Source organism: Podarcis erhardii, assembly GCF_964252035.2.
Source record: "Podarcis erhardii genome assembly, chromosome: 8".
Taxonomy (NCBI): domain Eukaryota; kingdom Metazoa; phylum Chordata; class Lepidosauria; order Squamata; family Lacertidae; genus Podarcis; species Podarcis erhardii.
In genome coordinates this window covers 57,034,079-57,322,436 of record NC_138499.1, presented here as the reverse complement: position 1 = coordinate 57,322,436, position 288,358 = coordinate 57,034,079, and the positions used below count along the sequence as shown (strand labels likewise).

Here is a 288,358-nt window from a genome sequence, read left to right as displayed (position 1 = left end):
TCTACCTCATATTTCACACTGAGTTTAGGATACATTTCTGTCAAAGTAACATAAAGAACTGCATTATACTTCAGATTACCCATTCAGGCTTTAAAAAAAAACCACCACCAGATATAATCAGAAAATGAATATATAAGATGAATTTTTGAACCATTACCCAAACATGGAAATTACTGCTACCATTTGGACTCTGAATGATAGGTGCTGGGATGCACCAGTGGGGCAAACAACTTACATTCATGTCCTGTTTAGGAGCTTCTCATAGGATCTAGTTGGTCATTGTGGGAACAGAATACAGTGGTACCTCGGGTTAAGAACTTAATTCATTCTGGAGGTCCATTCTTAACCTGAAACTGTTCTTAACCTGAGGTACCACTTTAGCTAATGGGGCCTCCTGCTGCTGCCGCGCGATTTCTGATCTCATCCTGAAGCAAAGTTCTTAACCCAAGGTACTATTTCTGGGTTAGCAGAGTCTGTAACCTGAAGCGTCTGTAACCCGAGGTACCACTGTACTGGATTTGATGGGCCTTTGGTGTGACCCAGCAGGGCTCCTTCTCATATTTTCAGTATGATTTCCCACTGTACTGTAATAGTAGAAGAGCTCACATCAAAATGTGTCGTTTTCGGTTTTTAATACCTAAGAGAGAACCATGACAACTGTTATCACTGTTGAACTCATTGAACACCATGCCTGTCACTGTGGGATTAATCAGCATGAGAAACAAATTTGGGGCAGGGGTGGAAATTTTCAAGAATTTAAATACTAGGAGAATGTATTTGTCCATTGATTTAAATGGCATAATACTAAATTTGATGAATCTTTTGGGTGCAGACATGAAATACATGTACCTTGCCTTGCATATACAGTATACAGTAAAATCACAGAATTGGAAGGGACCCTGAGGGTTATTTAGTGCAATCCCCTAACTTCCAAGAAGAGTCCACAACCTCTTATTGGAGTCTGTTCCACTGGCAAACAGCTCTTACTGTTAGAAGGTTCTTCCTAATGTTTAGTTGGAATCTCCTTTCTTATAACTCGAAGCCATTGGTTCGAGTCCTACCTTCCGGAGCAGGGAAAAACAAGCTTGCTCCATCCTGTATTTGACAGCCCTTTAGATATTTGCAGGTGGCTCTCATATCTCCTCTCAGTCTCCTCTTTACTAGGCTAAACATACTCCGTTCCTTCAACAGTTCCTCATAAGGCTTGCTTTCCAGACCCTTGGTCATCTTGGTCACCCACCTCTGCACACATTCTAGTAAAAGAAACTTCCATTATTGAAGGCTTTCTGTCACAACAATATATATTTTTAAATAAGTCATACAATTTAAGACATGAAAGGCACTTCCCGAAGACCTATTTATTAAGCATTCATCCTCATTTGTTTGCACAAAGTTTGCAGGGAAGTTAGACAATGTCAGCTAAATTTTGACATGCTTTCAAAACACATTTAGGTTTCAGCCCCATATGCACTAGGACTTAGCTCTGAGTAGACATGTGAATTTCTAAGTACAGACTGCTTAATTTTTTCCATGGGTTTCAAGGGCGTGCAGTATATTGTATCCTCGCTCACTATCGAAAACATGTGGAAAGGAGTGTGGCAAAACATTGTTCTGGAAGTACATCCTGAATATGGATGAAGAACTATACATCTAGGGCAACTTCAGAAGGGGATATAGATGCTTGTGACACCCCTACACATCTGTATTACTCATTTGATATGTGTAGCATTTATATCTCACCCTTCCACCAAGGAACTCAAGGTGATGGGCACAGAACTTCTTCTTCACCACATGTTTCATCCTCACCAACACCCTTGTGGAGTAGATCATGCTGAAAGATTGTGACCACCACAAAGTCACCCAGCCAGCTTTGTATCTGAGTGGGTGTTTGAAGCCAGTTCTCCCTCAGTTCTAGTCTGACACTCACCACTATACAGTACTGCCTTTCCTTATGTGGGGGAAAGTAGATTGCTTCTCCCAAGATGGTGTCAGGATGCTGTCAGCAGCTCCTGGCTGGTTGCCCAGGAAAGTATAAAGACAAGGAAAAGTTTCTTACTGTCCTTTTTTATTTCATTCTTTACAGAGAGAGGCTATAGAACCCAGCCTCTTGGATAATGGTGTTGTCCCGAGTAAATCTCCACCCCCGTCTCTTCCACTTCCTCATTCATCACTTTTACGGATGCTGCTAGGTGCCCTCTGTCTTTGAGCTCTTTGGTTTCCTACTTTTAAGGTTCGCTGGGTTCTGGGAGATGGAGGGTTTGGGATGCTTTCTGATGACAACATGTCAGCCAGCTGCTGCTCCAGCTCTGCCTGCTCCTTCTCTCCCATTATTTCCCAACTTTCCCCCTCATCTGCCTCTGAGCTGTGACCTCCTACAAACCACTGTTGTAAATCTATACTGCCTTCTGCTTCCTCCTCCCTGGAAGGGTCACGATGGGGAGGTGTTCTCCACCATTCCTCCTCCGCCCAGTCCCTGACAGGTGGTAGAATAAGAAAAGGTTTTATTTAGTGCTCCATTATTTTAGTACACTGTCTTAGCATGCCTCTTTCCTTTCCTCTTCCCCTCTCTCTCATCTTATTAGCCCAGAACATTTAGGCATAGTACTCAATGGCTCTCTTGAGAATCAAGAAAAACAACTGTTCTTGAGTTATTCACTGGAGAAAAAATACAATTTCATTTGTCTGCCCTTTCCTGACACTACACTGTGAATCTACATTTCTCTTAATACATGATGCAGCAATGCATTCCTTTTTACCTGATAAAATAGAATCCAGTGGCATGCTCACTGAGAAATGGATTCATCAAAATCTGTGAAAAGTCCTTGACAAAGATAGATTGAAAATTTCACTAGCTGAGACCCTGAGCCTATCAATCCATTTTGCTTTCCCATTTCAATAATACTGACAGTCGGCATGACACAATGGATGATGCACTGGGTGTTGTCCTGAGGATTCAAATCCCTGTGACTCCCCTCTCTATTCATTTCCATGTTAGTGGGGTAGGAGAACTGAAAATAATGCCAATATATTTCTCATTTGGCAACCAATGTGCCCCTTTGGTTTCAGATAGTACACAGGTACAGGTAAAGATAAAGGTAAAGGAAAAGGGACCCCTGACTATTAGGTCCAGTCGCGAACGACTCTGGGGTTGCGGTGCTCATCTCACTTTATTGGCCGAGGGAGCCGGTGTACAGCTTCCGAGTCATGTGGCCAGCATGACTAAACCGCTTCTGGTGAACCAGAGCAGCGCACGGAAACGCCGTTTACCTTCCCACTGGAGTGGTACCTATTTATCTACTTGCACTTTGACGTGCTTTCAAAATGCTAGGTTGGCAGGAGCAGGGACTGAGCAAGGGGAGCTCACCCCATCGCGGGGACTTGAACTGGAAGATCTGGGGCTCCCGTTATCACTTTGTGGGTGGATATTGGACTTTCTGTCAGACCGCCCCCAGAGGGTTCGGTTGGGCCCTTATACCTCTAATACACTTAAGACTAACACAGGAACACCACAGGGATGCGTACTTAGTCCGCTCCTTTATATTCTCTACACGTATGATTGTGTCGCTGCTCACCCTAGTAATAGGGTTGTCAAATTTGCAGGTGACACAACCGTGATTGGGCTCATCTCTGAAAGGAAGGGTGAAACGGACTATAGAGATGAGGTGGAGCGGCTGACAGAGTGGTGCAGAGCTAACAACTTGCTCATAAATACAAGGAAGACAAAGGAGCTTGTGGTGGACTTCAGGAGACAGAAGAGCAATGTCCAGCCACTTTTGATTGATGGGGTCTGTGTGGAGAGGGTAACAACGTTCAGATTTTTGGGTATTGAATTACAAGAGGATCTGTCCTGGAGTGTCAACACAAGGGGGCTTGTGAAGAAGGCGCAGCAGAGACTGTACTTTTTGAGAATCCTAAGGAAAAACCATCTTCCGCAGAAACTGCTGCTTGCCTTCTATCACTGTGCCATTGAGAGCGTGCTCACTTATGGCTTATGTGTGTGGTACGGAAGCTGTACTACCCAGGACAGGATGGCGTTGTGCAGAGTTGTTAAGGCAGCAGAGAGCATCGTTGGCTGCCCACTCTCCACCTTAGAGCAGATTTATGCCACAAGGTGCCATAGGAAGGCACTGGACATAGTAAAAGATCCATCGCATCCTGGTCACTGTCTCTTCGAGCTCCTGCCGTCGGGACGGAGATACAGGACGATGAAGACAAGAACGAGCCGTCTCAAGAACAGCTTCTTCTCCAGAGCGATCTCGGCCCTGAATGGGAAACCTGGACTTTGAAAGTCATCTAATCTTCCTTGCTGTATTATACTATATTGTTTTAATTAGTGTTTTTATAGTTGTTCTGATTTTGAGTGGAGTGCCCTACCTGGGTGGATGGAGCAGCCAAGTAATTTCGTTGTCCCCGAGAGGGGGCAATGACAATAAAGATATTATTATTATTATTATTATTATTATTATTATTATTATTAAACTGCCAACCTTCTGATCGGCAAGCCCTAGGTTCTGTGGTTTAACCCACAGCGCCACCCGCGTCCCATGTACTCATGGGCACACCAGCCTTAAAAGTCTGGGACACAAATTTTAATGGTCCTTTAATGGCTATAGTGGCTCAGTGACCAGAAGTAATGTATTTAATGATAAGCCTATATCGATTCTGACCAAACTAAGCCTCCAATGTATATTTTGCTCTAGGAGACTTAGTTTGTTCAGAATCTAGTATACACATCCACAGTTAACGCTAAATACATCACTTTTGGTAAATGAACTGCCATAGCCACCAGGGGGCCATGAAAATATGTGCCCTAGGCTTTTAAGACTATGAGCTCCCGTTGCTCGGTCCCTGCTCCTGCCACCTAGCAGGAAGAGGAAGGTTTTTCCCCAACCCTCCAATGTGCAAAGTCTCTCACTGGTCCAGCAAATGTCTTAAAACAGGCTCAGGTTTGTAATTTTAAAAAATGAGTTCAGTATATTATGTATGGTGAGATGAAGAGCTACATCTCAGTGGTAGAACATCTGGTTTGCATGCTGAAGGTCCCAAGTCCTTAGCATCTCCTAGCAGGGCTGTGACAATCCCTGCCTGAATCTTTGGAGAGGCCCTGACCACCAGTGTCCACTTGGCTTGATAGAAGGGCAGCTGTCCTTATTCATCCGTTCCAGTCAGCAATTGTAGATGCTGTGTATTCTAAACAAATAGTAGACTGAGTGATCCTCAAAGGCAGCCCCATGTACAATGCAGTTCCTTAACCTGAATGTTACTACAACACAGCTACTGGGGACCTAACTCTGCCTGGAAGAGCCACAGTTGGCACACCAACCTCAGCTCATAGGAGGTGCTTCATGACACAGATGCCATTTGACCAAAAGAATTAGGCCCTTTAGTGTGGGCAACATCCAACGTCCAAAATAGGCTGGACACCAGCTGTTTCATAAGTACCAGCCACCTGCCTGGTCACTCTATCATATCTGGGATGAGTTTATGGGTTTTCTCTATCATATCTGGGTTGAGTTTATAGGTTTTCACCCAGTCCATTGCTGAATTTGGGCCCCTGTTCAGTGTTCAGCCTCTCTCCTGTTTGACTTGTGTTTGATGAAAATGAGAATAAGAGCTGGATGTCATTAGCAAACTTATGACACCCCATCCCCAAATCCTTGGGCGTCCTTGCGCCATGCATATGGGCTTCTGCGCAAAGAGCTTGTACCTCACATTTCTTCATGTGGGCAGGAGAAACACAGTACTTGAATATTGTCTTCCAATACATGAGCACTGTTGCTCCTTCTGGAAATGACTCTGGACTAGGCATTCAGAGTGTTCAGAGTAACTTCAAATCATTTTAAAAGGCTGCTAGATTCTGAGTCATGCATGCCTTGTAATTCAGTTTCAGAATATTATTATAATCCTAAAAACAATTTTCTCCTGCCTTCAACACTAATAGTATAATTAGTCAAGGCCAGGGTGTTGGAGCTGGTGTTTTGTGTGTGAAATATTTGCTGTGATTAGGCTGCCTTCCGGACTTTCCACAGCTGTGCTCTCATTTTGCTTTATAGAATAAGTATTATAATGCCATTCACCGGGGCTCTTGTATAAAGAGGTCAAAGAAAGTACCAAAATTAAAACTAGAACTTTAAAAGTCTTTGGAATATATTGGTAGGCAAACCACAGAGGCTACCTAGTAATGGAAGCTAATTATTATTGTTAAGTTTATTAGTCACTTTATAAAAGGAAAAGTCTCAAAGCTGCTTGATGAGGTAAAATACAACACATAAAAGCAATCTAAAACCAGAAATATGCAAAGTTCATCATACGATCTAAAGCAACACAATTGATGTTTGAATTATATTTTATTATACTTTTATCAACAATTTGATTATACAGGTAACTCACAACTTGCACGTATTTAACTTGTGCACATTCAGCTTTATGCCCTTGGGGGAAATAAAAATAAAATAGAAAGGGGGCAGAAAGGGGGCAGGCATCTGGGGAAAAGGTCTTTGGCAAGCCCACCCATCATCAGACCCAATGCCTTTTTTACTATACACATTTTTATTTTTATTTTGGCTTTACATGCAAACTCCAGAAAGTAACCCCCGTGTAAGTTGAGTGTCGCCTGTATTTTCAAAGAATATAAAACCCATTAGAAAAGTGAAGGCATCAAATGAAAGCCAAGAACCAAAAGTGCAACACTAGGCATAATCACTGTATTTTATATTGTAGAATTCCACCCACTTTCCCCTAAAAACACATCTCCCCGCTCCTGTTTTGGCATATTGCTGTAAAGACTTGCCTACCCAAATCTGCAAATCGATCAGGTTCCATCCTGTGACTATTTGACAGAGGAGTGACAATTTAGGTGACACGATAATGAGTTTTGTTAGCTTGCTTTGCTGGGTGAGTCACAGGCATGTCTAGCATAGCAGATTTAATTGGCTTTAAGGTGACATTTCCTAGATTAGGATGAACTGAGTGACCAGACTCTGCATGCATTTTGCCCCCTCAGATTTATCTTACGGGGGGAAAACCCAGAGTGGTCTTCAGTGAATCAATAAGTGAAAGAGGGAACCAACTGCATATGGTAGACAGGAAAATAAATTCTTGAACACAGTTGAAAGTAACATTTTTGCTGCAGTTCAGGGAATGCCACAAGAACATTCCTGAGTACCAAGCAAGTGTGGTAATATTTGAGTCTCCCAGTTTTACTGTGGTGGCTCAGACTAGCTATAAAATAAGTATGGCCATCACTTTCCTACCATGGGGGTCATAAAAATACGAGCCCACATGGATCCTTGCTTCCTATACAACTTACTGTGCCATCACTCTGTGTGCACAGCAGTGTTTGGATTGAACTGGATCAGTTTAACAAAGTTCACAATATATGTTCTTTATCCCTCAAGACAGATCTGGGACTGATCAAATATCATCCATTAAAGTGGTGGGGACATAAACAAACAAACAAACATCTAAACAATTACTGTGTAAGCTATGCATACTTCCTAATTAGCTGGGTTTTTTCTGGGTTTGCAGAACCTCCTGATTCAGAATACAGTATTCCTTTTAAGAAAAACAGAGCTTTACACTCAGGTATTAATGCCTTCCTACTGGAGTGATATTATAATATATATTTCTTCATTTTTGTTCATATGAAAATGCTATTTTTATTTTTATTTTTTAGAAAAAGATAAATCCCCTAGTACAGGGGCAGGGGGAGTCTACAAGGGACAATAGGTATCATAAGAATACACCATTCTGAACAATATTGTCTTCAGAAATCCAGCTTTGCACAAACACTCCATTCTAATTTTCCTTGTTCACAATATTCCATAAATTAATGCACTCCCTCTCAGGATCACTGCCAAAACCTTCTAAGATAAGAATGGGCATGAGTTACAGGAAAGAGGCAAAGCAACATAAAAGGATGGGGGAAAGGTACAAAAGCGGCATGCCCTCCCAAAAATACTATGGTACTCTCCCTATTTTATCACTGCATTCAGCTGTTGCTGGATGCTGTGCATCTCAGTTGGTGAGGGCATGGTGCTGATAACGCCAAGGCTGCAGGTTCGATCCCCATATGGGACAGCTGCATATTTGGGTTGGACTAGATGATCCTCAGGGTCCCTTCCAACTCCACAATTCTATGAAACTATCTGCTTTGTATCAGATGCCAAATAGTATGCTCTGTAAAATGTCTATTTGCTTAACAGAAGAGGCCTTTTTTTCTTGTCAGCATATACCAAGCAGAAATTCTGAGATTCTGATTTCTAGATACTTACTTACAGTGGTACCTCTGGTTACTTACTTAATTCGTTCCAGAGGTCCGTTCTTAACCTGAAACTGTTCTTAACCTGAAGCACCACTTTAGCTAATGGGGCCTCCTGCTGCCACTGCACCGTCGGAGCACAATTTCTGTTCTCATCCTGAAGCAAAGTTCTTAAGCCAAGGTACTATTTTTGGGTTAGTGGAGTCTGTAACCTGAAGCGTATGTAACCCGAGGTACCACTGTACATACTTACATTTCCTATGTGTTAAGTTGTGGGTGAACATATCAGACGACACAGCGATTCTTCAAACAGCTCTTGTTTATTCATAGGCCAGAACAGAACTGAACTGAAGGGTTCAGCCAGCCTGCTTATATAGAGCTCCAGTACAACTTAACTGTAACAACTTTCTCTAACTATCCAATCACTGAACGTCACTTTCAATCCCTTATTTGCATATGTGGATCTGAACTATCTACAGTATCCCCTGCTGCCCAGGGTGAGAACTTCAGTACATAACACTATGGGTTGTATCCGGCACTGCTATTCCACTTGTACAGCAGACTTCCACTTGCACAACAGAACTTCTCCTCCCTCTCTTTCTGTGTAGTACTCTACCAATCAAGTTATTTGGGCACCTGAAGTAGAAAATCCTACAAGTGCTTCTCCCTCTCCAGTCCAGAAAAACACTGAAAAAACTAACAAGTCAAGGTTGTGGAATATTTTCTAGTTACGCAAAATTGCTGCTGAAAGGTATCTATTCTGGTGCAAAGCTTCCTAGAACCAGAACCTAGCTCCTGTGTGAAAGCAGCCTTAGCTAGCTTATTTAAATGAAGTCTCTCTGAAGAATTGTTGACTCCGTGCAGATATCTGAAGAACTGCAAGATGGTGTTGACAGCTCTGTTGATTTATCTGGTTGTATAAATCGTCCAGAACTGCAATCTTGCTTACTGAGCCGTAATCATCTCTTTTGCCATGCGCTCTCTTCCCCAGATCTCTTGCTGCAAGCTATAACTCAGTGAAGGTAACACTTTCTGTGATATAGATAGGCAACAAAATCCCAAGCTTAATCAGACTTACACAGCTGCACATTTGTGGGAGAATGTGGGGGGGGGGGGGCTTTCCTCCCAGGTCTCAGAAGTAGTGCCACACAGGACTCAATCCTGCACGCACACCCCTCGTGACCATATTTTATAACAAGGTTTAAAAACAGGGTTTTAAAAACCCTTAGCCCCACCCCCAAATTTATTCTATATAGTTGTATCTATCAAAATTGTCCTGTTTGCACAAGGGATTCCATAATTCCCCTGTCCCTACTCCAGAGCATCGGCGGGAAACCCAAAATACATTGGGGGAGCACACAAGGTGAGGGGAGAGAGGGGGACTTCTTTTGCACAAGCAAAATTCTTTGCGTACTTTGCTGTTGTTGTTTAGTCATTTAGTCGTGTCCAACTCTTCGTGACCCCATGGACCAGGGCACGCCAAACACTCCTGTCTTCCACTGCTTCCTGCAGGTTGGTCAAACTCATGCTGGTAGCTTCGAGAACACTATCCAACCATCTCGTCCTCTGTCGTCCCCTTCTCCTTGTGCCCTCCATCTTTCCCAACATCAGGGTCTTTTCCAGGGAGTCTTCTCTTCTCATGAGGTGGCCAAATTATTGGAGCCTCAGCTTCAGGATCTGTCCTTCCAGTGAGCACTGAGGGCTGATTTCTTTTCTTTTCTTTTTTTTTTTTTTTTGAATATAATATTTTATTGAGTTTTACACACAAAAAAGAACAAAAAAGCAAATTTCCATTCCAACATAAAAATCCACAAACATTACTAAAGAAAAAAAAGAACATAGACAAAAAAAGAGGAGAAAAAGGAAATTTTAGCATAAAAAAAAACTCACTTTCCAATTATACCCTTCAAAACCTTATTTTCCTTACTTCCACCCGCCTCCCGATCTTGTATTCTATGTAATAATTAGTTCAGCAAGATCATTCTTTATTCATTTTCAGGGCTGATTTCCTTCAGAATGGATAGGTTTGATCTTCTTGCAGTCCATGGGACTCTCAAGAGTCTCCTCCAGCATCATAATTCAAAAGCATCAATTCTTCGGCGATCAGCCTTCTTGATGGTCCAGCTCTCACTTCCATACATCACTACTGGGAAAACCATAGCTTTAACTTTGCTGTACGCAACCCATATTGTTTAATTTTCTGTTGTATTGTTATAATTCCGGCTCTGGAAATGTTTTTAACATTTATGTATTCATTTTCCTGCTTCAATGAAGAGCAAATGGCAAATATTATAAATAAATAAATAGAGAAAATGAGTAGCCAAAAGGTATAGCTTTCTACTAGGAACCTCATTTGATTTCAGTTCTGTTCAGGGCCTGTGGACAAAACCCCAAGCCTCTTAGTTTTTCATGCAGTGTAGCTTTCCATTTGGATTGGTAGGAATCCAGTAGGGTTAAAGGTGCCAACGCAACAGGGAAAAAGCTAAGTTTTAACCAATAATGGATCTTCAGATTCCATATCCGAGCACTAACAGGGATTTGCCTGACCTTCAGCTATGTTAGACACACAAGAAGGGATCCCTAGCAGGCAGCGATAGAACTTAGTTTGGAATGATTCTAAGGGAGCAAGGTTTAAGAAGCTGCAGATTTGAGAGCCATATGTCAGTTGTGTTAATATTTTTGCAGCAAAGTCCTGGGAGGCTGCTGGAATATATTAGCCCCTTTTTCCATAGAAAAACCTTATAGATCTTGGCAGATCTTTGGGCATTTGCAATAGTATTTTTAATTCAGCTCTGTCAATTTTAAACCAGGTGTCATTTCTTTAAAATAATCTCCACCTTTTTTCATTTCTGTTGCTTACCACTCTGACCTTGTATCATTTCAGTAATTGCACAGAAGAAATTCCCAGCAGATTCTAACCATTGCCTACACACGTTTCCTTCTCTGAAGACTGATCTACATGCAAGAATATGTTGGGTTAAGTACATCTAGAAATACTTGCCTTGTCTTTACAGAACAGAATTATTGAATTTGTTTAACTTAAGGAATAGTTAATTCACAAACCCATATTTCTCACTTTGAACATTAGCCAGTCCTTTACAAGATTTTATTTATAACATAAAAAGTTGGGCACAAATGTCAAAATAAAATGATATTGAGATTTTCCCCTGCTTCTGTTGTAAAAGACCAATGATATTATGTAAAAATTTGCATGCTGGGCAAGATTGAATCTTCCCCCTCCTCACAACCTACTTTCATTCAGTAATAAGAGGCTTCCTAAATTAAATGTATTATTATAATCTCTGGAAAGGCAAAATGGCTCAGGATTCTGTTAATGGAGCAATTTTCTTTTTGTGCCTCAAATTGTCAGAAGAATAAAAGGTATCTCAGGGTAGCGATGCATTTAGTTAGATGTGGAAATCAGATCTGAACACTAAATGCCTATTATTATATCCATTTTAGGCCACTAGCATGTTAAATCCTATCTTCTGATCTCAGTGCAGCTGACCATTTGGTTAGTTTAAAGGGCTGCTTGCATGTCCATAGTTCACTGGCTATTTGCTCTGCTTGAGAAATAGAAGTTTGTTGTATGTACACGATGCTCACAACTTACTTGGGGATTATGTTCTGGGGAATCACACCTAAAGCCAAAATTGTGTATAGTCAAGATGCATTGGGTTCAGTGGCAGGTGGGACTGTCACAGCCATTTTCTCCAGGACCCCATCCCCTTTCCACCTCTTTCTTTCTCCTTCCTTCCTTCCTTCCTTCCTTCTTTGCAACACCCTTAAAGCTGAGTGCTCACAAGTTAAATGTGCGCAAGTTGCGAGCTTATTGATCATTGCATTGCCTTCACTTCAGCAATTTTACCAGTTGGATGTAAACTGTAAAACTTTCCAAAATGTATTTGTGTATCTCTCAGAGGTTGGAAATTTCTTTGTACAAGGTGTGGGACTGTACCTGACAGGAGTTAGTCAAAACCTCAAATTATGGCTCACCGTGCCAGAACAAAAAATAAAGAAACAGGAACTCCACTGGGGTGCAGTGTAATTTGGTGACTTGGCTAACTTCTTATCCAAACCTGGGCTTACAGTATGATTAAGTTCTCTTTAAGTTCACAAAGCCCTTCATGGATCACTGCCTTGTCGTGGTGAAGGAGCTTGAATAAGTCCAAGAAGCAATGAGCTATGCCAGGTAGGGCCACCCAAGACGGACAGGTCATAGCCGAGAGTTTAGACTAAATGTGATCCACCTGGAGAAGGAACTGGCAAACCACTCCACTATTTTGCCGAGAAAACTCTATGGACATAAAAAAGGAGAAGCTTTGAGAGTTTCCAAGGTTCATGGGGTCACAGAGAGTTGAACACGACTAAGACAACTAAACAACAAAGTTCACAAACCATGAGCTATAACCAAGAACAAACCTTGGCTGCAGCTCATGGTTAGTGAGATGAAAGCTTAACCATGAGCCCAGCTTCAGATGACACACAAAGTTTAGCATGGCACAGGAGTGAAAAAGACTAGTAGGTTGTGGCTGTGATGTCTTCTCCAGGAGCCCACATGGTCACATAGTTTCAGTGAGCCAAATGTACCATAAGGCTGAGCAGAATCTGCTTAAAGCTATTATTTTAAGGACACTTTCCCACAACTTCATTTTGCTCATCCAAAGAAGACCAGCCCTTAGTAAGCATCTGTTTAGCTGTGGAATACATCTACATTTTCTAGCCCAGGAGTCATTATGACTGAGGAATATTTCCTCTCTAGATAGTGAAGATAAAAAGAGCTCAAGCCTGCATATTATTGGATCATTACTTTGTCCACTTTAGCATGAATTCTAAAGTGGTTAGTAATGGCAGGATAAATACTCTTATCATCATCTCATATTCTGCTCACTTGTCTGTTAACATCCGCAATTGTTGATCTTAGCTAGGACTTTCTCTACAGTTTTATGAAAAATGCCCATTTTGAGTTGTTTAAAAGCTTCCTGGGTGAGTTACACCATCTTCCTATGCATAGATATATGAAAGCTCAGTTAAATAATAAAATGCAACACCTATCTGAATCTATTTGTAGCCAAGGGCTTCATACATGCAACATTTATTTATTCTAGAATCAGTAGAGATGGAATTCCATGCCTTTTTTCCCTCTGTAGTCCACGCACAATCTAGATTTACCACATTTTTTGGCCCTGAAAAGCTCTCTCTTGAGAAACTGGTTTCATTCTAAGAATAAAAGCTTATAATCATATTGCTTATGCATTATCCCATTTGAAAACAGAAGAATGTGCTCCCAGTATCCACATCTGTCCAAAAATGTGGGTGAACATATACTAAGATTGTAATCACCATTTCCTTCTTCATTCACCTGAGGCATGTGCAGAAAGGAAAAGGTGTAGACAACCTAACCAAGGGAAGAATTTTCAAATACATATCAAGTAACCATACCCACCAGCAGGATCTAGAATCAATCTGGATTAGTAGCACGGTGAGAACAAACATGATTTCTGATTGAGAAAAACTACAGTTCTGTGCTACAAATGGGTTGGTGTGTGCACAGCCAAATTTTACCCATTGAAAAATGTGTGTGTGAAATGAACGCTATAGAGTGGTGATTAGTGCCCCAGTGCCTCATTCCAGAAGACTCTTGTCAAGTCCCCAGCATTTCCCCCCAAGCCAGTGAATTGGAATTCAGTGTGGGGAAGCAGATCAACGAATGGGCATCATAGAATCATAGAGTTGGAAGAGACCACAAGGGCCATCGAGTCCAACCCCCTGCCAAGCAGGAAACACCATCAGAGCACTCCTGACATATGGTTGTCAAGCCTCTGCTTAAAGACCTCCAAAGAAGGAGACTCCACTACACTCCTTGGCAGCAAATTCCACTGTCGAACAGCTCTTACTGTCAGGAAGTTCTTCCTAATGCTTAGGTGGAATTTTCTTTCTTGTAGTTTGGATCCATTGCTCCGTGTTCAGAATGGAAGGGAAGAGGTGGGGGCATCTAATGAAATATGGGCATGTTTAATGGGGCGTGCTCAGTGTAGGAGAGACCAAGCCAATGCAATCAGGATCTGTCAGTATTTAGGGGCTATTGACTGAGGCAATCATGGGCACCGTAGGTGGGTACACTAGCACCCATAGGTGTTGCATTCGTGACCCTCAATCTGTGCTCTAGAATGAGCAGAAATTTTGGAACTCTTCAATGAGTTGATGCTGGGAAACTGTCTTCTGAGTTGGGTGCCACTGTGTACTGAGAGCCCAGACTCGGAACAATCACAATATTTCTGTTGTATTTTGCTTTCTATCCATGTGTGTACTGAGATGAATAGTATTTTATTCTTCCACATCAGCTGTTTTGTCTGTAATGGATACTGTTTGTTCACTCAAAGTTTGTAGGGAATCCAGATGATCACTAACAAACCATTGAAGTGATGTTTTCTGTACCATTTTCCCATCTCTTTTTAGAACTGGTGTGTGTGTGTGTGTGTGTGTGTGTGTGTGTAGGGAGCTTATATTGCAATTAGGAAACGGGAAACTAAAGAAGTACAACTGGTGCAGATCAGAAAATTGTAGAGTTGGAATGGACCATAAGTGTCATCTAGTCCAACTCCCTGTAATGCAGGAATCATAGAATCATAGAGTTGGAAGAGACCACAAGGGCCATCGAGTCCAACCCCCTGCCAAGCAGGAAACACCATCAGAGCACTCCTGACATATGGTTGTCAAGCCTCTGCTTAAAGACCTCCAAAGAAGGAGACTCCACCACACTCCTTGGCAGCAAATTCCACTGTCGAACAGCTCTTACTGTCAGGAAGTTCTTCCTAATGTTTAGGTGGAATCTTCTTTCTTGTAGTTTGGATCCATTGCTCCGTGTCTGCTTCTCTGGAGCAGCAGAAAACAACCTTTCTCCCTCCTCTATGTGACATCCTTTTATATATTTGAACATGGCTATCATATCACCCCTTAACCTCCTCTTCTACAGGCTAAACATGCCCAGCTCCCTTAGCCGTTCCTCATAAGGCATCGTTTCCAGGCCTTTGACCATTTTGGTTGCCCTCCTCTGGACACGTTCCAGTTTGTCAGTGTCCTTCTTGAACTGTGGTGCCCAGAACTGGACACAGTACTCCAGGTGAGGTCTGACCAGAGCAGAATACAGTGGCACTATTACTTCCCTTGATCTAGATGCTATACTCCTATTGATGCAGCCCAGAATTGCATTGGCTTTTTTAGCTGCCGCTTCACACTGTTGGCTCATGTCAAGTTTGCGGTCAACCAAGACTCCTAGATCCTTTTCACATGTACTGCTCTCAAGCCAGGTGTCACCCATCCTGTATTTGTGCCTCTCATTTTTTTTGCCCAAGTGCAATACTTTACATTTCTCCCTGTTAAAATTCATCTTGTTTGTTTTGGCCCAGTTCTCTAATCTGTCAAGGTTGTTTTGAAGTGTGATCCTGTCCTCTGGGGTGTTAGCCACCCCTCCCAGTTTGGTGTCATCTGCAAATTTGATCAGGATGCCCTTGAGTCCATCATCCAAGTCGTTGATAAAGATGTTGAATAAGACCGGGCCCAAGACAGAACCCTGTGGCACCCCACTAGTCACTCTTCTCCAGGATGAAGAGGAACCATTGATGAGCACCCTTTGGGTTCGGTCAGTCAGCCAGTTACAAATCCACTGAGTGGTAGCATAGTCAAGACCGCATTTTACCAGCTTCTTTACAAGAATATCATGGGGCACCTTGTCAAATGCCTTGCTGAAATCAAGGTAGGCTACATCCACTGCGTTCCCTTCATCTACCAGGCTTGTAATTCTGTCAAAAAACGAGATCAGGTTCATCTGACATGACTTATTTTTCAGAAATCCATTGGTGATCACAGTATTCCTTTCTAGGTGCTCACAGACTGTTTGCTTAATGATCTGCTCCAGAATCTTCCCTGGTATTGATGTCAGTCTGACTGGGCGGTAATTATTTGGGTCCTCTCTTTCCCCCTTTTTGAAAATAGGGACAACATTTGCCCTCCTCCAGTCTGCCGGGACTTCGCCTGTTCTCCAGGAATTCTCAAAGATGACTGCCAGTGGTTCTGAGATCACATCTGCCAGTTCTTTTAATACTCTTGGATGCAGTTCATCTGGCCCTGGAGACTTGAATACATCTAAACTAGCCAAGTATTCTTGTACTATCTCCTTAGTTATTCTGGGCTGTGTTTCCTCTGCTGAATCATTTGCTCCAAATTCTTCAGGTCGGGCATTGTTTTCTTTATCGGAGAAGACTGAGGCAAAGAAGGCATTGAGGAGTTCAGCCCTTTCTGTGTCCCCTGTTTGCATTTCACCATTTCACCATTTCACCATCTTCTCCTCTGAGTGACCCCACGGTTTCTTTGTTCTTCCTTTTGCTACGAACATACCCATAAAAGCCTTTTTTGTTGCTTTTAACCTCTCTAGCAAGCCTGAGTTCATTCTGTGCTTTAGCTTTTCTGACTTTGTGTCTACATGTGCTGGCTATTTGTTTGAATTCCTCTTTGGTGGTTTCCCCCCTTTTCCATTTTTTGTACACATCCTTTTTTAATCTTAACTCAGTTGAAAGTTCTTTAGATAGCCACCCTGGCTTCTTTAGGCACCTTCCATGTTTCCGTCTCATTGGTATTGCCTGAAGTTGTGCTTTTACTATCTCCCTGTTAACAAACTCCCAGCCATCATGAACTCCCTTTCCTTTTAGTATTACTGTCCATGGGATCTCACCCAGCACTTCCCTAAGTTTTATGAAGTCGGCTTTCTTAAAGTCAAGAAATTGAGTCCTAGTATGCTTGGCTGCTCCTTTCCGCTGTATGGTAAACTTCAGAAGAGCATGATCACTCGCGCCTAATGATCCTTCCACTTCTACCCCACTAACCAGGTCATCAACATTGGTTAGGACCAGATCTAAAATGGCTGTTCCTCTTGTTGCTTCTCCCACTTTCTGGACAATGAAGTTGTCTGCAAGGCCAGTGAGGAATCTGTTTGACCTTATGCTCTTGGCTGAGTTTGACATCCAACAAATATCCGGGTAATTGAAGTCCCCCATTACTACTATCTCCCTTCCTTTTGCATGCTTGGCCATCTGTTCCAGGAAGGCATCATCTATGTCCTCCGTTTGGCTTGGGGATCTATAGTAAACTCCCACAATGAGGTCACTGTTATTCTTCTCTCCCTTAATTTTGACACAAATGCTCTCACTTTGGCTTTGAGGTTCTAAATCTTGGATCTCTTCACAGGTATCAAGTGAAGGCATCTCTGCCCCTTCTCTGGCTGAACATATCAAAGTGGAGGCAGGAGGCAAGGAAATGATCTCATTGCAATTCATGCCACTAATGTGTACATAACTCTAGTAAGTCACAGACCATACTGAATATGAGGTTAACTTTTTATTTGGTATCATTCCACTAATCACCCAATTGTTATTACACTAATCAGTCCCCGTATATTTTTTTCCTCGAAAAAAGAGGCAGTCATTCTTCCTATATTGCTTTGAACATCTGCTGAAAACTCTTCTTATTTCAGCAAGCCTACTCGGGCATATAAGTTAGTTATGCATATTTGCTTTTAAAGGTTCTGCTGATTTTACCTGTCTTTTATTGATTATGGTTATGATTTTATTATTCTTTATACTGCTTTGATATTTTTTGTGATTAAATAGTCTATGCATTTTTCATCTAGAGGAAGCCATAAGAGATGCATAAGGCATTCAACATTCTGTTGCAATATTTTAGCCATTCTTTAAACTACTGATCAACTTGTGGACCTCCATACCACTGATTTTGAGCCATAACTTCTATAGCCAATTTTATATGAGAAAGCCATTAATACGCTACTGTGTGGATTTATTTTTATCCTCCATGAATAATGCTTAGTTCTGCCTTAAAAGCACCTCACGATTCACATTGGCAATGATTGCTTTTATGCTTGGATGTTCCCATTCATTAAAATTTGTCAAGCTTGCTTGAGCAGGTAAACAATGTTATATATGTCCGCTTTGTTGTCTCATGTGTTTCCTATTCTCATTCCTTGTGTAGTGCAGGAATGAGAATGTGTGGCCCTCCAGGCTACAAGTCCTATCATTGCTGACCATTGACATGCTGGCTGGGGCTGATGGGAGCTGGAATCCAACTGACTTCCCAGTTCTGCTGTAGGGTTGTATGGATAGGGTAGTGTGGGGAGGAAAACAGTGGCTTGTTGGAGGAAAAGCAATATCATAAAAGCAGAGATTAAAGCATAAATCAAGGGGCATAGGGCTCAATCTTGAATATCTGGGGAAACCTGTGCAAAAAGGCATCTGAAATAAATACAGGTAATTCTTGATGCTTCACAAATGGTGGAAGATGCTATCCTGTCACCAGTGCTGAAATATTTGCAATTGGATGCTGCTTTCTGTTTAAGTAATCTTGTTGTATTTATGGTATTGAAATGTGCCTCTTTGTATATTGCTACATTTTTGTTTTGCTGTGCTATTATGAAATTGTTACTGTGCTATTGTTTTGCTATGTTACTTTAATTACAGTTTCAAAGAGAGCATTTTTCCTTGGGCGTTTTGAATTGTGACTATTCCACATAAAGGTTAAGGAATAGAGTCTTCCGCCCTACAGTGCATAAAGGTACATCTGGAAATCTTCAATTTCCCCTAATTTTATGACAATGACAGCAGCATAACAAATGGCCTGCTCTAAAGCATAGTGTTTAATATTGGCAAAACAATTTCATTTCACCAATTATCTTTTTTTTAAAAAAAAGTCTGTATGTGTGTGCACACATACACACTACCCAGAAATCCAAAAGGACAGAATAATAGGCCCATAACAAGGAAGAAGTTGAATTAGGGAAGTCCAGCTAGAACAGGATTTGCTGTCTCATATAGTTCCTCAACGGAAGATGCCCTTGTTGAAGATTAGATCATCTTTCTCCTAGAATAATACTAAGACGGAAGAGCACCAAGTCAATGTGATCATAGTATTATTACATGAAGTGGAATGCTTAAAGCACAAATTATTAAGGGGAAGATAGTGGAGTGGCTCAAATGAAAGAGCATGCATTAAATTATTTGATGCCATGGGGAAGGATGGATTTATCCTCTATGTTGTTGTTTCAATGACAGAGCACTTTATCATTGGTTTGCAGACTGCCTCATCATGTCTTTTTCTCAGACTGCCTCTGCTCTTCTCTCAGCGGACTCAATCCTCAGTAGACTCAATCAGTGGACTCAAAGGTAGGTTCTTCTCAAACGTTAGTATTAGTTCATGCCAACTAGGTGCCCTCTCAACCAGGGACCGCAATCTTGATTCAGCCCCTGCTTTCACATCTTGGTCAAGCCGGGAGTTCTGGTCAGTGTTAACCATGGCTGAGGACATCATCTTCAATGGGTGAAAGAGTCCTGCATTGCGGGGGTTGGACTAGATGACCCTATGGGGTCCCTTCCAACTCTACAATTCTATGATGATGATTGAAGAGTGCTGGGAATTTAGCTGGAGAGGGACGGGAGGGGCACCAGTTCCTCCTCTGTGCCTTCAAGTCCAACACTATTGCAAAAATCATTTAGTACAACCGTTTTGGAAGCATGTCACTTTTGAAAACCTTTCTTTCCTTAATCTTTATCTTATGAAATTGTCAGGTCAAGGGAGAATAATTCTGGAACCTAGTTTTGTTTTCAAAACTGCAAAGCTCCTTTTCATCCAAGCTTAAACGTTTGATCTGTATTCATCACAGAAATTGCATTGCCAGAACGTATTTAAGCATGGACTTAAACATGTGTCTCTTTTGAGTGCAGTTTCATGACTATGCTAATGCCTATCTTTGGGCCTTTAAATCCACATATATATATGTATGTATGTATTTTCTTTCAAGAGGGTTTTATGTGATTGGGCTCAGATCTATGGGCTCAGAGCTATTGGATGGATTATCATGAACAATAAGAATGTTAAAATAATCCCCAAAAATATAACCTAGATTTGGCAAAAGTGAAGTCCTTTGTTCAAGCCACTGGCAGAGGTGAGAGTCCAAATTATAGGGTGCTAAGTGTAAGTATACAAATGGGTCCTGCAACAAAATGTTCTGTTCACTGTCTCAGCCAGCCAGCCAATCCGCTTCCACAACATTCCACTCTATTCCCCCTCCTACCTAATTTTTTTGGTTTTTTTTCCACAGACAACATATCCACCAAATACTCTCCATATTCATTGGTTGTTTTGCATTCCCTGCCACTTGTTAGGTTGGGGTGTTTTTTGTTTTGCTTTGTGCTCCTGCAAATCTTTGGGTTTCCTCTTGGATACTTTGGGCTACATAAACAACAGCAATCACATCCCTAACCCTGGAAATAAAAGGGATGATTGTCTCCCAGATCTGATTTAACACTAGAACCAAAGTATCTCATGAAAATACTTCATTATGTCATGGAGCTAGAGCTCTACCTCTTTCCTTCCACCAGGCTTTCTGGTTTCTTTAATGAATGCATGGCAGGCAGAAATTCAACAGGAGTACCATTTCCACATTATTGTACCTCTATGCTGGGGAAAACTCTCTCGTTACTCAGAAATTAAGTAGCTGCTGTTTTACCAGACACGGGATAACCTGATGAGAAATACATTTTCCGCTTCATTTCTGTGAGTCAGGCTTGAGTTAAAGGCTTAAAAGGAGGGGTAGAGACCAATTGGAAACCATGTCTCTAATACAGACCACATCTAGCTTCAGAGCAGCTTTGCAAAAGACCCCAGCAGAACTCTCAAATTGCTCTTCAGCTTGTCAAAAGCCATTCACCCACAGCTCAGTCCCATTGCCTCTCCATACATCCCAACTGCAAGCAGATATACTGTGATTAAGCAGAATAGGTTAGGCAGCACTCAAAGTGGATTGGGATTCCCTGGTCCTGCTTTTCAAGCTGACGTAAAACCACACTACTTCTTTTTCAAATTGACCTGAGGTTGCCTTTGGTCTGTCTCCATTTTCAGGTGGGATTCATTCATGTATCTGCAAATTGAGGTTGCTCAGCTGAAGTTGATCTGACCATTGTGAACAACAAACCTACTTCCCCTTACCAAACAACAACAACAACAATAATAGTTTTGCAAAAAATGAAAATGAAAATGAAATGCCCAGGAAAGAATGGGATGACAACTGATTGAGCAACATCATCTAACTCCCTGTAAACAAATCAGGATAAATGTTCAATAAACAGCCAATGTTGTTTAAGCTCCTTGCAAACTTTGTGCAAACAAATCAGAATGAATACTTAAGTGACCTGGGTCTAGCCTAATTTGAAACAAAACTCATTCCACTTCTTCCCTTCCCAAGTTCCTACACTCCATCAATTTAGGTCTAAACCTGCTCTAGTTTGGGGGCAAAGACTAGAGAGCAAATAAATAAAAAGGCAGCTAACAACTTTTAACTGGTCTTGTATTGTAGTCATGTATATCACTTTTGGCTCTTATTAATATCATGCAGCTCTAAGCTTACTGATATAGCATCTAAGCTAGAAGTATACAGCACTTTAGTTATGGGTCACATCTGGTCCATTTAAGGTTTCATTCTGTTTGCTCCCATTTCTCCTTGAAGATGGAGCTGATAAATAGTTGACTACCACTGCTACAAACAAAGGCTACAAGTTCCATTGTAACCCTACATACCTGGGAGTAAAACCCTATTGAATTCAGTAGGACTTGCTTCTGAGTAGACATGATGAGAATTGCACTATTAATCACCAAATAGAAGATTTTGAGAATCTGAGAGGTTACAGTATAGGCAAACCCAGTCTCAAATCTCATCTATAGCTGCCATTGTTTTATTTCTACTTTGCAGAAAGTAGAATGCAAATAATTCATATTCCCAAAATGTATAAGCTTCACCTCAGCTAATAATGTGGATTCATTTCTTTAGATCAGGAGTGTGAATGTATTAGTTAAATATAGTGGGGTTATATATATATATGATTATACGTTACCTGCATTTATTACTATAAAATTTATCTATGTATGCTTTCTTCCTTATAATAAACAGCCTCCTTTTGAGTACTCTTCTGCGTTTATACGTCTTGGCAAATAAATGTGGGTTAGGCTTACATTAGAACAGTGTTTGATAGCTTCTAGATGCAAAAGATCTCTCTCTAGGGACATGTTTAGGGGTTCTTATCCCATATACAGATTCCTCCCCCCGCACACATGTAACAGTTCCTCTCAGACACATGATGCTGTTGTTGTTTTAATCCAAATCTCAGGTTTCTTTTGCAGAGCCTTTTATCCTTGGCCTTGATATCTGGGTCTACAAAGAGAAAAACAAAACACTCTAGGGCACTGTAGACTTTCAAGTGTTTACGCTTGTACTGGCAAGGAAGCAACTTTTCAATTAGAGAGAAGGGAAGGAGGACTCAGATGTTGACTGGATTTAGAAATAGAAATATATTGATTTGAAAAAGTTTTAAAATATTAAATAGACAAAAAGAGGGATGGGGAAATCTTCCTTTTTTAAAAAAAAAAAACAACCACTTAATCCATCACATCAGAGGTGCCAATCCCCCCAATACTGAGGGGGCCCATTGCCCATGTGTGACATCATGTGTGTGATGTGTGCATGACATCACATCGCCTAGAGGAGGCCAATGTCAGGGACTGTGCTGAGGAGGGCTGCACTGAGGAGGAATGGTGGGAGCCACTCCCTCCCGCTGCTCCTCATCCTGATCCTGAATCTTCCCAGGAGCAGGAGGACAGTATAGATTTGGAACAGTGGTTTGCAGAGGGGCATAGTTCTGAAGGCAGAAGCTGGGAAATACTGGATGGGGAACAGCTAGGAGAAGAAACACTGGAAGAGAGAGGGTTAACAGATTTACAGTCTCGGGACAACATTCCTCCACTCAGCCCAAGGTAAAGAAGAGCTAAGAAAGTCTCAGCACAGAAAGCACAGAAGGTACAAACTCAGATTGCAAGATGTAGGAGTGACGTAGATTAATAGGGATGGAAGGGGGGTTAATCCTTAATTGGGAGCATCGCCATTTTTAGGAGATGTGTTCTTTGTTCTCTCGCTGTGATTATTAAAGTTTCTAACTGGTAAGGCGTTCCTTTCTTTGATCTTCTTATCTACTGCCATGGGAGGAGGAAGCCGATTCGCTGAAGCCTGACAGCCAAGCAGTTTGGAGGAGCCAGCCGCTGAAGCTGCAATGCACAATGTGACATCACACACGCATGACATGCGCCAGGCCTCCTCCCAACAAATATTGAAGGAGCTGAGGTGTCTTTGGCCCCCTAGAGTTGGTGCTCCTGCATCACATACAAAGTTTCACATATAGCCTGATTTACAAAAACTAATTTCAAAATCCATAGCCAAAGATCATAGGGAAAGGTTCATTAAAGATTATACCCAGGAACAAATAAAAGAGACTATAACTAGGTATAAACAAAAGACTTCTATTTCAAATGAATATATTGGAAGAAAATCAGGCCCGAAAGTCAAATGGGCAGTGACAGATTTACGTATAAGCTAAACAAGCTATAATTTAGGGCCCCACTCTCTTGCCCCCCCCAAAATGTAAATTTGTTTAAAAACGATGTGCATTTCCAAAATATAAGATTGCTGTTCTTTAGTCATCTTAGTTGTGTTCGACTCTCTGTGACCCCATGTACCAGAGCATGCCTTGGAAACTCTCACTTTCTTCTCAAAGCTTCTCCTTTTTTATGTCCATGGAGTTTTCTTGGCAAAATACTGGAGTGGTTTGCCAGTTCCTTCTCCAGATGGATCACATTTAGTCTAAACTCTCGGCTATGACCTGTCCGTCTTGGGTGGCCCTACATGGCATAGCTTATCGCTTCTTGGAGTTATTCAAGCCCCTTAGCCACGACAAGGCAGTGATGGGGAAAACATAAGATAAAAAACAAATAAAATAAAACCTACATACAGCAACAGTGTTTTGTGTTGTGTAAGCTACTGTGATGTAAGTAATGGGCCCCTCCTGCTAGCCTGCTTCATAAAATATCACTGGTTTGTCCATTTCTACATATAGGGTGCCTACATTCTGCATGGACTGGTTGCATGGCAACATATGCAAATAGCTTTAGATACCAATTAGGTCCATAAATTACAATATAGCATATATTCAACACAAAAAACAGTGACAGTTTGTTGCTGACAAAGGACATCTGGACATATAAAGGGCCCCACTACCTTCAGTAGCTTAGGGCCTCATCAAACCCAAATCCAGCCCTGCAAATGGGTATTTTGAGGCCTACCAGTTCAACAGGGGACAAGTAAGAAAGGGCAAGAAGAGACACCAAGAGACATTGGTTCAAAACATCCTACAAAACATGCTGCAAGAACTGAAGTCTGCTCAGAGATCTCTGGATGCAACCCAATGTCAATTGTAAACTGTGTTTCAGAGAGTATTTTAAACAGGAGTCATTTTTGAAAATGAAGTGAACGTTTTTGGTGTCACTTTTTGAAGACAGTTTCTTTTTTTTTTTTTTTTTTTGCAGATTCTGAAGGAGTGGTAGGTGAAATTGCCTTTGATATTTCTCTTGATATGGCATTATATTCCTTTTCTCAGTAACATCTCCAATTATTTTCCATTTTCCATCCATACACTGAAATTTTCTAACATTCTGGCTTTCCTAAATTGCTTATTGGTGCCTAAAATATGCTTTATTTTATCCCGCCCAGAGATTACAGCCAAATGTGTACATTGCCTTCTTGCTCTGGGAAATCACATCTGTTCACTCGATCCTTTAGCTGTAGCCCAACAAGGCTAGGAATAGATTCATTTTTGTTTATTTGTTTGAAAAAAGGAATTCAGGTTGAATTGGGCAGTTCCAGGGATTTAAAACACTGCTCCAAACATTTTGAATCCATACTGTTTTTGGTGAATCACTGCACATTGGCTATGAACCAAATGCCCTTTAATTGTTGCCATTCTTGCATCAATGGATTGTTGATATTTGTCTTGCAATATTCCAGTGCTTTTGCTATTACTAGCATGTTCTTGGTGCATTTCACATCAGCGCCTCATCACCAAATCACAGAATATCCACCTTCTTACCAACACCTCAAGCAAGATAAGATGTTTGGCTTATTATTAGTTTATCCTACTTACATCCTAATAGGGATGTGGGTGGTGCTGTGGTCTAAACCACAAAGCCTAGGACTTGCCGATCAGAAGGCCAGCGGTTCGAATCACCACGACGGGATGAGCTCCCGTTGCTCGGTCCCAGCTCCTGCCAACCTAGCAGTTCAAAAGCATGTCAAGTGCAAGTAGATAAATAGGTACCACTGCAGAGGGAAGGTAAACGGCGTTTCTGTGCACTGCTCTGGTTCACCAGAAGCGGTTTAGTCATGCTGGCCACATGACCCAGAAGCTGTACGCCGGCTCCCTCGGCCAATAAAGCGAGATGAGCGCTGCAACCCCAGAGTCGTCTGCAACTGGACCTAATGGTCAGGGGTCCCTTTACCTTTACTTACATCCTGTGTTTCTTCTTGTGAGTGTAAGATGGTCCCCCTTTCATGTTCACAACAGCCCTTTGGGGCTGGTTAGGATGTGTTATTGTAACTGGCCACAGTCACCCCACTGAGTTTCTGTACTTTTAAGAGCTTTTGTTTCCCTCCAAGTATAATCCATCATACAACAAATAATTATTACATTTGTACTCCTTCACTTCAAGGAGCTCTAGGCAACATACACATTCATCTTCCCATTTTAACTCTACAACTCTGTGAGGCAAGTTAGGCTAAGAGGTTCCGGCATCCCTCAGGTGTGTGCCATTGAGGGCCAGTGCTTTCCCCACTTGCTTTTTTCCTTTACGTATTTCTGAGAAGCCCAAAACAAACATTTCAAGTCAAAGAGGAAGCTGGCCAGCATGTGTGAGTCTACACTTTTTTTAGATCTATGACTCTACTTAGCTACAGTGAGGGTCCACATTGTATTTCCTTTTCTCCTGTCCATCTCCCATGTAACAGCAGTGGGCTTTAAGCTTTCCATTATTATTTTTTAAATAATATTTATTAAAATTTTAAAGATTACAGAAAGAAAAAGTAAAAATACCACATTAAACAAAAACAAAACAACACATCACAATATGAAAAAACAGAAAAATAAAATCCATTAAACAAAAACAGAAACACAAAGAAAAATATATCAAATCTCCTCATTACTTATCTTTCATTAGCTTATTTCCTTGACCTCCTCACACCTCCCTTTTTTGTATTCTAGGTCAATTATCCATTTCAGCAAATCCTTTCCCTCTTTTAAAATTTTAGTCCTGTAAATTATCTTAGTATAATGTAACTTTACTTTTCCTCCTTTCACCAATTAACAGTCAGTTATTCCCAAATCCTTTATATCATTCCTGCTAAAATCATATAATATTATTCCAACATCCTTCTAACAGTTATTAATTTTACAATGTTTCTGTAAATAGTCTTTAAATTTCTTCCAATCTTCCTCCACCGACTCTTCTCCCTGGTCTCGGATTCTGCCAGTCATTTCCGTGGCCTTTAAGCTTTCCAGCCAGGCTTCTACAATTGCATGTGCGTGCGTTTGCACAAGGGCTCATCAGAGCTGGCCTAGCCATCCATCTGAATCTAAGAGAACAAGTGAGAACACATTAATTTGAGCTGTGCCAGTACTAGGAGTGAGCCCCCCCCCCAGCCAGCTAGGGAGACAGCTTACCATAGTTTTAGCACCTCCATGGGCGGTGAATGTGGCTGTTGTCAAACCGGCATCTGTTCAGGGCTGCCCCAAGTCACCCAGCAGCTTACTGTAACAACCTCATGGTGAGTTCCAGCACCTATTTTTCTTGAAAAAAAGCACCAGGGGCAGCTGTTCCCTCTGTGTGTGTGTGTGTGTGTGTGTGTGTGTGTGTGTGTGTGTGTATCCCTGGAAAAGGAAACAAGAGAATGACATAATATGCCCTCATTTCCTCATTTCTCTGGGGCATCTGAAGATTCAGTGAATGGGCCACAGCAGAAAAAGAAAGACTACCATTACCTGTCTTGCCTTGTGTTAAGAATCCCTCTCACATGAAAATTGGATTGTGAAATTTGGTATAGTCATTTTGTATTTTCTGTATATTCTCACACCATTAAATCTATGATACATTCTTTTCTATTATGGCATTTTTAACACTTGCATGGAGAATTTTAAGGATTGTTAGCTGCCTTGAGTATCTTTTGAGGAAGGAGCACTCTATTTAGATAGAATTTAATTCAGGAGGAGATCATGATGATTGATCAATAGAGGCAATTAACTGAAAGGAAATTTATTCCTGTGCAGGATCTTGGTGGGAAACAAATTTGGAATAGCTTAATTGAGGAGGAAGTACTATTGATTTGGGGTGCTTTAAATCAGGGCTGCTAACATAAAGGGTACATATGCAGGGCTTTTTTCAGGGGGAACCCACAGGAACTCAGTTCCAGCACCTCTCAGGTGGGTTCCGGTGAATTCTGGCACCTCTTTTTCTAGAAAAATAGCACTGGATCAAGCCCAAAACACACATAGCACATCTACAGCAAGGTCTTATCAGGCATGCACATTAAACAATTTCAATGACAAGGCTACTGAAACTATGAATGCAGCTTGTAATTATATATATTGCAAATATACATATCATGTATTATTTTATTTGCTGCATTTATCTTACCTTTTCTCCAAGCAGCTCAAGGGGCATACCTTCTTCCTGCCTCCCCATTTTATCCTCACAACATCTCTGTGAGATAGTCAAAGCAAAATAAAAAAATTCCTTCCAGTAGCACCTTAAAGACCAACTAAGTCAGTTCTTGGTATGACCTTTCGTGTGCATGCACACTTCTTCAGATACAGATGTGTATCTGAAGAAGTGTGCATGTACACGAAAGCTCATACCAAGAACTGACTTAGTTGGTCTTTAAGGTGCTACTGGAAGGAATTTGTTTTGTTTTGACTATGGCAGACCAACACGGCTACCTATCTGTATCTGTGAGATAGGTTAGGCTGGACAGGGATTTGAACCAAAACTCTAACCGCTATGCAATATTGTCTTCTTTCCTTGGCCCACAAAGTCCCCCTGTTATGCAAAGCATCTGCATATGGACATAATGTTTGAATTAGGTTAATAACATGAACAGGCTTGAACAGTGGAACTGAACATCCAGGTAAATTCTTGGAACGAATTGTACTGCTTTTGTTAATCTGCATTGTAGTTATATTATTTAGTTCAGAGTTTATACAGCACTTAATATGTTTTTTGAAAAAAATTCTTTAGTGTAGGGTCTATTTTTAAAAAATCATTAAAATGTTTAAACAAAAGCACAACCTAAAAGCAGTAAAACAGCAGTATAAAAATAAATATAACAACCAGAGGATACAAATGCATAAACCAGGGCTCGATTTTATGGGTCAGGAAAAGCCCATACATGTGAAAGAAAGATATTGAAATGTTACTTCTATCAATAGAAGTGGCCTTGAAAACAGGACTGGCTTGTCAGATGAGGACTGGAGAAGCACTCTTGGTTCTTCACCACACAAATAGGGCATGGAACATAGTCTGAACAGAATTCATTTCTTATCATTGTTGTGTACAGTTGCCTTAAAGCAATGAAAGTCTTCAGGTTATCTTTGTGTGCTTTCTGTAGTATCACCATTAAGAGACTCGAAATTTAACAGGTAAACAATGAAAACAGGTCACAAAAGATACTGTATTTCCTGTTGCCTTCCCTTTAAACGAGCCTATTTCTCCTTTCTCTCTCATGTTGTCATGGTTGCCAGCAGAACTGAAAAGTTGCCCTAAGCAGCCTGCAGAGCAAAAAGGAAGCATTTACCAGAGTCCTCAACTGCTTGACAGTGATGATGATCAATAGTAACTTATCTGGATTGTGAAGAAAGGTTTTGGTTGAGGCTGATCTGCACCTCTAATCTATTCCTTCTGATGATTCTTTGATGAGCTGATAGGAAATGGACAAAAGTTACATTTTTGCCAGCTTATTTGAAAACAATATATACTTTGATCAGTTGAAATAATATATGCTACGTACTCTACAAAGAGTGAATTCCCTTTTAACTCAGTGGGGCTTACTTTTGAGTAGATACATAAGAACAGACAGGAAAAAAACCAGTGCCTTGCATTACAATCTACCTCCTACCCTTCTAATCTGAAATGGAAAAGGTGCACAAGATTTATTTTATGAATGCATTGTTTTCCTCAAAGGAGTGTAAATCCCAAAGCTCTGCATTTTCTGACTGTTTAAACATGTAAAAGTATATACAGGATGGGGGGAAACACAAAATTCCCACAACTGCTTTTTAAAACTATACGCTTCCGGTGACGCTTGCAGTTACCTAACCTTTTCCATCTATTCTCTATCTGCCCCTCCCTGCATTCTCTTGCAGAATGAGCACTTTTAGTAAACAACATTGTTTTATTTTTTATGTTTGATGCTTCCTGCCCCAGGAATCTCTGGGAATTGTAGCTGGGAGTGGGAGAATTTCTATTGCAACAGTATTCTGCAAAGGAAAAAGTTGGCATAAAGCTGGTGTAACTCCACAAAATGAACGACCCCTCTCTTCCCAGCTTCCTATTAATTCCATGTCTAAATCAACTACATCATACTCCTTATTATGGATAGACTCTCCTAGCCTTTGTCATTCACTCTTAGTTTATCTAGGCCAATAGCTCGTATTCTGAGTGCAAAAAGAAGAGCAGGACAGAAATAATAAATAGCTGTTATACATGTGGCAAAATTCAAGCTTAAACTGAAGAAAGTAGGGAAAACCACTGGGCCAGTAAGATACAATCTAAATCAAATCCCTTATGAATACACAATGGAAGTGAGGAACAGGTTTAAGGGTTTAGATTTGGTGGACAGAGTGCCTGAAGAACTATGGACGGAGGCTCATAACATAAGATTGCCGGAAGAAATATCAACAACTGCAGATATGCAGATGACACAACTTTGATGGCAGAAAGTGAGGAGGAATTAAAGAACCTCTTAATGAGGGTGAAAGAGGAGAGTGCAATATATGGTCTGAAGCTCAACATCAAAAAAACGAAGATCATGGCCACTGGTCCCACCACCTACTGGCAAATAGAAAGGGAAGAAATGGGAGGCAGTGAGAAATTTTACTTTCTTGGGTTCCATGATCACTGCAGATGGTGACAACAGTCATGAAATTAAAAGACGCCTGCTTCTTGGGAGAAAGGCAATGACAAACCTAGACAGCATCTTAAAAAGCAGAGACATCACCTTGCTGACAAAGTTCCATATAGTTAAAGCTATGGTTTTCCCAGTAGTGATGTGTGGAAGTAAGAGCTGGACCATAAAGAAGGCTGATTGCCGAATAATTGATGCTTTTGAATTATGGTGCTGGAGGAGACTCTTGAGAGTCCCATGGCCTGCAAGAAGATTAAACCTATCCATTCTGAAGGAAATCAGCCCTGAGTGCTCACTGGAAGGACAGATCATGAAGCTGAGGCTCCAATACTTTGGCCACCTCGTGAGAAGAGAAGACTCCCTGGAAAAGACTCTGATGTTGGGAAAGATTGAGGGCACAAGGAGAAGGAGATGACAGAGGACGAGATGGTTGGACAGTATTCTCGAAGCTATGAACATGAGTTTGGCCAAACTGTGGGAGGCAGTGGAAGACAGGAGTGCCTGGAGTGCTCTGGTTCATGGGGTCACGAAGAGTCAGATATGACTAAATGACTAAACAACAACATATATGTGGCAAGTGGGAAAATGTGATTAAAAAACCCCTGCTTATATGCTGAAAGAGAAGCACTTGGTTTCTTCATGCTGATGCACCCCAATTTGGTAATGGCCCAAAGCAGGTCTGCCCTATTCTTTTTTTCTCCCCTGCCCTGTTCTCATTATTCATTGAGCTTTCACATTACTAGGGGCTAACACATTTTGGCTAGCTGACCAAAACATTATGGCTGTCATAACCACGTTCCTAAGGAATATGGTATTATTGATCCTTAATCTTGCAGTATGCAAAATGCAGCAAGATTTCAAGGACAGCCCCATTTCCCCTTTCCAGCCCCAAGCCAGGGAGGAGCATGGCTAATACAATACAAAAACAAATACCCAGTAAACTCCACCTTGGCACTGACCAAGAGTTTGGAGTACCTGGCAAACAGACGGTAAATGGGAGCCTAGTTTGGCTGGAGTGCAAAGGGTAGAACCAAAACAAAGGTTTTCTTCCAACTTTGCATCATCAGGGTGTGAGCCACCAATCCAGATTTGGGAGGAAGCCTAGGACTCATACCTGGTGAAATTGCCAGAGCACTGCCCATGGGCAGTGTTGTGGATCCCACCCATGACCTCCTCCTTCCTTTTCCACTCACTCACTAGCCTTTGCCATCCATCTTCTACTGAAGTCCTGTGAAGAACACTCCGTTAGCAAGCATTTTTTGTTCTGTCTCTATTTTCTAACAGCAAATCCCCAGGGCTAGGGAAGTACAATGAATCATTACAGCAAAATTAAATCCATTCTAGGCTACAAACTGTGACATGCAAAATTTGCAAGGCCTCCACAAATCAATCCAGGGAAAAGCAATTATGCTAAAGACTAATGTGATCTCTGATCTTTCTGTGCTACTGGCTTTTATTCACCTAGTGTACAATTTTCTTGTTTAAGGGAATCTTCAAGATAATGGATAGGCAGGAAAATCTCTGCTCCCTGTCGAACCATAATAACGATCACCTCTGTGTAGGTGGCAATGCTTAAAGGCCTCATTAGGTATAGTTCATTCATTAGTGACTCTCAATTAGGCAAGCAACTTCTGGTTATTTCCTAGGCCTGTCCTAAAAGTGCAGGACTGATTGCAACTGATGGGTAAGGCAGGAAAACCGCCGATTACCAATCTCCCAAGGGATGCTCACACGTTATATTCAACGATTGTACATTCTGTGTAGCTATGTAGATAAGCAGATCAGCTGCACAGTTGTATTTATTCACATTCAATATTTGCTGAATATATAGTATGTGCATCTGTGTACACAAGAGTAGACTTGTACAAATCAACAAGTGTGCACTCTTTTATACAAACACCCATGCATGTGTAGAGTAGTCTTGTACCTGTGTTCAGTGGAACATGTGAACAAACCTCCAGGGATTATTGGTTGGGAAGAACCAATATGATCACCCCATCCATTTTACTGTGAGGTGACACAGCTAGGAACACAAGAGAAAAAGAGATCTCTTATAAGGAGTGACTGAGTGACCATTCCTGATTCCTTTCTAAGGGAGATTGTTTGAAAATGGTCTAGGGTGGTTGGCTGAAGTTTCTTCAGGGGGAGCTAATTGTTAGGAAGGTGATATCTTGATGCCTGCAGAACTTTCTTGAGTATTATCAACCAGAGATGGAAGATGATAATCTCCTTCTCACTGCCCCCAGCTACCCAAGGCGTGCTTGTATGAAGAAGTGACAGGTCGCCAGTTTGGGAAACAGAAACAAAACTAAGAATTGGCTCAGCTTTACCCCCTTCCTGATTCCAGCAAAGGGCAACATTATAAAAGCCAGGAGGGCATTGCAGTGTCAGTGCCCCATCTCAAGCATCTCTTACTGGAGTTCTCATGTGAAGAAGCAGATGGCCTGGTAGGAGTTCCCATGCTGTTTGACTTTGCTTGTATGTTTGTGAATGGAGCAAATATTACATGCCATAAGTGCATTCTCCTGCAAATGAAACCAAGTTCAGATTGTGCTGCGATTTTTCACAGCTCAGGGGAAGTGGGAAGTTGCAACAAATACTTTTGCTATGAGTTATATTCATAGTTCCATTTTCCTCTGTGCTAGGCTCTGCCAATACACAGGATAAGATCACAGTGACTATTTGCTGAAGAAACGGTCAGCTTGACTTGAATGCAGTCATACGATTTGCACATCCTACAGAATCTAAAGGAATTAAGACCTATGACCATTCTGAAAGTACATATCACTTCTTTTCTTTGACTATCTATTCTGAGATACCATCAAGAATTATCTTTCTCTCTCCCCCCCGAAGTTCAGAATGAAATGTGCTCATGAAAATCCAAGAAACAAAATGATAGAATGCAGTAAATTATAGGGAAACGCTAGTGTTGTATGTGGGTGTATTCTTTGTCTTTGGAATAGTAGCAATTTCTTCAAAGCTATGAGAACTAAAACCATTTGGGGGAATATCACTGATGGTTCACTCTGTGAATTTTGGGGTATTTATCATTGATTTAAATTGACATCGTTTTAGGTTTTCAAATGCCAGTAATGATTAAAGCATACCAGATAGGATGAGTGTGATGCTCAATTAAAGGATGGGATGGGGGTGGGACAGCACTTACGGAGAAGCAGCTGGTGTTTCAATAACATACTGTATTTGTCAGTAAAAAAAGGCTTTCTCCCTGCCCTGCCCTGTCCTGCTCTGCCCTGCCTTTCCTTTTGATTTTGCATTTGATAAAGTCACTAGCTTGTTGTCTAGCTGTGTCTTTCTCAAGCACAGGGGTAAGCTTGAAAAGATCCATCACTGCAATTATCACTATCTTTTGTGCACAATGTTCTCCTCCCCTGCAGTGTGATTTGCTTTAAATCGATTTGGGGGGATGAGATGAATTGCCATTGCTATCTGTGACAAATAATGACATTTAAAAAAAAAAAATCCAGCATGAGCCAATGTGCAGCACAAAGCTCTAAGATATAAATTGAATATTTTTGTGTGTGTAAAGTTTTACTGCAAAACCTAATACTTTGGATTTGCTTATGCTGCAAAGGCTCAGTGAATGGCTTGTACTGAATCACTGGAAAAGACGCATGGTATTGTTCCTAACTCTTGAGAGTCCCATGGACTGCAAGAAGAACAAACCTATCCATTCTGAAGGAAATCAGCCCTGAGCGCTCACTGGAAGGACAGATCATGAAGCTGAGGCTCCAATACTTTGGCCACCTCATGAGAAGAGAAGACTCCCTGGAAAAGACCAGAAAAGATGGAGGGCACAAGGAGAAGGGGACGACAGAGGACGAGATGGTTGGACAGTGTTCTCGAAGCTACCAACATGTGTTTGACCAAACTGCGGGAGGCAGTGGAAGACAGAAGTGCCTGGCGTGCTCTGGTCCATGGGGTCACAAAGAGTTGGACACGACTAAACGACTAAACACATTGTTCCTAATTAGCAAAGTACAGGTGTCTGAAAACCTCCACTCTCCTCTGTTACTATTCACTACTTCTAATGTGTATTTGTGTTTGCCTGCTGGTATTCAATAGGTCAGAAAGGCCTACAGCATGCTGTTCAGTGGGCCAAGAGGCCACCTGTCTTCTCTCAGCAGACCTTAATTACAACAGGACTAAGGTGCTGTTGTGAACTGTGGTCCTAATGCTCCATCCTCAGCGGAAGAGATCCCAGAGACAACTTTTCAGACTAGGAAGGGAGCTTTGCTTCAGAATCAATTCTTGATGCTCCTGCATCCTCTGAATCCCCTTCACCAGAAAGGACCCTGAAACTAGACCCTCTTCAGTCTGAGGATGTAGCACTATCATCATTGAACTTCAGCTAAGAAACTGCCACCACACTCACACTTCTGTAGTGGTGGAAACCTCACGTAGGTGGCAGGTCAAAACTTAAGGCTTTGTTGGAGTTTGCTTGTTGGTGACACATTCAAGTTCTGCTTCTCTGGCTTCTAGCTCCAGTGCTACTTGGAGCTCTCCATGGTGCTAACCTTTTCTCAGTTTCCGATTTTATGAGACCTGACCTCCACTTTGCCTGATAACATTTCTGGAACTTTCTGATAAGCGCAGCCCAGACTGGTGGAATAGACTCTTGTGTGTTCTTGTGGGGTCTTGTGTGTTTCAATCATTTGTACATGCAAGTCTCCATCCCCAGACATTTCGGAGTCTGGGTCCCTAAGTGAACTGTAAATAGATAGATGATGATAGGTAGATAAGTAGAAGATAGCTAGATGGAGAGATAGCTAGATAGATATAAAATGAACCACACCTATCTTATATCAGTATGTTATAATAAATACTTTACAGAAGGTTCTCTCTTGATTATTTAAGAATTGGGAGACCTCCAGAGGACCTGTTTTGTGAGCATTCATTCTGCTTTGCTTGCACAAAAATTATGTGGAGGTGAGATTATGTCCAGTCTTTATTGCACATTTGCTCTGATTTCTTTACAGTGGGGTTATATGACAAAGCACATTTATTCTGATTGCCTGGTCTGTTGTTTATATAGCTTCCCATTAATCATTCATTCATTCATTCATTTATTCATCCCACACTTTTCAGTGCATTTTCTCATCACTTTTCTAACCACAAAAAGTCTGAGTTGAAGCAGGTTTGTTGTGACAGAGCACTTTAATCCACTTTAATTATGCAAACGTCAGTTTCCAGTTTGCACCTGTATCTCTGCTGCAAAATACTGACAGCACAGAGGCAACCTTTGAATGGCTCTGCAGTGCTAACTGCTTCTGAGAAACTTTCTGTTTAATTGATTTTGACAAACTGAGACGTTTCTCTGCTAACATTTTGCCTCTTTGTCTGAAAATAAATTGACATTTTGATTACATTTTAGAAGATGGGTGACTAAACTATTATTTAAAAGCCTTTGTCATCCGTGCTGATTGTTTAATCTTTCAAATGGAAAGCAAATTAATTATCCCACCTAGTCATTAGCATTAATGGAAACAAAATCTTAATTTTTTTCAAGACATTATATTCAAGTGGATTTGGCCAAGAGTTTATTGTGCATGTGTACATGAATACACACACAGAGACACACACACACACATTCTGAAGACAAATGCATTTACCTTTTTATGGAGCCTAAGGCTGGCTAAGAAAAATATGTAAGATTGTCTCCAGAAATGGAAAGTAATGAAGCCATACAAGTAGATTAATCTTCTCTCCCACCCAAACAGTATATTAAGCACTGGAGGGGTCTTAACTTTGGACCACAGCAGTTGTAGAAGGTTTAAGCAATGTCTTCCGGCAGTGGCACTTCCCTGTGCAGATTAGCCAGCTTCCCATGCCTGCTTTGAAGTAATGAAACAGAAATTAGGAGATCAATTTAGGATCATCTTATGCAAAATGCATTTATAGATGGTTGATTACTACAAACCTTTCCTCTACTACATACTATATACTTCTTTGACACATTGTACATATATGTTTGACAATCACCTATGCTAGATTGTTTGCTTGATTTTCTAAGGTTAGAAACTCCAGAGAATAGTCTGGTGCAACAAAAATGAGAAGCCCTGTAGCTTGAGGAAAACGCATCTGTCTTTCTCATTATTAAAATTCAGAGGGGGCGAAAAACATTCCTGTTCACCCAGGCATTTGATGGCTGAAAGAGCCCGTTCCTGGCAAGATTCAAATTATTAGCTGTGAGGATACATGACTGAGTGTTTGTAGATGTTCTTAATGTTCTGTTTGTTTTACTTTTTGAAATTGTGCTGCTTTGCGCAATTTGCTGCTCTGGGCTCCTTGAGGGTAGAAAGTTAATAAATAAAAATCAAATAAATAATGAAGACTAACATGTCTTCAGGTGCCAGAAGGATAATCTTCTATTGGTAGGTTTATATAGAGACATAGATATAGAGCAGGCATAGGGAACATTTTTTTCTGTTGGGGGCCATATCCAAGCATTGGGCAGAGTCATAAGTGAGTAGGGACAGAGTCAAAAGGGGGTACGGCACACCCCCTCTCTCTTTGCTACCTCCTTCTCTCCCAAAACAGCAATTTAACCTCCTTGACACTGATATGAAATTAGACCAAGGGCCACATAGAATTGAGCTGAGGGTCAAAGGCTGGCCACCTGTAGTCACTGGCAGAGGAAGGGGGTGTGGTGGGGGTGGTCCGCCCTGTGTGTCATCCCTGAAGGGGGTGACAATGCCGCAGGCGGCACCCCTGAATGCTCGCCACAGGTGGCACCCCCCTGGGACGCTTACCCCGCCCCCAGATGTACAGGATGTGTGTCGCTCCAGGTGCCGGAGCAGCTAGCTCCACCTCTGCCTTTGATGTAGAGGAAAGTGAGTCAAATGGCTATGAAACATAGAAAGTACAGTTCAAGATAATTCAGCTGAAGAATGTAGGCAGAACATAGGGAAATAAAGGTATAGATTTGTGGTAAAAAATGAAAAGTGGTTCGCAGGTTGGGGTTAAAGGAGGAACTGGCCTGAAATGGTTAAAGTTTATTGCTCTAAATAACAATATCTGAAATGAGAGAAACCAATGTAATACAACTGAGAATGATTTCAGTATACCGAGCACATATACAGGTATACAATTTCCTCCCCACACTAATTTTCACCACTGAGGCTCCAGTTTTATTAATCTGACTTGTGAGGAATTTCTGCAGCTGGATTTTTCCACTTCCTGAAGATCAGCCATATGAAAATAGGACAATCTCATCTTACAACTTCTTAAAACCTTCTTGTTTCCCTAAAGCACATCCCTCCACGAGTTTCTTGTGAAGATCATAACACACTCAACTCCGAAAGGTAATAAGCTTGGCCCTGAGGTACTGTTCGGTTTATTCTTCTGTGTGATTACATGAGAGGGCTGAAATGAGCATCATGATTCTAAATTAGTACAAACCTTTCTTAGAGATCCAAATGTCTCCCAGGGTCTGTTCAGCCTCATTCAGTTCTCAGACACTGAACCACAGGTTCAAGGATCAAATGACAACTCAATCAGTCCACAAAAATCAGCAGTTAATGTCTCAATATTTGAATGTCACCGTTAGCTTTTATCTTCATCAGACTTCTCTTCAGTAATTCCTTGCCGCCAACCTGTTCGCCATCTGATGACTCCTTCATTGCTTTCTATTTAGCCTTTGACATCTGAGGTGTACCCCTTTTGTGATTGAATTCCTTGTAATTTTTAATCCTTTTTAATGTTGTAATTTCAATTGCAAATAATAATACAATGCTTATAGCTTAAGAAAATCCTTTTGCAGAAACTCAAGCATGTTGCAATGCCTACCAGCCCATAAATGAGTCCTCCTGCAGAGTTTTCTGCATGGAATCTTACCCGATCCCATTATGCTTTGAGTTATAGGCCAAAGGATCTCTTGTTTCACTGTCTGAAGAGAGGCAGCTGGAAAGCAGTTTAATAAGGTGTGAGGGGATGGACTGTTCACCATCAATGTTTCAAAGAAACATTGTAAGATCATTTGAGCTAGTCTCAACTTTACAGGGGAAAAAGAGAGACCTGAATTTGCAAAAAAAAAAAGAAGCTATCCCCACAGAGTTAAAGGACATGCTGAGAGAATCAAGCTTATTCCTGGACATGCTGTTGAGCAGATGTTGGAAAGCCAGAATAGTTCGTACAAAGGAATTAATCAAGGAGGAGCAATCAGACAAGGGAACAGTTATTGAAAGATAGCAGGAAGTCACAATTAACCTGTTGTGCAGACAGCAGCTGAAAGAGCCGCTTTTACGTGGTTGGTGGAAACCTGACTTCTAATCCTTGCTCAGCCATTATACAGACTGGATACAGAGACAGGCAGATATCGCAACACTGGTATATAGGCATGTTTTGTAGTGTAACATGATGAAAAAGACAGGTCCCTGCCAAGTAAGCATATACATTTAGCTATGGTTTAGACAAAAAAAAAAAAAATAGAAGGGGACAAAGGAAACAAGAGGGTAAGAAGGGATGAATACAAACACATTCTGACTTTATTTTCATTGGGGACTGATCAATGGAGGCTGCCCCATTAAACTGGGCACTGACCCACCAACTGCAGTGTTCCTCAGGCAGTCCACATTTGCTTACTTACATCCAATCCAGGGTGAGCTTCTCCCTCCTTAGCTTCGGTGTTGCCCTTTTAGGACTTAGAAGGGAAGAAGACGGGAACAAAACTAGAATTAATTGGCTCTGCTGGTCACTGTTGGTCTCTTAGCCTTCCTGACTACTACAGTAATCCCAATGGTTAACTGCCATAACTAGGACAGGTGAGTACTAAGGGTTGAATCACTGAGGTATGGAACACACTTTATCATGGCATAGAATTGTGAGGATAAAGTGGTATTACCCTGTGTGCTCTTCTAACTCATTCCCTTTGGAGATAGAATTAGCAATAAACTATTCAGTCATCCTAGGAAGTATTCAGGAGGAATTGGAAAAAGATCTAAACGAGGGTGAGGAGATATGGGACAATGCCAACTCAATACATTATGGTGCCCACAGGAGAGACCAAATGGTGCCCTCTCTACCGGGGGCAAACTAGATGTTGCTGGGCATCGTTTCTGACCCACATGCTGCTGCTTCACCCTGCTTCATTGGGGAAGGGGGGTCACCCTGGCCAGGGATGCAATAAACCTCTTCTCCTGGTGTGAGAAGTGATTGCAAAATGACTGCAAATCAGGTCCAGCAAATCCTAACTGTTCCTGAGTTACCTTTCTTTTGACCAGTACAACTCATATTATCGATTTTTAGGCATCCGGCTGTGAAACTTCGACAGCATTCACTGCTCCTGCATTTGGCTCTGTCATCCACATAGATAGGAAGGGGTCAAGCACAGTATTGGGACTGTAGTGAACTGAATATAATGCATGAGCTCATTCATTTTATGCATAATAAAGGTGATAATGAACTTGATGGTGGTGATGGCAATTACTATCCAATTTCTGAAAAAAATGCTAAGCAGATGTGTCCCGAGAGACAGAATCTAAGGTGACATTTCAAGCAATTTACTGAATTATGCTAGACATTACAGAATAGGCAATTACAGGAAACTTGTATAATGGAGAATAAGAGTTTGTTGCTTCTTCTCAGGAGCCTCCTCCTATCTGTGCTCACACACTTGTACCCTGAGGACCAGTGTAAGAACATTTTACTTTCTTGCATTCTTCTGGTTCATGAAATGAAATGATGTTAGGAACAGTTTGAACCTCAGGAAATGGCTGGCCTTTGTGGCCCTTCTTCACAACACATGACACTGCTAGGAATATGACAATTCCCTTTGTCTTTTCGATTGGAAAATCTTTCTGGCTATTAAAATGTGAACTGTTCAAGGGGCTTCTTTATGTCAGTAGAAATATTGGACTGAAGTTCTTTCTTGTCCTTTCCTTTTGACAAATTAAACGTGTACTCTTAAATAATTCCTCGTGCGATGCTCACAATTTGCAAAGCGAAGTGGACTACTTGATTTAAAGCACAACCATTTGGCAAGCCTTTGTCATAGCTATTTTCTATCATTTAAACAAACGTTTGAAGCCAGTATCAAACGATAATAGTTGGTAGCTATACATTTGATAGTTGATATTTATTTCCTTTAACACAGATCTGCAGAGGCCTTATAATGAAAGGACTTTGAACATTCTGGATATTTAGTGCAAAAATCACTGGAAAAGAATTTCTGTAAATCTATCATTACCTGTCTTAGATCAGATGTTTTGTGAAGCGTTACCCCTAAGCCAGTTAAAAGAAAATCTTTTTGTTGGCATCCATCTATCTCAAGAGACAATGGAAAAGCCTACCATCGGGAGGGTAAAGTCAAACTGTTCAAGAGTTACAGCGAAAAATGCAAACTGAAATATTACAACAGCAAATGCCATCAGCTTCCAAAAATCACACACCTGGGAGAAAAGACACATCTTGGCCTCATGTCAGAAACATTATAACATTGCAACCTGGCAGATTTATCTGCAGAAAGTATTCAATAGATGGGAAGCCACTACTGTAGAGGTCCTCTCTCTTGTGTCTGCTTGTTTTACTTCTACTGGAGGGGAGGCGTCTGCTGATAAGCTTAAGGTTCAGGTAGGCTCATATCAGAAAAGGAATTCCATGTGTGTCTGAAACCATGTAAGGCTTTATAATTCAAAAGCAGCAATTTGAATTTTGCCAGACTGGGCTCCTGTAGCTAGATCTGTATTTACACATCACAAAATATTAAATCCAAAGAAAAGTGCAACTCCATCCCACTGTAAAATTCTACCATGAACGCTGATTCCCTTGGCATCTGATTCCCCTGGATTCTAGCTTCCAGTCATTGCTAGCAAAGCAATTTCAAAGCCTCCAGACAAGGAATGGAACAGCACAAGCAGTAGCTACCTGACCTGGCTGCATTATTAGCTTCTAAGTAAGTCTGAGATGTGGCTGCCTGCATAAGTATGGGACAGGTTTGCATCGTAGTGGTGGAATGTGCATAGATATAAATAAACAGAGATATAGATGCTATGTCTTCTGTCTTGAAATGTCAGTTAAATGTAGTTCAGGGCATTATGTTTTGTCTCGTGTTCATTCATAGGTATACATTGGCAAGAGATTGCACTGTCATCTAATGACAAGTTGAAATTTATCTGATAAGTACCGTATGTTCAGCTCTGAAAATGAGGAATGGGCGAAAAAGGGGCGGAAGTGGCATTGGCAAGATGCTTAGGAAGTTAGGTAATTTTGATCAGTTTTAGTATTTTAACTTCTGTATGTTTTAAAGTATGGTTGTGAATTTTAGTTCATTTTCCTGTTTTATCTTTTTGAAAACTACTTTGAGGGTTTTTTTTACAGTCAAGGGTTGCATCAATTTTATGAAATAAATAAATGCTTTTATCCTTTTTCTCTCCTTTCAAAAATGTATTTCCATATTAAATATATTGCATGGTATAATCATATATACTAGGGATGTGCTTTGGCTCTGTGTGATCTGGGGGTCTTCTCCCTACACACACACACACACACACACACACACACACACACCAAAGAGTGAAGTCAATAAACTTGCAGAGAGGTCTCAAGGGCTCCACAAAGCCTTGTGTTGCTCTGTTATTAACAATACAATGCTATAGATACAAAGACAATACCAAGGCATGCCATGTTAAAACAAAGGACAATAGTCCCACTTCACGGAACACAGTACAGTGGTACCTCAGGTTAAGTACTTAATTTGTTCCGGAGGTCCGTACTTAACCTGAAACTGTTCTTAACCTGAAGCACCACTTTAGCTAACGGGGCCTCCTGCTGCTGCCACACCGCCAGAGCACGATTTCTGCTCTCATCCTGAAGCAAAGTTCTTAACCCAAGGTAATATTTCTGGGTTAGCAGAGTCTGTAACCTGAACTGTATGTAACCTGAAGCGTATGTAACCCGAGGTACCACTGTAACACAAACATCCTGTTTTTGTCACTTCCTATTCTGTGGAGTCAAAACACATACTGTCATGTGATAGACAAAAATCCCATGACTGCAGTCATGGAGCAGGAATTCTAACAGTTTATGCGGGGGGGGGGGATCAGCTGTTTCATCCATACTCGTTGTTACTAGCATGAATTAACATCTCCAATTTACTCAGAAGCACGCATTGAAAAGAATGGGAGATGTCTCCTTTGATCATAAGAACACAAGAGATTTTGCTGGATCAGACCAATTGTCCATCTAGTCCAGCATCCCGTTCTCACAGTGGTCACCCATGGGAAGCCCCCAAACAGGACCCAAGCACAACAGCACTCTCCTTGCTTGTGATTTCCAGAAACTGGCATTCAGAGCTATACTGCTTCGGACAGTGAAGGTAGATCATGTTTTTAAAATCTTGCTTGCGGATACCACTGTATCATTAAAGGGTATTTCAAGAGAAATTGACTTGTGCATAGTATTGTTGAGAAGGTGTACTCAAGTAAGATCCTGGTGCCGCTGGGCAGGAACAGAATGTATACTAACTGGCCTTGCTCTGTGACTAATACAGTGTTGTGTAATTAAATTGAGCAATTTTAAAGAAACAAAGGGCAAAGCAACTATTGTTCATTTATTAGCAGTAACAGAATAAAGAAAAACGATGAGCAAGCAACCATTTTTGCTTCAAGATCTTTAGTTAACTGAAGAATATGTCATTTTTAAATTGCCAACAATGCATTTAATTTTTTTGAAAAAAGAAAAACCTTTCCATTAGATAAGTATTCTAGAATATGAAGTAGCATTCTTTGAAACTTATAATTGAATTTAGCACTCGGCAACCTTTAGAAAATTGCCTTCTGGAAATTATTAATATGGACAAATCACGCACAAAGCTTGCATTTTGACTTTGGTGCTCAATTTTTTCTATGGATGAAATGGAAACCATGCCCTTTTTTGCTTAATATTTGCTTCATAATGCAGGGGACAAGGCTGCAACAGTGCCAGTTGCACAAGCCACAGTAAGTGGACATCTGAATGACCTCATGGTCTCTAGCTGAGCATGCTTTAGGAATACTTTCCTGAACGCAGTCTGATCCTCTTGCAAGAAATGGGTCGTATCAGTAAAAGGACAAATTTGCATTTAGAATTGCAGCATTAGGAATTATCACACAGACAGGCAGAAAATAGGATTGCTTTCGGAAATCAGAACTATTCTAGACAAGGCCCCCCCACCCAGCGGCGGAGGAAGTCTCTCAAGCACCTGGGGTGGTGTGCCCAAGGGAAGGGCAAACTGCCCATAGGGCCACAGTGCCCATAGGGGCGGGGCATGAGGCACACATAGGGTCGGGGCGCATGGCACCCATATGGACATGGTGCGCAGTGGGGCCTCAGCCACCCTAGAGCTGGGGGGGGAGGCAGTGGGTGGACAGCTCAGAGCCTGCAGGCACCGAGATGCATGGGTCGTGCACACTGCAGGTCCTGCAGTGACGAATGCCGCCCACCATTTTGTCACCTCCCATCAGGGCGACACTCGAGGCGGACCACACACCCTGCACCCCCCCCCCCTTCGTACACCCCTGCCCCCCCAACACACCTGCAACAGTCATTTATGCTTTGCAAGAGCTAACAGAGTACAATCCTCTCTTGTGACTGACCCATGTTGGAAAGCACATGGGAATTTATTGCTGGAGTGTGCATCCTCAGTGTGGTGTAGTGGTTAAGAGCGGTGGACTCCTAATCTGGGGATCCCGGTTTGCATCTCCGCTCCTCCACATGCAGCTGCTGGGTGACCTTGGGCCAGTCACACTTCTCTGAAGTCTCTCAGCCTCACTCACCTCACAGAGTGTTTGTTGTGGGGGAGGAAGGGAAAGGAGATTGTGAGCCGCTTTGAGACTCCTTCGGGTAGTGATAAAGCGGGATACCAAATCCAAACTCTTCTCTTCTTCTTCTTCTTCCACATGGAAAGCTTAGCAGATGTCTAAACATTACACTTATCATATCAAGGGTGCATGAAGATAACTATTAGTAGCAGTAGTAGGAGCAGCAGTAGTATATTGCCTTTCATCCATGGATCACAGAATAGTTCACAACATAAACATACAAAATGACATGACAAGAATACATAACAAAGCAAAAGCAAGAATAAAAATGAATCAAGAACACCTCTCCCACACATTTAAAAGGCCATAGTGTTAATCAGCCAAATGCCTTGTTGAAGAGATCTGTTTTCACCTGACCCCTAAAGATGAAGGCCCCAGGTGAGCCTTTCTTGGGAGAGCATTCCACAAATGGGAAGCCACCACAGAAAAGACCCATTCCTGTGTTGCCACCCTCCAGACCTCTCATGAAGCAGACAAGAAGTGCCTAAGATGATGGCTGCAGGATCCAGGTTGGTTCATAGGGGGAGAGGTGGCCCTTGAGGCATTGCGATCCTGAGCCATTTAAGGCTTTATAGGTCAAAACCAGCACTTTGAATTAGGCCTGGAAACTAATTGGCAGCCAAGTGCACTTGGACCAGGATTGGTGTCATATGATCAAACCGTCTTGCCGCAGTGAGCAACCTGGCCCCTGAATTCTGCACCAGCAGAATTTTTTTATCTGACAGGCTACTGATCCAAACCATGGCTGTATTATGGTTAGGCCAATTATGAGGGATCATCTCGGTTCCTTGAGGAATTTCATACCAGTGCCTATTGCCACGGAGAAGGGGCAGGCAATGTTGGGGAGGCTATTAGAGGCCATTGTGGTCAAAAGTGTTACAGTCATGGTCAAGATCGATAACCACCGGTGGCCAGGTTTTCCATCTCTGGCTGGTTTTTCTGATGCCAGGAAAACATTGAAATGTATTCCTCTCCCTCTAGGACACACGCACATGCCTGACTGAGCTCAACTGTCATTTGACTCATCCTCTCCCTGAATATGCTCTGCTCGGGGCTATTCTACCTGGCTGACCCAGACTGGGAGATTAAATAGCAAGGAGCAACTGCTATTGAACTGCTTTCCCAGCACTGCTTCCTTCAGCAGCCATTCCAGATGGTCATTATAATGACTATTTTACATTGTGTAAAAACAGGGACCCAGATTTGTGTATTTTCCTCTTCACCCCTCATCTCTTCTCTCTTGTATCATCTCTATGAGGGTGTATGCCCAGTGCCAGCCCAAGACATTTTGCTGCCTGAGGCAAAGGAGAAGATGGCATCTCCCTCCAATTCCACATACCAACTCTAACCAGTCTGACAACTGAATAGTAGTTCAAAAACATCCTGTACTGTCCCTGAGGAATAGTGGACTAGCTCAGAAGGGGCACAGCAGCCTAGCTTAGGGTGCTTAGGCAGAATTGTGGGGAGACAGCCTTACTCTGCCTAATGGTAGAGTTGGCCCTGTGTACACCATTCATTCAAACTGCAAACCACCTCAAGGGCATTGGCAGAAAGGTAGTTTGTTAAGTGTAGTTGGTAAATTGATAAATATTCTGAAGCAGCACAAGCACATCCGAGTCTGTCCTCATAGGTACTCCATTCTGTACAATTTGCTCCGGTCTTAAATTACATTATTTTTACATGCTGTGGGATCTTGAAAAAATCATGTTGTAATTATGCACCATTTGATTTATTAATCAAGAAATAGTATGGCCGCCTGCTATGGACTCACAAATTAGAGTCTCTAATACACTCTAATTTCTACATTAATCGCATGGACAAAGTTCAGAACATCTTGTTTTCATGACTGCTAACCCAGTTGGTAAGCCATCCTCTGGCATCATGTTGCAAACGCATTTTCTTCTCATTATTTTGAGACTATTCTATGTGTCAGGTCAGCCAAAAACAGCCAGTGAAGAAAAGGTTTCCAGAATAATGACCCTTCAGATCAGTGAAGAAAAAGCTTCCAGAATAATGACCCTTCAGGTTCCTGTTATAGCTTATATACTTTTGGAAAATTCAGACGCAGTACTGAACAAAGCAATTAAGCAAGGAAAGGGGAAGAAATAGCCTTAAGTCGCATAATAAATAGATTTATTATAGTCAAGGGAGAAAATAATAGAGAAACTTGAGTGTGTAGACAAATTGTAGACGAAAATAAATCTGACCATTTATCATGGAGAACAAAGCTCAGTAATAAAGAGAAGGCTGAAGAAAGAATGGGCATGGCTGGTCCATTCTGAAAGGCATTGTAGCTAACATACGAACACAAGAAGAGGCTGCCAATGGTCAAGCCAATGGTCCATTTAGTCCAGCATCTTATTCTCACAACGGTCGACCAGATGCTCATGGGAAACCAAGGAGCAGAACATGAGAACAAGAGCATTCCAGCAACTGGCATTCAGAAGCACTGCTATCTCCAACTGTGGAGGAAAGCATAGCTACCATGGCTAGTAGCAACCAACGGCCCTCCATAGCTGCCAGCTCTAGGGGGTCCAGGGTGCCAGGGGCTCTGACACAACTTCCGGTAGAAACTGAGGTCTTGTGAGGCCTCAGACCTGACCTCTGAGACCCTGCGAGGTCTCAGAAGCAACATCTGAAGCCTCGTGAGACCTCTGACAAGACCTCCGGCTTCTAATGGAAGTTGCGTTCAGAGGCCTGGCAGGCCCCTGAACGTGACTTCTGGTAGAAACTGGAAATGATGGTGGAGGTCTTGTGAGGCCTCAGACATGACCTCCGAAACCCCGTGAGGTCTCAGAAGTGATGTCAGGGGCCCTGCCAAGCCTCAGAATGTGACTTCCATACAGCAAAAACTGGAAGTTGCATTGAAGGTCCCGTGAGGCCTGGGAAGTGCTGTCATGTCACCGACACAACATGGCATCATGACGTCACATTACGTCATGGGTGCCATTGGGCACCCATAACCTGGAGCCCAAGTCTGTGCCCCTGTAGCTCTCTTCTCCATGAATTTGTCTAATTCACTTTTAAAACAATCCAGGTTGGTGGCCATCACTGGAGAAGCGAATTCCAAAGTCTATGTGTTGTGTAAAGAAGTACTTTCTTTTCTCGGTCCTTAAGCTTTGATTCCAAGGGACACAAAATCAGAGTCATTACCATCTAAATAGCCCATTTATGAAGACATGTGAGTGTGCCACAGAAAGATATGTTTCCCTCGGTGTGTTGTCTCCCCATTCGTGTGATATTGAAAAAAAGTGATGTGGCACAATTGCATTAGCATTTCTGCCTCCCCACTCTCCTTCATTGCCTGCCTCTTGTGAGAGCAGAGAGAGGAGCCAATACAATGCCATCATGCCATATTCTTTTTTAACTATACATTACTGGAGGAGAAATGAGCTTGCAATGCTCATGCATTTTTCAAGCATGTGACCCCAGTGGGAACAGAGCTAATTGCAAAAGCTTTTTGTTTGCTCCTGGATAAGGCTAGCTCGTGACATTTTGCCGCCTGTGGCAAAGGACAAGTTAATGTTCCCTCCCTGTTCCATGTGGAGAAGCCAACTAGAAGGGCAGTTGAAGCTTACTTTGGCCCTGGGATGGCATCTCCACTGCACCTGAGGCAGCAAGTCAGATTAGCAAGAAGAGGACAAGTGCCAATGTAGGGGAATGGCTAGGAAGCACAAGAGAACCAACCAAGGGCTGTTATTGCTGCACCCCGCCCCAGTATATAATGAGTTGAAACTGCTTCTGTAGCTGGTGCTGTCAGGTTTGATAGACATAGCCTGTGCCTTCTAATCAAGGAACTCTACAAATAACAGAATATGAGCTCAGTTCCCATACTGGCAGTGGGGTATTTTTTCATTCTCCTTTGGCAAGTCTATTAGGTGGATAGAGTAGCTGCAGTCACAATATTCCTGAATTAAAATTGAAGGCAGCCCAGTCGTTTGGTAAACAGCTCCCTTTTTCTTCTCTGTTGAATTATTGCAACATTGGCCTTTTAAATAATCCTTACCAAACTAGATGTGATTGGAGCAGCTCCTGATTGTTGTTCATATTTCTGTTCCATCCATACTAATATAAACACACTTCCTGCCTCTTTCAAAAACATTTTTGCAAACATTTCTGTTGAACAGTCATTTTGTCACCAATCATCGTGGGCGGCTGCTTTTCCTCTCTCAACAGTTTGACAGAAATGTTTGCACAACCCCAGATTGTTTCATGCACCCACCTCTTCTTTCTTTGCTTGAGAAAAAAAGTGAGGACCCAAATGCTTTGCCTTTGCAAAGCAGGGGGTGCTAATAGGTAGCTGAAAGAGCTTGAGGGCAGACCTGGCCTCCTTTCGCAAAGTTTCTCATTTTTAGGAATGGCAGTACAGTAGTTCAGTAGCAGAGCATCTGACTTGAATGCAGGAGGCCAAGGTTCAGTTGGTGCTGCCTCCAGGTAGAGCTGTGGAAAGCTCCTGGCTGAAACCTGGAGAGTCAGAATAGAGAGCATTGAACTAGGTGGAGCAATCGTCTGTCTTGGTATAAGGCACCTTCCTACATTCCACTGCATTCCACTTGCAAAGGGAAAAGATGACTGGCAGAGGGAGAGCTATTGGCTGGGGAAGTGAGCAAATCCTACTTTGAGCCAGCTTCAATGAATCAGTGTCCAGCTCAAAAGGAGGTTCCACTTTTCCAAGTGGGGAGAGTTTGTATTTTTGACATCCCCACCACTGGATTTCATTGACAACTCTCGTTCACGACCTTCGCCCAGTATACCTGAAGGAGTGTCTCCACCCTCATCATTCAGCCTGGACACTGAGGTCCACTTCTGAGGACCTTCTAGTGGTTCCCTCACTGCAAGAAGTGAAGTTACAGGAAGAAAGGCAGAAGGCCTTCTTGGTGGTGGTCCCCATCCTGTGGAGCACCCTCCTATCAGATGTCAAGGAAATAAACAACTATCTGACTTTTAGAAGACATCTGAAGGCAACTGTATATTGGGAAATTTTTAATGTCTAATGTTTTACAATTTTTAATGTGCTGTAAGCCACCCAGAGCCAGATGGGCAGGGAACAACAACAACAACAACAACATATTTAATAAAATGTATGGTACTTCTTGGTTCTATTTTTTAAAACCTCAACAACCTCAAAGTGGGTTACAAAAAGAATAAAACAAATTATGAGAAACAAATAAAACTGCATGTTACGAATGTTTTCTTCATTGCTGTTTTTTATTTTAATGGCTGTATATTTATTGTGTGAACTGCTTTGAGACTGATAAGTTATAAATGAAAACTGCCATATACTTTGTAAATGAATGGATGTGTGTCTAATTTTTAAGTCAAAGGGGATGGGGGCATAATTCCCCTGTCCTTTCTCAACATGCCTTCTGGGCTTTGTCCCCTCAGGCATTTTTTCCCAATCTAGCTCTAATATTGGAAGTGAGAGGAAATTGGGGGGGGGGGGTAACTGCCTGAAACAAAGGATAGGGGAAATAAGGTGTGGATAAGGAGAGCTCATCTCTCCTTGCCCATATCTCTCTCTCTCTCTCTCCCTCTCTCTCTCTCTCTCTGGCAATCAAACCCTCACCTTCTTCCTTATGGGAACTTTCAGACTGCCACTAGCTTTGGGTGGGGTTCAGTTGCATAGTTGCAAATTCAGGTTGTGCAGTTATAGTTGATGGACAGGTCTTCTGTGACAAACTTGCTTCGCCAAAAGATCTGTGTGTGATAAGGAAAGTAATGGAGAAACTCAATGGAAAATGTGGAGTAACACTTGCTTTGCTGCAACATCATTTAAGGGCTTTCCCACATTTTGCATTTGAGATGAGGACCCATTTTAGGCTTTTGCATAGACCATTAGAAAACAGTCCGTATGACTTGCCTTTGTCAAACGGCAGGCATCTTACACCACTCTGAAATATTTCATTCTCTGAGGCATTTTTTAATTTATTATTTCCTGCCGATCGGAGGAGAGCACAGCTATCGATTTTGCTATTGTGGCTGTTTAAAAAAACAAAATATATAGAGGTAAATGGTTTAGCTTCTATTTAAATTCAGCGCTGGCTAGTTTTATGAGAATCAGAATGACAGTGCCTTCAAACGCTGTGCAAAGCTTCACGCATACCGGAAATTAATTTGCTATCAGATTAATGGCCTTGGCCAAAAGGTTAAGCCTTTCTACAGCTTAGCAAAAGCAATTTTGAAGTGAGTTGTGGCAACTTCCAAATGAATTCCAGATGGACAAGACAACAAAACCTTAACAGTTTAGCAGTCAGCAACCCCTGTACAAAGCCTGAATATAGAAGCAAGAGAGAAGAAGAGATGAGAATAAAGACAGGGCCCTATCATGAGACAGAATGAGGTCACCCCCTGAAAAAGCTGATTTGGGGGTGTCATGAAAGGACAGCATATTTCTCTGCTAGTCAATTGTTGTTGTCGTATTCTTGCCATCAGAGGGTGTAAGAGGCATGTAATATATGGTACCCAGTATTGTAGTTGTAAATGGGACGCAGGTGGCGCTGTGGGTGAAACCACAGAGCCTAAGACTTGCCGATCAGAAGGTTGGCAGTTCGAATCCCTGCGACGGAGTGAGCTTCCGTTGCTCGGTCCCAGCTCCTGCCAACCTAGCAGTTCAAAAGCATGTCAAAGTGCAAGTAGATGAATAGGTACCGCTCTGGTGGGAAGGTAAACGGCATTTCCGTGCGCTGCTCTGGTTCGCCAGAAGCTGCTTATTTTTTATTTTATTTTTTTAAAATATATTTATTAACAATTTTTTAGTTTAATTACAATACCAATCAACAAAACAATGAAACACATCTCTTAACCTAATTTCCTTATCATCTTTGGACTCCCTCACATCCCCCGCTCCTGCTTTCCTGAGCAAAAAAATTTTTCCAACAAATTTAACCCCTTATTTTCATTCTTGTTGTCTAATTTTCCAATATTGTATCTCTAATTTTAGATATCCTTTGTTCAAATCTTAAAATATTAAATATATCATAAAAATTCTCCAAAAAAAATTCTTTTCTTAAATTTAACTTATCTTCATATATCACATATTTAACTTAATGGTGCCCAGTTGTTTATATTCTAGCATCCTTCTTAACATTCATATAATTTACAATATTTTTGTAGGTAGATCTTAAATTTCTTCCAATCTTCTTCTAGCGTCTCTTCTCCCAGGTCTCGGATTCTGCCAGTCATCTCAGCTAATTCCATATAGTCTATCAGTTGCATCTGCCATTCTTCCAATGTGGGTAGATCTTGGGTTTTCCAATGCTTAGCAACGAGTGTCCTTGCTGCTGTAGCTGCATACATAAAAAATGTTCGGTCCTTCTTTAACACCTTCTGGCCGACAATACCCAGAAGGAAGGCCTCTGGTTTCTTAGGGAAGGTATACTTAAATACCTTTTTCAGCTCATTATATATCATTTCCCAGAAAGCCTTCACTCTAGGGCAAGTCCACCAGAGGTGAAAGAATGTTCCTTCATTTTCTTTACATTTCCAACATTTGTTATCAGACAAGTGGTATATTTTTGCAAGTTTGACTGGGGTCATATACCATCTATATATCATTTTGATAATATTTTCTTTCAGAGCATTACATGCAGTAAAGTTCAGCCCAGTAGTCCACAACCTCTCCCAGTCCTCAAACATAATGTTATAACCAATGTCCTGTGCCCACTTTATCATAGCCGATTTGACCGTTTCATCTTGTGTATTCCATTTTAACAGCAAGTTATACATTCTTGAAAGTACCTTAGTCTTAGGCTCTAATAGTTCAGTTTCTAACTTCGATTTCTCCACCTGGAATCCTAACTTCTTATCAAGTTTAAAAACTTCTTTAATCTGAGCGTAATGCAACCAATCTCGCACTTTGTCTTTCATTTTCTCCTGACTCTGCAATTTCCAATTATCTCCATCTTTTTCTAATATTTCCCAATACTTCGGCCACTTGGCCTCCATACTGAGTCTTTTCCGGGCTTTAGCTTCCAATGGTGAAAGCCACCTTGGAGTTTTACTTTCCAATAAGTCTTTGTATTTTGTCCAGACATTAAACACTGCTTTTCTGCCAATATGGTTCTTGAAAGTCTTATGAATTTTAACCTTGTCATACCACAAATATGCATGCCATCCAAAAGCGTTGTTGAATCCTTCCAGATCTAAAACATCAGTGTTTTCAAGAAGCAGCCAATCTTTCAACCAGCAGAAAGCTGCTGATTCATAGTACAGCCTTAAGTCTGGCAGGGCAAAGCCCCCTCTTTCTTTCGCATCAGTTAATATCTTAAACTTAATTCTGGGCTTTTTGCCCTGCCAGACAAATTTGGAAATATCTCTCTGCCACAGAAGCTGCTTAGTCATGCTGGCCACAAGACCCGGAAGCTGTATGCCGGCTCCCTTGGCCAATAAAACGAGATGAACGCCGCAACCCCCGAGTCGATCACGATTGGACCTAATGGTCAGGGGTCCCTTTACCTTTACCTTACTGTAGTTGTAAAGCAGGGGTTGTCAAGGTTTAACTCACCTCGGCCTGTTCACTTCCATGGCAATTACTCCATGGGCCGGATTGCGTCTGCGCAGATGCAATTTTTTCCGTCTGCATAGATGTGATTTTCGGCGTCTGTGCATGTGCAGTTGTGGTCTCCGGCGCCACAGAATCGAATCCTTCACTCCAGTTTAGCACAGTGCACAGGGACTCGCTGAGCAAGCAGCTCGGTTTGGGAGCGGCTTGTGGGCCATTTAAACAACCGCAGGTAGCCGACCCGTTGTAAAGTAAGTGCAGTTACAGTTAATGTCACTAGTTGGTGCTAGTGATAACAGAGCTACATATGGTATACCAAACCAAGTCACTGGGCCTTTGACACCCAGAAATCTCCCAGTGTCCTCCCCCTTACACAGCACTCACAACAGAGCATTACAAGGCACTTGTGGGGATCTTTTTTTTTTTTTGCCTCATAGTCAGAATAATTTGGCTGGTCATGGGTACTTTGTCAATTGATGGGGGGAGGCACCATTTGCTGCTCTGCCATGGATGAAGATATTGGGACAGCCGTGAGTTGTTTTATGTCTGGGCAAACCTACTCACATACTGGGGAAATAGTATTGCATGAGCAGGCCAGCTTTCATGTGGCTTAACCCCTTCATCTGAGGCATTTTCCCAATGAAATTTACCCCCACCCCACCCCCACAAGCTGCTATTTTATCCTGCAAAAGAAAGTTTAGGAGCTTCACAGTGCCACACAGTCAGTCTCTCTCTCTCTCTCTCTCTCTCTCTCTCTCTCTCTCTCTCTCCCTCCAGTTTTTACAAACTTTAGAAATGCTTCTCTCCCTCATCTAATTTATTTGTTAGGAGCACTGCTGAGGATAATAACCGACCTTGCAAAACAGTTACTTCAGGGAGTAATGAGGAGGGGGAAAATGCCCAATGATTAAAAGCAATTTTTTAAAGTTCACATTAGAACATCCTTGTGATGTATTTCAACTTTTTTTAAAATGAAATCTGCACTAACGGTTCCCTATTCTATAATAATGCAGAGCTTCTTTAGTTGGAACAAGTACATTATCCCACAGAGTCACCAGAGGGCATCAATTATTTGTGCAAACTGCATTATTGAGTCAGAAGTGCTTATTGTGCCTGTGTTTATATACTAAAACAATCTTCTACTGGATGAAGTTCCAGTAAGTCAGGAAGTAATTTGAAAGTGCACCCAGCATAATTATAAATTGCATTCATAATAATAGCATTTAATTAATTAATAAACAGATACTTGAGAGTTAATTCCAAAGGCTTCTGAAGAACTTTCTTCACATATACATATACTGTAGTTTCAAAAAATACTTCACTGCATTGTTTTCTAAATCAGCTTGGAGCCACGCAGAAGTTCTGGACAACAACTACCCTCACCCTCAACCAGCATGGAAAAATGACCTAGAATTGTGAAAGTTGTAGTCTGATAATATCTGGAGATCACTAGGGTGATCTAATGTCACCCACATGTTGTGAGTAAATAGAAATAAGAGCGACCCAGTGACATTTCTTGGCAACTCTTGATTTTACAGCTTGGAAGGGCAGCAAAGTGATGGATAGGCAAGTAACCCCTCATTACATCTCTTCTCCAACACCAACTTCTCTGCCCCTGGAAAACAACAACTATGTTGCCTTTAAGAAACGGCATCAGGGTTTACTGTGTTTTCAGAGGATGTTCATTATTAGTAGACAAATCGTCAAGGATGATTGTACACCATTGCTAGTTTTCTAATTAAGAAACCAACCCATCCACCGCCCCAGTAAGTTTCTAATAAACCGTGTTTCCCTATAACTCAGTTTGAAATCCATTACACAGAGACCTTCTTGCCTTATTGGATGCCTTTTATTGTCTTGTTTATTTTATATGGGGCTAATTTTATTCACTGATTGCTTGGCCTGTTTGCTGCCAAAGAGATAATGCAGAACAGGGGGAAGGTTGGGGGTTATGTGCCGGCAATATTTTGCTCTTGAATTATTGAAGTGCCCTTAAATAATTTAATAAACCTCAGCAGGTTATTATTCTGTTGATTGACAGGGCTCACTGTGACTCTAAGGATCTCTGTAGCCCTGGAGGGCCAGAACCACTCAAGGCAAGGCTGAAGAGATGTAGCATGCAGGAGGAGAAAGGGATACATTGATATGGTGATCTCTGCTACAGAAATGCAGCCTGGTGGGAACTTTCTAGTTGCATGGCCATTTATAGGAAAAAATAATAATACTTTGCCCATCTGGCCCCAGCCACTCTGGGCAGCTTCCAACACATATAAACACATAATAACCCCACAAGTTTACCCCTAAGATATAAGTGGTGTGGTTCTGAGTGTGCTTTTGCAAGATGCAAAGTAGAGGATCAGCCCTGCTGACCTCTTCCAGTTCCAGCCATGCTAAAAGTTTGGACACGCACAAAAACAATGGTGGAAACAGAGGCCTTGTAAGATTGGGATGGAGAGTTGAGCATCTGGGACTGGCCTTGTTACGTACTGCAGGAAACAGGTCACTAGTCAGCCAGGGGCTAAGGAGATACTTCAAAGGGAAAGTAATAGGTTGACCTGGACCTAAATGTCAACATTATCAAAATGTCAATATGGTTAAATCCTGCTGCCTGTGCTAATTCCTGAGGGAGCAGGATTTTACCCTCTGTTCATCAGCTGATAAGTGCAGGGGGAGGGGATCCTGCTACTTTAGTGTTAGCAGATGAACAGTGTGCCTGTGTTAAATCCCTGTGGGGAACTGGCAGGCCCAGTCAACACAGAATTCAACCTTGCTTTCCACCCATCAGCTGACATCACCTGCCCATCTGAGTGATGCCAGCTGATTGACAGGTGGGCATGGTTTTGAGAAAATGGTCCTATGGCTCCAATGGACCCTTTGGCAGGCCAAGGGTGATTGAGGGACAGAAGTTCCCCACCCCTGCTTTAAAACATAGAAATTTTATTGATTGCAAGTATTAAAAATCAATCCATGTGCAGGGCACTCAAGGTTCCTATATTATACTAATTTCTGCTTTCTGGCCAAATGAGGATTCACAAATAGGCAACATAAATTGTGAGATGGAATTTCAAACCAATAATCTGCACTGCCCTCTGAGAACTTTTCTTAAAATTGCATCTTGATGCAAATGCAACTGAAGAATATATACAAAAATTAATCATCCACCAGCTTTGAGGCATAAAAAACCACAATGTGCTAACTTTTGGATAGATAGCCTTATCATGCTGTCCTATAAATTTATTACAGAATAAACTGAAGATGGTATATTCATGATTAACTACACATCACCTCTGTATAGGCTCTTTGCAAAACATACCCATACAGATGATGAAATGCTAGCAGTAAAACTAAGATAGCTTATCAAGGATGTAGGGGTTCATCAGCTGAAGGCACCAGCAATATATAAAATATGATCTGTTGTTACCATAATCCTAAATAAAAACACATCTTTATTCATGCATTCATTCAGTTGCTATCTCACCTTTCATTGGCATAAAACCTATTCAACCCATTAAAATGAAGCAGAAGTATTTTACATTGTAAAATAGAAACACAACTAAAATTCTTAAAAATAATCATATAGTTCTAACATTGTTTTATCCATTTGCTGTTGACCTAACAACAGCAGGGCTCTCTTCCCACCTACCCAGCTGCATTCTCAAAGGCCTGTGCACAGATGTGAGGCTTTAGATGGCGTTGGAAAGTAAGCAATGTAAGTAAGCAAAGTAAGCCAGGCATTCCTTGAAATGGGGAACCTCCTTGGCACAGTTTTGGTCGAATCCTGTTCAGCAACAGCAGCAGTAACAAGTAAATGCCTCTTCCCTGCATCGTGCAGGCTGCTCAGATGTACAGGGGTACCTCGGCTTACATACGTTTCAGGTTACATACGCTTCAGGTTACAGACTCCGCTAACCCAGAAATAGTATCTCGGGTTAAGAACTTTGCTTCAGGATGAGAACAGAAATCGTGCTCCGGTGGTGCGGCAGCAGCAGGAAGCCCCATTAGCTAAAGTGGTGCTTCAGGTTAAGAACAGTTTCAGGTTAAGAATGGACCTCTGGAACAAATTGAGTACTTAACCCGAGGTACCACTGTACAGCCTTCATGCTGGAACATCAGAAGTGGTGGTCCTTATGTAGTACCATGCCCGGCCTCTTGGTGGCACCAATGTAATACCACAATACGAGAAACCAAACGGTCTCATATGACCAAAGCACTGTTTTATCAGAATTCTACACAGTAATATATTCATATTTGTTATACATGTATGGGAGACCCAGTCTTTTACTATCTACTTATGTTTTTTAGTCAGGCATTTGGCCTGATCATTTTCAGGGAGGCTGGCACAAATCACATTGAAGATAAAAGTTTCGTGTGCATTAAATGCTATGTTTGTATGCATTGAAAACTTATGCAGAAGTTTGCATTAGAAAGGAGGTTTCTCTCTAGCTAATGCGGCAAGATGACGCATCCCAAAAACCCAAGCAAAGATTACTCTCGTGCAAGGAGAACTCAGGGTCTAAGTTAGTCCTTGGAGCCAGCAGCTGTAGAAGCTCGGCTCAGCAATCCTGAACAATCAAGATGCTCACATAGGATCTCATTCCCTGGGAACAGAGAGAGAGAAAATTATTCAGAGAATCCCAGAACTATAGATGAAGAAATATGCAGCTGCCCCATACAGGGATCAAACCTGCAACTCTGGCATTGTCAGCACCACACTCTAACCAACTGAGCTATCCAGGGTTACTGAACTGTACTAAATTCTAAAAGAAGATGGGACCACATTGCTTAATAAAGCTACATCTGTTGCTTGCTTTTTCCAAGAGCAATGTGTTACAATTAAACATTGCAAAATACAAAGTAACTGTTTTAAGACTGTTTCCAGTAAAGCTTTTAAACACTTTCTTGCAGTGTACTGCATTCATTTCTACTCTGCGTAAGGTCCAGATCAGGGATTCTGCTTGTAGCAACTCTCCCTCACTGCGAGAAGTGAGGTTACAGGGAACCAGGCAGAGGGCCTTGTCGGTAGCGGCACTCGCCCTGTGGAACGCCCTCCCACCACATGTCAAAGAGATAAATATCTGACTTTTAGAAGACATCTGAAGGCAGCCCTGTCCAGGGAAGTTTTTAATATTTTAATATTCTGTTGGGAACCGCCCAGAGTGGCTGGGGAAACCCAGCCAGATGGGTGGGATATCAAATTCTTCTTCTTCTTCTTCTTCTTCTTCTTCTTCTTCTTCTTCTTCTTCTTCTTCTTTCCAGGTTGAGGGGAGATGGGACATGCCTATTGAATGCAGAGGACACACAACAAGCCCCTTATATACATTTAGCTCTTCTGTGAACAGGGTGAATGCCTGAATTGCGAATCCTGTGTTCTGTTGCCTGTATTTCTGAAATCTTAAGCATGTACAAATCTTTGGTGTACAAATTTGTCCAGTTTGTAATCCTCAGCTGCTGTATGATGAATTGAGCCACTTTTGCCAGGATGTCCAGCATTTAGCAGAGAAGACACTCAACCCCAGCTGATCTGCAGGCACCTATGCTGAAGATGTTTATCTGCTTACCCCTGACAAAACTCTCATTGATTCCTGTGGCGCTATGTGAAATATAAACTCAGCTGTTTTGTAGGTACATGCACAGAGGCTCTTTAACACTAATAGCTCTTTTCTCTTGCTGTCGCTTTTCTTGACTGCTGTGTTATTTACACCATCACACCACCCTTCTGTCTAAGAAGTTTTTTTGCTATGCAGATCAAACAAGATCAGGGGCAGCCACACTTTCAAGGGCTCAGAGGAATTTTGAAAATGTGTTTTCAACTCCGTCACAGAATATGCACAGCCACAAAATGCTTGCTGTGAGGGTGTGGTCAGTCACAATATGTGTTACTGCAACAAAACACTCATTTCACTAAAGGGAAATGGATGCCGTTACAAGTAACAAAGTTACACTAGAGACTGAGAACAAGGCTTCAATCCTAGGTAGGTTTGTGTGGGAGTAAGTTCCCACACCACCACCTTTCTTGGGCTCCATGATCACTGCAGATGGTGACAGCAGTCACGAAATTAAAAGACGCCTGCTCCTTGGGAGAAAGGTGATGGCAAACCTAGACAGCATCTTAAAAAGCAGAGACATCACCTTACCAACAAAGGTCCGTATAGTTAGAGCCATGGTTTCCCCAGTAGTGATGTATGGAAGTGAGAGCTGGACCATAAAGAAGGCTGATCGCTGAAGAATTGATGCTTTTAAATTATGGTGCTGGAGGAGACTCTTGAGAGTCCCATGGACTGCAAGAAGATCAAACCTCTCCATTCTTAAGGAAATCAGCCCTGAGTGCTCACTGAAAGGACAGATCGTGAAGCTGAGGCTCCAATACTTTGACCACCTCATGAGAAGAGAAGACTCCCTGGAAAAGACACTGATGTTGGGAAAGATGGAGGGCACAAGAAGAAGGGGACGACAGAGGACGAGATGGTTGGACAGTGTTCTCAAAGCTACAAACATGAGTCTGACCAACCTGCGGGAGGCAGTGGAAGACAGAAGTGCCTGGCGTGCTCTGGTCCATGGGGTCACGAAGAGTCGGACATGACTAAACGACTAAACAACAACAACAAAGTTCCACTGAACTCAGTGGGATTTACTTCTGAGTTTACTTCTGATTTACTTCATAGGCTTGCTCTGAATATCCTAACCAACTCTTCTCCCAGCCCCATGCACACATCCAGACTTCATATTTTAAAAAAACCCACCTTGACCACCCTGGTTTCTCCATTTCTCATCTTCCTATCATTCCCTTCCTTCCCCCCACCCCCTGCCTGGTCACTTCACCCCCCACCCCCTGCCTGGTCAATCCATTTTGGAAATTCTGAAATGGTTGCCCTTTGCCAAGGATGGAAATAAAGAAAACAGAAACATCTGATAAGGCTTTACTGATTAGTGGGTCATAATGAGAGCTCCACGAGCACTGGGAACCCTCAGGTCTCATGGTGCCTGCAGGATGCCTGCCCTTTATTGTTTGTTGGAAGTTTTTTTGTGATTGTTCTCTCCTGACCAAACCTAAAACCCATCCTCTTGTTCTTGGGTCTCAGGGAAAGGGGAGGGATTGAATTTTCCACAGGAGCCAATATCATAAGTCATAAGAGGTCATGTTCACACAACAACATTATAATCCAGAAGAGCATTCTCAGAATACAACAAAGCTTTTAAGTACCAAGTCCATTGTGTATCAAATCTTGGGGAATTTTCTTTGCACTGCAATTTAGAATGAACTTCTGTTTATGATGTGTCTCATGACAGAAAAATAGCAATGAAGATTTAGGCTACTAAAGACATTTTTGTTTAAGAAGCCTTTCCCCCAAATATAACCCAGGCATTTTATGGAATATTAACTGTACAACTGTAGATACAGATATTGCTTTATTTAAGAGGACCCTGCCTTTTACTGAGTCAGACAATTGGTCCATTTAGCTCAGTATTGTCTGCACTGACCGGAAGCAGTTCTCTGTGGTTTCATATGAGGGCCTCTCCCAGACACGCCTGAGGATTCTGGTGTCTGAATACAGGCAAGGATTCTTCAGGAGTAAATATCTCCTCAGGAGTAAAACTCCCCTCTCAGGGATACTGAGATATTGATAGGAGTCAGCAGCAATTGTGGTTTGTTATGTATTCAGGGTGTTATGTATTTAGTGGTCTGTGTTTGCCTGAGCTTGAGTCTGGACTAAGGATTCTGAGCCTCTGTGTTCTGATTCGATAAATGATATCTAATCACAGAACATTTCAGTATTTGGGCCTCTGCATTGGCCCTTAAACTCTGAGTCATGATTCACAGCTTGGAAGTTTAGACAGCCAATCACGTTGGGAGTAGGAGTGGCCCAGGCCTTCAGAAATGTATATAAGCAGTTGCTTTGCCACTGTTATTCAGTTATGTAGTTCAATAAATGTCCCTGCTGTTATCACTGTGTCTTGCTTTGTGGGAAGCCACCTACACTTCAATTTGGTTCCAGCAGCTCCAGCTCAAAACCCCAGTGCTGCAATCGAAGAGTTGCTGATATAATGTCTATGTATTAGCATGATCCCTTGCCTGCTATTGGATCGCCTGTTCTGATCTTGTAGAAGAAGAAGAGTTTGGATTTGATATCTCGCTTTATCACTACCTGAAGGAGTTTCAAAGTGGCTAACATTCTCCTTTCCCTTCCTCCCCCACAACAAACACTGTGAGGTGAGTGAGGCTGAGAGACTTCAAAGAAGTGTGACTAGCCCAAGGTCACCCAGCAGCTGCATGTGGAGGAGCGGGGAAGCGAACCCGGTTCACCAGATTACAAGTCCACCGCTCTTAACCACTACACCACACTCACCTGTCCCTTTTTGAGATCTCTTCTAGCTTGGAGCCTGGCCTGGGACTGCTCTGACTTTCCCCTAAGCCTTTGCAGTGGACTCTTAACTACAATCTGGCTCATGTTCTGGTTGCTACCCCATTGATGTTACTGCAGGCAAGTCTCCTGTTTACTGAAGAGCCCAGTGAATACAGGACACTTAGCCATTGAACCCAGAAGGTGTTGAGGGTTGTAAGGTCACACTGTGATCATGTGCACTTAGATATTCTGTCTCACCCTGTCTGTTCCCCCAAAAGGATGGTTTGTTGGGAACCCATTCGGGTAAAATTGTGTCTAAAAAGGAAGCTACTAAAGCAGTGATATCTTTGTCCTGATCTGCCACGAGAAACCTCATTACAGGCCAGAGGTCCAACATTGTGCTCAGCATCAGTTGAACCCAGAACCTTCCGCACCCAAAGCTGATGTTCTACCACTGAGCTAAATCGCTTCCCCAAGGACAAAGAGAGTTGTTTCTTTGTGTTTTTTCTTGATACCATGCTTTGGAAGCTTCTGTGTGTTGGTTTATAGATCTGCAAAATAAACTAATGGGAGGTGTGAGAATGGAGAGGAACATGTAGTTCTCTTCTGAGTAGGGGGAAGAAAGAGAAGACACACACCCCTGCAAAAAGGACATATTTCTCAATGTTTTATATGAAAGGTGCATTTGATAACGGTTTTATGTGCTTATTTTTTTAAAAAAATATTTTTTATTAACAATTTTTTGTTTAAATCACAATGCCAATAAAACAATACAATATCACATCTCTTAACATAGATCTTTTCACTTCTTTGGACTCCCTCACATCTCCCGCTCCTGCGTTCCTGGTTATAATTTTATTCAGCAAATTTATCCCCTTATTTTTAATCTTCATAACTAATTTTCCAATGTTATATCTCTAATTTTGACTATCATTTTATTCAAATCTTAAAAAGTTTAGATATAACCAACATATTCCAAAATTTTTATCATTTCTTAAATTTATCTTATCTTCATAATTCACTTCCTTGAACTCAATGGTGTCCAGTTGTTTATACTCTAGCATCCTTCTTAACATTCATACAATTTACAATATTTTTGTAAATAAATCTTAAATTTCTTCCAATCTTCTTCCACCGTCTCCTCTCCCAGGTCTCGGATTCTGCCGGTCATCTCAGCCAGTTCCATATAGTCTATCAGTTGCATCTGCCACTCTTCCAGTGTGGGTAGATCTTGTGTTTTCCAATGCCTGGCGACAAGTATCCGTGCTGCTGTTGTTGCATACATAAAAAATGTTCGATCCTTCTTTAACACATTCTGGCCGACAATGCCCAAAAGAAAAGCCTCTGGTTTCTTAGGGAAGGTATACTTAAATACCTTTTTCAACTCATTATATATCATTTCCCAGAAAGCCTTCCCTCTAGGGCAGGTCCACCAGAGGTGAAAGAATGTTCCTTCATTTTCCTTACACTTCCAACATTTGTTATCAGACAAGTGGTATATTTTTGCAAGTTTGACTGGGGTCAAATACCATCTATATATCATTTTCATAACATTTTCTTTCAGAGCATTACATGCAGTAAACTTCAGCCCAGTAGTCCACAACCTCTCCCAGTCTTCAAACATAATGTTATATCCAATGTCCTGTGCCCACTTTATCATAGCCGATTTGACCGTTTCATCTTGTGTATTCCACTTCAGCAGCAAGTTATACATTTTTGAAAGTACTTTAGTCTTAGGCTCTAACAATTCCGTTTCTAGCTTTGATTTTTCCACCTGGAATCCTAGCTTTTTGTCAAGTTTAAAAACTTCTTTAATCTGAGCATAATGTAGCCAGTCTCGCACTTTGTCTTTCATTTTCTCCTGACTCTGCAATTTCCAATTATCTCCATCTTTTTCTAATATTTCCCAATACTTCGGCCATTTGGCCTCCATATTGAGTCTTTTCCAGGCCTTAGCTTCCAATGGTGAAAGCCACCTTGGAGTTTTATTTTCCAATAAGTCTTTGTATTTTATCCAGACATTAAACACTGCTTTTCTGACAATATGGTTCTTGAAAGTCTTATTGATCTTAACCTTGTCATACCATAAATATGCATGCCACCCAAAAGCATTATTAAAACCTTCCAAATCTAGTACGTCAGTGTCCTCGAGAAGTAGCCAATCCTTTAGCCAGCAGAAAGCTGTGGCCTCATAGTACAACTTTAAGTCTGGCAGGGCAAAGCCCCCTCTTTCTTTCGCATCAGTTAATATCTTAAACTTAATTCTGGGCTTTTTGCCCTGCCAGACAAATTTAGAAATATCTCTCTGCCACTTCCGAAAGCACTCTGTTTTGTCCACAACTTGCAAAGTTTGAAACAAAAACAACATTCATCTTAATAGCAGCAATTCGGCCTAACAAGGAAAGTTTCAGTCTTGTCCAACTTTCTAGATCTCTCTTAATTTCTGACCAACGGTTTTATGTGCTTAAAGTCTCCTGGGTGCCAAGCAATTGTAATTTCCTTTCCTGCAAAGCTGTTACCATCCTGTGATTTTATTGGAAAGGAGAAAAAAAATGAAGAGCAGAAGAAGATGATTGGGAATATGCCTATCAAGCCCAGAAGGCAGGAGCTGTTCAGTGATGGGGGCATATTATGGTGTATTAGCTATAACAGCTTTCTGTGTGGCCTCCATTGAGGCAGAGCTCTCTCTCTCTGGGCAATCAGGTCACGTCACCCATCACCTTTCTTGTCCCTTCTGCAAATAGCCAGAATGTAATACTGGCTATTGTATTTCCAATAAAAAAATAATTCTAAAGAGAAATCATCTCAAAAGTTGAGGATAATTAACCTTCTTTAAAAAGGAGGGGGGAGCACAATGTGTGCAATGATGAAGCAAGAAATGGCCTGAATTTTGAACCACATTAGCCTTTCTATGGTTTTTAATGCAAACATGTGCTCACTGTAGAATATTAAATGTTAGAAAGACATTATAGTTTCTCTGGGCTTCCATTTTAAAGTTCCATCCCTGCTGCAAATACATTTATAAAGAAAAATCAGTTTTAAAATCATTGCTTCCTGGTGGTTAGTTGTTTGTATGGAGTCTGGAGAGCAGTCTATTCACAGTGTTTAAGATTTCTTTTTTTCTTTCTTTTTACTATTGCTATTTAATTATTAAGACTCTGTAGATGTTCCTTGTAAAATTGACACCAAGATGGATGAATATAAACAAAGCCAGCCACATTTTTATTTGTCATGGCTCCTTTGCCTTTAGCACTGTGATTGAGAAATGCAAAATTCAGCAGACAAAAGGCAGCATTGAATTTATTTTACCTGTCAAGCAGCAGCTGCATAAAATAACTTATTTTCCATCTAGAATATAAAGGTCACCTTTCAAGAGTTGTTGGCAGTGACATATAAAATGTTATATGTTTCTCAATTTAAAGCTAACATATGTATTTTTATATCTCTTGTGCAAAAACTAAAAATACTGCATACTGGGGGATAAAATTAAAATATTAATTTATTTGTGGTAGAGTTACAAAAAGAAAGGGATGCAAATAAACTGCTAGAGAGAGAACAAAAAATGGAATATAACAGATAAAAGGCTGGGGGTAAGTTCATTGGCAGAAAATCTATTCAAAATTGAGCAGCAGCCTGAAGCAATAAACACTCAGAAAGCACAAGAAAAAGAAAGCCAAATCACAGGAGCAACATATTCTAATTAAAGAACTGAAAACTAAGAATGGAAAAATCAAGGCTGATGTGGAGAAAAGCAAAGACACTCTGCAGGAATTAGGAAATTGGTTGAAAAAGCTGACCCATAATCACAGATTGTCTAGGTTCAAACAAATAACAAACCGTGATTAAGTAAAAATGGAAGCAAAAGCTGCAGGAGCAGCAGCTCATGAGCTCTTTGCATGAGATTCTAAACCATAGCTTAATGCCACATCTCGAGAGACAGCCATGGAGGGGTTTATGCAGGGGAAGGCATGAAAGGAAGCATCAATATGCCAAGGAAAAAAACTGCACCATACATCAAAAAAGCATATATTTAAGGCACCACATCAGTTTGCCATGCAAATTGTTGTGATATAAGTGTACTAGCCACTGAGTCAGAATGGCTCCCCCCCCTTCCATTTTCCAGCTTTGAGACATTCAGACTAACTTTAGCTTTATATTGTATTTCACAGTGTTTTGAGCCACTGTGTTTTGAAGTGACATACAATAATAGATGCACCTTCCCTGTCTCTTCTATCTTTCCCCCATGTCAGTAGAGGATAACTGTTCTACACATTCTTTACTGGCGCAGAAAGGCAGGTGTGCTCAAGTAGTTGAGAGAGTTATCAAATCAAATACCTTTGTTGGCATCACAGTATAAAACGTGTCAGGTCACTGGGATAATTAAAAGGACAAGGGTGAAGCTGTTGAGGGTTGTAAGGTCACACTGTGATCATGTGCACTTAGATATTCTGTCTCACCCTGTCTGTTCCCCCAAAAGGATGGTTCGTTGGGAACCCATTCGGGTAAAATTGTGTCTAAAAAGGAAGCTACTAAAGCAGTGATATCTTTGTCCTGATCTGCCACGAGAAACCTCATTACAGGCCGGAGGTCCAACATTGTGCTCAGCATCAGTTGGTGAGGTCTATTGTGTAGAGAGCAATCTAAGAGAATGTGGTCCGTTAAATTAGGTACTGCTTAGTTGCAGGCACACAAACGGGCTTGATATGGAGTATGTGAGAATCTACCTTTGGTCACTGTAGAGGGGAAGGCATTTAATCTCACGAGTATAAAGATGGGAAGGGAGTAGTAGATCCTTTAGATATTTGGCACAGGTTCTGTAGGGTGTTGTAATACCTAAGGCCTCCGAAGAACAGGATCTTGGAGTATGAGGTAACAAGCGCTGTCTTTTGTGGTCATAGAGCTGCTGCTTGATTATTTGGAATATGTAACTTTTGTCACATGCTTCAAGGCTCTCGAAAGCAATGCCCAAACTACAGATTTTATCTTGAATTGCTTTAAGAGCGTTAAATTGGAAAGACCCAGGTTCAAGTTACCTGTTCTGTAATGAGGTTCACCAGTGACTTTGTACCAGTTTCTGTCAGTCTGGCTACCTCAAAAGGCTATTATGAGGAGAAATGCCAGAGGTGGGGAACCCACAGGTCACAAGCCAGATCTGGCTCACAGGCAGATTTCTGAGTCTCTTCCCACCCATTCACTGGTTCTCCTCTGAGTACAAAGTTGTCTCCTTGTGAAACAATAAAAAACAACCATCAGTTCCTGCTTGCACTAGTTTCTCTTAGAAGATGTTTCTCTCATCCCTCACAACAGAATGTTACTGTCTAGATATTATATCTGTCTGTCTTTCACCAGTATTCATAGTGATGTTGCATTCCTTCCCTACTTCCCTTACCACATGCAGAAGGGAATGTCTGAAGCAGAAGACCCCACATTTATGTGAATGCAGGTGATGGCTTTACCCTGGATAATGAATGGCATCAACTACCCTTACCTGAACCATTTGGAACCAGTTACAGAAAAATTCTGGCAACTTCACAAAACTACTAATAACTGAATAAACTTGTAGCACCACACAAAGTCTGATTGGGTGGTATAGCTACATGGGTAGACCAAGTGATGCTAAGCCAACCTATAAAAGGAACTGAGAGGAAAAACAAGACAAATTTAATTAAAAATTGGTTCTCAGGAGGATGGAGTCACATAGAAAATGTTTAACAAGTTCAAAAGGGTGACTTCAGAATTGAAAGAACCCTTGCTGAACCTTGGGTTAGATGAGTAACAATTTCCAGTGTGTGTGTTGTTATAGTAGGGTTTGAGAGTAAATTATCAACCCACGTATAATGACTTGGAGCTATTTTATTTTGCCTTTTGTTTTTCTTACACTGTTTTCTCATAGGATGAAAGCAAATCGCACACTGTTCATACCTAGCTTTTACTTAAATGACATCTTATTTTAAGGAACTTGATGAGCAGGTACTAACTTTCTATGGTTTCCTCAAGTGTTTTGGTGTCTGTCAGGGCTGAAACCTGTGATCAGTGGCAGTGCCATGACTCGTTGCAGATATTCATCCTGAAGGTCAAAGCAGGGTGTTAGCAGCCCGAGATAAGCAGTTGTGATTTAGTCTCTGCCTCTGTTTTCTAGAACTGTATTTAGATGGTATTGTGCTTTAACAGGTAAGCACAAGCTCAGACTCAGTGACCCGGATCTGCAATTTTAGTGGATCCGGGAGCATTAGTGCATTGCAAACATGAGCCCTGCAGAGTGCAGGTGTGGAAAGAGGTAGACTGACTGAGATGCAGGCACACTGGCCAAAACACAACTAGGGCAATCAGCTTTGGCATTGCCAACCACTTAACATGAGTGGAATCAGAATACTAGTCCCCTTCCCATCTTGGGATTCCTGGTCTGCTTCTCTCTACCGTGGCCACATGACCCGGAAAGCTGTCTGTGGGCAAACGCCAGCTCCCTCGGCCTGAAAGTGAGATGAGGGCTGCAACCCCATAGTCATCTTTGACTGGACTTAACCATCCAGGGGTCCTTTACCTTACCTTCTCTCTACCAGTACAAATCCATCTAGCAGTAACTTTATCCAGCCCACATTATCAGCTTCTCCTCAGGAATATCATGGGGTACTTTGTCAAATGTCTTACTGACACCAAGATACACTATATCCACAGCATTCCTCTTACAGGAATGTACTTAAAGGAAAGCACAGTCAAGGACAACTTTTGAGAATTGTGAGCATCCAGGGAGGCTGTAGAGTGCAAACCACTGGAGAGATTTGAAGAATGAAAGAAAGGAAATCCACAACCCTCTACACTGAAAGTAAGGTAAGCACAACAAAAACCTGTGTGAATTTCACTGGCATTTCTCCTCTACTTTGCTAATTTTTGAATCCAATTCCTTTTTCTTGTTAGTTGATGGAGAATGGTTGGGGAGGAATTGCAGGAGAAATTTTCATCACAGCATTTCCACAGGGAGCAGTAATTGCCAGATCCACTTGAGTAATACAATTGTCTGTTTCAAATAGCTTACATCACGTTCCACCTAAACATTATTTCTGAATTGTTATGTAAATGTAATAACAGCAAGCAATTTATCTGTCATATCACAATCCTCACTGACCCGGTCCCTTTCTACTCCCTTCTTCCTGTTGAATGCTGGGAGAGATTGCTAAGGCTATATATTGTTCTGATGATAAGTACTGCATGACATACCCCGATGCAGGAAATGAATGGACTAGTAATGAAATTAGAATGAAAATGAGCAGGAGAGAGAAAAGGTGGTTGGGACTAACGATGGAGATTGCCAACAGGATCTGAGAGTGATCAGGTTCCATATTGTCAAAGATGTGTAAACAGTTCTCAGAACAAAGATAAACTATGTTAGGACTTTCCCCCACATATGGGGAAAAGACAGTATCTACCATCTTGTTGATTCATAAAGCACAATTTACATATTGATTACCTCCCAGCTGCTTTCTCTCCCTGAATCAACAGCCTCACCTGGCAAACCAACCTCTCTTTTTTTCAATTCTAATGAGGGGTTGCTGTTTGCTGAAGGAACTAAATTCATGCTTATTTTTATTTAGTTGTTTATTCAAAATAGAAGAATAATCTGCATTAGATTTTACACAGGCTTTATTTGAAGCATGTATAACCGGGCTTTCCTATATAGTTCAAGGTGGCTTACAAGAATATTAGAAACAACCAAGTACAACAAAGACATAAGCCAATGGGTCTTACTCCTGCATAAACATATGTAGGATTGCTCTGTTAAGCCCCTATGGGGCACCCATCAGCTGCACAGGTGTGACTTGATGTAAGGCAGCTTTCTGTCATCCTATGTTCCCAACAGACCCAGAAATCTTAGCCAATGGGAGTTATGGTTCAGCAGCATCTGGAGGAACCACAGCTCCCCACCCTGCTGTATACCCTTGATCCCTTATAGGGGCAAGAGTGTGGTTTTGGCTAGGGGAAAAAATCAGATATCAGAGTACAGTATACAGATACAGGCTGATATCAGAGTACTTTGGTATTTTGCTGTAAATAACAAGACCATGAAATGTAGTTAAACTAAGGAGGCTGCTTTTCTGGCTTTCTTTACATGATCTTCAAATGACATTACATAAAAATATGGAAAGCCCAGCTGAATCAGCGCAATGGTCCATCAAGTCCATCAGTCCATTCTCACAGTACCAGATCAGATGCCCAGGAGAAGCCTGCGAGCAGAAATATGGCTCTCAGGCTGAAAATGTTCTCTCACCCTTGACTTCGACTAATTGGCTTATAGCACAAAAATTAAGCTTTTTCCATTCAGAATCGTTCATGCTCACCCTCAACATACCACTTTCAATCTAGATTGATTCTGGATCCTGACACTCACAGGCATATCATGACTTGATATGCATATGAAAACCCTCCCCCTGGTTAGGTAATTCATGCCTTTTTTGCCCTACACATGATCCAGGTAAATGAAGGAGGATGTGGTGATTGTGATTTTTATATACACCCACCATCCATCATTGGGCAAGTGTGGATTCATGCAATTGCCTACATGTATTTTCAAGTGGGCACACTGCATGGTAATGCCGGATCAATCTGCAGGGAGCTTTTGTTTTTGGAATGAAATAATATTCTCAAGAAATGCTTTTCAGGGGCAATCGATCTAAATTGTGTGTGGACCATGTGTGTAGAATATGCACTTTCTGTTTTTTCTAGAATAAAATTTGTGTACACAGCCTGTCGGATATCACCCTTAGCCTTTAAGGATTTTTTCTTATTTTAACAGTCACGCATACACATCACATTTTTTGCTTGCGGTGAGCAATGTAGTGAGGATCACAGGATCCAGGAATGAGGACTTCAAACTCAAAGGCAGAGCTTACATCTATGTTTTAGATTTCAGTACTCAGTAGGAAAGCAACAAGGAGCAAAAGGCTTTCTGAAGTGTGGGGTGCTTTCATCTTCCAAATCTCAATACCTTCTTTCAAGAGTGGAAGCTTTTGGGGATTTTTTTTGCTCCTCTCCTATTTCCTGGAAATAATCAATAGGAGCATAAAAAGAATTCTGTGATCACAAACCAATCACATTCCAATGTTTTCACCTCAGTTTACTTCCACATAATATGTTTGTGATCCAAGTGCAATTACTACAAGTCTCTCAGGAAAAGGTGCAATACTATTTTTTTAATCCAAGTTCGTGGTCTGAACAAATGCAATATTTCTGTCCATATATTTTGCCATTGCTGATGCAATTACCATTCCTGGAAAACTCTTTAGCTGAGAGGTTATTCTAACAGAGAATTTGCCCCAATAAGTTACCATTGGGGAGATTATATTGTTCAACCTGAGCAAACACCTCTGCATTTAAGAAGGAGTTGGCACCCTGGAAATAAATTGAGCCAGCGGCATTCTGAAAAGAATTCACAACCCCATCAAAAACCTACAATTCCTTGGAGAAGCCATTCAGTTAACTGTTGCTGCGATATACTAATGGAAAGCTGAACCCAAAGGAGGGTGATGAATTATGATGCTTTTCTGAGTTTTTCCCCACAACAAACAAAACTTCTGTTTCTGTAGACTCTTTCTAAGCCCAGGTAATAAAATCCTTCATTTTATTATAGCTTTGAAAGGTGCTCCCCCCCCCCCAGTTTTAATTATTTTTCCCTAAAGGGATAAAAAAAAATCCAAGATATATTAGGTACCTTAGGGTACCCCAGTTTGTAGTCATTTCTAAGACTGGGTATATTTGTAGGGATCATTTGTTTGAAGGCAATTCATTGTTTGAATGAAACTAAGGCTGCATTTGGATGTTGCTCTCTCCATGAGCAGGTGCTCCTGTGCTTTCTTCCGGGTTTCACTCCTGCACTGACATGCACACCTGGCTCCAACTCCAGGTTGGATTTTTGCCCTGGCCTTGTGCTTCAAGCAGCCTTAAACCCTTTAATCAGATGCTGGGATATTTGCTCATTAAAACATTTGTTCAGTGTGAGTTGTGGTGAGCCTGAAGCATTGGTCTAGGACAGTGAAGGAAGGGATTGCCACAAGGGTTAACCAATGAGCATTCTGCACAGTTAGATGAGGGAGGTGGGAGAGAGGTGGCTTCCTGATTATTACAATGACTCTCCAACTTTGCACAACTGGACCAAACCCCCCCACCCCGCCCCATTGCTCAAACCTAAGTCCTTGCACTGACTGGACAGTTACTTAGTATGCCATTGGATGCAAGACAATATACAAAAATACAGCAGAGACTACCAGCCCTACCCCCCAGATGCAAAAGCATGCATTTACAGCTTTCAGTAGCACTCACTTCTGTTGCTATTGATTGATTAAGGTGGAGAGGAAATAAACAATCTGTGCATCCCAAAGTCAAGCCACATCACTCACCCTAGGATCATATGAACTACTAGATGATCATAGAGTTGGTCCCTTCCAACTCTATGATTTCTATGATCCTCTCCTGTCTAGTAGGGGCATCATCCCAACCAATGACTCATTGCCTGTTCACCCATGAACTATCATCCACCCCACCACTGATTTTAGACAATCATTCATGGAAATCACCATGCCTGGATCTAGCTAAAAGAAGGACTAAAGCCTGATGTCATCACCATTCACCCTCTCAAAATAGACAATATGCAGACAAGAGTGGTTTATCTCCACTGTAGGTTTATCAACACCTTTACCGTGCAGTTTTGCTTTGTTTTGAAAGTGCAAAAGCAAAAGGGGATGGAAAAATATTCCTGTGTGTTCAGTCCTTTGGGTCAAGATATATACTAGTGAAGAACAGGGCACAGATGGCATTTTTGAGTCATTAAAATAGCAACATGCAGTTTTGCAAGCAACAGGAAGGATGCAGAGGAAATGACACTGGTGTGTGCACCAGATGCATTGAGCAAAGATAGCTTCCGAGCACGGGTGCCTCCTTCTTTGAAGAACTGCTAACACCAGCACAACAGACATTCTGCAATATACAGTGTTTGAGTATTAGGAAGAAATTCTGCATTCTGTATGTGCATGGATGAAATGGGGGGAAGAAAGTGTGGGAAGAGCACTGGAATAGGGAGCTTGGGGATATTGTAGAATCCATGGGTTGTGGTCAATAAAATTATACTCTTGTGTAGACCCAATGAAATTAATAGATGTAAGTTAGTCATGTCCATCAATCTCAATAGGTCTACTTTGATTAGAATTGAGTTCACTACAACCTAATGTGTCTTTTGGAGTAGGCTTGGCCACACATTTGGTTGGAGTCTTTTAAGTCAGGAGTGTGGAACCTGTGGCCATCCAGATGTTGGAGGACTACAACCTCCTTCACTCCTGCCTGCTGACTGGGGCTGATGTGAACTGGATTCCATCAACCTCTGGAGGACCACAAATTACCCATCCCTGATTTAGGCAGACTCAGACCAGAAAGGAAGCCCAAGGAGACCATAGATAGTTTGTCAGGGTCATTTTGAGTCCTGTGAACAAGGCTGCAAATGGAAGGGAAGGCAAAATGGGTCAGCAGTAGTAGTTTTGACTCCAGTTCTGCTGTACTTCCTGGATACAATTTTCTGTCTGAAGATACACGTTTGTTCCTCTGTTGTTCCTATTTTGCCTTCCTTTTTTGCAGACCTGAACTGATTCACAAACTACAGGCTCAAACCCACGAGCCTGAGATTAAGAGTCTCACGCTCTACCCACTGAGCAGGTCTTAGGTGAGGGCAGGTGAGCAATCAAGCAGAGGCAACTTTCTATTTCTCAGTCCTTGCTAGAGAGAAGAGACACCCACTGCCTCCTCTTGTTTCTCCCTCCATGTAGAACTATGGGAAGGGTTGGGTTCCTTGGCTGAAATCTCTACCAAAATGCAATCCAGGAGAAGCAGTTCAGCAGCAGAGATGTGCTTTGCATGCTAGTCTGATCCCCCATGTCTTCAGGTAAGGCTGGGAGAAACCCTTGCCCCAAATCCTGGAGAGCCACTCTAGACCAATAGCGAGATAGTCCTTCCATGACCACGCTTCTCACCTTGCAGAGAGAGAGAGGTGAGAGAATGTGAGACAGCTGCTCAGAACATACAACCATAGAACTGTCGAGTTGGAAGGGACCCCAAGGGTCATCTAGTCCAACCCATTGCAATCCCCCATGGGTCCAGTCCTCTATACCACGGTGCCCAGAAAGTAATTTGAAGTAGGACCAGGCACTCCCTTGCTTCGCCCGCCAACTTTTCCGCTCCAAACCCCGGAAGCGGCAGAACTCTGAGCAGAAGGCACCATGGGGTGGGGTTGCAGGGACTTCCTGGGGGGGGGGAGTTCTCTCCACCCCCCCCCCCCGATCCTGTCCAGCCCCTGCTGCAGCGCAGGGGGAGGATTCAGCTTTGTTCCTTCTGTTCACCCGATGCTTTCCCTTCCAAATAAACGTGTCAGTGTAACGTGTAGCTCGACTCCAAGGGGGCGGGGGGAGTGCCCAACCTTTCCTCTGCCCCCGGGAAGGTCCGATCCAGCGCAGAGGGGGCCTTCTCCTCCTCCTCCTCCTCCCTCCCCCGCGCCCCTCCCCGCCGTGTTGACATTCGCGCGCCTCACTCCGTCCTTCCTGGTTCGGGAGGCGGGCGCGAGAGCCCCACCCCTCGGCGCTCGCCAGCTCCGCGCGCGTCCTTGCCTGGGCGAAGGTGCTTCTTGGACGGGAGGCTGCGGCGATCAAAGACCCCGGCGGCTGCCAAGAGGAGGTGGAGGAGGAGTGGGAGGCTGACCCCGAACTCGCGGGAGGAGGCGAGAGAGAGAAGGCGGTTGGGCAGCCACCCCAAGCCGGCGCACGCGGGCGCCCCTTTGGAGCTGCCCACCTGAGCGCACGGGACGGGAGCGGCGACTTGATTCTCGCCAGGCCACGCTTGCTGCGGAGGGAGGAGGAGAGCGGCGCCTTCCAGCCTCGTCTCGCTTCGTGACAGCGCCGACCGAGCCTGGGAGGGAGCAGATCCGAGGGGGATCTCCCCCAGCCAGCCACCCCCTCGCGACCCGCCCTCCTCCTGTCGTGGCAGCTGACGAGCCGACTCGCCCTGACCTGTGGGGTCCCCCACACCGCCTTTGCTCTTCCCCGCCGCCACTCCAAGTCGCCTTCCTCGCGTGGGTAGAGGAAGGGGGGTCTCCTCCGTGTCTCCGCGCCCGCCCGATCCCCCTCTCCGGGGTTTGGATGCTGCAGACTCCCGGGAGCCTGCGAGGCCAGAGCGCGCGACAGAGGACACCTGGGGTGCGTTATTGGGGCGCGAGCTGCGCCTTTTTTTGTACTCTTTTGTGCATTTGTGTATGTCACTGTGTGTGCGCGCGTTTGTGTGTGTGTGTGTGAGAGAGAGAGAGAGAGAGAGAGAGAGAGAGGGTGGCGCGGCTGCCGCTTGACGATAGCCACAATCTGTCTCACGTCTGTCTGGCGGCGCTGCGCCCAAGACGCTGCGCGGATCAGCTCGATCGTGGAGTATGTGTGTGTTTGTGTGCCTCTGTGTTGTGATCGCCAGGGGCTGTAGTGGAATTGCTGGCTGGATCCCAGGCAGGGGAGAAGGCGGACTTGTTGTCCCTACCGATGTTGTGGCCTGAGGCTGATAAATAAATTCAGGCTACCACCAGCCTTAAGGGGCGCAAACTGGTGGCACACGCCCAGCCCTTCCCTAATCTTTCTCTGCACTAAGGTAGTCGACTAAAGCTTCTCCAGCGGTAGCTGCCAGAGTCGCGGGGGGGGGGCGGACGCATTGTGCGCGCCCTTTGTGCCACATCTGGCGTTATGGCATGCATTTCCCGCTCACCTGAGAAGGAGTTACGAGGCCTCCCGCAACGGGCCTGGACTGTGGCTGATGAAATGGGAGAGTAAACCTGCATGTATTGCTCCACGCTGCCTCGCGATGTTGCATAAGTGGGCGGGTTGTAAATATTTTTATGAATAAAAATTAATAAATAGTGTAACATGCCAGGGCATGAGCTGGAGAGGAAGTGTTGCAGGAAGGCAGTAACCGGTTTGCAGCACAGAAGTGTAGTTTTTCGCATTCCGGAATCCTCAACATGCTGCTTTCAAGCTAGATCCGTTCTAGACTTGATACACATTTGAAATCCCTCCCCTGGATTTCCCTGCGCCTACACATGCTTCATGTGAATCAAGGAGGAAGTGGTGACTGTGATCTTGTGATGATCCCACCCATGATGTCGTTGGGCAGGTGTGGATACACCAGCCATGTCTCAGATCACCTGCAGATGTTTTCAAAAGGACACACTGAGGGGTACTGCAGAATCAAACTGCCATGAGATTTTATTTTTGGAAGGAAACCAGCTTATCGAAAGCGCTTTTGGGAGGCATTTCTCCACTGAAGATCTAGATTGTTTGCAGACCACATAGAAAAAGGCAAGGACTCTGCCTTCATTGATCCTAGAACAAAATGTTGTGTGTACACAGCCTAGTATTGCAGAAGGGATATATACAAATAATTGTAAGAGATAGTGGGGTGAACTGGGAGGCCCTGATCTCTTGTTGTTGCTGGCTATGCTGCTGCTTTGAGGGTTTTGTATACTTAAGTGAGATGCAAAGTGTCTAGCCAGCCTATGTGATACTCTTCCCGATACAATATAACAATTGTGGGAGAATAACAATTAGAAGAGACTGTGTTGCTTCAGGGACTACTCATAGGATAATGAACATGAAACTCTTGCCCTGAGGAAGTTCAGAGGAACTTAGAGTGTGCATACTCCTCAGTCAAGCTAAGTTGGTCCAATAGGAGAACTGTGACATATAATCAAATGACAGAGGAGGGAGTTCACCTCATTTGGCAGTGGACCTTCTGGTTTATAAACTCGTTTGGAGTTTGTCCTGGTCATTCACTGCATGGGAGACCATCTGGGAATCCTGTTGTAGGCTGCCTGGAATTCCAGGATGGAAGACACCAAGCAGAGGCCTGCTGAATCAGACTAGAGGCCTGTCTACACCAGCATTGTGTTTCCCACAGTCACCTGCACAGGTGGGAAGCCCACAAGCAGGAGATAAACAATAGGCCTCTCCTGCTGCTGCTCCAGGACAATTTGTGGTATTCAGAGGTATGTTGCCTTAGATCCTTAAGGTACTATACAGTATATAGCCATCACGACTGGTAGCCACGGGTAGGCTAATCCCTGCATTAATTTGTCTAATCCCTTTTAAAAACAGCCCAAATTTGTGGCCTATACCACTTCTTGAGGTACCAAACTCCATAGTTCAGTTATGTGCTGTGTAATTCATTTTTTTCTGGTCTGAATCTTCTATAGCAAAGTACTTTTATCTGTATTGAATCTTCCACATCCAAGCTTCATTGGATGACATTGAGTTCAGGTACTATGAGAGTTATTCCACGGCTCCTGATCATTTCTACAACTTTTCCAGCTATACAGTATCTTTATTGAGATGTGGTGACCAAAACTGTACAACATATTCAGAGTGTAGTTTCATACTGATATGAAAGCTTTGTGATATTGGTAGTTTTATTCCTGATCACTTTTCTAATGATACCTAACATAGGTAGGTGAACATTACAGTATTTCACAGTTGCCACACACTAGATCAATGTTTTAATTGAGCTTTCCACTGTGATCCTGGTATCTTTTTCCTGGTTCAGACCTAATCAGTGTACATGTAAGGTTGGGATTGTAGACCCCCCCCCCCAAGTGAATTACTTTACACTTGCTTATATTAAACCACATTTGCCATTTTAATTCCCCTTCAACCAATAATAATAATAATAATAATAATAATAATAATAATAATAATAATAATATATTTGTACCCCGCCCATCTGGCTGGGTTTCCCCAGCCACTCTGGGTGGCTTCCACAGAGACCAAAAATACACTAAACTGTCACACATTAAAAACTTCCCTGAACAGGGCTGCCTTAAGATGTCTTCTGAATGTCAGGTAGTTGTTTATCGCTTTGACTTCTGATGGGAGGGCGTTCCACAGGGCGGGCGCCACTACTGAGAAGGCCGGGCAGAACGATGGGGGTGGAGACGCTCCTTCAGGTATACTGGGCCAAGGCCGTTTAGGGCTTTAAAGGTCAACACCAACACTTTGAATTGTGCTCGGAAACGTACTGGGAGCCACTGTAGGTCTTTCAAGACCAGTGTTATGTGGTCTCGGCGGCTGCCCCCAGTCACCAGTCTAGCTGCCGCATTCTGGATTAGTTGTAGTTTCCAGGTCACCTTCAAAGGTAGCCCCACGTAGAGCGCATTGCAGTAGTCCAAGCGGAAGATAACTAGAGCATGCACCACTCTGGCGAGACAGTCCGCGGGCAGGTAGGGTCTCAGCCTGCATACCAGGTGGAGTTGGTAGACAGCTGCCCTGGATACAGAATTGACCTGCGCCTCCATGGACAGCTGTGAGTCTAAAATGACTCCCAGGCTGCGCACCTGGTCCTTCAGGGGCACAGTTACCCCATTCAGGACCAGGGAGTCCTCCACACCAGCCCGCCCCCTGTCCCCCCAAAACAGTACTTCTGTCTTGTCAGGATTCAACCTCAATCCATTAGCCGCCATCCATCCTCCAACCGCCTCCAGGCACTCACACAGGACCTTCACCACCTTTACTGGTTCTGATTTCAAAGAGAGGTAGAGCTGGAGAGATTCCTTTGGAGATCATCGCAATCAGTTTTTGTTTGTTTGTTTGTTTCTCCCCACCCTGAATAATTAGGTGGCATCAGCTTTGCTAGCTCACAATTCACTCATAACTCTGGGTCTCATAAATACTCCAGATCTTATCAATGTAGTAAATCAATGAACATCTGACTTCAAATCTGAAACCTTCCACCTCCAAAACACACATGCACACTTTTAAGATAGTTGCCGTTGGAGCTGTGAGGTGATGGCTATGAGCTGCCCCTGAAGGATTTGCCGTATCTTGGATACTTGTGTCATATGGTGTTGAAATATCCTTGCAGGTTATTCATTTGAACTTTTCAGGATATTCTTATCTCACACTTGAACTTGGTAACAATGCTATGATTACAGATAGGTAGCCGTGTTGGTCTGCCATGGTCAAAACAAAATAAAAAAATTCCTTCCAGTAGCACCTTAAAGACCAACTGAGTTAGTTCTAGGTATGAGCTTTCGTGTGCATGCACACTTCTTCAGAAGAAGTGTGCATGCACACGAAAGCTCATACCTAGAACTAACTCAGTTGGTCTTTAAGGTGCTACTGGAAGGATTTTTTTTATTAATGCTATGATTGTTGCATGTCCTTGTTGATCGTAGTTGTCAGAGAACACCTCAGCCATGCAAGCTTATTTTTGACCTCGTGCTTCATACAGACTACCTCATGTCTATGCAAAACATTTCATAACTTATTTGTTTGGCCTTTCCCCCCTGACAATTGTGTGCTTGGAGGATATTCTTTAAAAGGTCCACAAACTGTCATTTTATCCTAAACATAGTACTGCAATCTATCTGATATGGTAATTATAAGTTAAGTTGAAAAGAATGAGGCAACATTAAATAAACAGTTGTTAGCCTACTCATGATTTGAAAGACTTCTACATCATTTTTACCCCTCTTGCACATACATATATAGAGAGATAATGTTAGCAATTGAAAATGACTTTATTCCAAGGCTGGAAACAGCTCCACTTTAAAACAAGTGCATTTCAGTTGTTTAATACAGTGGTACCCCGGGTTACATACGCTTCAGGTTACAGACTCCGCTAACCCAGAAATAGTACCTCGGGTTAAGAACTTTGCTTCAGGATAAGAACACAAATCGTGCTCCGGTGGCACGGCAGCAGCAGGAGGCCCCATTAGCTAAAGTGGTGCTTCAGGTTAAGAACAGTTTCAGGTTAAGAACAGACCTCCGGAATGAATTAAGTACTTAACCCGAGGTACCACTGTAGTTTCGGGAGGTGGGGGGGGTGCGATTGCTTTTTATAAGCTGCTTCAAGCACAGGGAGTGGCAGGATTTTGAGAGCATCTCATATTGGTCAGTTGTTGCAACCAATGGCGAAGCACTACTGGGAGCAGAAAGCAGCCGGGGGCATGGCTGGCGTGCCCCGGGGGGTGACGCACACCCAGGGGGGCATGGCATGCATCCCGGGGGCATGGTACGCCATCTGTGAGGGCATGGTGCACATTCTGGGGGTATGGCATGCTGCCTGTGGGGGCATGGTGCCCGGCACACTGGGGAGTGCACAGCGTGTGTCGGGGGGCGCTGCAATGGCACCCTACCAGAATAGTGGTGCTGGGGGCGGTCCGCTCCCTCCACCCTCCCGTTCCTCTGCCAGTGGTTGCAACAATGTAGTTTGAAAGTGTTTCAAAAACCAAAAAACATATTTAAAAACATGAAAGTGCTCCAGTCACTTTGGTGTACGCTAAAGGTATGTGTTGTTGTTGTTTGTTTTAAAAATACCATAATATGCTACCTGGAAAACACAGTACAGTCGTACCTCGGGTTAAGTACTTAATTCATTCCAGAGGTCTGTTCTTAACCTGAAACTGTTCTTAACCTGAAGCACCACTTTAGCTAATGGGGCCTCCCATGCCACCGCGCCACCGGAGCACGATTTCTGTTCTTACCCTGAAGCTTAGTTCTTAACCTGAAGCACTGTTTCTGGGTTAGCAGAGTCTGTAACCTGAAGCATATGTAGCCTGAAGTGTATGTAACCCGAGGTACCACTGTACCCTTATATTTCTGAAACCGAAATGTTGGTTCAAATTGCTGGCTGGGATCAAACTGAAAATATTGCTTGCTATTTTACAACAAGATCCTTTAAAGCACCGTTACCTCTGTATGATAGATTAAAGAAGACCTCACAGACAATTATAGGTCAGACCTCAGCATACGTTTGAAATTCATTATGGCCAGGCTGATAATTCCAGGTTATAAATAACTCTCGTTTCACCAAGGACACCATTCAGAAGAGAAAACTTGATTGCTTTTCAAAATCATAATGTAAGCAGACCAAAGGATGTGACAGCCTTACCTAATTTGATGCCGCCCAGCTGTTTTAGATTACAGCTTCCATCATCTCTGACCATTGTCCTGGGAGGGCCAGTCTGGAAGTTGAGGAAGGCTGGGGGGTTGAATAATCACATAGTTGAATAATCTGTACAGAGAATGCTAACACTGAATAATTGTAGCCTTGAAGGGTTGAGACATGCTTTGTATGTAGAAGTTCCAACTTCAGTCCCTAGCATCTCCAGGTAAGGGTGGAAAACATCTCTCTGCCTGAAACCTTGGACATTTGCTGCCAGTCCGTTTAAACCATATGAAGGTAACCAGCATTAGAAACTCAGATATATAAGCTAATTACCAAATGCCACCTTAAACCAAGGTTACAGTCACCACAACGGAATGTCTAGATGTTCTTTTCTTTGCAATGCAAACATAAAATAAAACAATCCAAGATAAAACAAATGCAAGCTTAAAGGAAAATATTTCAGGTCCTTCTCTACATGACATTTTGCTTTCCCCATATTTATTTACCTCCTTAATTTATATAGCTGTTCCATAGCAGAAATACTCTAAGAAGCCATTGTCGGACTAGGACCTGGAAGATCAGGGTTCAAATCCCCACTCAGTCATGAAACTCACTGGGTGGCCCTGGGCCAGTCACACCTTCTTAACCTACCTCACAGGGTTGTTGTAGGGATTAGCTGAGGAGGAGGGTGAACCATGTGCTCCTTGGAGAAAAGGGTGGGATATAAATATGCTCTTCTGCTTACCTGCTTAAGAAAGCTGGAGAAGCCAGCCAGATGGCGATGTCGGTTGCCAGCCTGGCAATTGGACCCATGACAGTGACAAAACGCTCCTGGCGCCTGGCTAATTTCAAATGCTGTAGGCAACCTGTGACCTATGGGCTGCAAGCGGCTCTTGTGGGGCTTCCCTGTGATCCCCAGCCAATTTATTCCACTGCCGTCTGGGCTGCTGGATTTTGTTGTACAGTTGTGATGGGTGCCATCCTGCCCACGTAATCATGTTCCTCCTCCAGCACACCACACAGCTGTTTGGTGCACTGGGGGGGTTGTGGTTGTAAGGGGGAGAATAGCGCACAGGGAGGCAAAACCTCCAGCTGCTGCATGTGGCCTTCAGGGACCAAAAGGTATCTTCCCCCTGGATTGTAGATATAATACTCAGATATGGTCTGGCTCTCTATAATGTGTCTTCCTTCCTGGTTTAAACATGCAGCATAACTCTTGGGCTAAAGCATTCTTTTGTGTGGTTTGTGGTGATGTGGCTTGACACTCGAAGCAGATTTCATGAGGATTCAATTTCAAGCACTCTCCATGCTATTTGGTGTTCATTTAAAGCAGGTCTCAGGAATAACATCTTCTAAAGTACTTCAGGCTGAAGTCTCTGGGGCCCAGCTGCACACTTTGTTCCTGCTCTCAGCTAGAGTGTAGAGAACGTTTGCTGAAATTACAATTTTGGCTGAGGTGAAGCCCATATTCTCCCCTTCACTTCGCAATTTAAAACTCCAGATGGTGTATCTAGCAGTGGAAGAGAAATCCTTAAGTGGCTACAGGGAATGAGCTAGAATAAGAGTATGACCTGCATTCCCCCTTACAAAGTTGGGGGGGGGGTTCATAAGTGTGTATCATTGGCCCGCTTGATACTGCATCTGGCAGGAAGCCTTGGAGAAGTGCTGTGACTCACAGAACATAATGGACTCATAAAGCCATACTTGCCTTGACTGTAGGATGCCATACCCTCCAACATTCCTCATGAAAATAGTGACATTCCATTCTAAAAGCATGGTGACTGTCATTGCAGGGGTCACTTAGAAGGTGACTGCTCAAGTCCGAATAGAAAGCTAAAATGGCTTCAGGGTGGTGAATCATGATGATTGGCAGCAGTGCATGGTTTTGTTACTGGAGTCATAGCTTCTATGTTCTCAGTTTTAAAAAGAAAATTTCTGCTGGCTGTCTCTAAAAGCACTTGGACGACACTTAGCTAAGTGGTGGAGACATCCCAGAAGAAAATGAGCAGCTATGGCCAGGTATAAGCTGCTTAATCACGGCTCTCTATGATACTCTCCTTGAGGACTCCCTTTCCTCGCACATTACCAGTGTGATATGGCTGCTCCCTTACACCCCAAATTCATGGATACTTCTTTGCACATGATTTGGAATTATTCTAAGCATTCCAGAAAAAAATCATCTGAAAACTAGGAGCTGTCTTGGCATTCTGAACATCAGCCTGAACCAGGTCTAGAGAAGAAATGTTAAGAAACATTAAAAATAAACACCACCCCACAAAAAGCCAAATCCCATATCATGAACCCTACCATAGTATAATCCCTTATCTAAAATACTTCAAGCTGTTATGGGACCAAGCAGCCCCATTCTCCCCATTTCTTGTTCTTTTTCATCTGGCGCTTTCAACATTCCATAGATCCTAAAAGTCACTTGTGTGCCTTTTTAACATTCTGTTTCCTTTTTGTTTACAAACCAATATACTTTAGCTATACCTAGGGAATCTCACAGATCTGAAGAAACCACTACCTTGTTTTTGGAGATTCCATTCCCTTCCAAACTGATATACACCAGACCATCCAAATTCAACATTCAAGGAGATTATGGTGATTAGACCATGAGTGGGCAAGGTATTTTACAGAGTAGCACAACCCAAAGCCACACTTCTGACCCAAATAGCATTCTGCCTAAATTTAGACCAGATGTGTGGGGTAAGGGTGGAAACGGCACAGGTGGAGATGAAAAGGAGAATGGATGAGAGAAAGATGGATAAGGAAGAATAATTGTGAGCAAATGCTGTTGTACCATGGTCTGCATGTATGAGTGTGGATGCTTTGTTTTGGTTCAGAAGAAGGGGCATGTTTGGTCAACTCAAGGATTATGACAGCAGTTAAATTTTAGACATCTTTGCAAAAAGAAAGATGTGGGTAGCATGATGTGAATGCTTGGCAAGAAAAGGCAACTTATTAATACTCTTACAGCTGTTATTTTTCTTATGATGACTTAACTGAACTCATTGTGGCTCAGTTACCAGGAGTCAAGTCAGCTTCCCACATTTCTATCCCTTTGCTTGCTCTCTCAGGCTGGAGCTGACACCAAAATGTAGATGCAAGCAGTTGATCAGTGCCTTTCGGGGGGGGGGGGCTGCCTTAGCAGCACTGGCATATACAGCCATACCTTGGATCCCAAATGCCTTGCAACTCGAATGTTGCAATGCCTTTGGCTCCTGAACGCCTTAGGCTCCTGAACACCGCAAACCTGGAAGTGAGTGTTTCGGTTTGCAAACATTATTTGGAACCCAAACATCTTCCGCTTGAGTGCAGGAAGCTCCTGCAGCCAATTGGAAGCCGTGCCTTGGTTGTTGAATGTTTTCAGAAGTCGAACGGACTTCCGGATGGGATTCTGTTTGACGGCCAAGGTACAACTGTATTTGTTTAATAAAATGATAAGGTGACAAAAGGTAATTCCAGAGATGTGGGAACAAGATGTCCTTGAAAGGATTTAAGTGTTGGGGATAAGTGAAACCCAAAGAAATTGGGAGAGGGCTTCTGGGATGTCACATCACCTTGGTTCCTTGGTTCCAATATTGTCACCTGGCTCATTTTTCAGTTACAGTGTTCTGATTGTTTCATTTAAAGTTGCAGGGACCACATTTGTGTCCCTCCCCTTGTTCTCAGTGCTGCTGAGGGTGACTGACAGCACTGCTACTTTGTCTGGCTTGGCAGTTTAAAGAGTGTCACACTTTGCTCTGTACGTGCGTATTCATATGATAACTGTATTTACAATGGAAAGGCCCTGAGATTATTTTTAAGAAAGAATTATTGTTTATTTATTTCCAAACATACAAATGGTGTGTGTGTGTGTGTGTGTGTGTGTGTGTGTAGCACATGAACCTTTCAGGTTAAAAGATAAGGATGTGCCCTGCCCAACTGTTTATGCTCCATGATTTGATCACTCCATTAATCATGTGGGCGCAGAACACTTGAATGCATGAGTACATGTACATGCATATGTCACAGCTTGCAATATAATTGCCTGGAGGGATGTTCCTGCATGCTTTATTCCTGTGATCACTTGTTGACTTGCATTGGTTCCCTGTCTTGCTTGGGATAGGGGTGAAATAGTTCACTGTGCATATAGTCATAATTTTTTGAGAAACGTTTCTGACAAAGCCTGGCAAAATATATTGTTTCATATCCTGTGATATTATGGTGAACAGAGTGTGCTTTTAAGCATACCATTCCAGCACTATGCTGCCTTAATTTGTTTTCAGTCTTGTAATAAGTACAATGGTATAGATTAAGGTTTTTACAAAAATCAGTAAGGTTAAAGCTTTGGTAAAATGCTTGTGACTTTTGAGTTTGGGCATGTCCTTTCTTTGTGCTTGTTTTTATTAATTTGTTTAGAATTGAGGAGGGGTGATGAATGAGGAAATGGTATTTGGTGCACTAAAATGGTATATTTGGGGTTTGAATCCAGATGATGGCGATAGTAGGGGTTTTCAAATTATGCTCTCCATGCATACATTGGATTGCACCCACTAGTCCAGAACAAGTTGGGGGGGGTGAGGGAGGAGGAGTGGGAAAGCGGCATATGCCACTTAGCAGTATGGTAAATTCCACCCACTATTCCCCACAGAATATTTTCTTTCAGAGAAAATGTACCTCATCATTTATTTTGCTTTGGTTTCTTTGCTTTAGTATGCAAATGAATTTGCGAACCCTTAAGCTGCAGGGTTTCCGTCAAGCCTTGCACATGAAATGGTGAAAGGGAATAAATTCTGCTATACAGGTGTTGGCTATTGAGGTGCTAATCTTCAAGTTCTTCTCAGTGGTAAGCTTCTTTCTTTGTGGGATAATATTCCGGGCCTTCTTGCTTCAGAAGAAATGCCTCAAGAGGAATTTAGAACCGGCTGGAGATGGTTAGTGAATGAGATGTTACATCTTAGTTCTTAAATTTTCTTTCTTTCTATACAAAGTAGTTGCTATTAGCTTGTCAAGAAGCCTGTTAATCCACCTTTGGGAATCCTGGCTAAGTGAATGCCATGCTTTTATCCCATATTGATTTTTTGACATGAGAATGCGGTAAGGAAAATATCCTTGTGTCAGTCAGGACACAAGCCAACCTGTAACCTTGATTTCATGGTACAAAACACTTTTCTTGTGTTGTGGAAGCAATAGTTTTTCAAATTCCTGGTTGAGTTAGAATTTTAGCATATGCCTTCTATTAATAGGAACTTTTTATTTATTAAATTTCTATACCATCCTTCAGCCGAAGATCACAGGGCAATTTATAATATAAAAACACAAAAATAACAGTTTTAAAAGTCCGTAGATGCGCAGCTATGCAAACAGAATTGCCCCTTGTGTAAAATACCAGGTCGCATCACTTTGTAGGCAGTCTGTGGTGCACAGCAAGAAGGGAAAGCATTCAAGGGTTAGAAGGAGTAACTAGAAAGATGCATCTGAAGATCCCAGGGTGGTTAGCAGTATAAAAATACAAAATATTTATAGCTATAGTGTAGAGATTGGTAAAACATGTCCTTTAACTTTACAGCATACATCCACCCATCCTCTAAACCCCTTTCTAGGATACTTATTCTGAGCAGCCAAATTCCCTCCCTCCTCCATTTTGTCCCTCTCAACCAACACCTCAAGATTTCATACTGCCTGTGAGCTCACGAGTGCTTGTTTGAGTTTTTAATCTATAAAAGTTTACACTCGCTTTAACCTCTATTTTGGGGATACCCAGGAAGACACCTGATTATGAGGAAAACACGCCTTTATTTTGTGTGGCCTTCTTTTGATTCCTGACTGGTGGACATGCCAACATCCAAGTTTACTGTGAGAGGGAAGGATGTAGAAATGTCTTACTGTGCTTTTCTAAGAGACGCAGAGTGGCAGATTATTGCAACTTTTATTTATCCATCTAATGGTGAGATTCACGAGGAACCATGGCAGGGGTGCTCTGAAGCTCACAGATCTTCCTCTGGGCAACGTGTGTATGTCACACATTTAAGCAGAAATTGCAAAAGAAGACATGGAAGTCATTCACATCTTCCCCTTTTCCTTGATGATACTCCGTCTCTTGTGGATAATGCATTCTGAAGGAAATTCTGCACCATTTCAAATGCTCAAAGAGGGTTTCTTTCATCCTGTTGTGGAAAAGGTCTTTCGCTGATTGTACTTCAAGTGACAACTTCAAGATTCAAGTGACAACATAATTGACTATTCCTAGCAATATGTTTCCATGACAAATCAGTCAGTAGCTTCAAGTGACAGCAAACAAAATAAGCGTATAGAACAAAGACAGATAAAAAAGGAAGACAGGGCATCTCCCATCCAAGAAGAAGAAAACTACTTAGGCCAACTGCTTTAGAAGATGTATTGACTGTCAGGCCTCAAACAGCTTTCTAGTTCTAAAAGGGAGAAACAACTATTGGGATAACGTTGAGGTTTATCAAAGATTAATCTGTTACCTCTCTCTGCATGTGCTTCCAAAGAAACACAGTTAAAAACAAATAAGGAGCCGAGAGTTCAAAGCCGTATTTTAGTATCATAATGCAGAAGTGTAATATTACTTGTTGCAAATTGTCTTCAAGCCTTTTGTCACTTCACAGATTGCGGTGATTTAGGATTATTGCAAATTTGCTGTAGAAGCACTGTATACGATGCCTAGCAACTTCCACTGTGTGTGTGTGTTTTATAACAAGGTAGAAAAGGATGTGATGCCCCAGTTTCTCAGTAAGTAGTCTGTTCTGCAGGCAATATAAATTGTGACCAAAAAAAAAAAAAAAAAGGAGCTGAAATGCTGCTCTCTCCTGACATTCATTACAGTTATTATTTGGGTCAGGTTCCCCCCTTCTTCGATCTCTTTGTTCTGCAGAGATGGGTTTCAGTGAAAAGGTCAGGCTATATTTAATAAAGATGACATGAAACAGTAGCAGGCGTACTACAGATGTGAGGCTATTGGCAGAATGTACAATAGGCTCCAGTAGTTTTGCGATGTGTTTTGCTCAACATAAGGATTGTATCTACTAGCTCTGTCTTTCCACAGCACCCGGTTCTTTTTTTCTTTGTCATTTTACATTGATCCATTTTCTAAGATGCCTTGTGCTGCACCATGCATAATATTTGCAAAGCTATGAGGTTTTCCACAGCAGTAGCATCTCTCTCTCTTTCTTTCTTTCTTTCTTTCTTTCTTTCTTTCTTTCTTTCTTTCTTTTAAAGCCAACTTCTGCATTCAGGAAATATTATGCTAATGCCACAGGGTAACATGCAGTTCTTTATTTCTACAATTCTGCCGTGTTGAGGTTTCAAAGGATTTGCAATGTTCCAAAAAGGCCTGGTTTGTCTTGAGCAGGGGCAGCAGCGTAGCTAGCTGCTTGGGCACCAGGGGCAGTGCAAATGCCCTTGACACGGGAGCAGGGCAAGCTGAGGCAGAGCACACTGTGCAGAACTTCCATAGTCTGCAAGCCCCATGTTGCCGTTTCGGGCAGCATGGAGCCTGCAGGCATCACTTCTCAGGAGAGACATGTGGATAAGGCACGCTGCAGGCCAGGCCCCACGGTCACCACCCTCAGTGATGACACCCAGGGCGGCCCGCACCCACCATACCCCCCTTCCTATGCCACCGGTCAGGGGCCGCATTGCATCGAGAGCAACCTTTGGGGGAGCCGTATGTCAGGGATGGGCAGAACCAGCGGCAAAAGTACTGGAGCAGTGGTTGTGACTCTTACTTTTCTATAGTAAGCTACATTCCAGACATGCATAAGTCAAAGCTATTCACACACACACATCTATCCGCTACCCAGACAAACAATGGGTGTTATCCTAGTTCGAGGACAGATCCCAGCCAAGCAAAGGCACTCAAAGCTATAGAACAGGGCTTCCATGCATGTTGGCAGTGTGATGTAAGACGCCCCAAATCAGGTGAAAGGCTGTGGCCCCTCCCAACACCAGCATCAACTCTTGGAAAACTAGATAAATAGTGATGTGGGGAAAAGTCATAATTTGGTTCTTCCAGGATGGTTCAAGTTTCTTATGTTTCATAGCAACATGGGCAGGAAAAACTTTGCTGTGGCTCCATGGAGGATGAGACTTTCAGTGGCTGCTTTCATGATATCTCCGCTTACCTTCACTGTTGGAGGCAATATGCCTCTGAATAGCAGTTACTGGGATTCACAAGTGGGTAGAATGGCGCTGAACTTGCATAAACATCTGGTTGGGAACAGGATGCTTGACCAGTTGGGCCCTTGGCTTGACCCAGCAGGATTGTCTTCTGTTCTTGTGATCTGGTAGGGTTCTTCTTATGTTCTCATCAGCAGAAGAATGTAAGGACCTAGCCTAAGGGAATGCCATTAGAAGCAAGAATTTCAGTGAGAATTCACTGTTTGTTTCTGTCATTTGATACAGAGTCCCATTTGGATTGTTGGTGTTTGTTCTCTACTGTCTGACACAATACTTTCTAGGATGCATTTGACTTTTGTGTATGTTCCTTTAGATCTCTGTCCCTCTTTCCCTTGTCAGGCTAGGAATTTTTACCATTTTGCAGCACAATCCTATACATGTATATCCATTAGATTGTAAATCCAGATCAATAAGGCTTATGCCCAGGTGAGTGGGAACAGAATTGCTGTATTTGTGGATATACTTGGGCTCAGAGCATGGGGTGAAGGCACATGATTTAGTGGAACTTACTAAATCTAAGCTGGCCTCGATGTGGTCAGTGTCTTGAGGGAAGACGTGGAAATTCCACATATGCTACCTTGTGCCTAACAGGAGAAGGGGAGGGTAGAAACGAAATAAATTCATGAGACTAATTTCAGTTTGTGATTGTGGTGTACTTGAGCTCCCTCCTCATAAGACTGAGTTATAGTGTAGGTGTTTAATTTAGTCTTTCCATTATAGGCTGGGTTTTGAAATCCATGAATGTGGTGAATGCAGTTTTATCATCCTATCAACACTGCGAAGAGAACATGATCTGAATAGTACATGAGGTTTTATTTTCTCAAATGTGTCGCCAGTGCAAAATTCCTCTCTGAGACAAGATAGAGCTGTTTGTAAATGTCTGTTGTGTTACTACAAATCATATTCTCTCTCTCAGTGTGTGTGTGTTTTCAGAGATATATATTTTTAGTGATGAAGCTGGGAGTATTTTGTTATGTTCTTTGGCTTTGATACACACATACACAATGATAGGGAACCTGTGGCCTTTCAGATATTGTTATATTCCTTCTGCCATCAGTTCCAATCAGCATGTCCAATAATTAGGGGAAATAGGACTTGTAGTCCAACAATATCTGAGGTGGCCAAAGTTTCCCCATCTCAGATTTATGAAATGTTAATCATGTGAGTAGATAAAGGCCATATCAAGGTACAAAGTCTGAGCAGCATTTATCTTTTAATTTGAAAACAGAGCAGAGCACGGGTGTATTTGATATACCTGCACAGTCAGAGCGGTGTTAATATAGTGACTTGTCTAAATTCCAAGCTGATAATTATGTTCTGCCTACTTAAAATGCTTCCTAAAAGAACCAGACGGAAATAATGTATTCATTTCCTGCTCAAGATGAGTAGTGAATCCCAGCAGATTCAAAGGGGCTGTATGATATTAATTGCTAAAAATATCTCTCTAATTGTTCGGGATCTTCAAGTAGGTATGCACAAATTTGGAGCAGAAAATTTGTAAGGCTTTGTTTCTTAGTATCCTGACCCTGATCTGTGGCCTGGGCAGGCTACGGTTCTGTGCTCACTCACCTGAGTTCAAATCCCACAGGCTTCAGAATGTAAGATCCACAAACTGCTGGATCTGTCCAAAAGCCCATCTATTCCAATACCCTTTTCCCACATAGCCAGCCAGATGCCTATGGGATTTGCTTCTGTCCTGAGTAAACAAGCTGAGGACTGCCATGATGGTCAACAAAACTGAGAAAATGGTATAGTACAGTCTCTGGCCTTGAATAATGCCTTCATAATTTAAAGTGATGGCATTGTATTGGAGGGACTTCATATCCCCCAAATGCTTGAGGCCCAGTCCTGGGATGTGCTGAACACAGACTCCTTCATAGAAGAAAGAACTGGCAGCTCAGGCCCTCTGATAATCCATTTTACCAGTGCCTGAGCCCCCACCTTAACCTAGAATAAAGGCCACCCCCCTGAAGAGATGACAGAAAGTTGAAGAAGCGCTGGGCTTCAGGGCAAACCACCACACCTTTAAGAAATCCTCTCCTTATTGAGGATAGCAGTCTTTAGGGGGGTTTTCCTGCTATGTCACACTCAGTATTGCCCTGGACATCACTGGAAGATGTTTGTTTCTTAGGAGCTGTCCACAGTTCTGCAGGCCCTTTGTGTTTTCATTCATTCCCTGTCTTTGTGACCTTTCTTTCTTTCTTTCCGAAAAGCTGCTGCTAGTTTTTTTACTAAGGACTCTCTTGGGCTAGATAACTTTGTTCTTTAGAGGCCCCATCTGTATGATACATTTAAAGCAGTATCATACCATTCCATACAGCCATGGCTTCCTTCTCAGAATTACTATTCCCAGAGTTCACTGGGACAAGGGATTGACTGTTAAAACACTCTGAGCAGTTCTGGGCAGGGAAATAGGAGTCTTCTAATAACTCTCATCACCATTAACAAACTACAGCTCCCAGGATTTGTTGGGGGAAGCAACAACTGTTTAAAGTGGTATGATACTGCTTTAAATGTATAGTGAAGATGGGGCCTGAGTTTCTGTGTGGCTTCAGCTGATTCTTGAAGGAATTGTCTATTTCACCCATAGGAATTATCCAGCCCAAACTACATGCTACACCATTTTATCTTGGGACAGAGACATGTAGAAATATAAGCATCTCATGCTTCAAAATAAATTACGCCCAGGTCAAATTATCTGTTTTATTTTTTGCCTGCAGCCAACTGGGCTTGGCTCACTTGCTTGAGCCAGCTGCAGCTCTTGGCTCACTTGCTTGAGCCAGCTGCAGCTCTTTGCTCAGAAAACTCATTTTACGGTGTATTTGTGGCACATTGTTGTGACCTTTGTATAGGATGATTGAGCAAGCGTGATAGGATTGCCTCTTGCTCACGTTCCTCTCTTACGATTCTAGGGCTTAGATTTCAGTAAGGGAAAAAGAAGATATTTCTAGGAAAGAAGAAAGTACTTCTTCGCACAGTTCACAGGTCAACTATGGAAGCTGTTCCCACAAGAGCTAGTGCTGTTGCACTCATGTCCTGCTTCCATGGTTCCCATAGGCACCTGGTTGGCCACTGTGAAAACAGGATGCTGGACTAATGAGACATTGGCTTGTTCCAGCAGGCCTTGTAATTGGTCAATTGATTGCAATGTGCTTACACCTCTTTTTTTCAGGATCTTATGAACATTCCTTTTATCCTCTCAGCAGCCCTGTGAGGTGGGGTATGCTGAGGAAAAAGTGACCGAGAAACCTGTTTTTAATTAAAAAACCGTATTCACAAAACCGAGCCCAACTCACCCTGAAAAGATAAACAAATCTGCTTCTGAGCCCTTAATCCCACTCACTGTTCCTGAAATAGTCAAGAGGAAAGCTGCACCAGCCTTCGTAAATTACAGAAAGTGGCAAATGGACAGCAGGAGAGGCTGTGGCAGGAAATTGCAGGATCCAGATGGGGAACAATGTGGACTAGTTGTGCCAGCTGGCATACACGGAGTGATCCTCAAGAGCTCTGGCTTAACGTCAGCCTTGACATGTTGTGCTTAAAAAAAACAAAACCAGAATGCATAATCTTCACATGGCTGCTTTTTGTATTCTAGTTACAGATTGCATAAGGTCACACACTCCGCTGAGCACATGTTTTTGTGTCAACACATGCCGTTTGGGTCAGGTGCAGATCTGCTGTCCTCGGGTACAGCAGTATTAGGCATCTTAAAGGCATGTTCCTCAGATTCATGGGGATAATAATGACCTATTTTCTTCAGCTCAATTGCTTGCTTAATTTGTTTTACTCATTTGCAGACTCCCTGCTGCTGAGAATCAAATATTTATCATTTGGTGCCCAGGAGCTGTTTTTAAGAAAATAAGCTTGGGTATAGAACAATGGACTGTTTTGAAATCCTTTTTTAAAATAAAAAATAAAAAATGTCATTTTAATGTTACTTTCTCTCTCTGCTGTCGTCGGCTCAGAGTAATATCCTGGTCCTAAATGTTTATGACACCCTATCTGCCTTTATTGTTTGAACATAAACCCTTGCAACTGGTACCACATTTTGCAATATTTCCCAGTGTAAATTAGTAAATTTGTTGGAATAAATTAATATTTCCCTCCCCTCAAGTAAATTTGAAATTAAATAACAGAATTACAGCAGTCATGCTGAGAAAGCACTTCAGCTCATTCAGAATCCCAGTAATCTTAACTATTCCCATGCATGCTTTCTTGAGAGTCAGGGTGAAACTTCATATTATTCTAAACACAACCCCCGAAATAGTTCCCCTTCCTTATTGGAAAACCCTGTTTCCTGATGCCACAGCGCAGAACTATTCTGTGAAGGCAAACTGATTTTCAAAGGAAAAGCTCAAATGGAAAATGAGCCCTAATGCATGTCTGAAGGAGCTGTCTAGACTCCAACCAGCTATTTTTTAAAGCAAAAATATAAGCTTGCAAAGAAAATTGTGCAAAAAAAAAACATTATAACAACAATTTCTGTCTACAGCTATCGCTGATATCTGGATCCCTGCTGTTCTTGTGAAAGTATTTAATAGAGATAACGTCTTAAAATTATGTACTCTTTCCAAATTATGTGCCCTTTCTCGCTTTTCTAAAAATAACTGTGTACAGAACAGTTTGCCGAGCAGTTTTGTTCAAAATGGGGATGTGGCAATAGTTTTGTGGAATATTTCCCATTCCTGTTTCAAAATCAGTATTCATACAAATGTGCACTTGGAAGAAATGCATCCATTTTATTGTTCATAATCTTCCCTGTCACTACAAACCTAACAAGAAATCAAGATGACACACACACACACGGAAAGGAAAGGATCTGAAGGCTACTTAATTGATTTTGGTTTCCCAGTTTTATAGCTGCTCCCTGAATCTGGAGATTCATTGATGCTTTATAACAGCAGTAACAGCAGCTGGAAAAGTGATCTTGCACAGGCCAGTTCTAGATTAAAAAATGATCCAATCTCTTACTCTTTATGTGTCCTTGCATTACAGTTCCTTGCAGGTGTAAAAGCTCTGCTGTCTATATGGATCTTCTCTGCTACAGAGAAGAGCTTTAAAAATTATGGAGCTGTAAGCTTGACTGAAGTGAATGAGGACACTCTCTTAAGAGACCTCTCCAACCCTATGTGCCTAAGCTGCTGTTTCACCATAAACTTCAATATACTCTATATATATATGGAGCTGTACACTGGGGCTGTAATGGTTACTTAATAATTTGAAGACTGCATCCTTCCATGCTTCTATCAGTTGAGATGCAACCTGTGTGCCAAGCCCCGACACCTGTTCCCACTGACTGTCCTTCAAAATAGAACTCTTCCCCATTCTCACATGTCTTTTATCAGGGATGTTATAGCAGCAGATTTCCTGCAATGGATTGGGATTCAGCTCAATAACTATTGAAGCCCCTTCCAGCTGTAGCCTTCTGTCTTTCAGCAGCATTTAAGGCCTCTTTATTTGGACAGGCTCTCTAGAGCCAAAACTAAATCCATTAAGTGTCAGCAGACTTTATATATTAGACACCTATCTTTGTCATTTGATCATTACCAGACTTCAGTCCTTTTGACAGCACAGGCTAAAAATTTGCAGCTACATAACAACAACAAAATATGTTTTCAGCTTCACTTAATTAATACAGGAGACTCTTCACACTTTTCCTCAGAGGCTTTATATATTCATAGTTTAAATGCACATTTGAGAAAGATCTACATTTTGTAATTCAAAGGCTTCCATCAAAACATCTTGTTCCACATGATTTTAGCATCAGGCAGATGGAATGAAGTGGTTTGTCTGAATCACACTCTGAAAAAGGAAGTGCACCAAGGAGGTGTGACTTTGCATAGACACCAAGCAATTAAATGTTTTCATGCAATGCGGCAAACAGGAACTCGTGTGGTTAGTTCTACTGACACTTCTTTTTTTTTTTTTTTGTAAAAGCCAATTAAAAAATACCATTCCATGTAATTATTATTCCATGAGAAATATCATACGCTGCCATGTAATAGCACTATGAGAAAACAACTTTAAAAAACATTTTAATTGCCTACCAGCTCATAGATGAGTAACTAATAAAGATAGACTTGGCTAATTGATGAATGGACAGTGTTTATAACAAGTAATCAAAGACTGGATATTTTCCAAGACAAGAATGAAAAAAATTCAATAATGAAAGCATCTTTGCATCCCCAGATATGGGGATGGTTCTAGGCTGGAATTGCATTGTACTGTGCTAATCCTATACTTGTCTGCTGAGACTTTGATTTCCATTGAATCCAGTGAGACTTACTTCCAGCTAAGGGTGCATAGAATTGCAGCCTTAGTCATAAAGAGCAAACTAAGCACTTAAGAAAGTGCTTCAGGATCAAACACACACAGGGCTGTCTTAAGCATATGCGGTGCTGGGGTACAAAGATCCCCACCCCCAGATTGTCCTGTCCCAGGCACACAGGAGGGCAGAGCCTGCTGGCCACCTCAGCGTCTCGCTGGCTCAGTGGCCCCCGAAGTCACAGCGCAGATCTGCCTGCAGCAGAAGAGCCCACCGCGGCGCTCCAACCAATGGGTGGGCTCTTCCCCAGACTCAACACTCGGGCCCCGGGCACTCGGCCTGGTGCCCCTAAGAGCCCAGTGCCTGGGTGCCCCGCACCCCTAGCGCATATGGGTAAGATGGCCCTGCATACACAAAAAACATTTATTTATTTTTTAATTTGTTAGTCATTTTATCATGCCTAGGGCAACCCAAAGCAACTTGCATCAAGCAGATTAAAAACAACAATAACCTCACATAGAAACATTTAAACCAAGAGGAAATGCATTAAAAATGCCCCACCCGCATATAATCTCTGAGCCTGAATGTAGCATATAGCCATCATGACTAGCAGCCATCAATGGTCTTATCATCCACATTTTTTTTCTAACAACCATTTAATATTAGGTGGCTGTGGCCACACCCTACGGCGGCGAATTCTGTTAACTAAGCACTGCACAAAGAAGGACTTCCTTTTGTACATCAAAAATCTCAATGAATTTCAAGTTTCATAGATCTTCTGAACAACAAAAATAATTGGATACAGTGAGAAGAGAAACTATATCAGTTCTTCAGATTAAACATTAGGATTGTGAAGGATGGCTTCAGAAATACTTCTTTTAATTAGTGCCGTGTTAAATTAGCAAGTACTTGGCAACATTTAGGCCCAAATTGGGTTACAGTAGTGTAGTCTTAGTGGGATTTTACATCTGGTGTAAAAGCTCTAGATCCTGCTTTGTGGAGCATATTGCTCCACTTTTGGGTAATCTGTGTTGGCTTCCATTTCATTACTGGATGGTCTATAAATCACTAAGGTTTACTCTGCCTTTGCAGTGCAACTTAGTTAAATCTCTCCATTAAAAAAAAATATGTTGGGAAGGTTTCTGTATCATAATTTTGTTCTGTTTACAGTGGGTGGGCATCACTGTACTAATTAGTATTTTGTTTGAAAGTACAGTATCCTTTAATTTTGTAAATTTAGTGCTATTTATTAAATAATTGTGTTTATACCTGGGCTTTCCTTCAAAGTGGCATACATGGGGTTGTCCAGTCGATCCTTGCAATAATTCTGCAATATAAGAATAGACTGGGGGAACCTGTCTAAGTCTATTCCATTTGCTTCATGGCTGAATGGGGCTTTGAAATCAAATGTTCCTTGTTGAAATCTAGCTCTTATAAACTCTGACTCCCAAATCCTAGGGAGCTGAAGGGTGACAATTTATGTAGCAATCCTATGCATGTTTACTTAGAGGAAAGTTCCACTGAGTTCAGTTGGGCTTCTTCCCAGGCAGTGGCAGAGCTTCATGCTCTGGCACCGGGGGACAGACAGCAGGTGGGGGCGGAGCTGGCGTGCTTCCTGCAGGGGCATGGCTGCCAGTGCGGGTGAGGGAGCAGTTGCGATGGCACCCTGCTGCGATCGCACTGCCGGGGGCGGCACGCTCCCCCCCCACTCCTCTTCCTCTACCAGTGTTCCCAGGTAAGCAGAGTACATTACAGTCATACCTCATGTAGCGTTCACTTCAGGTTACGTATTTTCGTGTTGCATCCCGCAGCAACCTGGAAGTACTGGAATGGGTTACTTCTGGGTTTCGCCGTTCGTGCATGTACAGAAGCGATAAATTGTGCAACGTGCATGCACAGATGCAGCACTTTGGCTTGCATCAGTTCCATGTTACGGATGGGCCTCTGGAACAGATCCCGTCCATAACACAAGGTTCCACTGTATTGGCTTCATAACAACCCTGGGTGGAGCCATCAATTTTTAACAAGCTAGTATGATAGCTTAGACTGAAGGACGGTGACTTTCCAGTTAGCACATGCTAAAGGAAAGAATGGTCATGCTGTAATAGGAATATATAACTTTCTCAGTTTTGCTCTGTAATTTGTTCTGTAGATATTTTCAAAACTGTCTGGGAAACATGAGAGATGCTTCTCTAAAAGTATCATGCAATCATATGAATTATTTGAATTATTTGTGGTTTGGAAAGTGTTAGTAAAGACATCCATTTGAAGTGACAGCTGGAACATCTGCAAAGTGTGTGGAGAACAACCTGATTATATTTGTTGGATTAACAACAACAAAAAACCATAAATGCTAATGATATATGTTCGCTAATTCAATGCTGCATGCTCATGCTGCAATAAAACAGTAAGTACGTTTCATTTTTTCGTAATGGATTTCAGCATGGGCCTGCTTTGAAGGGCACACTGAAATAATTTGATTTTTAGAGCTTCATAAAACTCTTTTCTCTGGTTGACAGATGTATATTTATCACATGGTGGCTACAACACCAAGTGGTGCCTTGCATGTCCATGTGTGAGTGGGCATTCAAAATCAAAAACCATCAATCAAACTTTCATATCGACTCATGTCACCTCAATCGCAGTCCTTTTCAGCGGAGTCATCTCACAGTCAGCTATGAGGCCTCAAAAGTGGCAAATTCATCTGATGTGAGGAGCATGCAGATGTTTGAACCAACCTTTAGAGTTGTTGTCATCTGCAACAGAGTAACTCAGCTACTCCTTAGGAATATGAAATATATTGCATACTTAAGCTAATGTTGCTTGTTATTATCTATGTGGTGGGTGCATTGTTTTTTCTCTCTCATAAATGTTATGTTAGATGACATATTGATGTATTATTTGACACATACTCCTATCCCCCTTCCCTTATGGTATTATGTACAGTGGTACTTTGGTTCTCAAACTTAATCCGTTCCTGAAGTCCTTTCCAAAACCAAAGCGTTCCAAAACCAAGGTGTGCTTTCCCATAGAAAGTAATACAAAGCGGATTAATCCGTTCCAGGATTAAAACAACCCCTAAAACAGCAATTTAACATGAATTTCACTGTCTAACGAGACCATTGAAAATGAAAGCAATAAACAATGTACTGCAGTCATACAGTCAATCAATCAATAGCTGAACTGGGTTCCACACAGTCACAAAAACAAAACAAAAAGAGCTGCAAAAACAAAAACGCAAAATAAATAGCAAAAACAGACCGACCTCAGTGTAACACTCAAAATGGATGTGTGGCACTCAAATCAGAAGCATAAGACTCAAAATGGAGCACGTTCGGCTTCCAATAAAAGTTTGCAAACCGGAACACTTACTTCCCGGTTTACAGTGTTTGGGTTCCAAGTTGTTTGAGTACCAAGGCATTTGAGAACCAAGGTACTACTATATATCACACACACACACAAACACGCAACCACATACACATATGGTGACATATTGTCAGGTGACAAGTGATTAATAAGTTTAATAAATACTTTTTGGGAAAGATGTTTCTTTCATGCTAGCTTCATGGTAGGGTCTGCCACCGTTCCTGTGGCTACGGCTGTCTTGTGCATTGAACTGAGCACGTCCAGGCTGGTCAAACTGGTTTCAAACAGGCCAAGCGGGAACATACTTCAGAAATATCTTTCTCCTCTCTTCTGTTTATACCTGTGTACAGCAACACTCATTCTTCTTCTGTAAACTGTCAGGAAAAACAGGCATATGTTGTTGTTGTTGTTTAGTCGATTAGTCGTGTCCAACTCTTTGTGACCCCATGGACCAGAGCATGCCAGCATATGTACAGCATATGTACATATGTACAGCATGTGTACAGCAGGGCAAATGAGTGACACCACTAAAAAAATTATTTCCTTTGGTGTCGCATCTGGCCCCCTCAATTATTTGGAGAAGTGAGCAGCTCTGCAGTTAATGTCATAAAGTGGAATATAGTGGTACCTCAGGTTCCATACGCTTCAGGTTACAGACTCCGCTAACCCAGAAATATTACCTCGGGTTAAGAACTTTGCTTCAGGATGAGAACAGAAATCATGCTCTAGTGGTGCGGCGGCAGCAGGAGGCCCCATTAGCTAAAGTGGTGCTTCAGGTTAAGAACAGTTTCAGGTTAAGAACGGACCTCAAGAACGAATTAAGTACTTAACCCGAGGTACCACTGTACATTTATTAGGAATAGCCAGCCACAATGGCCAACCAATGTTCAGAAATGATGAGTGTTTGCAGTCCTACAGAATCTAAAGTGCACTGTCAGGTACCTCTGATTTACATGATCTCAGTAACCATTAATCCAGAGGCAGTATTAAGGAAGGCCAATATAATTATTCTCATTATTCTCATATAAATCGATGTGGGTTTATATTATTTTTAATTGCATTTACATCCTACTTTTTTCTCCAAGGAGCCCGGTGGTGTAAGCTCAAAGTGGTTCTCCCCTTCCTCATTTAATCCCTACAAGCAACCCTATGAGGTGGGTTAGGCTGAGAGGCAATGACTGGCCCATGGTCACCCAGTAAGATTCATGACTGAGGCGGGAATTGGACCCTGGTCTCCCAGGTCCTGGTATGACACTCTAACCACTACACCACACTGGTTCAGGTAGTTTAGCTTGTTGAAGGCCAACTGGTTACCTGAGATGTGAACCAGAATCTTCTGGGCTCACACAGTTGACTACTAAGCTGTAGCAAAACCTAAATGCTGTTGCTCAAATTGCACAAATTGGTGGTGGTGGGGAATCTCTTCTAGAAGTTGGCAGACAATATGAAATAAGGATCAATAAAGAGCAGTTAACTCCCACTCTTATAGCATACAGAAGTGCTATTAAAATATCACTAATCTGAAAGAAGTTGGCAGTACAAGAATCATGTCAATTTTACTCGTGATTTCAATGGATTCTCCCACTGAAAGAACAAACATTGGGTTCTGCTTGCCTTGTGTTTGCAGCCTGTTTTGTTCTCCCTGTCTTTCCAAGTGGCATACCTTTCTATCCCTGCTTCCCTCTCACCCACTCGGAAAGACGTGCCAACTGACTTTTTTCTCTGGATTCTCTCTAGTTTCTGTTCCACTTCAGAGAATCAGCATTCTTTTTTGGTCACTGTGGGGAGCAGAGCCTTTAAAAATCTTCCTGGAAGTAGTTAAATGTCAGCAGAGCCTGCACGATTCTTCGTGCACAGCCAACTTGCTTTCAAGGTATTGATGTTTTAATAGTGTTTCTGTATACTATAAAGAATGGGAGTTAGCTGCCGTTGATTGATCTTTATTTCTTTTTGTCTGCCAACACCCAGAAGTGGTTTGTGGCTTATTACTGGGTAAATTATATTAATCAACCACACCAGCATTTAGCAGGCAGATTCTGAGGATGACTTGAATTTGGAGAATTCACTAATGCTTCCGGGTAATTTGTAGCTTGATAGCGTGCACAGACTTAATATTTGATGTACAACAATTCACTCCTACAGCTGTTTAGGATCAGGCTTCCGAGTGAGTCAGTGTGCCAACAGCTTAAAACAGTCTATAACTTTCTATGCATTGGGCTAAACCTGCCACACAGTGAACCCTGTAGTCCGGATATTGCCCCTACCATGCCTGATCATTTGTCATGCTGGCTGAGGCTGATGGGAGTATGATTCCAACATCATTCTGCAGAAACACAGGTTGCATCACCAAAAAAAGGAGGACATGGATATCCACAAAACTGGCATAAACAAATTGTAGGCTCAGCCCCTCTGGTCAGTAGAGCAGAAGTAGTCAATGTGGTGCTTTGCATATGTTGTTGGACTGCAACTCCCATCATCCCTGACGTTTGGCCATGCTGGTTCTGACTAATGGGCATTGGAGTTCAGCAACATCTGGAGGGCACTACATCAGGTACCCCTTCCTTAGTGTACGTAGAGTTAAAGAGACTATAGTTGACTGGCTGATTTTGGAATAACGTAACTTTTTTTCCACTGTTTTTGTCTATAGTTCTGGAAGAAATTTGAGGAGCACCATGGGGAACCATGTTGGAAAACGGGAACAGAGTACTGAGAAGCCAAAGGTAAGAGAGAGTCTGATTTCAAGCATAGTGCTAACTGGATAACAAATTGAAATAATTTAGAGATAATTTCTTACATTTCCCGGAAGTTTTTATTGCTACTCAAGTTCATGGTTGATGAAAATTTTGGTAGGTACAATTTTGTCCCCATCATTTCAGGGCAGCAGCAGGATTTGGCTGTGTCTCATATAACAGCTATAAACTCAGAGTGTTCTTTGGATCAGTGTTTAGGAACGGTGCTCAATATAAAGTATGTTTTTGTTTTTTAATTTGACCTATAAGCTGCATGATTTTATTTCTCATATATAAGAAGATCTCCCCACATGGTTCATCCACTGAGGATTCAAAACTGAGTTTTTAATTTTTGTTGTCTTTGCTCTTTTCCCAATAGAAGCCAACATAGATAGACACACACACACACCCTCAAAGCACATATATTCTTTTGGGAAACTTGGAAGAGTCTCCTATTTATCCCTGCTAAGGAAAACAGCAAAAGGCGTGGAGGGAGGAATTAATGGCATATTTGATTTGGAGCTTTACAAAAGTCCTTGGATAATTTTGCTGCTGAAGAAGGGGAGGTTCTGTGTGGTGATTAGATGCTGCTGGCTGTACCATTGATATTTAGGTTTACAAATAAAGTGATTCAGATGTGCTGGTTTCATTTTAACTGTTTCATTTCTCTCTTGCCATTTCCCTTGAAATATGAGCCAGTGACTGGTTTTGCTAGTGTTTCAACATATCCTAAAACACATCTTAAGCAGCATGTATTGGTTTTTGTGTTTTTCCAGAGTCAATTTTCAGAACCAAGTAATACTTTATTGGGAAGGAAATACCCAGAGTAGAGTGCTGAACATGTAGATGAGGCACAGAATTAATTCCTTCTAACATATAACGTGATTTCATTCAATTAACGTTACCGTTCTGTGAACCTTTTCCTGGCATACCTACTATGCTTTTTTACTATGTTTTTATATGTACAGTACCGTAAGCTGCCCAGAGTGGTTGGGGAAACCCAGCCAGATAGGTGGGGTGGTAATAATAATAATAATAATAATAATAATAATAATAATAATAATACTTTGACATAAGATTTCTCCTTCTTTTTAGCTGCATGTGGCAGTCAGGACAACTTTCCAGTGAGATTTCACAAACAACCCCATCTACCTTAGCTGCAGCTGCAGAAACCTGTCTGTCTGACTGTCTGTCTTTCACTCTGTGTTTTTAGTTACTATCTGTTGTCTTTGGTGCAATCACATTGTCACTTCACTCAAAAGGGTTCTGGCAGGTTCTTAGCAATAAGTGCTGAGCATCCACCTTCAGCCACCATATGTGAGAAAGAAGGAAAATCATCCTGACCTGCAAAGGGGGAGGGGAGTTGGATATGAAATTGTTACAGCTGTATGATTTGAAATACTCATATTATTACTTGGGCAGGTGGTTTAGTGAAGTTAAGGTGCACTTAGGTGACTTCAGCCCAAAGACCCTTAAACTAATTGCATATGGCCTGCAGTATTTTCCAGCTCTCTGGACACTGTGGGCCCACTCCTGCTCTATGGACCACCTCTCTGGGAATTGCTTCTTCTTCCATTTTGTGTACGTGAGAGAAGGAAGGGAGGTATGGGGTGGCACAGAAAGAGAGAGAGCTATGCAATTTCACAACCATGCAGCCTCAGCCAACACCCTCCCCTTCGACTTTACCTGTGGGTCAACAGCTCTTCAAAGGAAAACAATTCCCTTGTACTATACAGTATAGGCATTATGTAGCCAGTGTGGGTGTTTTGAATAAAACCTGTGCGCTGAACACCTTCCCTTAATTAGCCAGCTCTGCCAACAAAAGAAGCAATGGACAAACTGAACTGTAGCTTCCTTTAAAATAACCCAGCTGCATTTATGATTCCCTTCTTGTGTCATCAACCTGCTTCTTTTCAGAACTTTCTTTACATGAACTCTTGAAACAGGCTTAGAAAGTCTATTAAAACCACAAAGAGCAGGGGTACAATTACCTTAAAGAGGGGAAATATTGACAAATAAATTTTGCCCCCTTTCTCTTTGCTTTTTGCAAAGCGCTCTTCAAATTGTCTTGTTTCTGAAGTACAAATGTTTAAGATACAGTGTGTTTTGTTCTTGTTGACTTCCCATCAGGCAGCATTCGATCACTGTACTTAAAATAATTAAGGCAGGAGCTGAAAGAGATGTTTTTGCAAGGCAGGAAGTGGCAGTGTTCTTGTGGCTTTGGTCTTCAGGGTGGAAGAGGTAATGGGGAGAGCGGAAGCTTTGTTTTCCCACATTCAGCAGACTTCAGTTTGTATCCAGGCTGATTATACTGTAAATTTAAAAAATGGCATGAACTGCCCTGCAGAAACCAAAGCATGGCTTATCGATAACCTTCTTTTTCTTCAAATTATATTCCTCCTCCCCCCCCCCCGCCCCTGCCATTTCTGTCTGAAGGTAATTACCCCCACTATGTGCTTTTAAGCTTGTGCATAAAAGATCGAGAGTTAGGGGCGGGCTGGGAGGTGAGCATTTTTTCTGGTGATAGTGAGTTGTTCAGGGTCGTTAAAACAAACAAAAAAAGGATTGTGAAGAACTTCAAAAGGACCATTCACTGAGTGAATGAGCGGAAAAATGGCAAATACGATTCTATGTGAAATAAAATGGCTGATATCCTAATGCCATGACACAAATCTATGGTGCAACTGCATGTTTATTTTTAATCCTGTGAACCACCCTGAGACCTGTGGGTATAGGGCAGTATACTACTACTACTACTAATAATAATGGTGATGATGTGTACGTTTCTGGTTTTTCCACATAAAAAGGGGGATATTATGGAGTTGGAAAAGGTTCAAAAAAAGGGCAGCCAAACTGATTGAGGGGAAGGAGCAACTCCCTTATGAGGAAAAGTTGTGTTATTTGGCACTTTTTAGATTAGAGAAATAATAGTAATAATAGTAATAATAGTAATAATAGTAGTAGTAGTAATAATAATAATAATAATAATAATAATAATAATAATAATAATAATTTATTTATACCACGCCCATCTGGCTGGGTTTTCCCAGCCACTCTGGGCGGCTTCCAACAAAATATTAAAATACAATAGTCCGTCAAACATTAAAAGCTTCCCTAAACAGTAAGAAAAGTAAGAAGTGACATTATAGAAGTTTATAAAAGGATGCCTGGATAGAGACAAGTTTCTCTCCCTCTCCCTTAAGACTAGAACTTATGGACTTCCAATGAAGCTGAATGCTGGAGGATCTGAAAGGACTTCTTCATGCAGCACCTAGCTAAACGATAAAATGCGCTCACAAATGAGACAGTGGTGGCCGCCAACCTGGATGGCTTCAAAAGAAAATTAGACAAATTCGTAGATATAATGGCTACCAGTGGCTACTAGCCATGATGCCTATGTTCCACTGTCTGAGGCAGTATGCCTCTGAATGCTAGTGGCTTGGAAAGGCAGGTGGTCAGGGTGCTGTTTCTCTTAGGTCCTGGCTTGAGGGGTTCCCACAGGCATCTGGTTTGCCACTGTGAGAACAGGATGTTGGAGAAGATGGGTCATTGGTGTGATCCAGCAGGATCTTCCTATGCCGCCATGTTTGTAAAGAAATAAAAAATAAAATAAAATCCCCATTGATACTGTTGCTGTGCCATAGCAGGGAAGATTATGATTGGTTTATGAGCTCACATATGAGGTTATGGTTCACATATGATTCTCTTGAAGAATGAGAATTTCAGTTATGAACATATTCATGCCCTCCCCAGAGAAACAGCCACATGTTTAAGACCAAGGAAGTCTAGAAGAAGAGTTGGCATCACCAGAAGGAGAAATTTAATTGTTGTCCCCTCCCCCCACCAAGATTATCGAGCCTGGATAGGAGAGGGAGGAAAGAAGCAACATCATTGATGAAAATAGAAGGAACGTGAGAAGAAAGGGTCGTGGGGAGGGAGTGAAGATGTGTTCACTGAGTCTGAGGTGGCATCAGTTACGGTTTTTCACCCTTTTAAGTCTGTGGTGTATGGCCTTTTAGTCTGAAGAACTGTTGGCCATTCAGCTGGGCCTCGGTGGGTCTGCAATTTCGTATGACCCATTTCTAATGGCAATATTTCTTAGACCAGGAGAGTCTGTGTCTGCTTCCAATGCATCTATCCATTCCTGCAGAGACATCAGTTCAATACAAGTCAAATAGCATTTCTGCTTCTTTTATAGCAGCAAGTCATTAATCAAGGGAAGATTAAAGTACCTCTTGGGAGGAACATATCTGGAATAACCACTTCCCTGGAGAGCCTTTGTTACATGGAGGTACTCCCCGCATTATTTTGATGATAAATAGACCTGACAAAAGATCTTTTAAGAATCTGCTCACATATTTCTGGGTTGATATAACAATTTCAACTGGAAGCAGAATTCAGCTCACTAGTTATTAAGACTGACATGCTGTGGTCGTATTCCAGTAACACATGCAGAATCAGAATCTAGAAAGAACTGGAGAAAAGATCAAAGAGAAGAGCAATAGAAGCTAGTGGAGTCTAAAGCAAGGAGGGGGAGTCTGGGGCCTTCCAGGTGCTGTTGAATTTCAACAGCCTGAGCCAGCATGAACAATGGTCAGAGATGATGGGATATGATAGGGGGGCACTAGGGCTATTCCTACTTTGTAGAGTCCCCAATATTTCCACCTGGCCTGGAGGAGAAAACAGGCCTAGCTGTGAGGTATAATTGGAAAATAATCTACTTTTAAGTTTGCTTAATTCCCGTGAAACAGATTTTCTAGAAGTTCTTCTCGTTTTTATTGTGTAATAGACAAGACGCTGAGTATTAAACAGATCACTGACACTTCTATGTGTTTTATTTGCCGTCCCATTGCCCAGAAGATCTAATGAGCCAAATGTGATGGATGATATTTGAGGAGGTAGAAAAGAAGTATGTTGGGAAAGTGCAAACCAGGATTCCTAAGTAATGAGGCATAATACGGCTGAGTTTTCCACTGGCTTTGAAAGAATGATCAAACTGAAACATAGACTATGTTTTATAAATGAAACCATTGATTGAAGCAAAAGGTCTTTTTTGCAGGTGGGCAAATTCCCTGTTCTGCTCTCCTCTTCCCATACGTGCACACCTATGTATATATTTTTATTTTTGTTGTGGGCATGCTATACAGATAGCTTTCTCTGCTGCATCTACTTTTTTATTGAGCTGGAGTGACCAGAACTCCTCTGAGTCTTCCTGATCAGAAACAGAGTATGCTCATGAGCTTCCCAGATACTTTTGGGCTGTCCATAGCTGAAAGCAGAGTCACATCTTGAAAGTGAATCTTAGGCGCCTCATGGAATAGAAGGGCATAGGTAGGTGTAATTAGCCGGAGACAATTGCTATTTTGATAAGCCATGTCCACATTCTTTCATTTGATAAACATTGTCTCTCACCAGTGGCAGAGATGTGATACAAATCCACTCTATCTGAAAATAAAATCATCAGGATAACTTTTAACTGGAGAGAGAACTCATAGTTCATAGCAAATTCATTAAGATAAGTCTGTGTGTGTGTGTGTGTGTGTGTGAGAGAGAGAGAGAGAGAGAGAGAGAGAGAGAGAGAATGAATCACTTTTCATATATTTTCTTTTTCATATTTTTTTGTGTTTCTGCCCAACAATAAATTGTGTAGGATATCCTCAGTTATAATGTTCCAGATATTATTGCAAATTTACAACAATCCAAAAATAACACCCCTTCATTTTCAGCAAATTTCTTCCTGCATTTTCCAGTAACTTAAATCAGAGCCTTTGTTAATTGTAGCAATTGATCAATCTCTCTTCTTTCTCCCCCCCCCCTTTTAAAAAACAGCAACTGATGATCAAAATGCAATTTTTTGCTAGCTAATCCCAAGGGGGTTATATGCCTAGCCAGATACATTTCCACAGTATGTTTCCAAGTTACTTCCTTTGCTCAGTTAGAGATGGTGTCTTTATTTCCATAATTCTTTCCACTGTTACGGTTTCACCTCTTTAGATTCCCCTCTTTGCCTGCCTTGTTAGAAGGAGAACTTAATCTTGATGGAGCAGTTGTGTTTACTGTGCTGCCATCCACTATTTTACTTCAAGACAGCTTATTCCATAGGTTCTGTCACCAAATAATGCTCAGCTGAAAAAAGATTGAAATGTTTCTTATCCGTAGGGTATGTTCTGGAAATGAACTTGGGCTTCTTTCTGGTATTGCTGTTCTCATGTCAGTACATGTACTTGTTACTGCTGTCTGGAATTTGTTGTTTTCAAATATAATTTGTGTTTACTAGAAATAGCACATTAATATCCTGGAATGCTATAACGGCCTTAAAAACGTGGCCCCCGTGATTGATGGATCATTGGTATGTCTATTACATTATGAAAGAAAGGGTAACTAGAACGACAGGCTGTTTTTGGCATGTCCAATTGCAGTTAAAATTGATACCTTCCTTTAACCACAAGATGTCATTAAACATCCCCTTTCATTTCCCAGGATAGTTTCTGGAGTTGTATTTGACCAAATGAGACGTGTGAGATAAGTTTCTTTTAAGTTTCAACCTGTAGTCTAGCAGTACAAGAGAACTTTTTTGAAAACAACAACAACTGTATAGATATGACACACCACGTTTGGGTGAAAAATAATGGATTGTTTCTAGCAGAACAGGACTTTCTATTTGTAGATGAATCAGCTGTCACCTGGGAGTGAAAGGCAACAAGGCACTCCCTGCTATGGTATTTGGGTGAGTCATTTCCTTGCAATTTCCACATCTTCGCTAGAAATCATAGATATTTATCTGAAGCTGCTACGGAAATTTCATGTGATATGAAGCTCTCTTCTTGCTAGACTTTCTGAGGTCAGCCAAATATTGTGCAAATGCCACTGTTGTTGTAAATAAACAAAGCAAAACACTAAAATGCAACAGTTAATGTTTCTGATTTAGTATTTAGCTAGCAACATCTACCTGGTTTTAGTTTTTTCTTAAATCTAAGGGAAATCTATATAAATCATTAGCATTGTTGCATACGCCTATGATTTGCACGTCATGGCTTGTATCTAAGGAAATGCTGAGTCAACGTCCTGTCAGTGCAAGGATTCCTGCTTGTGCAACACAGCTTCCCCTCTCTCCTTCCCCCATGTCCCCCTTGGTCTGTTCTGGGGCTTCCCCCCTACCCTCCAGAGCAGATTTGTGGCAAACTTGTAGGGGCACTTGCAGGAATCTTTCCACTGATGCAACACTTACTTAGTGCAGTATTGGATACAAGCCCATAAGCTTCTATAATGTAACACACTTGCTGATCAGTTACTTTGATTTGATTATAGGATTTTAAGGAAGATATTTACATAGTATAGCAAGAATGAAGAAAGTGTAGCCATTCAGATGGTGCTGGATTCTCATCAGTCCTGGCCACCATGACCAATAACCAGGAATTATGCTATTTAATATCTGTTGGAAGCCATTGGGAGTAATCCTTTGGAGATTTGGGGTGTGGCGTCACCAGTATGCTGATAACATGTGGCTTTACTTCTCCGTTACACCAGCAGAGGCTCTGCCTGTACTCAACTGGTGGTCTGGATAAGGGCCATTAAACTGAAATTGAATAAGACAGACTGAGCGAAAAGTGGTTCCCGGAACTTGCCTGTTCTGCATGGATTTACACTCCCTGTGCAAGAACAGGTGTATAGTTTAGAGGTGTTACTAGAGTCATCATTGTCTCTAGAGACTCAGGTAACCTATGTTGTGAGGAGCACCTGTTACAAACTCCAGTTGGTATACCAACTATGCTTTTGCCTGGCCTGGCATAACTTGGCCACTGTGACTGACACATAGGTAATCTCAATTTGGGATTTCTCTTGAGATTGAACCAGAAACTAGTGGCTGGGGAGCGGGGACCTGGTTTTGCATATCTGACACCTGTGTGGAGGTTCCTGCACTGATTGAGATGGTACCTTCTGGCCCCGTTCAAGGTCTTGTTGTTAACATGTAAACCCATAAGAACTTTCCAGACCTGCTGCAAAGGTCATCAGGGAAAATTTTATTAGTGGCATTACTGTATAGCGGTGACCTGGAAAGGGGCATTTTCAACTACTGTGCCTATTCTTTAGGATATATTTCCTGTTGCTGATAGGAGGTGGTATGGTGGGGTGGAGGCAGGTGAATTGCTGCTGCTTACTGGAAGGGAGGAGGAAAGGTGGTGGCAAGGTCAGCAAGGTGCAAACACACCAAGCAGAGCCAATCTGTCCCCCTGCTAAAGCTTCTGCACTGTGCTGCCCTCCCTGCTACCTCACCTCTCTAAACCTTGGTAAGTAACAGCAACTCACCTGCTGGGAGGTCAGGAAAGCGCCTCCGCCCCACCTTGCCATCCACTACTGCCCCCTGCTGTACAGGAACCACCATATGTTTACACATCATCTAAAGACTTACATTTTTGCTCAGGCCTTCCCCAGTTATTTGTGTTGAAGCTTTGTATTTTCTGAAGCTGCTTTTAATGTTACAGGTTTTATATTGGTGGTTTTATATTGTATATTTTATAATAATGTTATGCACTGCTTGGAGATTATTTAAATGATCAGTGGTTTTGAAATAATGTTAAATAAGATAATGGGTAGTGTCGTTCAGCAACAGCTGGTGAGCCACAGGTTCCCCATCTCCCCATCCCTGCTGAAATGAGAAAAGGATAGCATCAGGAAATTATGTTCATGTTGAGCAAACATTTCACTTCAGGGTGCATGCTGCTGGTGCAATAGAAAAATCATTTTTTTAATGTTAGGAAATCTTTCATCCATTATATAGTAATTGCTGTAATTTTGAAAAAAATAAATTAGAAATTTAATTGACATGCTAACGTCTTCATACTTGGAATAAGAAAGGTAGAGAACCAATCACTTTTTTCTTTGTTAGCACGGCAAAGAAGGGAAGCCTTGTTGCTTCCTTTTTTTACTCTGAGATGACTGTGGAAAATAATGAGCTTATGACAGGGATGGAACTGACCTGCAGATAAAAGCTTAGTTCAGAATTGAGGTAAAGGGTGTGCTTTAGAATTCCACCAGGCACGTGGTGGCGAGGGAGGAGGAGGATGAATTGCAGCATATAAATGAGTTAACAGCCTAAAAAGAATTATATAGTGGTTTCAAGAAATAAATGTCCCCAGCATTGTGAAATAATTTCCTTTGGGATATAATTGTAGATTAATTTGACAGAATTATCCCCTTTTTACCTGCCGGGTCACTCAAGGCGTGGCGATTACTAACATCCAGGCCTCAAATCGGACACTCCCTTATGAGAGTGCCTTGAAGTTGACCCTTGTGCCAGTGAAGCACCATAGCTCACTTGCAGCAGGTGAGATGGAACAGGTGGGCAGTCCAGTGAAGAAAGGCAAACACCTTCCTACTATGGAAGTTTTTAATCAAACCAGGAGCCATCCCCTAGAATTAGTCCAGCTTTGTCTCATACTGCATTCACTGAAGACCTTTGCTGGTTCCCCCAGCCCCCCCCCCTTAAAGAAACTTAGCTGTCCATGTGATGTCTGTAGTTCTATTAGTGCTTGTAGCTGAACGTTCCTCTTCAACCAGGCCTTGGGCTGTTTAACACTCAATGTCCCTTTAAATGTATTGGGGGGGGGGTTGTTGTTAATTTTGCTATGGATTTTGTGATTTGTATATTGTAATTTTATCTTGTGAACCTCCTTGAGATCTGCAGAGTTTGTATAATTTAATAAATAGTAGTAATAATAATTTCCTCTGGACATCAAAAGCGCTTTACACCATTAGCCAACTGCTGAAAAACACGTGTGTGGGGGTGCCTCTCAGTGTCTCCAGTTGCCAGCCAACCTTCCCTGCTTCCTAATTACTATTATTATTTGTGTTTGTTTGCTCTCTTATGGTACAGATACCTCATCAGCGCTCCATTGCATTAACTGTAGTGTACTTGTAATAGATGGCTTTAGGAGATCACATTATAAATCTATCCAGCTTCTATTCCCCCCCCCCCCCCGGTACTTTTAATACAGAGTTTTTGCAGGGTCCATTGAACATCACTTTCAGGTTGTTTATATTCTGTGGGCTTTTATGAGGCTCCCTGTGTTGTTCTTCAGCGAGTTCTAAAAGTACATTGTGATTGCAATATTCACATTTGTGGCCTAGACTCCTTTGAGAGCCCAGTAAAGACATACTCAGCCTAGTGCCAGTTGTCACTGTCATGTTAATAGTGCATTCAGCACATTTCCAGAAAGTTTAGCTTGGCTGAAAGACTGGAGTATGGACAGAAGAAGACACCTCCCCAGCAATCTCAGTTATTTTCAGATATTTCACTGCCATTCATGGCTGTGGTTAAGTGAAGGAGGGGACGTCAAGGCATCTCCTTAGCCTGTCTCTCTGCCTGTTAGTCAAGTTGATGAACAGATGACTTCTAAATATTACTGGGTACATTTAAGCACAAGGATGAACATCCTTTCCTGTAGTGATTTACAACAAGGGGAATTTTTTGAGACAATGCTGTGTCTTGTCAGAGAGAGTCAAAATTTTAAGTTTGTTCCTACTTTTATTCATTCTGGTTTTATATCATTTTGCTCCAATTTGTTTAATCCCATTTTATTTTGACATCTGTTAAATATACAGGCACATTTCTAAAGGAGAATGTTGTGATCTCCCTGCAGAATCCAGAATTTCAGGTTTATGCAGTTGCACATAATTTAATTTTGGTCTGAGTTAATTTCTACTGATGTTACCTGGTTCTGATTTCATATGAATACAAACTTTCCATCGTTAACTTCTTGTGATTGCCAGATTACCAGATGCAAACAAATCTCAATCTACTGTATCACAATAATACAATATCTGCAATCTCACCTGAATACAGAATTTATCAGTAAAGCTAAACAAATTGAAGAAGATGGGAATGTTAAATGCAGTGTTTGAAACTCCCGTTGTTCCAGGCACATTTTGCGACAGGGAATTTCATTAGGGCGAGCAGTTTCTGAACTCTGGGTGCAGTACTGCACCTAAGATTTCATATTAAAATTGCAGAGTGGAAGGAAAGGAGGAGGTTTTTCTGCCTCCCCACTTCCAGCTACTCTCTGAAGACTGGAGAAGAGACCCTCTTAAGAATATTAGGGGGAGGTGAGCAGGGGAAAGACTAGACCATGTGGAAAATGAACATAATGTTTTAGCTGCAGTTATTCATTTTCAACTTTGTATTCTTGTTATTAAAAAGTGTGCCTAGACATTCCATTGTTGTGCCCATAACATAAGTTTAAGGTGCCATTTAGCTCCTGGCCTTCATATCTCAGTTTCTAACACTGGTTACATGGCTGGTTCGTTTATTAGCATTGTTTAATTTCAAATCATTAATGCTCCCATTTCATCCCAGAAGCACTGTTCAATACCATCTGTGAACACAACACAGAGGAGGATTGTTGCTGTTTTTTCATTTTCTGCTGCTAACTTCTTAAGATTATAGGTTTTATTGCTTTGCAATCTGCAATAAACTCAGAGCAGATGTTTAGATCTTGCAGCATTTCAAACATTCTTGCTTCTGGAATGTACAGGTTTATAGCTTCAGGGCTATGATAGATAAGGGTTAGGATTAGGCATAAAAATCAGTGTTGAAATAAATTAGTCTTTCATTCAGGAAAGTGGCTTTTATTTATGACATTCCTGTATTATACATCATCATCTTGGGATTCTCGACTATCTCTGCCTAATTGCTTAATGGCTGTACTAATGTCAAGTCAGAAGTGTGTAAGCAGTGTAATGAATTAATTTGTCTCTTTCACTTCTCTTGGAAGCGCCAGAGCAGCATAATTGTTCTTAGTCTCTCACCTAAATCATGGCCTTGACCTACTAAGTCTCAGACACCTTGCGCCTTCAACTTGCCTGAACTCTGGGTTCGATCCAGACTTACTTATGTCAAAGCCTATGGGATGTGTATGACAGGCAGAATGATTGAAACATTCAATCCACTACCAGGTGGTAGTATCCCTCCGCTCAGCCCTGCTTGGATCCAGCTGGCACAGCAAAGAGGCTTTTCTTCACCACCTGCCCCGGTCAGTGTGAATGGCAGGGCTGTGTATGTGGCAGTGGTTAAGATGCTCCATTAACACTGGAGAGTGTAGGTAATCCTGGCCTTGATGGTCTGACTCTGTAGAAGGCAGCTTCCTGTAACCTGCTGGTGGCTAGGGGCTTCAGCTATGTTAAAGCCCGGGAGGTTGGCCGCACTGCTCTTACAGCTATTTCCTATGTTGTCTTGCAAATCCCCTTTGCCACCTTAAATTTGCATTGCTCTCTCCCCTCTTCACTATTTTCCTCATTTAATTTCTTGTTCATCTCTTGGCTTCTTTTTGTACATTTTGTACATTTCTCTTCTCTTTGAAATATTTGTTGTATATTCCCTTCCCTCTCCTCTACACTCACATACCTTGCACTCCCCCAATTCTGTTCTGGGAGGTTTGGTGGGGTGCACAGTGTGCGGAGAGGGAAGGGAGGTCCTGCTTCGTGAGCAGAAGGTGTTCTGCGCACAAAATGGCTTCCTTGAATACAACGCCCTGTAAGTGAAAAGAGAAATCTAGCCTTCTCAGAAGGTGTTATTATGTAATGTTAGAAAGCTTTTTTATATAAAGACAGAGGAAGAGCAATAATTTTATTTATTTTTGGCATTCAAAATTAATCTCTCCCATTAATTCTGCTTTGATAACAAATTATTCAAAATGCTCCACTTCACAGGCATCTTTGTCTATTATTATTATTATTATTATTATTATTATTATTATTATTATTAAATTTGTATATCGCCCAATACCTGTAGATCTCAGGGCAGTTCACAACATAGAATGACAATATAAAAAAACACATAAATACATATGAAAAAATAAAAAAGACAAAGACAACCCAGTAACCCCCCACCCCCACCAAACATTTAAAAGGGCATCAGATGTAAATTAGCCCAAGGCCTGAATTTAAAAAGATCAAGATCCTGCAGATACTGAAGCAAGCACAAGAGAGCACTAGAACATTTGAGAAGCACTGTGGAAGGCGACAAGTTCTTCTCAGAGATTTCCCATAGCACAAGAATGCACAAAGCACCAATGAGACAGAAATAACTCAAGGAAGCTTTGGTTCATTCGGAGAACAATGGCTTATATTCTGGGTATATGTGGAAGAGACTTGACACGCCAAGGCTGCCACAAAACAGCCACTTCCAGTAATTTTTTAGCTGTCATTTGTCTTTTAAAGCAAATGTGTGCGATACACAACCTAATTCCATAAAACAGACTATGTTCACACAAACGCCAACTTTAACAAATCCATAACATCTTAGAACATGTGTGTTGTTGTTATGGACCCACCCACAGTAACCCTTCCCCAGGGAGCAAGGCCTTACCCAAGAAAGATGACCAAACTGGACAAGGCAGTGTTCTGGGATTTAAAAAATTGGCCACAACTTTATTTGGCCAACAGCGGTCCTGAGGTCAGGTGCAGCTGGCTTTTGTCATCCGAGGTGGACTGGACTGTAGCCTGTTCCATTCTACCTGTTCCTCACCTTTGAAGTAAGCAATACCTGCTTAGTCCATGCAGCAACAAAGCAAAGACATAGGCACTGATGCTGCGATCCAATGCACATTAATCGGTGTAAGTTCTGTTCAACTCAATGAGCCTACTTCTGAAAAGACATTGACAGGACTACACTTTGCATCGTAGTTGGTAGCCTTCATAAAGAAGTTGATTTAAGAGTGTAGATATATATATGGATAGGCTCCCATTTTCATTTGTATTAGAATAAAATCAATTAATATAAACCTCATAAATATAATATTTGGGTAATTAAAACACACCCAAACAGGTCATGAATCTCTGCAGCCAGCTGAGAGACTAGAAGATGCGCTCGCCATTCTTTTCATTAAATTGTGAGCAATGGACTGCAAGACATCTTAAGACACTGGGAAAGAAAAAATAGACAGTCAGATTAGAGTTAGGTTTTTACATCCTAATCTGTAGCAGAAAATTCTCACAACATTTGGTACCCAAACGACCCAACGTCAACATTCTGGTTTTGAGATATAAAGCCCTCCAATGCTTAGGACCTAAACACTTCATGGCTCTCCTTTTCCTGTCTTGCTCAGATGTTATTATCTGGAAGGGGCGCCCTCTGAACTGTGCTTCACCTGCCAGGCCGCTTGCCTTCGTATGGTTTGTGAAGATTCTGTATGCTGAATAAGAGCATCCAAACCTGGAGGGGGAATCCCTGTGTAGCTATGTCCCATGAATTCTGTTCATTCTGTATCCAGTACATCTAACCAGCCCAGCAGGGCCACATTCAGCTTGGTGGGCCATACGAAGCTGCCTCCTGCCAAGTCAGCCCATTAGCTCAGTCTTGTCTGCCGCGGCTGTCCAGGGTTTCAGATGCTGTGGATCAACCTGAGACCTACATGCAAAGATGATGCTCTACTGGTGAGCTGCGGCCATTCCCAAAGTCAAAATTTGGTGGGTTAGACTGCAGGCATGGCAAGACCAAGTCAGAATTTCAACTAGGTTCCCACAGTTTCATGGCCAATGTGCTGCTTCCTATTCCATGCGGGCTCTTGATGTCCTCCAGTGCTCCTGGATAGCTCAGTTGGTTTAAGCGTGGTGCCAATAATGCCAAGGTTGCAGGTGCGATCCCCATTTGGGACAGCTACATATTCCTGCATTGTAGAGGGTGGGACTAGATGGTCCTCATGGTCCCTTCCAGCTCTACAGTTCTATGATTCTTTGCTTTCAAAATCAGAGTATAAGACCAAGCTTTTTTAAAAAAAAAAATCAGATACCTTCAAAGAACCAAGCCCAGTCCTTTCGGCAGCTGATTGATTGCAGCCCATTGCCAAATGCCAGTCCATGAGCACCTCTTGATTAACACCAATATTCCAAATTATGGAGGAACCAAGCACAAATCATGGCTCGTCCACGGTATGGACACACTCCAGGTCACACCTGTTCTGCCTTTCAGGTTGGCAGACATGGGCTTAAGCGGCACAGCAGGATGCAGTGCACTCCCCAGACCCTGCTGGGCAACATTGTCAGAGGGCAGCGAGCAGCGGCCACCATTGACCCATGACGAGAGCCAGAAACTGACATCAGTAAATGTCTTTCTGTCAGTTTCTTAAAATCAGGGCTTAAAATTGAGCCAGGGGTCAGCCTCTGGACATGTTTTTAGGCTCCCCAGAACATGTGAAGAATTGATATAAACAGGGTCTATGCACATGTACAGAGTCTATTTTGTCCCTTCTAGGATTAGAGGTCAGACTTCAAAGCAGCATGAGCCTGGCTCCTGGTGTATTTCTCTGTAGAAATTAAGAACTGCCTATTTGCTGATGAATAATAATTTCTTGCAGCTGCTCCTTTGCTGACTCTTCTAATGTACATTTTTTTCAGAGCACTGAAGGAAAAGTGGAGGAAGCTGAAAACAAAGCGAGCCCCAAAGCAGACCGGCTCACCCAGCAACCCTCTGAGGACAACGAAGTTTTTGGTATGTGACCTAAGTCTTAGAGCCGTGGTTCCCAAACCCTTTTCCCCACTTAAAACTTGCTGAGAGTTTTGGTGTACCACTTAAGACCCCCCCCCCACACACACACACCTCTTTTAGCAACTGTAGTGTATTGCACAAGATTGCTTCTTTTATTTCTGATATTTCGTATGGTAGAAGGTAGCACCAGACGCCATTTTAAAAGAAGCAAAGTTTCTGTGAAGTTGGCAGGTGTATCATCATTTGATCACCAGCACACTGGCCAGGGATGAGGCAAGCGATGCCTTTGCAAAGGAAGAGAATAAAGGGACGGAAGGGGGAGACATAGTTCTAAATGTTCAACATGATAATTTCGACTTACAATCCATTCTTATGCATGCTTCCACTCAGGTGGACTACAACATCCATCACCCCAATTGTTAGCCCAACTGGAGCTTAACAGTATCTGGAAGGTCACAGCTTTCCCATCGCTGACTGAAAGGCTTGATTTGGAGTATTTACATCTTCATAATATTTTATGTTGTGGCAGGAAAAGTTTGCGTAAATGACAAAAGCAGTTAAATTAGAAGAGGTGGAGATAACATTTGGAGCAAGGGATGTGCATTTGTTCTGGCCATGTTAGGAGCAACGCTAGGAAATGGAACTTCAAAATAATTATCCAGTGGTATATAATAATGTACTGTGAAATACAACTTCAGGACCATTACATAAGCACTGGAGAAAAGTGGAGGGAACAATTGCAACACATGGGAGTTATGCTCAGTGGTAAAGAAAGCTGGGAATAGGAAGTTATGATGCACTTTAACAGCATATTCTTATATTACAACAGTGGCTATTGTTAAACATAATTCATCAGTTTAAAAGCTCTGTGGATATGTCATCTAAAAAAATATGTTGGCGCAATAATAAGGAAAAACAAAAGTTATACGAAACAAGTGCAATAACTGCTTGGGGGGGGGAGAGAAAGAAACTGAGTATGTAGGAGGGGAAAGGGAAATACTGGAATCGTTAATAGCGCTTGACAACTTACTGCAGCTTATATTTTGCTTCTTAAGAGGTAGGTTTTTGCAGGAAACAGTGGGTTGCATTAAACTAACCTTTATTCAGAGTAAAGCAGTCAGAGTTAATGGCCATGACTAACTTAGATCCATTTATTTCAGTGGGTCAGCTGAGTAAAAGTTAGTTGAATGTTAGAGTAACGACTCAGAATAAAATAAAATAAAATGCAGTAGATATGGCAATGGCAATTACAGCTTATATCTGGGCTGCTTTTTGATGCGGTTCATTTATATAACACATTCACTGCCATTCTCCAGCAGCGATAAACAAGATAAGGAAAGAAAGCACGAATGGAAGCAAATGGACACACAGCAACTTACCTGATTAATTCTTTCATTGGCCGATGCTGTTTAGCTGCCATGCAGTGGATGAAGGTTGTGAGGTTATTGCAGTTCACAGTGATCTGCTGGGCAGCTCCATCCATCAGCTGTAAGCGCAATTGTTCCTTGAGAACAAGTCTTCGCATTAATGCCAAATGGTGACAAACCAACACAAAGCTCATTCTGGTTAAGAGAGTGCCGAGAGGTTGTTGCAAGGTGGTGTCATGATCACAGCACAATCCTCCCCTGTTTTTATTCATTGTAAGGTGAGGATTTTACTAGTGCTGTTATGGCCTGGCCAATTCCCAATGCTTAGTGACCATCATATAGAATCTAAGCAATTATAATTGACAGGCTCTAATCCTATAAAGAAATATTAATTTCTATAGGATTTGCACAAAACGACATTTAAGTAATTCTGCCAATCAAATGCAAGTGTGATCAAAAGTAACATCTGTTTAGTGAACTTAATGGATTACTGTCAAATACATAAAAAGAGCATTTTTTTCCCCCTGACCACATTGTAAGTGTTCTGAAAAGGAAGTGGAAATAATTTCTGACAGTAATGTGCTATGTAGGGAGAGAGAGATGATCGAAGTCTAATCATTTGTTAAAGGCAGCTGGGGGGACTATTATTATTATTATTATTTATTATTATTATTATTCATTTCCTTTCTGTACCACTTTGCATTTTTAAGATAAAAATCTCAAAGTGGTTTACAACATACATTAAAATGTCTCATGAAGCAACCCAGAGTGAAACATTACAGAAGAAAGCCAAATATACATTCAAAGCAATGTAATTAACTAAATTATTAACTAAAATATTTAGTTTATATTTAGTATAAACTAAATATTATCTTAAAGACTTCAAAATAAAATCCTACTAAGGTGATCATGTACAGAATGCACATTTAACACAGCAAAGTTAATTAAAAAATGATCTAAACATTTCTAAAGGAAGTCAGATATAAAATGCACATTTAAAGCAGCACAATTAGCAAGAAAGTAAAATACCCCCAAGCCACACAATCAATAATTTTTAATATATAATTTATGAATATTTTTCAAATAAAATACTGACCCTTTTAAGTGTTCTGAAAGGGGGAAACAATCTTAAAAACCTGGAAAAATCAAGATGGGATGGGGAAAATGGGGCAAACTGAGGAGGTGTTGGAGGCTACATAAAATGAGATTGGGAGCAGAATGCACCTTATGCTCTAAAATATGTAACAAAAACAATAGACAACCTCAGTTTTACAGGAACCCCAACCTATCTGACCTTAAACTCCTTCCATCCTTCTCTCCACCTCTCTTGCACATGCACAACATGTCATCTTTTTTGTAAAGTTCCTTCCAAGTTCGGCCAAATCCACCCAAGCTTTATTTTGATCAAATTAATTCCAACTTGTAAGCATCCATTCAAGGCATTATTTCTTAACGTAAAGGGCATGAACTGTATGTACCAGCCATCACTTTATTCTTGTTAGCTGCAAGCATAAACATGATACTTTGCATAGATTCAGAGCAATGGCATCTCTCGCAGCAGGCCAGAATTTAACCATCCCAGTTGGGCCTCTATTATTACTATTGTTGTTGTTGTTGTTGCAATATTACCTGCCCTTCAGCCTAAGGTCCCAGGGCAGGTTACAGCTATTAAAACACAACATTAATACATATAAAAAATATTATACAATATAAAAAAACTTGAAAACAATATTACAAAAATAAGGTGGGTTCTTAAAACACACATCTCAAGTGTCAAAAGGCAGGATAAGGAGGTAAAGCTATGTTAGCACCACCACTTCTGTGCTTGTGAAAACAGGTTTATCGTATTACTTTTTATGATCTGATGAATTAGTTCTAAAAAAAGGGGGGGGGAATAATGAGTTTCTAACAAAGGAGTAGATTTGGGGTACATGCATTCCCCCCCGCCAAGGTGCAGACTATACTTTTATTTTACTTCAATGCATTATACAGGGGGCTACCTTCGAAGGCAGTTTGGAAACTATAGCTAGTGCAGAATTCAGCAGTCAAATTGTTAACTGGAAGTAGGAAATCTGAGCTTAATAACCCCAATGGCTGGCTGCATTGATTGCTGATTAGTTTCCTGACTCGATTCAAAATGCTGGTCTTGGCCTATAAAGCCTTCTGTGACTCAGGACCCCAGTACCTCAGGGAAGGGACTCCCTCTCCCCACATGAACCTACCTATACCCTGCATCAATCATTGGGGGCCCTTATTTGTGTGCCCCCTCCGAGGGAGCTTCAATGAGTGACAACACAAAAATGGGCCTTTTCAGTGGTGGCTCCCAATTGCAGAATGATCTCTTTGGAGAGATGTGCCTGGTTACATCTTTATCAACTTTAAGGCGCTATTCCTGTTCATCCAGGCATTTGGCTTTTAACTGGAGTCATGTGATATGATGATACCCTAGCTTGCATTGGTGTTCATCTTTTAGCAGGATGAGGCAGGATTTATCCTTTTTTCTGTTGGTGCAAGAGGGGCACATTTAGTCATTCAAGTTCTTTTATCGTTCTGTTGTGTTTTACATTTCTCTATTATGTATGTTTTTTATCATTGTAAGCCGCTTTCAGACATTTTTGTAGTAAGTGATGAATGAATGCTATAAAAATAGTAGAAATAATAGTCAGTGCTTTTGTGTGTGTGCTGGTACTCACTGCTACAGAGCAGTATCACATTTTTTTTCTACCCATGGCACCCATTGTGTGCTTAAAGGTAAAGGGACCCCTGACCATTAGGTCCAGTTGTGGCCGACTCTGGGGTTGCGGCACTCATCTCACTTTATTGGCCGAGGGAGCCGGCGTACAGCTTCCGGGTCATGTGGCCAGCATGACTAAGCCACTTCTGGCGAACCAGAGCAGCACACGGAAATGCTGTTTACCTTCCCGCCGGAGTGGTACCTATTTATCTCCTTGCACTTTGATGTGCTTTTGAACTGCTAGGTTGGCAGGAGCAGGGACTGAGTAATGGGAGCTCACCCCGTCACGGGGATTCGAACTGCCAACCTTCTGATCGGTAAGCACTAGGCTCAGTGGTTTAACCCACAGCGCCACCCGCATCCCTTATTGTGTGCTTACACCCACTTTATTAGTAACAGCTTAGGTCCTGGGTACCTCAGAGATCACCTGAACACTTATATCCCACTGAAATCATCTGCTGGAGTGTCATTGGTCATTCCCTGAGTTGGTGAGGCTAATTTGACAACAACAAGAAAATGAGCCTTTGGTGTCCTCAGCCCAGTTTTATGGTATAATATTCTGCTAAGAGGGAGTGGGCACCTTCTGTGAGAATTTTTATGCTAGTTGCTTTCCTCACAAATGTGACCCCAAGTGACTTATAGAAATGTCTACTAAAACTGATTATAACAAACACAACCAATGAAAGCCTAAAAACACATCCTATGCAGATAGGGAAAAAACAGGCGATATAGGTCCTACCCAACTAAAAGAGGCCATTAATGTAAAGCTTATTAAGGCTTTTTTTTTTATCTAGTATAAGAGAACCTGCTTTTGTTTCATTTTATAGGCACATGGAGTGTCTCTTTAAGGACTGAAAAGGAGGTCCACAGCAGAAATTAGTGTCTGGCATTTGGGGGTGTGTTTTTTTTTTATTATTGAAATTGAAACAGGGAAAAGAGAAGTGAAAAGAACTAGTATTTTCCATCTCCATACAGTGACACTCGTGCAGAAACATCCTGGTGGCGACAAGACGGCAGTTCCTTGTGGGTATCGCAGCAGATCCTTGATAATGCTCTCCTTTATTTCAGCAGCATTCAGAGGACGATCGCTCTCTAGTGCCTTCCCTATGCTCCTCTCATCGCTTTTTATGGCTCCAGTGAAACGCCTGATTTATCAGGGTACTGTATTCTGAATGCCCAGCTCAGCAGGGACTTTATAAAGACCCTCTATTGTAGCAGCGCTTAAGAACCGGTCCCCTCCCAAACTGGTTCAGTCTCTGCTACTAGCATGCCAAGCCACTTGGTGCTTTTCTGTGGGCTTGAGCCTCATTCTTCCACAGCACATTACAGCAATAGCAGCCTGTGCATAAAGAAGCCATTTGAAGCACAGCTTACTTTTTAAGATTACAAATCAAGGAAAGGGCAACTTGTTCGCCAGCAAGTGTGAATTAAGAAATGTAGCGTGACTTGCAGTCCCTCATCTGCTTCGTGAATCAGGGCGATTCACGGGGTAAAATCACAACATAAAAACACAACATACGAAATCAGAATAAAAAATAACCCAATCAATCTCCCCAAGCACATTTTTAAAGGGCATCAGGTGTGAATCAGCCAAAGGCCTGGTTAAAGAGGAACATTTTTGCCTGATTTAAAGGTGTATAATGAAGGCAGCAGATGAACCTCCCTGGGGAGAGCATTCCACAAATGGGGAGCCACTGCAGAAAAGGCCCTTTCTTGTACAATAACTGATCTCATTTCTTAATAAGATTCAGAAATCGCTTAGAATGGTGGTGGCTTACTGAACACAGGAGGGTGCAGAAGCAACGCTTGCTCCATCAGTTGAATAATTAGTCTTTGTAACCTCCAGAACCCTGTGACATTGTCCTTCCATGGGCAAAACATTTAGGAGAAGAGGAGCTGTAGCTTAGTGCTAGAGCAAATACTTGGCATGCAATAGTGCCCCATTATGATCCCTGCTTTCTTTTGGCAGAGCTGGGAAAGACTTCTGCTTGAAACCCTAAAAAGCCACTGCAAGTCACTGGTGGACCAATGGTTTGACTTGGTCTGAGGCAGCTTCCTGTGTTCCTGCACAAATGTAGAAGTTTTGTGTGGGGAGCTAGATCTCTGCCAGCATAGGAAGCATTACATGCCATGTAAGACTGGCCAGTCAGTCAGGCTTACCAGTAAGGATGCACAAATCCATCTACTTTGACTTCTCTCTCCTTTTTCTAGTCTTAAGAAGTAGCAGATTATGAAAATTCACCAGGCACATTTCGCCTGGTATACAAATTTCTGCATGCAATTTTGCCTCGCGCCTGCATTTTTCACAAGCAATCCCTAACATAAAGAATTGTTGTATGTACTTTTCACATTTAGCATGCCCTTTCCTCTACAATATTTTTTAGGAGGACAGCATTGTAAAGTTCAAAGAAGTGCAAAGTTCAAAGGATTCTCATTATCCGGAATAAATATGAGAGCCAAAAATCATGTGATTCATCCAGGACTCCCCCCCCCCAGGGAATCAGCTGCATGATTTAGGCCTATGGGATGTTACAAGCAAAAATCATCTCCATGTACATGCTGAGGTAGGCTCTGGACTGCCCCTGTGAACAATATCTTAACCAGCTATAAAAGTAAACTAAATACTGCTGTGTCCTAAGCTGCTAAAAGAGGCAGCTCAATAAATGGTCAGTATGGTAAAATTACACGAGACTCTCTTATTAGCAATTATAGCAATGAAAATAATTACTATAAAAAAACCATGCTGTTTCTGTACAAATGTTCCTTAAGCAATTGAAGGCCAAAGCCTAGCAGTTTTCTCTCTGTGTGTCTTTAAATCCCTTTCTGAGCAAAGGCTTTTTGATTGACAGGCTCATATCCAAGCGCTCCGGGCAGTTTGAGATTCATAATATTTTTGCATTGCTTGGATGATTTTAAAGCAATTATTTTTTTATGAGAGGGCAATAGGTGGCTTGAAGTTGGAACAACAAAATAGTCTGCCTTTAGGGTAAAAGCATACTTATGAGATACTAGGGCAAAGCTAGACATCATGGCAGAATACCCATGGCTTTGTCCAGTGCTTGTAATTCCAGACCACGGCTGGAAGCATCCACTCCCTCATTGAAACGAAACCATAATTTGTCATTGGAGTTTCGCTTTTGTTCCTTCCCGCTTTCCCCTCTGTGCTGGATAACTGGTTGGCACATATTAGTGTATCTAATTTGGTGACTGCATGTGCATAGAGTTGAATGAGGGTCATTTTTCTTCTGTTATTAATACAGTTATATTTCTGATACTTTTTCACATGCACAATCTGCTCATGAAATTCAGAACTTTGAGAAGTGCTGGTGACCCCCAGCTTAAACAGTGTTAATAGGGAGGGGGAGACATTCATGGTGGACAGGTCAGTTAATGTCCATTTGTTATGATTGCTAAATGGGTGCGCCATTTACAGAAGCATGCCCTGGATCTTTTGGTATTCCTAGAGCAGTGTGGAAGGGTTAGTGATTCCTACAGTGCGCAGTGTGAACTCTCAGTGCGCTCCATGCGCTCCCACAGTGCAGGAAGTAATGGCAGAGAGTCCCAGCAGTTACACAGAGTTCCCTTTGTATTTTGGGTGATGTGGCTGGAGAGGCGCTGCTATTGATCTGCTACAAAATCCTTTTTTCCACTTTCTTTGCCTTCTAGGCAAGCCCCATTCAATGAAGTAACCCAGCACTATCTTAATTAATTCAATTTGTATGCTGCATGGATTCTGCCATCCCTCTGGATCTGATTCAGTACCAGGCAGTCATATTTGCATGAAAAATGCTTTATTGCAAACATGACATTGGAGGCAGCGCGTGATGTTAATCAAACCAACACTCCTTTCTGACAAGAAAAAAAGAAACTCTTTATTCATTTTTGGCTATATAGTTTTTGTGCCTTGTCTTGCTGCCATGCATAAAAAATGGGAGGGGGGAAAACACCCTCTTAGCATAATAATAGTATATGCATTATGGGATGTGATAAGCAGCATTTTCCAATTTAGGTGACCTTTGCTTCCAAAGAATATGAGAAGTGAGGTGTTCCCAATCTTTTAGTACATTTGAAGATTATGAAATTAAATTACATTATATACAGTGATAAAATGAACAGTTCCTTTTGCCCAAGCGCATATAAGAGGCATCCATAATCATTTGCCTGTATAGTGTATGCAGTCCTTTCAAATACGCATTGGCGGCAATAATGCAGAATGTGAAATTTCTCCACAGCCTTCAGCTTGTAATTTCAGATGGAGAAAGAGATCTGAAACAAACCAATCTCTCATGTCAGTTAGCTGTCTTAACTCTTGGTCCAAATCATGAATTCTGTTTCTTGGCTTCTAGCAGATAGCTTCAAAGACCCTCACTGTTTCAGAATCCTCCACAGCAATAGCCAAAACCTTTTGCCAAGTATGCAAAAAGCCAACCATAGTGTGAGGTGCTGACACTTCAGTGCATACGACAAAATAAGTGCATTGGAAGAAGCAGGCCAGTTGCACCTTTGCAGTTCATTATAAGCTCTGCACTGTGTCATAGTCCTAATGACACAGAATATCCCTTTGACCCAGCTAACACTCTAGCAGCGAACTCAGCCCTATTTAGAAATGGGCAGCAGATCCATATTCTTAAGGGGGAACTCAATTGTCAGCTTTATGCCAAAGAGTGGCTCACACCTATGTGAACAACCCTTGATTGAATTCTCACTACTTAATGACTTCACAGCTGAAAATGTGCTTTGGCTCCATTGAATAGCATTATGTTTGAAGCCACGTGCAAGATCAGCTTGCAATATTTCATCTATAATTACTCAGCCATACATGCAAGTCACAAAAGAGATGAAACCAACGCTTGGGATACTACCACCTTCTATCTCGCCCTTCTTTAAAGCTACAGAAATTCAGTATCTATGTAATGTACTTTTCCGTGTATAAGACTAGGGTTTTTCATTAAAAATAATGCTTAAAAGTGGGGTCGTCTTATACATGAGTAGTGCATAGGGTGGACGTTTGATTGGTTGCTGCCGTGGCTGTCAGCGGCTATTGTGCGTGTTATTGGTTGCTGCATCAGTGGGAGTTGTTGATTGGCTGACGCTGTGGCAGTTAGGTGGGTGGTTTGCAGCTTCTGCCATCGAGGGGACAGACAAGAGGCTGATTTTGTGGCGCATGCTCAACAACTCTGGGCAATCCTCCCCCAAAAAAGCTCTACAACTTTGTGCCATCTTCCCCCACTTTCTTAAATTTGAGTCCCCCAAAATAGGGGGCATCTTATACATGGGGGCGTGTCATACATAGAAAAGTACGGTATGTTCTTCGGTAGCTTTCTCCTGCCAGAATCTCAGGAATATTGGATAAATCATGAGTCAGCACACTCTAAATTTACCAATCCATATACACTCATTGGCACGCAGGTGGCGCTGTGGGTTAAAGCCTCAGCGCCTAGGACTTGCCGATCGAAAGGTTGGCGGTTCGAATCCCTGCGGCGGGGTGCGCTCCCGCTGCTCGGTCCCAGCGCCTGCCAACCTAGCAGTTCGAAAGGACCTCCGGGTGCAAGTAGATAAATAGGGACCGCTTACCAGCGGGAAGGTAAACGGCGTTTCCGTGTGTGGCTCTGGCTCGCCAGATGCAGCTTTGTCACGCTGGCCACGTGACCCGGAAGTGTCTCCGGACAGCGCTGGCCCCTGGCCTCTTAAGTGAGATGGGCGCACAACCCCAGAGTCTGTCAAGACTGGCCCGTACGGGCAGGGGTACCTTTACCTTTACCTTTTTATACACTCATTGGGGCAAGGCATTTGTGCGTGTGCCTTGCACTAAGTAGTATAGACAACCGTATATCTGATTTCTACCATCTCCCCCACTCCTTTTTTGCATGGAGAATTATTGCACAGATGGAGAGAGAGTGTGTAGAGATTAACTAATTTGTTGCAGTGTGAGCTTTAATCAACAAGAGTTCCCTTCATCAGATGCATGAAGTGTTGTCCTCAACTAACAACAAAGATACTTGTAGCACTTTGAAGATGAAAAAATATGTTGCACATAAGCTTCCATGAACTTGAGTCCACTTCATCAGATGTATTAAGTGGAACTGAGAATAACACTTCATACATCTGGAGAAGTGGGTTCCAGTCAATGAATGTTTATGCCATGATAAATGTGTTAGTCTTTAACTAAGGTGCTACAAGGCTCTTATGACTGGACCAAGGAATTAAGAGGAGAGACCCGAGTGGTCTTATGGTGAACAGGGAGACCTTCATGCCCCATCTCCTTTCTGGGCCCCACAACTCCTGTCAAGCAAGTCTCAGTAACATTCAAAACCCAGGCTAAGGCTCTCACAGCCCAGAGCAACTGCCCTTCAGAAATGTCCACGCTGCTGGGTACAAACTCCAGGCTGGGCAATCTGCTTGAAGATGATGTTTCATTTTGTTTGCAGAAAAGTGTGGTTCTTCCTTTGGGCAGCCCATTACATTGTTGTTAATAGCTCGCAGCAGTGTGCTTTGGTATCACGAGTCCAGATTAGTAATTAGATAGGAAATGGTAAATTTCCCTGCTTTCCTACACCACCTGCTCGGTATTATATTCTCACTTCCTATATATTGGCAGCTGTGATGGCAGACAGCTCCATTTCAGGCTGGATTTGCCCAAAGGGTTGGCATAGGTTGATAGGCTTAATATAAATGCCTGATAACGGCTTGGATTGACAGTAAAACCATTAATTTCCTATTAATTCTTCCTAGCTTCTTCTAGTTTGGGCAGTGCTTAGAAGCTATCATTTCTCTGTTGGAAATAAATCAGTGTCCTCTTAAGAATACGAATGATAAATCAGTGTCATGAATGCAGAATTGTTGTTATTTTTTACTATTGGCACTTCTTTGTATTTTTAAAAAAGTAAGTGCCAATACTGATAAATGTGCCATGGGCGCCAGCACACAATGGCTGCCATGGACAGCAAAAAAAAAAAAAAAAGAGGTTCCAGTACTTTGTATCAGTGAGTACTGTAAAAAAAAACAAACCATTATTATTATTTGTTGTTGTTGTCCTCAGGTTACTGTAGTATCTGACTGTCCTTTGTTTGAATGTGTGAATTATATGTACAAAGGCAGGCTTTGGCAGGTAGAGTGGATGAGACCAATAGTGGGTGCAGTGCTCAATAATGTAGTTTCTTTAGAGGGGAGAGAAGGGCAGATGGGGCTCATCAACCTGGCAAGGGAGAAGCAGAACTCTGATCCGAAACCTCTGCTGCCCTGTGGGATATCTTAGGGAGAAGAAAAGGCTAAGGAGTAAACCCAACAGAAATATGGAGTGGAGTCCCTAAGACAGTTGGATGGCACCTTTTGCACCTCCTCCTGGCAATTCCTGCAGCCAAGCTGTTGCCAAACATATTGCTGTGCTTTCCTTTGAACCACATCAGGAAAGCCGAGAGCTGGATCTTGTTATCTGGGCATCGCAGGACTTTCCATACACCCTGCCCAGGCTTGTGGTCATTTCAATGCTGCTAATGCAGCACTTTGACATCGCCCCCAGAGGGACTTCATTGTATCTCAAGACGGATGGATGCCAACAACATAGAGCAAGGAGGAGGAACCTGCCACCCACCTGATGCCATTGGCTTCCATCATCCTTGGCCATTGTTTCATGCCAGCGGGGGCTGATGGGAGTTGGAGTAAAAAGAACATACCTGGAGGGCTATAGGATCCCCATCTCTGTCCTATACAGAAGTACCTCAGCTGTGTGCAAACCAAGCAGTCAGTGTAGTTGGCTTTGAAAATGTTGGCCACTAATGGAAACAAGGGAATGGGATCGTGCAATCATCAATCCCCTTTTTCTTCTATTACAAAAAAAAGAGACATTTGTGAAATATCTGGAAGGTTATGCAGTATTTTCGTTGTGTGAAAAGTCATTCGAGCAATTTCCTACATTTTGTGTGGTATTCAGGGGGCAGAGCTGGTTTGAGTAACTTCTGTTTCATGCCTTTTCTGCCCTCATTGGCCTCCTTTGACAGGAGGTCATCCAGAGCTCAGACCGAAAGAGTCAGTAAGCACCTGCTGTCCAATCTCCTAATCTCCCTCGCAAACAAACTTTCAGAATGCCAGGTGTTAATGATCACCAGTACCACCCCCTAAAAGGGCTGTAAATACTCAGAACTCCAACATTTTATGGCTAGAGGACGCAGTACTACAGTCACAGAACATTGTTTTGGTGTAGATGGGGAAAAGTATAATCACTGTCGAAAAAAACAGTGACATTTGACTGGTGCTGTGGGAAATCTGCTACAATTTTACTTTTTTTAAAAAAACTAAGGAACAAACTGAAACTATAGCACTGCAAAAGGTATATCTGGAAGGACTCTAAGACAACAGAAATGGTAGCTAGATAATACAGGAAATGGGTTTGACCCACTTTTTGTTGAGTACTTTGTTATGCCAGGAGATGTTGACGTTGATAACGATTTGTTAGATTTTTACCCCACATCTTCTTCCAAGGGAGTCAAAGGTGGAGATGGGAAGCCCTGGATGGTAGATATTAATTATGTATCTGTAATTGAGTTTGGAGGGTATGGAAGAGACTTTGTTGATACATAATTCATTAAACGTATGATGCTCCATACAGAATTAATGTCAGCTCACATCTTCGGCATTCTGTGATATATATGTTATAGCAGGGATAGGCAACCTAAGCTCTGTGGGCCGGATGCAGCCCAATTGCCTTCTCAATCTGGCCCACGGACCGTCTGGGAGTCAGCATGCTTTTACATGAGTAGAATTTTTAAAAAATTGCTTCTCTGGGTTATTTGTGGGGCCTGCCTGGTGTTTTTACATGAGTAGAATGTGTGTTTTTATTTAAAATGCATCTCTGGTTATTTGTTGAGCATAGGAATTCATTCATTCCCCCCTATATATATATAGTCCGACCCACCACATGGATGGCGGACCAGCCCATGGCTGGAAAAGGTTGCTGACCCCTGTGTTATAGTATATGTCAGTAAAGAGGATAGAAATTGTTTTATAAATGAAGCTAACATTGTTTTTAACCAATGATACAGGAGTTTACATTAGCCATTTCAAACCCATTTGCTACTAAAATTGAAAGTATATGCTACCACATCAAAAATGGTTGAGTCTGATCACACTTAACACCAGCAAATAATGTAGCTAATATTTTGTAACTTGCCTTTCTTCCAGGAGCCATAAGATTAGTTTCACAGCACTTTTCTATAGTTGAAATGTTGTCTTGAGTAGGGAGTGTGTTCTTTTCCAAAATTACAGGTCTATTTGAGTTTATCACCTTTAGCTAGCATACCTTTTATTATTACAAATTATGTAATATTGCCACAAGCAATATTCCAGAGACTTGCAGATCCCATAAATTAAAGTCTATGGTCCACAGACATAATGCATTGTTTTTCTTGGCTACTTTCTTTGATTTTAATTCAAAGTAGCTTTCATTTAACACAGTGAGATTTTTTAAAAAATTAAACATTTGTTTTATTGCTGTGGTAATTTATTTCATAACCGCAGGAACTCAACACCAAGCAAAACAGTGCAAAAAAAACACCATTAAGGAAATCAAGGACACTGCATTAGTTGCTCCCAAAGGCCTTTCTGGAAAGCCAGGTTTTAACCTAGCGTCTGAAGACCAAAACTGGTGAGATTTTGACAGCCTTCTTAGAGAGGGCATGTCATGATGCTGGTGCCTCAGGTGAGAAGACTGTGCCAAACTTCAGATGAGCCTCAGGTATTGAGTGGAGGACGTGGGTAATTAAACAGTCATTTCGCAGGCCCATGATGGTTTAAAGAGCCTGGAAATGAATAGGCCACTAGTATAGATTATAAAAGATCAGAGTCATATGAACCAATTAGCCTAGATGATACCCATGCCATACATCTGAAGCCCCATGATACTTCTTTAAACAGTCATGGTTCCCCCAAAAGAATTCTGGGAGCTGTAGTTCATTTAAGGGTGCTAAGAGGTGTGAGGAGACTCCCAGAGCTACCATTGCCAAAGTGGTTTAACAATCCATCTCTTTTCATGGGGATCTCTGAGAATTGTAGCAAAATGGACACCCTGTCCTCCTTTATACCTGAAGAGGACAAACCATATAACTCCCATTGCCCCATATACCTTGGCCTGGAATCTTGACCACTTGAGATATCTTACCTGGCAACTCCTGGGACTGAACCTGGAGTTTCCTGCAGGCAAAGCACACACTTGACCACTGAGCTTACAGCCCTGCAGTGTGACTGTTACAGGGGATAGAGAGGGCAACCATAGCAGTTCTCTTGGTATCTCGTATTCTTCATCATCCCTCAGAAGAACCATCAGCTACTTACCATTGCCAAGTGGTCCAGGTTGGTTCTGAGTCACTTGGAATTATATGAGTGGAAGAAAAATTCACCAGGACTCAGTAGAGTTCAGAAAGAGTTTTCTGAGCCCTGGAACATTGGGAGCTGCCTATTTATTACCATCCCTATAGCTTTGTTCTTGAAAAACCCACATCTTTCTTTCTGTGTGCCTTTTTTGTATGGTGCTATACTGAAGAATACTATACATATTTGAAAAGCTAACTGCTTTTTTTTTTTTTGCAAAAAGGTTTTGTGTTTTTTTTAATAGCAGTAACTCCCACTAACTGGTACAAAGCTTGGTACTGTGCAAGCAGTTTCTCACTCCAGAATGCTCTGACTGAAAAGCTGATATTGTGTTAAGCTCCATCGATCACTGCTGCTTTTCTATACCGTGAGCCACCATTGTTCTTGGTGCTGCATTGAGTCACATCTAGGGCAAAGAATGCACTTGCTGGGGGAGGGGATGGAGAGAAAAGAAATGGAGGGGAAATAACTTTCAAACTAAAGATAATTCTATTAGTAGTACAGTGGTACCTCAGGTTAAGTACTTAATTCGTTTCGGAGGTCCATATTTAACCTGAAACTGTTCTTAATCTGAAGCACCACTTTAGCTAATGGGGCCTCCTGCTGCTGCTGTGCCGCCAGGTCACAATTTCTGTTCTCATCCTGAAGCAAAGTTCTTAACCTGAAGCACTATTTCTGGGTTAGCGGAGTCTGTAACCTGAAGCGTATGTAACCTGAAGCATATGTAACCCGAGGTACCACTGTAGTAGCAGCAGCAGCAGCAGCAATAGTAGTATACAGCCCTTCATCCATAGATCTCAGGGCAGTTCACAGCATACAATTACAATATGCAAAACACAAAGTGCTTAATAAAAATAAGAACAAAAACAAACCAGAAATCCCACAGCACATTTAAAAGGGCATCAGATGTCAATCAGCCAAAGACCTGGTTGAAGACGAACCTTTTCACCTGACACCTAAAGGTGTATAAAGAAGGTGCCAAGCAAACCACCCCACAAGTAGAGAGCCACTGCAGAAAAGGCCCGTTCTTGTCTTGCCGCCCTCCAGACCTCTCATGGAAGTGGCACATGAAGAAGGGCCTCAGAGGATGATCTCAGGGTCCAGGTAGGTTCATGCCCTCCAACGTTTCTCCGATGAAAATAGGGACGTCCCATTCCATGATGATAATTTTACTCTTTATACCCCACACATCTCACCGGGTTGCCCCAGCCACTCTGGGCAGCTTCCAACATATATAGAAACATAATAAAACATTAAACATTTTTTAAAAACCACTTCCCTATACAGGATTGCCTTCAGACAGCTTGGGGGTCAGATAACTCCATAGCCTCCAACATTTCTCCAGTGAAAATAAGAACATCCTATGGAAAAGCGGGACATTCCGGGATCAAATCTGAAACTGGGACAGCTTCTCTAAATCTGGGACGTCCCTGGAAAATAGGGATACTTGGAGGGTCTGTGGGCTCATGTGGAGAGAGGTGGTCATTGAGGTGTTGCAGACCTGAGTCATTTAAGACTTTATAGGCCAAAACCAGCCCTTTGAATTGGGCCTGGAAGCTAATTGGCAGCCAGTGCAGTTGGGCCAGGGTCAGTGTAATATACTCAAACCATCTTGCTCTGGAGAGCAACCTGGCCACCAGATTCTACACCAAATTGTCTTCAGAAGCAGCCCTACATAAAGCATGTTGCAGTAATCTAATCTAGAGGTTACCAGAGCATAGACAGCAGTAGTTAGGCTGTCCCTGTCCAGATATGGTTGCAGCTCGGCCACAAGCCAAAGCTGATGGAAGGCACTCTGCACCACTGAAGCCACCTAAGCCTCAAGTGGCAGGCAGCAAAGGATTCAGGAGTATCCTCAAGCTGCATATTGGAAAATCCTATACCAGCTAAGGAATATCTAGAGGTTCAACAAGCTTAAATGGTATTGTTTCTAGAGAGAACTTGAAAGACACTTTCTGATGGTGAAATCAATGTGAACTAAGTTGCCCCAATTGAGTCTGACTCCAACCCACTGTGTTTGGAGCCTGGAGCCTGGAGACCTAAGTTCACATTCCAGCTCAGTTGCTATGGTCCACAGTTGGTTATGAACCATGAACCAGGAACCTAAAACCATGGGGATGTCAAATTCATAGCCTGGCCCTAAGCAATTGTCCATGAAGATAACTCTCAGAGGGATCTTAGTGCTTATTATCAGATACACAGAAAATACAAAGAGAGATTTTGGTTAACTGAGCTTCGATTCAGCAGATGAGATTAGGTTTTTGCAAAGCACATTCGCGAAACACACAAAAAAAAAGCTTTTTGACTTGGGGGAGTTAATCAGTACACAATATGAGCAAAATATAGGTCAAGTGGCAGTGTGGGTGAGCCAGGATCACTGTAGCTCTGTGACAGAGAACATACAGATTCAACCCCTGGCATTTCCAGTTAAGAAATACCCCTGTCCCAAACCTGGGACAGCTATTGTCAGTCAGTGAGTAGACAATACTGAAAAAGATGTATCAGCCATTTGGCTCTGTTTGATGTATTACAGTATTTTAATATTTTTTTGGAAGCCGCCCAGAGTGGCTGGGGAGGCCCAGCCAGATGGGCAGGGTATAAATAATAAATTATTATTATTATTACTATCAGTTAACTTTCTATGTTGATTGGATCGGGTGCTCTGATGTTCAGAAAGGGCATGGAAAAGAAGAAGCAGGTGGCTTAGGAAATGAATAGTCTTGGTCCTTACAACGTCACAAGCCAAAGAAAGCAGAGAGGCCAATGACAGAAGTGTTGGATGAGGGAGTGCTCCAGATGAACTAAGATCAGAAAAGGCCAAAGGGTGGTTTCTGTGAATGGAAGGAAAACTTGGAAAGGGGATGAGTAGAGAGGAGAGGAGAGGCTCATGCAGCCCTTAGCCATCTAGATAAGGGAAGCTGAAGATCACAATACTTGATTGAAAGTTTAAACTGTGGGAAGGTTTACATTATCATCATTGGGATCATTGCATTTTCTAAATGGAGAGGACTGTTAGTAGTTTGATCCCTTTTTAAATGTTAACTTTTCTGGCAAAAGCAAACTGTGCCCTTCCTCCCCCTGCCTGTGTGGGCCTACTTGATTATGCAGTGTGCAAACAAAGGCATTTTGAAAAGCTCGCAGAAGCTCAGTGCAAATCTTCTTGCTCTTCCCCCTACACAATAGTCAATAGGACCCAGAAGGAACTATGCGCTCTGGTGCTGTGCTCCTCGCAGTCCTCCCTAAAGGGGTATTTGGGGACATGCTGGAGTGCATAATAGGATCTCTGCAAGGGCCTTCCAGAGCAGATTTCATCCCAGTCAGTTTGACCCTTAGCACAAACTAATTTTACTCAGGCTAGAAGACACAGTTAAGGAAATTTGCCATATTGCATGTAACAAGCTTGCTGTTAGAAACAACAACAAAAAAAAAAAAATCCCTTTCTTATGATGTGAATTAATGCAGAACACATATTTGCATGCCCTTGTTGAAGAGGAACATTTTCCTTTGAACTCTAGTTTTCTAAATTTCCCCACCACTATCAATCCTCCAGCTATAGATACTATTGGATGTGCTTTGGAGTAAATGATGTGCTTGTGGGTTTGGCCCAACACGCTTGACCAGTTTCCCATATGAACTGAGCATGTGCCCAGAAATATACTCCAGAATATTCTGTTTCATAGGGGTTCCATGGAAGATTTTCAGGGTGCATTAAGCAGCCAAATGTTCCTTGAAAGCACAAAGTCTGAAAACCACTAATCTATAGAAACCACTGGCCATAAGAAACTCACCTCTCCTTCTACTCTAGTCATCACAATAATATAGAAAATGAGGTGAAATGTGTTCCTTCAGTGTTCATGTAAAAATGTAAAATGCCTTTAAAATGAAGTTTTACAAAACTGCATTTTGAATCATGGATGATCTATGATTGGTACCTTTGATAATGTAATTTAGTTTCTAGTTTATCCTTTCCTAATAATTTGGGGCATATACAATAAGACTAGAATCATTCCACCACTGTGAAATCCTGGTTGCATGACAGGCTGAATATTTTTTAAATGCACACTTTACCAGAAACTGTTCATTCTCAACATTGATGAACGTCTGGGGAAAGACTGTTCCACAGTTGTGGGCAATCACTAAAAAAGCCAGCCTCTCTCTCTGTTTTGCAGAGTTCCATAAATTATGCATAATCTGCAAAAGTTCCCTTTTCCATATTTTTGGGGACCACAGAACTCAAAGCAATGGAAATGATTAACACTGTGTGGTTTACTGAATTGTGAGGTGTTTTGTTAAATGCTCCCCCATATTTAGCCTAATGGAGGCAGTCCCTCATTTGACTTTGCTGTTGCCAGTAGCTTTCATAAAAGGTATGGTCACACTCCACCCAATCTCTGAGCAGTGCAAGATTCTAGGGATACCAGCATCTGTGTTTCTTTTTGGGCACAGTGGAGTCTGTGGTGTCTTTATGATATATGGTTTATCTTCACATATATGCAAGCTGAACCTATGATGAAGGGGTTCACAGCATTACTCCCCAAGAGGTTTCTGTTCCTTTCTGGACTACAGCCCTGCAGCCTAACAGCAAAAAGCCATTTCACTCTGACCCGTAACTTCCTCCTGTCAGCTTTCATCACATTGTTTCTCCCAAGTTTTCATGGACTTTGCTTTTTCTAACACCAGCCAAAGCCCCACTCCTTTGATGTGCTCAAGGATCATTATCCCCAGGCCATTACTTCAAAGGAAAACAGTCAGACTCCATTACTTTTTACACTTGTCTTATACTTGTTGATTCCACAGGATGTGTGGCACACGGCTTAGCACACAGAGTCTGACTTAATGAGCTGTCTCACATGGTAATTTCAGAGAACTAACAGCTTCTAACACACATCTTAAGACAAATAGGTCTGATATCCCATTTTAACATACTAGTTCTAATTAAATCCCAACATACACCAAACACAGGCATTTAGCACCCTTTTAGAGTATGTTAAAGTGAATGGCTTTTAAACTTTTCATTTGTATTCCTTTAGAACCTATTTTCTGAAACACAGTGGCACAGTTCAGATGCCAAATTCTTGAGCTGATAAGTCATGGTTCATTGACCCACAGATGAACCATGTTCCTGCATCTCTGCCTTTTCACTCAATTCTTTATATTTTCCCTTAACACACTTTGATTCAGTGCTTCTGTAGGGATGCGGGTGGCACTGTGATCTAAACCACTGAGCCTCTTGGGCTTGCCAATCAGAAGGTCAGCAGTTCGAATCCCCGCGACTGGGTGAACTTCCATTGCTCTGTTCCAGCTCCTGCCAACCTAGCAGTTTGAAAGTACGCCAGTGCAAGTAGATTAATAGGTATCACTGCGGTGGGAAGGTAAACGGCGTTTCCGTGCACTCTGGTTTCCATCACATTGTCCCATTGCGCCAGAAGCGGTTTAGTCATGCTGGCCACATGACCCGGAAAACTCTTTAGACAAACGCCGGCTCCCTTGGCCTGAAAGTGAGATGAGCGCCGCAACCCCATAGTTGCCTTTGACTGGACTTAACTGTCCAGGGGTCCTTTACCTTTACTTTACCTTTTCAGTGCTTCTGTCCAGGGTCAGATCCTGGTTTCATAACCTAGTTTGCCAGCAGTAATTAAACTGCAGTTTTCTGGTCAGGATGTCATAGGAAACGATGATTTAATCTGCTGGGACAGCAGTACCAAAGGTAGGCATATTTCCAAATCAGCCCCACTCTAAAATGTTGGATCTGTCAGTCTTTGCTCCTGCTATACTTCTGGATCAGAGGATAGTATCACTTGCTATTTCCTCACATATTTGAAGCATAGAAAGAGAGTAGGAAGAGGACCTAACAATGTAATGGCCAAAACTTTAATGGCTGCTTTGATCTTGTTGGTAACAACTCCCAGAGTATGAAGACAAATGAATATACAGGTAAGGTTAAGAAAGAAAGAAATGTGACACTTTTGATGACAGGAATGGATTTTCTACAGGGAAATGTTTTTACATTTCAAAATTAATTAACTGCACCAAACAACTCTCTTCTCCACAACTTTTTTTGCACACAGTGGCTGTTTCAATCTAATATTGAAGAATTGGGGTTTCTTTTAGAGAGCAACAAAACACTTTGAAATAGAATGGAATCAAACAGCCCTTAATCTCGAAAACTCCATTTCCATCACCGATATGATCATGACGGCGATTGTTATTACAATTTTGCCCTTTCTGGAAACCATTCAAAGACAATACTTTTGACAATATATAATTACGTTATATAAAATGCTAAAGTTGCCACAATAAAACATGCTTGAAAGCTGCAGTCATAAGAAGTCCTAAGAAAAGGAGATAATTAAATGTTTCAAGATCGCAGCCGATCTACAGGGAGAAAGTACTTTTGGAGGCAGTGCCAAAAAGTTCCTATCTCTTTCTTACTACAAATGCCTTGGTACTTGAATCAGAGAAAAGATGCACAAAACAATGTGTTAGCCAGGAGTAAGCATGGACCAATGGTACCAAATAGTATGGGAAACAGCCCTACTAGAAAAATTAACCAACTGAAACTGACACGGGGAGAAATAGAAGAAGACACCTTCACCCCGATATGGCTCCCCTTTATCGCATACACAGCCCAACAAGACATTGACAAAAATCCACCAACAGCATACAAATCAATATGGCTAACCTGATCCAAAACACCCACCCACCCCACTCGCACATGAAAACAAAGATCACCACATCCAACCACAAATGAACAACCACATCCTAGGCCAAACCCAACCTCTCTCACCACCAAAGGAACACAAGTGAACAGCAAAGAACCTGCACAAGCAATGCTGACACCAAACCCTATATATAGTAAGTAAAATAGAAACATCGCCACCCGACCCCACTCATCTTTCCGCCCTCTCCACCTCTTTCCCCCCCTTTCTTCCTAATGTCTCAACAAATGAAACTGATTTGTAAAAATGTTACATGGGGAAAAAAATATATGAGACACACACTTTTGTAAATCAAGAAAATCTTTAATAAAAAAACAAACAATGTGTTAGCCACTCCATAGCTATGGTTTTCACAGATAAAAAACCTAAAACCCATCAAATAAAGCGAATAAAGGTTTGTTTACTTACATCTAAATAATGTATTTAGGTTAGGTATCAACAACTGATCTATTGAATCACAGCTGGAATGTGCCTGCAGTAGTAAAACAGCACAGATGCTCTTGTCTATGTTGGGCAAGGTGCTCAGTATTTGAATTGGTGGTGGCCAAACAAGAGGAAATAAAAGAAGTAAAGCCACTGTTGGCTTCACATGTCCTCCTATAAACCAGGAATGGGGAACCTGTGGCCCACCAGATGTTTTTGGACTACAGCTCCCATCATCCTTGATCATTGGTCAGGCTGGCTGGAAGTGATGAGAGATACATATGGGAGAACAGCATACGAAAAAATAAAGGTTAGGCCACTTAGAGCCCTGGAAGCCATGATCCTCACTTGAGATCAGCAAATGGGAAAATATTTTTATTTATTTATTTATTTATTTATTTATTTATTTATTTTTATTATTATTATTATGCCCATCTGACTGGGTTGCCCAAACCACTCTGTGTAGCTCCCAAGAAAATATTAAAAACACAATAAAACATCAATCATTAAAAACTTCCCTGAACATGTCTTCTAAAAGTCAAATAGACTTGCCACTTGCCATCACTTCAATTAGCACTGAAAATAGCATGACATTTGAGATCTGTTGCTAAGATAAGTCTTTCTTTTCTTTTCTTTTTTTCTTTAAGCTTATTGCAGGGAAATAGCATGCCCACTGCATATCTCCAGCACATAATTTCTCTATAAACTTGCATAAAGCATAAGCAGCAAGTTCATTATTATACTGTGGACATCCATCTTAAAGAGGTTGATTTCCTCTCTGCAAGCCACTTTTGTTCCACATAAGGTTGCCAACCCAAAGTTATCATAGGTGTTCATTAATAGATTTATGACATGGAGGACAGCTAAGTATTCCTTTCCTGAAGCAACTCTTAACAATCTGTAGAATGAATGCTTATATATCTTCATTTGAACAATTCACTTTCAGTAAAATAGGAGGCAAACTTTCACAGGGGAAAAAAAAGAACCCAGGGGAGGGGGAATATTACATTTTCATCATGCCACATTTTGTACTCTCTGTTGTGTGAGATGCTTATAGCTAAACAAAAACTATGTTCTAAACACACAAAGGATGGTTTCTGCTTGAAACGTGTGGGTGCCTTGACAGAATTTATTTGTTGAGAATGTTTTGGGGTTTTATTTTATTTCTTGGGTCTCTGCGGGGTTGTCTGGATGTGTGCCACATGCTTTTCATAGATTCCAAATTTCTGCCATAGCAAATCCCACTGGCTGCAACCACAGGCTTTTGTTTCCTGCACCTTCTCCCCCATGACCCTCAGTAATCTGAATCTTTGCCAGACGTACTTAGAAAACAAGGAGGATGTGCTGCAAACTAGGCCCACACTACCAAATTCCACTTGAGATCCATTGTTCTACTTCATCTTGACAAATCAGCTTGTGCCCCAGTGTGTGAAAATACATAATAAAAATTGAAGTAACTTTTAGACCATTATCAACTAATTAAAATATATATATAATATTTTAAATATAAAATAAACAGGTGTTAAGTTCACAGACTACATTTCAGAAAAAGTTTGTATCATTTAATTACATTTTTATGTTTATTTGGTAAAGATGCTTATGTATTCAAGGAAGTCACAAAGCATGTCAAAACTTGCTTTTGCTGTATCAACATGAAGGTGATTTTATTTATTTTATTTTTCAGTTTATAGCCCACCCTTCCTCACAAAGAAGCCCAGGGTGGCAAATCTGGACTCTCATTTTTTCCAAATGACTCTCTCATATTTTTTTTTAGTGATGGAGCAAATTCCTTCATTTGGGTTCCAACTTTGGAAAATCAGCTGGTTTACCAAGCACAATTCCATTTCAAGCCACATCTGACCCTACCTCATCTCCAACTATGAGACCTCATCTTTCCCCCAGAACTTTCCCCCATGAGCCTATGAATCCTCACTCAACCAACTACTCCCTGCCTCCCTCCAGACCCCTTCTTCACCACTCATCCACTTACCTGCTCTATGTGGGATGGGTAAAGGAGGTAGGGGTTCTCTCTGGCCTGCCCCTTCCTGGGGCCAGGCACAGAAGCTCTGGGAAATAGGAGCTTCCAAGTGCTCCTGGCATCTAGCTTTAGCCATAGCAGCATGCCATGAGTCAGAGGAAAAGTTGGACCTTTCTCTATCCCACTGCCAGAGAACCAAGAAAGGCAATTAAGTTGGTGGGTGGGCGTTTGGAAGCTGGTTGGGTGAAAAGTAGGGAGTGACTGACTTCTCCATCTCAGATGAAAAATTGAGATTGAGGAAATTGGTGGTGGTGTTTGAGGTAAGCTTCATGAGCCACCAATTCCTGAGCTAAGTATTTTGGCAACTTCATCAATATTGTGTTCCGTATAGCTAATGCAGACACTGACCACTTACTTCACAGCTGTACAAAGGTTGGGTACAGATTCAACCTTGCATTTGTCCATCTACTGCATCTTCAACCTGTCTTCATGGGAATGTTCAGGTTTGATTGTCATGGACAGCAGCTCTTACAAGACATCCCCCCCCCCCACTTGGGTTACTGGCAAGGCTTTGGGGTCAATTCTGGGGTCAATCTGCACCATTTGGTTCTACATGACTTTTAGAACACTCTGGCAAGAGACACTTCACAGGATATTTCAGCACATCTTCAGGTTTCATGAAGTAAAAATTTGTTCTGCATAACCAAAGATACTTTGCATTGTACATAGAAGCCCCTGAAATTCTATGACATTCCACAAGTATTCTCAATGACTTTGAAGTGTTTTGTTTTTTTGGCTTTTAGTACCCGTTTAATAGAATCATACTTCATCTTTGAGCCACAGAGAACAAAGTGTACTGATCTAAAATTCCAACACTGCATATCCCACAGGTTTCACAGATAAAATTGCATTAACCATTTCTTCAGAGGAATTCATTCAAAGCATGATGAAATTATGTTGAACTTTTGCACTGAAGTGTATTTAACTCAGGAGATTGGAAGAGCCTTAATAACAAAAGGAAAGTAAGGTATAAGAGTTAAGAGCAGGTACTCACGGTGTCCCTACGAATCAAACTGTGTGTAATTAACTTGAACAGGGTATATGAATGGAATGGTTTTCTTATTCTGAAATAATGAGTCAGACAAAGCTCACCCAGATGCAGTGATCAGGGCTACTTCAAAGAGCAATAATTGGAGACAAAAGCAGTGGCTCATTGCATTTTAATATCTGACAATTTTAATACATATGGTTTCAGTTCTGAAATTATTCTAGCAATGTTGGATTGAACAGAAAAAAACCTTAAACTACATTTAGAAAATGGTGCATCAATCGTATTTGTGAGGGTTTTTAAAATTATCAAGCATGGCATTAGGCTGTCCCAAAATTATGCCCCATGCCCTTTCCAACAGAAGAATAGGCACATTAATAAATTTATGGTATATAATGTATGGACAAAGAGCAGAAATTACTCATATATATTTGCATGGGTTAGTACACACAAACACACATACAACCTTGCCCAGTCATATAGCCAGGAATAATTGTTAAATAATTCTAGTATTCTGCATACCAGCAACCTATGGCCTAAACAGAAGCTCTGTAAAGGGACTGCACTTTTATTAAGACATTTGCTTTTAAACATGATGCTGACATAGTAAATGTTTTTTGGGGTGCCCAGAATCTTACCTAGACTGGAACTAAGTTTGTGCCCACGCTGCTACATTATTGTGGTCGCCATTGAGTGGAAATGTATTAGCAGGCCTGAGGCCTTGTGTTGCCAACCTCTCATCAATCAGGCCATTCAAAATCTATTCCTTTTTAGTTGATCATTTTATCTCTGCTACTCTGCAAGTGCAGGTAAGTACACCTATTGTTGTGCTGTACCTTTTAAAACGGTGACACTCCACTGTAGGGAGCAGGAGAATAAAAGCTCTCCATACATATTTTCCTTACTAAAGAAAGGCATAAGATGTTCTAGCTAGTATTGGGAGAAGCTCCTTTTGTGGCACAAATGTTTTCCTTTGTTGGCCAGAAATAAATGCATTCACTGACACAAAGCACAACTGTTGTAAAAATATTAGCATGCAGATGCTCTGGTGTTTTGTTAATGCATTTAATTAAAAACAATAGCTTCATTGTTCTGTCCGTTCCCCCCACCACCCTGGAATGAATGTGTATTATGGCATAGAATCTTGCCAGTGTTGATGAATAAAATTCCTTATATTGTGTTGGTTGCTCACAGGGTCTTTATGCAGGAATTAATATCTGATTTAATTCCAATCTCAAAAAGTCTTGGGACAGCAACATTTTCACAGAATTGCAAGGGATCAACATCTTTACATCTCCACAGTCAGCGACAAAGTTGCTAAAGTCCAGACAAGCAACAGAAATGTTGCTACTAAACACAGCCCTTTTCCGTTTTTCATTGGTTTCTTTGGTTTTATCCCTGTCACTGAGGCCAAGCAGGTATGACTGAGCTCAGACCCTGCTGACGGTCCAAGCAAGGGGTGGGGGAGGACATGCATTCAAATGCAAAAGTACTCAAATTCCCCCCTCCCTTAAATAAAAGAAAAAGTTGGTTGCAATTTTTTAAAAAGCTGCAGCTTCAGGAAAAGGAATAGTGCGTGCATATGTGTCAATGGTGACAAAATATGAATGCAAGGGTTTCGACAGGGATTACCAGAAGTGATGAGATGCTGTTGGAATCTCTGGCAGACTGCTAGCAGCAAGGCATAATCCCCAACAGAAAACGTGACAGAGAGACCAGAAAGCTGTTCTGTTTGCTTCATCCAGCCCAGCTTAGCTCTCAGTTCCTCCACCTTCTGCCTGTTCCTTCTGCATCAGTTTTAAAACACTGTCTGCCACAGTGGCTCTCTATCTCTGCTCTAGTTCCTCCAGAGCACATGGCCCAGCCGTGGAACATTCTTCCTGGCACGGAGCACCTGTCACCAACAGTAGCAATATTCTGAGACTGGCAGAGGACCTTTAAATTCTCTATACTTTGGGCTCATAAGAACCACCTGGCTGGATCCAGACAAAGGCCTGTCTAGTGCGGCATTCAACCAGATGCCATGGGGAAGCTTTCAAGTAGGACATGAGTGCAACAGCCCTCTCCCATTGCTGTCCTCTGATCTTGGATCCTCTGGTTGTATTAGGGATCGATCGGCTTAGAGAATCCCCTTTCAAAATGGTCCAAGTTGGTGGCCATCTCTGCATCTTACGGGAGCATAAACCATGCATGGCGGGAAGGAGTGTAGTGTGCCATTTGTCATGAATCACCCACCCTTCATTTTCATTGGATGACTCTGGGTTCGAGTATTGTGGAATTCCCCTTTTTTCCCTAAACAAAAAGCCCCAAACTTTTTAAGTTGCTCCAACTTCCTCATTGTTACGCTTCTTCATTTCTGCACCAGTGGTGATGTGATTGCTTGTGCAAAACATGTGTCAATTCCAGATAGGTCATATGAGGACTGAATACCACATTTTTGTACATGTGTGAACAGTCGTTTCCCCCTGCAAAATCTGTGGTACTCCTGAGACTGCTGATAACACCTCTCCTATGTGTGAATAACGTTGTGTTGTCTACATAGGTCTGGCACTTGGAAAATTGAGAATCATTGTTAGCATTTACAATGATGGTGGTGAATCTCTTTTTCCTCTGAGTAAACTGTTATGCCAGAGTAGATTTGCTAATAAGACTCACACCCAAATGAAATCTGTGCATGTAATTATTTGTCATCATTGCACCTGGCATCAGCAGAAACAGTAAGTTAGGCTGGATAGTGAAGATACAGATTTGCTTATTTAAAATGTTACTTAATGTCTATCATCAGAAGACTCTAGGGTCTGTACAAATGTTTGAATAACCAGATATTAATACATTTTTAAAGCAACAGGTAAGTATAATATATGACAAAAAGCAAAACTAAAAATAAAAATCACCTCACCTGGAAAAAAACCTGCAACCTAAAATGCCAGCGCAAATAGCAGACTTGCAGTGTCAGTACCAGTGAGGGTATTCCAAAGTCAGGGTGCCACGACAGAAAAGGCCCTGTGTGAACACTTAGTATATTTCTACTAAAGAGGGTGTTTGAAGCAGGATCTCTCCAGAGGATCTTAATACCTGGGCAGCCTGGTATGCAAAGAGGGGGTCCTTCAGGTATTTGGGTCCTAAGCCATTTGGGACTTTAAAGCACCAGCGCCTTAAATAGGACCCAGAAATGACTAGTCAGCCAGTGTAGATTTTCCCAGATAGTTTTGCAGGATTATCATGGTCCAGAACCTAACAAAGCTGTTTAAAGGATACATTTACACTTACGCTTGTGTAGCCTAAACATTAGGTTATCAATCATTACAAATTTGTTCCGATACTCTCCTGCAAAAACAGGCAAAGCAAAAGGGTGCCCTATCTTGTTAACAACTAAAGACCTTTGCCTTTCTTCCAAATACAGGTTTCAGTAAATAAAGTAGGCATGCACCAGCCTGACAACTCTTCTTCCCTGCTATATTCTGATAAAAATTAATATGTCTGTACTGGTGCTGGTAGAAGGCAGTTCTGTTGCAACTGCACATAATCTATGGACTTTGTGTGAAGCAGCAAACCCGAGGCAAGGGGAAGAAAGCTGCATTGTTCCAGCTCTCTGTTTTTCAGAGGCCTGCATTCATATCTCATCCTTGTTGTTTGCAGGAGAGGCAGATGTGAACCAGAACAATGGGACCTCCTCTAAGAGCACAGCGGTGACAGACTCCAAGGGCGCAACAGACCCAAAGAATGCCTGGAAGGAGGCCAACCCAGCTGACACGACTGGTCGTCCCCATTTGGTCCGCCTCTTTTCCCGAGATGCCCCAGGGAGAGAAGACAACACCTTCAAAGACCGGCCCTCTGAATCAGATGAGCTACAGACCATTCAGGAAGACAGTGCAGCAGCTTCTGAGAACTCGGATTTGATGGCTTCACAGAAACGCTCCTCTTTCCGGCATGGATCCAAACTTGCAACTGCAAGTACAATAGACCATGCTAGACATGGATCCCCCAGAAGATACAGGGAACCGGGTCTACTTGACTCACTGGGCAGATTCTTTGGAGGTGACAAACATTATCCCCGGAGGGGCAAGGTGAGCTCAGAGGAAAGGAGAACAGAATAGCTGCAATGAAATCAAGAATTGTAAAAGGATGGGTGGGAGGAAACTCAAGAGAACGCAATAACCTCCGTAGAGCAACAGTTGACTTAGCCTTCAGAATTGTGTTTATCCATTTCTAATGTGATAATTGGCTGTTATGACAATTTTAGAAATAATGCATTAGAGAATGTTACTACAGACAGTCCCCTTTTAAATTGACCTGAACTTCTAATTACCCCTAATCCTCTTCTAACCTAATGCTGGGATTATTTTACATCAGGATGTGATGCTCTGAGGCTCCCTTGGGGAGATTTGTTGTTAACTAGTTGTAAGTAGTACCTATGGTGGGAAAAGGCTTGGTGTTCTTTTGAATTTTTTCCTCCCCATCAGTGATATTTTCCTTGCAATGTTTCTCAAAATCTGACTGGAAAGGAGTCACAGAAAGACAATTGTTTACAGCATCTCTGTGATAGCTTTATAGACACTGACTTTAGTTTAACGTCTGTTGGCTTCATGTCTGTTTATGACTCTTGATGGCATTTGTAACCCCAGGCTGTGTCGTGAGACTAACACGAAGCTTTGTGAAACCAGGGGACAGCTCTCCAACCCTAATGCCTTTTGTTTCTTTTCTGATGAGAGAAACAAAACAGAACGCGGGAATTGTGACAAGATCGGACCACATCTGTATTAACTTGTGCTTTTTCATGGATGAATGTTTGAAGGTTCGCAGTGCAAGTCTGTGCATGTCTAGGCAAATGTGTATAGAAGTGCTGCCTTAATAAAGGAAAATACTTTTCAGCTAGTTTGGGGGATGTCAGTAGCAAAAGCACTGCCAATGCACACATATAATTGTGTACTGTTCAACCGATGAGAAGTGGAATGAAGCAGGAGAATGGTACACACATTTGAAGCGGGGAAAGCAGTTCCTTCACTGCTGCTAATGTATCAATGCAGTGTTTGCTAAACCATTTGGCTACTGGCTGTTATATTTTGTATTTTTATAGCTAACATTTTTGATCTGGCAAATTCTTTTGAAGAGTTAAAAACTTCTCTGGGTGTAAGGGACAGAGGGTCAGTGGTAGAGCTTTGCATTTAGAAGGTCTCTGGTTCAATCCTCAGCATCTCCAAGGTATGGCTAGGAAAGACCTCTGCAGAACTGGTGCCAACCACCTTATGTAGACATTATTGAGCCAGAGAGTCCATTGACCTGACTGGGTATAAGGTACCTTCAGCTGCTGCTGCAAGAGAAGTCATTGTTATTAAGTGCTGATGTGCTTTCTCTCTTCCACCCATGCTGAGGCAAAGTTCACACTTGATTTTGCTTTGCCTATAATGAAAGGTGTCTTTTTACATTCTCAAACACTTGCCGCCTGACTCTAGTTTCCCCCCCCCCCGCCTTTCATTTCAGAATATTTTAATAAAACTTTTTTTAAAACCCCATTGCAATGCACCTAGTTCTTAAATGCTTTAGCAGTGATCAGAGACCATGAGGCAGATCAAAAAAGTCATCAGCTTCTTGGTTGGTAGTAGTCACTGATACTGGTAGTTGGGCTAGTAGTTGTTCCTAAAGGTGAGACATTCCATACTCTCTCTTTAAATTAAAGTATTGATTTGCTTCAATCTCCAGTCCTGGGCAAGTCACTTAACAGAAAGTTGGCAGCAATTGTAAAAATAGCCAAGCAAGTATAGTTGGCTTCAGTTCAGTTTAGATCAATTTCTAATGGAGTTTGCATCATGACAGTATTGCCCTTGATGACCAACTAGCTGAAATCTGGCTCAAACTGAAATTGAAATGTTGTGATGTCACAAAACTGACAGGTATAGCACAAAGACACTATTTCTCATAGATTAGGAGATCACTAAGGGATGGACCCGCACCTACAATAAGCAGTCACTACATGTTCTGAAATGTAAGTGATTCAAAAGTATTCATTTCAAGCATTTGGTGATAAGTGATTTACATCTGGTTCAGACTGTGGATATTTCTGTATTTAGCTATAATTGTGAAATCTATTTGTCTGTTAAGAGTGGAGTTGCATATAGATAGACACTCTCATGTGAAAAATCATCTTTTGTATTGTTGATCCTAGCACACTGCTGTAGATTTTCACTGCCACAATTGGTACATTTAAATCTGCATAACTCATAGTCCAGTGCCTACGGAACAAAAATAAAAGGTTATGAATTATTCCAAATACTATTTAGCTGCAACAGAACAACTGCTTTTTAAATGTTGACTTGCATATATCTTGGCCAGTCAGTGAAGAACAGGCTGTGCCATTGTGTGACAACATTGTGCTCTCAGAAATAATAATGCTGGTAATGAACAATATCTCCTGGGAATTCATTCCAGGAGACTTTCAATGCTGGAAGTTAACTCAGCAAGTGCCACAAATATTTGTTAATACTAGCCGTGCATGTGTGTTTTTAAGGAAAGCATAAAATTATTAGTGTCATTCAATCGTCTTGAATAGTATGGGTTTCAGATAAGAATTGTTACTTCATTATTATGTCAAAGTTGCTGGAAATGTAGGTATATGTTTTTCCTCCCTGTATTTAAAAACATAATGATTGCTAATTATTGTGTGTAATAGTAAAACAAACACTGATGCACTTTGAAAGTGTCCAGAAAAAGGTTTTCTTTTTTTAAAAAATTAAAAAGCTGAGGCAGACACAGAAACTAAACCCTGCAAATATACTTCATCACACACTCAAAGAGTATCTTTGCCAGAGACAGGAATTATCACCAACTGGATGTAGCTGCTGATAACCCTGCCTTTGAGTGTGCACCAAGCCAACATGGTAAACATGCGACAAGTAGAACTTAGTTAAATGGAAAGGCATATAAAGATGCAGGGTAATGAGATAATGGAAGAGGTCTTTTTCCAGACTTAGAGGATATGCTCCCTAGGGTCCATTGGTAAGGATTCCCAAAGCTCCAACTAATTATGTAACAGGAGCTGGGGTAATGGTCAGGGCGTTGTTCCAGCCTCCTTTCCCCGTCCTGCGGTGCTGGTTCGTATATCTGATCTGCCCACACTCGTGTTGGAATGCAGCAAACACAAACATCTTTTTGTCCAGAAAAAGCACTGACATTCAGGCAGAGAGCATGGTGAATTCCTTGTGGAGGCATATTCTTTTCTTATTAACATCCATGGGTGAAGAATACATGCGTGAATAACGCTCCCCTTTGTTTAAAGAGAGGAGGAGGAAGGGGAAAATAGAAGAATGCCTGTCTTGTTTTCGCCTCCCCTGACTACCCTCTCAAAAGACAGGTTCTCCATTGCTCTGGTATTTGTGATACATCAGGAAAGGGTGGGAGAAAAATAAAATGTACCAATATGAATGTATGGATATATTGTCTCTCCTTTGTGGCAGAAAACATGCCACCTGTGTTCCCATGGTTAGTACCTATGCGCCATCTATCTATCTGTATGTGCAAGTTGGTGGGTTCATGTGCAATGCACACATACGTAAACAGGAATGAATTGTGAACAGATCTTTATAAAATTATTCTCATTTAAAATTAGGCAAAACTTGACACTTGACTTAACTTCAAGTGAGTCTCTCTGGTGGTACTTCTCTTGGTACAAGACAAGTAGTTGCAGCATTAAAAACAAACTCACAGTCACAGCCCTGTTGTATAACCCAATTAGTACAGCCTTTGATGAGGTAGCAAATAACTACTGGACAAATTGTGGACTTTTTAAGGGATGTTTTCCAGCACAGTTATATGTCAGCTAATTAAAAGCCTGTCTGTTTTCAAACATAACAATCTGTACTCTGAAATATTACAGTTTTCAGAATTGCAAAACCCAATATATTAGGAAAAAATCCATTAGATCTAATGCCAAAGTAAATTTACCAGCCAGTTAAGTATTTTCCAGGTTTAGGGTCACAATTAGTACACATTGTGGTAGAACATGCTTAAATACCTACTCAACAGATGCATTAGGCAGTTATGCCTAAATTGTATCCAGTTTGTTCCAATTCCCTCATCAGACTGAGAATGTTTTTTAATTTGTAATTACATCTTCAAGCTATTGCATATTATTTCCAGCTATAGCGCCTATTCTTCCCTTCACGGTTCCTACTTTCTGATGTTTCCTTACCAAGTACTAACTAGCCATAAATAATTCTTTGATCAGTTTTAACCCTTAATCTAACACAGGGGATGGTCCTAAACATTTCCACTGGTCTAGCCGAGGTAGAGATTGCCAGTGTGATGCTTCTGCAACACTGAATCCAGGGAGCCTGATTTGGGGTTGTTGCATTGGCACAGCTGTCAATCTGGCTGTCAATACAGCCTTCTGAAGGGCATATTATAAGCTACAGCATAAAACCTTGCAATCAAACTGTAGATAACATTCCCCACACTATAAAGCAATGACTTGAGCATACACTTCCTTAGAATGAATCTCCACTGAAGTTTAAGGCAACCCCCAATGATGGAGAGAGATAAGGCATCAGACACAAGAAAAATGGGGCAATAATAAGGTCTACAGAACTGGGAGTGATTCGATTAAAAAACCACAACAAACCACAACACAAGCACTGGTCTGGAGAAACCCTGCTCAAGATGCAGATTCATTTGCATTTATTTTGCATCAATTTTCTGAAAGGAGTACCTTCAGCACCTTCTATGAACATAGCACCATCTAGGTCAGGATTTTTATAACCCAGGAAGGACTTTTTGTTTGTTTTGTTTTGCTTTGCTTTGCTTTGCTTTGCTTCTAATGCTGCATCCCAGCATATAAAACCAAGAGATGGGTCTGGAGTTTCTGAGACCAGTTGAAATAGTGTTAAATGTCTGCTTGGTATAAAACTGAGCAGGAATCAAAACAGTAAAAAAAAGTATGTTTATTTAAAGAATCATAAGTTTCTCCTAATTTGAATGAAAACATGTCTGAATGTTACAGGCATTAATCGATTTCATCTTTCTAAGCTGAAATATGCAGGTGCCTTATGTTCAAGAACAGGGCCCCACTATAGCAAGCCACTATTAAACTAGGAAGTCTCTAATAAACCATAGTTCACCATTTCATCAGAACTGGGAATCTATGGTTACCAATTTTGGAACAATTTTAAATCTTAAATCATGGTTTAATTAAGAGATTTCCTGGCTTTATCATGACTTGCATGGCGATGCAAAGGGGTTCTGTGTGTGAGTAAAAGGCTCAAGTTCATGCATATCTCAACTTGATAAACTGAGATGTGATGGTCAGAACCAGACCATGCTCTTAATATGTATGAAATGTTTTGCATATGAAACCTATGGGGGAAATTAGCCACATCAATAATAACTTGTATTTTTCACACTTAATTAAGAGTATTTCAATGTGTCTATCTAGTAGTCTGAAGGAAATTATGTATTGTGATTTTTTCCCCTTTTTACAAGTCTTTGTTGTGTCTAGGAAAATCATGTCATACCTACTGTTTTGTACAACTGTTGTATAAATTGTAGCATTGTAAAATATATAATTGATGGTACTAGCTTCCTAGAGTCTGTAACACGACATGATTTTGTTTCAATATTTGACCTTTGTCTACGCCTGAACATTGGTAATGCATTTATTAAATAGCTTTCACACTGTTAAGTGGTGCACTAATTATTTAAGCTTAAACATTAACATCTGAACCTAACCATCTTTACAGACTGTATTGTGACTTGAATTGTTCATCAAAGTGCTTGAAGGATACAGGGATTTAAAGCTGAAGTGAATAAAATATGGGGGGGCAGGTAAGCACATGCACACCATTTGAATGGCAATGCCTATCAACTTGGGGGGGGGCTCAAATATTTTATTGGGGAGGCCAAAGGGACCTCAGCCACTGGGAGTTGGCTCCTGCACTCTCTAGCAAGAATAATCAGCCCATCCCTTGGAAGAGGTAGAAAGCAAGAAAGGATATCAAAAGAAGAGAGAAAAAAAGAGAGAAGGGGGAGACAGAAAAGAGACTAAAGGAGAGTTCCCACTCACTTTTGTCTCTGGTCTTGCTCACTGCTAGCTTATACCCAACACATATCCAGGGGAATGCCCTTGATGGAAAAAATGCACACCCCTGCTCTACACTAAAGTGAACTGTAACCAAATTTTAGCGTCTTTAATTTCATTGGGAGAGTTAAGGATGCATGCAGTTTTCCCACTGAGTGGACCATGGATCAGCACATAAGAAGCGTAGGCAAGAGGATTAACTCATTAGTCTGCAGGTGCCAAAATGTTCTCTGGGAAGCTTTTCTTTGTCTTTACGCAAGAGAAATAATACGCTCCCAATAAGCAAGGCGTATTTTTCACAAAGATTCCCTTTTTGAGTTGACATTTGGGCATTAAAATATTGAATAGCATTCAAATTGATGAAGGAAGAAGATATAGAACTCACCCCAGGGAAATATTAAGCATATGCGCCAAATGGACAAACTGGGCAGATCAGAGCAGGATTTTTTTACCGCTAGATGATAAAATTCTGCTTACTGTCTATTAAGGAGAGTAGTTGCTCTTTTGGTAAAAAAAAGGAAGAAGACAAAGATACATAAGGTCATGTTTTCATTAAGCCATGCTGTTAATTAAGCTATGATGTAAATCAGGCTTCGCTTTGTTGTATGCAAACACATTTTCAATCAGCTCTCTCAGTTTCTTTGATTTTTATATACCTATAAACAACCATTGCCACATGCTAAATAAGCAACTAATCGATGTACAATACTGCAGACATTTCTCCAGCCCAAAGTGGGATGAAGAAAAACACTGAAAGAAAAGTTTTTACTTCCACATTTGGATCACAGTAACAGAGGCTGTGTCGATATATCTGCTAGTTAGAGGGAACATTTTGGCTTAGAAAGTAGCACTAATGGTATGGCTGCTGTTAATTATTAAACTGTATGATGGCGTGATTTTCTTCTGCTCTGCCCTGAATGCCAATTCCCGATACCTAAACTGAAGCTGTGTTTTAAAAGATTCTAAGGTCAACATTTGAGTAAATTTACTTGGAAGATGGTCAGAATTAAGCTTGGCTGTCTAAAACACAGGTTGCTTTTTCAGGTGAATAGGTCCTTGTTCCAGCAATGCATATAATACTTGTTTGTGCAAACAGAGCCACTTAGAAGGATGAATTTTAAAACTGAGTTTGGGTCTGCACTGACAGCTCATAAGCAAATGAGCTGGAAAGCAAGCCTTACTTCTTTTTAACCACACATTTTAGACAGCACTTGAAAATAAGTAGAAAACATCAATGCATGTTTTTAAATGTTTTCTGTTGCTGCAAGAGGTGGCGACAGTCAATGACCTGCCGTACCTGTGACTTGGCTCCATGCCACACTGGGTAACATTTAGATAAAACATTGATATGGGGAGGACATATTATGTGGCTTCGAAATCCTGCTTGGCTGACCACTCAAAAGCCCTGTAAATTGGTCCATGGGGAGATGTGCTACTAATGTAGCTGTTTCCCACATTGTGAACCCATTCCACATGCATGGCATCATGGCTAAAGTGTTGGACTAGGGACCTAGGAGAGCAGGGTTCAAATCCCCACTCAGCCATGAAGCTCATTGGGTGACCTTTGGCCAATCACCATCTCTTAGCCTAAGCTGCTTCACGAGTAGCTGTGAGAATGACATAGGGGAGCTGAGAACCATGGACACCATCTTGAGATCCTTGGAAGATAAAGGTGGTATATAAATTTAATAAATACAGTAAATAAAATTCCTTACTGAACTGGACTCATAAAAAACTTAGCATGATAGGTTGTTTGTTGTTGGGTTTTCAGAACCTTTCACTTAGTATATTTTCTTCATGTTGTGTAATTCCAATTCCTATTGTCCTCCTTATTTCCCCTCCCCTGAGCTTACTGCATTTATGTATGTTAATCACAACTGAACACTGTTAATAATAGATATAATAGGAGTCCACATATGCACATTTGTCATTCAACTACTCATGGGTGTTGCTGTCTGCCTGAATATGTATTGTGTGTGTGTTGGCTACCTGACACCACCTCTAAATAACTACTGTGAAGCCCATACCAAACTTTTTCTCACTGTACTCAAACAAGTGTGGAAGTACAATTTTGCTGTTTTGCAAGAAATCAAAAACTTCCCTCTTGCCTAGGTTATTCTATTTTTTTTAATAAATATTTATTAAAGTTTTTAAATATCAATGCACAAATAATAAACAGTCTTACTTCTGTCACAAACATAATTTCATCACTTCTTTGGACTCCCTCACGTCTCCCACTCCCATTTACATCGTTAAAAGTTTTTTCCAGACAAATTATCAACTTGTTTACAATCTCATGTCCACTCATTCAAATATAATCTAGCACTTCTTCCAAAAAATTTTATATTTTCTTTAGTCTCACTTATCATCAAATTTAAATCTAATTTAGTGGTGGCCAATTTTTTATAATCTAAAAAATTGCCTAGGTTATTCTAAGTTAGTACTTTATAAATGGTGTTTCACAGAGTCAATGGACTGGATTTCCCTGCATGCAAGGCCATGTATTTAGCAATATGATATGAATCTAACCTTGTGATTAGAGTCCCATCAAAGAATCCCTAGGCAAAAAAGAGATCCTGTCCAATTAATATTGCAATTACTGTATTGTTGCAACTACTGAATCTAAAGACTTTTCCAGTTAGTATACACATGCAGTTCATGCCATCCTTCTGCAGATTGCCACACAAGATGACTGTATGTTTATGTATGTCAGTCTCAATTGAACACTGTTAATAATAGGTATGGAAATCACCTGCAAAAAGGTGTTGAAATTTCCCTTTCTGTTAGATGTACATGTATTGTAACTAGGAAACGCCATCTGCTGGTTCAAAATCCCTCAACAATGCCTTTAAATGAAAGAAGCAAATGCAAATTGTTTCTGTTTCCCATGTTAATTGCCTTTCAGATGCCTATATTAAGTTAAGGGCAGAGGAAGATTTTACATATGTAGGGTCTGATACCCACATAAATGTATAGTATAGTATTGCTATATCATGTTTATATAGCAATTGTCACTGACCAACAGACAAAAAGGTCATAACCCATAATTGATTTCATGAAGCCAAAATTATTGTTCTAGACCAGTGATTTGAAAATATAAAGCAGCAATGAAACAATATACTCATATTGTTTTTGATTTGTTTTTTTTTTTACACAGAGCTATTTTTTGCAAGCTTCCTGAAATTGTAGCTTCTCCTGTCAGGATGTTACTGATTTTCCTCATTTTTACTAACTATCAGTAGACTTTACTATTATTACTAACAATTATAACAACAAACAATGACTCTGAACTGTGGAGATAACAGTAGCAAAGAAAGTAAGGTATGAGACAGAACACTTTTAGAAGGAAAAGGCAGGGTATGAAAAGCTGTACCCACTGAAATCCCATCCTCTATACCAGTGTTTCCCAACCTTGGGCCCCCAGCTGTTTTTGGACTACAACTCCCATCATCCCTAGCTAGCAAGACCAGTGGTCAGGGATGATGGGAATTGTAGTTCAAAAACAGCTGGAGGCCCAAGGTTGGGAAACACTGCTATACAACCATTACAAGGCTTCCCCACGATCTGTAGGCCTTCCATGTGATGAAAAACATAGTGTTAGATTGTAGCTCCATCTGAGTTGTAGCCGGAGTGGTATATGTTGGTATGTATGTGCCAGGGAACAGAATCAAGCCATTGAAATGAAGGCGAGCCATGTTGTGCCTTGAAATATAGTCCAACTACATTTGTAACATGTGTACCTGACAGAGAAGTTCTGTTTCACATTGGCAGTGGAGGAAATGCTACAGATTTCTGATGTCAGGAGCCACTCCACAGGACAGCAGCAACCTGTTGCTGCATTTCGAGTTCATGTATCAGTTCCCAGAAGAAATTGACAGGTAGGCCTCTGGCACTGCCAGACGGATGGGATGAAAGTAAAAAAAGGAAAGGATAAAACAATGTGGTATGACACTTACTTTCTTCCCCAGTCTGATAGTTCCTTCACTGACATTTAATAAGAGCTCCCGAGTGTGGAGTCACCCCACCACTCAATTCCTCTTAACTATTAGCTTTCATTCACCTGTGCCTGCCTGGTTGCCTTGGTAATTCTTGTTGCTTAGTAACAAGAACCAGGGCAGGGGATTGCCCTATTGTGTCATATGAAATAGTTTTCCACTGGATGTTTTTTTTAAAAAAAATCTTTTTTGTATCATTAAAAATGCAGGGTGCATTCAATGCTAGACTTACTCAGAGGAGACTCATTAAAGTTAATAAACATGACTGACTTAGGCGCATTACTTTCAACATGTCTGCTCTGAGGTCTTAGTTCACTACAACCACAGGCACGCATTCCACTTGTCATTGGCTTGTGATATTGTAAACATCCTCGACTTGTGAGCAGCCGGTAACCGCTGTGTGAAAGGATCCTCGAGTCGATGACCCTTCAGTCTGATTGCGAGGCTCTTCTTCCATTCCTAAGCATGCAGCTAGTTGCCTACTGGGTTTGTTTTGATGTCTGAACCTGATCATGAAACACATTCTGTTGAAAACTTTATGCTAAAAGCTATGATGATAGTAAGGGTGATTCAGATTCAGTGTGGTGGCTTAGGAAAAACAACTTCCATACTTAACAGGTCCTTTAGTCTCTCAGTCCACAAGATGAGTGCCATTAAGAACAGAGCATCACTGGCAGGAAATTTCTGTGCTTAATGTGGCTCAGGCAGGAGAGGTGGGTGAAGAGTGGCTGGATGGCATCTTCAGTTATCTAAAAGACAGGATTGAAACAAATCTGTAATTTTCAGATAACACAGCCACATGTGGATAGTCCGTGCAAAATAAAAAGTGTTGGTATAAAAATAACCAGAAGTTACATTTCAGTCTTTTGTGTTTGTGTTAATTCTGTAAAAGTGTGACTTTGAAACTGAATGTGGCAAACTGTAAGAATAAAAATGCAAGTGCCAACTGGGGAAAGTAAAGCTGGGGAATGGGCAGAATTCACAGGATAGCCAATGACTCTCTTATTCTAGTATATACATGCATGCATACAATATGGATTTAGAGCAAACCTAATAGAGCCAGCAGAAAAAGGGGCCTACAGTATGAGTGGTGGCCATGTGGTTAGTTTATAGAGGGCAGTCCTCTATTTGAATGGATATCCAGTCCAAGTTCAGTTTAAAGATAAAAAACACAAAGAAGGAGAAGAAAGTGCCTTGAAGATTCCCTCAACAGTTAGCACCTGGTCAGCAGAGGGAGCAGGCAGACCAGCCACCTTATCAGGTTCTTCCTCTCTGTGGTGAGAAATAATGTATTTCTGTTTAAATTATAGCCATTATCTCAAAAGTTGCAGCTATACATATAAATTAGCATATACCAATGAAATGCAGTTGTGTTCTGTTTCTTCTTCTTCTTCTTCTTCTTCTTCTTCTTCTTCTTCTTCTTCTTCTTCTGGTGCACAAGTGATCACCTTAACAGCATTTGAAAAGAAAGTGTGTGTTTCTGTGTCAGTACAGTGGTACCTCGGATTACATATGCTTCAGGTTACAGACTCCGCTAACCCAGAAATAGTACCTCAGGTTAAGAACTTTGCTTCAGGATGAGAACAGAAATCATGCTCCGGCTGCGTGGCAGCAGCAGGAGGCCCCATTAGCTAAAGTAGTGCTTCAGGTTAATAACAGTTTCAGGTTAAGTATAGACCTCCGGAACGAATTAAGTATTTAACCCAAGGTACCACTGCAGGAACAACATTATAGGGGGAGGGAAATGGGGGGAAGGCTTGGATATTCATTTATTTGGCAAGTCCTTTATCAATTGCAGTCTAACAAACAAGCTGCAGGTTTTTCTGCACATAGCTCAAACAAAAAGGCAAGCAAGACAGTAGCATGCATGCATGCTTTTTTGGCATCTTGGGAATTTTTTAAAAGCTATCTAGGTGTCTCAGCTGCAGAAATATAAAGGAATTGCCATGACAACGTTAAAAAAGCAAAAGAAGCCCAAATTTACCGATTTCCAGTTCCCACATTAATGCACACAACGGGTTTTTCAAAGGCCAACTCATCTCAAAAGAATTTGAAGTTAACCCTTTCAGATTATGCTGATACATCCAGCAACTGCCTTTTGGCACATACCAGGTTGAATATATACTGTATATGAATGAATCTGGCATATACTTCTGGGACTTCAGGCTAAGACAGGAAAAGATGTGGAAATTTGACTGATTTCAATGAAATATTAAGTTGTGCTCCTTTTGGCTTTGTGACCCATACCAAAGCTTCACAGAGAGCAAATTACCAAGCTAAACAGATACAGAAAAATACAAATGTCATGTGGGATCTGACTACTTTGTGAACAGTCTTTTAGTGTGCTTCCTTGTGAAATATATGTCCTCCTCCTGACTTGCAACTGAGATGCATAATGACAAGGAATTTGTTAGAAATGATTAGCAACAAAAGTGAGAATGAAATATTCAGATACTATACACACCATGTGATTTAGGCTACCATGCTACTGTAAGAAGGTAAGTGCATGCACATTTTGCTATTAGCAGGCATAGTGCATAACACTGATATTCCAGAATGTATAACTTTTCATATATAAAATGTAGTGCTTATTGAACCTTATTTTACCTAGTATCTCAGGGCTGCGTCTCACGGTACATTTGAAAGACATGACAGCACTATCAGGACTTCCGTGAGTGTAGGACGATGGGAGCTTTCAAGTTACACAGAATTCACCATGAGGAGGAATGGAAAGGTAGCTAATTCTAAGATATTTAGAGGGCAAAATTGGTTACAAATGCAAGGAATGCAATCCAAAAAGTGCTAAGATCACTTTGACACATTTAACTACCCCTAACTCAACAGCATTAGTTGCTCTTTTTGCATTACAAGGTCTTAATGACACCTGAGATTTGTGGCTCTAGAAAGATGCATCTGTTTTCTTGCTGAACATTTTTCATGCATCTTGCTTTTTTTTAAAAAAAATATGCTTCCTTGATAAGCCCCTTCAACAAGATTTGTAACCCATTTTCTGTTTATATAAATATATATTTATGTTTATATAAAATTATAATTATGATTTTTTTAAAAAAAAATCATTCAGCATGACTTGGTTAACATCTCCTTTAATTTCATATTTTATTTGCTTTGGTTTTTTTAATAAGAACATTAATACCTAAAGAAGATTTCTGTGTAAGTTGAAAGCTTGCATCCAGATCTGTAGCACTGGCTGATCCAATAAAGTATATTACTTGGTTTGCTCTTTGTTTTTTTTTCTGTTGCTCCAACACTGCTACTAATGGCTGCAATCTTAAATGCACTGATTGGTACACATCATCAAATTTAATGGTACTTGCTTCTAATAGTTAGGATTGTGCTGTAAGACTCTTGGTGGATGCAGCTGACCATTTACCACACACTGGCAACTTGTCGGTAAAGTATGCAGGAAGCTTCTATTATAATACCATCTGGTCATATTGGAAGGTGAGTTTTTAAAACTGGACTAAGCACATGCTGACCTGCTAGTCATATGGAGGAATGCACCCTTCATTAAGTTTACGTGAGTCACCGCATGCTAAGTGGTTTTCTGAATCTGTGCTTAGTTCAGAGGGAGAGAATAGCCTAATGATCATACACAAACATTTCCGTTTCAAAAGCACATGAATTACTGACCAGCTAGGAATTGCATTAACCAAGGACCTCTGTGCAACATCTCCTTTTTATTCAAACACATGTCAAGAGCCCAGCACCATAATTTCATTACAGGCCACATGAGGTGTACATGCAGAAAGTTCCAGTTCTCCATGTGTACATGCAGAAAGCGCCACCAGTAGGATGTTCACCCAAAGGGATCTTATGTAGTAAGTTCTGGAGATCACCTGCCCAAAACCCTGAAAGGCACTGCCGGTCAGAGCAATGTAGACAGACCTGCACTAAATGGAAAAGCTCTGTGACTTGGCTTCATATGCTGATGTGAATAAATAGCCGTTACTTCCCACGCATGGCTTTTAAAGGGCTGGGAAGTCAAAGCAGGAGTGAAAATGATAGGATAAATGCTCTTCCACAAGGGATTTACTGGTCTCTGTAAATGTATTGTATTTCATTAGGCACCATCCTGAAGTGTTCCACTGCTGTGGAATTAAAGAGTAACAACAACCACATGGTATTTTCTTATCTTGGAAAAGAGAATAGATAAACTCACGGAGGGTAAGGCCTGGATAACTAAACGGATATTCAAGCACAGTTGCTGGGGAACAAGTAGAGAGTTCCTGCTTCCACATCCTTCTTCAGGGTTCCTGGAAGTATTCTTCTGTCAGTAGAGTACTTTTCTCATGTACTTCTGTACCTAATGTGTGTTTCCATCTCCATCATCTCTCCTTTGAGTTTTAAGAATCTTAATGTTTGCTCATTCCCCAATGGGCGCTCGAATTCCTTTCAGATTGCTTGCTAGTCTACAAGCATAACCTGTCCTTTGTTTCAGGATTACCATCACGCTGCCAGAATTGGCCATGTAAGTTCCCTGCCTCATCCAAGATCTCATGGCCGATATGTGGATGAGAACCCAGTAGTCCACTTCTTCAGGAACATTGTAAGTTTCCATTTCACCTTGGTAATTCTTTCACCAAACAAAAATGCTTACTTTGCTTTTTAAAACATACACACCAGCCAGCTAGTGCCCCAAAGATAATTTCTCTGCTAAAAAGGAGTGCAGGCAAAATTATATATCTAGTGTGCCAGGTAAGGGGATGGCCACTGGAAGTCATTCTCCTGATCCACAGCTCTTTATGCATTTCTATGGGCTCACAGATTTCTTTCACCTGGAGCCTGTCAGTATTTTGCTGCCTGAGGCACAGGACAAGGTGGTGGCCCCCCTCCCAATTCTACAAACAGAAGTCAGTCAGACTGGCAACTGAATCAACACCGGCAACAGGACAACATCACTGTAGCATCGGGTGGCAGCAGGCTAGCTTGAAGGTCTCAGGGCAAACCCCATGTGACAGCTCTCCTCCTATGGCACTTTGCCACCACAGCCCAGCATATGTCACTTGAGGCACCTGCCTCAGCCTGCCTAATGGTAGAGCCAGCCTTGCCTGCCATACTCTATAGACCCAAGGGAATGTATGGCAGTAGCACCTTCTCCTGAACTGAAGATGAACAGCTGGTCCTTTTTGAAGGGGAGAGACCATTTATGAGAATTGGCTGTTCCTGCAGCAAATCACTATGTTGAAGCAAGTCACATGCCCAAACAAACTAACTGTGTGCAGATCCAGCTTATTACCAGTTTGAGGGCTATTAAAAGGCAAAAGACAGTCTTCCAAGGCAGAAGAGGGTTTTCCTCAATTTTGAAACTGGAATTTTTCCATTCTAACATGGAAATCTTTGGAAAAATACAATACTGTAATCGGACTTGCTCCCGTCTTTCAAATAGAAATGAAAATGGATAGAAATATTCTGTGCCAGTGCAAATACCAATGAGACAAATGTTACTGACATGAATATTTATAGAAATTACCTCAATCTTGAGTTGTGGCTCACTTCCTGTGGAGCCTTCAGAGCCATGGATCTGGGACACAACTCCTGCATAAACCACTGAGCTATAACAAATATATGGATTTTTACCAGAGACTAATAAGCACTGAGGAGCAGGAAGTCCCTTGCTTCTCAGGTGGTATTTAATATATGGTGGTTTTGTTATGAAGAGGTTTCCCCCACCTTTTCCGTTCGTGTCTAGAACATTTTCATCTTGTAGAAATTTGCAAATCCCTCAGACTCACTCTTATAAGCCTAGCCCAGCAGCTACATAAGCAGAGGGCTTATCTGAAAGTTTTCTTTTAATAATAAGCTAATTCCCACCCTGAGCCTCTGAAAAAAGGGGATAGAAATTCAAATCAAGGAAGAGGTTGTAGGAGCAAACATACATTGCATATTTGATTTAGGCTTCAATCCTAATCCCACTTACCTGGGAGCAAGCCACATTGAATTCAATAGGACTTACTTCTGAGTAGGATGGCAGGATGGCAGGATCTGTGAGTTCTGGTTCTTTCTCATTTTTCAGATCTTAAATTCAGTTCTCTGTGTTTCTGTAGCAATATTCAAACTAAAATCATCATGAAACTTCACCAATATTTTAGTACCAATTTCTCCTAATAAACACAGTTTTTGAGTGCAATTTTGACTAATGTACACATTTTTGCAAGAAATTTTCCCTAACTCAATGCATTATAAATGCATTTGTATATACACTTTCCCATAATATATGCATCTTTGTAAATATTGGTTGGTTAGAGAACTGCATTGCAAAGTTCTGGTAAGTGCAAACTTCATAGGATGGCTATGTTTGTTGTATTGTTTTGTAAAATGTTAATTTGATGGATTTGCCTTTAAATGCAAACTGTACAGTCTGTGTGCACAATAGTTGAGCAGCACAACTAACAAGTGTACACAGAAACTTGTCCAATGTAACATGTGAACAAACCTCTTCTTTTTAACAACCACATGTTGAGCATACAGGAAGCCCAACATGGGAGCTCCTCCTCACATGTAGGGACCCCATGCCATCTCAACACCAACACAACCAACTCTCTCTATCCCATTGAGCACATACACAGGCTTGCACATCGGTGACTCTATGCAGACAGCAATGCTCAACACGTGATTCCTTTTTTAAAAAGAAAAGAAAAGAGAGAGACCTTGCTTGGGAGCAGAGCTGAAGGTGTCGCACTACTCAAGATCGCACTCATAGCTGTCAACTTTTCCCTTTTCTTGTGTGGAATCCTATTTGGAATAAATAAGGGAATTTCTCTTTAAAAAAGGGAAACGTTGACAGCTATGATCGTGCCACACAGAAGTAACAAATTCATAAAGTGTATTGAAACTGTCTCATGTGGCTTGTTACACTTCACATTACTGAGAGACAGAAAGAGACCTGCTTTCTGCAGTAGCTACACAGCTCCCAAAATATCCAGTTCCTTCCTAAGAATCTAATTAATCTGGGTGCAAAGCTGAGGTCCACCATGAATTCATTGGTTGGACCAGAATAAGAATAACAGCAACTGGCTTTGCAATGTTGCTGGAATTAAGAATGAGGCTTGTAATTAAAGTGGCAGATCAAGAGTGTTGTCTAATGAAGGTCATGCAACTGGTCCCCTTTTGCATTGCTCATTTACATTCTGAGGAATCTTAACAGGGTTTGTGGGTTTGAAAGACAAGTCAATTCTTATCGAACAGCACAGGAGTCTTTCTCAAATATCTTCATATAACGAGCAGCCAAAAAGCATTTTTAGCACAGCATCAAGCAGACAAGGTGCTAAGAGTGAACTTAACCCCTTTGCTGGCGAAAACAGCAAAACCCATGCACAATAAGGCATCAGCAGGCTTGAGGAGTCGCACTATTTTTAAAAAATTATAATTTAGGAATTTTAAAAAATGAGGCAGGAACAGCCCAATGAAGAGTGAGCATGCTCAGAGGTCCCAGAATGCTTGCTGACTATTGGTGGTAGGGCAGGGGGAAGAGAGAATGGAAAGCCCAGTAGGAGGGGACCTGAAGTGGCATATCTGGAAGCAGACCTGAAAACTCAATTGTATAGCATTTTGTTGCAGATCCTACTTTTCCACTTACTTTTGTGTTGTTTTTCAGGTGTCTCCCAGGTCAACTCCTTCACTGTATGGAAAGGTACGTGTGAAAATGTGGCATTGATTCACATTATGGGCCATCAGCTTGCGGCAAGCCAAAGACTAAAAGTCATGTCTCCTGACAGAGTATGACTTACTGTATTTTTCTGTGTATAAGACAATGCTCTTTGCTAAAAAAAAAAATGGCAAAAAATGGGTGTCGTCTTAAACATGGATTATGAATGCAGAGGGGGGACGTGCGATTAACAGCAGCAGCAAGCAGGAGATTAACAGTGGCAATTGGGCGGGTGATTGGTGGCTGTGGCAAGGTCTGCTGGTGATTGGCTGCGGCAAGTGAGCAGATGATTGGCAGCTGCGGCAAGTGGGCGGGTGGGCTGTTGGTGGTGGCAAGCGGGCACACGATTGGTGGCTGCGGTGAGGTGTGCAATTGGCAGTGGCGGGCAGGTGGGTGCGCAATTGGCGGAAGTGACCTCTCCCACCCCCACCCCAAAAAGCTAAACAACTTAATTTCTTAATTTGGGGTTAAAAAAAAATAGGGGTCATCTTATACATGGGGGCGTCTTATATAGGGGAAAATATGGTATATAGAATGATTTCTCCCAGAATACTGCTATGTAATGTAAACAGCACATAATGCATGTATGTTGCTGTCTTAAAGGAGCCATGCATCTGATTAGGAACACATTGATTTGCCTTACACTGAGTCAGACTATTGTGCACCTGCATTGGCTGCGCTAACTGGCTTGCCAGCATTTCAGTCATGGTCTCTCCCTCACCCACCTGGAGATGCTGGGATGGAGCTAGGGACTATCTGCATGCTGAGCAGATGCTTTATCCCTGAGCTCTGACCCTTCCCTGTGATTATCTTTCCATGCTGGTTCAGTGGACCCTCAGTTCCCCACTGGGGCTTACTCTGGCCTCAGACAAAAGCATGAAACTGCTTATAACACAGATATGGTTGTTTTTCTTCATTCAAGGCTGGAACAAGGATTGCAGGCCCCACTCTTCTCAAGGTCATCTTTCAGAGGCCACAGTTGTTCCAATGCCACCTCCTCTTAGGATAGTCTCTCCATCAACACTCATACCCTTTAGTGGGTCTCCCATCTTCCTTTGTGGCCCCAGGCTGGTGTTGTATCTCCAAAGCCACTTTCCTTTCTTCTAAGTATCTACCCTTCTCTTAAGGTTGACCTCACAGTACATCTAAGCACACCCTAATCTGAACTGCCAGAAGACCTTGGTGCTTCTTCCCAACCCTTTACTTCCCCACTTGCCATCGTAGCTTATTGCCCAGCCTTAGAAGGAATGCTGAGCACATTTGAACACATGTGCCCCTTGCAAAAGGATCGCTGGAAATGTAGGACAAGGGTTCTAACTAGGTTATGTTACACACACTGGGGACAAAGACATATCCTCCAGATTGTTCCCAGTGCCTGATAAGGCAATATGAATGGGCAATTGTCAGTTATGCCTTATTTTAAGGGACATTGCTAAATCTGAAATGATCCAAACATCCTAATCAATCCCTCTTATTCCAGCACATTATGTCAGATGACTGGTGCATCTAGAGCAGCACTGTTAGATCTTGACTGAAAAGCTGATATCGAAGCAGCTCTCAGCCAAAGGCCTTTCCAAATGCTGGCACCAGAACTATCCAAGACTGAACTTGTAGGAGCATGGATGAATAGCATGTACTTTACAATGGAGGGTCACTTGAGTCTAATATGTTCCACACAACCACTTGGGTTTTAAACTCCTTTAAACATTCGATTGCAAACTACAACCTAAGTATATCTTGATCCTCATTCATTTTGATCCTCGTTAATAGACAAACCCTCCTTCACTGATCATACTTCTCTTGTATAGTGTCTTCAGTGTCTTTTTGCCCCATGGTGGTCACCATGTCACTGTTTCTGTTTCTTGTATGCGCAGGGGAGATCATCCTTTTCCAGATTTAGCTGGGTAGGTGATGAACATGCTTTCATGTGCAGCCATTTTGCTTCGCCCCAAAAGTGCAAATAGCATCTGTTTTATTTGTTTTTTGTTTTGCCTTCCTAGCTCCTGCAGACTCTTCACATTCATGTTTTTGACTGTGGCTTGTTTGCTTTGCTCCTCCTGGCTCCCAATCAGTTCCTTTACGTCCATGGTTTTGTTGCTTGCTTTTATCCAGAAGCCTGTCAAGCTTGCAATACAATTTAAATTATTTTTGCCCGAGCACGGAGCCAAACTGCACTGCATGGCAAACCTCTTCCCTTTAAGGCAATTTAAAGGTTCTACTGATCTCTGTGTGTCTGTGGAGTGCCAGCGGGGAGGTAAAAAGAAAAGATAGCTTGAAATAATGAATTGGACACAACTCCATTTTTGTTTGGGATCATGAATATAGTCAAGAACAGATGCAGGGTATACATTTTGCATCCCATTATTTGATGGGAGTTACAATATCATTTACTGACACTTGTAGAATCAAAGAGTTGGAAGGGACTCCAAGGGTCATCTAGTCCAACCCCCTGCAATGCAGGAATCTCAGCTAAAACATCCATGACAGATGGACATCCAACTTCTGTTTAAAAATCTCCAAGGAAGGAGAGTACACCACCTCTCGTGGGAGTCTGTTCCAGTTCCCCAGCAGTTATATTTTCAAAAAGAAAATGATGAGGAAGACATGATACGTTCTTCACTATAGGCAAAATTATATTCATTACCACTATGCAGAACACCACTAGAACAGATTAACTATTAGACTGAGGAGTGGGAAAGGTGCCATTTTCATTCCCATCCTGGAGAGGGTTAGCTGAACAGGAGGGGGAAGGGAGCACTGGGTGGGTGGGTGTGTGTGAGAGAGAGAGAGAGAGAAAGAGAGAGAGAGAGAGAGAGAGAGAGAGAGAGAGAGAGAGAGAGAGAGAGATATTATGTGTCGTTAAATGCTTTGTATGTTAAGAGTGTGTAGTGTTTGTGTGTTAAGTTAAACCTCCAACAGTTTTCCAACAAAGGTTATGCCGTCAAATACCAAAGAGCTTATTCTACTAAAAATAATGTTGTCCTGAAAAGCTAATATTCTTTAGCAGGAAGACCTCTTCATATAATTCTCTCCCCCACCCATCTGTTGTAAATTCATTTTGTTCCTTTAGACACCTGAGTTCAGAACAAAAGGTTTTACTCTTAGAATTAATTAGAAGCCACAATTATCAAATGCTACTAGAACTAGTTACGTTTTTGCTTTAAAATTACAAAATTATGTTATGCCAGGTTGCTTAGAAATGTTTCCATCATCCACTGGGCATTTTGCTAGGCCAAAAAAGGTAATTACCAGCTGCTATAAAGTTTTAGTGTAATGTTTGAATGGCCTAAGCTCTTACTAGGAGGCGGCAGGAAAGGTCTGGCAACCTCAGGAAGTGGCCAAGCGTGTGGAGGCACTGTCTTAGTATTTTATCCTTTAAACTGGTTGCTGTGTACAAGACTGATTACAACAGTTTACCATTTTCAAAAAAGACATGGCAGACTTGACTTGCACTGCAGTGTGTTTGCTGAGTTGTTTGCCCAACTTTGGATGTTGCATACCAGTCCTGGCAGGGGAAAGCTTTTAAATTAAAGTACTGCTTTGTGGTTGCTGAGCAGAATGCTAGTTGAAAATTCCTCCTTGAACTACCAGTTTTCATCAGACAGTTGTGCAATTACTTTAACAACCTTTCCTCATTTTTAACAATGCTTTTCAAAAAAAAAAAAAGGACATCGGTAATGTGTAAGTACTTCCTTCACAATGTACCTTTACCCTACCCCATTAATATTCAGAGGGGGGGATTTTTAAAGGGGCTAAATGCATGAAAGACGAAACACATTTATTTTCATAGTACCTTCTTCCACATTTACTTGATGGCAGCTGTTATCACTTGACAGCCTGGCTGTGTTAAGCAGTTTACATCAGTTACCACATTATTAGTCATTAGGGATTATTATCACCTCAGGCAATTCCCAAACAATGTGCGCCAAAGAATGCAGTAAGATTCATTTAAATGCTACCCAACATGTAAAAGATATTGGATTTGCCTTTAGCTTTCCCGTATATACATTTTACTCCCTTCTAAATATCTATTTCATTGCCAGCAATTGAGGTATTTTCTTTCATCACCGGTTATTTCGGGGAGAGCCCTATCCTACCTGTCTCTTATCCTTTCATGAGCTTAGCTAATGTAATAGCCTTCTGCTCCCAGTCTTCCTAAGCTATTGTAATATATGTCAATGACAAAACAAAGTACTGTATTTACAATTTCCTTTTCTTTGCAGGGTGGTGAAACTCACAGGCCTGGATATGGAAGTGGAAGATTCTATGAGCATAAATATGCTCACAAGGGACACAAGGGATACCACTATGATGGCCAGGGCACACTGTCTAGACTCTTTAGACTGGTAAAGTAAAATATAATATATATACATATTTTTAAAAGAGTAGGTGCAAAATGTGAGAGGAAGGGAAAAACTAGGAACAGCTGATTATTGCATTCATTGGGTATATAGTTTTACCATAGATTTATCATAGCAATTGTCCTGGAAATCAGCAACACAGCTTGTGAAAAAGAAGAATAGTAGGTTTGGAAGACCATCCAGTGTGGACTTCTGATAATAAACTCCAACATTCCCTTTGCTGAGGCAAAGCTCTCAACTGTTACTTACACACATCAATTATAACCCAGATTATGAGGCCTCCCAAGCCTAGAGTCAAGTGAGCAATAGAAACACCTGGTTAAGCTTTATGTTTCAGCTGAGGAGGCATACAGAAGGATGCCACATTTTATTTGTCTTTCTTCTGCAAGAAATAGGGCATTGAGCATGTCTGCACCTAGGTTGTGCAACACCTTGCTTGTAAATATTAAGAAACCACCATCAGTACTTTGTTTCAAATGCTTCCATAAGAAGTCTCTCCTGTTACAGTTTACAGAGTAGTTTACCAATCAATACCTCTTCCCAGGGAATTCTGTGAGGGAGATAGTGGTCTCCTGACAACTCTTAACACCCTTGATAAACTACAGTTCCTAGGATTCTTTGGGAGAAGCCATGACAGTTTAAAGCTATAGTGCAGATGGGGCCTAAATTAGATGAAATTGATGGGACTTAAATTACATTATGGCTAACTTGTTCCATTGGTTTCACTGGAAACCAATTCAGCCACGTTCCCCTAACTTATAATAGATCCCACCCAATGGAACTGCTAGTCATATAAATTTGATTGGCATCAAGCGTCATAAAGATGAAGCACTCTGGCTAAACTGGATAAACTTCAGAGTTATTCAGATGAAAGAGAAAGTATATGATTCAATATGTGTGAGGTTAACTGCTCCGTTATGCTAACAGTTTGCATCAAAATAGTGTTACCTCTAGTCTAGACTTTCCTAGTTGTGTACTGCTAGGCTTGGTACCTCCATAACTGGTACAAATGGAGAGAGTAATAGTCCCTGACACTGTAGTCTGGTGTATCTTGATCCAGTTTATCTAGTGTGATGCTTGCTTCAAGGTACATTGTTGCACTGCGAAAGCTTTTCAAGGTTCATTAGCACACAAGACAGTTGGATTTTCACCTGAAACATTTTCCTTATCAGGACAGAACAGGTTGCTTACCTGTAAATGTACGGTAGTTCTCTGGCGGAGTCTCTGTGTGACAACAGAGACCCTGTGGAGAATTTATATTGCATGATAATGAAGCAAATAGACAAAAAGAGGAAGGAAGAACACAATGTTTTATACCTCTGAATGTAAACAGAAATTATTCTAAGGTTACAAGAAATAAGGGGGAAATGTGTTTGTTGCAAGGAAAGTCATTTAATATGCATTGTTAAAGTGAACCAGCAGTTATAGTAAAAAGTTAATGGCTTTTTTTCCCAATTGACCAACACATCTTGCTATTTTGTGTGTTGGTAGAACTGCCCATCCCTATTCCTATTTATTACCATCCACTGTCTTATGTCCTTTTCTCTCTTTCCAGAATTAGCTATTATTGGTGAAATTTTCTTTTCATGCATCTTCTGTGTAGATATATACAGTATTTATAAATTCCAAGTTTTAATTTGTAAGCCACTGGACTTGACAATAAGGTTTATAAGCCATTAGAGTTGACCATTAGATTAGACCTTCATTCTCTCCTAATAGATGTTGTGATTTCACCCCATGTTTACATAAGCAGGAATTTCCCCTCATTTTAACAATCTGCAAAAATGGAAGTTTGTTATCCAATATGTAATAATTTGCTATAAAATGGTCCTCATTATTTATATGTTATCCAATATTTCTTTAAAGTGTGGCTCCTTAAAACAGATCTAATTAAAGGCAGGTTTCTGTGGGAAGTAATGGATTTAAAATGTCTGCAATAAAACAGAAATAAGTGCCTAATAGGGCATAATTAATTGTCAATTAAATATAATTACAATGCTCCAACTATTTTGATTGATGAAACTAAGCAATGATGTGGCTCAGTAGCAGTTGCAATTACAAACGATCAGGGAAATATTGCTGGCTTTATCATCAAAAAGTAATAATAGAACCACCATTAGAAAGCACTAAAAACCATCTAGCGAAATCCTATGAGGAATGACAAACATGTGTTGGGAAAACAGTGAGAGGGGGGTCTAGCAGTAGACCTGGGGTACTCTGAAGAAAGCATCATTATTACTAGAGATTCTGAAGTCCAATGACCTGGTGCCTGGAGGATCCTAAAGAGGTTCAAGGAGGTTATAACTATCTCACTATAAATCCCTGGTCTTCTGCCTTGTGTTTGCTGATTTAGTAGAACCTTCAGAAAAAAGAATATGGCGTTCTTTGGATCTGCTAACCTTAAATATCCCAGATCAAAACAAAATGAATGGCATAGTCAAATTTGTTTTGCAGGCTTCCTTGGCCATGTAGTTGTGCAGCTCATTGGTGCTGCCCAAGTGCCTGGTATGGGTGGGGGAGCTTTTTTTCCTGGCACGAAAATGATGACAAGGACGGAGCCAGGTGGTTCTCTCTGGGGAGAGCATGCCATAAGCTGGAAGGGCAGAGCTCAATGAGACTGCCAGCCCAATGTAGCTTTGTTTAGTTTCAGTGGCCTTGGTTTCTCTGACCTATCCAGCAACACTGATAGCAACCAATTCTTTAGAAATAATTAATATTTAGTGACTAGAGCCCATTGATTGAGGAATTTGTTACAGAAGATAGTATCAAGTTCTGTTACCTGAAATTTAATTAGAATGAACTCATCATACTTTAAAATTTGATTGTAAAAATAGAATTCCCCGAAGGCAAACTATATTTGAAATTGCAACACTTTTAAAGATCAAAGTATTAAAGAAACCTTGAACAAAATCAAATAAGCATATGTACCCTCCATTTCAGCAGCTATGCATGAGAGATTTCCCTGGTGGAACCAATCTATACTAATTTGTGCCAGAGTCTGGATGGAATTGCATTTAGCACTCTTATACTGTAGATCTGAGCAGTAGGTTCATTTTAATCCAATTCTTTGTTGTTGTTTTTCTTTCCAAAGGGAGGATCTGGTTCCCGACCTGGCTCCCGGTCTGGCTCTCCCATTGCTAGGCGCTGAAGCTCTCAGATGTTACCAAAGGGCTACACTTTCTGCTTTATAACATAGATGCCTTGAAGGTTTAATAACAAACTGCAGAATTCCCTAGATAGAAACACAATCTATTTGTTAATGTCACTGAGTTGTGCATGCAGTAGAAGTACACAAAAATTTATTGGCAAATGCTGACCAAGAACAAATGCAAAACAAAACAAACTCCCAAATTTTCAAAGTAGCTTTTACTTGCTGTCAACAGCATTACTTTAGGGAAAGTAACAGTCCCCCCATATTATTCATTCATCTTCAAGGTGTTTCCAAAGAATATAGGGCTTTAATTTTTTAAGCACATACAACATTAAGTCCCTTTCAGATTTCTTTTTCACTAAACTTTAAGTAACAACATACTACACAATTGTCTACATTAACCTTGCCATTAACAGACTTTTGAGATCTCTGCTGTAAACAAAGAAAATAATAATAATAAAAATGTGCAGAAGTTGTAAGGACTGTTTATCCAATTTTTTTTAGTTATTTGGTTTTGATTTATTATGATTTCATTTTTTCAGTACCCCTTTCTCTCACAGTTTGTATTTGATTTTTTCTAACTGGATTAGGCAGTCACAGAAAGGTATCTTCAACTGGGAGTTCAAGGTATGTTGCAATGTGGGAGAAGGCAGTTGTTACTGTTTCAATGAGATTGAGCTATGGCCATAAGGAATGATGCACCTTCTAGTGCATGACCAATTGCTCATCACACCCAACACATTAGAAATTAAGAGTGGCTGGGAGAGAGACAAGAGGATCTCAAACTTGAATTAGACTAGTTACAACAGAAAATAAGGGGTCATTCCAACAAAGGAAAACATAGAGTTGGACATATGAATGTCCCCGCAGCTCTACACAGGCACTTGCTGCAACTAAGTCCATTTGCAGCTACAATAAAAAAAGAGTCTAATTTCTAAATAACAGAAAGCCCTTTGGTGAGGAAGTTTCAGATAGTATCTGCACATCTAAAGTTAGCGTTCCTAGCTGTTGTGTTAGTGCAACAGAGTTAAACATGCAGTGCACCAGAGCAAACTACACTGTTAGATTGTAGGTATCAAAACTAATGAGCTAGAAATAGGTGCTAATTGTTGACACATATACTAAGGAATAAACATGTGGAAATGGGTCTACCCATCTACGTGAAGAAAAATGCTCTTCTGAATTGCACTGTTTTATAATATTCAACTTATTCTGTCTGTAAATGACCTTCCTGTACTCATGCAATGTTTTATTTGAGCTTATATGTTGTAGACACTATATTAAAGACTAAGTTGGCACCTGCCTTTAGCTAATGAACATCAGGAGTTACCAACGTTAATGCCAACTGACATATAGTGGATGTTGTTGTTGTTCTTGTTGTTAGCGATAGGTCACTCTAATCTACCATAGGTTTCAAGCAACATTCTTAATATGCAGCAATGAAAGATGAGAGGGTAGAAACACACGGAAACAAACAAAACAGAATACCGAAATTGTTAAGCACACGCAAACACATTACATCTTCTTTCAAAATGTTGTTGGCTATGTGTATTTTTCTATGTGTAGCCTCATCCAGTTGTGTATTCCACAACATAATAGTGAGTTTCACTTAAGTGTATTGTTCTTAAATGTGTATGAATACAACTCCTGAAAAAAACAACCACCAATATTGAAATAAAATACTCAACTTTTAATGAAATTTGGAGGATTTAATTTTTTTAAGCGTTTAGGACTTTAAGGTCAATCACACAAGCCAATAAACTAGACAGATGAACTGCTTCAAAGCCACACACAAGCATACACTATGTCTGATTGTGATGCTTAATCTTTTAGAACATTCTGCCAAGTGTTTGAAGGGAAATGAAAGACCCACATTTCAGCAAATCATTTTCTTCCTGTCTTTGCTTCCTGTGGATTTTTTATTTTTTTTATTTTTTGCATCTCTTCAAAAGAAAATTTTCAATCCTGCACACAGTTCTTTCAAAGTAAAGATATTTTAAATGCAAGGCATGTAGAGTCAAATAATATGTTTAGGACTGGATTGTACATTCCGTACACTCTGTTAAGTCGAAGCCATCAAATGAAACATGGTAAACAACGTTCGTCAGTATATGTCAGTATAAGCCACTTGTATTGTCATTTCCTTCCAGAGTCTGGGGCTTTAAACAGAGTGCTCAAACTCAGCAAAAAGAAAAAAAAGAAAAAAAGTCCTGCCTCCCTCTGAAAAGTCCAGGACTACAATTCAAAAAAATGTCAAGAGGAAAGCACTAATCAGTTCTTGCCTTCTATTCACAATGGACCTCCTATAGCTCCTGAAGCCCACTTGGCCTGCAACATGGCCTAGTTCTCACTTAAGTGATAAAAGCAGTGTGAATTACCGTATAACATGCAGACTTCAGGTGGCTGCTTACATAACTGAATGCTATTCCACACGAAAAAACACAATTCACATGGGGAAAAAGAAGTTAGGGAGAATTGCTCTTTTCTTGCCTTCTCCCTGACATGCTCATTTTTCATGTGGAAGGGAGGTTGTTGGTTTTTTTTATACACTATTCAGTTAAACGAGCCCCACAGCTACCAATAGACTTTTTTCTTTATTTATATCCCACCCTTTCCCCAAGGAGTTCAAGGTGGTTACAAGGTTCTCCCCAACCTATTTTTCATCACAACCATCCACTGAGGTAGAATAGGCTGAGTGACTGGCCCTAGGTCACCCAGTGAACACTTCACGACTGAGTGGAGATTTGAACGCTGGTCTCCAGCATTCTTACCAATACGCCACACAACACTCATAAAATGTATGCCTGAGAGAAAACTAGGTGACCAACACATTGGTTTTCACTTGCTTACTTGGCCTCTGAGTGGTTTAATCTGATTTTTCTCTTCACAGGTTAATTGTGTGCACTCTTGGTCATCTCAACACTTCCTGCTTCCCACAAACTTTCTGTCACGCATGCACTGAATGAAACTGAGCAAAGGGCTGGGGCATGAACCTAGGCCCCTTAACCATACTTAGAGAGTATACCTGTGCAGAAACTAATACAATGTGAGATGCTTAATGCCTCTCAGAATGTCCTGTCATTTGGCAACAACTTTGAACCCTATCAAGCTGGAATCCATATGGACCAAGTGGTATAGGTGCTGTAATCTAAGGAACTTGACACATATATTTCCCATATTATTCTTCATGTCTGCTCACAGTAGTACATTATACTATTTGTAGACACTGTTTTTCTTAAAGGGCATTGAATTCTACATGCACACATCTTTCCCATGGACTATAAGTGTCGTCCTTCTCATGGTGTGAATTCAATTAAAAGGCATTCAAATGTGGAAACATGATAACAGTGCACAAAGAAATGAAGATAACATCCTTTCTTTCACTGAAATGGTACAAAATGAGATAAATAGTGGCTGGGATCTTTGGGAGAGGAATTGGGCATGTTGGAGAGAGTGTATAGCCACCAAAAGCAGATCTTTAATGGGGGTAAAAGATATCAACCAGACATCACTATGTGGTACAGCTGCTCTGGAAGTTGGCAGAGTTAACTCAAGAGATGAATAAGGATTTACTGTGAAATGTGCTCAATTCTGCCGCAAAAGAATATAACAGACCTGTGGGACCAGGGCCAAGGCCCATCTAGTCCATCATCGTGTTCTCACAGATGGGTTCTTCTTCAAAATTAACCAAAAAACCCCTCTTTTGGGGGGGGGGGTTCCAATATTATTCCCAGAGGCCTGAAAAGTAACTAAAAGAAAACGTACAGAGTTCACTTGCGCATTAAATTTGTTTCTGATGTGTTCAAAACTACGAGAAGTGTAAATCTATGCTGTACACTGAAGAATGAATCATAGAATCATAGAATCATAGAATCATAGAGTTGGAAAAGACCACAAGGGCCATCGATTCCAACCCCCTGCCAAGCAGGAAACACCATCAGAGCACTCCTGACATATTGTTGAATGCTTAGGAACTAGCCTCACTATTTTATTCTGAGGTGAAAGAAAAGCATTGGTGGCCCAAACTCAAAAAATTAAACACAAATAAAGCAAAATAATATATTAAAACAAAACCTGAAACAAAACCAGGATCTGGCATTGTCCTGAACTCAGGACCCAATTTGTGTCACTGATCATCATACACCAGTCCTTCTAACTCCACTGAAAATTATCTATGAGTACTATACCTTTCCTCAACCTTTTCTCAAAAATTCTACATTCATGAAATAAGTTATTTTTGTTGTTACATCTCACACTTACTCCTACAAGGGTGGCTGGCTGGCTAACATTAATAATAATAATAATAATAATAATAATAATAATAATAATAATAGAATTAAAATCTTTTTTAAAAAATCTTGTAACAATTGAAACACGGTGGCAAATTATAAAAGTTCAATTGTTAAATGCCGATGCAATCATGTACCCAATGCCTGGCAAAATAAAGGCATTCTTCATTTATGCCGTAATGTTATGTACATGGGGAACAACCAGATTTCTCTAAGGAGGGAGGTTCCACATATTGGGGGGGGGCTGCCACCAAGAAGGCCCAACTCTGTGCCTCAGCTCCACATGCCACGTCCTTCGACTGCACCAAAAAAGCTTTCTAGTTGTCAAGAAACCTTCCCGAATGGTGCAAGATGTGGCACAGGATATTGCAAATTGAGGCTGCCCTTTGTATGAGTGGAAGGTACTTCCTCTCATGCAAGAAGCCTTTTATATCCCTGGCATCACTGTCCAAGTACAGATCAGAAAAGGGAAAAGATTTCGTGACCTCCCATTTTTTGGAAGAAAATTACCAGGAAGCGGTGTTATAACTTTAAAAAGCAGAAGAGGCCACTAGGACATTTCTCTTATTTCTGCCTTGACATTTTTAGAGCTTTGTGGGGGTGGAGGTGAAATATTAAAGTACTTACTGTGTTAGACTGACAGAAAAATGCCACAAACAAACCTCCACAGAGGCTTTAAAAGCTGTTTAAAGGGGCAGGGGCATACAAAGAATCTTCAGGGTGGAATATAAAGTTTCTTTACTGACTTAACAGGAGTTTTCCCAGCAGTCTGCATTTTCAGAGAAGAGCTTTAGCAGATGAAGTACCATTAGAAGTTTAGGAGCAGATGCTATCCTCTCAAGAGGAAACATGCAGAGGTTACTCAGAGATGAAGGAGAAGAGGGTTAGCTGAAAAACACACATACTCATAGCTGTAAAACGTTCTTTACTATTTATTGAGCTCAACAGTATGTGAGGAAGCAATTTCAACTGCTCTCTTGGTAGTAACAAAGTTTGGAGCTCAAGTGTGCTTCAAATCATATAGCTGAGGAAGGAGCGCTGTCGTTTTTCAGCATACAGATCCTTATAAAAATTGACAATCCTAGTCATCATAAAACTCAGAGGATTTGTCTTAATCAGGCTGGAATTTGGCATGGAGATCTTCCTGGGAAGAGGCGTAATCTGAAAGCTCCCAAATGAATAAGTTAAATAGCACCAATGTGGATGTCCCTGTAGTTGTGAACATTAGTTCTGCCCGCCCAAAACTTGCCTTCTGAAAAATGCAAGATTATTGCAGATTTTTTTCTTTCTTTCCTTCCCCATTTTAATGAACCATTCAACAAATAGCAAGCTATTCCGCACACGACTGGAAGCTTACTAACGGGAGCGTATTTCCTAAAAGAAAAATGGTAGATGAAACAGGCTGAAAGCAGTAGAAGCCAGAAAGTGGGAACAGTTCTTTCCACCATTCTCTGAGAATCTGACTCTCTCCCCTGTTGTGGGTGCACCTTTTCGAACTTGTAGGTCTCTTGTTACATACTGCTTTTGTAAGTATGTGTGTGTTCTTTTATTGAAACATTTTCATGGATAGCAAAGGCACACTCTGTTTTCAGTTCATAAAGTCCTTTCTACAGGTCAGTTTTGAAATGGTTTTTATAATCGTAACATTTCAAACTGAAATGCTCCTTTAGAATGAAGTGTTTGTAGTAGTCCGTACTCAATGCCTATTGCTTAATTTCTCAGTCTCCTCAAATCAGTTTCCCTTGCACTACCACAAGCACCAACAGACACCATTGAGCCTGTACCATCCCAAGGACTTTGTGCACATTTAACAGGCAACTCTGCAAAACAGGTGCATAATAACTTGGCTGTGAGCCCATGGGCCCTGACTGACTTCAGCTACAAATATAGTTGTTTTCAACAGCCCACTGAAGAGGGACCTAAACCGATGAATTAATGTAGAGAAGCAAGTTGCTTTTGAGATGTCACTTCTGGCCTCATTTTCATTTAGCAGAAATTCAGATCAGCAAATATGGTACAGAACTGAGGCAGAACACCAGGAATTATGAGTTTGAGCACAGACTCATATGCTCATGGACAAAATTGCGTTCGGTGTGACTGATTAAGAAAACTTAATTGCTAAGGGAATCCGAACCGAGATTACAAAATGCAATTGCCTTTTGAAGCACTTCTAAGGTTGCACAAATTGAGCTCATGGCTGAGTTACCGGATGCAGGCCCCAACACAGCAGAGGCTGTTCAGCAGCCTCAGCTTTTATATATTCTGTAAGCTGCCCAGAGTGGTTAGGGAAACCCAGCCAGATGGGCAGAATATAAATAATAAAATTATTTTTATTATTATTAACTAGGGTTGCTTTCTCTGCTGCGTAGCATCAAAATGGGACAATTGTGTCTCCATTCCACCCCATTTCTAACCTTTAGGCCTTTATACAAATGAAGGGGATTAATGGTATTTGTTTTCCCTGGTTTTCAGCAAGATTGTTGCTTCAAGATGGCAGTACGGATACTTCACAATCCTCTGCAACGGTTTCACCTGTTAAGCCTTCTGAGTTTAGAGATGAGGAACAGAACACAGATATTCCTAGGACCTTAGGAATCTTGTACTCTTCAGCTAAGAGTATTCAAAGTTTGCTGGAATGGTGAGAGAAGAAAGCTTCTCTGATCTGGGCAAGGCAGGAAAGGAACTAGGGTGGGGCCTGCACTACTGGCCAGTCTTCAAATCTAGGTCACAGGATCCTACCTTTCCTCGGTAGGAGGTGGACAAAACCCATGTCTGGATCCCTCCCTCCTACTGAACTGAGAAAGTGTTGTTGTTTGTCAGACTCTTTGTGACCCCATGGAGCAGAGCACGCTAGGCACTCCTGTCTTCCACTGCCTCCCGCAGTTTGGTCAAACTCATGCTGGTAGCTTCGAGAAAGTAGTGAACTGTAAATTCTCGTAACATAGCTTACTTGGATCCATTTCAAATCAAGTTTCTAGTTTGGCATAGAACTAAAATGGCTTTGGTCATCCTGGTAAAGTATTTATCCTAGAGAAATGATGGGAGATTACTATTCCATCCCATAGCCTTTGGGGTGTCTCAGGATGCCATCTTGTGTCACATGCTATTTAGCATTTATGTAAAAACCATTGCAAGAAGTTCCTTTCGGACTGAAGTGTCATCGGCATGTCATTCTTTTTCATTTTTTTAATTCCAGCTCCAAACAGGTGTTTCAAACCACTTTGGGGTTGGATGAGGCAAACAAGTTGAAACCTAATTTAGATAATCTACTGTGGGTAGCAAACTCCGCAAATCTGATTGTCAATGTAAGTGGTTGTGGATGGGGTTGTACTCCCCATGAAATACCAAATTTACAGCCTGGGAGGTCTCCTAGGCACGGCACTGTTGATGGAAGCACACATGATCTCAGTGGCTACAAGTGCCTTGAAATGGGTTAGCTTGATTCACCAGCTGTGACCCTTTCTAAAGAGAAGTAATCTTACCAGTGTTGTACATGCCCCAATTACAGCTTGGTTACACCCACCAGGGGCTATTGCCCCTGCTCATCTACCCCCTACTCATAAAAACAAAAGAAAAGCCCTTCTTGCCCAGCATTCTGCCCCTCTCTTTATACCTCACTCAAAGCCCCAACCCCCACTAGTCCTTCAAGGATCCCCCCATATCCCAACTCCTTCATTGACCCCCCATACCCTCACAGCTCCTCTCTGCTCTTCCATCCTTGCTTTATTCAAACCTCTGTTGTTTAAAACAGGCTTCCTCAACCTCAGCCCTCCAGATTTTTTTGGCCTACAACTCCCATGATCCTTAGCTAGCAGGACCAGAGGTCAGGGATGATGGGAACTGTAGTCTCAAAACATCTGGAGGGCCAAGGTTGAGGAAGCCTGGTTTAAAATGTACCTTCTTTTGCTCCCCTCCCCAATGGGCTAACATTATGCAAACCTGGGATTCTGACGAGGCCGCAAAATCGTCCAGTGGTGGCTACACTCTGATATCATGGCTGTGTGATGACCTCACATTTTTATGTAATGTAGGAAGATATAGACACATGATTTGAAAATATTCTGAACGACAGAAGTAACATTACTGATGTTTACACACAGGTTCTACTGTGAAAGACATGATTTCACAGAAGTGGGGGGAACACTAAGGACATATCACTGGTACAGTGGTAGTCAAATGGCTTGGCTCCCGAACAAATTGACTCCCGAACGCCACAAACCCAGAAGTGAGCGATCCAGTTTGCAAATGTTTTTCGGAAACTGAACGTCCAACGCGGCTTGGTTTTCAAATGTTTTCGGGAGTCGAATGGATTAAGTTTGACTACCAAGGTACCACTGTACTGCAATTAAGGATGGTGTGGTGATACTGGTTCATCTGAGCTATGAGAAGCCTACAGGATCAAGACCAAGTGCTCTCTTGTTCAGCCACACTAGTTAACATTTCCTCCCCACCAAATTGATAGGAACACCCATTCAAAGCTTCTGAAAAAGAACATATCAGACACAAAACCAAGTTTGGAAAAAATTAATATTATTTAAAATATGTCTGACTTAAATATTTCCACATAACAAAGTGTTATTTCAAGTCACCAGCTATATCACTTATATACATATGTCCATAGTTAACAAAACAATTATGAGATGTCCTATCAAAAAGCAGTGATTTTTCCCATTCAGGAAATAGAAAGAACTAGTCGTATAATACACAAATATAAATTATATGTACATATATCTTCTTTCTGGAACTGAGGGCAAATAAAAAGCAATTATTCTTCAGAAAGGTATAACATGTCTACATTACAATAAAATGAATCAATACTGATTTTGAAGTGGTCACTTAAAGTTGAAAACTTTATGAGCACTTCCTGTAACTGGGATTTTTGTTATTTACAAAATATACTCAACAGCCACATAGAGGCTTAATTATCTGTATATATACATACGCACACATATATATAACATATAAAGAAATTCAAAAATTTAAAGTAAAATTAAGCAAAATCCTTCTGTCTTTGGAATGTCTTAAAACAGAAAATGCTTTATTCCAGTGTTTCTTTAGATATATTACCTTTTCTAAGTAAATGGGGCTTTTCAGAACATTACTGAAAAGCCTAGGTAGTTTTACTTTTATTTTTAATCAAATGTCAACAAAATCAAGGTTATATTAATTGGGGGCTGTCAGAAACCAATCTGCATTTGCTGATACAACTTGTGCTATAGCTCACTTGGTTTGCTCAAGACAAGGCATGGTAGTATGCCCTATTATTTTTAACTTATGGCTTATGTTTTTCATAGTTATCAAGCTAACACTTCTGAGCATTAAGACCTAACACAGAAAATATGTGCATCTGTTGTTCACTTCAAGGAGATTCTATTATTAGTTACATTTTCTTTGAATAATTATTGCTGAATGTGAAGCTAAACATGTACAATTAAGAAATTAATTGAAAAAATAGCTTTAATAAAATGAATATGGTCCATCACTTTCTGACATGTCAGCAACACCAGCACCATAATGTAATACCAATTAATAAACTAAAGTAATACCAGACATTTAATGCCGTATTGTAATATGAATTCTCTACTGCATGCATCTAACTTTGAGATACTCTTTCTTCCAATTAATTTTAAACAGTCAGGACATCCTCATGATTGCCAGAACTTCCATGCTGTCTACCTTCTAATCAACGTTCATTGATACCAAGGTCTGAGCGTGTGTCTTTTTTTTTTTACATGAATACACGTATGATGGGATTCAAAAGATGAGCAAACTCCATGTACCTGAGATCATTGATTGTAGTCAAGATAGCAAAGTGTATCTGGTGTTTCTTCAATATCCTACAAGCTTACAAAAGACAATCATTCTTTTGGTAGTTTTGTAAAATTTAAAAAGTTATATTATCTTATTATTTTTAATATGTTCAGTTTTAATAGTAAAAATCCATAGGTGACTATCTTTATAAAAATTCTAGTCCTGAAAGCATTTTGAGCTTTCACCTTGGTTGTCATCAAAAAATATTGGTCCATTCATTTGAAGATTCTTGAACAACCTCTTCCAAATTCAGAGCACGATTAATGTCTTCACCTTCCTGTCCTTGATGACTGGTAGATTCTTGTATTGTGCCTACCGTAACAAGGAAGAGAAATAATGCTAAGAGATCTAGTGAAAATACAGAAGAGTTACATTTAAGCGCTGCTTGACTAAACATCCAATAAGAAATGTGTAAGATTTATTTGGTGGAAAAGCAAACTAAATCCAGCCACGCTTCATGTAATACTTACCTATTAAAGAGTACTGTTTACATCCTTTGAAAGTAATCATGTTGGCACAGTGCTGTGGATGGAAGCGCTCATCTGCGAGTTGACTGTTCCTTTCAATGGACAGAGCAAATGTATTCACATTAAGGCACGTGAATGCTTAATCTATTCTGTCCATGTGAATTAATGAGGCAGTCCATGAGGGCAATGGAGTGCATTTATTGATGCAAGAAGTCACCGACTCATGGGAAGAAACTATCATCTATACAGCAACCTAAAATTACTGTATATATTCCATTACATGCTTCACAGAAAGCAAAAGTTCAGCTTAATGTAAATGAACCCAGAGTGAGGCTCAGACTCATGCCCTTCACCCTCACATGTGTTTAACAGCTTTTCACTTCCAGTTTACCGTAGCTTAAGTGCAACTTGTTGTCTTGTCTGATCCAACAAACAGTGCCAGAAAAAAAAATGGGGGGAAGGGGAGAAAGCAAGAGCTCAAGGCTCATTGACTTCACACAGAACTATGGTTAAGCATGATCTTCAAATCAGTTTATATTGCCTTCAGGAATGGCATAGTGAAATAGCAAGAGAATTATCACTAAGAACTTCCTTGCTTTGATATGGCTCCTGCATGCATCTAGGAAAGAATTATTCCTTTAGAAGAAACTGTGTCGGGCAAAAAAGAACCTATGAAGTTGCATCAAGCTTTCTAACAGATATTTTAAATTTTATTGATTTATCATTTTTGTCAACCGCTTTGATGTTTTCCTACTATCAAGCAGTACATAAATTTATGAAATAAATAAACTGAGTAATTGCAGACTATAACTCTGTACAGTTTAGGAAACAAAGAAAAATGTTACTATTCAGTACAAACAGCAACACATTCATACACATAAGCCTTGCAGTACATTGTGTACTTTTGAATGCCTACAGCAAGGGTGAGAATCCACTTTTGTCTGGCCTGCCACAGCAATATGTGTCCTACACCCAAAGTTTTATGAGGTTAGGTGAGTGACAGGGGACATGGGCTGACAAAAATGACATTTTCTCCAGTCCTGGCCTGGAGAATGAGAGCAGGGGCTGAGATTTAAAAAGAAGGAAAAAGTAAAATAAGCTCCCAGCACTCAATGCTGTCCAAGTAAACGAGTAATGTTGAAACTTGAGAATATTGTACCATAAATGCCAGGGCTGGTTTAAGCCCTACAGTATTCTATATAAAAATTTCACTTGGCAAATTTTACATACCAGAATAGCCATGGGCTCGTTTCATATGAAGCTTCATATTGCTTTTCTGGGTAAATCCCATTGCACAATAATCACATTTGTACGGTCTTTCTCCTGTGTGTTTTTTCATATGAACTTGCAAAGCACTCTTCTGGTTAAAAGCCTTCTCACACAACGTGCACTGAAATGGTCGTTCTCCTTTAATAAATAAGACACTTTAAGAACATTAACTGCAAAGTGGAGTAAAACTCCTTAAACTTCACAAATACACTAATTTTACTTGAACTGGCTATGATCACCATTTAAGGGACCGTTCTCACTAAAACCTGGTCAAGACAAGGAACTATTTAGCTCCTATGCATTGGGCTGAAATAACGGAGCACCTGACTCTGAGACCTGTGCGCTCAGGTTAGGAAAAGGCCCAGAGAAGCGGAATAGATCCAACACTGCTAATTTACTCTTGAACAGAGATGCTCAGTTAACTTTGCTGAACTCCTTTCTTCCTTTTGAACTATGCTGTTCCTTCTTTGGGCATGGCGTGTAAAGATAGCATAAAGCATAAGGTTAAACAGGTAAAAGTTTCAGTTGCTGCATTACTCCTAAAAGTCTTCCAACTTCCACAGTGAGGATCAGCCAGGGAGGCCAACCTGGTGCCTTTGTTACATATCTTTACGCACTAGACAAAAACATCTCAGGCCTTGGGCTAAACAATCTATGGCCTTTTAAACTGTGTGTGTGTGTGTGTGTGCGCGCGCGTGCCTGCTACTATGTTACGCATATTTGCAATTTTATGTTGTAAACCAGCGGTGGCCAAACTTGGCCCTTCAGCTGTTTTGGGATTACAATTCCCATCATCCCTGACCACTGGTCCTGTTAGCTAGGGATGATGGGAGTTGTAGTCCAAAAACAGCTGGAGGGCCAAGTTTGGCCGCCACTGTTGTAAACCATCCTGTGATCCTTGGATGAAGGGTGGTATAGAAATTTAATAAATAAATTAAACAAATAAACAGCCCAGGCACTCTGATTGCTGCCTCTCACTTCCTATTGTCCCAGATTCTGCTGCTAATGCAATGATGAGGATGGGCAGGATCATAGCTTTTGGATTAAGTTGTATACAATTTACTGAACCATTTGTTAAATTGAACAGCTTGTGGCTAGCCACCTGTGCTGATATTTTCTTACCTGTATGAATGCGGCTATGCCTTTCCAGCTGGCTTGGCTTAGCAAAGGCTTTTTCACAGGTATCGCATTTAAATACCCTTGGCTTTTGAGAACTTAATGATGGTCCTGCCTGGTGAGTCTGCAAATGCTCCTAATTCAAAACAAAGAAGAAATGAATAGAACATGTTTAGGTAAGAAAAATAATAATGAGTGCTAAGTTGATCACACATCCTTTTGTCAACACCAGGCATAGGCAAACTCGGCCCTCCAGATATTTTAGGACTACAACTCCCATCATCCTTGGCTAACAGAACCAGTGGTCAGGGATATTGGGAATTGTAGTCTCAAAACATCTGGAAGGCCAAGTTTGCCTATGCCTGGGGTCAAGACCTACAAAATATGAAGCCAGCAATGGCCAAATTCAATCTATTTTATAAATAATGCAAATAACAAATTCCTTAACAAGTACAAGACCTTATTGAATTAAAAATAATTTTAAAATTGGAAGAAAAAAGCAAAGCACAACCATTTGCAACTTTGCAGTTTCAGCAGAATGTTAAAAACAAAAGCAGCATTTCTCCAAATTCCAGATTTCTTTCCCAGTAAAGAAGCCCACACCCACAGAAGCCAATATGGCTCAGTTCAGGTGTAACAGCTTTCCATTATGTCTGAACAAAGCCTATAAATCAGAATCAAAACTTATTTTTCCTTCTGTACCTGCAAAGAACCAGAATACAGATTTTGCATGCTATAAGATTAGATTGTAATTTTGCTTCCTGATCCAATAGTGACAGACAATGTGATTCGTATTAAAAACATATGCAATGCTAAATGGAAAAAGAAACAAGCAGAATAGGTGTCTTAACCATCAAGACAGAGGTAACCAGCTGCTTTTTTAAGATAAGGGCATTTGGGAGTTTGCACTCTCTGCCACACAGGAAGAATATCATACCAGCTGGAGCAGCAAACTGGCCCCATCCATTTTCCAGAGAAGTAGTAGCTCTAGAATCATAGAATCAGAGAGTTGGAAGAGACTACAAGGGCCATCGAGTCCAACCCCCTGCCAAGCAGGAAACACCATCAGAGCACTCCTGACATATGGTTGTCAAGCCTCTGCTTAAAGACCTCCAAAGAAGGAGACTCCACCACACTCCTTGGCAGCAAATTCCACTGTCGAACAGCTCTTACTGTCAGGAAGTTCTTCCTAATGTTTAGGTGGAATCTTCTTTCTTGTAGTTTGGAACCATTGCTCCGTGTCCGCTTCTCTGGAGCAGCAGAAAACAACCTTTCTCCCTCCTCTATGTGACATCCTTTTATATATTTGAACATGGCTATCATATCACCCCTTAACCTCCTCTTCTCCAGGCTAAACATGCCCAGCTCCCTTAGCCGTTCTTCATAAGGCATCGTTTCCAGGCCTTTGACCATTTTGGTTGCGCTCCTCTGGACACGTTCCAGTTTGTCCGTGTCCTTCTTGAACTGTGGTGCCCAGAACTGGACACAGTACTCCAGGTGAGGTCTGACCAGAGCAGAATACAGTGGCACTATTACTTCCCTTGATCTAGATGGAATACTCCTATTGATGCAGCCCAGAATTGCATTGGCTTTTTTAGCTGCCGCTTCACACTGTTGGCTCATGTTAAGTTTGTGGTCAACCAAGACTCCTAGATCCTTTTCACATGTACTGCTCTCAAGCCAGGTGTCACCCATCCTGTATTTGTGCCTCTCAATTTTTTTGCCCAAGTGCAATACTTTACATTTCTCCCTATTAAAATTCATCTTGTTTGTTTTGGCCCAGTTCTCCAATCTGTCAAGGTCGTTTTGAAGTGTGATCCTGTCCTCTGGGGTGTTAGCCACCCCTCCCAGTTTGGTGTCATCTGCAAATTTGATCAGGATGCCCTTGAGTCCATCATCCAAGTCGTTGATAAAGATGTTGAATAAGACCGGACCCAAGACAGAACCCTGTGGCACCCCACTAGTCACTCTTCTCCAGGATGAAGAGGAACCATTGATGAGCACCCTTTGGGTTTGGTCAGACAGCCAGTTACAAATCCACTGAGTGGTAGCATAGTCAAGTCCGCATTTTACCAGCTTCTTTACAAGAATATCATGGGGCACCTTGTCAAATGCCTTGCTGAAATCAAGGTAGGCTACATCCACTGCGTTCCCTTCATCTACCAGGCTTGTAATTCTGTCAAAAAACGAGATCAGGTTCGTCTGACATGACTTATTTTTCAGAAATCCATTGGTGATCACAGCATTCCTTTCTAGGTGCTCACAGACTGTTTGCTTAATGATCTGCTCCAGAATCTTCCCTAGTATTGATGTCAGACTGACTGGGCGGTAATTATTTGGGTCCTCTCTTTTCCCCTTTTTGAAAATAGGGACAACATTTGCCCTCCTCCAGTCTGCCGGGACTTCGCCTGTTCTCCAGGAATTCTCGAAGATGACTGCCAGTGGTTCTGAGATCACATCTGCCAGTTCTTTTAATACTCTTGGATGCAGTTCATCTGGCCCTGGAGACTTGAATACATCTAAACTAGCCAAGTATTCTTGTACTATCTCCTTAGTTATTCTGGGCTGTGTTTCCTCTGCTGAATCATTTGCTCCAAATTCTTCAGGTCGGGCATTGTTTTCTTTATTGGAGAAGACTGAGGCAAAGAAGGCATTGAGGAGTTCAGCCCTTTCTGTGTCCCCTGTTTGCATTACACCATCTTCTCCTCTGAGTTACCCCACTGTTTCTTTGTTCTTCCTTTTGCTACGAACATACCCATAAAAGCCTTTTTTGTTGCTTTTAACCTCTCTAGCAAGCCTGAGTTCATTCTGTGCTTTAGCTTTTCTGACTTTGTGTCTACACGTGCTGGCTATTTGTTTGAATTCCTCTTTGGTGGTTTCCCCCCTTTTCCATTTTTTGTACACATCCTTTTTTAATCTTAACTCAGTTAAAAGTTCTTTAGATAGCCACCCTGGCTTCTTTAGGCACCTTCCATGTTTCCGTCTCATTGGTATTGCCTGAAGTTGTGCTTTTACTATCTCCCTCTTAACAAACTCCCAGCCATCATGAACTCCCTTTCCTTTTAATATCACTGTCCATGGGATCTCACCCAGCACTTCCCTAAGTTTTATAAAGTCGGCTTTCCTAAAGTCAAGAAATTGAGTCCTAGTATGCTTGGCTGCTCCTTTCCGCTGTATAGTAAACTTCAGAAGAGCATGATCACTCGCACCTAATGATCCTTCCACTTCTACCCCACTAACCAGGTCATCAACATTGGTTAGGACCAGATCTAAAATGGCTGTTCCTCTTGTTGCTTCTCCCACTTTCTGGACAATGAAGTTGTCTGCAAGGCCAGTGAGGAATCTGTTTGACCTTATGCTCTTGGCTGAGTTTGACATCCAGCAAATATCTGGGTAATTGAAGTCCCCCATTACTACTATCTCCCTTCCTTTTGCATGCTTGGCCATCTGTTCCAGGAAGGCATCATCTATGTCCTCCGTTTGGCTTGGGGATCTATAGTAAACTCCCACAATGAGGTCCCTGTTATTCTTCTCTCCCTTAATTTTGACCCAAATGCTCTCACTTTGGCTTTGAGGTTCTAAATCTTGGATCTCTTCACAGGTATACACATCCCTGACATATAACGCCACTCCTCCTCCTTTCTTGTCTGGTCTGTTTCTCTGAAATAGAAAGCTAGCTTGTCCCAAGAACACTCTGCTCCAACTGCCAGTTGCCCTGGGACTACAGACATGCAGGAAAGCACACTCTGATCCCATTAACCAGCCAGAAGGCAGGAGGTTGAAAAACAGCCCAGTTATCAAAAAATGGAAGAATTCTAATGCATCAGAGGAATTCCAGTAAGACTATTGGAACCCCAATATCCAGACATAATTTTGAAAGCATCCCTACTTATTATTAAATGGAAGAATCATAGAATCATAGAGTTGGAAGAGACCACAAGGGCCATCGAGTCCAACCCCCTGCCAAGCAGGAAACACCATCAGAGCACTCCTGACATATGGTTGTCAAGCCTCTGCTTAAAGACCTCCAAAGAAGGAGACTCCACCACACTCCTTGGCAGCAAATTCCACTGTCGAACAGCTCTTACTGTCAAGTTTATAAAGAATCTTTTATCAAAAGTTTCCCAATAGGAACAGAACTTTTTTCACCAAAATATACCCACAATGAAGCAGTAAAGGGACCCCTGAACGTTAAGTCCAATTGTGGACGACTCTGGGGTTGCGGCACTCATCTCACTTTACTGACCAAGGGAGCCAGCTTCCGGGTCATGTGGCCAGCATGACTAAGCCACTTCTGGCAAACCAGAGCAGCACACAGAAACGCCGTTTACCTTACTGCCAGAGTGGTACCTATTTATCTACTTGCACTTTGACGTGCTTTCGAGCTGCTAGGTGGGAAGGAGCGGTACATGGTCACAATAAGAACGCCATTTTCAAAGGGATACCTCTTTGCCTAGTTAGACCTCTTTGAGGTTTTCAATATAATAAGTTGTGAATTTTATTTCATACCTTAAGGTGTGTTGCTCGTTTGAAGGCTTTATTGCAAATATGACAAACATGGATTCTTTCCTTTCCATGAACTTCTTTACTGTGCTGCATAAGCATGGCAGCTGAAGAAAAAGTCTGACTACATTCAAAACACTGGTGCACACGAGGCTCTTTTTCAGCTTGAATGCCTTTAGATAAACTTGGAGAAATCTCATTCACCTGCAACAGTTACATAAAATATACACACATTACGAGAAATAAAACCACCTAAAACTCAAGAGATAAACATCACTCTTCAGATGCAATGACGCTTTGAAGAAGACATTACAATTGAATAGGTATTGAAATATCTCGTGCAACTTTTATTTCAACTTATTATTAAAATAAAGTTATGGAGCAATTCTGCCAACCCCTTCAGGGAAAGCACATGAGTGCCTGGTTGTGGTGAAATTCTGAAGAAATGGATCCCTGGGTGTGCTCTGCTCCTGCTAGAGCCCCACTCCCAATCAGATCCACAAGCCAATTACTATTTTCAAATAACCATCGCCATAATAAATTAATTTTCAGGTTGACTCTGAAAGAAGAAAAAGAAGGGGCAGGGAAATAAAGTAAGCGAATTTCAGTGAATCCCCATCAGAATTAGAAGAATTCAAAGGAATGATGGTACAGAGCACAGGGTAATTGAAGTAATTGCCTTTTCCTGTCAATTACTCCTTTAGGACTAATCTGTGTTTGGCATACCAGAAGTGAGCAAGACCAGAGCCAATGGTGGGTAGTACCAGTCGTTCGCCCCCTTTCTTTTTTTATGCTACCCACATGATGCACTGCTGCGTCAGGCAGGAGGGAAAAAACGGAGGGAATTGACCAATATCCCACAAGTCTTTGCTCCTGCCTGTCGTCAGCTGGTGAGGGATGTCCCACACCATTGGCTGCAGCGTCCCTCAAAATAAATTTAGGCCAATGGCCACACAAGGCCTATGACAGCGGAGTGCCCACCACCGGCATATAATGCAAACAAAAAGGGATGTAAGAAGAAAAAGACACATTTAAGAATTAGACTCACTTTAAAATGGAGACTTCCAAGACATAAGAATGTGCACTTAATTTCACATTTAATATTCACAGTGTTCAAAAGGAAAGATTTGGTTAATATGAAGCAACTTCAAAATTCTTCTTGAAATGCAAAGGTCAAACCTCCAAATTTAAACCTCCATACTTAACTTCCATAATACACTAAATTAATTAGGATAAGATAAATGAGAACATAATTCTTCACCTACATAAATTCTACAATATATACAGTTCTACAATATAGCCAGTTTGGTGTAGTGGTTAAGAGCGGTAGTCTCGTAATCTGGGGAACCGGGTTCGCGTCTCCGCTCCTCCACATGCAGCTGCTGGGTGACCCTGGGCCAGTCACACTTCTTTGAAGTCTCTCAGCCCCACTCACCTCACAGAGTGTTTGTTGTGGGGGAGGAAGGGAAAGGAGAATGTTAGCCGCTTTGAGACTCCTTAAAGGGAGTGAAAGGCGGGGTATCAAATCCAAACTCTTCTTCTTCTTCTTCTTCTTCTTCTTCTTCTTCTTCTTCTTCTTCTTCTTCAGTAAGCCTATTTTGTATCTTTATTCAAAGGAACAACATACATTAAAAAGTTTACCTGATATGCTAATTCATCCTGGCTTGAAGGTATTGAATGTGGGGTATGACTCACTAGTATAACTTGCTGGGAGCTTGAAGTGCTCTGTCCAGAGAGATTAGAATCTGTCAGTAAAGCAGGGAACTGTTGTCCCTGCCAAAAGAAAAAGTGAAACGCATTACATTTAGAGGAAAATGTAACTGCAATGTGCAGTCAAAGACTATAAATATGAATTTGTTGATGTGTCATAACACCAGATTTTTCTTTGAAACTTTTTAAATCTGCTGTTGCCCTAAACTGTTATCTATCTCACTGAGTCCACAATAATAGCAAAAACAAAACCAAAGGCCTGGAAACGATGCCTTATGAGGAACGGCTAAGGGAGCTGGGCATGTTTAGCCTGGAGAAGAGGAGGTTAAGGGGTGATATGATAGCCATGTTCAAATATATAAAAGGATGTCACATAGAGGAGGGAGAAAGGTTGTTTTCTGCTGCTCCAGAGAAGCGGACACGGAGCAATGGTTCCAAACTACAAGAAAGAAGATTCCACCTAAACATTAGGAAGAACTTCCTGACAGTAAGAGCTGTTCGACAGTGGAATTTGCTGCCAAGGAGTGTGGTGGAGTCTCCTTCTTTGGAGGTCTTTAAGCAGAGGCTTGACAACCATATGTCAGGAGTGCTCTGATGGTGTTTCCTGCTTGGCAGGGGGCTGGACTCGATGGCCCTTGTGGTCTCTTCCAACTCTATGATTCTATGATTCTATGAAAACCAGTAACATAGTGCATGGCTCCAAGAATCAAGCCATATAAAACTCAACATGAGTCAGAGAAGAAGAGGAGGGAAAGGGAGGAAAGGGTATACATTACAAGAAAAAATATGTGTTACTTTCAGTATGGTATGGAGACTAAGGATTTGTGTCACAGGATACATAAAGATACATAAGGAAAGGTGTTCTTAGATAAGGGATTTGAAGGGAGTAAGAGACTGGGCATCATAGTTCTCAGAGCCTCTCCTTAAGAGGCAGGTGGTCACTAGTGCTTCCTAAGGCAGTTTTTGGCTTTGCCTGGATTAAACTAGGAAATGCAGAGCTTCAGGGATGGATAAAGGGAGATATGCCTTACTGCATGGGCTGAATGACCTTTTATGATATACAGAATTTTCCTTCTCCAAACTATTATTTACAAAGTATGCCAGTAAACTCTTATGTTTATGTTTATTTTAGAATAGCAAAGCTACAAAGTGAACACCACTTCTACCATATATTCTAGGTCTTTCTCTAATATACTTAATAGGTCTTGCCCTATACTTAAAGCATCTCCTACAAATGCTTGTGCAGCCTGCAGCGACCTGAAGCTGTTTTCAAACTACCCTTACAGCAAGAATTTGCTTATCAGTAATCCACAGGTACATTGCAAGTGTTAATTAACATGGTAAAACCAGGAGAGAAAACAGCGGATGAATGCTTAGCAAAGAAAGCCTTAGTAACTATTAACAATGAAGATTTCTCAAAAAGAGCTGAAACTTGACAGTGTAATCTTCAAACAACTGCAGCAGCAGAAACACCACAAGTCAACAAGCACTTAAAATCACAGGTAAAACGAGTTCAATAGGAGTTTTAGAGTAAATTTTAAAAGTAACTATATTGACATTATACATTAGGGAACATAATCTTTGCACTGTACAAATATTTTCTTTGTCAAGTTGCACTCAGGCTTCCTTAACCCTAGTTTTATAGCAGGTATTAATTAGCAGGTATCTGGAATATTAATTAGCAGGTACCAGGTATCAGGAATAGGCTAGAACCATGACACAAACCTGTGATGTGATGTTAAGAGTCACTGCATCAAGACCAGCAGATAGCATACTCTGAGTATCAGCTAGGGTCAATGTGACACTACCATCTCCTCCAACTCCTGGTGACGACATTACTAAATTCTGAGCTGGCTGAGACATGGGTGGTGTTGAAGGAAGGTTCCCACTTGATGCATTAAGCTCTGTAAAAAGGTACAATATTTCAAAACTCTACACATAATTATCATAATTTACTAGTTGGGAAATGTGCCAATCTGCCTAACACTATGGTTTTATGAATATTCATGGCTGTCCACTTTTCTTAACCATGTTCCGTGCGCATCAGTGGAGCAGTAATAAGTGTGCCATGCCCCCACTGGACCTGTCTTCCTCTGGGTCCAAAAGGACCTGCACATCGGTGGGCCTAAAATGGTTGCCGCCTGTAATAATTTACAAGTGGAAATTGCTCAGACAGGCTGAAATAACAGCATTTTAATAATAGTATGAAACAATATGAACATAAAAGTAGCTTACACTGTCATTTTTAATGGAAAAATCTAATAAAAGAATGTACTGCAATTGATGAAAGGAGCAAAAAGGGAAGGCATTTGTATGACTTGGGCTTCAATGAAATCAGGTGTTTCTGAGAAACCAGTTCTCATTTCTTCACTGAAACCGCTAAGCCAGAATATAATAAGATTCCACAATACGATTTATTGAGAAAAATTATTAAAAGCCTACCTGAACTACTGTTCAGCACTGGGCTCTGAGAGAGGAGTTGATCATTACTTATTGTTAATGTAGCACCTGCTGACTGATTATTGATTGTTGGTGTTGCCAGTCGTAGATTCCCATTCAGTTCATTAGCTCCAGAGGAATTATGCTGAATAAGATCCTGGCCTAAATGCAAAATTGAATCTATAAGCCAATGAAGATTTATATTTGCTTCTGCATATTTAATACATAAAAATATTCTAATTTTACAAGAAAAAATAGCTGTAGTGCTACGGAAACATAAACTCATGAAATCTGTCACTGTAAATATTAAATGAAAATATTTAAATATGTTTTTGATTTACTGTAATAATAATTTAAGAGTTCAGTTAAAACAACAGTCGAAATAAATAAAAAAACCTGTCCAGTAGCACCTTAGAGACCAACTAAATTTGTTCTGGGTAGTGTGCACGCACCTTCTTCCGATATACCCAGAACAAACTTAGGTGGTCTCTAAAGTGCTACTGGACAATTTTTTTATTTATTTTGACTGCGTCAGACCAACACGGCTACCTACCTGAAGTTAAAACAGCAAATAGAGGAAGAGTTAATATGCTAGGGAAAATAAATGCCACTACACCAAAGTGTGTGGATATCTTTGAACCAGGGCTTGTGAAGTATTAAGCATATATTATTAGACAGAATGACTTTACACACACAAAATGAGGATAGTATACTTGCCAGATATGGTAAGGGTAATTTCTTGAGGGGTTCCTGATGAGTTTGAAGTAGTTGTACTAGAGGCATGAGCTAAAACATGGCTCAGACTCGAATTATTTATTGTCAATGTAATCTCATGCTGACCATTTGAATTTGAAACCATGCCCTGTGAAGTCATGACCTGAGACAGATCCTGTGAACCTAAACACAAACAGGGTAATAATAATAATCATCAGCGGCCAAACTTCAATATGTTAGTATTTACTGTCGTGATGCCTGTTCCAATATAAGCAGAAGGCACAGAAGCAGGTCTTAAACTGGCATGGCCCAATTATTCACAAAAGCAATATAAACAATTCCAGGAGGAATCACAATGCTTGAGAAGAGATGGTGTTCCCAACTTTGATGCAGATTATCCTATGTCTTGGCAAGTAGCCCCATGCACTTGTTTGGAAGTAACTGAATGGGTAGAAATCCTCACTCCCCTTTGTCTGTAGTTGTCAATCTCTTTTGCCCCTGTATACAGCCTCATCTGCTTCAGGGTGCTAGCAGATGGGGGGCTAGGAGAGGCCTTTGAAAAATTTCTCCAAATAGTTAGCCCACTCAGCCACTTCTATGCATGACTGTACATGCAAATAACTCTTTAAAAAGAACCCAATCACCCTATTTATTCAGGATAATGATGCATCATATAGTAAATGATTTAAACAATTAGGGAATTAAAAATACATAAATGTTCCTCAACCAGGAACATGTTTAATTTAATTTGTTTTTTTAAAAAATAAATCTTTATTGATAGAAATACATGGTTGATCAGTATTTGCGAAGGGCAATAATATATTTGCTCTTAAAATTGAAATTAATATTTATATAATAAACTTACAGAAAAGATGAGCAAAATAAATTTAAACATGGAATAATTCTGGGAGCTTTTAGCAACAGAACCCTTCAAAATGGAAGTGTGTGCTTTTGTATCATGCTTACCAGCAGTGTTCGTAGTCAAAACAGCTTCTTGCTCAGATATAGGTCCTATTGTCATATTTGCTGAAGAGGTAACAGTGGGCTGTAAGGACAAGCTTGACAAAGGTTGTATTACCACATTTGCTGGCACTGAACTATCTGCTGTCTGGAGCGAGGTGTTCTGAGTAGCCAAACTGGGATCCCCAGTTAGCTGCTGGGTCAGTACGTTACCCTGTTGTAGCGTCTGCTGCAAAAGACTGGGATCAATCTGAAAAGAAAATGAATATAGGAGATGCAAATAGATGACACCTCTCCACAAAATATTATAGAATTTCTCAGAGAAAGTATTTCCCCATCTTCGAAGTAACCTAGTTTAAAGAAAACTCTAACCATGGTAGCAAGAATTAAGTTATGAAATCTAGTTTTTGCTAAAGCTTGATAATTTGCAGATTATTAAGATGTTTTCTATTTACAATCACCACATTTGCACAAAACAAAATAAAAAAATTCCTTCCAGTAGCACCTTAAAGACCAACTGAGTTAGTTCTAGGTATGAGCTTTCGTGTGCATGCACACTTCTTCAGATACACTTCTTCATGCACACTTCTTCAGATACACTTCTTCTGTGTATCTGAAGAAGTGTGCATGCACACGAAAGCTCATACCTAGAACTAACTCAGTTGGTCTTTAAGGTGCTACTGGAAGGAATTTTTTTATTTTGTTTTGACCATGGCAGACCAACACGGCTACCTATCTGTAACTGGCACATTTGCACATAATGCTAAGCCTCCCCCCCCCCAAAAAAAAATGGTTTAATGAACCGGGATATGCATGAACAGTATATATATAAAGGCAGTCTCTTTGCATTTATCTGTACAAAACTTACTCTTTGTTTATAAAAGATAATACAAGATAAACATACTTGTAATGTAATGTTGTTGATGCTGGTAGGATCTATTCCAGATATTTGAACATTTGGTCCAACCAAGTTAGCAGCAAGCTGTAACTGTATTCCTTCAAGGGTTGCCAAACTACCATCCGTCAAGGATACAGTTAAATCACCTCCAGCTATAAAGGAAAACAGTCATATATATATATTGTATCCTTTATTTTCAGGAAGCCATGCCAACAAGTTCTATCTTCTATGGATAAACATACTGCATTCATAAGCAGCCCACAAGTGCTTGTAAACAAAGATAATTGCCCTGCCTTTTTCCTCTAGTTCTCTCTGCCCTTCCCTTTCTTCTATCCTAAAAGCAAACCATGTAGATGGGGAGGGGGGAGTATCAGGCGGGGGGCAACTTTAACCAATTCCCTCCCCACTTCCCCTTTCACTGCTAGGTGGGCAGGCTGGCTAAAGGATGGGGGCTCTGTTTGCAGTCACTTCACCCAACTTTCCCTTTGGCTTACTGGGCCACTGAACTGTGGCAGGTAGTGTGGGTGCAAGAGGAATGAACATGCAACAGCTCCTCAGAGTGATCTTCGCTGCTCAATCAAGTGAGCCGATGAGGTGCGCAATGAGTGAGTCAAACCTGTGAATCTCGCCCGAGCTGTGCCTTGTTCAGAGCATGAACCAACCATAGTCCTACTTCTTCCTTATCAGGTAATACCAACAGAAAGAGGCTTTAAACCCCATGCAGAACAACGACAGTGTTTACCTGACATTGAAGCAGGAAGTATAGCCTGACCAACGAGACCTTGTGGAAGCAAATTTTGGTCAAATTGGCCTGTCAGAACAGAATTATTCATGATGAAAACGTTGGGATCTGTTGAGGACGAATTAAGAAGGTTTACTGGCTGTAGTCCCTCAGCCGGAGTGCGAGGCGCAGGCTTCCTGGCCTTCTTGGCCTCTGGTTTAAAGTGACACTGTATGTGGGTCTTCCTCCGTCCAGAAGTTCGAAACCTCAAGTCACAGTGAGGGCATTTAAAGGGTTTTGCTCCAGTATGTAAGCGCATATGCACTTTCAGACTACCTTTTGTAGAAAAAGAATTGCTGCATACGTGACAACTGAAGAGTTTCTGACCTGGAGAGTAAGAAAACAGTCTGTCAGGTGAAAATAAAGATCCTAATCTCTTTACAGCTATGACCCACTGCAATTCTGTTGAGCCTGTACAGAGGAGGCCACTGTCAAACATTGTGTCAGAAAATTGTGTCCCTACATGTTCCTGTCTTCCGTTCCCCATCCACTTTCCACGTGTAGAAAGTGAGAAAATGAACAAGGACATATATTTCAATGTAAGGATGTCCCTGAACTTATGGTTTAAAATATGAACAGCTGTATTAAGTGTTTAATACAAAAGTTTTGCACAAGACTTATATTTAGCTCATAAGAGCTCCACATAAATAAATAAAAATAATTAAGTATGTACTGTGATCGCAGAATCCAAAGTCATCTCCCACAAATGCAGTGATTTCAAGAAAACAGCTCCACCTGGCTTGTTGAAATTGCAGCATGCTTTCAGTGTGTGGCAAACTGCTAGAAATACGCATGCACATACTGTCTGGGGAGGGGAAAAGGCAGTTCCACACTAGTGATGGCTGCATATGTATAATGGGTTATTTTTCCTAAATGGATTTTCCACAGTAAAAATATATATCTGATTAATATTTTCTTAAGTACAGGCTGTCATTTTGATGACAATGACATCAGGTGGACAGTGAGAAAAGCTAACATGCATTAGCAGCACCTGTTCCACAATAAACCTCCATCTGAAAGCACCCTTCAACACTAAAAACAACAACCACCCACTGCTGTAATATTCCATTAAAAACCCAAACATCCCAGCCAGATTAACATCCTAAAAAATTCAAGTGTTTTGATGTTCCTGGGGTTTTTTTTCACCTGCACATTTCATTAGAGAGTTGGAATTATAAAACATCTTGCTTACCTGTGTGTGTTTTTACATGGCAATCCAGAGTAGACTTTACGGTAAAACTCTTTCCACATTCATCACATTTATATGGTTTTTCTCCCGTATGGATACGCACATGCCTAGTCAAAAATAGTTGTTCTTCAATTATTATATGCTTATGCGAATACTATATGTTTATCAATGTCTGCTGGCCAACACCAATGTTTACAAAGAAATTAAAACATCTAGGTCTAAAAAAATTGAGGAGCATTGAAATGTGGTTTGCTAAGCAAGTTTGAAAAACATGTTTGGAAACATTTTCCAAGTCCAATTATACCTGGAGCTACTAAGCCACAGATTTTCATTTGACAAGCTTTTCATAAAATGGTTGCAATCCAGGGACTGCTTTAATTTATTTAAAACATTCCTATACCAACCCTCATCATATCAGATACCAGGGTGATATACAACTATATAGACAATAAGGTATTTGAAACCCATTACAATTAAAGATTAACTTCAGCAACCATATTGAAAGATAGCAAATTAAAATGTATTAACTTGTGCTGAAAAAACTGTAATGCAGGTACTAGGTGGACCTTTTTAGGGAGGGCATTTCAGAAACAGGGCACCATCACTGCGAATGTCCTATGAGTAGGACGTCAGACACTTTTAATTTGAACTGTTGCCTCCCATGCCATATTGCAAGCTACATTTGAAGCTCCTCCACATTTCAGAAGTGGATCCAATGTGATATGAACAGCTGCTACTAAGAAATCAGTTAATAAACAACTTGGCATGCAATAAATAGTGGAATTCTTTAGACTGTGGCCAGAATGATTAAAAGTGAGCTGCAAAAATAACGTGCTTCATGTGTATTCTTTAGCTTTGGGGTGGCAGGTCTTCTTACCTGACTAAATCACTAGGTTTTTTAAAGCTTTTTGGACAGTAAGTACAACAGTTGGCATATTTTGGCTCAGCTTCCATTTCTGCTTGCTTGTCTTTGATTTCACTAATTCTGTCCTTTTCTGCAGCAGATTGGACAAGAACTTTTTCAGAAACAGTTGCGCTTTCTTGTGGCCTGATTTTTGCAAGTTCTGCTGTTTCTTCCTCTGTGAAAGTGATAACACCAGGTCTAGACTTTCTAGAAGATGTTCTTTCAGAGGTCTCATCATCATCTTCTGCATATTTCAATAGAGAAGGAATAACATGTTATAGAGTACTTTTAGAGGCCCATTGAAATAATCAAACAACCTCTGTGATTGTTTAAATATCAAAGTGATTATTCATGCATATGGGGGGGAAAACTCACCTCCTCCTGCTGTTTCTCCACCTGATGCTGCCGTTGAAGACACAGTTTGATGCTTTTTCATGTGCTTTTTGCAGTGAACAGTAGTTCTGAAACTTTCATCACAAAATGGGCACTTGTATGGTTTCATGCTCATGTGAGTTGCCATATGTCTAGTAAGGCTCCCATTAGTAGTAAAGGATGTATTGCAAATGCTGCAACTGAATGCTTTAACTCCTGAAGGAAAAAGGACAAATAGGCTTTCTGGTGATCTAACAGAAAATGTTCAACAATGAGTCAGTTTTAAGGTGCAATTCCAAGCACATAGCAGTGACTTGCTTTCAATTTGTTATCAGAAACGTGCTGATAGTCACTAATTTGTTTGTTTTTGTTTTGTTTTTTTACATTTTTATCCTACTCTTCCTCCAAGGAGCAGAAACAGTGACTGGCCCAAAATCATGGAATCAGCTTTATAGCTGAGTGGGGAATGAAACGGATTCTCCCCATTTTTAGTCCAGCATTCTAAACACCACACCATATCTCTAATTTAGACCATTTTAAAAGGTTGTTTTACCAATAGCCATTACCCATGTCAAATGAATGGGATCTCCATATCAGAGGCAGTATACTTTGAATTCTGGAGATGGCAATGACTTATATGCTTTGCTTTGGACTGCTCAGTAGCCACTGTTGAGAACAGAAAGCCAGACTACATGACCTTTGGTTTAATTCAGCAAGGAAATTCTTATACTGTCATGCTCTTCTTTTGGACACAGGAGAATTACAAGGCTTAAAATGACTAGCAAAAGAACCAAATTTTACTACTGCTTTATCACCTGTATGCGTCTTCTCGTGAGATTTAAGAACCCCAGAAGAAACAAATCCTCGTCCACACAACTGGCATTTATAAGGCTTTTCTCCAGTGTGAGAACGTACATGCTGCTTCAAGTGGCTGGATTTCTTGAAACCCTTGTTGCAATATTCACACCTACAAAAATGGAAGTTCAATTGGAATGAAATGAAAAGTCAGCTTTGATGATGGCCTGTAAATAAATATGACATGTCATTGTTTCCTGGTTTACTGCTAGCAACAACTGATATTATTATACAGAATTGTAGTTCATGAATTTACAACTTAAATGTTTTCCAGTGACATATATTCAACCCATAAACCAATTTTCATTGCAAATCTGTGTTTACTCAGAAGTAATTTCCACTGTGTTCAGTAAGAGAGTGGACTTTTCCTTTCAACAGCTACATAAGAATGGCCAATTGTAAAGTTCAAAAAACCTGTAAGAACGCTTGCTTTGATCTTCATTATCTTCCAGAAACTGAGAGCGTTGAGGATGCAGCTCAAGTTCTTGTGACTGATCTTGAATCAGGCGGGTGGTCTGGGAAGCAAATATTAATTTTTCAGTTGTCAATACAATACTAAAATCAACTCACCTAAACATGTAACAAGGATGGCTAAACTCTACATTTAACCCAGTAGAGTTGTGTGGCAATAAAATGGCCTACTCCTAAAGGAAGCTTGTCTTTAGCAAAGGTGACAGATTCTTTATTCGTCTTCTTTTTAACTCTATTTTACTGTTGCAGGTGGTGACTATAGAACAGCTGACGTCTCAAAGGTCCAGTCACCATTTCCATTTCCCCCAAATGTCCTGGGCATTACAGGTCATTGTGGGGAGGCAAAATGTTCAGTTGGTGAAGGGGTACAGCTCTTCTCTCTGAAGTAGCAATATTTGACCTAAGAATGCAAGTTCCACAAAGCTAAAAAAACTACATATCTTTCAAGTAAATACTTACTACATTAATAGCATCTGGTGCAGGAACCTGAAGTAGATTTGGTTGGTGGTAGCTTGTTGAAAGAGCTTGGGATTCAAGGGTGCTTGAATCTTGAAGCTGCTGTACTGCTGGAAATTGATTTTGCTGACTGTAGCCATCATTAACAGTAAAACCTACCAAAAGACAAATGAGAAAGCTTTATTAGGTGTGAGGTTATTGGATTGTTTTTGTTTTTTATTATGTATTTTGTGTTTTTATATTGTGATTTTATCCTGTGAAGCACAGCAATAAGGATACTTACCCCCAGGTTTGCCTTCTTTTCAACTATGTTCTCCACAGAACACAATTTGAAGTTTCCTTAAAAAGTTTCAATTAGCTCAGAGCCATTCAGATTCTGAATTTAATGTTATGTGTACATGTGTCTAACAGGTTGACCCAGCTTCCTTTAACTACATTGGTTTCACAAAAATGTAAGACTCAGTACAAACAATAACAGCATAAACATTATCCCAAACTAATTCCTATTCCACTATATCTGTGCCTCTTCAACATGAAGTTATTTGCTCCTCTCATAAAATTTATGTTATACCAGCATTTCACATTGGAAAAAAAAACAACAGGTTTAACTGAATCTACTGCTTCTCTTCTTTCATGGGAAGAAATGAGTTATAAAGACTCTTCTTAAAAACCAAAAAGCTCCCTTAAAAGAATCAAGTCTTCAAAAAAGTCCCAACCCCTATGGTTGTAATTTGTGGGCAATCATTTAATTTTATCCTGATTCTAATTTTTAAGCTGTATTTTAATCAATTGCTTGATAGTGTTTGAATGTATTTTATATTTGATGTTAGCCACCCTGAGCCCAGTCTTGGCTAGGGAGGGCGGGGTATAAATAAAAATTTACTTACTTACTTACTCTAAAAGAATCCTTCCAAAAGAATTTAAAAATTATAATGTAGCACCTTAGAGATCAACTGAGTAGTTTTAGGTATAAACTTTCGTGTGCATGCACACTTCTTCAGATACTCTGAAACAGAAGTCATCATACCCTTATATATAATGAGAGGGAGGGAATGGGTGATTGGCTAATGGGTATGGTAAGTCTGTTAGTGACCGTTAGTGACAGTTAGTCCCACAAGAAAAAGAAAAACCAAGAGATTTTTTGAAGGGACAGTACGTAAAGGACCAGAAGGACGCCGGTGGCGCTGTGGGTAAAACCTCACTGCCTAGGACTTGCCAATCGTCTGGTCGGCGGTTCGAATCCCCGCGGTGGGGTGAGCTCCCGTCTTTCGGTCCCAGCTCCTGCCCACCTAGCAGTTCGAAAGCACCCCTAAGTTCAAGTAGATAAATAGGTACCGCTTTATAGCGGGAAGGTAAATGGCGTTTCCGTGTGCTGCGCTGGTGCAGGCTCGCCAGAGCAGCTTCGTCACGCTGGCCACGTGACCCGGAAGTGTCTGCAGACAGCGCTGGCTTCCGGCCTCTTAAGTCGGATGAGTCGGACACAACCCTAGAGTCGGACACAACTGGCCCGTACGGCAGGGGTACCTTTACCTTTACGTAAAGGACCAAGAATCGTTTTAGCCTGTGTAATGGGATAAGAATCCAATATTGCTGTTCAGACCAGGTCTCTCCATATTTTCAGTTTAGTGATAAGTTGTAATTCAGCAACTTCTCTTTCAAATCTATTCCTGAAATTCTTTTGTAATAAGACAGCCACTTTGAGATCTTGTATTGAATGTCCTGGGAGACTGAAGTCTCTGTCTCAAGCTCTGGGAGGAAGACCTTTCACAGCCTACAGACAGCCACCCAATCTTAAATTCCTCCTCACCCACAATAATACAGCAACCAAACTTAACATGGAAACTGGTACCAGAGCCTGCAATAAACCCAGATGCCAACTTTGTTGCCACATACACCTGGGTAGTATCATTACTGGCCCCAACAACTTCAAACATACCATCTCAGGCCTACTTAATGGCTCATCTTCTAATCTTCTAACATAGTGTACGCCATCAAATGCCAGCAGTGCTCTTCAGCTGTCTATATTGGACAAACATTGCCAAACCTTATGCCAAAGGATAAATGGACATAAATCTGGCATTCGTAATCACAAGACAGAGAAATCAGCAGGAGAACACTTTAAAATTTATTTTAAAGAACTACAGTACTTGATGTTGGTCTCAATGTTCTTAGCAAGGTGCTCCTCAAATTCTTTTTTAAGCATCCCTTACACTTGCACTTCTTGTGCCAAAGTTTATATTCCTTTTTGTTCTCTTCATTTAGACAAGACTTCCATTTTTTGAAAGAAGCCACCATGCATCACAACCACTGACTCCATTTCAGAACTATCTACCAGGCAATCTAGGGCAGTGTTTCCCAACCTTGGGCCTCCAGCTGTTTTGGAACTACAATTCCCATCATCCCTGACCACTGGTCTTGCTAGCTAGGGATGATGGGAGTTGTAGGCCAAAAACATCTGGAGGCCCAAGGTTGGGAAACACTGAACTAGGGGATAGGCATATGTTCCTAATGATCAAATTGCCCACCGCCAGGATCCCTCCACCCCACCCCTAGAGAAATATCCTCAGCACGAGGATAGCTGCTCATCCCCCAAAGAATGAGTCCCTTTCTAAGGAGCTGTTTCCCTTTTCCTCAGAGTGATGTTCTCCTTCCCCAAGACCCTCCTTCTCCCTGACAGCAGGGGAACTATCATCATGGAAGGACCATGCAACTATAATATAAGACTTTCATTTTCCTATCTTACTAGTAAAAAAAACAACTAAGAACAATGAAGCACATATGTAGACAAAGAGAGAGGGTCCATCAAGTTAAACACATGTTTCTTTATATATGTGCTCCAGGAACATCAAATAACCTTCAAAGAATAGGAAATCTGTAGAGAGCATTCCAAGTAAAATAGAAATCTTCTACAATACAGATTTAAAGCCATGCTTTGTCTAGCATTACTTAATACCTTACATTTCTATGAGATGAATAAAACAGAAAACTTTCCTAAAAGAAAATAATTAAACCTGTAGTTTCACAAATTAGATTGGCTCTGAAACGCCACTCAATCAGTTTCACAAGCACCAACCTTTTTCTGTAGATGTGGTGACGTTCTGGAACTGCAGTCACTGTGCAGCTGAATGCTGTTGAAGCTTTCAAACATTGCAAAAACATACTCATGGGTCACTTTGAAAAGTATTATTTAGACATTTACTAACCTTGTGATAATGCTTGTTGATCAAATGATTGCTGTGCTATAGTCTGCTGCTCAAACTGATTCATATTTTCTTGCAGTGCATGTTGGGATGTCACAAATCTATCTGGAAATGAAATGAAATGTGAAAAATGAACATAAGATTTTACTGCAGTCCATTAAATTTCAGCTTTGTATTCTTGCTATAAAAAAGCATGCCTAGGCACTCTGTTGTGGTACCCATAACCCAGGTTTAAGGTATCATTTAGCTTCTAGCTGTCACATCTGTTTCTAATACCGATCATGTTCAATGAACGAGCTGCAGCTTGAGTCTAATGTTCACAGAAAGCCTGAAACTTATACTGAGTTGAGATTTGTCCCCAATAAATGATGCATTAATAAGACCATTCATATCACCACTCAGCTACTGCTGCAGCTTTGCACAGTAGACTCGCAAAAAAAATCAGAACAAAACAAATTCCTTCCAGTAGCACCTTAAAGACCAACTAAGTCAGTTCTTGGTATGAGCTTTCGTGTGCATGCACACTTCTTCAGATACACAGATATGCCTCCATAAGTGTGCATGCACACGAAAGCTCATACCAAGAACTGACTTAGTTGGTCTTTAAGGTGCTACTGGAAGTAATTTGTTTTGTTTTGACTATGGCAGACCAACACGGCTACCTATCTGTAAAAAAGATCAGGTTCATTAAGCCTAATCACAACATTTAAGGATAGCTGCTAAACAAATTTCCCTTTAAACTGACTTATTTACCAATCTTTTCTACTACATTTACCTTCCTCTTGACCAAGTGGTTGATCAGTCAACTGTGGCCTCAGTTCAGTTTCCTCCGAGTCCACAACCTGCTGCTGGTCCAAATCTAAAATAGTTTCTTGATCTGTTGTGACAGCTTCAGTTTGCTGCAGCTCTTCACTTTCAATCTCAACTTGCATCTGAGTAGAAACATGAATGCTCTGCTGGTCTACTGTTGTATCATCAATTGAAGCAGCTTGCTGGTGCTGTTGCAGCTGTTGTGCAAGCTCATACCTGAAAGAGGAAGACAACAGTTCTATTGCACTAACAAAACATGAGGTTGACAGTAGGAGCATCTTTTAACTGTGTGTATATCTAAAAAACCTCAGGATAACAAAATAACTTTTTTGTATTTGACTACCTTCCTATCTTCCTTCAATCATAGCTAATTTCCATTCTTCTCACCTGCAACAAAATATTACTTACAAAATGGGCACCATGTTGCTGTGAGCTGCAAGGACAACTGGTGGCATTGACACACAATGTTAGCTGAACATTGAGATGGGTCCTACACTACGTGGAGAAGTCCCAGACCCAACATAGCTACATTTTCCTACTCCACCACCGCAGAAAATACATCGGTCAAGGGTCCTCTGTGCCCCAATATAAAATTGCAAAATAACACTAGACTGGAGACAGGACCAAGCACTGGACAAGGGAGATGCTACAGTTGTCCAGCCTAGTGCTTCCCTACCCAGTGATAGGCCTTGAACATGTTTTTTTTTTTTTTATAGTAGTATCAATGTGTAACTGCTGGGGCCCTGACCCTTGCATGACCAAGCCAAATGCTGACACCATGCCAGCCCTAATCACTCATTTAGAAGTTGGTTAGGAATTCATTATTGGCACACTGAGAAGACCCCTTAAAATTCCCAAACTGAAAAGGTTGGCTGCCCAAGCAGATAGTAGCAATACAAGATCAAGTGCTTGTAGAAAGCATACAGTTAAAATGCACGTACCTGTGAGTTTTCATGTGTTTTTTGCAGTTTAATGAGGTTTTGAATGTTTTCTGACAATATGGGCACATATATGGTCGAAGGTCATTATGGATGCCCATATGCCTCCTTAGACTCCCGCCAGTTGTGAAAGCCCCGTTGCATATTAGACACTTGAAAGCTTTCAATCCTGTGTGTGTTCGGATATGTGCTTTCAATACTCCAGCAGACACAAAGCCTCTTCCACACTGAGAACATTTGAATGGTTTCTCACCAGTATGTGATCTTAAAAAATAAATAAATGCCAAAGTGTGACGGAAGGAAGAGCAAATGTTCAAGTTCAAGATTATTAATGATCAGGTGGAAGAGGGGCACTCATATAACTGTTCCCAAATCAGCAAAACTGATTTGTAAGTAACTTATTATACGTTCACAGTAGGACCTGCAACAAAATGCTGCTGTTCCAAGTTTCAAGCCATTCCAACCCACCCCCTCCGCCCTCCCCCACAAAGCATCAGCCAGCGTTTTGTGTCCACTGAACATGTTTGGTCCTCACTTAACTGTTTTGATGTCTCTTCTCTCCCTTACATATTTTTTTCTGAAGGGTGTGTGCATGTGCACATGCTTCTGTAAAGCTCTGGTTTTCCCCAATCCTACTAGTATGTTCCTACTATGCGTAGATGGTGCCAATATAGCCGCATACAAATAAGTACTTGGAGAATGAGTTTGTTATTAGTATATAGTCATACTAAATTACATTATAACTGGTTTTTTTAATATATAAACCTAAAAGTAATTATTTATTCTACAGCTATAATTATTTCCAGTTACAGGGTTGAACCCATAAATTTGTTACTACCTAGCCCAAGTAATAAACATGATGCTGTACTTTTATAAATTATTTTATCATTACTGCTGATTGTTAAGGAAGAATCAGTGGTTCAAAGGGAGTAGGGTGGAATAAGCTAGGCATAATGCATCATGATTTGGGGTGGATCTAAACTTAGGGGTGCTGAGCACTAGCATATAATAAAATTATATGATGAAATAATTACATTATTATACCATCTATTTATTTTAATATATTTATCTAATTTGGGTATACAGGGCACCTCACTATTCGCAGGACAAAGTCAGCACTATTTAGGGAAGTGAAGATTCCCTCTTAATCTCACAAAGAAAAAAAATTACACTCTCCCACAGCTCTGTATTTTGTGCTTTCTAAACCTTAATGTTCTATGCCTTTGGAACGAAGGTGAAACAGCAAGTATATCGGCAGTATAGCAGCACGGGACAGATGTGAGAATACAGAGAAAGAACTATTTCCTGTTCTTTAATTTTTAGAACATTCTCTCAGCCACCCACATCTTTGCTCTTGCATTTACCGTATATGCTGTTTAAGATGGCAAGACTTTTTATATGCTCTATGACAGTAATAACATTTATATGGCCTATCCGCTTCATTCACAAAATTATTATTGAAGTAATTTTGGAAGAACTGGCTATTTCTTGGGATTGGCTGGATAAGACCTGTATAGAGAAGGAAAGAAAAAGATGGATCAAACTGAGACAGTTTCAAATACTGAAACAATTGTAACACCTAACAGCAGCTGTTTTCAAATGGTCATGCTCTTAGCTTAAGAAACTGAAATATGGACAAACTTCAGCCGCCCACAACTGCTTTGCTCTTCACATGAATGGTGAAGCATGTCAGGAACCACACTTCCTATGGTTAAGGGCTTCCAAAACAGCCAGAATACTGAAGCCATCTTTAAATCATCTTTAAATGCTTAGAAGTAATTAACCATAATTCCCAGTCTGAATGCAATGAGAAGCTCTGGTTAACTGAGGCTTCCGGGCATGATTACGTGTTTATATAAGAAGGGAGGAGTAACATAGTTGCATGCAGGTGCCTGACCTTTGTACCTATCTCAGCATATTAAGCCAAGATCCTGATTGCCCAAATACAGCCATATTCTTGCTCCTAAATGAAATGCAATTATAAATAAAATGTAATTATTGTAATTATACCCTTCCTTCCACTTCATATGGAGAAAAGAAGACACTATTGTTACTTTAGATTATGTGAATGTTAAAACGTAAAACACTCTTTAAAACCTTAAATATATTCCTGTGTGTCTATCTAAGGAAATGTTTTCCTTTTTTTAATGAACAAACTAGCCATCAGAAGGTACCAGCTTAATTTTGCAAAGACCTGGTAGTTATTTACACTATGCTATTTAAAATCTCAGATGACCAACAGGCTGAGAACAATTATGCTGAAAATGTAGAATATTTCTTTGCTTGTATATCTTCCCTGCATGAAATTTTAAAAACTACTACGTATCGTCTTTCAGCTTTTCACACAATTACAGGCATACGAATCTGATTTGTTCCATGAACCACATACTGAGCTTGTGTTATAAGTGTAATGCTGCAAGTCATGATAACTGCATTACTGCAGCAGACACTGTGCTCTATCCAAAATGTCTCTTTAACCGAATCAATGGCTCAGAGGACTACAAAGTAAGCTACATGCCTAATTACATAACAGCTTTCACAGTAATGACCATCAAAACGCAATCAACAAGCATTTTCCTCAGGCAACCGGGAATCCTGGTTTTTAGTTTTATTCTAAAACTAAAAAGTAAAACTTTATGCAAGCAAATCATACTGTGCACACTTTACCTAAATCTGTGATGAGTATAGGTTCTTGCAAAGGGATATCAGGTACTGGAACACTTGTCTTTCCTGTACGAAACTTTGCAGGTTTACGCTGATGCCTCATCTTTCTTAGTTCCGTGTGTTTAAAATGAGAGGCAATGTGTGTCTTTCTGTGACCAGAAGTTCGGAACTTTTTATCACAGTGTGGGCAAGCAAAAGGTCTAATACCTAAAAAAAGAATAGCGTATGATGTGTTTAATATTCTACAGCTTCGAAAGCAAGACAAAAGGGTAAATGTATTTCTTGACCTCATCTAGAAACTTTCCCCTTTACAGCCTCTATCCATAATTCAGCATGTGAAATATGTCTGTGTGATAAAGTCTGTGCGAAATAAAGTCTGTGTGATACTGATGTCCTACCAGTGTAGGACACTGAGTTCATATGCAATATTTGGAGTTGCACACTTCTTCCTGCTCCTCTTCCATGCTCCAAAACATCTACTACCCAATCCAGCTCTACCTAAACATAGCTAAATGAGATGAGTTACATCTGACCGTGGGTGGCAATACACATCCAAAAGCAACATAGTACAGCACTGGCAATATCCACACTTAAATAATACTGCACATGTTACAGGATGCTTATTCAAATCACATCTTAAATACAACTACTGTCCCAGTCAAACACTGACAAAAGTAAGTATAACCAATCTGTGGTGGAACACCAAAATTTCATCCATCCATCTGTCTTTCTACCACATGTTATTCATACATAACATGCAATATAAAGTCAATCTATAGTCCCAATTTTGTCATTTAAGGATCATGCATTATTGGGCTAATACATGTGAAACTTAAGGTGAAAATCACTTGAGCATCAGTTATATATTACAGCCACAACCAATGAAGAGTTTTACTTTTACGGCATCTTAAGGACTAGTAAATTAGAGGATAAGCAAAAACAAAGTTCTGTTGTATTTTCTGCAAAAGAATAACATGGCAACTCTTCTGTAAAATTTTATGAACAGTGCATGAAGGCAATGTGGGTTGAGTCAATACAATTTCACTGCCTCACCCTGCTTTGGTTAAAATAGACATGCAGATGAAGCTCCTGACATTTAAAAAAAAAAAAATTAACATCCCTTGCTAAAGTGAGAACTTGGCAAAATTTCAAACCTGGAAGTCGAAAATATTTGAAGTTTTTCATATTACTGATTAAAACTGTAAAAAAAAAAACTGGGGAAAAAATATTTTCAGATTTCTTGCTATTTAATCAGATAAAATGTCCTGCATGTAAAAGGCACATAAGCAACTTTCAGTAAGACTTTCCGATTCCTAAGGAAGTTCTCTCAGTATTACAAAAAGATAAATGTGACAGCTTACCTGTATGTAAGCGAATATGCACTTTTAAACTTCCTGAGGTAGAAAAGCTCTTCATACAGTACTGGCACTTAAAAGCCTTAATGCCGGTATGTGTTTTAATGTGTGCTGTGAGGGTGCTCTTCACAGCAAAGGCCCGGAAACACTGTGGACATTTGAATGGCTTTTCATGAGTGTGAATGCGGATGTGTCTCACTAGATCACTGGGCTTTTTAAATTCTTTAGAACAATACGGACAAATATGCCATCGTATTCCATTTTCCTCACGTATGGTACCTGAAATATAATTTTAGAGATCACAGTACATATTTTACTACTTAAAATACTATTAATACAACAGTCTCAGAAAGAGAAGTCAGAATTTGAAAACAAAGTGAAGACATCTTCCATTTCCCTTTAGTCACGGCTCTTCTCAGATTTAAACAAAATTGTAAGTACAAGAAACTAGCTTTAATCACAATATTAGATTAAAATAAAACAAGCAACGGGAAATAAATGGAACTAGATTATACAGTGAGGTTTTCTTTAAACTGATCAACTGCCCTAAATAAATTCTATTGGAAAAATGTATTAATTAAGAGAAGGTGTTTAATATATTTGGAAAGAGTAGAATATTCAAGTAGCACTGTTTTTTATGGGTAAGATAGTTTAAGGTGTCATAACTCTCCTCAAAAGTGGCAAACGGAGGGGAATTGACTGAAGGGCATGTGTCCTGCACAGGTAAGATTTTAACGGTTCCATTAATATGCTTAGTTTTAGAGCATAAGATGGAAATGGGAATTGGTTTAAGAAGCTAAGAAAAGGTCTGGCCAGAGGACTAGCCTGTGAGTCTACAAGGAATACAGTCTTGACTAAGAGTTAAAAAGTGAACACCTCTAAGAGATGTTTGGTGATTATATTTACTTTACAATGGGGAGATGTGTGGCAGCCCTAAGGAGGACATGAGGAGACCTACTGGACCTCACCAGCTAAAAATAGTCTGTCAGTTGTCACTGAGAATGTCAGGCTTAAGACCTCGCTTGAGCCCATCTTCAAGAAAAACCAGAACATGGGAACTGAGGTTACAATGGGTCTGAATCCTTTGCTACATGTGAAGAGAACATTAAGAGTTATTTGTTCTGCACAGTGCAAGAATTACCTAACCTTCTCATGGAAAAAGGGAGATTGGAATTTTTCTAGCCAGAAAGTTAGGGTGTCCAAGTCTTGGGAATACTGGGATTAGAGTCGTGTCTGGTTATGAGGAGTTAGTCCCTGGTACACATTGGCAAGACCAAGAACCCAGAATGTGATCAACTCACCCCTCCTGGACTTCTAGGACAAGGGGACTAAGTTTACAAGACTGGTAAAACTACACCCAACCTCATATTTTCACCCATCTTATCTTCCACCCGATTCTCCAAGAGGACAAGAGATTGGCTCCAATGAGGAAGCAGAAATTGCATCCTAGTCCAATCCCCAGCCAAGTTGTCTTCAAAGAACCTGACTCCTAGTGAATTGAAAGGACCCAGTATCTGTTCCACGGGATGGTGACAGGAAGGAAAAATGGATGTGATAAACAATAATAAATGGTATTATATAGTGAACAATTTCATTATTACCAGGTAGAAACTGGGATTTTTTCTTCAGAACTCTTTTTTCCTTTTTCTCTACTTTTTCTGGATTTTCTTGCTCTTTAATTGGTTCTGGATTGCTAGTGTTGACTTGATTCTGAACTTCTGCATTTTCATCCTGACTTGAAGGAGTCTTGTTTTCACTGCAGTCTGCATTTGTTGAGACTGGGATTGAAGACAGCCCACTGTTTTCCAAGGCTTGCTAAGACAAACATAATGAATTAAACTGAGCGCATGATTCATAAATATGTGACCAAAGGTTTTGGCAATAATGCAATAAGTCAACTATACAAAGAATTATATTTTGACTATTTTGAAGTCTTCAGATAACTTTTTTTTTTACTTGTGAGAAAAAAATCTGAAGTCAATAGTCACTTGTTATATTAGAAGCAATATTTAGAATCTAACAAATGCAGCACCCTCTCTTTCAGAAAATCAGAGCAGAAATCCTAACAATTTCAATCCATTACCCAATGGAATTTTGTCAAACTAGAGGAACATTCTCTGTTTGCAAAAAGCTACAGCTTTACCAGGTTTAATTAGCACTGCTTTTTTAGAAGAAAAATTGTCATATAATGCCACTGTTTTAAAAAACAAAATTCCTACATTTACCTCTTTTTTTATTAAAGCTGACTGCTCTGGACACCGAAGAATGGAGAATGAAGCTCACTGGAAAAAGTACTTAGCAGTTGCTATTGCCATTCCCTCAAGAATGCTCAACACTAGGGACAGAGGAGTCTTGCATCAAGCAGTAATTTTCTATGTTTACCTCAGCTACTGGGAATCAAACACAGCAAACACTAGGGCAGAGATGGGAAGCCTTTCAGAGGTTGTAGATCTACGATTCCCATTGACCATGCTGGCTGGAACGGATGGGAGCTGAAGTCTAACAACTGGAGGACCATCCACTCCTTTATTACTGTGTTAGGATGAAAGCAGTCATGGACCACTCACCATAGCCTAATGTACCTAGTACTCTTTTCTCCACATGTGACTCTTCTCAGCTCCCAGCACAATCTAGCAGGGTGAAGTTAAGAGGTGATTTGACGCAGTATAGGGAAGACAATTGTTTCCTCCATCCCACCCAGCCTACTAAATTTTAGGAAAGAGTAGGTAAGGTTCCAAAATAGTTTTTTCCCTACCTGCAAAATGTCTCTGTTTATTCCCACAGCCATACTGAGTTGCTGACCAGGTTGCTGAGACTGATTATTTTCCACTGGCTCTGACAACTCAAGCAGTTGCTGAATGACGTCAGTTACAGACTGCTGACCTTGATGTCCTGCCACTGAAGTTACTGGATTTTCTGTCTGTTGACAAAAGAGATGTCGTCTTAAATATACAAATGTCATTTGTAAAGGAATTAAACAATACAAAACATTTGGAATGTAACTGTTTGTTGTTGTTTTTTACAGGACTGGCCTTATGTACTGTACAGTAATCCTTATATTAAGAGCAAGTATTTCAAAAGTGTCATTCATGAATAGCATTCAGAAACAAATGAAAATCCAGTGTGAATCATATAACAACCGAGCAAAATACTCCAACAAACTGTTACCGGTCAGAAAAGGTTTAGTTATAAGTGAATAAATGAAAGTTTGTAGAATGCCCATAAGAGGATTGAAGCTTTGCACGATACTGATCTGGCTGTAACTTGTGTTAATGAAAGACGTGAAATTAAGACTGTACAGATAACCTTGTTGTCCTAAAATCAAGCTATGGAGGCTCAACCATTTACTTTCTGGACATAGGCTGGGTCAATACAAAAAAGGTTTCAAAAGTTCTAGTTCAACTACCACTATGAATGTACTGATCAACTTCAAGCAACTTGGGCTATCTAGAAAAATGCACATATGGTCCCCCCCCCAAAGGATGTACATTAATGAATAATGAGCCTTAATTTATTACCCTATGTAAACGTCAAGTCTGAAAGACCAGTTCATTTCTAACTACACAATATCTGGAATAATGAGAAAGTATGAAACTGAACTTGCAAGCCAAGAATTCCCAAGGTACTGCAACAATAACATCCAGCATTCATTTCATTTGTGCATTCATATTAGCATGCTCTTCCCCTCTGGGAACCAATTTATCCGCCAACTGGTTAAATATTTGCAAAAAAAGTGCAAAATATAGAAATATATAAAAATAAAATAACTACGAAAGAGGCAATAAGATATCAATTTACAGGTCTAATTTAAATTATAAAATTATCCTTCTGTAAGGGTGGATACACAAACAAAAGTTCAAGACGTTCAAAGAGGACAGATGCATCTATTTTGAACATCTATTTATTGAATTTTTATCAATAAGCAGGGTGGATAAAAATCAATATTAAAATAAAATGTGTTGGGAGGAAAAATCTTTCTAAAGATAGTTTTCTATTTAAGTTACATTATAGTCCAAAGGCCATCTGGAAATAATGGTTTTGTTTTAAGTTTTTCATGTGTACTAAAATTCAGTCTGTTTTTTTTTTTAAAAAAAAACAAAAACATAAAAACGTTTAACCACATCAGTTAACAAACATGGATATATATGCTATAATGTTATTGCTTTAGTTAAATAAATTGTTTAAATTGTAATTAAGGAAATGATTATTTTTCTCCTTCCAATAAAGTACAGCAGAAAAGTTGTCCAAATATAAAGTTATTAAACCTCACAATAATTTCATAATTATCTATGTATTTCTAACAGTATAACCAAATCAGTAATTTTTGATATACAGTGGTGCCCCGCAAGACGAATGCCTCGCAAGACGAAAAACTCACTAGACGAAAGAGTTTTCCGTCTTTTGAGTCATTCCGCAAGACGAATTTACCTATGGGCTTGCTTCGCAAGACAAAACGTCTTGCGAGTTCTTGCGAGTTTTTTTCCTTTTTCTTAAAGCCGCTAATAGCCGCTAAGCCGTTAATAGCCGTGCTTCGCAAGACGAAAAAACCGCTAGACGAAGAGACTCGCAGAACGGATTAATTTTGTCTTGCGAGGCACCACTGTAAATGTAAAAACTACTCTGAAAATTTATTATTACAAAAATGAAACCTTCCTCTGGTTGTAAATATTAAGATTATATCAGCAAGAATGAGTCTTTCTGTAAAAAAAAGAAAGATTTAAATCAAGTCTTACTGACTAGTGATTTAAACCGTGATTTAAATCAATCTGATTTAAATCAAATCCACCCTGTCAATAAGTATTAAAAAGCTAGCAACAGCAATGCTTTTCTACTTTCACACCAAGCACACTGGCCCCATTCCAGAAATGCTCTTATACAATCTTAGCTACTTTACATGAGCATCAACCTCTTATTCCACCACAATGCACACACCCAACATTCCTGAGGTTCCTGAGGTTCTTTTCCAGGATCTGAGCCTTTGGTGGCAGGCCCTGTTCTGTGAAGCTCCTTGCCAGGAGAGGTTCAGCAGAAGTTATGTCTTCATTTAGATATCTTTCAAAAGCTATATTGTTTAGACAGAACTTTGCAACATTTCTTTCTTTCTTTCTTTACCGACAAGTATTTACTGATGTTATTATAGCCTTGTTTATATGTTGTATGCCACCTTGCTATATTTTTATGGAAGTGTGGTATAGATATTTGAAAGTAAATAAATAAAAAACGGCATACAATGCTGACTCTGACAGCATTAGCCACCTATTTAGGTTTGGCTTCAGCCCCATTCCATGAAAGAATCGCCCTTATTGTGTGACTACATGCACCATGCAAGTGCACACTCTGCGAACCCTGGCAACAGGATCACGACATTCTTTTCCCACTGAATTATCATCCTGTATTCTTGCAAGCTGCACAAAAATTACCCTTACAAATGATTAAAATAGGGTCCTAAGGTGGAAACGCACAGCATAAAGTTCTTTGAAGTCTCTAAAGTAGCTTGCAACATCTTTGAACTGTTTTACGGAGATGTAATAAACTTTGTAGCACAATCCAAAGATGTGGAAAATTTTGCAAGATATGTTTTACCATAACAATGCAACACAATTAAGCTAAAAATTAGAATACTCACATTCTTCCATTTATTATCAACAGGCTGTAGCAAATTAACTGTTGCTAAAGTCAGAGGCTGAGCCACAGAATCCTATGAAAAAAGAATAGAAGCATTAACTGTACAAAAATAAAATATGCAAATCTAAAATGTTATACTGCCACTGCCAAGTAAGATCAAGCAAAACAGTATAATGCTTTTTTTAAAAAAAGTATTCAATTATACAGAAAAACATATTCTAAAATCACATTTTTTAATTTACACAGCTACTTCAGTTGTATTATTTTTCTAGCAATTAAGATACAAAACCCTGATTTTCCTCTTTAGCATATACCTGATTACTGGATATAAGTGGCACTTAAATGAATAAGGGCAACTGCTGGTAACTAATCTATTAAAACTCAAGCAAGATAATGGCTAATCAAATTAAAGTATACACTTAGCTGTTTCCTTTTATTTTAGCCACGAGGACATTACTGCATAAAATTGGTTTTGTTAAATTTTTGAATTCACAATGTTCTTTTCTTTAAATTAGTTTCCTTAAGGTGACAGTTTATGTCAATATCCACCACAATAACCAGTTTAAGATGCAGCAGATCTCAGACTCAACCAGCCCCTAAAAGGGGTGTGGCAGGGGCAGGACCAGAGAGAAGGGTTAGGCTGCATCCTAAGCCCATTCAGCTCAGTCACATGACCTGGCAAACCAGCATGGAACACTAGTTTAAAGGATTGATTTCCCTCTGCCAGGCTTCAGTACAGCCAAAGCAGTAGCCCCGCTGCTGAACGGGGTTTGGATCTGGTGTAACTTGGTTTTGGGCCAGCTTTTAGTGCACTGGATTTCTCCCTAAGTGCATTTTAGCTAGAAAGGAAGAAATATTCTGCATCTGACATGAATATTAAAGAGAAAGGCAATGTGTGACTTTAACACAATAGTCTGAGCACTGTATTGATTCACAGCTATGATTTAACATGAACAAAAAGCATGATAATGCATGGTACTCAAAAGCCCCCACTGTACTCCTCCACTGTTCCTTCCTTTAGCACACCGGAAGGTAGGGGAAACAAACCACCGCCTGGCTTTGTGTTATATGAGAAACAATGCTCATGACTTGCTTCTCACCAAACCAAACCACAAGCAGAAACCAGTTTGTTTGGGGCTTACCACTTAGTTTGTTTGCAAGAAACAAGCCACAATTGTTATGTTTGTACATCATGAAGCCAACCGCCAATCTGTTATTTCCTTGGCACACAAAAGGAGTAGCAGAGGACCACAGAAGTGACACCTGAGCAGCATGCTCCAGTATGCTACTTGTTCATGTTTAAAACGTAGTTTAATTTTAAATATGGTTTAGGGTGAGGTCCAAACAAAACCAACATTTCTCCAGTAATGAAAAACAGCAATACCTGAAAGTCAAAACAGTCCTTAAAATAAAAATAAAAATAAAAATATTGAAGTTGTTTTAAAAAAGTAACTGTTAAATCTTTTGTATCAAAATGACAATGACTCCTGCAGCTCCCTAAAGGCTAACACTGTGAGCTTTCACAGTCAAGAGCCTACTTCATCAGATGCACAAAGCTTAAGGTACTGGATCTTCTACACACAGATGAATCTAGAGGAAGGGGAAGCAAGCTTTACAAGGCAAGATTAAATGATCAAAAGTGCACATCCCCAATACATGGACACCAGGCAATGAATTAATGAATTACTTGTCAAGAATGTATGACTCGCCTGTTTAAAAAAAGAAAAATTAAGGCAATGGCACAGTTCACTTGGCAATTCTGTAGGCACGCCTTGCTGAAATGAATTGGCATTGCCCAAGAGGACTGTGGTGTTGCAAAACCATTAATTTCAGAGGGACCTAAAGGAAATAATTCTTGCTGGATTTTGCCTCACCTAGAAGGAAGTGTGATGACATATCTCACACATACACAAACAGAATATTTATCTCAAAGAGCAAAGACATTGGGAGCCTGCTTCCCTTTACCAAAAGAGATGAGAATGTAAAGGTTACCGTTGTCAAGGGAGATGTTTCTGTAGTAGAACTCGTTGTATTCTGTGTGCTACTCATATGCATCTTGCTGATATGAGTATTTAAGCTGCCTAAACTTTTGAAGATACAACTACATTCTGTACAGTTATATGTAGGGCCATTCTTCACCTTTAGGAACAAAAGAGGAGAGGAATGCTCAGTCTTAAAACTTTGCAGTTACAACCACAACAAACTATAGCCAGCATCTCCTTAGCCCTGTTTTATTCCCCAGCTACCAGTGCAGTAAAATTTGAATTACAGATGAACTCAAGGCATTAAAGATCTGGAAAAGCCCAGCCATATTATTAAGCATTGTACATGTCATAATTATTCCCACTCACCAAATGAACACTATCTTCCACCCCAAAAATGGAAAACTCTTTGAACCACAAATAACAATGTCAATGGGCTTGCTTGTTTGGTAGCTGAAACTAAGTAAGTTAATTAGTACCTCATATAAATGCTGTGATTAAAATGGGGGGTCATAAAATATAAGCAGGAAAGTGTCAGATTAGAGATGGAGCCACCTGGGAGGTAGGAGCAGGGAAGTGTAGCACAAAGAGGATGGCAGCTCAAATCAAAATAGGACAAAAAAGATGATTCAACATTCTATAAAACCTAGTAAGTTTGAATAGTGATGAGACTTCCATCCAGCTTGTGTCAGAGTGGCTCACAAAGTAAGCTCAATTACTTAACTCCCACAACTGGAAACAGCTCAGCTTCTTTTCAAAGCCAATACAACTTTTGAAGTCAGAACCACATTCTGAAGGACCACGGGAAACCTACTTCATGGGAGAGGGAGAGAGGGAAAAGATCGGAACTTCCACTTTCTCACTCCTGCTCTAGAGTGCTCCAACCCTGCTACCCTGGACAGTAAAGTATTGTTTAAATTTCAAAGTGGAGAAGGGTTCAGGTGTGACTATTTAAGTAAGGAATTCTTTCTAACTTGGCCTTTAGTCTAAGGAGAATGATTTGGGAACCTTGCAATGCTCAGCTCTTCTTTGAGATAAAAACTTCAAACTTCTGAAGCTTATATTCAGGCCAAGAATGGAAAACATTGCTAGCATCTCTACTTTTGCCCTAAAGTAGCTCTTCATCAGGGGAGTATTATTTAGTGAACAACTGCTTTTGTGTGCTCCAGAAGGAGCTATATAAATTTTTCTGCTACACTATTACCAGTGACATTTCACAGATGGTTTTTTTGGAACTCATACTGCCTCTGCCCTTTGTACACCTTTCACGCTTAAATCTCCATTCCCCTTTCAATGGAACACCTCCTCATCTTATCCTTTCTGAACTCTGCCATTATCACTGCTACTTCACTATTATCATCCACCAATATTTCTAATGACGATACCCCCTAGTAGGCTGCTCAGCAATCAGGCAGAGCGAGTCCTTCTCCTCTCCTGTCTGGAAGAGGTTGATGAAAATAGGATGACTGTGAAGACAATATGGAATCTAACAGACAAGGGGGCAAGTAATGATAGCTGTTAGTGGCTGCACTGAAGGGGCAAAAGGGGGAAGGGGCAGGTATAAAAACAATGTAAGGGGGGGGGATTTCCTCCCTTCCCCAGAAAGAAAGAACTTCTCATGAAAGAAGTCAAAAACTTGACCGAAAATTATCTACTACAATTCCATGGAAATATATACATGCATCGAAAACAAAAGAAACCAAATGTTTTTCTTCCATCTAGTATTAGACCATAAAATGAATGTTTCAGAAACTGCAGGCATTGAATATAGATGAAGATGTTAATTCAGGACCTGTTGCCATTTAAAGTGTGTAGCCAATAACAGAAATGAGCTGTGCTATTTACCTCTGAATGAACTCTCTGAATATGTGATTGAAGATTGCCTTTCTGAGAAAAGGCTGCAGGACAAAAGGCACAGGCATGGGGTTTTTCACCGGTGTGTTTAATCATATGGGTTTGCAATGCCCCCTTCTGATTAAATGCTTTCCCACATTCACTACATTTAAATGGCCTTTCACCTAACAAAAATAAAATTGTATTTATACACACACACATAAAACAGAAATATGAGTTTTCATTTGTAACAATTTCTAAATGCATTTGGCGTAAAACAGTACAGTAAAACAGAGCATGGATTACAATACTCTACTGGAAAACCATTTTTTTTTTCCTCTAGCAAACATTCGTAGATAAAATAGCCCCCTAAACATTGTAATTTTTTGTCTGATCATCCTTCTCAACTATACATAAATATATTGCTTTGTAACCAAGTAAATGAGGGGCTCATGCTTCTATTAAACCACTACTAAGAAATACTTGATTAAATTTTCATAATTTTACCAAGTACTTAAATGACTAAAAATAGAACTCTTCAAGGCAAATAAACAAACGGAGTATATATCAAGGCTCCATTTGGTCCCAGAGACATTCCTCTCAGCAAATAAAGGAAGAGAGCAGGGCAGCATTGCTACTTCCCAAGTTTGGGGAATGGAAAGGATGTTCTGCCCGTTTGGTGGGAGGAGGGTTGCCTGCTTGTTTTTTTGGTTAGCAGGGATGATTTGGGGAGGTGAATGTGGTTTTTGCCTTTTGAGGAGATATTTTGCTTGTTTCTTAAAGGACGATATTAGTTTGTAGCTTTTTGAGAGGCATTTGGTGTGTTTTTCTGTTAGTGTGGACTTTGGCGTGGATCAGCAAGTTTTACTTGTCTGTGACTTTTAGGGTAGACAACAAGGGTCTTGCCTATTTGTCACTTGGGTGGGCTGGGGCTTTTTAATGCTTTGCCTATTTTTGTGACTTTTGAGGGCAGATGTATTTCTCTCAGGTTCTTGTGCTTTGTGGAGGCAAATATGCAGTATGAGATTTGGGAACCAAACCAAACGTCTGCTAATTGATGGAGAAGACTATTGCCAGCTATTTGCATAGGGACTGCTTTGAAAAGCCATAACCAACAAAATACCTGGGGTCATTTTCAAGCCAATCTAAAGTGAGCTGTAGGAGCTTGCATCTCTCTTACATTGATTTAAACATCTAACTCCTCAAGATATACTTAAGTCCTGAAAATTGAATATATTTCATGGGGTGGTAGTGGAGGGACTGAAATAGTTAATTCTTAAATTAGGGCCAAGGCTGACCTCTTGTGGCCATTTTCTACATTTCCCATATAACAAGGGGGTCCTTGTAAAAATATTATTCCATATTTCTGAGAATTAAATTTACTTTCATTAAAATTATTTAATACACATTAATGCGCAAAATGTTTGATAGTTAGGGGCATACCAAATATCAGAATACTAATTAAAGCTTATACGCACAGAATTTCAATATATACATGCCATACGGTCTAAAATGATTGCATTAAGCTTGCCTGCCAATGTGCATCAGAAGCCAGCTTGAGAGAATAAACGCCAAGGGAAAAAGGATGAAAATTTAAGTTAAAAGGTCAACAAAACTTGAAGAGGCAGAAGCAAGCTGTTCACCCAGAAACAGCTGTTCGTTATTCCATTCAACAACATGAGTGGGAAACTGCAAGGTTATTTGAGTAAAACTTGACACAAGCAAATTGATGTATTTGAGTCAGTTCCCCTGGCCCAGGTTGTACAGGCTGTACACATAGCACAGGACAACACTGAACCTTGAACATCTAATATTTTGTGCATTGCTCCCTTTCCAAATAAAACTTCAACAAAAACTGGGACCTACTACAAGCTGACTCCATTCATGTAATTTGTATATCCATATAGCAATTTATGCTCCTAAGTCCCATTTCACACTGAGGGAGCAATCCTATACACTAAAAGCTGTCATAAAACAAGCCAGTGTAAGTTAAACCAGTGTAATGATCCACCAGACAACTGAGCCGCCTTATGCCTGGTAGCGAGAAAGCAAGCCTTCAAAATAGTGTTTGAGTTAACGCCACCCTTTTTAACTTACACCAGGTTGCCAAGTCATGTGACTGAGCTGAACCTGCTTAACATCCAGCATAATTCAGGTCCCATCACATCCCTTTTTTAGGGCTTACACCAGCTTAAGATCTGCCCGGCTAGGGCTCAGTCCACTGGATCCCAGCTGAGCCGAAGATGAGACAGTTAAGCTGGAATAGCTTGAGCTGTGTTCTGAACCTCCCAACTCAGCTGGAGATCTTCTTTTGTTAATTAGCATCAACAGTTGAAAGGAATTCAATTCTCCTATTTAACTAAAAAGTTTATATAGGGAAGCAAAAGCAAGCAGTGTGTGTTCATTAGGTTATCTAGGAGGGAAAAAGGTTGTTTTCTGCTGGAGGAAGGAGGGAAAAAGGTTGTTTTCTGCTGCTCCAGAGAAGCGGACACGGAGCAATGGTTCCAAACTACAAGAAAAAAGATTCCACCTAAACATTAGGAAGAACTTCCTGACAGTAAGAGCTGTTCGACAGTGGAATTTGCTGCCAAGGAGTGTGGTGGAGTCTCCTTCTTTGGAGGTCTTTAAGCAGAGGCTTGACAACCATATGTCTGGAGTGCTCTGATGGTGTTTCCTGCTTGGCAGGGGGTTGGACTCGATGGCCCTTGTGGTCTCTTCCAACTCTATGATTCTATGATTCTATGATCTGAAGTCTATACACATTTTGAAATACACATCTCTGTAGATTTATTCACCTTACCTGTGTGTATTCGAACATGCCGTGTTAACTGACTTGGTTTCTGGAAAGTCTTTCCACAGTGTGGACATGAATATGTAAACCCACTTCTGTCAATATTTCTGTTGTATGACCTGCTGTTTGATACCCTGTAGACATATATTAAGTAGTTAAATATTATGGTGAATTCAATTGCAATGTTATCACCTCATTTGAAAGGTAAACAGATTACCATCATTATCCTAACTAATTCTGGTTCTACAGAGAATTGGAATTAGAAATGAAGGCCAGGAATACAGTATTGTAGATGCTTTACTGTTAACAATACAGTGGTACCTCTAGATACGAACGGGATCTGTTCCGGAGCCCCGTTCGCATCTAGAAGCAAACGTAACTAGCGATGGCACGTCTGTGCACGTGCGCATCACTTTTTGCTGCTTCTGTGCATGCACATGACGTCATTTTGAGCGTCTGCGCATGCGCAAGCGACGAAACCTGGAAGTAACACGCTCCGTTACTTCCGGGTTGCCGCAGAGTGCAACTCGAACACGCTCAAACCGAAGCACATTCAACCCGAGGTATAACTGTACAGGGCAAACCATAATTATGGCTTCATTACAAACTTTCCAAGCTGAATCCGTATCAAACACAGACAACAAAAGAAACCCAGTAGGCACTTGATGATTACTGTCAAACACACTGCAGTTATCTCCTGATTAATGAAGCCGTGAACATTTAAATAAACAACTTGGGAGCAATTTACCTATGAGATTGCCTTACCCCACATGTGCCCTATCAACAACCTCCAACTGGCAGCATAGGCACTCTTACAGAAGCCACATCATACCTGTTCCGCATTTGTATGGACTTGTTCATTTTCTGATCATGCAGGCACCTTCACTGTACTTTTTTCAGTGACAGCTAAACACATTCTTGTTTAGGCAAGTCCACCCACATGCTTAGAAAGTTGAGGTTATTTTAACTTTTCTATGTTTTAAAAGTTTGGTGCTGGTTTTTTTCTTGGTATTACTATTTTATCTTTTGTAAACTGCTTTGAAGTTTTTTACAATCAAGAGGTGTATAAATTTTATGAAATAAATAAATACTATGAATACAAGTGCTTATAAAAACTTAAGATGGGTGCTTGCCATCTCACACATGGAATATGTCAGACAGGTCATGTGCACAGTATAAAAATGCAAATATATGTGTGTACTTCTTGTTTCAGAAGTACACATACACACACTCCTTCATAATCCTACACCTTAGGCACAGCAGAAATGTATGTACAGAATTTCCACAAGTGGGATTGAGTGGGCAGCACTAAGCAGCTTAACATCTAAAATTAAGTCAGAGTATTAGTTATAAACCTAGGGGCGCGGGTGGCGCTGTGGGTAAAACCTCAGCGCCTAGGACTTGCCGATCGTCAGGTCGGCGGTTCGAATCCCCGCGGTGGGGTGCGCTCCCGTTGCTCGGTCCCAGTGCCTGCCAACCTAGCAGTTCGAAAGCACGTCAAAGTGCAAGTAGATAAATAGGGACCGCTTACTAGTGGGAAGGTAAGCGGCGTTTCTGTGTGCTGCGCTGGTGCTGGCTCGCCAGATGCAGCTTGTCACGCTGGCCACGTGACCCGGAAGTGTCTTCGGACAGCGCTGGCCCCCGGCCTCTTAAGCGAGATGGGCACGCAACCCCAGAGTCGGACACGACTGGCCCGTACAGGAAGGGGTACCTTTACCTTTACCTATTAGTTATAAACAGCTCCCTGTTACTGAATTGATGTTCTGCTTTCCTACATAATTTTTACTTTTGCTCATTTATCTTCCTCCACAGTATTCTTGCCAATCAAAATGCCTGACTTATCCGCTTGAAATAAAATATTCCTGATATGTTTAGCAGAGTTTAAGCAACAATACGAAAAGTCACTTGAATTAACAAAGGAAGGATGCATAACAAAACCCTGTCAGCTTTACTAACTGTTGTGCTTCACGTGGAACTTCACCTAGGCATAAGGATGATGTTTCATGGCAATAGCTACCTGAGTTAAGATATCAGCGTGAAATCTGGTTGGCCTACTTTTGCTTATGGGTGTTCATCCTAGAGTTTCTAAGGAAGGCAAGCATGATGGGTCAGCCAGAGAAGTTACTGGGCTTTTAACCTACTTGTTCTTTAGTTGTTTAGCTATTCTCACCTTATTTTGTAATGAGTTTTCATGTGCTCCTTTAGTTGGGAAGATGTTTCAACCTCTTTCTTACAGGTTTTACAGATATGGGTTTTGCTTCCAGACAATTCTTGACGGTGTTCTTCCATGTGTAAGGCCAGCTGGCTCTGCAAAGTAAACTCATCTCCACACTCTGAACATATAAGATTCTGCAAAGATAGTAAACTGGTTTGATTCTTTTCTAAAACAGCATAAAAATACATTACTTTATAATAACATTTCATCACTTTAAGCATTTTCAATCCTTTGCTGGTAGAAAAAATGTCTATAACAATCTGGGATCAGGGTCACACATACGTCAAAAAATCCTTGGTGGAATTTAATAAGCATGACACCATTCGCAAGTCAAAAAACAGTTCCCTACTCCCCTCCAAATCTTTGTATTCTGTATGTACTTCAAAAACGAAGATAATAGTCACCTCTTCCTTTTCATGAAGCATAATATGAGCTTTAAGACTAGCCACTCTAGAGAATTTTTTGTTGCACACAGGACAAGTAGGATCTTCTCCATTGTGGGTACATTTATGCAGTGTAAGGTTGAACTCAACATTAAACGACATCGGACACTGGTCACATCGATGAGGCTGTTTGTGGAAAACAAAATCAAGGCAATATTTAAGCTTCATAATTCCATTGACGAGAAAATATGAAACAGAGGTCACATCATTATGATTGTAAACCACCACGAAAACATCACTGGTTTAGTATATAAACTCCTTAAGTAAGTAACGAAGGCCAAATGAAATGGTGCCAGTTGCCAAAACAGTAAAACTTCAAATCTCTGCAATGGCCTTCCTTTCCTTTTCCACACCTTATTACAGCATTTATTTACTGTCTTTGCAAAACCATCTTTATGCCAACACACCTTAAAACTTTCCCCACACAATGCACTTTTGGAGTGATAACTGAGCTTTACACATTTCAGCTTTAAGAGAGGAAAACCAACCTGAAACATTTCACTGGAAAATGATTGTTCATTTACTTCTTCCCTTATTATGATTCTAGATTTTTAATTTGTGCAACAGAATTTTAAATAATATTAAGATCTTTTGTATTGCCCAAAACAATGGCATTACAAAACAGGGCGGAATCTTGATAAAGCTTGAATTTGTATATTGTTGTTTCCTAGATTATTAATAGATTTGTATATTCAGTGGCTTGAGCAAGCGGTTATGCCCCAAATACAGCCATTTCTTCCTAAGCTGGAAACAAGAATAGTGTCTTTCAAAATGTGATATACCGTATTTTTTGCCCTATAGGACGCACTTTTTCCCCTCCAAAAATGAAGGGGAAATGTGTGTGCGTCCTATGGGGCGAATGCAGGCTTTCGCTCTCCAGACTCCAGGAAGCTATCCGCAAGCCTTGCGTGCCCGGGGGAACTCCCCCCGGGCGCGCAAGGCTTGCGGGCAGCAGCCTGCAGCGCGGAGCAAGGGGCGCCCTTTGGAGGACGTCCCGTGCTTCGCGCAGGTGTCCGCAAGCCTTAAGCGCCCGGAGGGAACTCCCCCCGGCGCGCACGGCTTGCGGGTGGCAGCCAGCAGCGCGGAGCACGGGGCGCCCTTTGGAGGACGTCCCGTGCTTCACGCAGGTGTCCGCAGCCTGCCACCTGGCGGGTGGGGCGCCCTGAAGCAGAGCACCCCGCGCACCGGACAGACATCCCCACCCTGCGGATAGCAGCCTGCCGCCCGGCGTGCATAGCGCCCTGAAGCAGAGCGCCCCGCGCGCCAGACAGACATCCACTGCGTGGGGAGCCCTGCAGGAGTTCCCCGCAGGGCTCCCCACGCTGCGGATAGCAGCCTGCCGCCCGGCGTGCATAGCGCCCTGAAGCAGAGCGCCCCGCGTGCCGGACAGACATCGGGGACAGCGGGGAGGCGCAGCGCCGCCATCCCACTGTTCCCCGACCTGGTTTGGGGGGGGGAAATAAAGGGGGGGATTTCCTTTATTTCCCCCCCCAAAAAGTAGGTGCGTCCTATGGGACGGAGCGTCCTATGGGACGAAAAATACGGTATCTTATACCTTCCTGGATACACATATGACAAGAGGTAGAAAAGCTCCATGTTATTAAGCTTCCTCAAAATTAGGTTTACAAAGAACCCTGGAATTTGATTCATGAGGAAATTAAATGGAGATTTGTGCACCTATTCCACATCAGTCATTTTGTCACAAGAGCTACTCAGATTTATTGAGATACTCACCTTGTCATTTTGCTCATGATCCCTCATATGGCGCTGGAATTGTGTGTCTTTCGAAAAAGACAGAAAACAGATCTCACACTTACGGATGTTTGGTACTTGCTGGGTATAATTATTGTTCTCTGTATTCAGTGTTAGAACACCATCTACAAAATAAACAAACTTTTTTTAAATGAAACCATGCTACTTGTTCTGATTGCTTATTTTACAGCTGCTCAAAAATGTTCATTACCATTTGCAAAGTTGTGCTTTTTTTTCAAGTTTTGTTATTGTAAAAAATATGCATAATTTGAAAATAAATTATTTCATTGCCTAAAGCTCTCAACAGCATATATTAAAAATGCAAGTTAACCTTTACTCTTTTCCCTTTAATTTGTAACAAACTTTTCAGGTTACATAGGTTGCAATCTTCTTATTTATTCCTGTAGAATCACAGTGATTTCAGAAGTTATATAAAATATAATAAATGACTGCTGACTCAGTGAACAATCTAAATAGAAAGGTGTACTTGCAACTCTGCACTTGTATCCCATTCTCAAGACCCCAAATACGCAACAGAATGCTAATTACAATACTATTAAAAATAAGCTAAATTTGTAGAACTATCTGCATGTTTATTATGTTCTATTTTGTTGAGGGATTCTTAACAGCCTGATCCTTTGTGGAATTAGGCATACAAAAACCCAGTGAAATCAATGGGCTAAGTTGTGGTATCAAGATTGTACTCACAGATATTAACTTAGTTCTGATTTTTAAAAACTGCACATTGTTCACTTTGTTTACTTCAGCACCTGTACATATTACACTTTGTCCATCTTGTGTTTTGTAACCAATGCTAATTCTTAAAATAGTGTAAAGTTCAAAAAGGAAACTGTCTCCCAAAACAGTAAGTAGAATGTGAATATAGGCTTCTTTCATAGTTTTTGAAACAAGATACTGACTTGTTTTGTGATTGGAGCCTTCCCGCCAAAAGAAGTGTAACCAACTTCGCAGTCTCCCCTTGAAGTACAGAAGACCAGAGCTGCTAGGTACTAATATAAATTTATTCTATTTCTCTAGCCCACCTTTTTCTCAAAGGAGCTCAATATACATAGTTCCCCCATCCCCATTGTATCCTAAGAACAACCCTATGAGGTAGGTTAGGCTGAGAGACAGTAACTGGCCCAAGTTCACCCAGTGAGCTTCATGGCTAGTGGGGACTTGAACCCCGATCTCCTATGTCCTAGTCCAGTACTCTAACTAATACATCACACTGGCACTCAATGTGATTTCACCACTTCATCTCTGTGACAACTTTAACATGAGGCGTTTTTAAGGAAGAAATGTCTCCTATCATTGCTCACTGCAACAAGTTCACTTTTGTTGTGGATATACACTCAGACTATAAGCAGGGATACAGGAAAAACATGCTTCAGAAATACAGGAAACTTTAATGAGATACCCCACAAGTGTAATGTACAGCAGCCTATAAAAGAGCAGACTGCAAGGCCTCTTCATCACCGCTGCCAAGGACCAGTTCCATCAGGCCTCAACTATCTATCATCTACAACAGCCATAATGAGATGGTTAGGTATGCCTGGGTTTTTAACATTTCCTCTCTGAAATCTGGCCAACTTATTTGAATCCATTTCATACACCCATTGGTTTGTTTATTCTTGGCCCCTTCACAACATGATTCTTTTGGGGACCCACCTGCGAAAGGTGTCAAATACTGAATGTGGAAGAAAGTACTCAATTAGAGCAATAGACAGATGTGGGTATACAACTACTAAACCATCACCAACTGCTATTTCACCAGTTGGATTTGGGCTCCTCCTACTCTCACAGCAGGCATTTAGAACAATGGGTTGAAGCAGGAAACAACACACAATCTGAGAAAATTGCCACCACCAACTTGCTGCTGTTTCACCAGCAGAAATTGTGCCCAGCAAGCTATATAATGGGTCAGGTTTTTGGTTTTGGTTTTGAAAACAACTGTAGAAGAGATATCTACCTTTCAAGTAGTTTTTTTTTATTATAATGGTTTGAGAACTGGGGCAAGATGAGCAGAACAAAAGCCAATTATGCTTGAGATGCAGGGGTGGGGGAGGAAAATAGATGCAAGAAAATATTATATTTAGTTTCCCTGTCTTTTACATCCAAAATCTACCTAAATGTAATACTTCAATGTAATCCTAATCATGCCTACTCAGAAAAAAGTTCCACCAAGTTCAGGACAAAGGATGGATAGGCCAAGGCTGGTGAACCCGTGGCCCTCCAGATGTCCTACAGTACAACTCCCATCTCTGACCATTAGCCATGCTGCCACAACGGATGGGAGTTGTGGTCCAACAACATCAGGAGGGCCACAGGTTCACCAGCCTGGTTCATCATCTTTGGTACTACCATAGGATGTTAAGTAAAATAGAACATTGCTGTGGCCGGGCCACAAAGCACAACATCAACAGTACCCCCTTCCTCTGCTCAGGAAGTACTGTCCAAAAATCCCCAAGCCATCAACACCTGGAAAAGAGCAGCAATGGTACCCTATGATGCCCTAACCTTGCTTTTTTGGATAAAAAGGCTCAGGACTGGAATACAAAGAGTGCCAGGGCCTCAAAAGTTCCACGGATTTGAAAGCCGAGGTGGGCAGCGTCAGCAAGGGTTTGACCCCCAATTGCAAGGACGAAATGGTTTCCCTCTCTACCTAAGCTGCTGAAATGAAGTCAGCCTGGGGAATCCAGGAACGGAGTGGTTTGTGTGAGAGTTAAGACTTCATCCGAGTTCTGGTACTCCGAGCTAATCCCTGGCTCAGAATTCTCCCATTTTCAGAGCCTGTCCTTTTTGCACCTTGCTGGGTCTCGGGGCTCGAAGAAGAACACAAAGCAGACCCCGCACCGCCACTACTAGACACAGCCTTCCTGCCTCCCGACCTGGTCGCCGAGCACCGGAGGGTGAAGACAGGCTGTTGCTCAAGCAAGGCTCCAGAGAGAGGAACCGCCGCCGCCGCCGCTGCTGCTGCTGCAGCGGAGCGCCCGCAAAGGTGGCGCCGCCCGCATTCCTCTCGAGGCTGCGGGAAAGCCCGTCCCTTCACACGGACGCCTCGAGAGCGCATCGCTCGCCCCGGGATGGGAACCACCCCGCTATGGGAACCCCCCATTTCCCCCGCGCCACCGATCGCCTTAGAAAGGGCGCCTCAAACGGGGAGAAGAGGAGACGCCGCCGCCGCCGCCCTCCTCCTCCTCCTCCTCGCTCCCCGTCCCGCTTCCCTTCCCTCGCCCGTTCTGACAGAATCTCGCCTTCCCTCCCTCTATATATAGATTTATAAGCGCGCGCGGCGGTAGCAACATGCGCTCCTCCGCCTCCGGCTGCGCGGAGTTAGCTCGGTATCATTCCGCACAGGGCCGGCCGCACACTAAGTCCCTCGCACAATAGGCCCGGCCTTCCTCCTTCGCCTTCCTCCATATCCGGGGACTATATGCGAGGCCCGGCGGATTGTTTCGCGGTGCCTTTCTCACCCTGCGCGAGCGATGTGAGGGATTCAGCCCGGCGCCCGGAGACGTTTTGTTTTGCTCTTGCTTTTCTCTTTTGCTGAGCCCGGCCGCGCTTCCTCCTCTTTTATTTTTTTTATTTTTTACCTGACTCGGTGGCTGCTTTGGTGTTTTCTCTACCGCCGGGTTTTGGAGGCCGCCCCCGCGGCATGATTGCCCCCTCCCCCTTTCCCTCCCCCCTCCCCTGTGCCTTTGGTCCGACGCGCGCGCGTGCGCGCGCGCGCACACACCCCTCACGCAACGATGGCGGAGGGAGAGGCGGTTGGGCGGTTCGAACTCTGGAGGGGAGGGAGGGAGGGAGGGGGGGGTGAAAAGCCAGAACGCGCCTCTGAAGCGGCCGCGCGCGCCCACGTACAGGGGTGCGCGCGGCCAGCGAGGGGCAGGAAAACACGGATGCGAAAAAGGGCTGGTGCTAGCGCGCACGCGCGGCTCGGGAGGCGGCGGCGGGGAAATAAGCGCATGCGTCGTGCCCGCAATAAATAGCATGCGGTCGGCAACAGGAAGAAGGGTGGCAGCTTAAGTTACTGTAACGTGTGTTGGCGATGAGGGGTACGGAGATCTTGCGCCCCCAGTGCAGAGAGGCAGGCAGCAGTCCTAATCCCAGTGACCTGGAAGGAACTGTTCGCATCCGTCAATCATATTCCGATGGGAAACTTTCCCTTTTTGAATGCTGAATAACTGAACAGGCTTTGTACTGCAGACTTTAAGCATACTCAGTAAGGAGATGTTGGCATCCATCTGTCTGGAGAGACAATGGAGGACACCTCCAAGTGATGAAGTCAAACTGCTGTGTTAGCAGCACCAAAGCGACCTCCTGGGAAGCAAGCCTGGGAGCACTATGGAGGTCCTGGGCTGCCCAGACAACAAGATCCCTTTCGGATTGGATGCAGGTGGCGCTGTGGTCTGAACCACTGAGCCTCTCGGGCTTGCCGATCAGAAGGTTGTTGGTTCGAATCTCCATGACGGTGTGTGTGTGGGGGGGGGGGTGAGCTCCCGTAGCTCTGTCCCAGCTGCTGCCAACCTAGCAGTTTGAAAGCACGCCAATGCAAGTGAATAAATATGTACCACTGAGGCAGGAAGGTAAACGGTGTTTCCGTGCTCTCTGGTTTTCATCACGGTGTTCCGTTGCACCAGAAGGGGTTTAGTCATGCTGGCCACATGACCTGGAAAGATGTTTGCGGCTCCCTCGGCCTGAAAGCAAGATGAGCTCTGCACTCCCATAGTCACCTTTGACTGGACTTAACTGTCCAGGGGTCCTTTACCTTACTTCTGCTGATGTGGGCCAAAGGAAAGCAGAGCAATATGTTTGGCACCAGCTTTACCAGAAAAAGGCATACAGGGTCCATCCAACCCTCTTAGTGACTCTACACTAAATTCATGGAGGGTGTGCTCCTTAACCTTATGTCCCACAAACCAGCAAAGCTTTAGAATCAAAGCTTTCCTTCTCCTAGAAGGGCTACCTTACCAGGCTGGCAAGCCCCATCTGCCCCTCACTTCACTCTACAACATGTACAGAAACTGGACCAACTATTGGTCTTGTCTGCTGATTCTGCCAGAGCCTGTATTTGCATGCAGGGGAAGTCCCTAACTCGCTGAGGGTTTGAGGCCCATTGGCTACCCTCACTTGGTTTAGCCCGCTAGTCAAAGTCGTTCCTGGGATGTGGCCACTGTTGCATGCTGACAGCTTTTAGGAGCCATAGGTGAGAGCAGAGATGGGGATGGGGACTAAAGACGGGCAAACTACCCCAGAAGGACCATGACATGTCCCCCACCAGAGGTACAACTCCTCCCCTGACACCCATACACTCCAATATAGGAGTAAGTCCCAGTGAATTTAGCAGGACTTGCCTCAAGCAGACGTGGTTAGGGTTGCACTGTTGGTGGCTACTGATTATAGACCCATTTAACTATGCCTGCATTTTGAGCAGCAGGCTTTAGTTCTGATTCATGTGCCTCCCACTGAATTCATATTTATTACAATACTCTTACCATTTGTATTTATTATTCTCATTCAGCCACAGTTTAAGTGGCATTGGAAAGGCAGTAGCCATGCAACAGGAGAGTGAACAGTGGTATCTCACTTCATGGGAAAATACAGCAAGCGAAGTGTTGGGTATGCCAGGAACACAGAAGTTTCTTGGCTTTGTGGACTAGGGAGTGGTTAAAGACTGGAGAATGGTGTTGGGATTAATTGGAGAAACATATTAAATAAAGTGGTTTTAGAACCACCACCGTGTCTGCTAAAGACAACTGCCAACACAGTTCTCTGGACTCGGCCCCTTAGGTAGGACAAGAAGCACTGTAACACTGCAACCCTAAATAGCCACGAAGATGGCCCAGGAGGAGACCATGGCCAGATAGTATCAAAAGCCACAAAGAGATCAAGAAAGGAGGAGCAAAGTTGCACTCCTGTTCTGGATAAAACTCATCCACAAGAGTGTTACCAAGTCCAGTTCATTCCCAAGCTTGAACCCAGGCTCAGATGGGTCTAGATAATGATTATATTCCAAAAATGTCTGCTGTTGCCCCACCACAACCTTCTCCATTACCTTACCTAAAAAGAACAAGAATGCAAGGTGTAAGGAGGCAAATCAACCACAGCACAAACTTGAGAGAATTGAGAGAACATATGCAGCAACCCGTGTCTTATGTTAGTGCATTGAACTCGGGGGAACTTAGGGCACAGCATTAGGGATGGCGCTGGAGAGAATACAAGGCTGTAATTCACTTAATGGGACTCTGCTGATGTCATCAGCCACAAGTACATAGACTGAGCAACGGATGAATAGAAAAAGACCTTGGAGCTCAGCAGGGCAAAATGATCTCAAAGGAAACTGCTGGAGTTATTTATAGATTTTTAAGAGCACAAATATACAGCATGAATGCACAGCAACTGCAACATTCAAAAGTATTAAACAAGTTTAAAAATCTTTAATTGGTGCCCCCTGCATGCTGCTAGACAATGAACATAACACGCAGCCCAGTAAAAAAACCTACTCAGAAAGTGGAAAATAGAAGCAGCCTAGTTTCATAGGCTAAGCTAGATTGAGGAGAAACTGCAGGCGTATGTTTGTGGGGGTTTTGCCTGTAAATATTATTACGGTAAATTTTAGGCAAGTTCAGAGTTTTCAACTGTCAGTTTTGCTTAATGGTCCTGTAATAATTGTTGTGTAGCTAAAAGAGATGTTATAACTGAAAGGAATAGTTTAAAAATTCTGGATATAGCCACCATTTAAATTTTCCATATTTATTTATTGTATTTCTAGAACATCCCCCCAGGGCAGTGTACGACTTCATTAAAATGCAGAACATTAATTGAAATCTTTAAGAACTGCATGTCTTAAAACCTAACAATGCGCTCCAGAGCAACACTACGTTGAGGGCATCGGAGAAATTATAACGAGCTCTGCCAGACTTTTATTTACATTTTATATTCTGCTTACAGGTTGTAGATGATTAAGGCATATTTAAATTGTGTTAAAAAACAAAATCCTACAGCTACTCAGCCAGTTTATCTCAACTGCAGATTTGATCTGCCAGTGTGTCTATAGAAATATGCATACTTACAGGAAGAAAAGTTGTTATGTACATATTGACACCAAAAATTTCTACAACAGGGAAAAACCAGTAGAAAAACAGAACAGTTCTTTTTGGGGTTTGCTGCCTTGGAAGTGGTTTTTCCCCCTTTTTGCTGTTAAGTGCAGTGGAAGCTAATATTCAGATCATTAGTTTAATATGGGATTAAGATTTCCCCCTCTCATCAATGGGATCTAGTGTTTAATGGTCAGAATGAATAACTCCACAATCATAGAATGCAATTCTTGTTTTATTAAAATAAACAAATGCATGTGACATCAGCAGATCCAAAATTGTGCCCTTAATCTACACGTAAACAAAGGAAGCATTCAGGGCTTTGACTTTTGTGCAGTGTTGACAATTTTGGAGTAGGCTGGGAATATTATTGCACCATAAAACTGAGCTGTTTTGATGGGATATTCTACACCGTACGTTCTCCCCATTAATAAACAATGACAAAATCTTCTTGTGAAAGCTCTTCCAAATAGTGTTTTTATATCCAGTTGAGATCTCGGATAAAAATGATTTTAAGAGAAGGTAACGAGTAGTAAAATAAATCAGCTTTGATGTCAGTTTGTCTTATTTCAATAATAGTCACCATGGAAACAAACTAACTGACCTATTTCTTTTCATACCTCTGAATAAACAATAGGGCTTCCTATTTTCATACATACTGCTCTTTGTACTAGGTGTTTACCTTCCTCCATGATAATAAAGAGCTTTTTCATTGTATTCTTCATATATTACCTCAAAGGTTTCTTTTCATGATTTCCTCTTCTGTGGATTTTTTATTTTCTTTGCCAAGACAATGAAGGCCCTGAGTTACCAGTAAGAAAACTTTTATTTTTATGGGTTCATGCAGTATTCACTTTTGAAAATATTATTACCAACAACTCCAGCTTCCCTTAAAATCATACTTTTGAAACCTACTTATGTGAGGCAGAATATTGTTACTGAGGGGAAAGCAAATGGTTCGGAGGCACTGGTTTTTTTTGGTTTTTTTTTAAGAAAAAGCTTTTCATTATTTCTTTTTATAGTGTATATAAAACAATTATAACAACAAATGAAAATCAAAACATGAAAAACAAAACTATAAAACAGGCGAATAGTTGCACATGAGTCCTGGGACTCAGCTACATTAGTAAAATTAAAATTAAAATTAAATGCGACACCAGATGGTGCTGTAGAGTTCGATTCTTCGGCAATGTGATTTCCCATTATGAGCTCTACAATGCATTTTCCTGACTTTTTTAATGATCCAGCCCAAGTAAAGACTATTAACTTTATCAGATCATCAATTATTGTTCCAGATTTGCCAGGCTTTTGAAAATGAAATGCCAGGTCTTGAAAATGATGGTTCCACTCAAAGCACATGGCCATTTATCAGCCAGACCCATGCCTTATAAGAACTCTTGTGCAGCTGCTTGGCTTCTGGAAGTACTGTGCTTCTGCCTACTCCCCATGCCAGTTGCCTCCAATTGTATGTTTCCGCAGTGCCACCTTTCAGCCCAATGCTAGCCTGCATTATGACGGTGAGTTTCTCCCAGGTATTATAGGGGACCAGAGAGTTCACCTTCACATTGTCCTTAGCGCTGAACTCCAGCCATATGCCTAGACATGCTCGACCTACCACTCCCATGTTGTCGCTTTGTATATTATTGCACCCTTTACGATACTGTTTTGACTGAGACAAGGCACAGTGGAATTTTCAAAGCACGATTCTCCTCTTTAGCCAAATGGTGATGTTAACAATTCAGGAAACTTCCATGTACAATCTGTCCAGGTTGTCTAAAGCTGTAAATAGGCTAAGCGCTGGAGAACTCCCAGAGCACATCAGCACGCCATTCTTAATGGTTATTGCAGACACTTATGAATGAGCAAAAATCAATGTGATCCTCGGCACATTCTGTTCTGATCTGTATCAATCGTAGCCATAGCCGCAGTACATTATAGTAACCTAACCTCAAAGTTACCAGACCATGGATAACTGGGGGAAGGCTATCTATATTTCTTTATTGAGGAGAGGCAATAGGTAGGACACTGACCAAACTGGTGAAAGACTATTTTGGGCCATGGATGCCGGCTGGTTGTCCAAAGACAATATCAGATCTAATAGCAGGCCTACTCTGAAAGCCTCATCTGCATCTAGTACATCTACATCTAGGAAGGAATGAGAACTATCTTCTTGGACACCATTTTGTTTGGATTGAGATTCAGTTTATTAGCTCTCATCCAGCCTGTTCCCGACTGCAGATACCCAGTTAGCACATTACTAAAACACATGTATTTGTTCATGGAACAGCATTCAGCCAGTGTGTTCAAAAACAGAAATAGTTTTCTCCTGCAATTTTGTTCATGTAGCTCATCCAAAATGCGACATCAGAATGTGGATTTTGCTGGTGTCTTCTTCTTCATCTTCTTCTTTGGCGATCATTCATGACCAAGTAAGATTGTCTTCCTTAAACATGGTTTTAACAGTTAGTCCGTAAGTGACTGTGGAGGCCAATTCTGGATCCACATGTCCTTCCACAGTGGGGACATAGGTTTCTGGGCAAGAGTTGGTCATGGTGAGGATTTGCCAAACGTGCCTTCCTCTTAGCACATTTCTCCCTTTTGTCCTGAGTTCGAGCGTCTTCAGAGCCCATGACACCTTTGGTAAAGGCTGTTCTCCAATTGGAGCGCTCGCAGGCCAGTGTTTCCCAGTTGTCTGTGTTTATACTACTTTTTTTAAGATTTGCCTTGAGAGAGTCTTTGAACCTCTTTTGTTGACCACCAGCATTACACTTTCCATTTTAAAGTTCAGAATAGAGCATACACACTTGGCTCACTTTATCTTGTGAACAGCCCCAAGATCTTTTGATGAAGGGCAGTATTATATAAATCTAAAAATATAAAAATAAAGGAGATTTAAAAGGAGATTAGACACATGGGTGGAGGAAAAGGCTACCTGTGGCTATTAATCACTATGGCAACACTAGTTCCTGGAAAATACCAGTGGAAGAGTGCTATTACGCTCATGATCTGTTTGTGGGCTGCCCATAGACAGAATGCTAGACTAGATGGGTGTTTGGTTCAATCCAGCAGGGCTTGTCTTGTGTTCTTACAAGATCACTGTTATGGATCCTGGTCCAGCTCTGGGACAAGCCTCCATTTCTAGTAAATGTAAATTGGGTGGAATCTTTCAGGAAACAGAACTCCGATTGCCTTGGTTATCAGGAATGAATATATTGGTGTCTGTCACTTTACAGCCAGGCTGTTTTTAACAGGACCCAAGGTTAATTCCTTGTGATAGAGATACTCAAAGCACTTTTGAAACAGACTAATTCAAACCAGCAGTTTCCATATTTATTTATTTATTCAAAATATTCATAGGCTGCACTTTCAGAACAGTAGATCAAGTTTATTTACATTACAACATGGAAAACTGAATACTACAACAATTGTTGATTTGTTTTTGTTCTTTTACCATGTTCCAAAGGCCTGTGCAGTTTGTCAAAGATGCCTTAAAGAAAGCAGGGCTGACTCCTGCTGCACGTCCACTGGCAGGGAGTTCCACAAGACAGGGCTCACTACACTAAAGGCCCTTTCCTGGTTAAAGACTGAGTAAACCTGGAGGGTGTGGGGGACCACCAAAACGCCCCATTCTTGGGACCCTCATCCAACAGCTAGAGACCAAAGCATACATGCATGAAGCCAGCAACAGCCTTGGTATGTCATCAACAACCTGTTATCAGTCAGCGGGCTAAAGAGGAATAGCTCATTTCAAAGCTCACGCAAATGTAATTACAGACTGCTATGGTAATGGAAGCAATTTCCTCAGAATAATTAACAAACATATAATCGTCAGTGTAACTGATGTAATCTTCCAGATTCTTCTTCTGCTGACCCAGTAAAGGAGAGGGAAAGAAACCAGCTTGGGGATGGATCCCCCCAAAATCAGATGGACAAACGCAACAATCGCTTGGGCTGCCAGTGTGGTGCCATCCATGTGTGGTGCCGTCCATATGTTGTTTGACCTCAACTCCTATAACCTGTATCCTAAGTTCAGTAGGTTCTGATTAAAGTGTTGTGAAACGTAATGGGATTCTGATACAGTACAGTGGTACCTCAGGTTACAGACGCTTCAGGTTACAGACTCCGCTAACCCAGAAACAGTACCTCGGGTTAAGAACTTTGCTTCAGGATAAGAACAGAAATCGCGCGGCAGCAGCGGGAAGCCCCATTAGCTAAAGTGGTACCTCAGGTTAAGAACAGTTTGAGGTTAAGAACAGACCTCCAGAACGAATTAAGTTCTTAACCTGAGGTACCACTGTACTGAATGTGAATATTATGGGTTTCCTCATGATACAGAGATCCTTATCCTTCATCCTGCACTGTCAGTTAGCTGGGTGCAGCCTCCTGCTCTGGAGCATAGGACTCAAACCAATGACTTCAAGTAGCAAGAAAAGAGTTTCTGACTAAACATCAGGAAAAACTTTCTCCCAGTAAGAGCTGTTCAACAGTGGAACAGTCTGCCTCAGGAGGTTGTGGACTCCCCTTCCTTGCGGGGTTTTAAGCAGAGGTTGAATAGCCATCTGCCATGGATGCTTAAGCTGAGATTCCTGCATTGCAGGGGCTTGGGGTCCTTTCCAACTCTACAATTCTATGATGCTATGATTGTTGTTTAGTCGTTTAGTCATGTCCGACTCTTCGTGACCCCATGGACCAGAGCACGCCAGGCATTTCTGTCTTCCACTGCCTCCCACAATGTGGTCAAACTCATGCTGGTAGCTTTGAGAACACTGTCCAACCATCTCGTCCTCTGTCGTCCCCTTCTGCTTGTGCCCTCAATCTTTCCCAACATCAGGGTTTTTTCCAGGGAGTCTTCTCTTTTCATGAGGTGGCCAAAGTATTGGAGCCTCAGCTTCACGATCTGTCCTTCCAGTGAGCACTCAGGGCTGGTTTCCTTAAGAATGGATAGGTTTGATCTTCTTGCAGTCCATGGGACTCTCAAGCTATGATACATCTTCCTAATAGAAAGAACAGAATTCTGCTTCATAAGGTAGCTGCTTTGCATCATAATGGCTGAAGCCTGGTGCCAGCAGCTAGAAGCAGATTGAAAATGTGGTAATAGGTAATGAAGCCTTTCTTAATATTTACACCTGAGAAGGCTGGCAGATAGATAGCTCTAGTATGCACAGTGGATTCCAGCTGTAGTTTGCACAAGCTGTCTATCTGCCAAGTGGAAACAGTAGCAGATATCACTGGAATATACATATATACTCCTAGGTAATCTGTCCTCTGCATTCCCCTTTCTCCTGTCGTTATCTCGAAAATGAAAGGAAGTATGAAGAAAAAGAGCTAGCTCTGAAACGGAGCTACAGGAAATCCCTTGTGCATGGATTTTTACAGCCATAATTTAGTAACACCATCTTAAATGTTTCTGAACTCCGACCTGATCCATAGATCAACAACAGGAGAAGCTGGAGCCTTGCAACCATTCAAAAGTAAGTATCTAATAGTTTATAATACTTAGGGAATGTGTCATGTCCCAAAAGGGGGAGTATGTATGTGTATCCTGGAGGTAAATTGTTTTGGTCCTGAATCCAGTAACCTTCACTTATTAGTTTTACTTACAAACCTTTTCCCTGCAGATGTGGTTCGAAATGTAAGCTATAGCATCCCTTGTGGATTTTGGCTTTTATTAGCAAAAAATACATGTTCGCTATCAGAAAATCCTACACCTTAGAGAACATGGCGCAGATTGATGACCCTAACCCTAAACAACTTTGTCCTGATTTTCACCTTGGGGAATATGGCAATGCTAAATCTGAAAGAAAGTCAAATTGACAAATTTGTCTGTCCCTATGAATAAGCCCCATTAAACTCAATGGAAGTTACTTCTGAGTCAATGTATACCAAGGATGAGAAACGCTTTTGGCTTCACATGCCAGATTCTTATCAGGATGCTTTCCCCTGAAACTCTCTATGTGAGCTCTTAACAAAGAAAATTACCATAGCATACTTATTTTCTTCTCAAATGTTGAAAAAACAGAAAACCGTGACAGTTTTGTTACAGTAGAACCTATTACAAATATTTAATGCAACTTAATCTTTCAAAACTGTCCTTGACCATAAACAGATATCTAACTGCCTAGACTTTTTGAAAACTCCATACAGGAAAAGAACTTGAGAGCCAATTTATTATCTCAAGAACATGCAATTTCTTTGCCTTCCAGGAGATGGCAATCAACTTCTAGAAAATTTTCCATTCCAGAGATGTAACTTCCAAAAGGGTAAAAGTTTGAAGGAAATATGCTAATTCACCATTGAAAAGAAAACTTTTCTTTTTTAATGTAAATCTTAAGGTGTCAGAATGGTTTACATTAATGATTATCAGCAAGAATAGACAAACAACAGAAAAATGGAATGGCAATGTTGTTGTTTTCATTCTCAACTATTAGGAAAAATAACTATGGTATACAGTATCAAGTTTAGATACTTTTAAAACTCAGATGTGCCTCACTATTTCTTATCCATTCACTAAAATTATGCTTTGAAACTGTGGGTTTTTGGTTGAGCATATGGACTATGAGGCAACAAACAAAACATGATTGTCATAAAGTAGTTAAAAGTTTTTCAAAGTTTTTTTTCCATGTACCAACCTAAACAGTTTCAAAAACCTAAGCATTTCAAAATCTGTTTTGCACAATTTGTTTTCCTGTCTTCATGCAACCTTAGTCTATATATAGTAAACTGTCTGAATGTTTCAGTTAACTAGTTTATCAGTAGGGTTGAAGAAATCAATGGTTATCCAGTAAGGAATATTTGAACATAAGGAAGATTCAGTCCAGATGATTGGCGTATACAATTAACAGATAGATGTTATTACCGTACTTTTCGCCCTATAGGACGCACTTTTTCCCCTCCAAAAATGAAGGGGAAATGTGTGTGCGTCCTATGGGGCGAATGCAGGCTTTCGCTGAAGCCTGGAGAGCGAGAGGGGTCGGTGCGCACCGACCCCTCTCACTCTCCAGACTTCAGGAAGCTATCCGCAAGCCTTGCAAGCCTGGCGGCAGTTCCTGCGGGCTCACAAGGCTTGCGGGCAGCAGCCTGCAGCCCGAAGCACAGGGTGCCCTCCGGAGGGCGCCCCGTGCTTCGCACAGGTGTCCGCAAGCCTTGAGAGCCCGGCGGGAGTTGCCGCCGGGCTCTCAAGGCTTGTGGATAGCAGCCTGTTCTGGGGGCTGGGGTCGGGGGAAGCTCGGGCTGGGGGGGGAAATAATTTTTTTTATTCATTTCCCCCCAAAAAACCGAGGTGCGTCCTATGGGCCGGTGCGCCCTATAGGGCAAAAAATACAGTACTTTACAACACATTCTGACAAATATCTGATGGGTGGGAGAGAGCTCAGTGACAGGATAATTCAGATGACCAAGTTACTCCCAAGGGAGAAAGCTTAGCATTTTGTAGTTTAGCCATGTGTTTCTGCTGAGTTTTCAAAAAGTAAAATAAAAATGTTTTTATTGCAAGCATTTCTGTTCTACACTCACTATAACTGCTACCATGGGGAGGGGAGTTGAAATAGTCCAAATCCTGTTCTAATTGTGTTGACTCTCTATTAGGATGATAATAATAATAATAATAATAATAATAATAATAATAATAATAATAATATTTATTATTTATACCCCGCCCATCTGGCTAGGTTTCCCAAGCCACTCTAGGTGGCTTTCAACACAGTTTTAAAATACAGTAGTCTGTTAAACATTAAAAGCTTCCCTAAAGAGGGCTGCCTTCAGATGTCTTCTAAAAGTCTGGTAGTTGTTTTTCTCTTTGACTTCTGGTGGGAGGGCGTTCCACAGGGCGGGTGCCACCACCGAGAAGGTCCTCTGCCTGGTTCCCTGTAACTTGGCTTCTCGCAGTGAGGGAACCACCAGAAGGCCTTCGGCGCTGGACCTCACAAAAAACACACACAGCCAGATATGAAACAGATGACAGTAATTCACTGTGGCATTCTCCATTAAGAAAACCTCACCTGCTGTTTTGTAGAGATTGGTTATTAATTATTACTTCATCCGGTACAACCACCTACATAACAGTAGGTTTAAGGGGAGAATGACTCAGATTACCCATAGTTTATATCAGGGAAGGCTAGCCCTAACTTTTTCTCAGGCTGAGGGCCACCTTGACCCATAGGGAATGTAAAAGTGAGTGTGATGAGAAATGCATTTGTCAAGGCTGTTTTCCAAAAAGGCAACACACAGGGATCCCCGGGAAGAGGGACTGGCTGTTAAACAACTCTGGTTTAGGAATAGGAGTCTTCTAATAACTCTCAGCACCCTTAACAAGCTACACTTCCCAGGATTCTTAGTGGGAAGCCATGACGGTTTAATTGGTACGATACATTTAAAGCAGCCTCGTGCAGATGGAGCCTCAGTGTTGATCACACTCAGGTCCTCTGGGACCATGTATACGATTGCAATCACTGGGTATTTTTATTGTTATTATTAAATTTGTGTACCTCCCTTCATCTGAAGATAACAGGGTGGTTCACAACATAAATATACAAAATCAAAACACAAAATACACAATAAAACATAAGCAGAAGCAAAACAAACCAATAACCCCTCCCCTCCCACAGATACATTTAAAAAGCCATGAATATTAGTCAGCCAAATGCCTGGTTGAAGAGAAACATTTTTGCCTGGCACCTAAAGATATATAATTGTTCATAATGATGCCATGGGCACTATCCAATATGTGCTCGTGGAAGACATGCAATACCCTTTGACCCTCACATTCAGAACGGGCACAACTAATGTGACAGAGCTATGAAAATAGTATTCTACAGTTGGGGTCCTGGCAAAATGCAGCATTGCTTAACGAGAGCGCACTTCTTTAAGGAAAGATGTGAGTCAAGAACGCCTTGTCTTTTGCACAAAAATAAGGTAAAACAAAAAGTCCCATATTTATATATATATATATATATATATATATATATATATATATATATGCATGCACACACACACACACACACACACACACACACAATCTCACTTGAATATGCTATGATTCTGTTTATTCTTTTAAAATTCTGAAACAGACCTGGGCACATAGCATAAATCAGGGTGGATTATATTCTGCATTTGGTTGTAATGCTAATGAGCTTTGGGCTTGTCCTCTCTTCCCTCTCTTCTAGTGTGGCCAAGAGGAAATTGGAACTGTACCCCAAGGATGTTTCTATTTCAGCCATTTCCTGTTTGTTTGTGTGTGTTTTTTAAAACGACAACAACACCCTTTCCATCCTCTGCTTCTGTGTCCAAATACAAACAGATAATCGCAATTGCCCTGTACCTCATTAACTGTTGGAGCATCACTATCCAAAGGCAGGGGAGAGAGATCTTCACCCATCGGGGAACATTGTAATATTAAGTCCCTAACCACTCACTAGTTGCTTGGTAATACGGCCATTTCATGAAGCTAGCCAAACTTTCAACATTATTTTTAAATGAAGAATGAACTGTGGATCCCTAAAAGCAGTTAGAAAACTTTTCAGGTAAATTTGAAAAATGAAATGAGAAAACAGCAAGTTCTGCACTGTAAGGATACACATGAGCACACAAACACAGCTACCTACTAAAGGTGTGTTACTGTTTCCCTTGAGGCGAACTTGTAGGGCATCAAACAAAAATATGGTGTCTGAGCACAGGTATATCCCAGGACCACATCTCAAGTGCCCTTAAAACAAAATGTATTTCTGTCCTACTATACAAGTTCTGAGCTCAGCTCTGGAATCTGGAAAGACTTTCCGGGAGGGGGGTTACCTGGCTACAAATTGCATGTAGAATCTATGAATTTGCACACAGAAGGGAATGGGCCATGTCACCAGCTCTTAGTCACAGTTCATTTCAGTTTAGCCTTCGGGCCAGCACTTGGCAGATGCAATATAACCACTCAAAGGAGACTGCTAAATAAATCCTAGAGCCTCTTGACAGCATGCTTCCCAGTCTGAACTCTCAGCCTTCCTTTGTTCCATTATGTTCAATACAATGAGTGTGAAGGAGGCCGTTGTAAAGGACAGCGTGGAGACCACAACAGACCCACCAAGCACAAGTCCAAAAAAAGAGACAAAACTCCAGGTAACGGCTGAAGACGACTGCTCTGCGCTCACGTTCGCTCCAGTCAGATCAAATTCCCGAGTGGACATATGAAATGTATCAGATCGCGGCAGTAGCAGGTAATAACAGCAGGAAGACACTGTGACTGAAAGGGAAAGGGAGGAAAATGTCAATGAATGCCTGGACAATCACCAGCGCTGGCCTCTTTTTTATTCATTTTATACTTAGATTATTCTTAAACTGCCAACTCATAAGTAAATGTCATGACAGTGTACAGAAATGTTCTCTGCAAGTGACGAAATGTAAATCCAGTGCTGTCCCTGGAAAATAGGGACGCTTGGAGGGTCTGCATGCACACCCAGCATCCCACCCTGGTGAGGGCTTGGGAAGATGCTCCTCTCTGACTCTACATGAAATTGTTTTCCTGTCAGTTTAGGGCCATCCCCTGCCCTCCCAGGCTAGATGGAAGTAGACCAGGCAGAGGAACAGAGGCTAAGTCATTTAGGGCTCTCGGCTAGATGATTTCTCTCAAATGAGAAAGCAGCAAAGGGCTATTCGTAGGCATAGACAAAATCTTCAGCACAAAGAGAACGAAGAGTGAACATTGGCTTTAAAAACACAACAGCTCTTTCTTGTGTTCCTTTCTTATTGGGAAACAACATCTATATTTCGAAGGAATTTTCTCTTACATGTGGAAGTGCTTATTTTCTGTCTCCTGAAGTTGTGCCCGGAAATATTAAGAGAAGATCCTGTTCATAGTTTTTAAAGCAAATTGCTTCACCGTTCACTGTCTTAACCACCAGCTTCTGGAGCTTCTCTCCCTCCCTCCCTCCCTCCCTTATCTTTCACAAGTTCATCCATTTTCCCACAGAGTGGAAGTGACTGAAATATAGCAGCATAGCTCAGTGCAGGGTGCATTTAGCAATGCCAGCTTGGCTAACAAGTAAACACAAATGGGATGCTCTGCTGCTTTAGGGCTATTCATTAAAGGGTTTCTTGATGAAATCTTGCTTCTGGAATGAACTGCTTGTATCAGCATGAAATCCAGGGTTCTAGACAGCAAAATATCAATAGGACAAATAACAGGAAGGGATATTCTCACTACCCCCCTTTAAAAATGAACTCGAGGCGTGCACCATTTCATTAATTTATAATACAGTGGTGCTAGGAGGGCTGGTGGCTTTTACATTATAAATACTGACATTTAAACATCTCAGCAGCGTTCTTAAATCATTGTGCTGAGCTGAAACCCTGCCCTCCCACCCTCAGCCAGATAGGAAACGTATATACATCTCTCTCCCCACCCCACCCAGAAAAAAATAATAATCATATTTTATTGCTGTGAAGCCATGCACTAATATTATAAGCCAGGTTATATATTTGTAACTTTAAAAATAATCATTTAACAGAGAAGGTTGTCTTCTGCATACACTAATTTTCACTTTTCCTTTGGGCTAGTGTGTGTGTGTGTGTGTGTGTGTGTAGAAATAGAGAGAGAAAGGAAATATTTGAGTGCATGCAGAAAGATGTTGCTTTACTTAGCACTTTTAAACAGGGCAGGTCCAGAGCCACATGAGCTCCTGGTTTGTGGCCCAGCACCCCCACCCTAGCAATGCAAGTGCCCAGACCAAGAAGCATTCCTTATGCATACTCAGTCTGATGCTTACCGTTCTTCATTACCTATTGCCAGAAGATTAGAAACCAAAATATCCTGGTTTTACATGCTAACTCAGCATTTTATATTTCCTGAAGCAAATAAGGTGACACTGCTTTATGCATGGGTTCCCAAGTCATCTCCTGTCTTGGCCTAGGACAGCATTTAACAAGACTGAGACAGTCCTTGCTTCAGCAAGGTGCCTGCCTAATGTGCCCTGAGATCATGCCCTGGGACACATTCTTTTCTTAACAGGACAAATGCCCCATTTGCCCAATGGGTGGGTCAGCCTCGTTTTCAGAAATGGTTGGTAGAATCTTGAGAAGAAGCATTTGCTATCCTGGTCCCAAGCTCAAATCTTTGTATGAGGCAGAAATAATGAATTAATTTGTCATCTTGTTAAGGGTGGTAGGGGATCTTATCTGTCATGCATTGTGTCACAGCTGACAGACCTTTTCTCTCTCTCTCTCCATAATTAAGATTCCCACTTAGTTTGGGTCACTCTCTTACTTTAGCATAGTTTATTTTGACATTGCACAGTATAGGTTTTCTGCTGTTTATCTTCCAGGAAATATTCGAAATACAATCCCACTCAAATGATTGTGAAGCACTCAAATCTAATAATATATTACACATTTGTATGGGAATTATGCGTTGGGGAGGGGGAGTGCCATAGATCAATGGAAGAGCATGCAGAAGGTTCCAAGTTCAGTCCCCTGTGTCTCCAGTTAGAGCCCTAAAAGAAGCAAAAATGGTGAAAATGGCACCCAGCAATCCCACGAGCCTTTGCAAGCACAATCCCACGAACCCTTGCACCTCTGAAGCTTGTGAAAAGTTGGAGTTTGAGCCAAGGAGGTTTGGAGGGATTCAGTAGAACTCATACGGAAAGGAAACAACCAGAAGACTTTGGAACTGCTGTATTGTACTTTGGAACTGTACTCTATGTCTACTCAAGGAACAGCACATAAACAAACAAAAAATCAAGGCAATGCAAGCACTTCTGGAAAGCTTGCTAACAGTCTAGAAATAGATGTAGGTATTATTACAAAATTCATTTCAAGTCCCACCCTCTCTTTACCTTCCAAAATTTCTATTAACACAATTGGTTCAAAGCCGTTTTCTTTCAAAGGGTCCAAAATATACAGCTTCAACATTCTGTTCCGTGACTGTGCAACCATGAGCAAAGTTTTCGACAGCAAGAGTGCCAAATTCCTCCACGGAGAATTTCACTTTGTGAACTGACTTGGAGAATTTTTATACGCACTTAAAGATGCGGTGAGTCCTAAATTCCTACTTGAGAGCTACGATTAGCACAGTGTTGCCTTAAAAATCTCTCTTCTTTTCCAAGCCATTGTTTTCAAGAGCTTGCTTTCATGTGCATTACTTTGACATGAGTAGGTGAAATATAGCTGCAGGCAGAAAGAAAGAAAAATCTAGGTATTTTTCACTCCAGCAGAAATTGCCTTTGGTTGCAAAAAGGAAATGAGAATATGACAACACACCTAGCTGATTCTACCAGGGAGAGAACAGCTCTATAGGGTGCTTCTCTGTCCTTTGGTGTTAAGACTGCTAGACTTATAAAAAATGCTACCTTGGTGGCAACTGTTGCTTGTTCTACTGACTTGAACTCATAAAACCAGCAGTCATAAAGGTATCAGACAGCATTTCATGTGAAAACTAAATTTATTCAAGTTGTCAGAGTGGTGCCAGGCTAAACGCTATGTCACAGCTCAGAGGCATGGAGAACTTCCAGGCCATTGACCACAAGGCCATTTTCCTCAAGCCACAATCGCCTGCCCCATACCTGATATTATCTATAATGTCAGGTGAGGGGACGGGGCTGCCAATCCACAACCAGGAGCCTTGAAATGTGCTTATTATCGGGCATTGGCAAGGGAGGTTGCTGTCTCCACCAATCAGCTGACTGGCAGTTGAGAGCAAGTCAGTCAGGATTGGCTTTGCAACTGATCCCAGCAGAAAGCAGAGCCTGAGGTTGCCTGATAGGCACTGACTCCAAACTCCCTGAAACTGCGCTGTGGAGTTCCCCATGGGTGAATTCAGTAGTGCAGCTGCTCCCTGCAGAAAGCGGAGCTTGAAGTCAACAGCTATCAGCTGATTGGTGGTAGCTCCAAACTCTGACTGGGCTTGGGTTTTCCTTTGTTTGCCATGCTACAAAGAAAAATGGATCGTCCAACATAGCAGCTTCAGGTGACAGACTGGCCCTGATGAAAGGGTCAACCAACAGAGGGGGAATGCAGGGAAGCGACTTGTCTTTCTGTATAACATTCCTGCCACCCCAAAAGTGCCTCAGTTATATGCAGTTTGAAAATCTCCACAACAGTAGCTTAAAGTTAGATTTTGTATATTGGTCAAATCCCCACCCCCATTCTAGTGTGTGGTAGTTTCCCTCTCAAGTGTCAGTGCCAGTGTATTTTTGCTGGGGGGACACAGAGGTCCGCATACCCCTAAACTTTTTGTGAATCTAAGTTTGGCCTCATTGAGGGGCAGTATTTCAATATAAGTAGGAAAATGAGAGTACCCCTAAACATTTTTTTAAAGAAAAAAAGCACTGGTCAGTGCTGATAATGTCATACAGTTTTGTGGCTAGGTGCCGCTGTGATTTTCTTTTTGAATCCTTTCTCCGCTTACTTGTAACGCATTCAGAGCCAATAAACAGCAAGGCTGCAGTTCCATGACATTTGCTCAGGCTTTTGAAAAACTTATTGGGTCATCATGCCACAATAAAAAGTTCCATGAAAATCCTGTAGAAACAACAAAACACTTGCCTTCAACAGTTTATAATTTTTCTCTCACTTGCTATAATATTTTCCTCACTACAGAGCTGAAACCAAACTCAGGTTCTCATTCTGGAGCTTGAGAGCATAGCTCCTAAGGAAGGTTGCAGTGGATTTACACATAAAAATGTGTTCATTAATTATTAGTTTTAAAAATAATATTTTTTTAAAAAGCCAAGGCCAAAAGTAGCTTGCATGCTGATTATTTGGAGGAGCTTACTTGAACACCTTTTTTCTGTTAATGCCCCACTCCTCAAAAAAAAAGTCTTGTCATTGCCATGGAAACTCACATATTTCTTTGGCTTTTGCAGGAATCACACCAAATGCATTCCTATGGGCTGCCCCCACGGTTCTTTTTGCTCTTCTTATTAAATCAAGTTAAATCTGATGTCCTGTCAAGATAATACATCACAAAAGGAACAATATACAGTAGGTGGCAATTCACTTTTAGGAGAACTTAAAAATAGCTAATAAAATGGATTCACTACCATAACCAAAGGACAGTAAGACTGAGATTCAGCTCCTGAGGTATATTAATGGATCTTCAACCTGAGAAGTTTAGTGTGTGTATAGATGAAGCATTTCTTCTCCTTCTCCTTCTGGAATTAAGGTTTTCCTGACATACATTATTTCAATGACAAGTTTTTAATTCCTTCTCAGCATATATATGTCATGATCCATGGTGGTGACATAGAGGAGCAGGACCTGAACTCAAATTTATCTCCTGGTAAAGTGAATGGAAAAGCTCAATTACTGGCAGAAGAAGTGGCCTTGGGTTTTGAAATTAGTAAATTAGCAATTGAAAATAAAGTAACAAGTATGACTATGCAAATCTATAATGGAGATCCATTTAACAATGCTCAGGAACATCTAAAGAAATTGATTCACAGTAGACCGATGACAGACAAAAAGAACTTCTTCACACTCAGTGTACGAAGCACAGATTTACCAATGCTGATTAGCCCTTGATATATAAAAACAGGATATCAGAATCAGTGCAGCTTTCATCACCAGATGCTGGTAATGAACAGCAGGAAATGGCAAATTCTTTCAAGATCTGCTTGCAAACTTCTAAGAGGCATCTGATCAGCTGCTCTTAGAAACCTGACGGCTGAATCAGGTGATTGGATCTAGTAAGGCAATTATTATGTTCAGATATGTACATACAAGATTAGGAAGAGCCCTGCTGCATCAGCCTGTAGAGCCCTCAGATCTCACATCCTCATTCTGACACCGGCCAGCCAGATACAGAAGCCATCTCACTGTTTGCAACTCAGCAACTCCTATTCAGAGATACACTGCCTCCATCCGGATAGCATGCCTAATAACCATGGATGCTACAGTTTTTTTATTCCTAGAAGTTCCACTAAACTCAGTGGGGCTTACATCCAAGTAGAGAACAGGACAGCACATTTGAGGAGGCAGATGTTATGCAGAGAGCAGTACTTGGAATGGCAGCAAAAGTAAGATAAACAAAGAAAACAGTCCTGACCCTGAATGTTTCTTAGAATGCCCCCCCAAAAAACCCAGACTCTTGCCCACTACTATTTCAGAGAAAATTTGCTTCCCATAAAGTAAATCCTTAGATCATAGCTAGTTTTCCTCACCCTAAATAGTTTGGTACCCAGTGTACCTTGCCGTTCCCCCGATTCCAGACTACTTATGAATGAATGAATATATGTAGATCATTTTTTCCCCACCCCCCAAATATCAATACCTTGTTGACTGATATACCTTCATTAAACATTGTGATGCTATAATGATTGTAATGTTAATGCACTGATAAATTAATTTACCCAAGCCCCTTTAATTGGTTACCGCCAGCCCTTAGCAGGGATTAATCAGCACCATAAATCAGCAAACCCAAGATGGACTGTGCATCTGGTTTTCTGGTTGCAGGCAGTTAGAAAGCACACATACAGTATAATTGCCCAGGAAGCTTATTCAGGGTAAAGGGGACAAGCAGTATACTTTGATGATTCATTAAAAAATGTCTTAGCAGAGGCAAAACTGCCCTGTGCCAGCACTTGACAGGAGCCATGCGTCTTTGTTTGGTGCTTGTTCTGCCATGCTAGTTGGCGGGGAGGTGGGGGCGGGGAATACATTTCCACCACAGGGACTGTGAGCATATGCAGTGCAAATATTTTGACAGTGAATATAAACAGCTTTGCTGCATTTTAAACCACTAAATCAAGGGCACAAACTCCTATGCGTTTGCAGATTGCAATCTTCAGTGAAGATGGCCTAGCATCTGTTTTGCATTTGTGATTTCATGGCGTACTTGTCTGGGAAGATCTTATTTTTTTAAAAAAAAAAGAAGAAGCTTTTTTTTGGTGAGTTATTTGGTTGTCATGGACACCACAACCATACTTGAAAACATAGTGTGGCAATTCAAGAAGAGATCTTGTCCCAATGACTTGTGCCAACATGCAGAGACAGTTAATGAAGATCGTATATATACTATTAATCATTTCCTCTAGTAGCGAACTTGGGTGGCTGAGTGCCTTTCCACTGGAAAGCAAAACAGGCCCACCCAAAAATAGGGTAGTAGCTTCTACCTACTTATTTGGCGGTCCCCTGGGTATAGAGAAGAATGTAAGCTTATAATTCAAAAGAGATACAAAAATCGAAAACCCTAAAAATCCATTGAAAAGGACTTGGGAATATTCCAAGAGTTGTGGAATATTTATGGCCCATGGAGATAAATTTTAGGGTGACACCATCCCCTTTGTCTAGAGGTGGAACTTCCAAGTTTACACTAACAGCCAAAGAAAGGAATTCCTGTCTTCGCTGCTACTTTTATTTGGGTGCTGCCCCATCACAAATGTGCTAAAATCCTTTGGGCAACTCTCATTTCCCAAAGGTTGCCATTTATTCTAAGTAACTCTAAACTCGGTGTTTTCATAACTATCCCTTTGGAAGTGAGATGGGGTCAACATAAGGAATGCTTTCTACAAACTCGGAGGACTCCTCATGTGAACAGAAGTGTATTCGTTTGTAAATTAAATGAAAATTGAAGTGGAGGGGGGGACCAAATACTAAACCAGAGCAAGAACGACGTATGAACATAAGAAGAACTGTGGAACCATGGCCTGTCAGTTGAGAAAAAAATGGCAGGCGTATGGAGGCCAGGGGGTTAACCTGCTTGATCCGCACCCCACCCCAGTAACAGGAATGTAAGAAGGTGCCTTATACAGAGTCAAATCATTGGTCCATTTAGTTCAATATTTTTGCTAAAAAATGAATGGCACCCACAGTCAGAACACTGTAAATAGAGATGATGATGATGATGATGATGTTGATGATTTTATTTGGTTGTCTGTAAATATAATACACATCATAAAGTGTTTAAGCCTATCCCTTCTGTCCTTTTGATGGCAAGGGAGGAAATAATAATAGTTATTATTTCAAGTAGCAAAGAAAAAGCAAGATACTCTTGTAAGAGCATTAAAAAAGTCTTGCAGGGATGTCATGTTTGTTAGATGAGCTGAGCTGTCTTTACCTGTCAGCAGTGCTGCAGCTCAGGTTCTGTGGATGCCTGAGATCTGAATCAGCAAGACCGAAGCAAAGCCTTCTCCCTTCTTGCTGCTGGCCTCTCTTGGCATTTTAACGTGTCATCTGACAGAGCTTAAGTTTCTCCAGCCTACTTACATTTTCCTAGTGGGGTAAACATTTATAACGTAAACGTTTACAGTTATCTTTTGGAATCCTGGTTTGGGAATTTTAAGTACCGCCTGAAGAATATGAAGCAAATTCCTCTGCTGACAGCAGTAATCAGGAATGCGCTCACGAGATATTTCATGGGTGGGTGGTTTCCCTAACTGTGCAGCCCAGTGCCCCATCAAATAGCAAACTATCACCCAGCTTGTTTGCTGGAATATTGTGATGTTGTCATAATGCCAGATACAATGTGAAGGTAGCAGCTAAAACGGACCATGTCTTTTCTCCCCCCAATTTGTCGTGAAACCCCATGTTTCTATAAAGGTTCTTGCTTCATATCAGTACCTTTTGTTAAGAATCTCTGTTGGGCCCCATTACTCCACGTCTGGGGCAGTGTAGCTCTCAATTTGGTGGAAATCTGGTGAAATACCTACAGTGTCCATTATTGGGGAAAACCCGAATCTGTTTACAACATTGGCTCCACTACATTTGCTAGCGTACCTGACCATGTTTCATAGTGATAGTTTGCCTAACAAGTTACATAACCAAATTCCACCCATTAGCTCTCCAACCCATATTCAAGAATAAAAGGTCCTAGCAATGTATGTGATAGGTATAGTGTTGATTCAACTGAAAGATGCTCTTCTGAAAGATACTCAACAGTCAGTCCCTTTGGGAGGGGGAAGTTCTTTGGAGTTTTCCCAAATAAACCGATTAGTTCAATTTTTGGCTGCTTCCTAGCATTCCTCCCTGTAATACATATAAATACAGTAGTCCAGAATCATTGCCAGGAAACATTTGAGCATATACATCTTCAGAATAGTATCACCTCTTTGAGAGGCAGAAGCAAATTTATTTCTCTAAATTCAGGTTTTTGGACAGCTTTCTTTACAGTGCAGCACACTCAGTTGCTCAGTTTATATCTGAACATTACTAGTCCCCGCAAAAAAAAAAGATTTTTCGATCATTACTCATTCAAATCTCATATGATAGCAATGTGTGCATGGGAAGAACATAAGCAGAGGTCAGCAAAGGAGGAAAGATATTCACACACTATTAGCTACTCAGCAGATAGTTATTATATCCTCAAAATATAGGGATGCATTGAACAGTCTTCATGTTGATAGAGTACGAGTGTGAAGCTTGAATAAAACATGCTTCTGCATTAACTGCTGTCAAATTCCCAGTTCTGAGGATCCGGGTAAGCTTCTAAACACAACTCTAAGTAATAATGCATGTGCACACAAAGAGAAAAAGGAAATGCACAGGAGTATGGTAGGGCTCTATGTTTGTGAGTTGTAATAGGCTCCAGCAAAATTCATGGGGGCCAATCAGTGGTGGCGCTGTGGGTTAAACCACAGAGCCTAGGGCTTGCCGATCAGAAGGTCGGCGTTTTGAATCCCCGTACGGGTTAAGCTCCTATTGCTTGGTGCCAGCTCCTGCCAACCTAGCAGTTTGAAAGCCTGTCAAAGTGTAAGTAGATAAATAGGTACCGCTCCGGCGGGAAGGTAAACAGCGTTTCCGTGCGTTGCTCTGGTTCGCCAGAATCGGCTGAGTCATGCTGGCCACATGACCTGGAAGCTGACTGCGGACAAACACCGGCTCCCTCGGCCTGTAAAGTGAGATGAGCGCCGCAACCCCGGAGTCGTCCACGACTGGACCTAATGGTCAGGGATCCCTTTACCTTTACCTTAACCTTTTACCATTCTCTAAAAAGTATGAACTGAATAACACATCTCTCACCTGTGCCATTGCTTTTGGGGTTCAACAAAAGTCCAAGAATAAAGCTCAATGCTTTTTGGGAGTGTGCTGGTTTTTACTTTTTGAAATATGGCTATCCTAGTGGTGGCCCATTCACAATGCAGTGCTGTAGAAGTAATGAAGAGATGTGTGAGGCAACCAGTATGCTCTGATATCCTAGGCTTAACAAACACGTATTATTTCTCCACACACATCCAATTTTTGTTCTGCTTTACCGTTACAACCTCCTCCTTTCATTTCTGATCCCTCCACTTGACTGCTGCATTTTGTATAGTCACCCACACACAAATGACCCATTACATGCAAACACACTTTTCTCTCAGGCCAGGTTACCCTTTTGGATTCTGCCCAGTATTTAACAAACAGTTATTTATTCATAACTGAAGATTGCAGCTTATACACAGTGGATACATATATTAAACAGATTGTGGAAGAATCAGGAATGTTGCATCACCAGAACCTCTCAGGATTGAAGCACCAGTCATGTGCATGTGCACAGCATTTATAGAGGTGCTTCGAGACTGGCATGCTAGCAACAAGTTGAGGCTTGCCGATTTACTTCACAAGAATTTATTCAGTTCTGGCACAATTGGAAGGTAATGCTTCAGCATAAAAAACAAATTAATTACAATTTCATTCTGATAGAATTATATGTCTTCTTTCTACTTTGCTTTTCATCTGTCTTCCCTTTGCGTCACTCCCATATGAGTCAGGTGCTTTTAAAAACCATTTTTGATCTTAGCTTTCTAATCCTGTATCTTTCAAGGATCCCTGCTGGCCCTCATAGCAGGCAAAAATCCTTTCCTGGATTCAAGATGACTGTTAAGTCCACAATGCTGCCTTACCATGCTAAGTTGAGAGAAATCCCAATGAGAAAAATACCTGAATTTCCTGCCATGAATTCCTCACATTCAGGGTTAAGGTGTTCCTTTAATGAGCCCTGGGAGAGTGGCTTATTCAAACTGACCTTTTTTGCATTTCAACTAGGGTTGGAAACCTATGGTACTGATGTCATTGGACCACAACTCCCATCAGCCCCCAGCATAGCCAATGGTCGGGGATTACATGGTCCATCAGATCTAGAGAACCACTGGTCCCCCATCCTTACTTTATGCAATGGGATATCTTCTTTATAGGAGAAAGCATGGCCAATGTATAGAAGAAAACATGTGTGAGCAGGATCAGAAAAAGGCATCCTGAACATCCCTCGTGGAGGCACCAAATGCTGTTTTACCTTATTCATGCGGATATAGGCAAAGTGAGGTGTGGGCAGCCATCTTCTTAACCTACAGATCAGGGATGGAGAACCTGGTGACTTCCATATGTTATTGGATTCCAGTTCCCATCAACCCCACCTAGAATGGCCAATGGTGAACAACAATGGTAACTTTAGCTCAATATCTGTCATGGATGCTTTAGTTGTAGTGGGTGAACTAGATGGGTCCCTTCCAGCTCTACAATTCTATGATTCTATGAACATCAGGTGGCGCTGTGGGTTAAACCACAGAGCCTAGGACTTGCTGATCAGAAGGTCAGCGGTTCGAATCCCCGTGACGGGGTGAGCTCCTGTTGCTCAGTCCCTGCTCCTGCCAACCTAGTAGTTTGAAAGCATGTCAAAGTGCAAGTAGATAAATAGGTACCGCTCCGGCGGGAAAGGTAAACGGCGTTTCCGTGCACTGCTCTGGTTTGCCAGAAGGGGCTTAGTCATGCTGGCCACATGACCCAGAAGTTGTACATTGGCTCCCTTGGCCATAAAGCGAGATGAGCGCTGCAACCCCAGAGTCGGTCACGACTGGACCTAATGGTCAGGTTCCTTTACCTTACCTATGAACATCTGAATACAGGGCCAGCCCCATCATTTGGCAGTATGAGACAACTGCATCAGGCAGCAGATGCCATCCTGGCCGTTCCTCCTGAGCCACCAGCCATTCCCCTCTGCTTGACAACCAAGCTGAGGGCTCCATACAGCCTGCTCTGCTTCCCCCAGGGGAATGCTGCCCAGTTGCCAGTGTCGAAATCAATTTCAGCTGCCAATCCATTTAGCTTCTGTATGCGAAACAGGGAGGGGAAATCTGCTGCTTTGCCTTAAGCAGCAAAACCTCTTGGGCTGGTGACGCCTGAAGGGCCACAGGTCCCCCGTCGCTACTACAGCAGACAAAACAGACCATCCAGATTGTCACAGGGTAGTTGACTTAGACAAGCTGATGCACTGCAATGGGAGAAAATCATTAGACATGTGGTCTGCAGTGGAGAGAGAGGGAGAGAGAGAGCGGCCTTTTTGACATGAATGAAATTAACAGCCAATTTGCCTGGAGGTCAACTGTTCAGCACATCTCCAGATTGCTTTCACCAATGTATTCCAGCATGCAACCCACCTCTTCAGAAGGGCAAGACAACCAATGCAATTGTGTGAGAGTTTGTAGGCATGGCATTGGAGAGCACAGGTCATGCCTGCTGCTTCCTTGTTTTAACGGAGGCACTGCGATAATGTCAGTCTTCTTTTTCAAAGAGGTGTTTGGGAGCTGTTGGCTGATCAAAAGGTGCTCTCAGTTACCTCCTCCTATCCTCTGGTCAGCTTTTATTGCATGTTCTCCCAATCTGCAACATTGGCAAAGCAAGCAAAGTTGCACTTATATTCCACTTCCCCACGCATACTGGGTCTGCATTTGTTTTGCCCGAAATTGTTATTCTTCTCCCATTCCATCCTCTTTCTAATCTCATTCTTGCACACCACTCCTTATTCTCCAGCAAATATCATCTTCCCTCGTGCTTCTCCTCATTGCTTCTCCCCCCTCTCTCCCCCTACCTCTCCCCCTCCTTTTATACTTAACCTTCTGTTTTTCTTTGGTGTCCTGCAGGAAGGATATAATACAATTGCTGCTACACAGAAACAAAAGTAAATATGTTACACCGAGGGAGTGCAATGAAGCTGCACGGCCTTTTTGCAATATGATACCAAGCCCGGTTTCTAGGCTAGGGAAAGTTTCTTGAATACTAAGCAGTGTTTCAAGTTGTTAGATCAAGTTGTTGTGTGTTTTTCGCCCTCCTGTGTTTTCCATAGTTCTTTCAATCTGCTCTAGTTTTTGAAAGAACCATTAGACAAGATCCAACATATGAACAAAAAACCAAAGCTGGATTGATGAACAATGTTTGGTGTTTCTCTCCCTTAAACACACACACACACACATTCAAATTTAAGAGGAAATTAATTGCCATATTATTTGAGTGCTGGAGCAATGCATCCAACAGGGAAAAAATAACTTCCTCCTTTCTGGATCAATGCAATAAAGCTTTTTTTTTTTTTTTTTTTTTTTTTTTAAGCTGAACAACCCATCACAAAACAAAACAGTAGAAATAAAAATATTACAAAATTATAAACCGTCTTTTAATGAAATGATTCAAAAGGTTGGGAAAATATCTAGGCAACTCTTTGAAACTAAGAAATGTTTGTTAAAAACGCCATGACAATTATAATGACTATTGTTTGAGTTTTGCTAAATCCAACTTTGGAAATTGTGACCCAGTATGCCAGCTGCAGTCCGCACTAGCAGGGCTACAATATTTAATCATACAAATAGTTAGATTAATTAATTAGATGTTTGATTGCATTAAGTTTGAAGAAAGGGGGAAGTTTATGAAGATGCTGGAGGAAAAGGAAGAAGTAGCAGGTTTTGAAAACAAATTGATTTCTCAAAATAAAACAAACAAACCAAAAGTAGTATCGATAGTATGTGTCATCCTAGATTAAGCCTCTTACTCAGGAAGGAAGGCATGTTTGATGCTTTCTGCTAGGACATAGAAGTTTTAACTTGAATATTAAGATCAGTTTAAATTAAAGTGAGGAATTTCATGGAAAGAACATTCCTTGTTGCCTCCTCTCGTGGCACAACCCTAGAGGATTGAGCAAAATGAAATGGTGTGGGAGGAGCTTTCAGGGATAGATCATCAAAAATTGGATGAATCTCTGCCCAGCTTGAGCTGGTTTACCTGCTCCAGCAACCTCTGCATCCTGCCAAATATTGTCCAGGAGATCCCCTGACCATTTGCAGCAGGTTGGGGGGCGGATTGCTGCAGGGAGAAGGAAGGGAGCAGAAGCCTTTCCTTCCATGTACTTCCAGGAGCTAACTTACCTGATACTTTCCCTCACTTTTTGCTTTTTATCCCAGTGCAAAAGGCTTGGTCATTTGATTAGTATTCATTTTATTTGCATTACAATTGCAACTTAGTTGTACGGAGGGAGAAGGGTGAGGAAGCAGAAAATCCAGCACAGTGCAAACACACCACTGGAGCCAATTCAGCGCTCCTGCTGGCAAGCCTGAGTTGGAGAGAGAGGTGTTTGGAAGAGAGACTCTTACTCTCTCAGAGCAGAGTTCGATCAAGGGTGACTGCTCCATGCACAGTAAAACTTAGATTTTACATCTGTCTACCTTTAAACAAACATTCCCATGAAATTACTTAGGCTAGAATAAATCACAGACACAACATCTGGAGAGCACCAGGTTGGGAAGGCTGTATTAAATTATCCTTATTAACCTGAAAAGGAACAGTACATTAATGTACATAAGGCATTACATTCCTTGAAATAAGGATCAGGTGGCAAGCTAGGAACAATAGTCTCCTGTTTAATTTTCTATTTCTTGTATTCATCCTGCCTTATATTTCCCTTTTCTTGCTTCATTTTTTAAAATGTGTGTTATATTGTAAATGGAAAATTTAAAAAAATAGAACATAAACAGCCAGTGGTAGTGGTTGTGATGACTGACGTTTTTTGGGAAAGAGACAATAGGAAGATATTTCAGACCCATTTAAAAGAGGCCACATGGTCAGGGCTCAGCTGCCTATATGAGAATGGGAGTAGATTAACCCCTTTCATTTCCCACAGTTCTGAGCAACTGGGACGACATGTGAAGTTAAAAAGCTGAATCTGCTATATATTTTGGAGAGTTGCCTGGTTGCTATGCTTTTGGATGCCTCTTAAGACATATTTTGCATGAGATCAAGGAATACAATTGGATGCCATCTTTAACTCAAAATGGCAGAGTGAACCTTTCAAACCAGTACAGTGGTACCTTAGGTTAAGTACTTAATTCGTTCTGGAGGTCCGTTCTTAACCTGAATCTGTTCTTAACTGGAACATATAACATATTAGCTAATTAGCTTAACCTGAAACTGTTCTTAACTAGAACATATAACATATTAGCTAATGGGGCCTCCTGCTGCTGCTGCGCCGCCGGAGCACAATTTCTGTTCTTATCCTGAAGCAAAGTTCTTAACCTGAAGCACTTTCTGCGTTAACGGAGTCTGTAACCTGAAGCGTATGTAACCTGAGGTACCACTGTACTGATTGTAAACCACCGATTTCAAAACGGCACTGATTTTATTGATTTATTTATTGGTCTCTTAGAATCCCCACACACAATGCTAGGTACAAGGCTGCTACTTATTTTGTTGTGTTCAAGGTAGGAGGAAATCAAATCAGACAGGAGCCGGCTTCTCAACAACTGTCCTTTATTGCTACATAACAAAAAGAAAGAAAGAAACAACAGGAGCTCAAGAGGTCCAAAAAGCATTACATTGAAAAACAGCACCTCCTGGCATATATAAGAAATTTATAATTTGGAGATGCTGCTTCGTGGATTTGGGGCCCCTTGAAGTAAGTATAGTTACTTCAATAATTAAAAAGTTACTTCAAAAAGTTACTAGAATAATTGCATTTATATTTATGGACATTCGTTGTTTTAAAACAGGACCTAAAATAGCCATGTTAAACCAAATGAAGCAGTTAAAAAAATATATTAAATCTCCACTAACATGGTGTATTGATAACAGGTCTCTTCAGAAAACTCACCTCCTTCTATGATGCAGAATGATGGGCACGAATGGAAGTAAGATATAGTTTATAAAGAAGAGAGCAGAAAAAATGAGATGGTGGCCTGGGTCAAAGCTTGCATTTTCATGGGGGAGTTTGTTCAAACAAGATCTCATCTTTCCTTGTGTTTTGTTTTGTTTAAAGAGGAGGTGCCCTCACACTTCCTTACGTTAGAAGATCCAAGCCAAATCAGTTACTAGCACAATGCAACAACCCAAAGGACTAGGAATGGTTTCCTGCCACTCATTAAATCATAGGAAACCCCTAAATATATTTCATAAATCTGTACTGATTTATTATTGAATTGTTATAATTTACTTGAAAGGTTGATAAATCTGAATTGAATCTCTCGGTTAATCTGCCTTGAACTTTAACCTTATAATCAAGCCTCAACAAGGAATGTTTGGAGGTGACGACCTCTGTTTTACAAGGTCAAATACTGCTGAAGTCAATAAGAAGAGGCACAGCAGGGATCATACATACCCAAGCTGTGACCTGGGAACACAGCGCCAAGGAAGCCGTAAATGTAAAGCTCCCCTAAACATGACAATCCAATCCTCGTCTTGAGACAAGCTGGCCAGCCTTATATATCCAGGCTGTGCAAAGCCGTGGATCTCCTTGTTGCAGTTACTGCTTCATTACACCTCTGCTTATTTGCTAATTTAATAAAATATTCCTTCTGGCTTCTGAGACTTCACCAGCCATTGGCTGCACGTGCCAAGTGTCTAAATGAACCTCTCCATGCATTCATATGGGAGGAGCAGGCCCATGCCCCTTAACATTTTGCAGTCTACTTGTTCCACTCAACAAGTCACTTGTTGTGTGCACTTTAGCTTGATGTGTGAAAGAAGAGCTATAGAGAGAGCACAGCCTCCCCCCATCCAAACACTGAGTGAGGAAAATGGGGTGCACAAAATTTTGGGGTGCAGCCAGTAGGCACTGTCTCCCTTCCTCTCCATGTATTGGCTTCACCTGCAGTTGGGGGACATTAGAGGTCCTGTCTTGAAATGTCCCTTCTCAGTCTCCAGAATGGGAGATTTCCATTTTCTGGTACAGTGGTACCTCGGGTTACATACGCTTCAGGTTACAGACTCTTCTAACACAAAAATAGTGCTTCAGGTTAAGAACTTTGCTTCAGGATGAGAACAGAAATCGTGCTCCAGCGGCGCGGCGGCAGCAGGAGGCCCCATTTGCTAAAGTGGTGCTTCAGGTTAAGAACAGTTTCAGGTTAAGAACGGACCTCCAGAACAAATTAAGTACATAACCCGAGGTACCACTGTATTGTTTTTTAAAGTAAACAGATTCTCTGGAAGCTGACTTGCCTCTAGTGCTACATTCCCTGCTTGCGCAGTGTAATCACAGAATTACGACACACACTCAGCCTTGCTCATGGCGCTGTCTGAGCAACTGCACAAACAGCCATAAAGAGGGGTGGTGGGGCGAGGGAGATGTGCAGGTGCAGGCACAAACCAGATGGGCAGTTTGTTCATCTAGATTTATATATCAGTTGGAAAACACACAGAAAGAGAGAGAGAGAGAGGCGAGGCTGGGGAGGAGAGATGGAAAAACCCACACAACTGATTAGGGAGCTAAAGGTTAATGCAGGGTTTCCATCCACATGTTGTGATTTTTAGTATCCATGTGAGATGCAGCGGGGAAATGTGCCTCTCTTAAAAGCAGACTAATTTCGAAAGACAGTTTCCTACAGTGCTTACACAAATTCCCAGGCACTTTCAATGGAGACTTGCTGATCAGCTGTGCATGAAATCATCTACAACTAAGCATTGACCCCTGCTCAGCTAAAAGGTGTAGACAAGTCCCTACACTACTGCACCCTCCTAATGATCTGGTTTGCACACTGCATTAATCACTTCATTCAGTGGGGCTGCTTGCAGAAGACACACAGGGCTCAATCCCTTCTTTCACTCAAAGTTAATCCTGTAATGTTTTCCCACAGCTAAATCATACACTGTCATATAGTTGCAGGATATAATCATTGTTTCCTTGCGCATTGAATTATAACCTTGAAGCTATCATTAAGGTTAGAGGGAGGAACAGGTAATCACTACAAATCAGGGATGGCAGAAGCAGCTTGCCTTCTAAATAAAAAGTTCTCAACACTCGTTTGGTCTTTTGATCTCCCCCAAAAGCGCATCACCACATCTTTTATATGCAAGTGAGTTATCAGCGCTTTTGACAATAATAATACAGTGGTACCTCGCAAGACGAATGCCTTGTAAGACGAAAAACTCGCAAAACGAAAGAGTTTTTCATTTTTTGAGTTGCTTCGCAAGACAGATTTCCCTATGGGCTTGCTTCGCAAGACAAAAACGTCTTGCAAGTTTGTTTCCTTTGTCTTGCAAGTTTGTTTCCTTTTTCTTAAAACCGTACATTCACTTCGAGGACCAACTCATAGCACGCGGTGTGGTAGCCTTTTTTGAGGTTTTTGAAGACTTTGGTGATTTTTGAAGCTTTTCCAAATTCCGTGCTTCGCAAGACGAAAAAATCGCAAGACAAAAAAACTCGCGGAACGAATTAATTTTGTCTTGCGAGGCACCACTGTAATAAAAAGGTCCAATTGCCTGAGTTTGGTCTAATCCTGCTACCATTTAAATTAAGGCTAGAGTCATTTTTCTGCCCGAAAGAGTTAGGATAAGAAAGTTTCCAGTAAATAACATGGGCTAACATTAAAAAAAAAAGTTAAGTCCTCTGTGCAGAACAGGTCTATGTTTAATATGATTCCTAGTTCAATGTTGACACTGTGTACATTTTCAAAGGTAGCAACTTGTAGCAGCAGAAGTAAAAGAGGATTACAGCAGTATTATTTCTAGGTTGGCACTTAATAACAGCAATGCAGCAATGCCACCTTTTAGATTGACCTATAAACAAGCAGGGGCAGAGGAAGGGGGCTGTGGTGGGTGTGGGTTGCCCTGGGTGTCTCCACTGAGGGGGGGGGTGACAAAATGCCAGGTGGCACTCACCGTGGGGCCTGCAGTGCGCCCAAGCCATGCGTCTCTCCTGGGAGAGATGTGGTGGCTTGGGAGTGCGCAGGCTCTGTGCTGCTCAAATGGTCTGCCCACTGCTCCCCCCCCCCCCGCAGCTGTAGGGTGGCTGAGTGGGAGGAGGCTGGCAGTCTTCGGAGGCCCTGCAGAGCGCCCCGCCACTATGGGTCACCCCGCCCCTGAGTGCGCCACCCTAGGTGCCCGAGCAGCTTCCTCTGCCACTTTAAACAAGGCAAGCCCAGGAAATTTTGCTGCCTGAAGTGAAGGACAATATAACATCTCACTCTTTTTATGAACAGAAGGCAGGTTGTTTGGCAATGGGGCAGTACCCTCTGTCACCAAGCATCTGGGGCTAGTGGGGCATTTGGAAATTAAAGAAAATGTCAGTGGTGCCAGTTACAAAATGGCTGCTGTGGAGGTAAGGCATAATCCAAAATGGCTGCCTCATTAAAAGAGCAGAGAGAGAGAGAGAGAGAGAGAGAGAGAGAGAGAGAGAGAGAGGACCGCCAAAAGGTGGGGCATGCCCCACATCAGCACTCATAAACAATGGGGGGAGAGACACCTACATCAGCAGCACTGCACTTACAGAGAGAAGCATGTAGGAGAGGTGGAGCATGTGCAAATCGTCTTTTGTGTTTTATGGATTTTTGAGGGAATACTTAACAACACCTTTCACAGGCATCATAGGAGGTGCTGCCAGGCACACTGGTACCTGTGGGTGCCATATTGGCAACTGTTGTTCTGCTGCACCAGAGGGTAGCAGGCTAGCATGAAGGATCAGTTTTCACAGGGGTCTTCCAAGAGGGCTGGCCCACTTACGAGGCAAGGTGACAGGATCCATCAGAGCAACTGATCCCAATGTCAGCCTTTCTGCTCTTCACATTCTTGAGGTACATCTTCCCTAATGGGGAGGATGCCATTTTGGGATCCACCTCAGGTGCCATAATGTATTGGGTTGGCCTTGGATACAGCTGCATCACTTTGTCCAGTGGTAGGACTGGCTCTGGAAACTGCTGTAAGAGAGAGTCTACTGCTTGCTTCTACGTATTGTTGTGAAGCAGCAATGTTAAATCTAAGACTTCTTTTTAGCCTTGCTGATTTATCCATGAAAACGTCTCTTATATTCTACAGATAAAGCAGCCAGAAGAATGAAGCAGCTTTGATATATTCACTGGCTTTTCCTCCTATTTCTAAATTTACATCATCCTGTTTTTCAATTGCCGTGGTAAATGGCAAGTAAGACCAGCAAAAAAAATGTTAAAAGATTGAAGTACAGCTACACAAATGATCTTAAAGATACAGTCCCAGCAAGGCATCTCATTATAGATTTTGACTGTGATCCTATTGTTAGATTGCCTAAATCTCATTGAAATCAATAAGCAGCCTAATTGTATACAGAATTACATCTCTCTCCACCCCCCTTACAATTCAAGTACAAACACGCAAAAATGTGAGTTGATATATTAGGAGATACTATCTACCTAATGATATCAATGTTACAGAAGAAAGAGATATTTTGTTCAGCTCGTATAGTGCTCCAGTCCTGTCTAATGAAAATAGGGTTGATTTAGCACTTTAAGGACAATCACCCTGCCCTGAACTTTTGATAACTTTTATTGTTAATGAAGAAATGAGACATCAAACAATCAAAGAGCCAGCGCAAGCAATGAATCACAGTTTGGTTCTTTTAGTTTGAAAACACTCTGCATATTGTTCTGTGTGCAATTCATACCACCTGACCCTTCAGGAATAGGACAACATACATCTGAAGAAGGGATATGTTCTTAATAATAATAATAATAATAATAATAATAATAATAATAATAATACTAAACATCACACACCATTCTCTTTAGGCTTCTAGAAATGAAATCAAGAATCTACTCACTTAAAAAATACAATTTTCCCTCCAGGTTCATGAAATGAAATAAACAACCCATTCAGCTTATTATTTCTTAGAGCAAAGAAGATTAGATCAAGAGATTTGAAAAAAGTTTGCTTATTTGCATTTTTTAAAATAGCAAAATAGTTTATATTATTGTTAAAAGGCACACTGGTTATATTCCTTGGGAGACTGCAAAAACACCATTTTACAAACAGTTGCAAAGAGCTTTATCAGTGGAAAGTCAATAGCTTTTTCAAGAATAATGGTTTTTCAAAATCATAAATTGATGTAACATTTCCATAATCCTTTAAAATAATAATGTTAAGTGTTTCACTAAGAATATTCAGGGGCACTGGACTGCAGAAAGAACATGCTTGGTCTTGCTGTTTTACTAGAGATTTCTGCTTCCATTTGTATGGCCCATGACAGAATGCCAATGCCTTTTCTTTGTATAGCAAAGGAAGTTCATAAAAAACAATTTCACTCAGCTTTCTATCTTATCCCATGATCTGATGATCATCAGCTTTAAATATCAGCTAGAAGGTGAATTATGAAATACCAGCTGACCTAGTTCCCCACAACAGCCTCAGAGAGGTTTAATTTTTTAATGCACAGTGCTGAGCTGTATTACATCAGGTGCACCAATAACCTGACTTGTGCATTATGTCTTCAGTTGACAGGTGTAGATTTTGGAAATAAAAATGCCAGATTCACTTGTAAGAGGTCTAATAAGGCTCCCTCCAGGTTGCTATAGCTGGGTTGCTACAGAACAGGGGTGTCAAACTGGTCGACTGCTATCGACAGGTCGATCCCCAGATGAGGCTTTCTGACCTTTGATGGATCCCATCCCTTGGCCAATGCTGATTCTTTTAAGCACTGCCCTTGGGCTCTTCTAAATTATCTATTTATTGAGAATTCATCTTGATTTACTTGCACAAAGCTGACCTGGAGGTAGGGATAGGCAAATCTGCCCATTTCAATTTTACTTAGTATCTCTTTTTTCTTTTTCCAATCTTTAGCTCAGTTCTCCACATATCAGTTTTTGATAAATATATATACTCACTCTCTGTGTGTATTGTCTACATGAAAATTCATCAGCATTGTATTGCAATATTCTCCTAATGCACACATTTCTGTGTGCAACTTTGCCTAACAGAAACATTTTTGCAAAGCAATGTTCCCTAATATGCTGCATTTTTTGTATGTTATTTTCACCAATATATGAAATTATATGCATCTTAGTACACATTCCTTGGCTGGTGCACTGCCTTGCAAAATTCAGAGCAGTGCAAATTTTGAAAGAATTGCTGCATTTAAATTTGCCTGGATTGGGTACGTTTGCCTTTCAAAGTAAACTGAATCAAATATCTCCCCCATCCCTACATGATGGTTAGACTAGGGCTGCATCTATACACATCAAAGAAGCGATTCAGTTCAACGCGTTGTCAACTTCATACAGGGAAGTTCTGTTGGTGAAAAACGGCACTCCACAGCGCCATCTGGTGTCAGTGTACAACGCATATACAGTGGTACCTCGGTTTAAGAACAGTCCGGTTTAAGAACGATTTGGTTTACAAGCTCCGCAAAACTGGAAATAGTGTCTTGGTTTGAGAACTTCACCTCAGTCTAAGAACGGAATCTGAACGGTGGAAGGGCACCGGCGAACGGAGGCCTCATTAGGGAAAGTGCACCTTGGTTTAAGAACAGTTTTGGTTTAAGAACGGACTTCCGGAATGGATTAAGTTCGTAAACCGAGGTACCACTGTACTGTAAAGCACTTTATCTTTACAAATGTAGCTGAGTCCTAGGTCTGCTCTTTATTGAGCAACTTGTGAACTAGTCAATGTTGCTGAGCAGTATTTAAAAGCCACCCTCATCAAGATAGTTAGAGTAATCCAAAATGTTGATGCAATCATTAATTTAGGATTCCATGTAGGATTGCACCATTGCACATGCCCCATGGTGGTTTAGCAAAGATTTCCATACTGTTTGGGGGTGCATCTACGTGGTTTTCGGAGGGACAACATGGGATTTTAGTTGTATGTGCTTTGAGGTCTATGTGGGAATCATTTGCACTCATTCAACTTTCTTGGACTCTAGAAAGTTTGATAGAAGAGGCCTGCAGCTCAGTGGAACAGCAGATGCTTTGAAGGTAAAGAAGTCCCAAGTTCAAGACCTGAGACTTCCAGGTAAGGAAATCCAGTGTCGATTTAAAAAATAAAAAACCAACAACACTTGAGAGATGCTGTCAGTCTGTGTAGGCAATGCAGAGCTAAATGGATTTGATTCACAACCAAACAGCTGCCTATGTACATTTTGTCTCTTATCCTCAGAAATTCTAGTTATGAGCAAGAATAAAGGATACAAAAGGAAGATTACTTAGAATGCATAGAGGAGCCTGCCTTCCAAATTACTCTTTGGGTTTCTGCCCACCCCCCCATATATGTTGGACTGTCATATCACTCAGAGTATCTTCAAATAACACCCTCTTCCCAGGAGTTACCCATCATTACAAAGTGACTAATGCTTACTGCTACGCTGTAGCTTAAAACATATTTTCCAATTATAAGTGTATATAACCTTTCTTTAACAAATTGTCTAATTCTGTATACATAAGCAAGTTTTTAATGGAATTTTACAATTGGAAATTACCATATAATTTTTCAAGCACATCGGTGCAGGCCCATTATTAAACTTTTAATAAAAACATGAAAGCCGAGCTATATATTACAACAGAAATTGCCCTTACTTCGCTTGTATTAAAAATAGGATCCTGCTTGTTTTGGAGGGTTGAAGGCCATTTAAGCAAACGCTCTGCTGTGTTTATTTCTGTATTTAATAGTAAAGCTATACTGAGCATCTAATTACCAGTCTGTTCCTCTTGGATGGCTACCTCCATCTACCCCCTCTTTTGTATGGGGAATGACCTTATTGCAGGAATAAAAGCATTGCAATAATGCCCATTACAATGACCCAAGGGGTAGAACTTTATATTCTTTGTAATCTATGCAGCATCTCACACACCAACCTCATCACAATACCATCTCATTTAATTTCCCCATCCAATCTGGATTTATTATCCTTACATTTATATCTCCTCTTTTCTCCCAGGACCTCAAGGTAGCATACACCATTCTCCCTCTCCCTAATTTTCTCCTCACAACAATCCTGTGAGGTGGGATAGGCTGAGCAACAAACCCAAGGTCACCCACCCAGTGAGTTCATAGCTGAGAATGGAGATCTTAGTCCTCACAATCTAACCACTACAACACACTGGCTCTCTTCCACACAAAGAATCCAGTAAGTCCCTCCCCTCCTCTCTGGCAAACAAACAAACAAACAAACAAACACACACCAGGGAAAATATAAATCTAGATTATACTGGGGAGAAGGGATGGCATTTGATGAGGACAACCTCATGTGGATGCTGCCAAAAAAGTTTTTCATGCATATGGGCTACAAAATCCAAAATAAATTTCCAAGTAGAAGTGCCCATAATCTGGACCTTGCCTACATAACCAGGTTGGCGTTATGCAGCCTTGATTCAGGAAATCTCCCACTATTTGCTAAAAGAAGACAAGCGATTGGGTGAGATGCAGCATGCTGCAAGCTGCATACAAAGAGAGGGTGTGTGTGTGTGTGTGTGTGTGTGTGTGTGTGTGTGTAAGTGTAAAATTCAAGAGCTGGGATTGTTTAAATCTCAAGACTGTTCTGGCTCACTCAAGCTGTTTTTGACTGAAGAATCAACTCAGACTACCTGTTTGAGCATTGCATTTGTGTTAAATAAGTGGGTAAGAAGAATGCTGAATGCCTTATTTGCACATTAAAAGCTGATAATTAATCCTGTATTTTAACTCTACAATTGTCAACAGCTATTATTTCCCCGAGAGCCTGACAGTTCCATGGATAAACTGGAGCTTAGTCCCATTATAAGGTTCTATGAATAGGCAGCAGGACAGTTTGTACAGCAAACCCCAAAGGCTGTTAAATGTGATACTGAATCAATTTGCAGCTAAATTAAAGGTGAGGGATGTGAAATGTGGGACAGATTCCAGCAAAACAGGAAATGTAACTCATAGAAGACTTGCAGGGAGTGGGGTGGGGGTGGGGAGGATGCAATTAAGCAGATGTAAAGATGGAAGAAAATGTGTTTTAAACCTTAACACTTCCATTGATTCCCCCCTTCCCTCCTTGATGTGTTTTGGCTGCACATGTATTGAGCTGAGAAAGTGCTGAAATATTGTGATCAGAATTATGTTTTCAAGACCCTCCAGGGCAAATCAATGGGAGAGGTGACTGTTTTATAACTTCCCTTTGAGGGAAGTCAGCAAGCAAAATAAATGCAACCCAACCACAGCTATTTAAAAACAAACAAAAAAAGCTGCAATAAAATGGTGGGTTTTTTTATTTTCTGATTTTTTGCAACAGGACATCCTACTGACTTTTATCTAAGCTCATTAGGCTTTAAAGCTGGCATCTCATCACATGAAAAGACATATAAATCAAAATAAGGTCCTGGATTTATGCTGAATGTTAGCTGAGGTCTGAAATACATCCAAGACTTTGGTTCTAGATGCATTCGTTTGGTTAAAGTCAAAAGGATTTGCATCCAAGAGAAAGAATGGCCACCCATTTGGTAGTGCATCTTATTCATTGTTAATCATGCACTAAATGCATCATTAGTTGTGTGGTTTATATAGGTATGTATAATTTGAGCATATCACTTTGGACTTAATAAAGAGTATTTTGTGTCCCGACAAAGGTGTTTGCTGAAATGCACTGGGACTAATAAATTACATTGCTGCGCACTTATATGTTTTCTCTCCTCTTGCTATTTGTACCCAGAGCCAAGTTACACAGAATATTTACATCATATGGGGTGGTGCTTATTTTCAGCCAGGCAGCAAGGGTGACTGACGGCAGCAGGGTGGTGATGTAATTGTCCCCCCCCCCCCTCTCTCTCTCTCTCTCTCTCTCTCTCTCTCTCTCTCTCTCTCTCTCGTGCTTAGCTGTTACTCTAAGTAATGCTGGATTAGCACTGGGTGAAGTCACAGCACAAATAATGCAAGCTATTGCATTATAACTTGCATCAGCTTCAGTTCCATCCCTTGAAAAGCACTATGTGGCTGACCTTTTACACGGTTGTGGTGCCAGTGGAAAAACAACCTTATGCTGGTTTTGAATGCCTCCTGCCTGATGTTTGTTTCCTGTTCTTGTTTCACTATCATTATGGTATGCAGGCAGCTGAATGGAAAGATAGCAAAACTCTGGCTGTGCTGAAATCAGTGACAAAACTTCATTTATATCAGTGAAGCAAGGATTTAGGCATTGTATGTGCAATTACCCACACCCCCTCTGTGCATTCACAGACAAAACTGGCTGGGTTTGGCTGAACAGTGGGAACAGGATAATCGTACCCATAATCTTATTAGAGGAAAATAGGTTCACAAATAGTGTTCTACTTTTGTTACTGGCCTCAATGGCAGGGAATGGATTGTGTATACTTTGCAATCATAAGTGCCCATTATAATTGTGAAAGTGTTTTGATGCATTAAAAATATATCTGAATGTCACTACTGCAGCCACTGCAACAAAAGAAGAGAAAAAGAAATGCTTCAAAGGCCAAAATGTTTGAAGATTATAAACAGCATAAAGCTGATACACATCAGCGTTTGTTTCTCTGGCTCTGAAAGAAGCATAACTTCCCTTTTTCTTTTTTTTTACCCTGTGCAGAAGAGCAGGTTGCAGTCGGAGTTGATGAAAATTATTCAGTTGCAGTTGCGTCAGGAAAACCAATTGTGATATGCATGAAATTTTTAGAATATCTTTGCCAACTCTGTTCTGCCAGTGGTGTGGATTTGCATAAAAACAGCGTTGGCCAATGAAAGGCTGTATAGGTAAAAGAATTTTTCTGCCACCCAGCCTCTTGTCTGCTTGAAAGGGAGTTTTTGGTTTCATGGAACAAATAAAGCATGAAGCTAAATAATTAAAGCCTGGCATTAAGGGACAATGTAATTTGTCATTATCTGGAAACTATTTGTGTGTTTCAGATAGTGGAAGATTTTTCTTTTTTTAAGACAAAAAAAAATCCTAACAAAGAAAAGAAAAATACCCCGGGTAGCATTTGGAAAATGTATACTACCTCTGGAAGTAGGGGAAAAAACCAGAAACCAAGTGGAGCACATCTGCTTACTGGAAACTTAATACTGTTATTGTAAGGTTTTGTATAACTCACTTCCTGTCTTTATACTTACACAACAGGATATTTAAATTACAAGGACAACAGAGGAATGAGGCAAAAGATCCAGCTTACTGCTGTTGATCACAAATATATAGTCTCTGATTAAACGCTCACTTTTATGAGGAAAGTCACTTTCAGAAATAATTAGTAACCACAAGGTCACTCCTTAATTAAACAAGCCCAAGTGATTAACATCAGATTTACTGTTTATTAACTGTTTTACTATGCTGCTTTAAAAAAAAAAAACTTTTACATAGTGGCAAGCGCTAGTCATGCTACACAGGGAAGTCTTATCACAATTTTAGTTGCTAATGTAGTCTTTGGGGTTTTAATATCTCAGCAGTAACAAATTGCATCAGGATGAAACCTGGTACTGAGATGTGGCTTCACAGTCACACTTTTTATTGTACCAGACTACAGTCGCCTCAACTGGAGAGGCTGAAAATAAAGGAAAACAAAATAAAAAATGAAGCAATTGCCAGGCTCAGTCACCATTAAGGGATCTTCTTAATCTGAACAATTTTTAAATTCCTATTTGGAAAGCTTTTCATCTAAAAATAAATATTTTGCCCTTACAAGCTGCTGCAACACTGATATGAGTTTATGGAAGTATTTAATCTATGGAGGGGAAGTAAAATATATGGACGCTCATAGGGTTGAAAGCTGGCACCTTCATGCACAGAACAATTATAGCCATAGCTGTCAACTTTTCCCTTTTCTTGCGAGGAATCCTATTTGGAATAAGGGAATTTCCCTTAAAAAAAAGGAAAATGTTGACAGCTATGATTATGGCTTGGAGTTGTGTTAAAGCATTCAAACTGCAATCCTAACCATGTCTACTCAGAAGTAAGTAATAGGGCTTACTCTCAGGTAAGTGGGTTAGTTTGTGGTAAACAATTTAGAGCTGGGTAAAAATGGCCTCCAAAAATCCTCCATGACTGTTCATGAGCAACAAAATGGGGGGGGGGGGGAGTTGTTGATGAAATTTTCCGAACAGTTTTTCCTCAAAATTTCAGCTCTTTGGACATGCAGTCCTGTGGTTCCTTGAAGGATAACCCAGGGCCATAGGAAGCATTGGCTCTTCCTTTCTGATGGCATGGAGAAAGAGCTCTGATTTCAAAGAGGCAGATTTTATATTGCATTTCCCGCTGCCATGGAAACTTCTTGGGCTACTTCACTTCTAACATCAGAGCTCCTGTGTCAGGATCAGTGTCAGATTTATGTATAAGCTAAACAAGCTATAGTTTAGGGCCCCACTCTCTTGAGGCCCCCCAAAAAAATTAAAGGGAAAAAAACCACTGGATGTACATTTCCAAAATATAAGATAAAAAGCAAATTACTTTGATAAAATACATATTTTGTTATGTGCAAATGGCTTTAGACACTTATTAGGTCCATAAATTACCATGTAGCATATATTCAACACAAAAAACAGCAACCATTTATTGTTGACAAAGGACAGCTGGACATATAAAGAGTCCAGTTACCTTCAGTAGCTTAGGACCTCATCAAACCTAAATCCGGCCCTGGTCAGGATAGGGCAGTCTGCAGTGGGGGAAGGAAATATCCTAGGCCACATCAGTCCCCCAGCACATAGACATACACATCAGTCCCCCAGCACAAACTATATCATTTTCAATCAGAGTAAAACCAGATGATAATGAACCAACATCTGGGAAAGGATGGAAGAGCACAATGCCCCACCAGCAGGATCCTGGCAAAGGACTGGATCAGGCAGATGAACTTATTTTGGTTGTCCTTTCCCTCCATTTTAGAATTGGAGCCTTAATGCTCATAGTTCATATTGGTCAATGAGCAAGGGTGTCGGTGGGGCAGGGAACCTCAGCTCCAGGGGCCAAATTTTGCTCCCCAGGCCTCACTGTCCTGCTCTGTGGCCAGACTCAGGCTCTAGCGACGCGGAGCTCTAGCATTGCTTCAGCAACAAATGAACAGAGTCCTATATAGGCAGCCCTGTATAGGGAAGTTTTTAATGTTTGACGTTTTATTGTGGTTTTATAATTTGTTGGGGCAACCCAATTTGCCCCATTTGGGGCAACCCAATCAGATGGTTGGCATATAAAGTATTAACAACAACAACAACAACAACTGACTCTCAAATGCAATCCCCGCCTACACTGGAAGATGTTTCTTCCATTAAAAGGGCCCATTCTGCTTCAGTTGCATCCTACTGTGACAGAGTTGGGAGATGGGGGCTCTGGTTTCTCTGAGTCTTTTGCAGTGGAGTCTTCTGACTTTGTGGACATCCTTGGGCCTACAGGATTGTTTGGTGGAAGTGCTCCTGGGACAGGACCCCTTTTAGTTCACAGTTCTCAACCTCGTTTCCTGAAGAAGGAGAACCTTACTCCAGTTTCATGACACTTTCTGTCAGAACTCTCCCAAGGCCACACTCTGCACCAGCCCTGCTTCACACACCCAAAATGTTTGCCTGGGATGCTATTGTGCTCCCGCCCTGCATGTGGGCTTTCTGCAGGCATTTGATTGTCCAGTGTGGGACCAAAGATGATGGACTAGATAGGCCTTCAGTGTGATCCATCAGGGCTCTTGTCGTGGTCTTATATTTAAAAGAACCCGACGGCCCATTAAGCAGACTGCTCATCCATGTCTGGAAAAAGTGTTTCCCTGGTAGCAGAAAGCAAGGAATGCAACAGGAAAAGCAAAAGATCAGTTATCTGACAAGTTACAAGCTCCAATTACTCTAGCAGCCACAGAGACAGCGCTTTCTACATCTCAAATGGAGGTTAGATCCTAAAATGGCTACATATTTGCTTAAAACGAGAAGCAATATTGCATTACTTGCTTTCATTCAGAACATTCCTCTCAGGACTGAGAAGGTAGGAACAGGGCCTTTGCTGACCCTTTGAATTGCACCCTGTCTGCATGTTTGGTCTCCACCATTTCTTTTAAGAAGGGAAGGAACAGGCATTTCTTGGGAAGCAGAACACAAGGATATTACCCTATGCTGTTCCTCAGGTGTAGGATCACATACAGTGGTACCTCGGGTTAAGTACTTAATTCGTTCCGGAGGTCCGTTCTTAACTTGAAACTGTTCTTAACCTGAAGCACCACTTTAGCTAATGGGGCCTCCTGTTGCCGCCGCACCGCCGAAGCACGAATTCTGTTCTCATCCTGAAGCAAAGTTCTTAACACAAGGTACTATTTCTGGGTTAGCAGAGTCTGTAACCTGAAGCGTATGTAACCTGAGGTACCACTGTATTCTAATTTGAAAGGATGCATTGCTGTGTAGTGCAAGCTGGTCCATAGGACTGAACCACCCAGATGTGAAAATATATTGCGCTGGGTTTATTATCTATTTTGTTTATTTGTATAGCACCATTTGCCTAAGCCACAGGGCAGTTTATGACAAAATCAAATACAGTGGTACCTCTAGTTATGAACTTAATTCGTTCCAAGGTCTGTTCTTAACCTGAAACTGTTCTTAACTAGAGGCGTGCTTTCACTAATGGGGCCTCTTGCTGCCTCTGCACTGCCGGCACATGATTTCCGTTCTTATCCTAGGGCAAAGTTCTCAACTCCAGGTAACTCTTCCAGGTTAGTGGAGTTTGTAACCTGTGGTGTTTGTAACTCAAGGTACCACTGTACCTAAAATTGGGGAGGGGGGGTTGGATTGCTTAAAACAGAAACACAACTCCTCATAACAAATCACTAAACAGCAATTATTAATAGCAGCAGCAGCAAAAACAACCAATCCAGTTGGATCCAGGCTAGGGATTTATTCCATGTTAGTCCTATTCAGAGTAGACCCATTGACCATCGCTGCACTGTATATTTGGGGTCTATGGACCACAATAAAGCTGTTTGTGTGTGAATAGACCCATTGTTGTTAATGAACCTAACTAACATATGTTCATTCATTTCAATAGGTCTACCCTGATTAGGACTGGCATTGAATACAACCCTGGGTGAGAGCCCTCACACTCAAACCCATATAAAGATTGAGTCATGACTAACATAAGCTGGAACTGTGTGCCTAAGTCTATCTGAATGCAACCCTTTGAAATTCATGCTAAATAGTTCAGACTCCTTCGGAAAACCCTCCAGATGTTATTGGACTCCATCTCCTATCAAGTTCAGATAGCCTGGCCAATGGTCAAGGTTTAAAGGTGTTCTATCTAGTGACTAGTCCAGCAACATTTGAAGGACCACAAGTTCCCAACTCCTGATATGAACAGAGCAACACGGTTCTGTATGGTTGGCGCATCACTTCATAGCAGTAATCATGCAGGTCACTTGTGCTTTCATGGCAATAGCACACACACGCACACACACACACAAATTCAAATATTAATGTTGGCCTGGAAATAATCAAGCATTCCAGGAGAACTGCATAATTGCCACTTTAAGGCTGTACCTTGGAACCTTGACTGCAAGGTGTGTCTGTGTTGGAATCAAGAGTGGGAGATGGCAGTAATGTATATATTGGACCTGAGTTTTTATGTATTAAGATATCCTGGTTAATTTTTCCTGGAGCCTCCTGAATTAACATATGGTTATGCCTTTCAATTCAGGGGGCTAAAGGAGAAAATACTTTGTATACTCTGACTTTGCCAAGTGATAGTTGTCCATCTTAATCTAGGAGAAGATTGCTTTGGACAGCAGCTGAAACAAAGGTCACTTCATTATGCACAACCTCTTTTTCTTTAGCAAGTCTTCACTGAAATGAAGAAGCCATTATTCAATTGCCTTCTGTGTGTGCGACATTGTGCACAGAAATCACATCACAGGTTGCAAAAATATTTTATTTGGTGACTGCCTATACGTGTATGGTTCCCCCCAACAAAACAAAAAAAACCCACAATGAAGAATAACAACCCATAACAGCAAAAGCATCCAGTGCACCCCCTCCCACTTATATCTCATTATTCCACTTCCATTTGCTATCCAGAATGTTGCTCCTTCCTCTGTTGCTCCCAATAGTCATATCAACCACCACACTATCCTTAAGCACACTTAAGGATATCATGAGCGAAAGGCAGGTTAATCACTGACTTTCTATAGACTTATGAGGTTACTGAGGAAGTTCTTAGGGGCTGCCCCCGCCCTTTGGGAAAACTTTTGTGCTTTAATAGCCAGCTGCCCCGTGGAGTTACTCACAGTATAATACACCTTTTCTGTACAGGTTTGAAAGGCATACTGTAAAGAAAGAAAAGGGGATTAAATTGTAAATTTAGGAGAGAGAGAAACCAAAGAGCATGTTCAGCTTCTGTATATGTGGTGTATGACTAAAATATCTTCGAGTTCTCACCACAAGTTTCTTAAGGTTCTGCAGCCTCTAAGTAAGGCCTTTGTTGATATGAGTACTTTGCTTGTTACAGAATGCTCAAGGTTTATTAGTTTTGGAGTTTTAACAGGGGGAAAGCAGCAAACTGTTCTCAAATTTTGCAGCCCATAATAACCCACACTGGCTTTTAAACGTAAATGAACACTACTGTTGGGTGGGATCATGAGCTGTATTTACAATAATAGTGTCTCGATCCAAATATTTGACAGACTGTCATACAAATTATTTGTTTCAGCTCCTTCTCAATAGCTTCCAGCTTCCTGGGAATGTCTATAAAACATAGATGGTGTAAGGAATATTGACAGAGAAAACCGGCAATCTATTTAGCATTAAACTTTAAAGCAAAAGGAGTAAGTAGATGATTTTGAAATGTTTCAGTTTCCGACTATAAATATGCACATATTCATGGACTGAGATTGCTAGGGATGACAACTAATTTATAATACAAATGTATTCAGCATACGTCCTCTAAATCTTAATCCAAGTAATCTCAGAAAGATAAATAACACACACACACAGCAAAGAAATCCACCTTCATGGCCTATGCTCTGGGAACGACGTGCCAACATTGTGCCCAATGGGGAAGATACAGTTGTGCTCTATCCTTATCCAAATAGTTGTGGAATCTGCATAAAGGGCCGGAACCCTGGCTAAATCACACACAGAGCTGTAGTAACCCCTGGCCATGAATACAAACAACCTACCGGATGCAAATGGGTTATATATTAAATGACAGGAAGCCAACCAACAGGCTAGGCTATTTTCAAATCACACACACTAAATAAACAGCCTAACAGTTATTTAGAGGTGAGACTAGAACGTATCAAACCAGGAACGTCAATGAACAAAACTTGCAGTGGATAGAATTTGAGCAAGGGGAGGATGAAACTTACTGAAGATAGCGGATTCCTTCTTCTGGTGAAGGACTTTCGGGGATTAAATGTGAGAGGGTGTCATGAACTGGCAGGATGATGGGGAGCACAGCAAGGAGGAAGGGTATGCCAGCGAGGGGTGTAGCCAGGAGTAGGACACACCGGAGCAAGCAGGGGGTGGGAAAGGAAGTACTCACAGAGTGACAGAGGATGGCGAGGGCATGGGGGTCAGAGCACAGGAACCAGAGCAGCAGGATCCATCACCAGAATCAGAGGACCCCCTGTCTCCATGAATACAGTGTGCTCTGAGGCGTAGAGAGCAGCAGGAGGAGTGCCCTAGGGGCTGAGGCAGGTAAAGACCCACAGGTTAGGCTTGCTAGCTCTGGGATGTGATTCCTCAGCTGAAGTAGGCTTGGAACAGGTGAGGGTCACACCTTGTCAAGCCCAGGTGCTGAAATCAGCATGCAAAGAGCAAAAAGGAAGCAGAGCTGAGGTGCTGGGTCTACTCAACTGCTCACGTTGAGGGACCTTGGCTTGGCTGCTCCTGGATCTCTATGTGACTGTGCTTCAGGTTTGACTCTGGACTGTATCCTGACTGCTGGACTTCAGACTTGGCTACTTGGATTGACCTTGGACTTTGCTTGTGTGGACTGACCCTCAGACTTTGAACTTTGGTCTTGGCATACTGACTTGCTACAAGGTAGACCAGGGGTTCAGGGCAGAAAGATGTGCCCAGGTCAGAAGAAATTGGCATTTCCCTTGAAGGCTTTGCAATTGTTAAACATGCTCAGAATCGTCAGGGAAGTGTCGTAGCTCAGCTGTTTTGAAGCAAATGCTTTGAATGTAAATTGTCCCATGTTAAATCCCTGGCATCTCCAGCTAAATCGTCTGGTAGTATGCAATAGAAATCCCAGCGAACCTACTGCCAATCGGGCCCCGTCTCCACTATGTATTTAAAGCAGTCTCATACCATTTTAAATAGGAACTGCTTTCCACAAAGAATTCTGGAAACTGTAGTTTAAGAGTGCTGAGCGCTGTTGGGAGGCCCCTATACTCCTCACAGAGCTACAGTTCCCAAAGTGGTTTAACAATCTTTCCCTCTTCCTGGGGAACCCTGGGAACTGTAGCTCTATGAGGTGAAGGCATGGCCACACAGTGGTATGATACAGTGGTACCTCAGGTTACAGGTGATTCAGGTTACAGACGCTTTAGGTTACAGACTCTGCTAACCCAGAAATAGTACCTCGGGTTAAGAACTTTGCTTCAGGATGAGAACAGAAATCACGCTGTGGCAGCGGGAGGCCCCATTAGCTAAAGTGGTATCTCAGGTTAAGAACAGTTTCAGGTTAGGAGCGGACTTGAGTAGACAATATTGGGCCAGCATCAGACTCAGTATAAGGTGACTTCATTTTTTTTTTTTTTTAAATATTTTTATTAATTTCACAGAATAAAAAAGAACAAAAAATAAAATACAAAAGTTTCATAAAACATATTTCTTTTACAGGATCTTTTGGACTTCCCCACATCTTCCCGAATCTGCATTATTTATAAAACCAACTTCAGCATTTTGTTATCTTATTTCATCACTTATTGTATCTTTCATTTTGTCATATTACCCATTTCAATATATTTGTAACCCAATATTCATAATATGAAGTCTTCAACTGTATTATTATCTTATTTCATTACTTATTGTATCTTATTGTACCTTTCAATTTCATGTTACCAAAATCAAAGTTATTGTAACCATAGTCTTATATGTTATAGTTAAAACATAATGCAATAAAAATTTTCCTTATTTTCACCTCTCTTTTCTTGTACCTTAGTTTTCATTTCACCTAATTACCGTTGCTGGGGCTAGTATTTCCTAAAAAGTGCATTTTCTTAACATTCATAGAGCTTATAGTATTTTTGCAAGTAATCCTTAAATTTTTTCCAGTCCTCTTCCATTTTTTCTTCTCCCAAGTCTCGGATTCTGCCAGTCATTTCCGCCAGTTCCATATATTCCATCAACTGCGTCTGCCATTCCTCCAGTGTGGGTAAATCTTGTGTCTTCCAACACTTTGCGATGAGAATTCTTGCTGCTGTTGTAGCATACATAAAAAAAATTCTATCCTTCTTTACCACATTCTGGTCTACAATGCCCAGAAGGAAGGCCTCCGGTTTCTTAGGCAAGGTATATCTAAATACCTTTTTTAACTCATTATAGATCATTTCCCAAAAGGCCTTCACTTTCGGACATGTCCACCAGAGATGAAAGAACGTCCCTTCCGCCTCTTTACACTTCCAACATTTATTATCAGACAGGTGATATATCTTAGCAAGCTTGACTGGGGTCATGTACCACCGGTATATCATTTTCATAATATTTTCTTTCAGGGCACTACATGCCGTGAATTTCAATCCAGTGGTCCATAACTTTTCCCAGTCCTCAAACATTATATTATGTCCAATATCCTGTGCCCACTTTATCATGGCGGATTTGACTGTCTCATCCTGTGTATTCCATTTAAGCAGCAAGTTATACATTCTTGAAAGTAATTTGTCTTTAGGTTCTAACAATTCTGTCTCTAATTTCGATTTTTCCACCTGGAACCCAACCTTTTTGTCTGTTTTAAAAATTTCCCAAATTTGGGCATAATGCAACCAGTCTCGCACCTTGCTTTTTACATTTTCAAAACTCTGCAGCTTCCAATTGTCACCATCTTTTTCTATTAATTCCCAATATTTTGGCCAATAGGCCTCCATGTTAAGTCTCTTACGTGCCTTGGCCTCTACCGGTGAAAGCCACCTTGGTGTTTTGCTCTCCAGTAAGTCTTTATATTTTGTCCAGACCATAAAGATTGCTCTTCTAACAATATGGTTTTTGAACATTTTATGAACTTTAACCTTGTCATACCACAAATACGCATGCCACCCAAAAGCGTTATCAAACCCTTCCAGATCTAGGACATCGGTGTTCTCTAACAAAAACCAGTCTTTCAACCAGCAGAAGGCTGCAGATTCATAATATAACCTCAAGTCTGGCAGGGCAAATCCCCCCCTTTCTTTCGCATCTGTTAGTATTTTAAACTTAATTCGGGGCTTTTTGCCCTGCCAAACGAACTTAGAGATATCCTTCTGCCACTTTCCGAAGCATACCACTTTGTCCACAATCTGCAGGGTCTGAAACAAAAATAACATTTTCGGCAAAACGTTCATCTTTATAGCTGCTATTCGGCCTAACAAGGAAAGTTTTAGTCTTGTCCAAGTTTCCAAATCCCTTTTGATTTCTGACCAACATTTCTCATAGTTGTCCTTAAACAAATTCAAGTTTTTAGAAGTCAAGAACACCCCTAGATATTTTACCTTTTTAACCACATTTAATCCTGTCTCTTTCAAAAACTCATCTGTTTCTGTAGATGTTAGGTTCTTAGTTAAGACCTTAGTCTTTTGCTTGTTCAACTTAAATCCCGCCACCCGACCATAATCAGATATTAAATCCAAAACTCTTTTTGTGCTAGAAACTGGCTCCTGTAATGTTAGTACCAAATCATCTGCAAATGCTTTCAGTTTATATTGTTTCGCTCCGACCTCAATGCCCCGAACTGACCGGTCCCTTCTAATCATATTCAAAAGCACCTCCAGGACCGAGATAAACAATAATGGGGATAGAGGACACCCTTGTCGTGTCCCTTTTTCAATATTGAATTCCTCCGTCACCACATTGTTTACTATCAATTTAGCTTTTTGATCTGAATATATTGCTTCTATACCATTTTCAAACCCCCGTCCCACTCCCATCCCTTCCAAGTTTTTCTTCATGAACATCCAAGAAATGTTGTCAAAGGCTTTCTCCGCATCAATAAAAATTAACGCCGCTCTAGTGTTAATATTTGTTTGTAAGAGTTCCAAAATGTCAATAATGTTTCTCGTGTTGTCAAACAAATGCCTACCCGGGAGAAAACCTGCTTGGTCTTTGTGAATCACTTCATTCAGTACTTTTTTAAATCTATTTGCCAAAATGTCTGCAAAAATTTTGTAATCCACATTTAGGAGTGAGATGGGACGGTAGTTCTTAAGTTGAGTCTTTTCAGTTTCTATTTTAGGAATCAATGTGATGAAAGCTTCTTTCCACGTTTCTGGTGCCTTCTTACCCTCCATAATCTGGTTACATACCTCCATCAAGGGTTGTATCAAATAGTCCTTCAAAGTCTTATAATATTTGGAGGTAAGTCCATCAGGGCCTGGAGATTTGCCTAATTGGAGGTTCTGAATGGCACTCTCGATTTCCTGCTGTGTAACTTTAACATTCAGGGTTGTTCTCATTTCCTGAGAAATTTTTTGTAATCCGTTAGTTTTAATAAATTGGTCTATCTCAGATTCTTTCTGCGGCCCTTGTACATAGAGATCTTTGAAATATCTCTGGAAGCATTTCCTAATTTCTTCAGGCTTCTGAACCATTCTTCCTTCAATCTCTAGATTTGTAACTGTATTTAGTTTTTGTCTTTTTTTCAACTGCCATGCTAGCAGCTTCCCACACTTATTTGCTGAATCGAAAGATCTTTGTCTCATTTGTTTAATTTTCCACTCCACTTCTTGGTTTATCAGTTTCATATATTGGGCCTGGAAAAATTTCACTTCTCTCAGCACTTCCTTAGACTTGGGCCTAGATCTTAATTTCCTTTCACCCTCACTTATTCTCTCCAATATCTTCTGCTTCTTTTCATTCCAGAGTCTTTTCTTTACCGTGTTTTGTTGTATTAGAAACCCTCTCATCACCGCTTTGCTTGCGTCCCAGATTGTTCTTTTTTCCACCGTAGTGTTCAGATTTATCTCAAAGTAATCTTTTAAAGTTTTTTGGGCCTTCTTCACAATCTCCTGATCTCTGAATAAAGTGTCATTCATTTTCCATCTGAAGGATCCGGTTATGTTTAGTCTCAGTTCCATTTTCAAAGCATTATGGTCGGAGCAAGTTTTTGGGCAGATTTCCACTTTTCTAGTTTTAGGTGCCAGTCCTTTAGATATCCATATTTGGTCGATTCGTGTCCATGACAAATGAGCTTCAGAAAAGAAAGTTCCTTCTTTTCCTAGAGGGTTCTTGACTCTCCATATATCAATCAAATCCATATTGTCTGTCATTTCAAAAAAAGTTTTAGGTAGTCTGCCTTCTTTTGTTATATTTGCACTCTGCGACTTATCCATATTTACAGAGACAACCCCATTCATATCTCCCAACATAATGATGTTGTTATAGTCTAGATAATCCAGTAAAGTCTCATGCAGCTTCTTAAAAAATTCCGATTTTCCATCATTTGGCGCATAGATTCCTAATATCAAAAATTTTTCACCATGTGTATGAATTTCAATAGCCAAGATTCTGCCTTGTTCATCTTTAAATAGAAATTTCGGTGACAGGCTCTCCTTTGCGTAGATCACTACTCCTCTTTTCTTAACTCTGTCCGAAGAAATAAATTCTTGGCCTAACCTTTTATTGATTAGCACTTTCCGATGAAGCCTTGTCACATGTGTTTCTTGCAGACAAATAATGTCCAATTGCTCTTTCTTCAATATATGGAATACTTTCCTTCTTTTTTCTGGAGAATTTCCGCCATTTATATTCCAACTAAGAAGTTGCAGAGACATCCTGAATCAATTTGTAGGCCTTACAATGGGGTGTCTAGATCTCCCGTTCCCGGCGGTGGCAATGATGGTCCAGCTCCAGGCTGTTTAGTTCCTGGTGGTAGAGGTGGCCAAGACGCAACTGCTCCTTTCTGGAGGTCTTCCCCGTTGTCGTGAAGAAACTTCTGCTGGTCCTCTGGTGTTCTGATTCTTATTTTCCTTCCTTTATAGCTAAATGATAGTCCTTGCGGGAACTCCCACCTATAAGGGATTGTGTTGTTTCTCAACAACTTTGCCAATTCTAAGTACGAGGCTCTAAGATCCAATAACAATTTGGGTATATCTCTGTAAATTTCAGCCTTTTTACCTTCTATCTCTAGAGATTTTTTGAAATGTAGGCCTAGTATCTTGTCTCTTTCCTCTCTTGATTTCAGAATAACCAAACAGTCTCTGGACTTGTCTTTCTTCACCGATCTGCCCAGTCTAAATGCAGTCACAATTTTAAAGTCTTTATCCTCTTCTATTCCCCAAAATTTGGAGAATAAAAGTGTCAAAAATCCCTCCAAATTGCCTTCTTCCAATTCTGGGACGGCTCTCAACCTGAGGTTATTCTCCTTGTTTCTCAATTCCACCATCGACAGGTAGGCCTGTTGTTCCCCTACCTGTCTTTGCAGAGGCTTGATTTCACCTTTAATCTCATCAACTCTTTTACTTGCTTGCTCCGCTTTTTGGTAGGCTTCCACAGCTAATTTATGATTTTCAGCTGTAGCTCCTTGTAGATTCTCAATTGCCTGTGTGTTCTGAGAGACCTTTTCAGAAAGTACGCCAATAGTAGTTGTTGCTTGGTCTATTTTTAATGATTGACTGTCCACTTTTTGATTTAAAATTGCTAGTTGTTCTAAAATTTGTTTCAACACTGTGTCAGATCCTCCTGTTGCCATGTCCTCTTCAGCAGGCTGTTCGGCCTCCACCTCCTGTGCTATCAGGACGGTTGGAACAGATGATCTACGATGATGAGCTAAAGTTGTTTGGACAAGTTGCACAGGCTTCCTTTCTTTTTCCTTTTCTTTTTCTCTTTCTTTAGCTTTGGCTGCTCTTGTTTTCCCTGTGCCACTCATTCCACACCTGCCTCTTGTTCAAGGTCAAGTTATCCTTTATTCCATGAGAAAGCAAGTCCAGAGTACACACAATTAAACCACAGAAATTCCAAACAAAAAAATGTTTCCCAGGCCTCTATAGCTCCACAATCCTCTAGGGGGAGTATCTTAAAATTTCGGGGAAGGAGAAGATTTTTCCGCCATTTAAAGTTTCTGTAATGTCTTTTTTAGTTTGTAATTCCAAGACAAAAAGGAAGATTCGCAGAGTCCTTTACTTTTTAAGCTAAAGCCACTAGGAGCCAGACTGGTAATTGCAACAGTATCTTAAACGTTTAAAGTTTCAATATATGTAGCAACTTAAAATCTTGTTACTGTAATCCGCAGTTTGACAGCTCAGTTGTATACTGACAGCCCGACGACTTGCGTTCTTAAAGCAAAGTCCCAGATACAAATCCCATAGGCAAAAATAAAGTCTCTCTTGGTCTTTTTAATAAGAAGACTGCAAATTCTGTAAATGCACGATAGTTCCACTTTACAAAGTTCCCATTAAGCGCCTCAGCGCTCCTCTGTACTTTTGCTTTGATCTTGTAAGCAGTATCGGGAGACGGACTTCCTTTTACTCGTCACCCGTTTTCAAACCCGGAAAAAAGATATTTAGAGTCCAAATTATAGTTCACTTTACTCACGGGTATGTTACTTGCCAAATTGATGTTCACAGGAAGAAAGGTCGACGCTCATCAGCAGCAGCTGCGCGGCTTCGCCTCCCGCAGAAAGAGCGATGAACTCACAGCGCCGCTCCCCCTTTCGCGCTCCGGAGCCCCTTACGGGGTCCCTTCCACACTTCTGGGGGAGTTCCTGGCGCCCGCCGAGTCCCACGGCCACGGGCTCCCTCTGCCCGTGGTTTTTTCAAACGGGTCGTCGCTATGCCGCAGCGAGCGACCCTTTTCTGCGGAGCCCCTCTTCAGACAATGAAGAGGACCGCCATCGCTGTTTCGCGCCGCCTCCGGAAGTCAGTATAAGGTGACTTCAAAGGACGGTGTGCAGAATTATTCCAAACTTGCGCAGCAAATAAATTGTGCTGGAGGAAGGCCCTGTTTTTAAGCTCACTCTTGACATCGCAAAAACATCGCATTGAGCATTTATTTGTCTTTTTTTGTACAGTGAACCTTGCGTAAAGTGCATCCATGGTCCAATCTCAGGCTGCCAAGCAATTAGTATATTAGAGTTCAACAGTTAACCATTGATGTGAAAGGAAAATAAACAGTTGGCCAAAAAGTGCTATGAGAAAGTTAGGATATGTTTCAGGGTAGAACTCTTTACTGAATTTGTCTCTCTTTAAAAATCATTCTATTTGGTGGCTTCATTCTTCTTGCTAAGGGTGTGATCGACCACATATGTGGCATTCTATAGGAATTGTTTTGAAACCAGCTGCTGCTGAGATTCTTTCAGCTGAGGCTGAAATTAAGAACAGGTTTCATAGGTTTGCTACCCACTGTGAATCCATGATATAGTATATAAAAGCGCATATGGCTAAGAATGTTTGACTTCTACAGTAACTTTTTTTAAAACTTCCATATGTAATGACTTTTATAAAGCAATATTTATTCTATAACCATTCATTTTTTTCTATTGTATAATAGGACTCTTGGATTATTGGGTAGATTCATCACGGAAGGGCTGTTGATCCATTGGACATCTCTGCTAACATGAAGGACAGGGCAGACATTGATGTATTGGTATATTATCTCCTCCAGAAAATCAGCTCCAGAGTGTTGCAGAATCCTTCAGAACAGAATGGAAAGGTGGAATTGATGAAGCGTCTCCCCTCACCTTCTGTTAGCAGAAACATCCAGTGGATCACAAGCACTTTCATGAATACAAGGCCACCATTGGAATTCCCTTCATGAAATAGTCTTTTGGTTTTACATTTAACCAAATGCAGAGAAAAAATGCCCTTGTGTTTCTCTCTGTCTGTGTCCCCCACATTTTATGATGCACTTAAATTTAAACCATCTCCTAGCACAGTAGTAGGGGACCTCAGACTTGAGAGCTGAATGCAGCCCTCTGGATTTCTGTGGACCCTTGGCCCTGCCCACCACTGGCACATGCCCCTCAGAAAGTTGCATTAAAAGGAACGGAGCACAGCTGACTTATGTGCACTCCGCCAACACACACAGGATTTGGGAATGTAACCTCTGCACAAATCGGTCATTGCCTGTAATTATCTTCAGGACTGCATTACCTTATATACCCCGGCCTGGTTGCTGTGTTCCTCAGGAGAGACACTTCTCAGCTGTGCTGCAGAGTCATGGTTCACTTTTTATCTATAAAAAGGACTTTTAGTGCTGTGGCACCTGCCCTCTGGGAAGCACTCCTAGTAACAGGCAGGCACCTACTGAATTGGCATTTAGCTGCCTACATTTGCCTACTAAGGCTTTCCTGAGGGATAATTCGTTCATTTGTTGTCACTAGTTGTTTTTATTTGTGTGATGTTATTGTTGATTTTATGATGTTCACCACCTTGATTGTTTTATGTTTGGAGGAGAGAAATATTTGCAAATAAATAAAATGTATAATATATAAATAAAGGAAATCACAACTGAACAGTTTTTAAAAACTGAAAGAGGAAAGGAGAAAGAAGTTACAGAAAAACTCCTTGTATTAAAGTTATGCTAAAGCATCCTTCAGGAACTTTGTTAAAATAACCATTAACTTGGCCAGAAAGGAAAGGTGTGTGAGAGGCAATTTAAGCAGTGAAGCATTTGAAAGGGAAATGAAGTATTCATTATGTCTACCTTCACTTGATTATTTCTGCTATCAGGCAAAATTTAGCCCCATCTCAATTATAACAGCATGCCAGAGTCCTCCTCTTCTGCAAATTCTCTTTAAGGCAGTAAGACATCCTGTCTAATGGAAACACTATCAGGATATAAGGCTCTTTATAAACTCCTGAAATACTATCTTGTTGCCAGAAGCAAGAGTTGCATAACAGGCTGGAAATCTAACAAGGTTAAAAACGTACTTCATATTTTCCCCCAATGGAAAGAAAAGGCATTGTTTCGCATTGGCTGGATTTATGCTTGACAAGGCACAACAGCTTGACCCTAGAGCTTGTAGTCGCATGGAACATCAGTATGTAAAATGATGCTGGACAAAAATGAAGGGATTGCCCTTATGCTCACTTTAGAATAGTTCTGGCACCTCAGAGCTACAAAAGAATGTTCAGATTTTTGTGGCACAGACAGTGTTGAGTAAGAGGCTTCTTTGTAGCAGAGTAAAATTCATCTTGCTGACAGCTGTGAGCATTACTTCTTGAGCAGACTTTTAGCCAGCTTTATGCACAGACTGGAATTCGCATGTGTAGGTTGTATCAAAACCACCATTCTTGTGGCAATTAAACTTTGCATGTGACAGTGGTGTTGTCTGCGTTTTATAGCTGTAAACTGCAGATGCTATTTTTATCCATTTCTAAGTATTTTGAATGGAGTATTTCAGTCCCAGAATGGGGAACAGTGAAATAAAGTAGTAATAATAAGTATATACCAATGGGAAAGAAAATATACAAAGATTACATTTATACAAAATTTGGACATTTCTGAAGATATTTGCTCTCTGCAAAGTTGCAGCTGCAATCTTATGCATACTTACTTGGGAGTAAGTATTGTGCTTCAAAGGCCTTAATATTGTTTAGCTGTACTTATGTCTGTATTCAAATTCTTACTTGGGGCGGGGGAAGGGATTACATTTTTCAGTATTAACTAACATTCTGTTACCTAGCATGGAAATTAAAACAAATGCATGTTCTAGATATGCTTCATGGAACACACATGTGTCATGGGTGAAATTACAATTTGTTTCCCAGCCTTTGAAAATGTTTCACGTGGCCTTTCCTTCCTACCCCCAGTGCTTCTCAGGACCTTTTCTTATCTAAACTTCCACCAATCAGCCTTAGGAATGAGTGATACAGCACAGAGTCTCATCAAAATGCCATTTTCCTGAGCTTGAGAAAGCCTACTTCCAAATGCTGAGCAAATAATTTATTTGACTCTGGCAAAAGTAAATAAATGTTTTCCTGTTCCTTGTACTCCATTAGACAGAATTATTACACATAGCAAACCATAAATAGCAAAATATGTATTGAACTATTAATATCCCTGACATTCTCATACGGTATTGTATTGTAATTTAACAAAATAATTTCAAGTTGGAGTACTTCTGTAAGATTTCATTGAGACACAGAATAGAAAACAAAGCACCTTTAAAAGAGATTGATCAAATCGGAAACTGGGATGTTTATCATTTATTTCTTTGTTATCATGTAACACAACATTATTCCTATTATAATATTATTCTCTGAACCAAGAAACAGTACAATCCATTGGAAGATGACGATGATGATGAAGAACATCTATAGATTGAAATTATTTGGATCAACTAGCTCTCTGCTACTCTGCAGAAAACAGCTTACAGTAAGAATTTAATACTTTGCAGAAGTAAATCCTGATGATTTCAATGGAATTTACTGTCAAAGAAGAGTATATAAGAGGGCAGCCACCTTCGTGGCAATTTAATTAAAATGTATTTCTCTTTCTCAGTTTTATTTGATCACAAACCCTGTTCACCTCTCTACAAAATTTAAGGCCCAACAAGGCAGCCCTTTCTAAGATGTTTATTCCTTTTACTGTGTAAGGATGAGCTCTGTGAAAAGCATTTTTGAAGGACCACATAATGGCATAGTAAGCTTAACTCCAAACATTCACCTGACATTTGCATCAATGCCAGCCATGTTGTTGAGCCATCATGGCTTATGCTGTCGAGCTGTTCCCGCTTTTTGTGAACACAGCGTCTAAAGTAATTAGTGCTTGACACAACACGGCTCACAAATGAAAGAGATGGGTCATGACATTCTTGCAACGTGGAGAAGTTTAGGCATCCTGTCCAACTTTCACTCCAGTAACTTGTCACTTTTCCCCACTTGGAAAATTATTAGCCTCATATTATAGCTTTAAATGCTGCCTAGCAAAGCTAGCTTACAATGGATGCTTTAAAAGTCTGCACCAATAACTGCTCTTCTATTGTGTGCACTATAATGGTTAGAAAATTTGCACAGCACATTGTCGCTTGTATAGGATTTTATAGAGTGAAATTGTATCCCTGATTTTCACCTGGTACAAAGCAGAAATTACTGAAGTGTGCATATGACGAAGAAAATAAACTGCTGTAGTCTGTGTTTTGAAAAGGACATGCAAGAATGATGAAAATGCAAAACGCAACTTTTTGAGTGTAGATTAACTCTATTTTCTTTTTAAAGGAAAATAAAATATACTGGTCTCAAGCTGCTGTCAAAAATCACTGAAAGGGGCTATGTATACACTGAAGTATGAGTCTGTGGTATGGAATGAATCGAGAATGCCCCAAAACGTATCTCACTCAGGCATTCATGCTGAAACCAGCAACAATTGTCAATGACCTTTAACATGTTTGCTATTCAAATTAGTGCAGATCATCAATTGTACACAGCATACATAGTTATGTTTTTGTGTGTTCTTCATTACAAACTTTCCCTCCATTTTCTTCTCCCCTTTTTTTGATCTCCAAGTATTCCCTGACTCTAAGTATTTATATTTATGAGTTCAATTTGCCACAGACAGCATGCATGCACGCCCCTCCCCCAGCGACTCTGCTTGCTGCCGGAGTAGATTCTGTCACAAATGGGAAGAAGCTGGAGAGGGCTTATGCAGAGGCTCCCAACGTTATGTGCACCAAATACCACAGCACTAGGTAACCGTTTAAACTGAAGCAGAGGCATCCTTGATCGTCTGGCTTGCAAAGAACCACACTGAAGAGATTTGGACAGCATGTTCCTTTTAAGTGCTTAGTAATCATGGTTGGGCAGGGAGGAGGGGGGAAGAGGGTGAATATGCAATGGAAGGAAAATGGAAAGATCGAATCAACACTCCTCAAAAATTTTGCCTTTGCCAGTTATCACACACTACAGTACTAGGCAAAGACTAAAACAAAGCTCCATTCTTACCCTCAACACATCCAGCACCTAGGACCACAATTCAGCCAATTAATTTGAGGCTCCCCACCTCAGACTCAACATATATCAGCTGCATGTTTGGGCGATTGAGGTGAGCTTTAGAAAGCACCCTGGAAAATATGAGATAAACTTTGGAGCTTATCTATTTATTTATTTTTAAAGGTATTGGGCAAATGGATTTGTTTGGAGAAGTTCCAACTCTTTCCCCTGTTAGTTAGCAATATTATCTTCTTCTTAAAGCCTCTTGTTTAAAAGAAAGGGGGGGAGCAGGAATAAGCCACTTCAGATATTATGACTTCTCTCAATGGGTAACATGTTTGCTTAGGGAATTCCATTGCCAAACATATTGGATAGTATCCAACCGAGGCATACTCAGAGTAGACCCATTGAGATCAATGGACTTAAGTGAGTCATGATTTTAAATGAATCATGTCCATTGCTTTCAGTTGGTCTACTCTACCTTGTTGACTACCATCACATGATACAAGCACACACGTATTTGTCCTGTATATGCACACTGTGACTGATATGTTTTGGACAACACCCAATGATACAATCGTGTTTATTTAAAAAGCTGTGATGCAAACTGAGTTCATAGTTGATAAATGTCTCATTCTGACACTAAACAATGTATACCTTTAAGAAGGAGCGAGCATGTGTGCATAGCTTTCTGTTTCAGCTTCCAGTACATTGCCACATGAG

At 41.2% G+C, this 288,358-nt stretch overlaps 2 protein-coding genes and 2 long non-coding RNA genes across 10 annotated transcripts; 2 read left to right on the top strand and 2 right to left on the bottom strand.

The window, feature by feature from the left end:
• Positions 1-74,178: 74,178 nt before the first annotated feature.
• On the top strand, positions 74,179-171,563 carry MBP (myelin basic protein). Of its 3 annotated transcripts, XM_081873466.1 has the most exons (9): positions 74,207-74,250; positions 100,432-100,504; positions 115,904-115,997; positions 144,265-144,692; positions 159,146-159,253; positions 162,302-162,337; positions 164,227-164,256; positions 166,576-166,698; positions 169,805-171,563. In XM_081873466.1, exons 2-9 carry the CDS (start codon positions 100,457-100,459, stop codon positions 169,859-169,861), a joined length of 924 nt encoding a protein of 307 aa, XP_081729592.1. In that variant the 5' UTR covers positions 74,207-74,250; positions 100,432-100,456; the 3' UTR covers positions 169,862-171,563. The 3 variants fall into 3 exon arrangements, with proteins under 3 accessions (XP_081729591.1, XP_081729593.1, XP_081729592.1); XM_081873465.1 differs by lacking the exon at positions 100,432-100,504 and having other exon boundaries at positions 74,179-74,250; XM_081873467.1 differs by lacking the exons at positions 100,432-100,504; positions 164,227-164,256 and having other exon boundaries at positions 74,179-74,250.
• Positions 93,803-98,170, bottom strand: LOC309348287. The gene is made up of 2 exons (XR_014159330.1): positions 97,950-98,170; positions 93,803-93,955 (listed from the first exon to the last, which is right to left on the bottom strand). It is a non-coding gene; the product is annotated as an uncharacterized lncRNA (long non-coding RNA).
• A 7,103-nt stretch (positions 171,564-178,666) lies between the features above and the next one.
• Positions 178,667-228,376, bottom strand: ZNF236 (zinc finger protein 236). Of its 5 annotated transcripts, none has more exons than XM_081873338.1 (33): positions 228,273-228,376; positions 224,659-224,801; positions 222,886-223,050; positions 222,437-222,615; positions 220,276-220,400; positions 217,488-217,660; positions 215,653-215,799; positions 213,662-213,733; positions 210,791-210,955; positions 209,637-209,850; positions 208,042-208,314; positions 206,684-206,887; positions 205,381-205,525; positions 204,020-204,280; positions 203,044-203,294; positions 202,272-202,373; positions 199,072-199,223; positions 198,556-198,656; positions 198,102-198,253; positions 197,290-197,502; positions 196,888-197,158; positions 196,014-196,117; positions 194,783-195,148; positions 194,047-194,192; positions 193,149-193,392; positions 192,186-192,365; positions 191,472-191,630; positions 190,755-190,933; positions 188,961-189,092; positions 187,326-187,523; positions 182,823-182,952; positions 181,662-181,838; positions 178,667-180,276 (listed from the first exon to the last, which is right to left on the bottom strand). In XM_081873338.1, exons 1-33 carry the CDS (start codon positions 228,334-228,336, stop codon positions 180,161-180,163), a joined length of 5,703 nt encoding a protein of 1,900 aa, XP_081729464.1. In that variant the 5' UTR covers positions 228,337-228,376; the 3' UTR covers positions 178,667-180,160. The 5 variants fall into 5 exon arrangements, with proteins under 5 accessions (XP_081729464.1, XP_081729467.1, XP_081729465.1 ...); XM_081873341.1 differs by having other exon boundaries at positions 228,153-228,279; XM_081873339.1 differs by lacking the exon at positions 228,273-228,376 and adding an exon at positions 227,342-227,797.
• A 38,947-nt stretch (positions 228,377-267,323) lies between these two features.
• LOC309347783 lies at positions 267,324-268,473 on the top strand. Its single transcript, XR_014159040.1, has 2 exons — positions 267,324-267,417; positions 268,216-268,473. It is a non-coding gene; the product is annotated as an uncharacterized lncRNA (long non-coding RNA).
• Positions 268,474-288,358: the final 19,885 nt, after the last annotated feature.

Excerpts from the sequence above, each read along its gene's own strand:
- ZNF236 (XM_081873338.1), bottom strand. The coding sequence starts at position 228,336 with ATGCCGCGGGGGCGGCCTCCAAAACCCGGCGGTAGAGAAAACACCAAA. Across the intron at positions 191,631-192,185 it reads AATTACCCTTACCATATCTG|GCCAGGATCTTATTCAGCAT; the intron begins GCAAGTATACTA and ends TTTTGCATTTAG. Across the intron at positions 190,934-191,471 it reads AGTGCTGAACAGTAGTTCAG|AGCTTAATGCATCAAGTGGG; the intron begins GTAGGCTTTTAA and ends ACCTTTTTACAG.
- MBP (XM_081873465.1), top strand. The coding sequence starts at position 74,194 with ATGCTGCAGACTCCCGGGAGCCTGCGAGGCCAGAGCGCGCGACAGAGG. Across the intron at positions 162,338-164,226 it reads CTCCTTCACTGTATGGAAAG|GGGAGATCATCCTTTTCCAG; the intron begins GTACGTGTGAAA and ends TTGTATGCGCAG. Across the intron at positions 166,699-169,804 it reads TGTCTAGACTCTTTAGACTG|GGAGGATCTGGTTCCCGACC; the intron begins GTAAAGTAAAAT and ends TTCTTTCCAAAG.